Source organism: Notothenia rossii, assembly GCF_949606895.1.
Source record: "Notothenia rossii genome assembly, chromosome: 2".
In the NCBI taxonomy this organism is placed as follows: domain Eukaryota; kingdom Metazoa; phylum Chordata; class Actinopteri; order Perciformes; family Nototheniidae; genus Notothenia; species Notothenia rossii.
Window position 1 is genome coordinate 80,024,379 of NC_136904.1, and position 232,500 is coordinate 80,256,878.

General features: G+C 41.6%; 5 protein-coding genes across 12 annotated transcripts in view; 2 read left to right on the forward strand and 3 right to left on the reverse strand.

Moving 5' to 3' along the window:
* The window catches only part of irs2b (insulin receptor substrate 2b), a 13,012-nt gene extending 2,074 nt beyond the window's left edge, over window positions 1–10,938 (forward strand). The window contains exons 1-2 of the mRNA XM_079663757.1: window positions 1–1,487; window positions 8,405–10,938. The exon at window positions 1–1,487 is cut by the window's left edge and continues 2,074 nt beyond it. Coding sequence (XP_079519883.1) covers window positions 1–1,487; window positions 8,405–8,409 — 1,492 coding nt within the window. The 3' untranslated portion in view covers window positions 8,410–10,938. The remainder of the gene's footprint in view (window positions 1,488–8,404) is intronic.
* Window positions 10,939–33,983: 23,045 nt separating this feature from the next.
* Window positions 33,984–159,915, reverse strand: myo16 (myosin XVI). Of its 8 annotated transcripts, none has more exons than XM_079667281.1 (36): window positions 159,754–159,915; window positions 156,327–156,402; window positions 134,044–134,313; window positions 122,249–122,319; window positions 121,459–121,602; window positions 115,307–115,415; window positions 113,339–113,463; window positions 113,044–113,169; window positions 109,730–109,805; window positions 107,768–107,918; window positions 107,485–107,635; window positions 107,041–107,151; window positions 104,580–104,645; window positions 102,796–102,923; window positions 101,251–101,356; window positions 99,921–100,038; window positions 97,739–97,886; window positions 96,929–97,046; window positions 91,898–92,015; window positions 91,100–91,171; window positions 90,354–90,495; window positions 89,463–89,535; window positions 86,202–86,354; window positions 85,557–85,757; window positions 84,196–84,271; window positions 82,923–83,119; window positions 81,942–82,022; window positions 80,485–80,690; window positions 68,199–68,301; window positions 67,450–67,546; window positions 67,058–67,331; window positions 58,455–58,837; window positions 54,682–55,899; window positions 51,839–51,958; window positions 51,064–51,146; window positions 33,984–37,107 (listed from the first exon to the last, which is right to left on the reverse strand). In XM_079667281.1, exons 3-36 carry the CDS (start codon window positions 134,276–134,278, stop codon window positions 36,937–36,939), a joined length of 5,751 nt encoding a protein of 1,916 aa, XP_079523407.1. In that variant the 5' UTR covers window positions 134,279–134,313; window positions 156,327–156,402; window positions 159,754–159,915; the 3' UTR covers window positions 33,984–36,936. The 8 variants fall into 8 exon arrangements, 6 of the variants coding, with proteins under 6 accessions (XP_079523407.1, XP_079523410.1, XP_079523408.1 ...); XR_013805757.1 differs by lacking the exons at window positions 156,327–156,402; window positions 159,754–159,915 and adding exons at window positions 48,238–48,343; window positions 140,924–140,944 and having other exon boundaries at window positions 36,969–37,107; XR_013805758.1 differs by lacking the exons at window positions 156,327–156,402; window positions 159,754–159,915 and adding exons at window positions 48,238–48,376; window positions 140,924–140,944 and having other exon boundaries at window positions 36,969–37,107.
* Window positions 159,916–167,299: 7,384 nt separating this feature from the next.
* On the reverse strand, window positions 167,300–170,276 carry tnfsf13b (TNF superfamily member 13b). Its single transcript, XM_079666700.1, has 6 exons — window positions 169,843–170,276; window positions 169,640–169,739; window positions 169,010–169,066; window positions 168,650–168,774; window positions 168,195–168,345; window positions 167,300–167,988 (listed from the first exon to the last, which is right to left on the reverse strand). Exons 1-6 carry the CDS (start codon window positions 170,071–170,073, stop codon window positions 167,876–167,878), a joined length of 777 nt encoding a protein of 258 aa, XP_079522826.1. The 5' UTR covers window positions 170,074–170,276; the 3' UTR covers window positions 167,300–167,875.
* Window positions 170,277–170,671: 395 nt separating this feature from the next.
* abhd13 (abhydrolase domain containing 13) lies at window positions 170,672–175,843 on the reverse strand. Its single transcript, XM_079664639.1, has 2 exons — window positions 175,434–175,843; window positions 170,672–174,359 (listed from the first exon to the last, which is right to left on the reverse strand). The coding sequence occupies exon 2, from the start codon at window positions 174,323–174,325 to the stop codon at window positions 173,270–173,272; it is 1,056 nt and encodes a 351-aa protein (XP_079520765.1). The 5' UTR covers window positions 174,326–174,359; window positions 175,434–175,843; the 3' UTR covers window positions 170,672–173,269.
* A 20,654-nt stretch (window positions 175,844–196,497) lies between these two features.
* The window catches only part of nalf1b (NALCN channel auxiliary factor 1b), an 80,374-nt gene continuing 44,371 nt past the window's right edge, over window positions 196,498–232,500 (forward strand). The window contains exon 1 of the mRNA XM_079664611.1: window positions 196,498–197,831. Coding sequence (XP_079520737.1) covers window positions 197,106–197,831 — 726 coding nt within the window. The 5' untranslated portion in view covers window positions 196,498–197,105. The remainder of the gene's footprint in view (window positions 197,832–232,500) is intronic.

Genomic DNA, 232,500 nt, shown 5'->3' on the forward strand with positions numbered 1-232,500 from the left:
GTGCGGAACCAAAATGTCAGTGGAGAGCACTGATGGAAAGCTCACCAATGGAGAGTACCTGAACATGTCTCCGGTTGACCCTTTGGGGTCTGTCACACCCCCAGACTACATCCTCAGTCCTTCAGGGGGAGATACCTATCCCCTGCATCATCACAGACAACCTTATTTTTACAGCTCTCTGCCACGCTCAGTTAAAGGCCAGTTGCAGCGCAGCGGGTCCACAGACAAAGACCAGTATGTGGTGATGAGTCTACAGAGACAGAGCATAGAAGAGGAGTCAAACTATTGTCCTATCTCTCCGGTGGACTCTGAGGCCAGCAGCTCTCCAGGGACACCAAGCACCCCTTCTTCTGCCCCATCTCCTTTCAGATTAGCTCGGGTGGATGGAGGTCTTGTACACAGGAATAGGGTGTGTCGGCCCAGCCGCCTGGCTCTGGAATCCCTTAGAACACTACCATGTATGAGTGAACACCCGCTTCCCTCAGAGCCACGCAGCCCTGGAGAGTACATCAACATAGACTTTAGTAGTGCTACTCGCGACCAGCTGGCATGTAAAGAGAGCTCCGAGTCATCTTTGAGCTTTATCTGTGAAGAGGAGGGATCCCTGCCACTCTCAGACTATGCTAATGTTGATGTCATCTCCCCAGGTCACCTTGGCCTACACAACTCAGGGGCTTCTCCCCCTGCAGGGTGCCTAGACCACAAGCCTGAAGTTCTGTCTTGTCCTAGTGTGGGGAAAACCCATCAGAACAGGCAAGTATGTGAGAAGGGAGAAGAGAAAAAAAGCATAGAGACACATACTGAGGAGAGGGGGAGGGTAGAGGAATATCCTCTCCAACAGCAGGTGAGCCAGCCTGCTCCAGTCAAGGATGACTACACTGAGATGACTTTCAGTTTTCCGGCCCCTCTACCTGCTCTCTGCCCCCCTGAGGATGCCCCCCTCCCCACCAGCCCCACAGCCTGTGTCCAGAGACTCAGCCTTGACAGCAGCATTATGGATGGGGTGCCCGCTGTGGACTCTTTTCTCCTGGGGGGTCCTTCGTTACCTGGATCCCTTGTGGATCCACACAGAGGGGCCAAAGTGATCCGAGCTGACCCTCAGGGGCGCCGGCGGCACAGTTCGGAGACCTTTTCCTCCACCACCACTGTCACACCAGTGTGCCCATCATTTGCCCACGACACCAAGCGGCACAGCTCTGCCTCTGTGGAGAATGTGTCGCACACTGTCTGCAGCTCTGAGGGTTCAGACGAGGACAATAGCAGCAACAGCCCCATGTGCAGGGATTTGTCAGCTGGTTATCAAAATGGACTTAACTACATTGCCTTAAACTTGATGGAGGGAAACATTGGAGGATCCAGGTTAGGCAGCTGTGATGGACTTCTGAGGTTCAAGACGACAGCCTGTGGATGCAAAGGGGGCATGAACGGTTTCAACACTAGCCCCTACGCCAGCATGGGATTCAAGGAGACTGCTGCTGCTGTTAAAGGTGAGCGTTTTCATAATCGTCACACACACTCATTCATGCTGTATGTTTTCCTTCATGAAGGGAGTGGTGTCAGGGTTTAAGAGTAGGATAGAGATCCGCCTCAGGGCTACTGTGTTCTCTGCAGAGATATGCTAATCGTTGCTAACCAGCACTTCTGAGCTCCTATTTTATTCCAAAGTTGAAAATGATGATAGTTTTTAAGAGAACAAACTGAGAATAAGCAGCTTAATTTGTGTGCCTGCAGTTGATCCTATGTGCTTAACACAGACAATAGATTTAACCTGGAGCCAAAAAATAGTGTGTAATCTACTTCTGGTTAGCTATATTATAACCTTTTCCTTTCATATAATCCTAATATTGCATTACTTGTCTGTAGTTTAAAGTATAGGCAAAGCCACATCCATGATCCTCTGAAATAACAACCTATTGTGTTATGTAATCAAATGTATCAACAGCGTTAAACAGTTGCATCCGTTTTACACTAAAACAAACTGACAGCAGTTGTTAGTCTTAAAACTTGGGCTACTGTAGCTCAGTAAAGTAAGTAAAGTGAGTAAATTTGTTATGAATATAGCTGTTGGGTGTAGGCTGTGATGTTTAGATAGAATTAGTCTCCTACTCGTCACACCCATGACACATCGACAAATCTCAAGGCTGTTCGATGCTGAGGAAGGCTGTTTGCTCAGTCTTTGATCTGCTTCAAACTGCCCAGAGTGAGATTGCAGAATAGAGACACCGGAAAACGATGGTTTACGTAGCTCCAAATAAAAGCTTAGAAAATAAAAAGCACTAAAGTGTGCCAAACCTCAAAAGCACATACTATTCGCAGCATGTTGTTTTTGCAATTTATTGATTTTTTCAAGGGAAACCACAACTGTATTTCAATTTAGCATTCAATAGCTTTAACAAGGTTTTATTTTGAAACCACCTTATTCTGAAAAGTATGGCCGAAGTTTTCATATTATATTTTGGCTTGCTTGATGCTGCTGTTGTGTATTTGTGATTGGTCTCTTCCCTCAGTGACGCAGTTTTATTCCACGTCAGTGTTTACAAAAAACATGTAGTCTGATCCAGTGACACATGCAGCATTACACATGATGCGCACATGGAAGTAGCTAAAACATGCAAAGAAAATATATTTATGTTCCCTTTTATAACAGTGTATTCTAGCTTTTATAAGGCTGCTATGGGTGTAAAGCCATGACATCCTAATGACTAGGTGTTTCTTAAGTAGGACGAAACAATAGCCTAGTATATTACCTTTCACCTCATTTTGTTCACTATCCCTGTGAGTCAGGAGGCTGTGTACACGATGGTGAAATACTAGAGTTTAATTGCTGTTTGTGTTTTTTACAACAAGCTTGTCTCTCTTTGTATCTGTCTTTGCTGGCTCTCATGCTCTGAGCGCCGGCAGCATGGGGCTTGGTGCAAGTCATCGGGTTCCCCAGAAAAACAAGTGAGTCAGTTGTTTATCAATTGTCAGGTACTGGGTTTCAGGACTGGAATGCGGGCTGTGTCCAAAGGTTGCTGGGAGAGGTGAATGCTCACTTGTTTTTCTAACCTGGTGGGATGGACCCAGAGGGAGGATTTTTTTTTTTACTTCGTTCACAAACACATTAATTGAACAATGTTACACAAGAGTTGGCACTCACACATTTTATTAAGAACATGTAAATGTATGCAGGCTCACACACTTACTTGTTGTGAACCTTAACACCCTATGTGAAAGTTCTTGTCCATAGACTTCATTGTGTCCTGGAACTTTGTCTCTTATAGGACAGGGCCTAATTATTGAATATTTCACACTGGAGACGTTTGTCCAAGGTTATGAGAGCCGGGGAGGAGGAAAGAAGTAGGCAGAGGAACAATGGTGAAGGATGGATGACTTTTTGTGTTCTTCATTGACAACAAAATAGACAATTGAACTGTTGCAACGGTGGAATGGAGGAGTTACAAGGTAATGAAGCAACAAAAAGAAGTTCCATTCTTGTAAGAGTGGGCCTTTCTAATTTCTTGGTTACACAAGCCCTTCCTAACAAACAAATACCTTTGTACATAGTAGTGAATGACTCTGCTCTCTGATCAGGAATGTAACCAGTGTGGCAAGTCATTGATACTTATCAAAACACAAAAACACCTCTGTTCCTTGTGTGTGTGTTTGTGAGGATAAGAAAGTACATGAAAGTACTACAACCAGGAAGGCCTCTTGTGTTATCACTGAGTGAACTATGATTTGCAATTCCAGCAGGACATACATTTTTATATTAAATTAGGATCCGGAAATCAACATCCTGTCGGACAGGGATAGAGATTTTGCTCCTAAGCAGATCCTCCCAGTCTGTATATTCATGTAGCTCTGTGAGGATTATTGGGTCCATTAGTTGAGGGGCTACACTGTTGTTGTTTGGGTTTTGGCCCTGACATGAGGTGCACGGAAAGGGGAGGTGATGGGCCAGAGGAGAGGGCTGTTTAGCTTTCAGTGCACGCCTTCTGGCCCTGTCGACAATGTCAGTTTCTTGACCTTTGAACTACCAATGTGTGTGTGAGAGACTGTGAGCGGGGGAGGGATATTGCAAAGGGGACATTTCCAGAAAACCACACACCTCCATCTCTGTGGGGAAAACAAAACAGGGAGTGTGCACTATTTTTACATCTTCTTACTCCCACTCCTTTTAGAGTAAATCTCTCTTGCCACTTCTCTTTTCTCCATTAAAGCTCCTTTAATGGAGAAGCCCCTGTGTCTCCCCCCGTCACTTTTTTCCCACTTCTTTCCTCATCTTTGTAATGTTTTTCTCCCTGGCTAAAAGTAGGGGTGCAGACAGAGGGGGAGACTGACTCACACTCTCCATGGCTTTCATTAGTGGGCACAGACTACTTTGTCTGCGCGTCTTCATCTCTTGTGTGTGTACATATATATGGAGCCATAAGCAGATGGTGGAGTGGTGGAGAGGTGGGGGGGTCAGGGGTTTTGCACCTGCCCTGCCAAGCAGTGCTCACTGGTTCTCCCTTCAGAGGAGAGTGACAATACGCTAATGGCTGGCCGCCATCTGCCACAACAACAACAGGGAGAAGGTGGGGGTGTGGCGAGGCAGTTTCAAGAAGGCATACACCAACCCAAAGCCCTTCCCCCCCTTCTCCTCTACGTCCTCCTCCCCCGTTTCTCTCTCCAGGCATTGGTTTCTGTTTTTCAGATATCATGTGGTCTACACGCCCTTCGCCCCCCCTCCTCACACACACCTTCTCCACACCAGTTCGTTTGAGCTGAGTTTATGCTGTTGTTATCTGACCTCATTGGACTGTCTCTGATTGGCTTTTCACACAAGGGCAAGGCCATTGAGGATTGTCTAACGATGCATTAAACAATTAGCTAGTCAAATCTGATCAGAGTCAATAACAACACTCTCACTCCTCTTGCTGCTTCACTTATCTCACACTGCCAACAACGAAACCAACACTTTATAGCTAACTCTTTTTTTTAGCATTGAATTCAAATGTGTAGAGCATTCACTGTTATTGGATCAGTCAATTTACAGGAAATTAATGAACAGCTGTTTTGATTGATTTATCTTTTTATTCATTTTTAATTCCATTTTTCTTTGGTTCCAGCTCCACATATTTCATGATATGTATCTTGTAGTCGGTTCATATCATTGAATTATTTGATACTTTTGGTGTGATAAAAGCAAGACATTTAAAACAATGTTTTTGTTGTGGCTTGTTTAAGGCCTGATGGGAAAGTCTTTGACAGAATAGCTTACAAGTGCAGTTAGTTTGTCCACATATCATACATATATATACAGTAAATAACGTATATTGCCCTTTTTATAGTTAAATAATATGCGCCTGCATAATATGTTGCTGTTGAACAGCCAAATAATTCCACCCTGGAACATTTAGTGCCACCAACAATGCCTCATTATTTGATTACGTACTATAATTTGAGGAACATTAAATCTTTGTCCTCACCTGTACTGTACACCTCTCCCCTTCAGGCAAATACACACACCTGGCCAACTGATACATAACTCTCTGAGTAAAGTAGGGCGGGATGTTCCAGTGCTAGATAAAAAAAAAGGCAGCCTACCATATCCTCAGTTTAGCTTGGAGGTAAGAAGGATTACATTCACTTCAGGATTAGACATAGTTGAGAAGCTTGTTTTGCCTAGAGGATGAGGAAGAGATAGAGCTTCTGTGTGTAGTAGTACTTCCACACAAAACACACACTAGTGTAATGGCTTCAGGCCGATTTTGTAGATTTTCATTCATAATAGTCTGGCTCATCATAAATGCTTCTCTAGCTCTCTGGACCCAATTACTGTATTAATGCTTCTTCATAGAGGTGTATTATATACAGTAGTTAAGCATAGGATTAGCTCTCAGCTGAGAGGATTGGCTTTGTCATGTGTGATAGCAAAATAAAATATTTGGCTTTAACACAGTAGGTCAGACTAAAGAAGACTTAAATTCACAAATTTCGCTTCTGGGAAACTGCTATTGGCTTCTTTCATAACGTTCGGACATTTATAGACCACATTTATTAATTGAGAAAAAAAAACAAGTTATCTTGCTGCAATTTATCTGTGAAAAGCCACAGAATTAATGTTCAAAGATACAAAACAAAGTTTTTCCGGAATGTGTAATAATTAGTCAGCTGGAAGCAGGGTAAACATGTTGTTTTTGTTTTGTTGGTCATAGAGGTGTGGGAAGTCAGGGGTGAAGAGTCAGTTAGTGTTTGTTTGGTTGAGCGCTGCTGTAAATCAGGGAGGAGCTGGCAGGAATGTAAACAGAGCAGATCCAAGCCTGTAGAAGGAAACCTGCTCTCAACATCGGCTTAGTTGTTTGCAGAAGCTCTCACAGCGTAACTACAATAAAAAAACAGTTGAGGATCCTCTTTCTTCCTTGCTACTCATAAAAACAGTTGGAGCAGTTCTTCTTCATTCACAGTTCTGCCACCACACAAAACTACTCGAACAGGCGACAGCAGACTCGGGGACATGTTTACTCTGCTTCTGAAGCACCATAGAGGCTGCTAATACATGCCTGAGTGTGTGTCCTAGTCCTGAATGGAGCATGGCTAAATTTAGCCTGTGAGAACTAAATAAATAATGAACAGAGCTTGAATGTGTGTGTGTGTGTGTGTGTGTGTGTGTGTGTGTGTGTGTGTGTGTGTGTGTGTGTGTGTGTGTGTGTGTGTGTGTGTGTGTGTGTGTGTGTGTGTGTGTGTGTGTGTGTGTGTGTGTGTGTGTGCGAGCGCGCGGGTTGTGACGGGGGGCACCGTTTTTTTTAGAGGGGTGTGTGCTCCAAAAAGAGGAGGGGTAGGAGCCATTGGGTTCATTCCCCGCTGGACGACTGTCCCCTTCTCTCAAACCCCCTCCCCAAATCTCCCCGCCCACCCAACACTTTTTCTCAAAACAGCATGTGTTTGAATAGCAGTGTGTGTGTGGCGAGTCCCCATATGTGCACATTGTCCTATAGCACCATTGTTCATACAATAGTCATCATGTTTTTTAGAGCTTATGAACATGGCTACACTTGATTGTTAATCTGAGCTGTTGGTGATTCAACTCTCCTTCCCGGCAGATCTCTGTCATTCTCACCCAAGTGTCTGCCTCTACAGGCCACTGTAGAAACACACACACAGTTTGTTATCGACCACCCGGTCCCATGACCTCAACGCATTCCCCTTCCTCTCTGTCAGGTTGATTCTGTTACTGTGGTTTTTCCACAACTTTGAACCCTAACTGTTTCTGTTTTTCATCTGTCTCTGACACCCATGAACAGATGAAGAGACAAAGCTCAGCCAGCACAGGTGGCCCCAGGATGGAAATAAATTATTCTGTCTTTAAATTGAACTCTGGGGTACCATATTTTAGTATTTGTAGAAATGCGTCAGCCTTAATGCATTTTATTAACTTCTTTGATGTTTTGGTCATCAGTAAGTGTTATGGCAAATGTCTTTAAAGCTTTAGATTTTATATTAACCTTGATTTTCCTTTATGGTGCATATAGGGCAAAGAGAGAGAACAGACTTGTGTGTGTTTATGGTGGGAGAGGTTGAGAAGGGGGTACTAGTGAGGACTCTGAATGAAAGGTTTGTTTTACAGAATGACGATCACATCCAGCTTTGTGAAAACAGCTCTTGTTCGTGGCTGGGGAAGAGAGGAGACAGCAAATGAGGGAAGAAATGCAGCCGCGTAGAGGGGCTTTGTGTGTGTTTGTGTGTGTGTCAGCCAAGACTTCCGCTCCCATTTGATAGCTCTGCATGCAAATGAAACCTCACAAACAAGTACACCGGGGCAAGGGTCAGCACAGCTTTCCACTGGGAGAAAAGCGACACTGTAGACCCAGGAATTATAGTGGGCAAACACACAGCTGTGGTGTGTGTGGGAGTGAACCTGACATTCTTTGTTCATTTGACTTCAGTAGGTTTGCAATCAAGAATACCTGGTGTGTGTGACTGTTGTTGCTGTCTCCTTTTCCATCACAGGAGAGTCCTGTGTCAGCTGCACACTGCTAAATGCCACTTTGTTTTCCCCCTGCCATGAAAGCACCTGCCACTTCAGTGTCTACCAGCTGAGGAATACACACACACACACACACACACACACACACACACACACACACACACACACACACACACACACACACACACACACACACACACACACACACACACACACACACACACACACACACACACACACACACACACAGTTGGGGTATCCGTTTGAACTCCCTCTCTTCCTCGATTGCTTCGTCCTATGTAATAAATCACACATACTGTATGTACGAACACTTCACTTAAGTCTCCCTTAAGTAGTATGAACAAAAAAAGATAATAAAGTTAGATGAAAGATCATGTCTATGTATCTCATGGCAAAAAAAAAATTAACTTGTTTTATTTTTTCTTCTTTCAGAATAAAGGCTGACGGGTCCTCCCACCCCTCTCCTCTCCTTCCTCCTGTGAACGTAGGATTTCACTGCAGCCAAGTGACGAGGTCGCCGCAGCGACAGCTGGACCATGTGCTGCAGTCGATGTCCTTTGACCTCTTTACCGCCTTTGAGGGTCGCGGAGACAGCCATCACCATGGCAACACAGACACTTGACCCTTGCCCCAAATCTTCGCTCTGCTTTTCTTGGCACCAAAACATTAAGGCGCCATTGCTGCTGCTGTACTAGATTACCTTAAAATAACAAGAACTTAAACAGACTTTTAACCCTAACTCTAAATTGGTAACTATTTATCTCTAGATACACCTGCAAAATTATTCTGCAGTATATTGTTATTTTACTTATTCTTATTGTTATTATTGCCATTCATACATTTTTAGCTGGTCTGCTTTTGGCATCAGCCAATAGTTGCCAGATCCTCTGAACCAAACCTGCAAAGAATAGCGTGCACACATATACACAAAATACCTTTCATGCATACAGATTACATATATTTATTTATTTATCATGTATGTATGCATTTAATGAAGTGTGTGTGTGTGTGTGTGTGTGTGTGTGTGTGTGTGTGTGTGTGTGTGTGTGTGTGTGTGTGTGTGTGTGTGTGTGTGTGTGTGTGTGTGTGTGTGTGTGTGTGTGTGTGTGTGTGTGTGTGTGTGTGTGTGTGTGAGAATTTGTATACAGATTGTACTGCAAAAAGAGGCGGCATTTATGAACATATTTAAAAATCAAAGTTAACAATTGCTAAAAAGAAAAAACCTACCTCAGCAAAAACCAGGTTGGTACCAATTCACAAGGTAGAAATATATATAAAATATTTATTTTCAGAGGTGAATGTTTTTTAAAAATCACCAATCCAAAGCCTTACTCTAGCCATCAGCCCCCGTCTGATGGACCTTTTTAAAGTTTGGACCTATAAACACGCAGTATATCAAAGAGATAACAGATCATCTGACTGAATGTTCATCAGAGACAGCCTCTCTGAGATTACGATTCTTCTCTCCCAACCTTACGTTTATTACAAGAGTATGTATTAAAGATCCAGAGTAATATATTTATTATAATGCCTGAGATGGAAGATTCAAACATGTACAAAATATCCAGAGGACTTTAGAGGAATACCTGACATTGCATTGCCCCAAACATGCATGCAGGTTTCACACATCCACACATTGCAGCGTGAACCAGATTCAACTGGACCTGAAAACCAGATCTGTGGCCTGTCTGAGCCCAAGTCTCCCACCTTTATACACTTTATACTCAGCCACTGCACACAGCACATCCTGCACAGTCTGCAGGAAGTTATGACCTGTCAGGAGAAGAGACATGGACATGAATGTTTGAAGTTATTAATACAAATTAACTGGACAGCTCAGAATCTTACATTTTCTCACCTGATGCCTCATTGCAGAGCTCTGCCACACCACATGGTTGTCTGGCAGGTGCAGGAAGCGCTGGGCAATGTGGCAAATCTGATTGGCTGTTCAATGAGCCGTTCGATAGCTTGAATCCACTCGGGGCTGAGAGAGAGCCAGACGAGACACACAGGAGCTAATGCATGGTCTTACACTTACAAACTTTCTAGATTGTAACACAAGACACATTGAATGTAGTACATGCTGTGCTCTGAGCTTGGGAACACACAACCCAACAACGACCACAACAATTGCAACAAGGACAGTAAAATATGCAGAGGTACTGAATCAAAACTATGACGCTGATACAAGCCGAATAAAAGAAACAAACCAGGGGAAGTATCTTTTTATTTATCTGAATTCACTGGTACTTAACCATTGCCTATATACTGTAAACAGTGCGGTGTTACAGAGAATTACATTTAACAAACGCTGAGAAACTTTGAGAGATGTTAAGTTAAATAACTTATGTTGTTTGTACTGTACATAGTATGTGTTTGAGTGAACTTTCTGATACAACAAAAGCACTAATTAAGTTATATGCTAACCAGTTTGGTTTGGCTTGATTTTTTTAAACTGTCATGGGATAGTCTTGTGAAATGAATGCCACTACGAGGACATTTTCTAATGCTGTAATTCTGAAAAAAAGATTTTGAGAAAAATCATTAATAATTTACATCAATAATTCTTGTTACTTAGGTACAACACAAATGGCATATATTTACAGAGATGTACCAAATGTATAAATACTGTTAATAATGGTTGTTAAACCTTAAATCTGATTTTTGCTGTTTGTACATTTTTTTCCTCCAAATTTGAAATGAAAACTTTTTTCTGTTTGTTTTTTGCTAATCGAGCCTCTTGGTGTTTTGAGCAGTGTTTTGCATTTGAATAATGTTTCAAGTTTTTATTCAGCATCTAAAGGATACAAACATGGGCTTATCTTGCTGTGTCTTTCATTGTAAATATTTCATATTCTGCATATTGTAATGCTACTAAGAGATGATGATTTAAACTTAGTTCATTGCTTTAGATTGAATAGATTCTTTATAGACACATGCAATAAATAATGATGTTATTTAAGAAACCATTTGCCTCTCTGTTTCTGTTCTGCTCCCTCTCTCCTCCCCGACATCACAAACAAGCACTAGCTTTTCATCTTTTATGTGAATAGGCACTCGCCAGAGCAGATGTTTCAATTCAGTTCCCTGCCTCTTTCATTAAGAAACCCTCATTAGGAAAGAGAGGACATCTTGATTCTCTTTCATTTCCCATGTCCCCTTGTGTTTTTAAAGCCCTGCTCCCTATCGAGAAACAGTACATTAAGAATTGGGTGTAGGCCTAACCTTGTGTTGCCTCCAGCATTAGCATTGTTATTGTTTTTCTGCACTTGGCTTCCAGTCCCCACCCCCAGCAATAGTAATTAGACCAGCATGTTGAAACAGACCCTGGAACTGGGAGGGAATCAATAACACAGTGATAGGATTATGATTTTGCACCCTTAGCCATATGCTGTCAGATTATTCATTCTCACAGCCTTGCTAATTAAAATGGTAATTAATGCTAAGAGTATAGGTCTAATAGTCTGCTATGGCTAGTGTTGTGTGTTTGGATTGGAGGAGGGGTTGGCTTTAGGTTTGTATGCATTTGCAGGGTGGGACATGACATGTTTGTACTTAAATCTTAAGTATGTGAGCAGTACAGATGGGTTAAGTCAGAAAGGGGTGGACGAAAACAGCTGGAAGGGAGGGGCAGTGGAGAAATGTGCTGGTTGACTGACAGAGCAAGGGTAGAATGGTTAGCCTGAAGGTAGATCTTCCATTAGGCTAATTTGTCCCTATAGCATATGCAGAAGCTAAATGGCTAATGAGAGAGCAAAATCCTTAAGAGCAAAGTGAGACATATTCTCTGTAAACCAGATCTCATCCATCACTGGTCTCTTCGTTGCTCCTGTTTCCGTCTTGCTCATAAAGTTTAATTAAAGACTATATCATCTCATTTAATAGTAAAGAAAGGATAGAAAAAAAGCTTCAGGCATTTTATTCTGGGTCTTTTTACTCTATTCTGACCGAATAAAAAACCCTTAATTTGTCACGCAATGGGGAAATAAGAAGACAATTATAATACTTGTGTAACCCTAAGTTGATAAAGTCAAACAGAAGATAACACTTTAGCATAGTGTCTATGTTCCATGCAAATCAGTATTGCCTCGTGACTATTGTCTACGTGTCAGCTGTGTGAATGTATATGCGTGTGTGTGAGTTTGTGTATGTGTGTTTGTTGGGGGGGGGGGGGGGGAGGTTGCTACAGTAGATAGGTCCATATGAGCAGTGTAAAGTAGCCGGTCTCCCCAGGGTGTCATCAGCCTTATGGACAGAGACCTGCAGAAGCTCCACAGGAAATTGCATGTTTCCGGAAAAGCTGTCTGGGACACTGCCACTACATTAGAGGCGGTGTGTGTGGGTGTGTGTGTGCTTTTAAAAGGGTTAACCGAGGTCCCCCACAGCAATCTGTCTTCAGTTGGTTTGTGTGACCAGCCTCGGTCAATGTCTAACATCTTTTCTGTATTGCAGTGTGAGTGCTCTGAAGAGAGAGAGAATACCTTGAGCACAAACATACTGTTAATAAACACATCACTTTATATTTAATTTAATTTTGTTGTACTGAAAATTTTAGAAATGACCGTACCATTTTAATTATCTTCTCCATGAGCAGAATACTGACATTGCAGGTTTATTTCAAATCCCACTGCATGATTGGTTTAATACAATGTTGGTTGCAATCAATTGCATGTGGTACAATATAAATTATGGGGGAAATCAGATAATGTAAGAAATGCTCTGAGTATCATGAACATTATAGATCAGAGAAAAATAATGTGGGCAGTTACGCATTCATTTCTATAACGTTTTTGAGACTTTCAAAGAAGTTTCCATTGGGACTTAAAGTGGCCTTTTCCAAATGAGCATGGCTGTATATGGTGACGTTCTGTCTTACGTATAATTTTAAAGTTGTGATCATAGTTTGCTGAAGATACAATTTTCTTTAATCCAAACAGGTTTCAACACAAAAGATGTCTGACGCAGAAAGAAATGTGTTCCTCCTCTGAACACAAGCCAAATATTTGCAATACGAGCTGTGCACATTCCTCTTTATTCAGGTGTTCAGATATTTCCCACAGATCCAACAAGAAGGAATGCAAACACTTCTGAATTCAGGAATTGTTTCACTATATTCTTATATACTGGTTACTGCATGGGGGAGAATGTCTGACAGGTTCTTGAGAAAGTGAGAGACTAAAGGGGCGAGTGCATATCCTGAGGCACACAGGATGTTACTATTGTGAGTGTGTGTGTGTGTGTGTGTGTGTGTGTGTGTGTGTGTGTGTGTGTGTGTGTGTGTGTGTGTGTTTGGTTGCTTGCTTGCTTCAACACACTTGTGTCATCCTTTCAGTGTTACATAATCCGTCAGCAATAGTTTGGTAAACAACAGTTGACTTCCTGTTTCCAGTGAAACCTGAGAAAGCAAAAATTGTTTCTTCCCATCCACTTGTACACACACGCACCAACATACATACACACTGGCTTCATTCAGACACAGTTAAGCATCAAAATCTGCATTCAAACATTTAAATTCCCCTATGAATATTTGGTTGATGTGGCCAGGGAAATGAAAAGTTTGGGGCTCTCTGCTGGAACTGCTACCTCCGCGACCCGACCACAGATAAGCGGGAGAAGATGGATGGATGAATATTTTAAAGAGAAAAATGAGACATGATATTGTCAGAGTACGGTTGATAACATCCTGCACCATTATGTTTAATCACCATAGTCAGTGCATGTCCCATACTTGGGACCAGTATACAGTCTATGGTCTTCAATAGTCAACCCTACAATGTTTTCTCTGTTTTTTCTGACCCAGCGTGACTTTTTCTCACTCACATGTGTTAGTGTGTGCGTATGCATGGGCTTCTAAGTATACACGTGTGTGTATTCAGCCTGTTCAGCTGACGTTCCCAGCTGTTTTCCAGGTAGTGTTTCTCACGCTTCTGCTGCATCTCCTCTTTCTCACGCTGGCTCTGACAGTTATTCCAATGAACACACACAAAAACACACACACACACACACACACACACACACACACACACACACACACACACACACACACACACACACACACACACACACACACACACACACACACACACACACACACACACACACACACACACACACACACACACACACACACACACAAACTGTCCCGCCTCTTTACCTGGCCAACAGGTGAACAAAGAAAGCACCTAACACACTCACGCGCACACACATCACTTCCTGTTTCTGATGACAGAGGCACAACAAAGACAGGACAAGGATACGCCCACCCCCAGACCAATAAAAACACACACACACACACACACACACACACACACACACACACACACACACACACACACACACACACACACACACACACACACACACACACACACACACACACACACACACACACACACACACACACACACACACACACACACACACACATACCCACTAAACTGATATTGTGATATGACACCAGATATTGTCTTACATTTATGGTAACATCCCACAATTGTCTTTGGCTGGTTTTGAAGGCTGCATGACAGTACATGGATATCATTTTCTGAACTAACCGGACTGTTTTAATAGTTATAATATTTGCCATGATGAGACAGTTTGTCATTATATCCACATCATTGATGAATTTATATTAAAATAAATTCAATGTTGTAAATATTCTATGTAAAAAACAATAGCCAACCCTACAATGTTTTCTCCATGTCGATATCAAGGTATTTGATCAGAAATATTTAGATATTTGATTTTCTCCATATAATCCAACCTGTGTGTGTGTGTGTGTGTGTGTGTGTGTGTGTGTGTGTGTGTGTGTGTGTGTGTACAGAAGTGTGAATGACAAGGGAGAAACAGGAAGAGGCAGGTAAGCGAGATGGAAAGACAAAGACTGCGGGGGCGGACGGGGGGGTGGAGATGAGATGTGGGAATGTGCGGGAAGCGACATGATGAGCTCATGCTCTCTCCTGGCCCTGCCCACTGTGTATGACTCACACTCGGCAGGTGCGTCTGTGTTTGTAGCTGCAGGTCAGCTCAGGGTGTGTCCTCATTACACTGCTGGGGGAACATGTTTCCTCAAGCACAGGTAGAGTTATTCATCACAGAGGTGTTCCAACTGCTTCCCTTCTTTATTACCACGCTTAGCCTAACAGCCACTATGAGTAACAGAAAGACAGGCTTTTACACTATCCATTATTGGACATACATTTAAAGAATAGGGGCCCTGCAGAGTATATGATGTAAGGATTACACATTTATAAACTCTTGAGTATGCAGTCCATTGAAAGAAACCACACCCTCTCTTAAAAGCACCAATATTTGAGGTCCCGGCTACAAGTCTTCTCTTCTGTTTCCTTCCCTGCTTCTGCCTCAAAGTGATGGATATGGTTTATGGAGAAGGCAAACGACTTGCAGACAGCCACCAGCTCCTTAGATGGAAACAAAATCTGCTTCTTCGGCTGCTGAGTGTCGTTGTGCAGCATGTGTGGATTTCATTTGGTGATCATGTGTGTATATGTTCGAGGAAAACTCACAACTCAGATATAACCTATGTTAAAGTCACTGGCAACAAATACAAATACATCACCCTGCCTGGTTGCTTTTCTGTTTCTGTTCCTTGTGTGCTAAAACTTGAAAAAATACACTCTGTCAAGGACATCCTAAGCTACCAACAATTCACTCTCTCAACACTGTCAGCCTTGGGGAAATTCTAGTTGAAAGACATTGCAGTAATACCAGCTTTAACAGCCATTTAAACATGTCACCCCGAATATCTGTCTGTCTGGAAACACGTTTGTTGTTTTTAATTTTTAGTACCCTAAATAATGAAAAGAACACAAGGTAAAATAAGTAGAAGCCTACACACCAAAGCCCTCACTCAAATGTTCATCTCAATGAGTCTCGCTAATTTTGTAATACATATCAGACTGGTTTGGACAATGGTGTTGGAGGCAATTATTACCCAAAAACACAAACAAACAGTCTGTATTTAAGTCAAGTATGCACACAGCTGTGTTGGGGATTCTGACTCGGAGGAATTTTCGGAAGAATTTTTTTTTTGAAGCATTATGTAGTTTTGTACTATGTGCCAATGCTCTCTATAAATTAATCTGACTTGATGAACATGTGCTTGTTATTTAAAATCCCCAAAACATGCTCAGGGATATTCTTTTCAATGTCGTTCTTGAAACGAATGCAACCAAGCAATGCTCTGGACATGCCATGCTAATTTGTCTTTTATTATTCTGTAATGAGGATTGGAGACACCACATGTATTCATGAGTGTCGGTTTCCAGTTCAAATCAAGGTGAGACTGGGATTTAGGTTTACAGGGCCTTCAACATCTAAGCAATACCCATTAGCTACCTGTTAGACAATATAACTGATGGTTCACATACAAAAAAAAATAGGAATGTTCGAGGGACACTACTAATCCAAATAGATTTCAGAAATTGTGAAAATTATTCACACATCTTTTGACATGAAATGTATGTTAACATATGTATCTCCTGTTTGTCTGCGTAATCTTGACGGCTCCTTTCTCTGTTCATCACTCTCTTTTCCTTTCCTTTTCTTAAAACACATTTGTCTTCTTAACTGATGACCACACATGTTTCAGGTCCTCTAATCTCTGTGTCGCCTCTGTCTCCATTTCTCTTTATCTCTGATAATGTTCTGAATTCTTAGAGCTCATGTCTTATCTCGGCGGCTCTCCGTATGACACACAGAGAAAGACCAAGGACATGCAGTTTCTCTACTAAACTTAGACAATGTCCTCAAATACCCAATTTCAGAATGACTCCATGCTTTTTGAAATGTTTCTATATTTGAGAGTGATGGCTGGATAGGAAGAGGGATATGATGGGAATGAGAGCTGAAGGACAATGCTATCATTGTTTACATTTAGCGTTATAACACCTCTGGTCACAAAAGACAAATTCAGCCTGTGCATTGACCCCTGCATGAGGTCATTGTGTGGTGTGTGTGTGTGTGTGTGTGTGTGTGTGTGTGTGTGTGTGTGTGTGTGTGTGTGTGTGTGTGTGTGTGTGTGTGTGTTGTTTGTTGGTCTGGGGGTGGGCGTATCCTTGTCCTGTCTTTGTTGTGCCTCTGTCATCAGAAACAGGAAGTGATGTGTGTGCGCGTGAGTGTGTTAGGTGTTTTTTGTTCACCTGTTGGCCATGTAAAGAGGCGGGACAGTTTGTGTGTGTGTGTGTGTGTGTGTGTGTGTGTGTGTGTGTGTGTGTGTGTGTGTGTGTGTGTGTGTGTGTGTGTGTGTGTGTGTGTGTGTGTGTGTGTGTGTGTGTGTGTTTGTGTGTGTGTGTGATAATCTCACATAGAAACACACTAGCAAGTGGTAAACAGGATAGGTGGATGGCCAGAATGCAGAGCTTGTAAAGAGTGGGAGGAGAAGTGAGGGGGGGATGGGGGCCTAATTTAGGAATCACCACATTATTATATGAGTGATGGAGGCTGGTAGTGGTGAAGGGAGGATAAATAAATAATTAGGGAAACACACAGTTGAAGATAAGATGGCACATGGCTCTTTCTTTCCAAGACAAAATAGGAAAAAACAGCTAAGCCGGGAGAAAAGGGCAAACCACCCTTATAAAACAGAGGCATGGATTGATTTACCCACTCCACTATTCATTTAATTGACGACAATAACAAAATGGGATCCTACACACAAAAGATGTTGTTGTTTAGCTTCTCCTATATCAGTGTAACGAAAGCTGTTTTCCATCATTGAGTTCACACAGCAGGTTTACCGAGAGCTCCAAAGACATTGACACTGTCTGGAAGTGGGCCATCAGTTTCCTTCAATCACCCTAATGTGGAGGGCTGTGAGGCTGACAGCCATCTATAGCTGAGTGATACCCCTCCCCCCGAGCGCTAATAAACAAACACACAGCCTCCCCCGGAGTCCCCCAGGTGGTCTCAGTCAACAGATTGAATGGAGCATCACTCAATGATGGATCAAAAGAAGGACTGTCCACCCATCGCTCATCTTCTTTTCTCTCATCCGACCAGCTTCCCTCTCCTCCGCTCCTGTTCTCTCCAGCTCTCGTTGATCCACCTTCCCTCGATTAGCCCCCCTCTCATCCATCTTGTGTGCTCCTGCCCTGCTCTTTGCTCCAGTCAGGCCAAGGGGGCTCTGATTTTCCTCAACTCTCACCCGCATCTCCATGCTGGGACAAATAGGGTCTCTGAGCGCCCCGATGAAGGATGAGGCTGTTACATATACAACCGTTTTCAGTTTGCTTTCCCTTATATGAATTCAAACTTTAAAATCAAAAAGATCAGATCAAATCTAACTCGGTTTCCATGTATGCATAATTGGGCTCCATTACTAATTGTGATTTGTTAGAGATGATCCAAGGTGTCCTCCCTACATTTGTTATGGACTAGACATCACTCAACAGTGCTTATGCCACAGAAAAACGTGGCAATTCTCAACCACAAAAGGAATCTTTACATGGTAAGTGATGTTTTCCTGTGGCAATAAGAACTGTTGAATGCTTTCAACTATGACATATTTTCTGTTTACTTTACAGTACAGGATATGTGACACATGTAGATGAACATGGGTCTCTGATTGTTGAGAGCATATCACAACCAGGAAATTAGTTTGCAGGGCATCTTAGCCGCAGTGAACACCGTGCAGAATGCTGAATGAGACTGCACAGCACCGTGTCTTTCTGCACAGGCACATTTCACTCTCAGTGCAAAGCTGAGACTGTAACTGACTTGACAGGATGACTCCAAGTAACCTCACATGTTGCTAAATGAGGCTGGTTACAGTATGTTCTTTTTTTTCAGATTTTCTACAAATCCCAATTGAAAGACTGAGAAATAATAATGTTCCTATCTTAACATAACCAATTTATTGAATGGCTTACTATCTGCATACATGTGCATTCTGCACATACATGAGAATAAATAACTAGTTAAGAGTCTCTGTGCAAAAAAATCAAGACAAAACACATCAGAACAAAAATCATTTTTTAAGCCAAGCGGATTTGAGAATCTTCCCATATATAGGCTTTTCATGATTTTCACTGGCATTTTGCTGTGAAAAACACAAGGCAGAGACAAACATTAAGAAGAAAATTGACAAAATAATTATCAGTTTTTAACATGCTGACACCTGTCCAACTTTAAATGAGTTGACAGGGAAGTGTTTTTTTTGTCAGTACGCTTCAACCAAAGTTATTGTTGGATGGTGAAATAGCGTCTGACACTCCTGCCCTCCAGACCTATCTGAAATCAAAAGGAGGCTGCGTCCATATTATAAACCAAGTGTGCAGTGGTGAGAAAGTGAGGAGGCTTCACACTTTTTGTCTCCATCAATTCTTCACACCTTTACTTCCATCAATTTGTGTATGTACATGCCTTCAAGGAAAAACTGTCTGTCTGACCTACATGCAGGTTTAGTGAAGTAGAAGAACATCAGAACTGTATATTGAAGAAAAAGAAAGACACAGTTTAGAATAACAGGCCAATAACAGGCAGGCTGTTATGCAAGTGTTGGTCTGGCCTCAGCACACAGCATCATAACAGCTGTAATGAAAACCAGAGACACAGAGACAGAGTAGTAAAAAGTAGCAAAATTCCCATCACAACTCCAACCACGCCAGGGAGAATTCACTACCCCCCTGGTTTTCCCTGAACACTGATAGTCTGGTTTCCTACAACTACTTCTGGACTGAGAAAAGGTCCTGTCTTTGTATATATCCCCCCCCTACTTCTCTTTAAATCCCATCTTAAACTTGTTTTCTCTCCCCTCTTTCTCTCTTCTTTTTCCTCGAGCATGATAGGTTTTTCTCCCCCTGAGCACTAGCAGAGCAAAAACACATTCCTGTCCGCATTCCAGCCTCAGGAAAAACAGTGTCCGGAACATAATAAAAGGCCAAGCACGTCATTTGTTTTTAAACCCACTTGCTCGCTGGAACAAAGCTGCGTTGAGGGCAGGATTGGCAAATGTGTTTGTGCATAAGAGAAAGAGACAGTGAGGGATGTGTTTGTGTTTACATGGTTCTGCGTGCATGTGTGTTTTCTGTTTTTCTCTGTGGTAATGACAGTGTGATGAGCTTTCCTCGCCACCACCAACAATATACCACACAGCATCCACCCAGACACACGGCCTGGAATCAAAATGTTAAGCTTAAAACTCTAGTCACGCTGTCAGCACGTTATATGTTCCTGTTTGTACCATGTCTATCATCTGCTTGTTTTCCCATTTGTCTCATTTCATTTGTCACTCCAGTTCACAGGAAAATCCCAAGGTACACTGTGACCTTGTTTGGGTTACCTGCGGTCTCAGGTATCTGCTGTTCAAACAAGCGCACTGGACAACGGCACACAAAGAAGGAAAGACACACGCACATATTTGGCTGTGCACACAATAATTATCATCAGAAAGCCGATAAGAAGAGTGCTGGACATGTTGGCGCTGTCCAAATCTCTCTGACAGTTGTAGCAGGTTGAAGGTCAGGCCAATTTTAATGGAGTGTTTTGGCCGTGGTGTATCCTTGGTCAGAGAGCCTCTTGACCTCCACATCCTGCCTGGAACAATATCACTTTCACTCCGCATCCTCTAAGCCAGCCATCACTCAGCAAAAACGACTGTGACTGATTTCGGTGCAAAAGCCTCCGTGTTGACATTTCCCATCATTCGTCCCTATCTTTATCTTTTAATCCACCCACTCCACTACATTTGCCGCAACCCCCCAAACTCTCAATTTCAAAATGTCCAGAGGTTGTGCGGTAACTGATACTGAGAGCTTCCGACCAGCCAATCCATAGCACTGCTGACCTCATCCTGTCCTCCTCTCTGTCTCTTTCTCCCCCCCCCGCCGCCGGCCCCATCAGCTCCTCAGGAAGCTAATAATCTCCTTCCTGTACTGGACAGGGAGCGTGGCGGCCAGCGAGAACAAGTGTGATCGGAGAGCATGATTGTGTACACTAGGCTGCGGAAACAAAACAAAACAATAACAAAAAAGTGAAAAAATCTGAACAGTTTAACAACATAAACCAACAATGTAGTATTACTTCAATTCTCCCTATTTCATAATCTCCATCTTATCATATCACAATTTACCCACTTTAAAAAACTGTGTGTATACTGTAGATAGTCTGAATCATGTGAGCGTTCTCATGGAGCAGTTTTTATGTGTACCGGTTTATGTGTGGGAAACAGCATATGCTTGGTTTTACACAACCTACAAATTACTTAGCCTTTTTCAAAAATGAAAGTGTGTACTTGTGACCTATTTTTAAAGATTTGTATCTCCAGAAGGAACAATGGTTGACTTGCATTGAGAGTAAGACAAATATAGAATAAAACCAGCCTTAACTCGAATTCTCTTGAGAGCAGCTCTGATACACAGCGGTAAAACTATAGGGCCACTATCTTTGCCCAATTGTTAGTGATCTCACACAGACATCCCACATAGGAAACATCAGAAGGCCAAAGTTTAACAACCCACCAATAAAGCAGCAGTTCTTACAGCCCTCTTCCATATGACCCAATATCACACTACCACTCTGTTAAGACTTGAGGGTCCAATAACGTGTGTCATTAATGACCCCTGTTTATCCTGCCTCTTGACCTGGACACCTCTCGTAAAAGAGGAAGAATAAAATATCAGCCTGGCCAATTTTCCACTCTTTCTCTACTGTAAAGCCAATGGCTGAACCAACCATCTTGTTCTCTTTTCTGTACCACACACATTTGATAACAGATACTGCTGCTTAAGACTGACAACACGGGATTATATGTTGTTATGCGAAGGGGGAACAATGTCCGTCTCGCTCTTTTTTCATTCTGCCGCTCTCAGTCGCTGCTCTTCTGTGTCACCCTGCTTCCTGTTTTCCCCGTAGTGGTCTTGATGTTGTAATCCACACCTGGACAGGCGCCAAGCCTGTCTGCAGACACCTGCGTCAGACTGCCAGAGAAAAACAAGAGTGAAAAGAACAGATCCCGCCCCTTCATCCCTCTTCTGCCTCGCTCTGCATCTTCCTCTGTGTTTCTCTAACCCCCCTACCCTTCACCTTCTACTCTCTGTGAGTTTAAATGGGTCATGTGACTTCCTTCCTGTTGTTTTGACCCTGGGGTCAGTCTGCCTCAGGGTCAGCGTACCCCCCCCCCCCCCCCTTTGGTTATTAAACCCAATCTTAAAATCTCGGTGTCCTTAGCTCCACCTCTCTCTCAGCTACAAACATAGAGGCGACCGGAGCAGAGAGAGAGGGAGAGTGGTGGGCCTCTGCTGAATCTGATTGAACTTTAGAGGAACTCAATGACCACGTCGACTTTCTTTATGCAGCTCTCCGGCTGACCTTTCTGTCTGTAGAGGACGGCAGACGGTGGGGGGTTGGGTGCTGGCCTCATGTTATGGCTAACTCAAATAAAGAACACACTGTTTTTGGTCCAAACAATGACTATCTGTCTGCCACGGGAGATACATCACATTCCTCCTCAGACTAGACAGCAGCGTATCATGAATGTCATACATGTCACTCTGAATTTCATAGTTGTCTAGGGCAACCATTATTTTTGGCTTTCAAATAAGCAGAAGGTGTTCAAGTCTGTAGGAACAACACAATCCAAGGTCATCAGAGCAGAAAGTGCACCCAGAATCCCTCTGGAGTTTAGCATTATCAAAGGTCCTGCTATCTCACAGTTTTCCCACAGCAGCCGTCTCCTGCTCCTATCTGAACACCATTCACGACACTTTGCCGATTCAGAACAGGCGTCAGAGGGCACATAGTGGATGTGCGTTGTCATGGTTACAGATAAGGGTGTGTGTTATCACTCTCTTCAGCTATGAAAAGCACATGACTATGAATTGTAGTTAGTGTGTGTTTAAGGGCATGCGATTGTGATTATTTGTACTTGTAGTGCCAACGTCACTGTCGGCATGAATGAATTCTGGAAGAGGAATAGTAAGGAAGTTCACGTAATAAAAGTCGCTGTTAGTAAACTGATCCATCACTGTGCTCATAGGCCCCTTTAAAAGCAGTGAGCATACAAACGTCTCTTAGTTTCTCAACAGAAACTTTCCTGTCAATGATGAACTGATATGAGGATAGAGAGGAACAGTCTGTCTTGCTCTATGTTCAAACTTTCTGTGTGTGTGTGTGTGTGTGTGTGTGTGTGTGTGTGTGTGTGTGTGTGTGTGTGTGTGTGTGTGTGTGTGTGTGTGTGTGTGTGTGTGTGTGTGTGTGTGTGTGTGTGTGTGTGTGTGTGTGTACTTCAGTTGACTGAGAGAAAGGAGTGTCCTCCATACTGCTTTGACAGCCTGGGGGAACGCAGGGTGCTAAGCAGATCAAATTAAACCTTGGTAACGTTCTGTTCCTGACCTGGGAACGACGAGCCCCCTCACAGTGGCACAAGTAAGTGTGAGTGTCTTATTCAAGCAGAGCATGGCAACTTATTAGTGTCATGTCAGCCTTTTCTGCATTAAAAGTTGAGAGAACAACTTTCCCTTTTACTCAGGTGGGAGATACAGACAGAGGAAACAAACGGAAAGATTAGACTTTTTAAAGGATTTATTTATGTGTTAATGTGAGGTTTTTACCCTCACATTAACACATAAATTAAAATCTGAAATCTTTCAGATTTTAAACGTTTTGGAAGAGCTTAATGCAAACATGACAGGACCTTGACAGCTTGGAATAATGTTATCTAAGAAGCTCTCTCTGAGGTGTACTTTAGTAAACCTGTATGAATAGACAAAAGTCCACCGCAAGGCATCCACCACAACTTAATCATGTAAACTGTAAATGTATTGCAACCAAAAAAGTACAGGTTGTACTCTTCAAGCAATCGAACATAATAAATACCTGAATGCAGATTACCCCATCCAAGAAACACATATATTGTTAAAAGTCAGTCTCATATGCAGGGAATGAAAAAAACAAATCAGTTATTTTGGAAGGCAACCACAAAACCGAATTTGTTGTTTTGTTTGGAAAAGCTTCCCAGCGTCTTTGTCTAAATCAAAAACAGCGTAATTAATTCAATTTTGACAATCTGCTTGTTTCACATTGCAGTTATCCTAAACACTATTATCTATATACGTCCCTTTAGTAGACCTTTCACACATTTCACCAATACAATTGAGTTGTTATCATTTTCACTTAACATACAGGGCAACCACAGCAAAGCACAGAAAAAGTCATAGTAAACCTCAGTTAAGCTCTTAGTTGGATTCACAGAATACCTGTTTGATATGCGGTCTTGTGTAATGGGTATCAGAAGTGGTTGAAATGAAAATAAGAAATACTGTTGCTAATTGCCATTGCAAGTGGACATTCACACAACTACTAAGTGTTTTAAAACAAATATTTTATTGTGCTTTCATGAACTATAATGACATAACAAGAACGTAATAAACATTTAAAATGATCAGAAACCAAACGTCTCAAAGGTCTTAAAATTAGATTTAATTTACTGTAGATTTGAAATGTTTTCCACATTCCTCTCTCAACTCTCCATCTTGTATCCCTACCACGGGTTGCAAGAACTGTAAAGGGAAACAATTTAATCCAAACATACTCATAAACGCTCAGCAGCAGTGGTTTTATGGATAATTGTGTGTTTTGTGTTTTGTAACAATTCTTATACATAGGTAATACAGCAAATCCAGGTATTTAACCCTAATGCCTTTATCCTATACCAAAATCATTAAGAGCCAGCATCACAATGTCAGAGGATTGGCTAGAGCTGCAACAGTGTGTGTGTGTGTGTGTGTGTGTGTGTGTGTGTGTGTGTGTGTGTGTGTGTGTGTGTGTGTGTGCGTGCGTGCGTGCGTGCGTGCGTGCGTGCGTGTGTGTGTGTCTTTGCATTTGACAACTGTCTGTTTGTAACAGAAGAGCCATGTGCTTAGCCGCCTGTATACTAATACACAGATCTAGTGAGGATATGCTGATTAGGATCAGATCTCTCTGATAGGATGAGGAGGTGAGAACCATCAGCTGAGAGGACTTGAACTGGAATCAGACAAGCACTCTAACACACCTCACCTCAGACGCAAAGACGATGGATGCAAGACTAGAACTTGACACAAATAACACACTTTTACTTGCATGCCTCTTATGCTTTATATGCAAATATTGGAAGAAAATATTGTGCCAATACTTAAAAGGTGTTGATGGAGTTGTGAACATGTACCACACTGTGGTAAACTACGACTAATCAACCCAAGCCTCTATATGTATAAAATACTTTGTGGCCTTACTTTCAGAAATGAAACTGCAACTTCCCTGGATCAAATTTACATAGTTTGATGCATGTTAAGAACCTTGACAATCTCCAATTAAAACAAGATTAAAAATGGGCCAATGTCTCTGTGCTTGCGCTCTTCTGGTTCGGAACCGGTTTTTCTTTTCAGCCCCCGTTTTGTTCACACCGCCCAGAGCCCGACTGGTGCTGCCGTGGCTGCATCATGACGTCACCGTTTACGTCGCTGATTTTCTCCCCAATGGCATTGGGTCGATGATCGTGTTGCTTTTAATCATACGAAGCCAGATTAAATTAAATAACTAATTCTCAACCCTTATACTTTACCCCTTATACCCGACTGCTGCAGTGCTGCCCCCTGTTTGGCATCACAACGCTGTTATGAAAGTTTCTCTGGTATACAATGGGTGATGTTAGCATAGCAACCAAAGCTAAACTGACTATCTTGACTACTTGATGCTATCCTATTGTGGCATAAGCCGTTTTCTACAGCCACATTTTACCGGCGTATATTTCATTATAATTCTACTTGTGATAGTCGGACATGACAACCTGTGCAGCCCATGTATTGATTCCATCCGATAGCTGCTATAATACAAAAGAAAACATCTGCCTGCTCTGCAATGATCAATGACAGCGAGCGGATGGTCAAAGTAAGGTACAAATAAACAGAATCAAACTAATCCTGGTTATTGTTGCCTGACTTCATAAAGTGTTTTTTTTTAAATAAGTGTGTGGTAGCGTTGTAGTCACTTTGGTCAGCGCTACTGCTTGTTGCAACTTTCATTTGCCGTATACTCGCCATAAACTGTTATTGCTCAGGTTGATCACGCCCCTGCCCCCGTCTCCGACATAAGCGTGACGCATGCGGTTCTTGCTTCTAGACCGACAATTTTTCGGTGCTTAGAGCCGACTCCGTTGCTTTGTGAACAGGAAAAAACTGTGCTTTTCAGGCTCTAGCTCCGAACCGGCCCTGGAACCGCGTTGTTGCGAAAGGGGCAAGAGGCACTTTTAACCGAAGTGTATAGAGTGTCACAGTCCTAAAACCCAGAAGTAATCGTAAATCTAATCGATAGATTTATGATCGATAGATTTATGATTCGAAAATTATAAAAGTAGGGTAGACGTGGATATTATCCAACTGAACAAAACGTGATCTGTCTCTTAAATGTGTGTCAACCACAGACCTTATTTCGAGCTGTTTTCTAAAATCCTATGGAGAAATTGCATTGCTTTTTTGTCGAAGGAACCCATGAGCAGCTTACTTGCGGGTTTTAAGACGCGTCACTGTGGCACTCCATTGTTATGTACTTATGCCTCAGGATATCTCATGGATAGTGCATTATAAAAAGTGATCAAGAAGTAATCTATATTTATTGGGTTTGTTGTAAATTGTAAACATATCCATTTTCACATACTGTAGTGTCTCCTATTGTCCCACACAACCAACAATATTGATTAGTGCGTGTGTGTGTGTAATAATAATGTGCCTTTGTGTGCTTGTCAGGTGTTAACCCTTCATTTCTTTGACAGACAATGAATGCAGATGGCCTGTGGGTGACTCAATGGGAAATTAGGATTGACCAAGAATCTCATTGTAGCACCCCCCCTTCACCCATAAAGAAGAGGAGCCATGCTAATTAAATTACGTATACCTCGTAAGTAGGGCAATTATAAGAATAAATTGGTTGGCGAGTTGGTTGATTAGATAACCATTGCTTGATTAAAAAAGTGCTACAGCACTATGTGGTGCTGATTGTCATTCACACTTGGGGGAGGCATGAGGGGAGCTCAGATAAATTAAGGCCCCGTTTACACGGAGACGGGACGGGTGTTATCCGCTACAGTTCTCTATCATATGGACGGTTCGCTCACACGAGGTCGTAACGGAACCGCGGAAACGGAGCCTTCAAAGGATAACGGGTCCCAAGGTGGGTAAATCTGCGGACGGAACGCTCTGGGGGGTCAAACGGCTCCGTGTGAGTTGATCCGTGAAATGTGAATCTGCCAATATCGTTCCAACTTTACTCAACTGTGTGTACGCCCGATACGCCATAGCCCCGCCCCTCCCCACCTCTCCTGCTCACCCCCGTCATTGCTGATGTGTTTCGTCAACAACAACAACAACAACAACAACAACAACAACAACAGTGTTCCGAGTGTATCGAGCCAGGTCCCGGTATCTCGCAGGACAGAGCACCCAGCAGGAGCCTCCAGCAGACCCCCCCGCACGGCAGAGTTTCTGTTAGCCGGTAATTACCGGACTATGACCGGTAAAATATGCTGAAGACCGGCACATCTAAATCTCTCCGGTCAAAATGTCGCTTATTGTTTAGGTGTCCTTTGACAAGCAGGCAGTCATATCATTAGATATCGCTAGATTTGATCGATATGGACATAAACGCGAGTGAAGTCTAATCGAACAGGAGAGAGAGATCAGAGATCAGCTGCTGCTGATGGAGACACGCCGCTCTGCATGATCACCTGCAGCTCCGCCCGCTGTGATGGAGCGGTGAGTGGAGCAAAACACACACTTCAAGTTAGATCATCACACTTAGGTATTTTAATTACCTCTCAAACTACCAAAACTAGTTATAAATATGTTTAATTTTACTGTCGGGTCACTCATAACTGGATCAGCCAGCTGCATAAGACGGATACTGACGGGCTGTCAGGAGAGGGGGAGGAAAAGAGAGGCTCCGTGTATTATTCTTATATAGAGTCGTTATTTATTTGTTTTAAAGCTCAATAAATAACCAAGAAGACCTTGGACCGGCACTCTTCTAATTTTGTAGGGAAGATTTAAACTTTAACGGACATGTTGACCGGCGAGAATTAAATGTTAACGGAAACTCTGCCGCGTGGTTCCCTCGTCCCTTGGAAGAAGCGGAGAGGTGGGTGTTTTTCATCTGCTGGTGGCAAACCGGGGAGATTGAACGTCCTGCTCGGGGCTCAAAGTTAATGGCAGGTGCACCTGCCTTTTACAGCAGGAGCACACACTCGTGTAAACGGAGCCTAAATAAAGACAGGTCTGTGTATATAGATAGATTCAAAATAATAGGGTGTTTTCTTCTGTCCATTTGTCACTGGGAATCCCTTTGATGTAGAGCAGCATACATTGTCTGTTTTCTCTAATCTTTCATTTCACCGCTGACAGCAGAGAAAAATGAAGGAAGAAATCTTGGCAACCACACAAAGGCAAGGCCCGGGAGACAAAGCCAACAAACTTCTGACATTTTCCTGCATGACCTGGCTGTATTGTTTTTATAGCACATACATATCTCTCTTTTGAATCCAAGGAATGCATAATTAATCTCACATCCAAATGTACAGATCCATGGAATCGATCACAAACCCTGACTGAGTACACAAACATGAGGAGTTTCTCCACACTTCACGGGAATAGACCAAAGTATAGAGTGCAATATGTTTGCTTTTGGGAATGGCGTAGGTTTGTAATGCAAACATGATGTAAAGCTCGGAGAGATCCTTGGAGAGACAAAAGCAGCGCTGCAGCACAATGGTTGGGCTGCACAGACAAGGCCTCTCGTTGCTATGGAAACGATACACAAGTTATTGACATAATTTTCAGAGAGTTCCCAGGAATACGGCATTTCCATAATTTTGTCAAAGATATACCTAATGCTATTTCCATACTCTTTGAACATACTCTTATATAAAAAGGAAAAGAGAGCTGCTGGAGGGCAAAGGTCTGGGTTCTGTAATGTATAGTAACATTACAGACACAATTACACCTAATTACTGTTTTCCCATGATCCCCAATTAGTGCCTTACCTAACAAAGGTGACCAGTTGAAAACGTGTCTGGGTCTCTGTGACCTCGTCAGCAATACAGAGCCGTGTTAATTGCCACGTTAATTAGCTTTATCATCCAAGGCCGCCTCAGTGTCGGCCGATCTGCTGACTGCCGGGTAAAAAGGGGAATGGAAAGAAGAGGATTCCCGCCTGGATTCAGGGAGGGTGAAGCAGACAGGATTCATCTTCTTTTACTGATCTGCTGTCAATGATTTATCACTTTGTTTTCCCTTTTCTGGAGCATATGAGCACGGGATCATTGTGGTTCTATACCAGGACACAGATAGCAAGAGCGTCTACTGGTTGTTTATCAAGTTCAGATGGTGGAAGGAATTTTCATGGTTGCAGGGTATGTTGAGAGCAATGGACACAATACTTGCCCCAGCTTTGGAGCTGATGAACAGTGTTTGTTTGGGGGGTGGGGCAGAGTGAGAACAATAAAGTGCTTGAATACCAAACACTGCAGAGAGAAACAAACTCATTTATACACTCAATTATCTATGATTACAAGTCATTTAGCGGATTAAGCTTGTTTTTGTGGTGATTTGAAGGCATTGGAGCAATGTGAAAACACATCAGACCTATTATCACCTCATTACTATTGTTTTTGAGAAAATGTTTGCCTGTTTATGCATCAAGCAGACATCGTGAATCATTAGCATTCATTTGTAATCATTTCTGACCACTGGGGGAAACTAAGGCCAATATTCATTGTTTTATAATCTATCCTGTTTCAGTCTCCACTTACTCCAGAGAAAGAGAAACTGTTTACTTAATTGATCCAATAGGAGTCATTTATTAAAGCTTTTTCAACATGATTTGAGCATTTTTCTTCCCGCCCCTGTTAAAAGTCGAGTGTGAGAGCAACGTTTACGTCTCATCTGGTGATTCGAAGGCCGATCGGATGTGATGTGATGGATGTGTCTGGAGAGACACACCTCAAAGTCATTAATTGAAAATTGAGACAGTGTTGAGATGATGCTATTGATTTTCACACTCTCAGTGCTCAGTATACGGAAGTCTGTGCCTTTGCGAGAAAGGGTTAAGAGGTGAAGAGGAAACAACATCGGGGTCAGAGGAGGATAGAGAAAATGGGATGGGGGAGTAGGAGGGGCAGAGAAGGAGATCATGAGGTTAGGGCGTGCCGTAAAGTGGGGTTGAGAGATGGACATTATGGGGCCTTTAAATGCTAGGAAAAGAGCTACCATCTTTTATGGCTCAATGTATGTTACGAGCATAACCCTAAACCTGGGGATATCATAAAGTTGGAGTAGGCTCACAGCCCAGGGAACAACCCTTATGACCTGTGCCTTTTCTCAGCACCATCGACCACACAGAAGCAAGCGAGTCCCCAGGCTGTTTACAAGTCAACGTAAACCCGCAAACCCTACAACCACCAGCGCTCAACAGATCAATAGTGGTGGGAATCGTGTTTATGTCTCAGATGGACGGTTGCGTACAGCTTTCATCTTCTTCCTCTCTCTTGTGTTCATGTCTTTGCACACACTAATATGCAGGCACAAATGCAAACAGTATATGTCAGCCTGTCTCTGGTGAGTTCATAAAGATGGTTTGTAGACCAAAACAGGCACATATGATCAATACTTTGCCTTTCCCTGCTCACTGTGCATGCCACAAGCAGCAGTTTTCCCTCTCCCAACACCCCCAACCATTCTGTGCTTTCCGGGAACAATAGCATCTCGGTTTGATCAGGCATGCTATGCAAACAATACATTTTTTCGAAGGGCAATACTCCACAATACAAAGAAGGGAAACTTTGAATAGTATTATTATTTACATTCAATTTTCCTAATGTAATCTATCATATCTTTTATGTGAAAAATATATATTTCAGTGTAAGCCACAGTTTTATAACATAAGATAAGAAAATAAGTTGGATTACTCTTAAAATCCTGAAAACCATAAACACATTTTTTTTTACAAGCAACGCAGAGGTCTCATTTATAATGAAAACCAGCAAGCTGTACTGAATTCACATCATCAAACCAACTGAAAAGTCATGTGTGGAAGAATTATGCATACAACATCATAAATACACAAATCAGGCTGATAGCTGTTCATTGTTTTAATAAAATCTAATGACAAGTTAGCTTGTCATTAAAGTGAAGCAGCCGAGGCACCCCAAAAGAACAAAAAGATAATTCTACTATAGTTATCGATTAGCTGTGCATGGGGAACTAATTACCAAATGATATGCTTGTCTATACGAGCTCAGACTTGATTTTTTGCTTCATAATACTTCACTTGTTTTCAATGTCAGGATGTTATACTAATTCCAAGCTTCAATATTGAGTCGGGCATGCTAACATTTACAGCTAATTTTTGAGAAAATAAATATTAATTGTAATAGATTCTGTACAAGTTTGATCATGTGAATTGTGGTTGTAAAGTTATGATTAAGTCCTGGTTGGAGAAGTGGTTTAGTGTTAGGTCAATGCATGAAATACTGCTTTCACTAGCTTCTGCTATTATACTGAAAGGTGTCAGGTAGACACCCTCTCCTCCAGCTTTTTTCATAGCATTTTTTTGTAACCATTAAAAACAAACAGAAATACAATTTATAGACGCAGTACACACCTGGGTACGAACTGCTCCACAAAGTAGCCCTGAGGGAGTGATGAGACCAAAGAGAACCAGGAGAAACTGAGGATATATGGCAAAGGTAACCACAGTTAGTGCCATAAATGAAAGGCTGAGAGGAAGAGGATGAGTGTTTGATTCAGGTTTTATAGATGTAGCATCAGGGGGCAGCTTGGTCCAAATTACCTTTCGGCTATTTACCCCCTCCCTCTGTGTAATGGAGGACCTTTTCCACCCCAGAATAAATGACAGTGACCCCGTTACTATTTCTAGTGGTGGGGATGAATTAGGAAACAACCCTCTGGGGGAGGTGCTTTGGGTTAGATTAATGGTCAACAGATGTAAGGGAACACCCAACCACCATGTCAACATTAAGAAGGGTGTTTGTGTAAATATATATATATAAGTCATATAGTTGTGTTAAATGGAAATATTGGGAGATCTCTTGTTATTTTCTCTGTTCCAAAATGGTGTATAATAAAATCTACTCAAAGATAAATGAATCCAGGAGCTTTGTTGAATAAACAAAATGGCGTAAGTTGGAGATGGCCCATGGGGATAGATTCATGTTGGATCAAAGAATCCAGGAAATGAACAACGAAGAGACAAAAGGGAGTGAAATATCACCAGATAAAAACAACATCAAATTAGATTGAAGGAGAATGACTAAAACACACTATAAAGTTAGTGTTGTTAGTGGTATACAAATGTGCAGCTTGAGTCTCTTTCAGTTCATATAATCAGATGCAGAAACTCAAATGATTAAATATGCTTGTTTGTAACAAAGAAAAATTCACTGCCTTAAACATCTCATAATGAATCGTAATTGTTTGATAAAAAGCTGCAGAAACAAGCATCTGGAGGCACGCACTGTTTACTGGAATATATTCAATAGCAATTATGGTTCATTATGATAACAGATATAATAGACACCTTAAAGTCTTTGAATAAGTCACAAAGTAAAATCTGTATGGCAAATGAGATCAAATGGAGAATAGTAGGTCAAGTGAATGCATAGATCAGTGTATTTTTTACTTTGGATTGATCAAAACCCAGATCTTTAAAGTTAAAAGATACAGAAGACCTGAGAGGGCCTGTAATATAATATATAATCACTGCTGTGTGGCAGAAAATATGACATTTCGTTTGCATGCAAGTTGAATTAAAGGTAAGAAAGTAGTTCCTAGATTATCATTGTAATACCATTATGAAATATCAGATACGCCATATTATATAGGTAAATACCATAGTTTTTTATTTATCAGTAGTATATGTAGTCATATACACTCTAGTCTATGCTATTATGTTGACATGGTGAATCTGAAATAAAAGTAATAATATCCTGACCCTCGCATGTTGTGTTGATTACGGTACTGCATTATTTTAGTATTAAAATGTCAATCAATTGTTTTTACTTCATGTCCCAACAACCTCTCTTCACAGCTTCATACCACTCCGATATATTGTATTGTTTTTTTTAATTTTCAGAGTAAAACTGCACACACCTGGGTGTGTGTGAGTCAGCGGGTTCGGCTTGAAGTTTTTAACGGTGACACACACTGACACATAAACTTCAAACACAGACTCCCACACTCTGAGGTGATGAACGCCTTGGGAAAACATTCCTCTTAAATACAAAAGCAGATTATTAATGTGGGAAGACATGGTTTGATTGATCTCACTGACTCGACTTGTGCTTGTCTTGACGTGACTCTGAAAAGAAACCACGTTAGTAAACACCCGGAGGGGTAGACTCTTCTTCCTGAAAAACGTCACTTTACACATTTGTACCCTGCAAACATGATACATTTCTGAAAGGGTTGACTCACCTAAATGAAGTAAATCATATTTTTCTCACTTTTTTAACATTTGTATCTATCTATGCACAATTACAGGGGTCCAACAGCTGAACAAAAGACAGCACCACAATCTGTATGGTTACAAGAGTCAGAATGTACATGTGGTGCCGAAGCTATGCATTAAACTGAATCTCACTCTCTTGTTAAACAATAATGTCTTTGAGTGTGCTGCTCATTTCAATCTGCCAGTCCTTACTTGTAAGATTTGGTTGTGTATGCATACACAGAGACAGACACACACCGAGCCAGTGGTGAAATATAAACAAGTATATTTTCTCAGGTAGCTCATGTTTATACACCATTCATTGGCCACTATGCTTGATTATTTAAATGTTATGCTACTTGTCTTTTTACTCTACAACATTTCACATACAATTTTGTACTTTTGCCGATTCCAACTTTCCAGAATAAATGAGCACCAATGAATAATTTACATTTGAGTCCTGAAATTGACATGCATTATTCTCATACTGTACATGCATAGACAAACTAAGACTGGCATGGACACAATTGTGCTTTATTGCTGTACAGGTACAGTACTTATAAAACATTGGGAACATAATAATTATGAAAGATCACATACAATCTTTTTTCTTTCCACAAACACATATGTGTGCAGGTTAAAACATACTGTATGTCATGTACAAAAAGAAAGACGATAACAATAAAAAAAATAAAAACCACACTATGAAAGGCAGTGAGATACCCCTGCTAAAATATTGTGTCTCTCTGGACAACTATACATGGACTGGGGACGGTAACATGGCCGCTCTGCACTGGCTGTAGCACCAGAGAGCTGATCTCAGAGCAGAGGATGGATAGATTCCTGACCAACAACAATGACTGGCTGCCAGAGTTCTGCTTACGACAGACTGATCATCAGTGATTGTAAATCAGAGGTGGATGTAAATGCATGATGAGTGTTTATATGACAGACAGGGGACAGTGCAATGATTCACAGTGCAGTGGGAAGCTGTTCTTCACATTATAAAGCCATATTTATCTTTTCAGCATGAGCACGTTATAAAGGGGCGGGCCCAACATGTGGTCATGCAAGGTAAAAGCTTGATATGCTTTAAAAGACAATAAAAAAAACAATTAATCTCCTCATTTCATGAATTCAGTAAACATGGAATCACACAAAACCATAATGCAAACCACTAGCCAGAACCCTGATCATGATAAAGGACTAATTCAGAGGCTCTATGTTTTCTTTCATTGGCAAGGTTGAGTAGCTTGATCCTGGCTGAACCGTGATGAAAATGTTTGACATAGTCCTGCATTGCAGTGCTACTCATGCAACCCCAATCTCAGCACACGGAGCAAATCAATACCGTATCAGAAATTCTGCATCATTATTAACTTGCTTTTTAAAAAAATGGCCTACACACACAACTTCTGAAGACAATAAATCACATTAAGCAGTCAGGTACACTGTTTAGATACAGGCGCATGTTCCAGTAATAATATACACAGGGTTTCAGGCAGTGGAAGAAAAAACGTTGCTATCATACATTCAGCCAGTCAGTCAAAAATACAGCTCAGCCATCTCTGTTGTGAGTATCCGTGATATCCTCTAATTCCTCTCGAATATTTGGGCCCTGACATCAGCTGAGATTGATCCTGTGATAGTGCTGCTAATTCGTAAGGCCGAATCAATCAGACACATTGTGGGTGATCAGTGGGAATGAGAAATCAATTAGAGCTATTGATACTTTGCGGCTCCAACAATCCCGACCGATCTTCAAAGATCAAAAAGCTTGTCGAGACACGCCCAGCCCATTACCGAAGTCAACACAACACCACATACATATTGTGCAATAAAACATCCAAATACAATGAAAACATTTGCCTTGCATCATTGAAACAGAACAAAGGGGCCAAGAGGGAGGGGAAATATTAAATAGAGTATAAAGAATTTAATAGCCATAGACAATCATTCTGAAAAAAAGATATTCACATTTTAAAATAAACCTCTTCTCTTTACCTCAGTCATTGCATCTAACCCAAGACATTCTTAAATCTCAGTTTCACCATCATAGACAGCATTATCTCATCTCTTCCTCTTTCAATTCAATCCCCGTGCTTTTCTATCATACAGTAAAAGGTTGAACATAAAACACTGGTTACTATTTACAAAGCGGTCATCATGGAAACACCCGTAGAGCCGGTTTGATCCATTAGAAAGGGGGGTGGGAAAGAGGTGGGTTTGTTGGGGTCGAGGAGGAGGAGATGAAGGTCTGTACAATAATTGAGTTGATCTGTGCGTGAGTTCCTGAGCTCTGCACAGTCTCCTGAACAACACCCAACACACAAAACTGTTCAGGTGTTGATGAGACACAATGAGAGTTTAGTTGCTACTTTTCAAGTGTAGACTGTTTGTTTTTTTCTCTTCTTTTCTCCATGTTCATCTGATCTATTGAGAAACGGTCCATTGAATCAACACTGAAGCACAGTTATGATTTGGTCATTCATGTCAGTCTGTACATATGAGTATTTTTTAAATAACTCTATTATTTTAGACGTATATTTTGCAAGTTGTATCACTTTGGCACAGAGTTTCATGTTCACAACATGAACTATATACCTGTCAGCTAAAGCTATGTTACTTAGCTTTACCTTTATACCTTAAACCACAGTCCTTTCTTTTGTTGGATCCCCTTTTCCTGGTAAAGGTAAGTGCAGTAGTTTCTATTTAGGCCAGAGGTTTTTGTTGGCTGGTGGTAACAATGAGGAAGAGAGGTGCACCTTGGGATATTACTGAGGTTACCCTGACCCCTGGTCTCTCATTGCCAGGGCTGCAGTAGAACTTAGTGCCCGAATGTGAGAGGCAAAGTGAGAGCTGTACCTTAAAAAGGTCCCATGTCTGATCCCGTATGAAGGCCATGTTTGACTTGTAAACCTCAGAGAGGTCAGAGGCTCGGGGGCACAAGCATTCATGGGAACATCACAGGACAGCAAGTCACGTATTACAGCACCATGTTGTGGGGTGGAGCTCCTTTGGGTGCAGCAGAACAACACAGGCTAGCATACAGACAGACTAAAAGGGCCATTTATTAGACTATGAAAACATTACTACTCTGTACTTTGATTCAACCACCCTTTTATGGACGTCATACATTTCGTCTTAGAAGAACTGAAAATAAATAATAATATGTCTCTTTCTAATAATAAAATGTTGATCTCTATAGACTTTTACTGTGTCTGTGTCCCACTGTATTTTTTCATAGAAGTGTTACAGAGTGCTGAGTTTGTATAATTTAGGTTATGGGATCCTCCACAGTCGAGGTTAAAGGCGCAGAGGCGGGACCTTCAGCCCAGGGACGACCTCATACTTTTGGCCTTGATGCTCTAACATAACTCATGAGCATGGAGGTAACTTGGTCCAAAAGAAAAAAAATGTGATTCTGACTGGAGTGAAAAAGAAAAAGGAGCTGCATCTGCATATAACCTCTGTCATGGAGAGGCCTTCCTTTTGGTCCAGAACAGCGTGTGGGGCTGAGGGGGGGTTTGAGGTGGGCGGTGCTTCCAGTCTCCCCGCCCCTCACAATGAACTCGTCGCCATCGCAGAAGATCCCCAAGGGTGGCACTCTCATCCCTGTTGGACAGACGTAAGCGCTGGAACACCTGGAGCCAAGAAGAAGGGAAGAAGAGAGCGTGATGTAACTCAAATCACACATAAATAGGGACTTTCTCCTGAGTGGATTGACAAGGAGATGACAGAAAGCTGGAATGACCAGGCCGTGATTGGAGGGGAGTGTAAATGATAAGCAGTGGTTTCATTTCAAGACAAAGGTATCACATTTTTCATGCAAAAATGGGAATAAAAGATATAAAATATGATCATGTCTCAATCAGAGATTCCTGCCTCTAAACTAAAGCAAGAAAGATAGGATAGTTCTTTTCTGATCCATCATCTTGAAAGAGGCAGTGATCACTGGGCTGGGCTCCTCTCTTTAACGCAGGGCCGTGTTTCTCATGAATCACTCTGGGGCTGGCACCAAGCCATCTCATGAGACAGTTGATAAAGAGGGAAGCAGTAGGAGGGGAATCTCTTCTCTGACTGACAGCGTGAACAGCACCTCATTTACATATTCTGTCTCTGGACCCCCATTCTTTACATCAAATGAAGTCTATTGTGATGTACAGAAGGGGCCCTTGAGCAGCAAGCACTTAAGTGACTCTTGTTCTTTCTCCCACACATGGTCAAATACACAAAAGGCTCACACATGGACGTCATTCTGTGTGAAGCACATTATGAGCTTTCTGCCAAGATCCAGGTAAATCAATAGAAAGGCTCCAATCTGCTCAGTCAGTTTACCAGCAACAGGGCCGAGTCCTTACCCAATGATCATGACCGGAGGAGGCAGGGGGGGTTTTAACGGTGGGGTCGAAGTGCGAATAACTCTACCAATCATGCTCAGAGATGAGATCTGAAGCATACGGCTGGCTTTACTATATTGTGTATTTCTTACTGTGAAGATATCCAAATAAAAAACAAAAGCAGACCTACTTGATGCTGTAAATCGCAGTTTTTTAAAAATAATTATTTTCTTCCCTTAACCCCCTTTTCTGCTTTGAATCTCTGCCGATTGCCGAGGATATAGTTTATTTAGTGATGCATTCCTCAAAGACATTGCCACAGACACACACAATAAACACTTGGACACACACACAGGGATCACATTCACATATCTGGAGGGTTGCACACCTGTGAGTGTCCATATGCACATGCACTCAAACACACATACACATTGATTGCCTGCAAGAGCACAAAACTCGGTGACCTAATCCATAATTTACACCTCCCTGCCAGGCTATTCTCTGCTCTGGCGCCAGGCAGGAACACCAGCTACTGGAACATTAGACAAGAAAGAACACCGTGTCCTTCTGCAATGCATGACTCTGACTGTACATGGACACGCACGCATGCACGCATGCACACACATACACATACACATACACATACACATACACACACCAACACATACACATTTGAAGAATCAAATTCTGAGAGAACAACATTTGAAACATTTATAGTTTGTGGCCTTGATGCTTTAAAATGTAAATCATTTGAATACTCATCTTCAGAGAGTCAAGGTGAGAAGATGGTATTGCTGCCTTTAGACATTACATTTACCTCATTCTAAAGACTCTCTTACTGCAAGTACGTGGACTCCTTAACATCACACTTAAGTGTGAATGTTGAACATCTCATTTCAAAGCCACAAGCAATAATATTCCGCTTAACTTCTTGGAACAGGGCTGCAGGGATTTGTTCTTATTCAGCAATAAGACCTTTCATCAGGCCTGTCAAGACCTTTCTTAAGCCCCTGTCACACTGTCCCGAAATTGACAGCCGATGGACACACGAATATGATATTGTGAATTTCGCACGAAGATGGCCCCGAACCACACACGACGGCAACATTTACATTACATTTAAGACATACAACTGCAACGAAAGTAACACAAACAATTATGATAAAGTACTATGATACTGTACTGATATTTTCCGACTTTGTTCCTTACTTTCTCCGTCTTTATATGTAGAAGATATTACGTTTTCTCCGTCATCTTGTTTCCATAGCAACAACAACTTCCTCGCCTTATATTATAATAATATATATATAATATTTTTATAATATAATATATTATATCCTTTTTAGTTTCACAGAACACAAATTGGGTTATTTACGTAATATGTTTACATGATTTTGTTGTGCAATAAAACAACCAGATGGACACACGATAAAGGAAATGTTCAAATTCGGCTCTGATCGTAGCAACATCGGGCCATTCGTGAGAGCATCTTAAGCCATCTTTGGCATGCCAAAGATTTTGCCACCGCTCCCGAAGTTGCTGCCGGAGCCTGATAAATTCCACCGGCGGTCATACGATGGCTTAAGATGCCCTCACGAATGCCTTACGAAGGGCAAAATGGACACACGAAGTCAACACGAAAATGAACCTTCACAAGGTCCTTCGGCAATGCTTTGTGATGCCAAAGATGTTGCCACCGCTCCCGAAGTTGCTGCCGGAGCCTGAGAAACTCCACCGGCGGTCATACGATGGCTTAAGATGCCCTCACGAATGGCCCGATGTTGTTACGATCAGAGCCGAATTTGAACATTTCCTTAATCGTGTGTCCATCGGGTATCAATTTCGGGACAGTGTGACAGGGGCTTTAAGGCCTGTCAAGACCTTTGATCAGGCCTGTCAAGACCTTTCTTAAGGCCTGTCAAGACCTTCCACACCCAAATCAAAGAGAACCGTGGGGTAATAGGCACGTGTGTGTTGCCTTAGAGCTCATTTTATACTGTAGAATAAATATTGTTTTATTTAAAACTAAGAGGCATTACCAAAACCATTAAGGACGGCCAAAATCAATAATTTAATAACAGTGTCCATAGATTTTATTTAGTATTTATGGTGCCTGCATCAACATGCTTCCAACAATGCTGCCCTTTGCATGTTTAACGCAGGGCTGTTCTCTGTCTAATTACATGCTCACTTGCATATTCCCCAATCAAATCTCATCAAGCAAGCTTATATGAGGGATATACAATTGCAGAATAGTCGCCAAATTAAAAAATGTTCTGATTGAGGACAACCAGACTCCATTGAATCATCCACTGACATCTGAAATTGTACCCGTGCCCTTGATCACAATGGCATGGGGGAGGGAGCCGATATCCGAACCAACATGTTAATGTTTTGGTAATTTTATGGTAATAATATGGTAATGTAGGAACACTAGTGGTCACTCTAAATTGTCAGTTATAGACAGAATTTTGTGGCCACAGGGTTTGACAATGACCTCTGAGGTTCTCCTCAGAAAACACTCCACACACACACACACACACACACACACACACACACACACACACACACACACACACACACACACACACACACACACACACACACACACACACACACACACACACACACACACACACACACACACACACACACACACACACACACACACACACACACACACACACACACACACACACACACACACACACACACACACACACACGATTGTAATGCTGACACAGCATTCCCACTATCTGTTATGCTACGCACAAAATTCTTTATTATGCCGCCAGGTTATTTTGCGCTGCTTCTTCTCCCACATTGAACATCGCAGAAACTTCGTTCTAACATCAAAACGTTCAGCTCGGTCAGGAATCAATGGCTATTACTTTTATCATTCATAACTTTCATAATTCCAGAGATACATCCCATAATACATCCCATTTTTAACATGGAAGTCAATGGAGAACTCTTCAGACTTCAACAATATTCATGCAACTTCAACTGCTAACTGCTCCTTCTTCAACTGCTAACCGCTCCTTCATACATTCACTCAGAAACCTCATTCCAACTTTAAAATGTCACACATTCTGACATTATTCGTGTAACACAACTTTTAAATCTGATTCTTACTTTTAGAGATATTAAACATTGTTCAGACCTTGGTAAAGAGGCCTTCTTCAGATTTTAGAGTGCATGATGTCACAGCTAGAGTGGAGGACAGATTTAATTTTACCTTCATATATTTTTTTAAACCTGCCATAATTCCCAAACCCTGCATTCCTGAGACATAATTTTTCATAACAAACGTAGGAAAACATCTCATAGCTTGAAAGATTAAAAAAATTAAGCAAAATAATTAAACAAAATGCCTCTTGAGGGCATGAAGTGACAAAAACTTTCAACATGTCTCCATTAAACTCCATTGTAAATTCAGCCTCACCTTTCCCCACCACAGCAGCCACACACCTTTAGTTAATCTGCCAAAAAGGCCACATTATTAACCCGAAAGTACACAAAAAGTACACTTCAGATGCTCAAGTTCCTTGGCATGCTTCACGCTTTGAAATTTCACCAATATCTGTTACGGTTCTTCAACAAAACCTTCACATGTAACAGGTTTATCTCTCATTCAGAACAATGAAAATGCTTTCCTCTCACTACTCACCATGGAAACCTTTGATCTCTGGACACGCCGTTAGCTCAAATATAAACACCTGTGTCATGGAACACGATGATGTCATAACTCCAATTGACATAATTAGAGAAGCTAATGACGTGGTCACTGGAGTTTAACAGACTGTCTCAGCCTATTCTTGTCCGTCTGATGGAGACTTCATACAGACTTCAACATGTTCCACATATTTTAGACATTATTGAAGACGTATGCTTTTAGTTCTAAAGTTTTCAGTTCAAATATTCTGCTGCTTTTTCATTTCATTTTTATTTGTCCCGCTCATGGTACGCAAAACCAAATGTACAATAATTACTCTACCATTGAGCGAAAAGGAGCAGGGAGAAGAATACAATCTTATGTGAACTGCCCCTTTCTAAAAAAAACTAAATAAATACATAGATGGTCTGCCCTTCATAATAATATATATATATATATTTTTTTTTTTTTCACAGCCAAACATAACAGTATCTTAGGATACTAAGAGAAACACACAAAAAAAAAAACTTATTTCCCACTTGACGGTTAACGGAAAGAAACAAAACAACACCAAAACATCACATGTATAAGGAAAAGAGAAAGAAAAGTGCAACACCCTCATCTGAGTCCTACTGGAGAAGAAGGTGGAAAGTGACGCATGATGATAATAATAACAATAACAACAATAACAATGGCAATGGGACCCGCAAATACAGAGGAGACATCACATCAAAGACATCAAAAACATGAAGGACCAGAGTACATAGACTTATTCACATTCTCCTTCATATAGTCCCATCTTTCTTAATTTATACAACTTCTTTAACTGATAAATACAAATACAATCTTTAGATCCTTTTGTTGAGAATTCCACAATTGTACACCAACCACCGAAATACACATTTGTTTAAGAGTAGTCCTTGCATATGGATGCTTACAATTTAATTTCCTTCTGTGGTCTTCCTTGTCTGATCCAAAAAAAAACAACTGTTGTAAATATGCTGGTAACGTTCTGCTTTTTGCCCTGTGCATTACTGATAATGTCTGCAGCTCAGCTATGTCTTTGATTTTCAAGAGTCCTGACTTCAAAAACAGTCTGTTGGTGTGTTCTCTTGAGTCAGCTTTATGAATTATTCGTACTGCCCTTTTCTGTAATATTGACAATGGCTTTATGTTGCTCATATACGTGTTGCCCCACACTTCTATACAATAAATGAAAAATGGCAAAATGAGTGAACAGTACAACATCCTGAATGCCTTGTAATCTAGCAAATACTTTGCCTTGTTTAGAACAGAAATATTCCTAGACACTTTGGTTTTAACATGTGCCATGTGTGATTTCCATGTCAGGTTTTCATCCAGCGTCACACCTAAGAATCAAAATTCAGAAACCCTTTCAATAAAAACTCCATCAATGGACAGTGAAATTAGCAAAAACCATATACTTCGTTTTATTCAAATTTAGGGTTAACTTATTTTCATCAAACCATCTTTTAAGTTTGACCATTTCATGTCCAATACACTTTGCTAAAATGTTTAAATCATCTCCTGAACAAAATACATTTGTGTTGTCTGCAAACAACACAAATTGCAATAATGTTGACGTTTCACATATGTCATTGATGTACAAAATAAAAAGTTTAGGCCCTACAACCGACCCCTGTGGGACACCACATTCTATGTTCATACACTCCGATGTACTACCAACACATTTTACATATTGTTGTCTGTTATCTAAATAACTTTTTAACCAATCTAGAACTACTCCTCTCACTCCGTATCTATGTCATTTCGAAATTAATAGGTAATGGTCTTTGGTGTCAAATGCCTTTTTTAAGTCAATAAATACACCTATTGTGTATTTCTTTCTTTCTGTAGCTGTTGTAATTTCTTCTGTTATTTTCATTAAAGCTAAAGCTGTAGATTGATTTTTCCTAAATCATTATAGACTCTCACTCAATAACTAATTTTTTTCAATAAAATTATCAAATTTTTGGACAAATAATTTCTCAAGGACCTTTGAAAATTGTGAAAGCAAGGACACTGGTCTGTAGCTGGTAAATTGGCTTTTGTCCCCTGTTCTAAAAAGTGGGATAACTTTAGCTATTTTCATGCTATCTGGAAAAATACCTGTCTGAAATGAAAGATTAAAGATGTAGCTTAGCGGTTTAATTATGCAGTCAATAGTCGTTTTCACTATTGTCATGTCGATCCCATCACTATCTGTCAAAGTCTTATTTTTGCATTTGTCTACAATGGATCTAATTTCAATTTTGTTTATCTCTCCCAGAAACATTGACTTCAACACTTTACTTCCCCCAATTCCGCCATCCTCTTTTTGCCCATCGTGTTGTTTTGGAATAGTCTTAGCAAGATTAGGTCCGACATTTACAAAAAAATAGTTGAATTCATGTACCACTTCATTCATGTTTTTTACAACCTTATTTTTGTCAATGAAGTGACTGGGCATGCCAGTGGATACAGATTTATTTCCAATAACATTATTTAAGATTTTCCATGTGCCCTTGATATCATTTTTCTTTTTCTTTTAACATATTATTATAATATTCTCTTTTTGCTTGTCTCATTATAGCTGTCAACTTATTTTTATATGCCTTGTATTGCTTTTCAATTGCCTTTATCCTAAATTGTATGAAGTCTTTATAAAGGTTATTTTTCTTCTTGCAAGCATTTTGTAAGCCTTTGGTTATCCAAGGCTTTTGATGATAAGTACCTTTATATGTACGGGGTACAGTGGGACAAGGTTTGTCATACAGTGATATGTAGATTTTTAGGAAGGACTCATATGCAGCATTTACATCTTCTACATAAACCCTTCTCCACTCTTCCTTTAAGAGGTCACTCCTAAATGTGTCTTTTGCTTCAGCAGTCCTTACCCTGACATATCTACTGCGAGTCTCTTCCTTCTTTTTCTTTAACTGCCAATCATATGCTACGAATACAGGTAAATGGTACAAAAAAAGTATTTGCGCAGTCAACCCGCCCTTTTGTTACACTCTCAGTTCCCGGATTCCTACAAAATAACTCAATTGTTTGCAGCGTGTTTTCACCTCCGCACCAGCTAGGCAGCCATCATTCTGCTCTGCTCATGCATTTAGACTTTTATTTTCTTGTTCTTATTTCACATTCAATTCCCCTCTATTCATGAACCCTTGATAAGTACCACTTATATACCACGTGCGACTGTTGCTATGTCAGTTAATCTTTCAAATACAAGGTTACTTGTTTGATTCAAGCTCTTGTGGTCAATATGTCAAGGTATTTATCCCTAACATTTGATCAGCTAACTAATGACACACACTCAGAGGATCTTTATAAACAGGGCTGCACATAACTGGTGAGCATGCGCACCCCCTCCAAAAAAAGAGCACCGGATCATTTGAAAAATGCTCAGAGCAGCAGACTTCAGATAATGGTTAATGGTCCTGCCCTAAACAGCTTATGTCATCATATGTCCTCATATGCCGTTTCCATGGAAACGTATCCCTCGCCATAAAACACGATGTCGCTGTAACTCCAATTGACACGGTCCGATCGTCCCCCAAACTTCGCTTGTGTATCACCGGTCCATGCCTCAACAGCTTTACGCCAAATCTGAGATCTCACCATAGGCTGTTGCCATGGAAACGCATCCCTCGCCATAAAACACGATGTTGCTGTAGCTCCAATGGACACGGTCCGGTCGTCCCACAATCTTCACCTGTATATCACCTCTCCATGCTTCAACAGCTCTACGTCAAATCTGACATCTCACCATATGCCGTTTCCATGAAAACGCATCCCTTCGCCATAAAACACGATGTTGTCCTAACGCCTATGAAAAGGGTCATAACAGCACCAAACTTCAGATAATGGTTAACGGTCCTGCCCTCAACAGCTCTACGTCAATTATGGGGTGTCATCATATGCCGTTTCCATGGAAACGAATCCCTCGCCATAAAAGACGATGTCGTTATAACCCCTATGAAAATGTTCAAAAAGTGCTCAAACTTCACATGTGTGCTAACTTTCCAGCCGTGAAGACATCTACGGGACAGTTTTGAGATTTCTTCAAATGCCGTTGCCATGGCAACACAATGCTCACCATGAAACACGGTTTTCTCATAACTTCAGTGAAAATGCTCCAAACGGCCCAAAACTTCACAGGTTTGGTAACGATGTAGCCATCAACGCATCTAAGCGTATTATGGGATGTCATCAAATGCCGTTGGCATGGCGACAGATCATTCGCCATCAAGTTAGTTCAAAAGTTTGCAGTTCAAATATTCTGGTGCTTTTCCAAGCCTTTTTACTTTCTTTTCTTCTCTCATCACACATTCAAGCCCCCAGTATTCATGTATCATTTCAATCTAAATTCTTCACTTTCTTCTTACACATTACATTTCAGCATACAGTAGCAGTTTAGAGTCAGCATAAAGCATTCCCACTAGCAATTTCTTCAGGAATTGCATTCTCTAGTTTCTGATTGATCCCCAGCGTGTGTGTACATCACATATACTTTATGTTCACTTTCTGCACAGATTATATCTAATTTACAAAATATAAATGCCTAGGCTAACGGTAATACAAGGAGAAAAATCACAGTGTCTATTTCCAGCACCGTATTTCCCGAACAGTTTGATAGGGGCTGGGAAAGCAACTGGTGGCAAAAGAGACGGACTGATAATAGCGATAGAGATATTGATGCTCATTATTGACCTATGTGGGAGCTCTTTCCTGGAAATTTCAACGAATGGATTAGGTCATGTGGGGATTTCAGAGAAACTGGCATGACACCTTTTTCTCACACGGATGCGTTAACCCTGGCAAACAAGGGGGGGATTCATGCGTCCCCGTCTGTCCTTCTCATCTTCAAAGTGTTGTTATTCTGAATAACAAACATGTGGCGCAGTCATTCTCCCCATTTAAACGTCAAGGGGATAAACAAAGAATGACAATAATCTCAGTGCCATCCTGTCCTTTAGTTGGCAAAATGGACAGTCCACCTATTTTTTATATGAATAACAGAGTTATCCGTCCCCCTGTTCTTCCTTCATCCTTTCCTTTTCATTTATTCCATTAGATCTGCTTATCCCACATAAACACTGACTGGAATGCAGCTAATTGAAAGGCATTCTGGGTCACGTAGTTGTTCCCATCTTTTGAATGAACTCATGGTAATGAACCTGTTCCGGAAAACACATGAGATCACTGAAGTAAGGAACCATGTTTCAAGAGATAATGTCAGGCACATGAGGGTGAAGATCTGTAGTAACTTCTGAGGTTATACAACTTGCAGTTTATGAAACATCTTTAACAATAAAAATCAGAAACAATATTTTAAGGATGATATAAGAAGGGAGTAATGTGATGGATCAGCAACTGAAAATCCCAGCAAGCAAGTGAACAAGCAACAATAAAAACTGCAGCTCTGCTTTGTTGAACAGACCTAATTGAAGTTTGAGTTTCTGTTAGCTTTAAAATCTATGTGCATTAGTGTTGGCATGTATGCTCATTTGATTGCTATTAGCATTTGTTAATCCGAGGACAGTTTCAAAGGAACAAGGATGCCTACTGTTCCGTGAAAGATGCATTTAGATGCATTTTACAAATGTCCGATAAAGCCCAGGTTCTCTGCTCATTTTGAACAAAAGCAATTTCTTGGACCAGAATGTTCCAAACATTTTTGCATTCCTTTCCACGGCATGTGCAACCTTGAAGATGCTCTTGTAAGATGTTGGCTATCACGTTGCTGCCTTAAGTGGAAAAATATTACAATAAACAAACTCTGCTTGTATAAAATGCACATGAAAGGGGTATTAACCTTATGTGTTTGAATTCAAGCTTTTGATGTGTTTAAAATGTATTCAAATACGTAAAACCTACTTTATGCATTTTTAATCACCAGTTTAATCATCCACAAATCATATATACCTAATATTGCTTAGATGATTTTGATACCAGCTACAATATATTCATATCTCAAATATTATTCAGTCATATGGATAGGCTTACTTATGATGTGCTCTTTGACAAGTACCACCTGTATCACTGAATATATAGAGATATACAGACTTACAGATTACATTAATTTATCATAATAAAGATGATCTCACTGAACAACAAACAATACTTATTGTCTCGAAGGAGAAGGAAATATTATAGTTTATTAGGTATATATTTTGGCAGTAATGATGATAAAGTGTACAGATGCAGAGTATAGCTAGCAACAAGAGCTGCAGTTTCCTTTAAAAAATGAGTGATAAAAGGAAGAAAACAAGCAGTGTCACTGATTCTAGGATCAGACTGTTCACCCCTCTATAGGGCAGAAAGCTCATCTGAAAGCTAATCTGATTCCAGAACAGTGTTTAAAGGACAAAGAGCACAGTAAATAATGGGAGCAGGTAAAAAATAAATGAAGTTCTGGAAAAGCAATGGTTTTCAAGATGTTGCCTTTGATGGCCCGTATTTTCCGGAGATTGGTATGTTTGGATCAAACCATCCTCACATTTTTATCAAAACAGTGTTGTAATTTTCCAGCCATTAATATTGGTTGTTATTGGAATCTTTTGTTACGGCAATACATTCCAGATGACCACATCTTCAGATAAACTGTACATTCTTTAAAGCCACTCTACAGGAGGGTTGGTCATTTGTCCTCCAAAAATAGACTTAGAGTGGAGTATTACTTTAAACAAACTTGTGAGGCTTTTTTCTTTTTGTAAAAGAAAAACACTGCTAGTCAGGGTGGAGAGCAGCGAGGAATGAGACACACTCACCACATCCCTACATGTGAACCGGGCTTCCAGTGAAACCCCCTGCCCCCCCCTCGCTGTTTTAGAGGGCAGCCCCCGCACCGAAGGGAGAAAAGTTGAGATGACCCCTCTGGAAGATAAAGGAGGGAGTGAGAGTAACAGCCTAGCTCATTAGAAACAACAGGAGAGAAGGAGAAAGGGAGTTATTTCTATGCAGCCAAACTTACTGTGAGACAACCTTAGACTTTTGTATTAGCAGGAGTGTTCTTAAGACTTTCTCTAAGTTTGTAAGAAGCAGCCTTAAACAGGTGAGTTCACCCCTAAAATTTGATGGACCAGAGGATTGTGAAGAAGGAACACAACGTGCCTTCACATCTCTAGAGGCAGTACCTTGTGAATGCTGTGGCCTTTTTCTTTCAAAGTGGTACACTATGTGCTTTACTCATTCCCTGTGCTTCAATCATCACTCACAGTGACACTCAAAGACTGAATGATGCAGATAGTGAAGAATCTGAATCTAAATGTGCTGATACTTTCGAGGACTAAAGCTGCGTACTTACAAACACAATGCAGTGACAGAGAATATTGAGCACAGCGTTTACATCGCAGACGCTGGTATGCCAGAGCTTTTAGTGTGTATGTAACCTGCATTATTATGATTTCCAGATGCCACTAATGCAGTGGTGGAACAGATGTGAGTAAAGTAAGTAAAGGCTAAAACGGCAACATGTGCAAATCAATTATTGTTATGACAGCCGCTGTCTTAAATGAATCAAATTTCCTGTTGGAGTCTGTGGGTTCACTGCTCAGCCTCTGGACATCATCTAAATAACTGCAGAGAAAGAAAGTGTGTGTGTTTGAGTATGTGTGTTTGTTATATCGAATGTAAACAGAATGTGGCTGCGTCATGATCCAGCCACACTAATAATAAAGCATTACGCCGATTTGCCTACATATTTCATGTTTAACAAGTATAAAAACATTACCAGCTCATTTGGATGTGTAATGGAGGCTCCGTGGCTGTACATGAATATGAAATCCTTTTGTTACTAACTATCAATCATTTTATATATGTTAGTGCAGCTGATCTAACAGTGTTCTTTTTATTGTCTGACGATGTTGTGATTATAAAAAAGGGTTTTATCTGCATTACGGCAGATTGAAAAGGAATTATGGTCAACTATTGATGAGGGAAGTTAGAAATCTGGGCTTTTCTCTCCCAGTGAATACTTGTCACATTGTAACAGTTCATCTTCAAATGGTATACAATGATCAAAAGGGACATTTAGAAGAAAATGTTAATCCAACAAAATAATTTACCCACCAAGCTAATAATATTATAATAATAATAATACTATTATTTTCACAACACTTTAATCATTTTGAGAACACATTTTCCAGTCTTATGATTGATAACTAAGACAGAGCCTTATCACAATTCACAAATGTAATAAAATATGAATGTGGCCTTTCTTGACAAAATACAAATCCTATTTTGGAGTTGAGAAGGTACAGTATAATTACAGGAGTGCTTCTGTTGTGACTGGGTTGTTTGTTAGTCATGTGAGTGTGATTGAGCTGCTACACTCCTATATGTTTATATCTTTAAATCATCAAGGCATTTTAAAATACATGCAGCCATTGTTTTGTACGTTTTTTTAATCAACATGGTTTCCATTTGGTCAACTGAATTTTATCAATTGCATATCAGAGGCCGTGTGTGTGTGTGTGCTTGCAGGACATTAAATGTGATCCTGTAACCAAACACCTGTCTAGAAAGCCACAGCAAGCTCACATGTCATGCAGAGCTCCCGTTAGAATATTTTTTCGCCGGTCAACATGTCCGTTAAAATGTAAATCTTCTGGACTAAATGAGAAAAGTGCCGGTCAAAGGTCTTCTTTGTTATTTATTGAGCTTTAAAACAAATGGATATGATTCGATATTAAACAAACTAATTATAGAAGATTAACTACATTATTCAAAAGTATACAGTAATTTACAATAACAGGGGAATAATACACGGAGCGCTCTCTCCCTCTCCTGACAGCCCGCCAGTATCATGCAGCTCGCGGATCAGTAATGAGTGACCCGACAGTAAAACTAAACATATCTATAACTAGTTACGGTAGTTTGAGAGGTAATTAAAATAGCTATGTGTGATATTCTAACCTGAAGAGTGTGTTTTGCTCCGCTCACCGCTGCAGGTGATCATGCAGAGTTGTGTGTCGACTCGTCAGCAGCAGCTGATCTCTCTCTCTCCCGTCAGATTAGACTTCACTCGCGTTTATGTCCATATCGATCAGATCTAGCTAGTTCTAGCTAATGATAGGACTACCTGCTTATTAAAAGACTTCAAACAATAAGCATCGCTATGCAACCGGGTGAGGCCGCAGAGTATAGCGCAGCATTATGCATTTGTTTACATGCCCACCAGAACCCCGAGGCATTACCAACAGATCAACGCACAATCAACCCATACAGGACATCTCTTTCTCCATATTAAGTGTTAGACATTAGAATGGACTACTCTTGTCTGTCACATACTCTTTTGTCTGTCACATAAGTGGCGCAAGTTGCGCAACTGATGTGGTATTGCGCTAAACGGAAATTAAAACGGACACTTTGACCGGAGAGATTTAGATTTGCCGGTCTTCAGCATATTTTACCGGTCGTAGTCCGGTAATTACCGGCTAACGGGAACTCTGATGTCATGACTGATACATGTTGTTCAAAGGAGGCCCCTTTCCTCTAACTTTAAAATGTCAAGAAACCCACAACAAAATACAGGCCCGATATAGACGTCTTGTCATGATCTGTGTGCTGCTCAGTGCCGGTCTATGTGTGTTTACCTGAGTATGATGGCTGTCCATGTGTCTGTGTAGAGTGGAGCTTGAGGAGTTTGACTTGCTGTGAGTCTCATCTTCCAGCGACCCTGAACACACAATATCAAAAGCATTGTTTAGCACAAACTGCAAGTCCTCCCACACACAGACACACACTGTGGTTGACAATCTCTCTGAGCGTTTATGGTTTATTGCAAACAGTCTTTGGCCGGAGCCAAGAAAAAACGATAAATGATATCTTATAATACATTCTTTCTTATTTCTCAGGCCTCTTCATTGTGTCGCCCTCATTCTTTGTAACCCTTCCTACCGGCAAGCTTTTATTTCCGGCAAAAATAAGTTTAAGTGTTTAAGTGATTTAGTTGTGACATGGGCAAAGGGGTTAAAATAGAAATAGAGTTAATAGCCTGGTCCGGCCTGATAGATTCCTTTCTTCAGTCCACAGGTCAGTGGTTTTAGCCTCAAAGGATTTTTAAGGACACTAAATATAGCTTATAGCCTCTTTATTGAGGATCACAGGGCCTTTGGAGGACATTCCATTGAGCCTGACTTCCATCACTTTGTTGTACACTCTGCAGACCTACACACCAATATAAAACTCACATCTCTTAGTAAAACATTTAACACATATTCAAACTGCACTTTAGTTTTTTTTTCTAACTCTGCAGGTTCAGTTCATTTCTTTATTTTTACTGTAGTATGTATCATCAGTTTCAGCCTTAAATAAAAAATCGATTTGATTGGAAATTATCTGTAAAACGTGAAATACTCGGGCTGTTACCGTTGGAAATCTGGTTGCCGTTCTCCACGGGGGCGGAGCTTTGGGAGTGAGGATGTGTGTGGTTGTTGGCATTCTTGTCCTGTAGCTGCACAGACGGCAGGTTGATATTAGAATTGAATCCTGTGAAGAATGAAGCCAGAGGAAAACACACTAGCTGTCAGTGCATGTCATAAACAGTCGATACAGAAAATATTAAGATCTCATCATGCATAGATAGAGTTTGTGTGATACAACATAATCCCAAGCACTGTAGGGAGTAAGCTGTTTAAAACTGGTGATATGGCATAACTGTCTAATTTTGCTACTTTAAAATGTGGCTCGTCATGTGTTGACTTCACAAATCTTCTATTTCCTGAGTCCCACCCCTCCTAACCCTTTAAGCCTTAAAAAAGTATCCACATTATGTGTCTGGTCGAAGGTGACTCCACATGACCTGACTCTGCCCTGCTGCTGCTCCTCAGGGCTCACATGCTCTCACACACTGATTCAGTAAGTGACTGTGGGTACAAATGTGCATGAGAGTGTGAATGGGAATTTGTCAGCTGCTGTCCCACACGAGAATGTGTGCCTCCCCCCATGGTCACAAGATGCCTAAATATAAACTTAGCATACGGCAGGTGTGTGTTTCTGACGGACACAAGGCCAGGTAGAGGGAGGGATTTTAATCTGATAGTTGCCCGCTTGTGAAGAGTCACTGTGAGTAATTTGATTTGTACAATAAAGACTATAATTAGGGAGAATTAGACTTTAATCCAATTTTAGGAAATATGTATGTTGCCGTTGAGGCATGAGGTGTCTTATGACACTGATTTCCTGAATGCCAAGACCACCTGCCCTCTTCCCCTAGCATTCCTGTGGTTTTCTCGTTCCCTGAGGATGAGGAAGGGGAGGAGTAGGGAGGCAGCTGCTCTTCACAGAGATGTCTGGGATGGCAACTGAAACCCACGGCCACTCCCACAGCGTCAGGTATCACACTCAGTCATTTAACAGCCGAAAAGGGAGCGGAAGCAGGCCATCCTGTTAAGCCCCTCGGTATCCCTCTGCACTCTGATCTAAGCAGACCGCCTTGCTTTGCCCACTCTAAATAACAGCAAGGTTGTGAACCCCAGTGCCAAGTTCCCCTGTCGCACACACTGTTTCCATGACGCCAGTGCTTTTCCCGCGCGGGTTCAGGTGCTGACGATGAGTCAAGCGCAGGATGTCAAGTGAGGCATATGGGTCAGCCTGCGCACTGCTCTCATTCCATCTCTTATAAGGACTTCAGCTATCTGCCCCTTGAACTTGTAACATTATTAGACACAGTGCTTCACAGGATCGTTTTCACTGTGGTGGTTGGAGCTCGGACCATAGAAGGGTCCGGGGGAGCACTTTCCCCAGAAGAAAAATGTGTGCATTTGAAAGTTAAACACTTTTTCGGTTTATTATGAAACTGTTGCGGACCTACTGTAGTTAATTAATGGGAAACACTCATAGACCTATGACATAACTGTGTCTTATATAATTCAAGCGCAACAATAACATGAGCCTGTGATTATTGACATCGAGAGATAATCCTTTCACTTGATTGTCATTTTTCTAACTGTTCAGGGTGTCTTGTTTGCTTCTGCTGCTGGGCAGTCACACTGGCTTCAGGAGAACATGAATGAGCTGTTAAATATTTATACCCATCCTCATCACTCTACTGCTCATGTATTATTAACCTAGCCACAACTAATACACTTGGAGGAAACAGAGACTCCGATAAAAACACAGAGGGACAACACAGTTTGTAACTGCTCTCATTGCCCTGTGCTTTCTCCAGCCTAGGTATACAAAGAAAATTCACTTTCATAGGAGGGCCAACAAAGTAATCTCTTTGTGGGGTGGTAACCTCTGACCTGAGGACCCTCCCCTTTTCATAGACAAAGTGGAACAAATATGTTTATCCTCTTTTTGCAAAGGTCAACCGTTGCATCAGTGTCACAGAGACTGAATGTGCTCTGCATGTGGAGCACTGAGCTACAACACACACCAACACAGTAGATCCTGCTTATTGTGCAGTGCAGTAAGATGCTAAATGGGCAACAGGAGCGGGCTCATTAGGTAACATGGAAGGAGGCAGCTGCACTGGAGACTGTAACAAATGGGCCTCCTCAAGTGGGCTAACGAGGGTGTCTAGCTAACCCTGAATCAATGTAAGGACTTTCTAAATGTAGAAAAGGGGCATTTATGAGAAAGGCTGTTGGGTGATAGTCCATCTCACCTCCCTACCACTCAAACACAGCCTACATGTATGAGTCCGCATTCACACAGACGCAGAGAGCGACACAAAAACAGGTGGGGGGGGTTATTACTTAACTGCAACCCTGCACAACTACTGCTGTACAGAAGGTAATCAATCACCCAGTGAACAATAAATCATGTGTCACAGAGCAGCCTGAGACTTTGATCATGAACTCATCACAGATCACAAAATGGACACATGCACGCAAGCACAAATGCGCACACACACACACACACACACACACACACACACACACACACACACACACACACACACACACACACACACACACACACACACACACACACACACACACACACACACACACACACACACACACACACACACACACACACACACACACACACACACACACACACACACACACACACACACACACACACACACACACACACACACACAATATCAAGGTATTTGATCAGAAATATTTGGATACTTGATTTTCTCCATATAATCCAACCTTACTGTGATCCCCTTTCTGCTGTGTTTTAATTGTCTGTAACTGTGTGTGTGTGTGTGTGTGTGTGTGTGTGTGCGTACAGATGTGTGAGAAACAGACCTCCATCTCTGGTCTTTCGGCCGGAGCTGGGCTTCCTCAGCAGGCTGCGTCCCGAGCTGAACAGAGTGTTGAGCTCATCCAGGGGGCTGGTCAGGGGTCTGCCATTGGCTGGGTTGAACAGCAGGGGCGAGGAGGAGCACGAGTGTGCCCTCCGAGGCTCAGGTCGGGTCATCTTCACTGGGGAATAGGGAGGGGGCTTCCCCAGGGGTTCCCCAATTGCCCTTTGAGCGCATGAGGTTTTGGGAGGGTCTGAGCTTCCTGTGACACATCTGGTAATACCTTGGAAGTTGGTCTCAGGTGGGAAGGGGAAGTGTGACGGTGGTCTGTAAGGGGGAGGAAGGGCGTTGGGGGGAGGAGGTGGAGGGGTGAGTGGAGTGGTGGGCTTCTTGTCTGGCATGAGGACAGTGAGGCTAGGGGAGGAGTCGGCCCTCTGGCGGGCGTACTGAGGGGACAGGGGGCTGTCTGGGCCGGTAGGATAGTTCAGGTTGGTCTCAAACACGGGCAGCTTCTTCACCTCTAGAGGGGTGAGGGGGGACTCATCTGAAGCAGGAGAGCAGGTGACGGGGGAGGGGGGAAACACCAGGAGAGGTGGACGGTGGGGGAGCAAGTTGGGGAAGGGGGCAGGGATGTCGCAGCTGCCGTCTTTGCCGCTGTTGGCAGTGCTCTGTGAGTGAGTGAGGTCCATGGCAGCCGTCAACCCTGCCGCCATCCGTTTGATCTCCCCGCTATGAGGGGGAGATGCACACAATCCCACCAGGTTCAAGCCTAGGGCCTCCAGTTTGGCCGCCTTGCTTACCACGGTGGCAGGACCGTCTTCATGAGGGAAATACTTCATTTCCTCGTAGACGGCCTCCGAGTCGTCCAGCTCCGGGCTGTCAGGAGGCTCCTGGAGGCTCCGGGCCCGCTGCTTGGAGCCCAACATCTCTATGTACACGTCCTCTTCGCCCTGGCCACGGTACAGGCTCAGTCCAAGCCCTTGTGGAACATCTACAGATGCTGCTTTCTGCAATAGACCACCAAACCCACAGAAACCGCCAGCCCGGGACAGCAAGGCCAGCTTCACATCAGCAGGACGGAACTGGTGGATGTGTGGAGATGCAGCGTTGATATCCTCATATGAGCCGGACAGCTTGGTGTTGGGACTGCGTTTAGGTTTCGGGGGTGGCACCTTCCTCATGGTTGTGTAGTCATCACTGTGGGGACGGGGCTTGGACAAGGCTGGGGAAATTATAAAGAAAGCAAATAAATATAAAGAAAGTCAGACATTAGCCATCTGAATAAAAAGGTCCCCTATTATGCAAAATCCACTTTTTCATGTCTTTCATAAATAAATATGTGTGTTAAGAGATTCGGAAAGGTTTCAGGAAATAAGATTCTCTCTCTTTTTGTCCTGCTCCATTTATATAAAAAACTTGTCTGAAAATGAGCTAATCAGATTTTGGCCACTTTGTGATGTCACAATGTCTTTTTGGGTTTGGCAGCCAATAATCAACCAAGGTAACACCCGCCCACCTTATCACCTGATTCTCCTCCTAGAACACCATTGTGTTTTTTTAAACCAAAAACTTCCCAGAGGGGGGTGGGGGGGGTGGCCCTTCAATTGCATTTAAAAGCTACAGACACAGATTCAGCACTTTTGGAACAGGGCTGAAACAGAGGGGTTTATGCTACAATGACCTGTTTGTTATTTCAGCACTTCAGAGACATGTTTTATGGGCCATTCTACCAAATTGGACCCAAGTCAGGTTGGAAATGTTTTGAAATGTTGTATGTTTTTTTCCCAAAACTTTGACCATATATATTTTGTACCATATTTAAATTACACATATCTAGTAAAAGAACCGTACATTTTTATATCGTATTTTCAGACTGTATTGGAATGTTCTTCCTCTAACAAAAATGGTCACTACCGAAACATAGTACATACACTGTAGTAAGAAAGTATTATATCAACCTGTTAAGATTGTTTTACCTTCCCTTCTCTAAATAGTATTTTAACAAATATTTCTTCAGGGTTTTCACAATTAAATTAATAAAAGTTCATTTTGAATTAAATTTCAAAGTTCAATTTATACAATTCATAAAAATCATAATGCAAACTTTCTTTATAAAATGCATAATACTGATCATATTGATTCCAGAGTTGATGATTGTTGAAATTGAACATACATTAAACCAATCAGTATCATATCATTTTAGTTGATAACTCAATATACTTAATTTTTTTTAAAACATCCAGTGTTTCGATAGTGACCACAGTATCTTGTTCTCAAGGTTGCATCATATTCCCTCAACCTTATTGCTTAATCTTTACCCATAACATGCCTCATGTTGAAATGTGAATGTTTGAAGCTACTGACCCAGAATCTGCACTTTAGTAAGAGGCTGAAATAGAGGGGGATGAGGCTAAAATGGGTGATCTGTTTGGTATTTTGAGCAAAACACTTCATAGAGATGTTTTTTATATATCTGAGACCTATAATATATGCCTAAAAATAGTATAATAAGAGACCTTTATAGTAACACACTGAATTTCAGACTTTAAAACAGATTTATTTAAAAATGGTGGGATTTACCTGCTTACCATTCCATTTTGTCACTACCGAAACGATCATGTCAGTGACTGTTTCGGTAGTGACGATTCTATCTAAGTTTGTGCAAAGAATGCTAGCAAGTACATGGCTACATACACGTCTTTGAAGAGGTTTACACACATAAAAACCTAATGCTTTGCATAAAACGCCGATAATATGTGTTCGGTAGTGACAATTCTTAAGGTTACACGCCGATTTTCAGATTTTGGAACAGATTTATATCAAAAGTATGGGATATAGCTGCAGTGTCACTGCCTTGTAAAAAATGCAGGGGTGTGGCTAAAAATCAGGCTCAGCCATTGGACTAAAACCCCTTGTGTTTCGGTAGTGACATGATTTTTTGAGTATAGTTTTTTTATTAAAAAAATGATACCCACAATAAATCTAAATATTCCAACTTCTGTTTGAATGTACTCATAAAGATCTTCTAAATACACCATTGAACAACATTTAAAAAAATGTTTTAAGTGTTATTTACAGAAATTGGAATTTAGATGTCAGGGTTGGGGACAGCTACTTACCAATATAAAGTATACCCTATAAATGATGTTTTTGTATATATTAAGCTTATCACTATCTAATTTAAAGCCTTGTGTTTAAATAGACCATAACATATTCTTAGTAAATATCTATGTCTGAATACTTAAAGGTGGGGTAGGTAATTTTGGAGAAACCAGCTCGAGTGCGCTAGAATTTGAAAATAAACAGCCGGAACAAATCTGCCACTTCCTTAAAGAGCCCCTCCTCCAACACACAAGAACGCGCACATGACCAATGAGGGCACGAGATAAGTTTGTGCACAGATGGAAGGCTGACAGGCAGGTAGGCCATCCAGTTATTTTAGTCGTGCTTTTTACAGTACTACGGCTTACAGAGATGACGTTTTTTTATGGATTTTTTGTCAAAGCACTTAAGATATTCATTGCTATCGGGATGTTAAGAGCATTCCATGGAATATAACAAAAAGTGTATCTTGAGCTGGTTTCTCAAACTTACCTACTCCACCTTTAATTGTTTTGTTAAATAGTTTTTCTTGTTGTGGGACCGCACTTTGTACTAATTCGGTAGAATGCCCCTCTGAGACCTATACTATATTGTTGAAAAAGTATAACAGGGGACTTTTAAGAGACAGAAAGGACCATCTGATGTATCTTCTAAAGAAGAGTAGAGGTGATTTACCTAATGGGTCTGTGGGGGACAGCTGGGATTTAGGAGGGCTTCCAGCTGGGGAACCATATCCCTCAGGAGTGGGACTCTCTTTGGCTGACATCGTCAACCCTGCACTAACTGCTTCATAAGATGCACTCAGGCGGGTGTTGGGGTCCCTCTTTGGTTTGGGCGGAGGTTGCTTGCGAGGGGAGGAGAGACCCCCCCTGCCTGCCCCATCCTCGTTGGTATGAGCCACCTGCTGCAGAGCTGGTTTGATGGGTGGACTCGCTGTGGAAGGGAACATGTTCTCCATGGCGAGAGGGATGGGTACTGAGCTAGACCGAAAGTGGCGAATAACTCGACCACCCCCATTGACAGGACCATCGTAGACTTTCCCACTTTTCTCCACAACCCTACAAAAGGAACAGATACCAGAAATACATTAAAGGTCACATGTTATGCAAAATCCACTTTTTCATGTCTTTTTTACTTTAACATGTGTCCCCTCAGTGTAAAGAGATTCTGAACGTTTCAGGAAAAAAGATTTGCTCACTTTGTCTTCTGATCCATTTTGATAAAAACGACCTTATCACCTGAATCACCTCCTAGAGCACCATTAGGCACTTTGCTGTACTTAATTAATCAGAACTTAGTTAATCAGAACTCTTTAGTTCTGATGGGGAGGCTGTAGCTCAGTGGATAGTGTGCTGGACTTCGAATCAGGGGATAGGAAGTTTGAGTCCCACTGCAGTCAGCATGTCGTTGTGTCCCTGGGCAAGACACTTCACCCCAAATTGCTCCTGTGGGGATTGTCCACAGTACTGAATGTATGCAAGTCACTTTGGATAAAAGCGTCTAACAAATGACATGTAATGTATATATTATATTAATGAACCCCGGCCGGAAAATCCCCGAAGTTGGGGACTGGCTAGTCCCAGCAGCTTCTACTCTGAAGCCTTCCGAGTAAATCACCAGAACGCCGACACCTCCTCATCTCCACCGCTCCCATGTTTTATTTTGTGTTGCCATAAGTTAGTCTCTCTGCGTTTGTGCGCTGGGCTAATGCTAATAATGCTAATGCGAGGATAATAAAATGGTGGAACAAAACTTTTTGGGAGTTTTACGGGGCGTGGTTTGCAATCCGCCCAGCCAATCAGAAATGGGAACAATTTTCTCCCATGAAAGTGCCTGCTCTCTAGCAGTGACTGAAAAGGGGGTGGAAAGGTTCTCATGAACTAAATTCTAGTTCCGGATTTTTTTGGTGTGAGCGCACATTTTCGGAACTAAATCGGAACTATACTGGGAAAAGTACTCCGGTGTGAAAGCGTCTATTGTGTTCTTTTTAATCAAATATCTCTCAGAGGGGCGTGGGGAGTGGCTCCTTATTTTCATCTAAAGCACTGGTTCTCAACGGGGGCGGTACCACCCCCCAGGGGGCTTTCAGAGAACATCGGGGGGCGCTGGAAGCAATATTTTTGAAAAGGGGGCGTTGAGGTGTTCTTGGGGGGCGTTCACGCATAATGTCTTTTTGTCATGAAAAACGCTGGCCACAGCGTCTTTTCCTGTACAAAAAGCAGCTGTCAGCATATTTAGTTGCTATAGGAAACCACAACTCTGCTTGCGATTGGTCAGCTGTCAGCAGTGTTATTACGGGTACGTTCGTAAATGCATGAACGGTCAATCCGCTCGGACAACCCGTCTGTTCCGCCAGAGCACCCAGCTGTGAGCGCTCAGAGCGCAGCACTCTGGACTGTGGAACGGGGACGCTCGGAGCGCTCTGAGTGCATTTACGAACGTACCCTACAAAAAGCAGCCGGGAGCGGACCGGAAGTCGTTGTAATTTTGGGATCGCGACTGTTAATAATCTGTGTCACTTTGTTAAATTTTGATATGTTTTGATATGAAAAATTCCACTAACAGATTCAAACTAAGTGGTCAGTTCATGAAAATAATACCCGTTTCTATGTCTGCTACGACATGGAAGAGCTGGCTAGCCAGGCTGCTCCACACAGAGCTCTGTTTGTTCAAAATTACAACGACTTCCGGTCCGCTCCCGGCACGATGTCTTGTCATGTCACCAGCTAGCCCTCTAGCGTTTGCCGCCATATCGTGACACTACCCCCCCCCCCTAAATATAAGATAAAATGCAGACAGTACTCTATTGAATATCTTAGCTATGGCTTCATACCGTCTCCTACCAATGCACAACTCCCAATGTGTTTACTTTGCGAACATGTATTTTCCAATGAGGGAATGAAACCCTCACGTTTAAAGGAGCACCTTACCAAGATCCACCCGGATAAGGCAGATAAGGAGCGTCCGTTCTTCCAGGCCCTCAAAGAGAAACATGGTAGGAGCACCATCAGCAGTCTCTTCGCTAGGAAGACCACCCAGACTGACAGCGGGCTAATAGCGTCATATAACATCTCCTTGCTGATAGCCAAATGTGGGCAGCCGTTCACAATCGGAGAGAAGTTGGTACTCCCTGCCATCAAAGAGGTACCACACAGGTGCTGAAATCCATCCCACTCACTAAGGACACCGTAGCACGCAGGATTGATGAAATGGGCGCTGATACAGAGGAGCAGCTGTGTGCCATCCTGCGGGAAGCTCCATTCAGCCTTCAGCTGGATGAGACAACCACTTCTGACAACAATGTTCTGTTGATGGCCTATCTCCGCTATAGCACCTCCAACAGTCAGGAGATTGCTGGGGAATTTTTATTTTCCAAATATCTGGTCACAGACACCAAGGGCCAGACCATTTTTAATGCACTGGATGCTTATCTACAGGAGAAGTCAATCCCGATCAACAACATCCTCGCATGTGCTACTGACGGTGCCCCTTCCATGGTTGGCAGGTACCGTGGCTTCACCACTCTGCTGAAGGAGCAGGTCCCGCATGTCCTCACAGTCCACTGTGCACCGCCACAACCTTGTGGCCAAATCTAAAGGTCCACGTCTCCACGAGTCTCTCAATATTGCAGTAAAGGCAATAAACAAAATAAAAGCCCACGCCCTGAATAACAGATTGTTCCGACAGCTGTGTCAGGAAAATGATGAGACATTTGAGCGTCTTCTTCTCCACACTGATGTCCGCTGGCTCTCAAAAGGAAACTGCCTTGCTCGTTTTTGTGAGCTGTTTGACAGCATCGTGGAGTTCCTGGAGGAGGTGGATGCAGCTCTCGGGGAACAGGTGTCATCCAGCCGCTGCAACATCATGTACCTCGCAGAATTCTTTGGAAAAATGAATGAAGTCACGCTGAAGCTCCAAGGAAAAGGAGTTACTTTGATCCAGAGCAAGGCGGTCATCCACAGTCTCACCTCCAGGCTGGATCTATACCGGCAGAGCATAGGCAGGAGGCAGTTTGCTCATTTCCAGCTGTTGACCAAGGTGATCCAGCCTAGGCTACTAAATAATGATAATAATAAATAATACATGTAATAAATGTAGGCTACTCTATGCAACACTATATTTGTGTTCCTGGTTAGTATAAATAACTTATTTTTTGAATGTATTATGAGAATAAAGAAACATCAATTAGTAAACTAATTAGCAATAAAATAACCAGTTTAAAATCGGATGGTAACATTCTGCACCGATAACAATTTCCTGGTTATACTCATTGCAGGTGTCTGAGGCTCTTACCGATGAGCGCCTCCTCATTTACACAGACCACCTGAGGATGGTGAATGCCGACTTGAAGATCCGCTTCAGAGATCTTTTGGACCTCGATGTTCCCACCTGGGTGGTGCAGCCCTTTCAGGCGGACGTGGCGGAATGCGAGCCAGCAATACAGGAGCATCTCATCGACATCCAGAGTGACGATGAGGCCCAGGCTATTTTCCGCACCTCTGGCTGGGGCAACATGTGGGTCAAATACTCTCAGCGTTACCCGGCTCTCTGGGAGAAAGCGAGGCTGCTTCTTCTGGCTTTCCCAACCACATACCTCGTGGAGCAGGGATTCAGCCAGGTCTTCCACATGCAGTCCAAGTACCGCAATCGCTTGAACTTGACGGCCTCAGGTGCACTGTGACTGAAACTAAGTTCTCTGCAACCCGCAGTGAAGAAACTGGCGGAGAACCACCAAGCGCAGGGCTCACACTAACCTTCCCCCCCCCCGCAATTTGGCGAAATGCAACACCTTTCCGACCTGTTAGTTCTGTAGGCCTTATGTACAGTTTTGTAGCCTACTGTTTGTTCTGCACTGGACATGTGTGAAATTGCTGCTGTTCCGTAGCAGTCTGTTTGTATTCTCTGCTCTTGTCTGAGTTTGTTTAACACTCATAAATATCATTTTTATTCACATTCACATGGCTTTTCTGCTCTCTGGTAAACTAATGATAATGATATTCCAACTGCCCAGTTCAATCAAATCTATTATTTGGCATTCAGTGACATGCTTTTTAAATGATATAACACAGAATATTAGTCAACATTAATATTCAGGGAAGAAAATAAGTCTACTTTTTTTGATGGGGGGCGGTAAGAGACCTGGATAATGGACAGGGGGGCGCTGGCCCAAAAAAGGTTGAGAACCCCTGATCTAAAGTAACAGACAGAGAATCAGCACTTTTGAAACAGGGCTGAAACAGAGGGGTTTATGGGAGGCTGCAATGCATGATCTGTTTGGTATTTCGAGCCAAACACTTCAGAGACATGTTTTGTATATATCTGAGACCTATAATATATTGATGAAAAACAGTATAAAAGGGGACCTTAAAAAAATTAATTCTGACCATTAATCTCCATTAATATTGCATTTGCATGTCTTAACAAAATAACAAACAGGCCTTGGCTTCAGGCACTACCTTTTTCCACTCCAATAATTTTCTGATCCGATTGAGGCAATGATTGTGACCACCAACTGGCGGCCCGCGGGCCACATCCGGCCCGCCAGACATTCTCATCCAGCCCGCGCGACTTGGGTGACAGTGGCGTTGGCGGAGTGGTTACTGCGTTCGCCACCCCGCCCATTTTTTTTTTTTACAACGTCTCGTGAGTAAGGTGCAGTACCAGATTCCAACAGAGAGGCAGTAGCTGCGGGACAGTAGACTGCCTACTGCGAAATTTTCCCTGCCTTGAAGAAGAAGTGATCCTTCGTTGGGAACAGTCTTCTTTGTGCGCTCCACAGCAGCAGCCCCGCTGCGACAGAGTCCAACAGAGAGGCAGGAGCTGCGGGACAGTAGCCAAGAAGCAGGGTTGGGTTGTAACGGAATATATGTAACGGAGTTACGTAATCAGAATACAAAAATCAAGTAAGCTAACTGTATTCAGCTGGCGTTACATTTGAAAAACGAGTAATCTGATTACAGTTACTTTCGTAAACCTGAAGTGAATACATTTTGGAATACTTATTGGAATTATTGGTGGAAAAGTTTCCTCACAAAATGTAATATTCATTACCGGCAGAACTGTGTGCACACTGCACAGCGCTGCAGCATGTCTGTGAGCGAGAGAGATGCAGCGTGTCTGTGAGGCCCCGCCCCCGCACGCAGATGAGAGAGAGATCTCTTTTAAAATATATTGAAAGTTAGAAACGGAGATGGTTAGATAAAATATGCAAGATAACGTTTATGTAGCATTTATTTATTGTCGAAATGATGCCATTTCATAACGGGATTAAATCAAAGTGAATGCCTGCTGCTGCTGAATGCATGGGGCAAGCGACTGGAAAAAGTTTGAAAAGTTATTACATCGTTTCAGATAATAATAATGATAATTCTTTCTATTTAGGGGCACCTTTCAAAGCACCCAAGGACACCTTACAATTCATAACATATTCCAAGGAATTGTTTTAAGACAGTACAAAGAATGCAGTCCGGGTGATGTTTTTTATGTGGGGTGCAGATGAGAGGGAGCTGTCCAGAATGACACCAAGATGTTGTGTTTGTGCTCTTGATAAGCCGGCAGAAAAAACAGTAAAATAAGTATCTCCTGTGCACCAAAACATACCCATCTGTTATGGAAAAAGAAAGTATTCTAAAAGTATTCTAAAAGTAATCTGAATACGTAACTAACTGTATTCTGATTACTTTCAGAGCATGTATTCAGTATTCAGTAACTGATTACATTTACAAAATAACCCTCCCAACCCTGCCTAGAAGTGTTCCGTCATTAGCGTGAAGAGTCTGCTAAGCGTTATGCGGTCCGCAGTACCTGAGCGTGCTCCACTAGCATTGTGGACTATAAAAATCGCTGGCCCGCGATAGTGTCTATTGGATACATTTTGGCCCTTGGACAAATGTAGTTGGTGATCCCTGATTTAGATCATCAGAATGCTCAACCTTAATATATGCCTGCTTCAGCTGTCATTCCACAAATATGAGCTAAGGAGGCCAATTGAAGGATAAGGACCAAAGAGATTATGCTTTAAATCTAATCTCCTTGCAGTAATTTGATAACATCCTGTTAGATATTTCCCTTGCTAATCTGTGTGAGCCATCTGTTGGTCGCAGAATTGCAGGCGGGGCTTAGCCGGGCATATGGGCAGGTGATGTGGAAAGGCATTAAAAAACCTACAGAGAAATTAGGTGAGTTTGGGTGAATTTGAATCCCCTCTACGATATAACAACGGTGACTCTCTCCCAGTCCGCCCACAGACACCCCTCCTCCTGCTGGGCATCTGTCTAAGTAGCAGATGTTACATGGACAAGGACACATAGAGGACGCAGAATCATGTGTGTTTATTTCTCATTTCATCTTTCAGGATATAATTCCTTCCATAAATTAATCAAAACACGCAAAAAAATGTCAGTACCTTGCATTGCGGTGACATTTTCTAATTGTCTTTTAATCGTTTCCAATTGCTCATTGATTAATACCCTATAGTGAGTCTTTTCCACTGTATTTAGTTTGACAGGCTTTACAAATATTGGTTTGTCCAAGATGATGTTTAGAAGCAAACATCCTATATGTGTTTATATTGTTATAATATAATAAACATATATTTAGTCAGAAAGCTTTCAGACTTTAGCATTTTGTTAACAAATCATTGTCAGGCGGAGATAGAAAAATCAGTATCATGGTACAATGGCAGTAATCAACACACATGGTAATGCTTCCTGCTAAAAGATTCTAATAATAAATGCATATATAATGCAGCGTACCATAGAAAGCATAAAACATCCCAAGTCTGCATTTAAAGATGTATTAGTACTAAAATTCCAAAGTTACATTTGAGGTATTACCAAAACCCATTTTTAACCCTTTCGTAGCCCTAAAGGATTATTCAAATGTAATGATATGTTGTATTAGCTAGACCCTCCAGAAAAACGCGATTCTGCGATCGCAGAATTTACCGCATAATCAGCAAAATGACGCAGATTTTTTAAATGCCGCATATTTATCAAAAGGCCGCATAATCCCCGCATTTTTCCACACAAAATTGAGGGGAAAAAAAGTTAATTCGTCTTGACGTGACGTCATCAGCTCGCGCATGACAGAATGTAAACAACACTGTATAGAGTGAACGTGTGGAGCTCACACGATAGAGAAAACTCCAAGATGAAAAAATCGAATCCATCTCATTTACCGACGAACATTTCTACTAAAGACCGGGCAAAAAGTGGGGGGAAACTATTCTGCACCCCGTGCAACTGTGTGTTGGAGCATAAGAGAAAATCGACGGTGACGACCCACTTTGATTCATTCAAACATTCGAAAATGCTTTCTGCTGCTGCGGACAAGAAAGCCAAACGACTCACGCTCACCGAGGCATCAACCTCCAAAACCCTTTCGAGGGCTACAAGAAACAAAGTGAGTAGCCTACAAGATTGAAGCTGGTCAGATAAAGAACGAGTAAAGGAAAACAGGATGAGGCGGAGAAGTGTGGGTGGGTGTGTGTGTGTGTGTGAGATTAAAATAGCCCAATTGCTTTTACAATAAGTAAACATTGAATGTGTTTAATTGAATAGTAAAAGGGTTAAACGTTAGTGGCAGGTTGTGTGTGAGAGAGAATAAATAAGACAGCTCAATATTTAAAAAAATTGTTATTCTTTTTCCCCGCATATTTAGCAACTTTCCGCATATTTCGCAATTTCACCGCATAAAATCACATAAAACCCCGCATATTTAATCGCATAATCAAGGATTTTAGCCCGCATAATCAAGGAATTTAGCCCGCATAATCAAGGAATTTAGCCCGCATAATCAAGGAATTTAGCCCGCATAATCAAGGAATTTAGCCCGCGTTTTTCTGGAGGGTCTAATTAGCATGCGGAGAGGTTGACATAAGGACAGCCTTCCATTGGTGCAACACTTTACTAATACAATCTGACACACGCAGATCATTATCTGACTATTCATCATGAAATTAACAATGAAAAGCGTTCACCGCACAGGGATACAATTATTAATAAAGAGCACACATTTGTGCAGACATAGGCACACACATGCAGAAACACACATACACACTTATGGAGGCCAATGATTGCTTTTTACAATCATAAATCCTGTACATTTCAGTAACTGCTCATTGATTACCTTTCAAGTTAAATACAGTCACTGTAAAACCGTCTCATTTGGTTTTATGTAACTGTATATTGTTTGTAAATGCAAAATGACTGACTGCACATTGACATATTCCAATCGGACTAAAGGTGTGTTAGTTTCGAGGCTGTTTGCTAATATACCTCTTCATGGGCTGATCCTCCTCCTTGCCCACCGGCTCAGGCCTCTCACCAAGTGGTGGGCTGTTGCCAAGGATGTTGATAAGGCTGTTGCCACGGCAGCGCAGGCGGTCACTCTCTCTTGAGATGTCGGAAGCATTTTGGATGACCAAGTGGTCATAGGTTCGCATCCCTATGTCTTCTGCCCCCTGCAGGAAGCGCTGCACACCGCCCTCCTCTTTCTGCTGTGAGGACAGCCTGCGATGAACGCTCTGTCTGGCCAGCCAGCCACGCACCACTGAGAGGAAGAGGAAGAGGGGAGAGGAAAACAGAGATGTCAGAGGTGTCAGTAAAAGAAAGACAGCTGAACACTCAAGTAATAACAAGTGTTATTGATCCGTTATTTTGGATATTACCTTTCTGACAGGTGATGATCTTTTTGTGAAGCTGGTAGCAGCGGTCGTTCAGCTGGTCGGCCTGCCAGTACCTCAGAAACACTTTGCTGCTGCCCATCTACACACACAACAACACAAATCATAGTTGTAAACTACAGTGGTATCATCGCTAGCTTCTGTGAGTCTGGCTGTCAGGAAATCTCAGAAGAGAGTGCCTTGTTAGTTGAGAGATGATGATAGGTGAGTGTGGGCAGGGTATGGAGTTTGCATGTTGACACGGCATTCACTTCCTGGATTAGAGAGCATTTGGGGGGTGGCAGAGGTCACCCTATAACAGGTGCACAGCACTGAGGGGGTGACATGCTTCCACACACACCATTCATTTCAACACACGCTACTTGTAGGAGTGGTGCTTGTGTGAGTGTGTTCAGCAGAGCTGGATGAAAAGGTGTCTGCAAGGCATTGTGGAGGAGTTTGTATGCGTGTGTGAGGCTGGAGCTGCTGTGACCTGTAGGGTCACACACTCAGACACAACAGCAGTCTGGCAGACAGGACAGAGAGGGGGGCGGACGGGTCCGTGCTGCCGTGTGACTGAGTGTGTGTGAGGAGAATGATGATGAGGCAGGACAGCTGGAACGAGTAGTCAAAAATTCCATGGGATTTTTCAAATAGAGGGTCAGGGATTAAGTCATTTGGCAAATCTTTTGTTATTGATGGGGACAGAAAAAGAGGCAAAACACACACACACACACACACACACACACACACACCTGCCATCCCTGGAGTTTGGACTGTTGCAGAACGGAGCGACATCTCTCTTCAGGGGACAACTTCTTCTTGTCTCCCAAAGTCGGGACCACAAGATCTTTATATCTGAGACACAAAGAGGTAACAACAGAGATATTGAAGCTGAAGAGCGAAACTTAAACATTTGACGCTAATGCGTCTTTTCTCAGAAACAATGGGTTCAAAGTTCAGTGGGGGTCATACGGCAGACCAGCCACACAGCATCTGTTCCTATTGGTGTTGCCGCGGGCAACGGTTGCTATGAATGGTCAGCTGGAGACAGTGGTTTGTTTGTGCCTGGGACGGTGGGGGTGAAAGGGAAAGTGAGCAGAACTGTTTAAAAAGAATCCAATAACAGAAAATATACTGCTCTGTATGTTGGCATACAGAAGCTGGGTTATGAAATGAATTCCCAATTGTACCAGATACAAAAAATCTGAGTGGTATAATAATATATTGTGCTTTTCATTAGCAGAAACTTTTTCGAGCCACCTGCTCAAGGACGACCCATCAGCAACACAGTGCGATAAGCATATACCAAATTGTGCATAAGAAAAAAGAACATAGTCAAAATGATACACTTAGTTCATCTTAGATCATAGTTATATGCACAAGAACATGACATTGATTAAATACAAAAAATAAATACGGTACTAAAGTTGACAGGAGACACACTTTCTTATTTTTAAGACTAAAGGTTGAGAATTCGTCCCTGTCTAATGGTCCAGGAAATGTAGGTAAATTAATTTGTTAATGTAAAATTTGAAAGACTTCAGTATTACTGTAAAGTTTTACAAATCTCAAATGTACTTGTTAAACTGTGATGATGTTTGTGATAAAAAAAAAATGGGCAACACAAGAATATTATTTGGCAGTCCCACATTTTCAATCCTATCTTTTTTTTCTTTGTCACACCTCATTATAATAAGAGCAAATTGTATAACCTATTAGACATCAAGAGAAATGTATATTTTCTGAATGAAATACACAGAACAGTTAAACTTCATATCAGTTGGATAGTCAGCATTTGGTCTCTTCTGTTATCAACAAGACACAGAGCCCGCTGAAGATGTGACATCACGATGACGAAATATAACAAGCAGATGGCTGGAGGCAGTAACCACTTGTGTTGTCAATAGTGAGTAAGTAAGTGCACGTGAAGGTTGGATGTGTTTGATTTGCAGGAGTGGGTTCCGTCTGAACTGTGCCTAACCCTCTCTCTGTATGTTAATACCAGTCCTGCAGACAGCACACGCCATCCCATTGGGCCCATAAAACACAAAGGAACTCTGTAAAACCCATGACCTTCCCTGTGAGGATATGAAAACCATCGATGGACCCTGCTTTTACAAGACCCAAGGGGGATTCATGTGGAGTCAAAGAAGTGAAATAAAGCCTTTGATAAGAGTTTAAATGGAGGGCTACAGTGCACCAACGCTGTTCCATGTGACAACAGGCCATCAGATCCCTGTTAGTGAGCGTCACAAAGATGCTTAAGGTAATGCAGCTGGATTTTGAAGCACTCCCTTCCTCTCTGAAGCTTCTCCTATCCATCACACACCTATTTCAGTTGCCAAATTCTCAAATCCTTTTGGCTTTGCCTAGTCCTTCATATTCATCCCACTAGTCACTCTGAAATGATGGATATTCCGCTCTAGGTAACTTAATAACCTACAAATGTGTGTCTTTATCCATCAGTGGGAGGTAATGAGGACCCACTTGGAACTGGCCATATAGAAAACATGACCTATGTGCTTGTGTGCTGCATTTGTGACATGCTGTATGAATACAGATGGTCTCTCTCATCCACTCTGTTGCAATGAAGAACTGAGGAAAGAAACAAGGTTCAAGCGGTAGGATTTGACCTTACACATTGGCGGAAAATAAATCTGGCCATAAAACACATTGTGTATCATAAAACACAAATAAAAGCTACAGTAAAATAGACTTTCTCATAAATCATCCGGGTTACCAGGACAATAATGTAATTTGCTTCAGGCAGCCACTATGACTTAGTGAAATGGCCTGCGTGCTTCCAGTGTGTGAATGTGTGTTTGTGTTCACGAGAATATAGCAACCTCAAGATTATTGGTTGATTTATTTTCCTGTCATGTTTGATTAGTCAAGGGCCAGGGTTGTTTTGAAAGAGTGACAAATAGAAAGAGGAAAAATGTTGATAGTGTGCGTGTACATGAGAGAAAACGGGCAGAGGAGAAAAGGAAAGATAAAGACTGAAATAAAGAGAGTGAAAGGACAAAAGAAATCAAAAATATCTCAGAGTCAGGAAGGCAAGGAGATGAAAGAAAAAAAGGCGGTTTAGAGAAGAGAGAGCATGTGAGGAAAGGATAAGAATTTGTGTGAGAAAGAGCTTTGTGAAGACGGCAGTGTAGTCCACCCCCACTCTGCAGCAGCTCCTCTCTGGCCAAGACTGTGTTCATTCATTGGCCATGTCTGTGTTGAACCCAGTGGAGGAGAGAAAGAGAGAGAGAGAAAGAAAGAAAGATATGAATGGCACTTTGGCCAGGCTGACTGGTGTCTTTGTGAGTGGCAGCCACTCAAATTAAGCATGGCCTTAATGTATAAACAGCAGAACGGGACACACGTCAGACAAAGCCACACTCAGAAAGGACCATTTGTATGAACACAAAACACTCGTACGCAATGCACACAAACCAGAGCTGGGCAGTTGTGCAATGCTGAATGAAGAATAATGGGGATTTGAATGAGTGGCAATACAATTGAAATCCAGTTTTCAAACTTCAGTTTCTACTCCTAAAAATGTGATGCTTCAACATTTTTGGGATTCAATGTATTTTATCCAGTAGGTGAACATGGTTTCAGTATCATAACATTTAGAATCAAGTAATGAGTCATTCATGAGCAAACATTGTTTAAGTACATTTCCTGGCAAACATCGGGCCAATATAACTCGTCCACCAGAACAAACTGGACCACTGGAGGGAAGCCTGGAAGCAGTTTCCAACACTAAGAAACATCCTGTGCTGTGGCTGATTGAAAAAGCTACAGAACTCCCTGAGCCCTGGAAGCTAAGCCATCTAAGTGTTTAAATGATCGATGATGTTCTTACTCACCAGGCCATCCCCGGCCAGGCTGGGCCACCACATTATAAGAGCAGTGAGCATCTGCTAGCCACACTTTCTTTGATCTTGCATCAGATCTACAATATATAAATCATCCAGTTACAGATCAAAAGATAGCAAAGAAGCTGTATTATTTACAATAACAGAGCAATACAGTTGATAAGTACACTCTGTGAATTGAGTGCTGCCTTCTTTTACCATCATGTCAGAAAATATATTCACTATTTTACCATTACACACGGTTCGTCTCCCCCCCCCCCCCATGTCTCGCATTTGATGGTGTCCCCTAAGATCCCTCGAAGGAATCACATGCACCCGTCCCGTACGCAATATTGCTTTCATGGATTCAAGGTGGCAGGTGACCAGTTTGACAATTTCCATGAGATGAAATGTGGGGATTTCCTTTCAGCTGAGAAAAGATCATTGTCCATTCTCTTGATGGCTGTCTGTTGATCTTGACTTTTCCTTGAGTCTTGATGAAACCGTGTCCCGCTCTGCACAATCCCCAAATTGACTGGACAGATGGTAAATTGGAGAAATGGAGGACTGTGTGTCAACCAAGCTGCCACAGGTCTTCACCTGAGACTATTAATAGTGTGTTTGTGGCTCAATCACACCTTGTCAACCTGTCTAACGTTACATATCACTGTAACAACCTGCAGGAAGTGTTTGGCAAAAAAGAGAGCAACCACCCAACCTTCACACACACTGTTTGACAATCTCCACTCTGGTGCTTGTCTACTGTATCTCTTCTCCCTTTTGACTCCAGAAAATAGCCATGTTTCCGTTCAAATGCATTGAATATTGTAACAGAATTCAAAGAGAAATGAAAATTAACAAGGAATGGATTCATGGAGAAATTATAATACCATTAGAAAAAAGAGGAGGCAACAAGATTAGTTTAATTTCAGCATGCCTCGACTGGGTGAACTCAGGTGAACTCCTTGTAGCCTACACTTTTTCCTGCATTTCCAACGCACTGCACCCTTTTAAACGGTTTATACCTGAAGTGAATATTTCAGATGTTGTTATTGGAGCTGTCATGTCTCCCTGCTCTTCCACTTAGTTCCCCCCATGCTTGATATAGACAAACAACTTCTAAGTTCACAATGTACAAGAACAATCTGAGCAGTGGCGTAACTATCGCCGGTGCAGCCGGTGCATTGCAACGGGGCCCACAGCCGTCCAGGGGCCCAACATTTTTTATATATATATATATATATATATATTTTCCCCCAATGATATTTTTTGGGGCCCCAATGGCATTGACTGGTTCACGCAGTCTTCAAAGTAACCTAGCAACCTAAATTAATTTGTAATTTGTCTGTCCAATGACCTTGCTCCCTTTCATGTCATGTGATACCTTGCGTGACGAGCGAACCGTTAAATCAACATCAACAGTTATATGTACTACATAGCTATAGCAGCAGCCAGATCGGCAGAATTATAACAAATTGAATAGCTAGCATTTATAATGTACAGCACACCAAAACACAAGAGCGGCGCTCAAAAGAGAAAGGAAAAGAGAGAACAAGGAGATGTAAAGGCTAAACTGACAAAATTAGACCGTTTTTTTTGTCATACATCATCCTCGAAATCGAACGCTAACGTTGGTAATGTTGACGTGCAGCGGCAGCCGGAGCCAGAGGCTAACGATAGCGTACCTGCCTCACCATCATCTAGCTCCACAAGTGAAGCTGTATCCGTGACTGTGCGACCTTCTTCTCCAGCCATGAGCCAGGAGGAGAGGATGGATTTGGCTGTGCCCGGCGGTGGTCCTACAGTTCCCGCAAGGGCCCCTTCCCCAACCGATAGGTGACTCTATGGCGCTATTGAGACCCCCGACGCCAAGATCAAAGGCTATATTATAGCAACCGGTCCATGTAGGCCTACCGGCCCATTCCCCAGAGACACAAATCAAGGAAATAGGTGTTTCTCCGAGATCTATTACACCACCACTACCAGAGCAGGTATCAAACTGCCACGGACATGGCTGTGTTACTCCCCCACCCTGGACTGTGCCTATTGTGAGCCGTGCTGGATGTTCTCAGACTGAGGTGCACCGTTCTACAGTGATGCGTGGGTCAAAGGAGTTTGTGACTGGCAACATTTGTCTGCGAGGATTGACTCACATGCACAATCAAAGGTCCATGTCGGAGCGTGTGTCATATATGAACAGTGGAAGAAAAACAGGAGAATCGATGCAAACATGGAGAGGAATGCAAGGAATGCTGCTAATTACTGGAGACAGGTACTTGAGCGTATTGTCAACGTTACAATCACTCTGGCCACTTGTAACTTGGCTTTTAGAGGACATAGGGAGATTCTTGGACAGCCCAACAGTGGAAACTTTCTCAGTATGATAGAACTTTTAGCATGTTACGATCCGGTTCTGAAATAACTTGTTGAGCGACCACAAGGTTCTTTGAAATACTTGAGTCCAGCTGTTCAAATCTACATAATCGCAAAGTGGGTGCAGTGCGACATTCAAGTAGAAATAAATAATGCTCCGTTTTTTTCTGTGATCATGGACACCACCCAAGATATTTCCAAAAGAGACCAAATTAGCCAAGTGTATAGATATTTGACAATCCAGAGGGATGAAAACGACAACGCAAAAGATATCCTGATAAATGAGGCTTTCTTGGGGTTCGTGGAAATAGTGGACACGTCAGCTCGTGAACTCCAAAAGAAAATCCTGGACAGCAGAGAGAGTAATGGATTTCACCTGAACAAGTGTCGGGGCCAGGGACACGATGGCGCGGCAAACATGAGTGGGGTCTATTCAGGTGTGCAGGCCAGGATCATGGAGATGGAACCACTTGCCAAATATGTACACTGTGCTGCACACAATTTAAATCTGACACTGAATGACTCCGTAAAGAATATAGCGGAGCTGCGCAATTTTTATGATATTGTTGAGACTCTTTATACGTTTTTCAGCCAAAGTATTAAGAGATGGTCACTCCTTTCCGGTATCATGTCATCAGAACTCTCAGAGCATGGTAAAGTTACCATGAAGCGCCTCTGCCCAACCAGGTGGTGCTCAATACATGATGCAATTGCTGCCCTTAGACACCGGTATGTAGATATCATGAAAGCTCTAACTAAAATCGCTCTGGTCAGCGAAAAGAGGGAGGAACGGGAAGAGGCTACAGCCCTAAAAAACCATATGGAAAAATTCAGCTTTATTTTTCTTGTCATACAACAGACAAAAACACTGGAAAACATGAATGCAGTGTCAAAGATGTTGCAGGCAAAGGATGTAGACATCCACAAAGCTGTTGGTCTCCTCCAAAACACAATTCAGGCCCTATCTGCATACCGAGATGACTTTGACCAGGTCAAACGCACCGCTCAAAATCTTGCTGAGAGATGGGGAGCGCAGAGCGAGTTCACGGAAATTTGCAAAAGAAGGATGAAACGCCACTTCGATGAACTCAGTCAAGATGAGAGGCTTAGTGATGGCGAGAGCCGTTTCAGAATTAATGTGTTCAACGCCAGCCTGGACATCATTAACAGCCAGCTGTCACAGAGGTTCACTTCTATGCGTGAAACGAACGAACTGTTCCAGGCTATCCACCCCGGGACATTGAACCGTGTGCAGGATAATGCCCTTCACCAGCACGCGCAGCGCCTCGTGGACCACTACAGCAGGGATTTATCTCCGAGTTTCCCCGTCCAACTCCTTGCATTCAGAGCCTGCTTTAAGACTGAAATAGCTAAAGAACCATCTGTGAAGGATATGACCAAGATGCTTATTGTGGACCACAGCTCAATGGCAGCCACATTTAGCGAAGTGTGCACAGCATTGCTGTTATATCTCATCATACCTGTCACTGTTGCGACCGCAGAACGCTCATTCTCAAAGCTCAAATTGATTAAGACGTATTTAAGAAGCAGCATGGGGCAAGAACGACTCAGTGGATTGGCAACACTCTCAATAGAGAACAGCAGGGCCCGGAAGTTAGACCTGAGCAGCGTTGTTGACGACTTTGCTGAGCGCAAGGCCCGCAAGATTAACCTCTAATGGTGATGAGTAGCTTTTCTCTTGTTATGGAGAGGGATTGGAGATTTAAATCTGTAGCAATTTAATTGTGACCTCTCTTATGTTGGAAAATGTGCATGGTGCGCACCTAACCTGTGTCTGTGATAACGTTTGGCCGTTGTGCCATGATGAAGAATGATTCATTCTGTGATTGTGTGATTAGTTCGCTGGGCCCTTGTTTTTTGAAGCATGATTTTTTTGAATAGTCTAATAAATATAAAATAATTGCCAGTGTTATCAGTTGCAAGTGTGTATTTGTTGTAATAATGACGACTTGATTTGAAGCATGTGTTTGTGAGTGAAAGTGAGAGAGTGAGAGAAAGAGAGAGAGCGCACGCTCCAGGAGTAATGCTGAATAGTCCTAATCAGAATCCTTTCAAGTCCAGATTCAATGTTGTTTACATAAGTAGGCTATATTTTTCTCTGTTTTTCAGGTTTCAGGCTCGAAAATGACATTCCCAGAACAAATGACCATATCTTCCCTTCTAAAAGGGTTAAATTAATAATCTTTTTTCGCAAAGTAATGATAAACCTGTCAGTTGAATGTAGAAAAGTCAGATTCAATATAGATGCTTTTTATTATAAAGAAAATTCAGATTGAACATGGTAAAAAACTGTAAATTATAGTGTCCGTCCAAAACATATTTTGTACTTATAGTGAAAACTAACCTTGGATGATGGGTTAGTAGACTAAAAGCTTAAGGAATCCAAAGTACAACATATAAGAAGTACCCTGTATCAATATTGATGCAAAACAAGTGATATTTGACATTTTAGACAGATTTAGCAACAAAAAACCCTCTTCTGGGGCCATTTGGGTGGATTTTTCATATCTCTGGCTCCCCCTGCTGGACTTTGACATGTGACATCTCTTTCTAACCGTCAGAGCCAATGGAATCGAGGGGAACTCCCACATAGTCTTTATTTAGTCATGTGTGTGTCTTATACTGCCGCATAGCCAAGACCGGAAGCAGCAGCCACTCTGGTGGCTACCATTAGCAGCTAACTTTTGCTTTGCGACTTTTACATAAAAATGGAATTATGGATTATAAATAATTCCAATTATTGCCCAGGAACTTTATCAACCTACGGATTAACCGATTCAGCCGCGTTTTTTCTCGTTTTAATGCCATTGAACACGTCTTTTGATCAGATTAACAGCTACGGTGAGACGATCTCCCTAGAAGCTACGTAAAGGTACGTGTTGTGATGTCTGTCTTTGCTTCCCCTGTCGCAAGTTCGGATCACTCAGTGATGATACTATATACCTAAATAATCTGTGGAACCTCAGCTTTAATCGGAGATCTTGTATGTGCAGCTACGATAAGTAATAAGGGTACTTTTATCTAGAGTTCTGTGCCAATGTCCGTTTTCGCTAAGGGGTCATTTAGATGCTTCTTATGAGACTTGTGTTTTGTTTTGGTAAAAATGGTTTATATCTTCAGTTAGCTGAGATTATTTCCGTTAATCTGGTATAACACATTAATAGGTTCTTAAATATTAAGATCCCCTGAGACACAGTGTCCTGGAAAAAGAAAACAGGGTCCCCGCCGGCAGGGACTTTGGGGCTTAACAGGTTAATAAGTTAATTTCAAGACAACTTTGGGAATTATGTTTGTTTGTTATGAGTTTTAAATAGATTTTGAAAGTGGAGAGAGAGAGAGAGAGAGAGAGAGAGAAAAAAAAAAAGCAAGCAGCGCTGAGTTGGGGGGGGGGGGGCCAAACAAATATTTTCACCGGGGCCAATCACAACCTTGTTACACCACTGAATCTGAGGACCAGCCTGCACTCAAAGAGTTACATGATTATAATATTACGATCAAAATAACCTCCTCATAATTAACTGAAAATACACACTTTGGTGTATACCCTTTCCAGCGACGGTTAAGTTTGCACTTTCTAGTGACCAGCTGGTCCTTGTGATGCTCAGTTATCTGCTGGTCACACACATGGCCAGGAGATTATCATACAACACAGGGCTGCCTAAACTTATATAGTACGACACTTACTATTACTACCATACTCACTCAACCTCAGACCCACACAACACACAGCACACACACGCGCAGCTTAACTAACAGCTTTCACAAAACTCTCAGCAGGACTCTTTCAATTACAGCTTGAACAATGAGAGTCCTGGCTTTACAAGGTATATCCATCAGAAACACAAAGGAGCTAGTGACAGCTTATGTACAGACAACACTCCAATCTATATTGGATTCACTTCAGCATTCGACATGGTTCCCTGTTCCGTTTTTCCCTTATGAAAATCTATTATATATGAGTTTCAATAACACTTGGTGTATGTTTGACCAGAAACCTGAAGTGTTGGACAAATAAAGGCAGCACACATCAACCAAACCTGATGGTTGATGGTGTGTGTGTGTTTACAGCAGGGCAGTGGAAACTTTTTGGGGGGTGGGGTCATGTGACCAGCTTTGTCCTCTCTTATTATCTGGCAGGAATGTCATATTAATCCCTTTATCCTCAAAAAGAGTGAGAGAGAGGCTGGGAGATAGACTGAGGATGGTAGGGAGAGAAAAAGAGAGAGAGATTTAGAGCTAAATCCTTAGTAGTTTACTAGTTCTCAGAATCAGAGGGGAGACAAACAGTAAAACTGAGAGGCATACATTGAAAGAAAGAAAAATGACGATTGATGGTGTGACAGAAATAATTATTTCCACTTTACGAATATAAAGAGCAAAAAAAAGGCTTGTGAGATAAGGCCGAGGGGCAGTTTAAGAGGGACCTACTACTTAGCAAGAAACCCTGGGATGTAGTGAAAAAGTAAACAGAAGAATTCAGGTTTGGAGTCACGGAGACCTTACACACAACTGACTGGTTAATGTGTTTGTCGGGCTGACATGGGAAATGTGATAGTGGCATTTAGGCCTGCAATAGACTCCAATCATACTAAAAGCCTTTCAGGGGCATTTTGTCCTTTTGACACTAACGGTTGCAGTGACTTGTCGGTGCTAATGTGTCAATCTGCATGTGAGCGTGACATCTGGTTCAATATATGCACTTTCCATTCATTGTGACAGGTAAAGAAGGCTGCTGTCATTAGTTACATGCAAATTAAATGACTTTTTAGACCGTTTTAAAGGTCCCATGTCATGGCCATTTCTACTGATCATATTTCATTGCTGAGGTCTACTAGAATAGATTTAAATTGTGCAATGTTCCAAAATCACATTGGTTTCACATACAGCATCTCTGTATAGTATGTGTATTCACCAGCTATTCACTGTCCTAAACGGCTTGTTGGAGCTCCTGCCCCACCCCTCCCTGTGAGCCCAGTGTGCTCTGATTGGTCGGGACGTTGCGAGGCTCGTTGCTGCGAGCTGCTGCGAGGGGCGGACAGGTTTCCGGGTCGGCGACACAGCGAGGACAAGCTAAACTCATCCTGAGCACACACAAACACTCACAGCCGAAGTAAAAACAATAAGTGTGGCTTGATATTGAGTAAGAAAAAGGTTTATAACTGTGAGAATGGGTCTGCGGAGAGCATTTCTCTGCGATCCCAACTCGTCTATTACCAGCGTTCAGGGAGCTCTTTGCAAGTCAATGGGGACTCCCTGTTAGTTAGCCAAGGGATCCTGGTGTGTGAGGTGCTCCGCGGATTGGTCCATTTGGGCCAATCCGGTCATTTGTTGTTGATTTGGGTATTCACACGTCACAGAACCCAGGAAGAAAACAATGGAAAATGAGAAATCTCCAACGAGGCTTTCTGGGGCAGCATAGACAGGTCTTTTCTGTGTTAGTTTTACTCGATACAGGGTGTACTTTGAGGGGTTTTGACTCTCCAGACCGTTTACATGCATAAAAACCTTCATAACACACAAGGGGAAGGGTAATAACCGGAAAAGCAAGACATGGGCCCTTTAATACATTTAACCTATAGACAAGTTTACGCGCCAAAACACGGGTAGCGCCATGACACTACACAAACACAAGTCAGACGGGCACTGGTGTAAACACAGCGATTTCGATGCTAACAGTGATGCTAGCTTGGGAACACGATTCTACTTCTTTGACTGGAGATGGCGTTACTCTCCCCCACCCGAATTCAGTGCAAAACTGGGAGGATAACATGACGACGTGGCCCAGCATAAAACCAAAATAAACTGCCTTATTTAGGTCATGCCCACAGGAGCCAACAGTTGTCTGTTGTTTACATAATGCACAATTTACATGATCTCTTTATGCTGTGCAATATATCATATGTGCCTGTACTGTTTGAGTGAAAATAAAGTTTGATGTAATTTAATTTCATTATTGCACTGTTATTGCATTATTGCATTTCATATGTTCCTTAGAGTGCTACAATTTCTTTTAACACAGTTCATCATTCATATTAAGCTCATACTGTACATAAATAACACTGAATTAATTAATTGTTGAGAGGAAACTAAAGAAATGGCTTCAACAAGAAAGATCACATGTTTAATCCTAACAGGTATTACAAATTAAAATATAAAAGCAGCCCACACAATTACATCACTATGAAAATATTCATATATAATATTAAAAAATACAATGCATGCAGTATTTGTTGTGTTTATCTGTATTTAATGAACAACATGGCTGGGTGCTGGGTGCTGGTTTGTGGTCGTAGCACTCTCTATCTAACCACTCGTTCAGGTGCTTTCTCGAGTGATTGCAACCAACTACCGCACACGTAGTTCCCGAACCACTTTTCTTCATGTTGTAATTGTTATATCCTCTTTGTCTCTGCGATATCAGTGCTTTGTCGGCACAACGGAGCTAGCTAGCAAAACAAACCCAGTCCGCCAAAACGGAAGTGCATTGCATCGAAGGGAGGAGTTCAGGATGTAGAGCGGAAACGGCTCAATAACTTGTGTATAGTCCAGGCCTGTGGCAAAATAATATAAACAAAGCATTCATCTTTACTAAGGCTTTGACCTGTTCGCCCAGTCATATATAAACTGACAGAGATCACATTGACCTGCCAGGAGTGTAATCTATCTAAACGTCAGTTAGAGAAATCAGAGGAATCCATTTTAAAACCTTTCCCATTTAAGAAGAGTACAATAACTTCAGAAGAAGACTTTAGACTTTTACGGCGCTCATCATTTGGCAACATGCTCTGATACAGACCTGCTGAGGAATCCTGGGAAGGAGAGGCGGACAGGGTATCCATAACGGATCATGCGCACCATCTCAAGCACCCCGATGTACTGCAGCTGGGTGGACACATGGGAGCTGTCAAAACTTTCGGGCTGACCGCTTGTGTTGGGGCGCACACACTCCACAAAGTGAGGAGTGCAAGCTTGCAGCTTATTCATCACTTCTGACAGTGTGTTCTGAAAGAGGAAAAAGGAGAGGAGATACAGTTGAAGGCACCCACGTGTACTTTTACAGTCATAAAAGCATTAACAACATTTATTGTGCACTGCCAGCCATGGGAAGGCAGTGCTCTCTGGCTGCATTATTTTATGTTGTAACTGGATTTGTGACTGGAGTGAGATCACATAGTGTTTGAGACAAAGTGGTCTGATTTTTGGGGTGGAAACAAAAAAACAAAGAACTCTTTAGAAAGGATGTGTGAGTGTGAGAGAGTTTTTCTTCCAGCCCTGAATTCACAGATGCTGCCTCCAGGGCCACACAGACACGCACATCTACGTAAACGCTTACATCTGTGTTTCTTACACTTCTCAAACTGACGTCAGCCTGAGCTCTGCATAGCCTTGGGTACAACGATCAACAACTCACTCCTCAACTTTGAATGTCACCACCAGTATTTACATTGCTTTCCTCCCTGCAAACATGTGCATGCGCACGGCACACAGTGGTTGTTGTTCATTGTTCATTCATTCATGAGGGCTTCATGCTTGGCTTGGTACAGCTTCATTCTTCATCCCACTCTCTCCTTCCCTGCCATTCCCTGAGGGACTTGTCCACCAAAAACCCACAACTCTGATTGTGCAATACAGTGGCTTCATTCAAGCCAAAGGTACTGCTGCTCTGAGACACATTTCAGCCCCCCTCTGTCCCCAGCAGAGACTGAACTCATTTCCTTCTGAATGCAATCAACAAATACATCCAGCGGCTTATTGAGATGATGTTTTTTTTTTTATTCACAAAAAACCCTTAAGTTTCATAAACAAATCCCTTCATTCATTCAAGATCTGTTCCAGACGCTTGGAGGTATACTCTGTAAGGAACAGGTAGGAAAAGAGAAAATGAATATACTGCTTTTCTCTGATTGGCAGAAAAATATATATATTAAACTTGTATATTGACTTTTTTTGTTCATATAATGTTTTACTACTTCGCAGTAGGACTGAAAGAAACTGAGAGACTGAGGTCACTGGGCTAACACATTCAGACAGACAAACACATTCATACCTATGGACAATCACTGTGTGGGAGAAGCCCATGCAGAGGAAGTTCAAAACTCCACTCCCTACAAACGGCAGACTCTTAACATCCGACTGAGGGAAACAACTGCCAACCAATAGGTCAACATGGAACATAAAACCAATCATCATGGTTTATGACATGTAGAAATAGGGCTTATCCTGTCAAAAACTGGGAGATGGGGTGTTTCTTACCCTCAGCTGGACAGCCATTGTGATGGGCCCACAGCGCTCCAGCCGTTGGAGGAAGGAACTCGATCCTTTCTTCTTCAAGATCTGACAATGGAAAAAGATAATAGAGAGAAAAACATATGAGATAGATGTGCATCATAGAGGACACAGAGAAATATGGAATCATTACAATATAATCACCACATGATACGTGACTTTGACTGGACGACAAAACACTGTTCGATTCCTTTTGTCTTGATTCTGTGCAGGATGTTTGCAAAGCACTTAGTGTGCTTTGCAAACATACACAGACCAATTAAACTACTCAGTCAAAATGATTCTGTTTCCTTTGCTTTACAACCCAACCCATGGCATGTATTGCCTTCTCTACAACTAGTGTAGTAATGCCACAATACCTAATGTTACCGTATAAGGCTGCTGGCACAGATCTGGGAGGTGAGAGGTCTTATGTAAGACTGTTCTCTAGAGATGGCTAATGAGACACTGAGACAGCAGGCAGGACCCCCAGGAGTTTACAACCAGCAGGCCTCTCCAGTTCATTGTAAAGTGCATCAGTATAATATGCTTTTTCTACTTTTAAAAGCAATCAAATTAAGACAGAGAAAAGGGGGAGGGGGAGGATTGATTGAAAACATAATATTGATAGTATTTTTGTCAGGTTTTAGTTTTTTTAATGACTGCATTTCATAAGTAAATCATCTGATCACATGACTGTGGCGTTTCTGTCAGAAACAAATCAAATCCCCAGAGGTTTATAAATAGCACTGTGGAGGGACGTCGCTTAAATGAGATTGTTGTTTTTCACAGAAGGACTATTCCTGTTTTTTTTTCTGATCGGCACAGCATGAATATATTTAATGAAAACAACCAAGATGCTTGGGTGTATTATTAAGTGGGGCGTAGCTACAGCGCAACAACAGACTCATTGCTCGTGTGGTTCATATACAGGCGTGCATTCACCACCCTGTGAGCAGCGTACTGTACCTTGGAAAGGTCATGGTACCTCCGAGGCTGTTGGGGGACACTGTTGACAGTGACAAGGGAGGATGGTGGCATCCTGTGGAGCAACAGGTTGGCTTTAGGCCCCCTCAGCCCGGCACGGCCCTGCGCTGCTGGCACCAGGGAACCAGTCTGAGTCAGCTTGGACTGGAAGAGCTGCTGCAGTAACACACTCTCACTGGCTGCGGGGCACCAAGCACATACACACAGAGAGAGAGAGAGAGAGAGAGAGAGAGAGAGAGAGAGAGAGAGAGAGAGAGAGAGAGAGAGAGAGAGAGAGAGAGAGAGAGAGAGGGAGGAAAATAACGATGAAAAGAAGCAACAGCATTGGTGGAAATCAGGGGGTGGAGGAGAGTAAGGAAAGGGGAAATGAGCAATTAGATGGAAAGAAAGAAAGAAAAGAAAGATCAGGAAATCGGTAAACAGAAAGGAGAGAGGCATCAGAAGAAGAGGAAGAGGAGGAAAGTTAGTCTCCATGTAAACAATCTGAGGGCAACCAGAGGGGGCGGACAATGCCACTCGACAACACGTGGCGCGACCACAACAACGAGCCCATTCAGAAAGCCTAACAACATGTGTGTGAACGTGGGAGTGTGGATCTCATCTGAAAGGCTGAGAGAGAGGGAGAGGGAAAGAGAAAGGATGGTGCCAGGTAGGAGTACCAAGCAAAGAAAAACAAACATGACTCCTGCACTCATTTAAGGATTTAATCAAACACAGATTCAAGTGTAATTGTCTTTTCATTTAAAGCAATTATTTCCACCGCCTCCTGAGTATAGACTTACTTAGATCACTCTGCTCTTGTATTAGCTTTAAGGCTTTAGCTTTAAGTGGGGAAGAGATGACATCCATAAAAAGTAACCACGTCGTGTGTATGTCAGTGTGTGTGGCTGAATGGTGGTGACGCGTCGACTGGGTCAGACGGAGGGACAACCGCCAAGTGTGAGTGAAGGGCTTGCCTTTAGAAGATTAGCCTCATCATGGAAATTATAGCAATTAGGCTGCTGGATGCAAGGCTAGCCTGGCAGACACACAAAGACTGCCTGTGTCCTGCTAACACAACACCCCACATCTGGCACCTTCTATAGACAATATACACACAGACGGAGCTGTCTGCTGCATATGGGATGAAACACACACATACAAACACAAGCACACTTAGACAAAGAGTGGTTCTGTGTGCTGTTAGTTTAAACAAGTGCATCTTTGTGTTCTGACACCACAATGTGCTCATACGTGTTTTTCATTTGGTACTTACACTTCATCGTAAACAGGAGATTCTGAGGAAGGCAGTCTTTGTTTCTTGCGAGTGATCCTGTGAGATCATATGAAATCTGGTGGGAAAACAAATCACACATGGATATTCAGTGCATTTACACTAGTACATTTAAAAAAAAATCCTTTCCAACATCTTCATGTATGAGTTGAAAAGAAAACGTTATCTATTTTTTGTCACTTTTTAACTTTTGGACAATCGCAATCTAGTCTTTTAAAGGAAAGCAATATTATGAAAAATGACAACTATGTAGTTTGCAATTTTCTGCTGCATAGTACTTTGCACAGATAGGTGAATGGAACTATTATTCATTTCTTTGAAAGGTCTTAATACCTTAAGACCTTATTTTTGTCACTGAGCTTTTAAAAAGTCATAAAGTTTCCAATAAAGGGAAAAAGGCAGCTTTAATACAAGCACACACACATTGTTTTTTAGCATGGGCCTCTGCACAACAACAATAACCTCAACTATGATAAATTGCAATAACTCCATAAGGAAATGACATTGGTTACATTGCAGTTTTAGACACAATATGTAGGGAATGAGACAGTTTGAAGTTCAATATTATTAATGTTTTTGAAGAAAAGGAATCTAATGTTTGTGCTAAGATAAAAGAAAGATGTCAGTAGTGAAAAAGAGGGGGTCAGTTCGGTCCTTTCTTCTGTAAACGGACTGTTTTTAAAGTTTGGAGAGTCAAAAGATGTTGTAACTGAATTTGTCTAACCCAAAGATGTCATTTCCATGGCCCAGGAGAGTTCAATCAGCATTTGTCAATATGAGCTACTCTGTCTCAAGGCCAGAAAGCAGAGCAGTAGGTCTCAAACTTGTGATTTCCTTAAGTATTATGTCTGGAGCGGCTCCAAAGACAATAAATGCGAGACTGATATTGTGAATGTTTTGTGATGCGATGGTTAGTTTTTGTAAAAACCCAATGAGCTTTATTTCATTGTAGTGTTCTCAGTTGTGAAACAAGAAATGTGAAACATCTTTTCCAATTTAGATAAGATAAGAAGGAATTGTAGGATATGTTTATTTATGTATTGTCTATGTAGCAGAGCAAGACTTCATATTTGATGACATCAACATTTTAGCACTTTTTGGATTTGGGAGAAACGTTGTTCATGTTTACTTTTGGACTGTCTTTTAGGAGTAAAAGTAATGAATTCAAAAAATGGGCATGGGTCCGCATTAGGTTCACAATTTGAGCTAGGCTGTAGTGTAATATATTGGGTTTTCCATGGACCAGATATTGATTGACGAGCAATTAATCGTGCCTGATTCACATATGCCAAGCCCTACCACCTCTCAATACATATACACTTTTGAATGTAATAAAGACAGACCTGTCCGGCGTAGTGGCTGACAGTGAAGGCTGGCCCCTGATCTTTGGGTGGTGGGTTTCCGTTGCCATCCTTGGTCGTTAGAGACAGACCGTGAGTGGGACATGAGTCCAGCTGCGCTGACAGCCTCTTGTACAGACTCTGTTCCGCCGGCCGCAGGCTCTGGCTCTCCTCATCCAACACGCAAAGCAACCCCTGAGGCTTCTGGGTGAGGAACAAACAGAAGACCACATGTTTATGTCATCTTCATAAAGCACTTTTCCTAATAATAGTAATTCATTATTTCCATTATGACACTTTTATTGATCGCCGTAGGGTATAGTCGTCCCTTATGATAACATATGCATTTCATTCGTTTGAGAGTTTTGTTTGGATTTTGGTCATAATTGATAAAGATTGTAGACAGACAAAAAAATCTAAGGTGAAAGGGTCACATGCAATAAAAGGGACAGGTCTCCATTACATGGGACACCACCAGTCCTACCAGTAATGTAACTTTATATAAATGAGAGAAACAGCTTCACATTTGTTGAAATCATTTCCAACTTTAAATGTAAGTCTTGTAAAAGCCTTTGCCAAAGCTCTGCTGATGTTGAATAACATCATAACACACTAACTGGACTGAACCGGTCTAAACCAGCAACGTACCTGAAGAAAGAAGTCCAGGACGGCTGACTGGTTGCTGGAGTAGCGGGGAGTCTCCATGGCGATGCCCTCCTGCAGACACTCAGCCTGCTCCTGCTGGAATAGCACCTCAGAGACATACTGCCTCAGCCGCTCGTTGGTCATGTTCACGCACAGCTGGAATGCACACAACACACACATGGAACTGTAAACACACACTTCAGTGCACATGGCATGCAATTCCTCCTCAGAGACACCATGCTGTATGTTTGTTTTTAAAGAAAACAAATGCACAAATATGATCTCAAACACAGCCGGCTGGGGCACCAACGGGGAAGTCAATGGGGCATAAATTAAATGACTACTCATATAAACACCAGACCCCGAAATTATTGATGGGTGTCCCTGTGTAGGGGCTTTTTCGATCCTACTATAATATGGACCAAGTGTTCCTGCTGGGACACATGAACTCTACCTAACCCAGCAGTAAAACACTTACAGCACAGGAGTCAATCAAATGAGTTTGTCTGTCGTCTTGCGTGCGAAGCTCTGGAGGGGAGACTCAAGTGTGACTTGTCACATTGATGTAATGAAAGAAATCACAGAATATGAAGTGGAACAACACAGCACAGAAGACTGCAGCAGCAGGCCAGTTTCAACTTTTCCTGAACCCAAAAGTGTCATGTAGATGAACAGGCAAAAAGTTATAGTGCTGTACACTAGGAATGAACTTGTCATTCTGTGTTTTTTTTAGGTGTCCCTTCTTTCAACCCAAAATCGGATGTATCCATCCTTCTTCGTCATGGCTGGAGTTGGACGGATGGTTGAAAATATTGGCTGTTGGCTGAGTACATCGGCGGCTGTGTTTTTGGGAGATTTTTGTCATTTTATTTAGCAAATGTAATGGTCTACGTCCAAAGTAACTGCTCAGCATCAGAGAGACACTGGGGGGAAAGTGTTTAGAGCCAGGAAAGTTTCGCATTTAACTGAATTCAGTCAGACAACTCACGGGTTTCTTTAACATGTTTATTAGAAGCAGCATATAGTTAAGTTTGGCGACTAGGCTCGGGCATCATCACTCCATAGATATACATAGCACGATGAGTAATGATCAAATAACTATCCCCCAAGCCTACAGGTGGAAGCTGGGGTGGTGGTGGGGCAGGCAAGCAGCAGACGTAGAGGTAGCTGTAGCAATAGCAGCAGCAAGCAATTCATAGAGAGAGATCTGGCAGGTTAAATAGAGCAGCGTATTAAGGAGACTCTGTTTGGTTGGTTGTAGAGTGGCAAGGGGGCGTTATGTATGAATGCAGCTTAAGTGCTCGAGTTGACTGCCTGAACTAGCTCGCAGGCTTCACCTCATTTAAGGGTTATTTTGGTTGCCAATTGTTGGAAAGGGGGAAAACAAACCAAAAGGTTGTTTTCTTTGTATTTAACGATGCCGAGCAAAACACATGCATTAATATAAGCAATTACCGGTTGTGGGGTGGATGGATAAAGGATTTTAATCCAATGCTATACCAGAGATTCAGCCATGTGATGACATGAATATTGTAGGTGAATTGATAATGACTTAAAAATAAAGTAAAACATCTAAATATTGACGTTAAGTACTAAAATAAAGCCATGAAGCCCTAGTTTCAGGGTAATGCTAAGTATCTACCAATAAGTGCTGATCTGAAGGTGTGTAGAGTAGGCGGCTATGGGCCTGTTTTTTTCCATCAGTGTTTGTCTATTCTTTGTCTTCAAGGGAGTCCATTACATTAAAGGCTAAGTCCCAGCAGGTGGTTGATTGAGTTAACTCATTAGCAAAGTGCTGAGCAGGTACAACACAGCTCTAATTAACAAGCCCTAATGACCATGACCTGATCAAGCTGCGCCTGTAGAGCCTGTGTCTGCATGTGTGTACAAACATGTCAGAGAGTAAGGGCCACACCGACTGTAAGAGATCATCGAGTTTGTTTATCCAGATCTCACTCTCACTTTCCATGGGTGGACGGTGATGTTGCCATATCTACACTTTAGCTACTGTGCATATGACATGAATATTGTAATGTGTGTGATTTGAACAGGATGATATTTATAGGTCGTTCAGCAGCAACAAAGGAAAAGAGGTTAGATTGAATGAGGCAATGCCACCGCTTGCCAAAGATGGTCTAGTTTTCCTTTTTTCTCATTTTGTTAACTCCCCCTCCCCTTTTCTTTCCTTCTGGCGCTTGCACTCTCTGTGACCCGAAGAAGAAAGGTCACGCAATCCCTCGCTTCCACTTGGATTAGAGAACATGGAGGGTAGGACTCATGCCACTGACATCTTAGTGCCACACACACGCACACACACACACACACACACACACACACACACACACACACACACACACACACACACACACACACACACACACACACACACACACACACACACACACACACACACACACACACACACACACACACACACACACACACACACACACACACACACACACACACACACACACACACACACACACACACACACACACACACACACACACAAGTCTGGGAGGGGATTGGAAGTTCCATATTGAGGAACCGTAAGCTCTGAGTACTTAGCCTCTTGTGCATTACACCCTAAGACACAAGATACACACACACACACACACACACACCAAGGCATACACACAGAGTGATTTACAGAGTGACTTCACCTCTGCAATGTCTTACAATGTAGTAGTCCATTAACAGTGAATTCTTGATGAGCACATAACCGTAAATGTAATAACATACCGTGAAATACCGAAAACAACCAAGCATCACAGACATGCTGATCTATCTGTGTACATAACAGGTGCATACGTACATGATTTGTACTGTCACCCGAGAAATATGAACTAAACAATGTATGTAAAAACGTTAAGACTTTCACACACACGGACAAATACACATTGGTTTGAAGCTATCCATTACTCCAACCTCTCACACACTGAGCACTCATTCTGTCCGCCGTCGGTTCATTTAAGGATAGCTGAACATCACGTCACAGACCTCATCTAATTCATTACAGACTCAAATGTCCGGGCTAAAATTGAAAAAGCCCCACATATTTGTCAGAATTTGATTAAGATCTGTGTGAAACTAAAGTACCACACTCTGTTCAGAGAGATTTCCTCTAGGCAAATGGAAAAATTATTCAGGGAATGTCATAAATGCATTTGGCCTGATCTGTCGGCTTTAGTGAAAGAGGACACACATTGATAGGTTTCTTCGGGGTTAACTTAAATGTAATACAAGTAAGCATCATCCCACCTGCTCAAATCCATTCCTTTGAAATTCTTCAAACCCAAAGATGTCCAAGATCCCGATTTCGAGGGCAGGATCACTGGAAGAAAGATAATTTGTATTATCTTACAACACTTTCACTCCAGGATCACCTTGAGAACGTGTTTGGATGGTTGCATGACGGACAGGAATTATGTGTATGTGTGTGTGTGTGTGTGTGTGTGTGTGTGTGTGTGTGTGTGTGTGTGTGTGTGTGTGTGTGTGTGTGTGTGTGTGTGTGTGTGTTTGTGAAATAACACATTCTAAAGGGGTGTACCCGTAGTTGACATATTTATTATGTTTTGAGGTTGGTGTGTAAACAAGGCAAAGCACAAACACATTCCAGAAGATGGAGCGCCGGTTATCTGACAGAGTGTGATAAGACTTCACAACATAAACAATACCAAGGATTCCATTGGCCTCCACCTAGGAGTGTGTGTGTGTGTGTGTGTGTGTGTGTGTGTGTGTGTGTGTGTGTGTGTGTGTGTGTGTGTGTGTGTGCGCGCGTGCGTGCGCGTGTGTGTGTAAGTTGTTGAGTGAGAGGCTTTCACATAAAACTTGGGTGTGTCCTCCATCTCTACCGTTTTCTGTTCAGCACTTTCCATTTCAGCATACATACCTATTTGTGCATGTCATGTAAACTACTAGCCTCATCTCTATGCTATGTGTGATTGTGTCACAATGTGAGAGCAGTCCCTCCTATGAGAGAATGCTCTTGTGTGATGACAGAAATATGTGGTTGTTTTGATGATAACAGTTATCAGCTGCCAGGGCTTCAAAATAAACTATTTTGGTAGTCAACACTGAAAAAAATAACCTTGGCTCACATGTGCATAAACACAAACACTGACATACACACATGCACACACATAGATATACCCAATGCTGTCGTCCTGTCCCTGTAGGTACTCGTTGGTGCTGTTGACCAGATAACTGAAGAGGCGACCATAGATGGCTTTCGCAAGCTGGTCTCTGTACTGTTCTGACATCTCCACCGTGTGGCGTCGGGTGATCAAGTCACCTGAGGTAAAGGGGACATGGCAACACAAATGTATTACAATTTGATTAAGAGCAGTGATATTTCTGAAGTTGTGTAGTTGTGCCACTGTATCATCTTTTGTCCACGAGAGAACATTTATGTAAAAAAATTATAATTATAAAACAAAAAAATGTATTCTGTACAAATCTTGGACATTATAAGGTATCCATTAATCACATTTTTTTTTGCTCTAAAAACGAATATAAGATACTGTTAAAATATCTTTTGACTTGAAAATAACTATCTTTGTCAGACTGAAAAAATATTTCCGTTGACAAACAAGACATTTAATCTCTCACGAAAATACATTTTGGCAAATTTGCCTTTTTTCCCTCCAATTTGAACCACCTAATTCCCTTTACACTGAGCTCATTAGTCACTTACTATAAACCTTTATAGGACTGATCTTGATTAATGATATGGTGGTTGTTGAAATACAAGATGCAAGTGTGTATTATGAACAGTGTCAAGGTTTTTCCTCTGCTGTGATTCTCCGGAGAAAAGATGAATCTGTAGTAATCCTTGTGAAACTGCTAATGTGTGTGGCATAATGGCCGAGTGATGGCGAAGGCCGGTGTGTGGGTACCTTTAAAGTACTGAACGTCAGAGATGAGGGCATTGCTTAAGTCCCCGGAGCACACCTGCAACAATCCAGCAACTGTGCAGAGAAAGATCAAAGAGGAAGAGAGAGAAAGACACAGTAACTCAATAACTGACAGTGTCGTGATGACAGGATGAAAAATATCACAACAACAGCATTAATCACTAAATGTGAGGATGTGTGTCGGAAAGGAAACGCTGATAACATCCCAGAAATATGTCTACTCATTGCTACTCATCACCCTACCAGCACAACAAGCTGAGCTCTGCCTCAGATCATTCCCACTTCATCGATCAGTAGAGCTGGCAGCAATTAGTCATCAGCAGGTTTCTGAGCAGAGCCCATAAACAAGCAGCAGGAACAGGTGACATGAGGCCAGAATCCCTCACAAGCCATGACATCACATCTCCCTGACAACGAGTGGCTACACTTTCCCGTTCAGGTGCTGATGTCGTTTGTTTACCATCTCACAAAAGGTCAGGGGTCACAGAAATAAATGTAGCGGTTGTAAGGGAGATGGAGAAAGGTTGGAAACCCAGGCACAGTGAGCAGGAAAGTGTGTGTTAAATATCTCCTCACCACCATGAGGCTCACCAGACAGGTGAATGTCTGGCCTTTAGCTAGTGCTGGCAAGCTGCCAAGCAGAACTACAAGGGGGGGGGAGGAGCGATGACTACGAGGTAAACAAGCTGAGCGGATGTGATGCACCCCTCCTTTCCGCACTATCCCACCTACACACAGGGGGGAAATGTGACCACGGGTATGTGACGGGGAGGTACTGACCTCTCTCCAGCAGCTGCAGTTCCGAAGGGAAGGCTGTATCGGCATCTGTCAATGCAGTAAACCGTATATCCCCAATATGGAGCACAGCAGATAGCAGAGTAAACACAGAGTCAACCTCCTAAAAGAGACAGGGACAGACAGAGACAAGAGAGAGAGAGTGGGGTGTTAGTGAGGCATTAACACAATTAAGTAAGTCAAATGTAGCCCTAATCAAAAAGATAGATTTTCCTTTTGTATGATAAATACCAACTTGCACTTCAAGTAATGCTGAGGAAATGTTTCATGATACTAAACCTCTTCAAAAAGAAAGAACTGGTGATGTTCTCTATTTTTTTTGTCAACACTTCCCATGAAATTAAATAAATAAATGATATGCATCAACCCTCCTCCCTTCATTCACACACTTCTCTTCCTCTGCCCCACTCTCCCTTCCTCTCTGCCCTTGAGTAGAGGACGCTTAATGGAATACCCCATTACCCACTGCTCTGAATCTCTGAGAGGGGGATGTTGGAGTTTGAGAGTGTGTGCTCGCGTGTCTTCGTGTGTCTGAATATGTCTGCGTGTGCACTCTCTCAATGCAGGATATTGGAACTGATATCTGGGAGATAAACACAAGCATTAGTCTCTGTCTGACACTCTATACACAGACAGACTCCCCCTGCTTAGAAAAGGAGAAGAAAGGGAGCAAGGGCGCAAGGGAGAAAGAAAGGAGCGTTAATGACGATTGACCTTTGGGTCTGGACTGGGTATCTTCCCCTGATTAGAGACTTAGACAGAGAACAATGGGTGGTCTAAGACTTCCACTCCTACTCCCCCACTGCGTCTCCTGTCCTCTGGACTCTCTCTCTTATCCGGCGGACACTAGTGCCCTCCGATATAAATCTATCGCTCTACTCCTCTGTCCCTTAGGCTTTGCCTGTGTGTATTGAATGCTGCTGGATTAAAAGGTGAGCTGGTGGTCAGTCGGATGCTGACAGATGCTGACTGGGAATCTAAGAATAGAACCTGATAATGGGGCTGGGAACACAGCTGGTGGTGCACACTGTAGCACACGCAGCGTTCATAAATCAAAGACCTTGTCTTCTGCATTTGGTCACACATGTCTTTAGATAGATAATTGAAACACATGATGAGTCCCAATTCAGGAACCCAAGAGTCTCAATCCCAATCTAAACATCTAGGCCGAATATGTCATAACGGGCAGATGATGCCTGTCTCTTTTCAAAGGCTGTGCCTGAACCGAGAGGACACCCTGTTGTATCCTTTGGTATCCCACAAGCCATTATGCACTGGTCAATTGTTTAATGGAGCATGGACAATCCCTGTCAACTTGGAAATGATCATGTCATTATTTACGAGGTATTACTGTGACAACATTGAGGCCATACATTTTTCAAATATCTTTCTTTACAAATTGTACAAAATTCAATAGACTAAGCCATTAGTTTTGTTTGTCTATGAGGGTACAAACACATCGTTTGGATAATTCAGCTTTAAGACTCGGGCACATTTACAGACAGATGACACATTTCAACTTGTCTCTATTGTTGTTCATTCCTCCTGAAATGTAATTTTGATGTATTGATTAGATCTAGTGTTGCGAGACATTACCATGAATCTATTTCATACTATTATTTAAAAAATGTTTGGGAGCTACCGGGAGGCTCGTCTAATTGAGCGAGTGTGTATGCACATTTATAGCAATCTATGTGCAGATAAATGTTGGGTTATGTATGTGATGGTGTGTGTGGTTGAAATTGTGTTTCATGTATATTTTAGTTCAGCTCTCATTTTGATAGGAAGTGAAAAAGAGATAACATTTAAATTGCCATCTTAATGTTGAATAAGTTACCAAGTAAAGGGTTTAAATTGGCTCATATAAATATATGTAGTCTAAGAAATAAAGCGCCTGAGATAGAGGAAATATTATCATGTGGTATTCATTTGTTAGCAATATCTGAAACTCACTTAGATGACACATTTAATGACGCTGCTGTGGATATTGATGGATATAGAATATTTAGGAAGGACAGGAATGCATATGGAGGTGGTTGGCAGTATACATTCAAAAGCAAACACCAGCTAAAGTGAGATATGATTTGATGTCTGCTGATATTGAAGTACTTTGGTTGCAAATTAATTTACCTCACTTGAAACCTTTGTTGGTAGGATGTTGTTACAGACCTCCAAATGCAAACTTAATTTATTTAGACAAATTATGTGAAATGTTAGATAAAGTTTGTGATCTTGACAGAGAGATTTATTTTATCGGAGATTTAAATATTGACTGGAATATGTTGCACTGTGCCCTAAACAAGCTGCAGACAATATCTAAATACATGTAACTTGGTACAAATGGTGACTAAACCTACTAGGATATGCATAAAGAAAGATGGGTCAAAAAGTGCAACTTGTATTGATCATACAGTATATTTACTAATTTTAGCCATGTATGTTCTCAGGCAATATCAATTCCAGTAGGGTGTTCTGATCATAATTTAATAATTATCGTGAGAAAGAAAAAGGTGCAAAAAGCTGGACCAAAAGTAATTGTGAGGAGATCAATGAAATATTTTCGTGAAGTCATTTATACAGGATGTTCAAAAGATATGTTGGAAACATGTTTTTGAGAAAGTCGATCCGGATGATGCTCTTGATGTCTTTAATTTGTTATGTATGCAGGTGATTGATAAACATGCTCCACTTAGAAAACAGACTGTAAGGAACTTTAGAGCACCCTGGTTGGATGAGGAATTAAGGGATCTAATGAAACAAAGAGATGATGCAAAAAAATGTAGCTCTCTCATTAAGTTATGAGTCAGATGGGCAAATTTATAGAAGGTTAAGGAATTATGTTACAGCATTAAATAAAAAGAAAAACAGTTGTATTATGGAAATAAAATTAAAGAGATAAAGGATGACAAGAAAAAACTGTGGAGTTTAGTGAATGGCATGATGGGCCGTAAGCCAAAATCCACCTCAACATATCTTGAGGTGGATGGGACATTTTTGACAAAACCAGTACAAATTGCTAATCATCTAAATGATTATTTTCTTGATAAAGTAAAAAAGTTGAGGAGAAATATGAAGCAAACTATAAATAGTAACTCCACATTTCTAATAAAGGATTTAATTATGAAAAATAAGAAGTGTACATTTAAAATAGAAAAAGTGATAATTACAGATGTTGAATGTCTACGAGGTAAATGTAATGATAAACCACCAGGAGTGGATAATTTAGTTGGTACATTTCTTAGATATGTTGCTAATTTTGTTGCAAAGCCTATCTGTCATATTATAAATTTGATTATTGATAAATGTATTTGCCCACAGGCATGGAAAATAGCAAAAATTATTCCACTTGCAAAAAATCCAGCTGGACCATTTTCTGGTACAAATAGCCATCCAATAAGTTTATTACCAGCATTAGTAAAGATAATGGAGAGAATAATTTTCAATCAAATACGAAAATACTTTGAAGGTAACAAACGTAATACTGTGTATCAACATGCTTACAGACCTGGCCATTCCACATGCACCGCTTTAACACAAATGACAGATGACTGGAAGGGCGAACTAGATAATAGGAAGTTAGTGGGTGCAGTACTACTTGATTTTAGTTCTGCTTTTGATGTCATTGACCATTCTTTGTTGTTACACAAGCTGGAACAATATGGTTTTAATTTTGAAACGCTGAGGTGGTTAGAAAGTTACCTGACAAATCGAAGTCAAAGTGTTTTTTTTAATGGAAGTCTCTCGAAGATGAAAACAGTCACTTGTGGAGTACCTTAGGGTAGTTGTTTGGGACCACTTTTATTTTCTATTTTTACAAAGGACCTACCATTAGTGTTAGAAAAAGCTAAAATTGTAATGTATGCAGATGACTCAACAATATATTATGCAGCATCAACTACAAGAGAGTTGACAAATGTTATGAATAAAGATCTACTACTGATATCAGAGTGGGTCATAAATAATAAGTTGGTACTTAATATTATCCTATTAATAGGATCAAATCATCAGTTAAAAGGTGAACCAAAATTGCAACTACATTTAAACCATATTGAAATTGAACAGGTCAAGGAGACAAAATTGCTAGGTATAACCCTGGATCATAAATTATCTTGGTCTAAACAAATTGATAATGTTGTATGTAAAATGGAAAGGGGTGTGTCAGTTGTAAAAAGAATTGTAAAATATTTGCCTATGGATGTCAGTAGACACGTTTTGGATGCTTTGGTTCTGTCGCAGCTTGATTATTGTTTGGTTATATGGTCTAGTGCTGCTGAAAAAGATTTAAACAAACTACAAGTAGCACAAAATAAGGCAGCACGATGTGCACTACAGTGCTCCTACAGAACCAGAGTCACTGAAATGCTGGAGACATTGAAATGGTTAACTGTTAGACAGAGGTCAACTTATATTTTATTACATTTTGTCAGAAATATTACAGTGACTCACTCACCAGATATATTATCACAAAGGTTTATAGCGCAATATGCACAACATAACTATCAAACACGACATACAATAGAAGGAAGGTTTGTATTACCCAAATCTAAATCAAATATGGGACAGAAAACAGTCATGTACAGAGCCATGATCAGCTGGAACTCTTTACCGGTTCACATCATTCAGGAACATTTTCAAGTACATTTCAAAAGGTTACTAAAAAAATATTTAAGTATTATAAAGTACATTTGAACTGTGCCTGTGGCTATGTATTCATATATTATGATGTTTTGTTTTGTTTTCATTTTGTTTTGTTTTAATTTTGTTGTATGTATGTTTATGTATGTTTTGAGTGTGTGAGGACCCCAGGAAGAACAGCCAATGCTCATGCTAGTGCTAATGGGGATCCTAATAAAGACAAAAAAACAGACATTGTTTTGACCTGGGGATAATTCTCATCAATGACCTCATATGTAGCTACTTTAGTGTGTGTGACATCAACACTTTAAATGATGCCTGCTGTCAATAACCTTTGAATAAACAGAGTGAACAGAAGCCGTATGCAGTGCCAATCGATACCTGCTTGTTGAAGCCCAGGGCTCGCAGGGCATGTTTGACGGCTGTGAGGCGCTCCCTGCTCTCGGTGGAGGCTTCAGCTACTGGAGGGTTCTCCCCGGGAAGTCTTCCACTAAGATACCTGGAAAAGAACAGAGAAATGTGGACAAATGTTTAAGACACCCATAAAAACTAAATTACAAAAGTGAGCAAGGTGTGTCCTATGATGAGTGCTCAGGTGCAAACATTTTATTCATGTGCTCAGCAGGACTTTTAAAAAATATATATCTTTGTGTAGAAAAGTCCCAGGCACACTTTTCAGAGAGCTGTGTTTGGAAGGGAGATTTGAGCAAATTGGGTTTTAAATCTACAGGACTGGATCATGCACACCTAACAAAGACCCATGGAGACATAAAAGGATAGTGAGGTGCCAGAGGGGCTGCAAAACAGAGCAATCCAGGTCAGTGGTTATCACACTGGTGGAGTACCGTGAATAAAAGTGCTGTTAGCGTAACCCACAATCCCACTGTCGCTTTGCAAGAAAGAGCATGGATGAGTAGAGGTGTGAACATGTGATACTCATGTATTCAGGCATAAACACACACACAATCTCTCTGAAGGCATTAAATATGAATGTTTATATATCGTCAGTGTTGAGTTGAACTGTGTACGTGAGCAGCTTTTTTTGAAGTAAGTAAAAACCTCTTAAACTAAGAGGCAAGAAAGACATTTAAATAAACAATTACTCTTGTTGGTGAGAGCAACTGCCATTCTACCTTCACAGGTGATTTTGTGAACTCTCAAAATACACAAAGGCAGCTGAATGCCACGTACCTATGAGCCAGGACATTGTTGAGGTAAAGTGCGCTGTTCTCCTCAGGCGACTGGCCCTCAGCCATCAGATGGAAGATGTTGAAGCTGTGTTGTTGAGGAGGCAGGTGGACCAGACGAGACTTCTCCAGCATGTGGGCGTACACACGGGCTTAAATATCAGAAGTGTATTTTAATAGCACGTGGGTAAATTACATTTCAACAGTGCTGATGATAGTACAATAGTACATTTGTGGCCACTGTTCAATAAGCAGTGCTCACTGATCGAATTAAGATGGATAACAAATAAGGTGAGGGGCTGTAAAACAGATCACAAATAGAAACACCAGAACAGTGGACTGATGGGCTTCTACTGCCCCCTGCTGGCGAGATTTAAGATGTCTTCAATGCTTTACTGTCATGTACAGTACACAGTATACTACAGTGTAGATATAGCCAGGGGTGCACATAACTTTTTTGCCCTGGTTCTCAAAGGAGCACCTGGAGATGTTGCTTGATGCTCATCCTTAAAATGAAATAAACCGTAACTTTTGAAGGGGTCTTGACTTTATTTGCCAGACACACGGCACTGAACACACATGCAGAGGTGAACACAGAACACACATGCAGAGGGGAACACAATTCAACATTAGCACGACCAGTAATCATACAAGCTGTCATCACTACCCTCCTGACTGTTCTCCTCACTGTCTTCCTCTCTGTCAGACATGGTAGCTGATGATGTAGGCCTACTACTTTCTCTCTGGTTGAGTGCGATTAGCTGCTTGCATCCACAAGTCAACAGCTGGTTTTGGGTCGAAAGTCTCTGTTGTCATCTTAGACAAGTGGATGTAATCAAAAAAGTATGTGAACATAACCAATAACTTACCATAGCCAATAACAAATTAATGTAACTTATTTTATTTATGTTGTTCATTCATATCTTATTTTACCTTAACATTTATTTATGCATTTCTTTTTATCTCTCAAGTTTTAAAGGATAATTTTGGTTACTGTCCTAGTATACATTGGAATGATTTCAAACCTGTCTATCCCAATAATTATAAAGGAGTGCCTTGGAAATATGTGTTTACATTAATTGTGGCCAAACCGTTTGAACTTAGACTAAAGTTAACTATCTAACTCAGAGTCCTTACCTCACTGAGCCGTGGTTATCAGCTTCTCAGTCTGAATGGAGAGGACTCTCCCTCCACATTATTGTAGACACATCTTCTTCTTATATCCGTTAAAGCAGCTAGCACCAGATTCTAATAACAACAGTGCCGGTACCGGTGCACCCTCCTTCTCTCCCTCGCTCACTCGCACTTTGGCTGTGAGCTGCGGGTGCCAGATAAGCCAACATCCCCCATTTTCATCACTTACAGCGCCCATCGTACAGGGCAAATCAAAAGTGTAACCGGGGTGAAAAGGGTGTTACATTTATTTAATTATGAATATTGTTACATCAAGGCCGAAGATTAAGATGAGCACCAACGGTCAAAAATGTTTTTTTCCCTACCAGCACAGCGCCTCCCCAGATCTGGCGCCCTTGGCGAACATCTATTACGCCATTGCTACGGGCCGGCCCTGAGTTCATATCATAGGTTCATATGCAACTCGCAAATATATTTACCTCTCTCTTCTCTCTCCTCTCTCCTCTTCTCCCTTATCTATCTCTTCTCTCTCTCTCTCCCTCTCAATGTTAGTACGCAAATGCGCCTTTTTTCAAATGACCCGGTGCTCTTTTTTTGGCGGAGGTGCGCCTAGGTACCTGCGCACCAGTTATGTGCAGCCCTGGATATAGCAATGAAAAACGTAAGTCCCAGGCTCCTCCAACAATGCAACATGAATATATATAGGACATGAAACAATAAAAAACGATTAAAATTGTGCAAGAAATAACAGAATAGAAATAAAATAGTTCAAGAATAATCACTCGTGTACCGTAGTGCGGTGCCTTACTGTGAGTCTATTATGTTTTATGTCTAAGATCTCAAATCTTGTGATCAAGATTGTTAAATATTTCTGTTTTCTTATCTTGACAATAAAGCTCATGATACATTTGAACATTTGGAAGAATGAAGTAGGATATTTAGACCCTGCTCAGTTTCTCCTGACTCTTATGGAAAATACAGATACAACTATATGAAAGTAATTGTAAAGCCAACTAACACACAATCACTTTCCCTTTGGAAATGTAGCTTACCTCTGAGCAGTGTCTTCCTTTTGTCACAGTATTGGATTGTCAACAGTTTGATAAAACGGCTCGAGTTGTTGTTCTTCAGAGTCTTTGCATGACCGAAGGCCTCCAGAATACAGTTTACCTGCATATTGTATCACACCAAAATACAATTGTTACCAGTGAGACAGTATTTTACTTAAGCATGACTTTTACTGTAGTGTATGTTCATCTTTTTATTTTTCAAATAGTAAAATCAAGTTTGTTAAACATATTTCTGAACCCGAATCAAAAAGGAATTCTGCTTTAATACCAATTCCTACCACTAGATGTCAATATGTATCCATTATCTGGGACTTGAGTATTTTTTGTGTCCCAGGATGATCAGAGAGCGAGTTGACCCAGTTATCGACTACATAACGATGACTTCATCAGAATACAGCACTTACAATCCGACGCGACACAAGCTTTGTTACCCGCCTGATAGACCCAGTGCAAAACAGTGAATCATATGGAAAGCACCACGATGGTGTCACAATAAATGGAGGATATGAGAACCTGACCTTGCTTAAACACTTAATAGTGTGCCATGGAAAGGACATGGGTATTTAATGTCCTGCTTTACCCTAATATAGTTTTTTTAATTTTTTTAAATCAATACTCTTTTCTTAGGATGTAGAGAAAAGTGACTGCTTCCTAAGAAAAACGTTTCAAATGATTTCCTCTGCTGGAAATGGTTTAGCCGAACAAAAACAGCACAGTATAGAGAGAGTGGGATCTTAATGGAAATCTTGATGATGCAATCAAACAGAGTTGGAATGCTCAAATGATGCCTTTGGTGAATGAAGAGCTATCAAGCAGAGAAAAAAAGACTTTCAGTTAAGCCCCATACTCTGTGTGGTAATCTATACGTCTATTTGTACTCAGCACGGCAACAGAAGAACAGCAGGAGACATTTACATGACTCCTGCCTTACTTGCACTGTCACTATCTGATTTTGTATCAAAGACATGATATGATGAAGGAACAATAAGCAGAGTAAAACATAAGATCCGGGAGATAGGGTGAAATATGCCTGGCTTTGATGAGTGCACAAATATTCATGGGTTTCTCACTGAGGAATGATTGTGAGTGGCATGGAATTTGAAATGAAATAACAGCACACAGTTGTACTATAAGATTATCGTTGGAACATTTCACCTTCTTGCCATCTAAAATAATGACTCAAGGGCATTATAGCAACAAATGATTCAAGACACTGAGATTGCATCACATGTTCGTAAGCCATAAGCCTCCAGGACCCGACCTGATGACTGCAAGAAGAGTTAAATAAATAGAGTATAGAGAACAGACTTACGTGTTTCATTCTGGGCTCCAGTGCAAAGCCTTTGGGGCTGGAGCGGGCTGTCAGATGTCTCACTATGTGCTTAAAGGCCTCCGTTTTCCCAGAACCACTTTCACCACTAGAGAGAAAGAGAACATTGCTAATTTAATGTCCTTCCTGCCTGAGGTGGTGTTATTCATGTTTCCACATTTATTAAAGTTTTATAACAATTACTGAACAGTGAAACCGGTTTAGCTTGCAGAGATAATTCCTCCTGTGCATCCCGGGCAATTAAAGAGTCTTTCTGATCCAATGTTAATGATGGGGTACCAAATCCACATGTCACAAATTGCCCCTGTATTGATATTTCAAATTTCCAAAAACTTGTGAAAAAATGTGTGTCTCATACAATTTTATCTTAAATGAATAGATAGTGACTAGAGTATTGGTAAGCAAACAAAGTCAAATGAAAAAGCTGCTACTAAGCAACAATAAAAGGACAAACCCAAGCATCTGTGTCAGTTACATTGCTCTAGATGTGTCTCAGAAGAATAGATGATATGCATTAGTCATGAGGGTGTTACCAACATCTCAGTTGAATGTCTCCACCTAGCTGACATCACCCATTCAGGGACCCCCACCCATCTAAATCACCATCTATTCCGTCTTTCTGACACAACTAACGGGGCTCCATTGATCACCACTTTCCACACGCTGTTATTGCCACAACTTATCTGGCAGTTGAGGCTTTTTTCAATTTGTCATTGAGTGGATATTAAATTAGGTACCAACGCAGTACATGCTCCGACACTCACCGTCACGCAGAGAGCTGAGACTGGCGTGTAACACCTAGCAGATGGCTGCAGTAGGTCAGAAATCATCACTAATGGCCGCAGTGTGCTGTGGTGCGCTGTTTGTTGCTATGTTTCCTACTAACTGCCCTGCTGAGTGCGAAGTCCAAAGGGCTTTCCACCGCCTTTTCATTTAACAGTTTTTTATTAGATTTCAAGGGCATTTTGTTAGAGCACTAGCCCTGGGGGATCATGAACTTGCCTGTAAACGTGTTAGTGTGTGCATGTTTGAGGAAATATGGAGCGAAACAGAGGGCTTGAAAGAGAAGCAAGAAAAGGAGGAATAAAATACAGTATGTGGGAAGGCACGGTGTCATGTCCGAGCAGGTGTGTGTGTGTGTGTGTGTTTGTTTGTGTGTGTGAGTGAGATGGATAGCCTGTGGCCAGGGCGCATTAACTCTCTGCCAGATTGGATACAACTCAGCGGGAATGTCACTGTACAGCCGGAACGGGATTTAATTGCAATCAGGAAGCTGCCTCCGTCCAGCTGAGGACAAAGGGCAAGAAGCTACAACACTCCGAGCTAGCCTCCATCGCTGCGGGAACATTGAACAGGTCCACTGCTCAGCTCAGGCAGAGAGCTATTAGTTTCTCAGGGAGTGTTAAACAGGTGGAGGGGTGTGGACCAGACAGGTGGCCAGCTGAACGTCACGATTATTCACACGATTATTTCCCTCTGTTGGGTTTTTTGCCTCATAATCCAGAAGGCACGGAGTTGAGTGTGTACCTCAAGATGAAACACTGTGGGCGTCTCTCCTGCAGCATCATGTGGTACGCTCTCTCTGCTGAGGAGAAGATGTGAGGCGGCAGAGAGGAGCACAGACGACCCGTGGAGCTCAGATACAACTGACTCACCTGAGAGAGAAAGACAAGTAAGTTAAGACATTAGATTACAACCTGATGTTACATGGATACACACACACAAGGGTGAGCAACAGAGAGGATAACGTTTCAGGAAAACAGTGAGACCATGCTGGATATGAATTTTTATAGCACTGACACTAAACCACTAAGAAGGTGTGGTTTACTACTCAGTCCAGCCATGTCATTTGACCCTAAACTGACCAAGATGAATTCAGACTCATTTCTGGAATTCCTCTTCCTTAATAGTTTAGGAAGGTAACAGTTTATTGATATATAATAAAAATGTAGCTAAACAATTGCCAAAATGTGATTATCTGTCTAGTTTGTTATTGGAAACATATCTCTTTTGTTTCAAACACTGATGTTGTTCTTGTCTTAAAAACAATTGTATTATATCACTACCCGACTTTACATTTAGACTGAACTATTGACTGGAAATGTTAATAGCTTTTATTTCAGACTTAAAAATCAGTTTTTATAACAATGTTTTCATTCTAAGTCTCTGACCAAATGAAGGGTTTATAGAATGTCACTCAGATATTGACTCTTTCTTTTTGTTGAAACACGGTCAGTGTATCAGAAAGTTAATCCCACCATTGTCTGCCATACTAATCTCTGATATAACTGTACGACACCCTTTCTTTAACCAGTAGAGAGGATGTGAGCCAAACAGTGCTGTATTTGGCAATGGAAAAGGTATGGAGGATGGGCTGTGGACCACCAGAACAGAGGGGGTGACAGACGGCCAGCAGGTCACACATGTTGTGACATATGTCCTCCTCACACCGGCCCCTCCCTGCTCGTCCACACGTCCTCTCCATCGGGTGTGGACGCCTGGAGTGAGTCCAGACCGAGGCTGGAATGGGACGGCCAGAGGGGGCCTGGCTTCATTCTGTCATGTCAGGAGAAGATGTCTCCTCCATCAAACCCCTTCTGGGCTCACATGAGCAAGGGGCTCAGCTGGCATTAATTCCACTTTCTGAGTTAATCACTGTTTAACATGGCTGACAAACAATAAATGTGTAAAAGTAAAAAATATGCTGTATTTAACCAGTAGAGAAAGTGTTTTTAAAAGTCAAAACACGTAAAAGAGTGTGTGTGTGTGTGTGTGTGTGTGTGTGTGTGTGTGTGTGTGTGTGTGTGTGTGTGTGTGTGTGTGTGTGTGTGTGTGTGTGTGTGTGTGTGTGTGTGTGTGTGTGTGTGTGTTAGCTAAACTGAATCTCTCGCCCCAGCTGATGCAGAGTCAGCCTAGTGCTGTGTATCACTGACAGGAAGGCTGCATTATTTATCAACCACAAGGTCCATTTCATCTGTTCATGACCTGCTTCTTATGCAGCAAACACGCCTTCTTTATAGTACGATTGCACATGTAAAATGCATAACCTATCAAACCCACGTGTTTTAAGCGTGGATCAAAGTACATAGAAATGCTTTTATGTTTTTGTTTTGTTTTTGTTTGTGTTTTTGTGCTTGTTTTGTTTGTCGACCTTACTCGTAATGTAAAGCGTCTTTGGGTCTAGAAAAGCGCTATATAAATCCCATTTATTATTATTATTATTATTAAATGCAAAATAAACATTAGGAGAGCAAAGCACAGCATATATGTTAAGCCTATGTGGAATAGATGTAATTGAAATGCATGCTTACCAAGGTGGAGTAGATGGGCAGCTCTTTGTTTGGATTGACCAGCAGAAGGATGTGTCCAATGTAAGTCTACAAGGAAGAAAAAAACCCACACCTAAGTGATTTTTTACTCATGAATACAATTATATAAAACCTTTGTCTTTCGAGCGTGACCGTTTTGACATACAAACAGGTTGAAGCTGTGTTTTAATTACGGACAGATTGCCTGAAGCTAACACTGAAATGAGAATAAGTGCTGTCACCCTCTTTCCTTTACATTAGTATTCATGGTGGTGACAATCTGTATTACCTTAAGAATATGGTAATCTCATGGCAAAGAAAGGTCAGGACGAGACCTCCAAGGATAAACTTAGTAATGACCTTTTTCCAGGAAAAAACCCCAACTCTGCCCTCCTACGCGACGTACACAAACCCTGAGGCCATTTAGATCAAATAACCAACTGCCAATTCCTGACCCTTCCCACTAAACTGCTAACCCCCTGTTTCTCAGTTAGAGTCCTGGAGGCTGTTTGAAAGCTAACACTGTGTCTCCTGGGAGAGCGCAGACATGCTAACATTCTGCAGCATGCTGCTCTGTCCTCAGGCCCGGCGGGCTCAAGGTTAATGACTTGAACACATTTTCCTCTGCTTGCAGACACCGAGCGAAAGTCAAGATACAAGTGTTGCTTTTTTTACACGTAAAACTTCCACATTAACTGAAGACGTTGAATGATTGAAAATCATGTGAAAAGATTAAACAGTGTCTTCCGTCATATCCTTCCCCAGTTCCTTGGCCCTCTCCTCAAGGGGTTTAGTGGTCCTTCTATCCTGGCAGAAGGCAGCAGCCCCCTCAGCAAAGCCCCCTTTCTGACCACCCTGCTGGGGACATATTGAGCATCTACCTCCTTTGTCCTTCCCCCTTATTTCTGTCCCTTATCACATCTATGCTTGTTCACCTTTTTCTTTAAATACCGTCCATCGTGTACATAAAGTCATATTTTATGGTATTGCAACGAGAAGGTGAAAAAGTGCAGAAATGCAAAGGAATTCATTTACTCTGTAACATGAACATCATTTCTAAGAAAGGGTTCAAGGGCTTTTAAAAAAATCTTAGGTCTTAGTCATCCTCCAACAATGCTCATTAAATATGTATAGAAAATACATTCCTGCAAGCAAACATAATCTGAATCGAAAACATAAAACAGTGCAGTGGGATAAAGTAGAGACACATAAAATATAAACTGAATGGAAACAGGAAACTAGAAATGTACATGTGTAAACTGTTCTGTAAAACAATTCATAAAAGTATATAAGGGTATATTTATATTTGTTTATCAGCTGAATCTTTTAACATTACATGAAAAACCATTATTTGCTAAACTGCATACATTTTATAATTATAATGAGAACGATGCAATGTGTGTATCTTCATGCCAGAAGATATATACTGTACAATCAGATGTGCCTTATGTCCACATGGTAGCTGCACTCTGTCGTTTCTTTTCACCTATTCCCCTTGGACTGCACCTTAAATCCAGCCCTCATTATTCTAATCATTTCTCTTTTCTTCATCCACCAATCTCCTGCCTCCTATTGTCATCCCGTTATCAGTCGTCCCCCTGCTGTGGCTAACCCTACTGTCTGTCGCCCATCTGGGTTCCTATAATAACAGACCATTACTGCCTCTTCACAGGGAAGAGAGTGCACGGGATGGCTCCACATTGATCTGGTTCCAGTCTTTATAGAGCTCGGTCCCCATGGAGGAGTATGGGCTACATCACCATTTTAAAGGAAAGGAGAAAATGACAGGAAACACGAATAGAAAATGGACCATGTGTTGGAGATGAAGGCATTTAACTCCTGAATATTGTGATGGATTTATCTTTCCAGTCGATATAGATGGTATTGATTTAGCCATTGTCCCCATAGTAAGTATATGTGTGTGTGTGTGTGTGTGTGTGTGTGTGTGTGTGTGTGTGTGTGTGTGTGTGTGTGTGTGTGTGTGTGTGTGTGTGTGTGTGTGTGTGTGTGTGTGTGTATGTGTGTCAGCCTAAAAGGGCGCATTGGACTTATAAAGATTTCGCTACATTCAAAAAAACGACTCACCCCCAGTCACTGGGAGTAAAAGGACTCACAATTAGAACTGTCTGCACGATGGTCTTCATGAGAGGAGTTAGCTCATGTGTGACACACGGTTGTGCAGTGCTTATACTTCAGAAGCAAAGTACACTCCACAAACATATGCTGGAGGGAAAGCCACTGCAGTAGGTGCTCATGGGTATAAAGACCATGTGATGTGATCCAAACATTACACTCTGAAATTCCCAGACCGTAAACAACACAGCACTCCTATACAAATAAACAGCTGAAGTGGCCAAGTTATGCCGGAGAGAGCGTGTGTGAATGTTTGTATTTCTATCTGTTCTGTGTGTTAATGCTGAGTGGGACCTCCTTGTTAAGTGGCACAAGGACAGTCGAGTCTTACGTAGATTTGGTCGTTGCCAAAGCGCTTCTGCATCTCGTAGAGCAGACTGCTGTCGGTCAGCTCACTGAGGGAGGCCAGGTCGTCATTGGGAGCTGGAGGCATCAGCTTCACCTAAGGGAAATGCAAGGTGAAAATGTAAATCAGCAGCTTGAGTATTTTAAATGAAACATTCAAAGTCCCAGACAGTGATCTACAGTCATATTCAACTGTAGCCCACAGAGATTTAAACTCATTGTTCAAATCACACTCTGCACTGGTTTATTTATTTACTTTCTTTTCTTTGTCTACACTGCTCTTGGGTCTCAAATGCACACTATTGCAGAGATAGCACATTGCTTAACTACTACATACTTGATTACTTCTCAATTATCACTGCTGAGCTGAATCAAAACTGCAATTTGTCACAAAGCTGATATTTTTACGAAGCTTAAAAAGACAAGGTACCTGCTCCAGTTTGCTGGCACCGGAGCTAAAGGGGCCATCTAGGCCATTGTCCTGTGAGGGCTGTCGGCTCAGTGCTCCACCTGCCTCTCTGAACATGGCACACTTCTCCAGCATACTGTCCCGCTTAGAGATAGAGAGACTCAGGGGGTTCCTGGCAAAGACAGAAGGTGGAGGAAAAGGAAGCAGACAAAGGATGATAGATAAATGGGGGGGAAAAAACCGGATTGACAATCTGTGAAATAACCGTAAGTGAACCACTGTGCCCAGGAAACTGTTCACTCACAAGTTCTTGACAGGAGTGTTGAGGTCGTGTGAACCGCCATCATAGCGTTGATCAGTGGAGGGTAGGGGGGCGGAGGGGTCCTTTAGTCTCTGCAGCCAGCTCTCCTCTGCATTCAGCAGCATGTCAGCTATGGGCTCTGACGCGGAAATATCTGGTGAGATGACACAAGACAGGCTCATCAATACAACAATTTGTTATGAAATTGGAACTTTACAGAAACAAGTTTAATTTGACATTGACAAGAACTTCAGAATGTTGGATGTTTCTGTGTAACTGGTGAGGACACATGCCTTTCGGCTCACATGTTCACCATACAAATGCTCCTTAAAAATCAATGAGGATGAGCCTGCTCTGATGCAGAATGTGAACCCCACTGTGGATCAATCCAACTGTGCTTAAGAAGAAGGGGGAAATAAGACCCCCCCCTGTCTGTAATGAGGTCTAACAGGGCACGAGGGAGGGGAGCGGCTTCATCCTGTCTATTTATTTCTGTGTGACTGACAACCCCCTAGACTCCCATCTCTTTCTCCGGATCTCTTTCGTCATGTTGATGCTGAGGGAGGGGGTGTGGGGCTCCGAGTGAGAAAGAGGGGGATTGTCTCTGTCTCTCAGGGCTTGTCTCACATCTTTTCTAAGCCTACACGCGAGAAGAGGCTATTGATTAAGGCCGGAGTGAGGCATTCAGGGGTGTGATGAAGCCATGGGAGTAAATCGTTTGAGGCAGCAATGATATTCTAGGCCACAATGGATAGAAGCAAATAACCTTTATACGACACGTTTCATCACCTTCACGGGAATACACGCTTACATTTACCGCTACATACAACAGCATTCAGAGTCCTGTTAACACGCACATTTATGTTTCTAGTCAGTGGTCCTTTTCAAAATGCAATGCGTGCATCTTTAAGGCCCTAATGTCCTGAAAGTTGTACCAGCCTCGCCAGCTGGCAGGAATGTGTGCATGCCAGCAGAACACGAGATTAGGACTTATCAGCCTACACTAGCGACATCCCACGTGTGTAACCTCTATTACATGTACATACACATTTTACTTGTAGGATTTATGTGATTTTAAAAACATCAGATTTTCCTACAGTGAATCAAAGCAGAAAACTGCATTAGTCATCCCTCAGTTTCCATCTTCCTGCTCTTTATCAATTATAGATAGTTTTGCGAGAGGAGCAAGACATTTCTCCGTGGCAGTGTTGGAGATCAAAATAAAATAGTTCAGGGTATGTTACATATTTGTTCAGGTATTAGGGCAGGATGAAATACTGTACTGCTACAGTAAGACTATGCTTATGTTTTGAGATGGTAACAGTATCTACGCAGTTTAAATAATTAATCATCAATTAGATGTGAAGTGTAGAGCCTACTAGGCAATTCAGGATCCACATACATTAGCCCCTTTTTGAATGTGTGCAACATGTCTTTAGTCAAATCTCCTCTGTTGATCCTGTAAGCTTTCATTATAAGAAAACCCTGCATTGATAATCCCCCTCGATAAAAATACGATACATTTATGCCCATTAGCAAATCAATATACAAGCCTCTTTTGATGTGTGTTTGACAGGCTTCAGTAAGATGTTGGTGATCTCTTTAATTGATAAATGAGTTCTTGCAGATACAGATGAGCACACATGAGCTTAGAAGAGACTGATGATGGCGTAGCATCATTCACTGTGTGTGTGTGTGTGTGTGTGTGTGTGTGTGTGTGTGTGTGTGTGTGTGTGTGTGTGTGTGTGTGTGTGTGTGTGTGTGTGTGTGTGTGTGTGTGTGTGTGTGTGTGTGTGTGTGTGTGTGTGTGTGTGTGTGTGTGTGTGTGAATAAGTCAAAATCCATTACTTGGCTTCCTAGCCTAATTAACTTTTGCTTGCTAAAACTCATTTGCCCATTGCAACAGCAATAATTGTGCGTGCACACAAACATGTGTATATCTGTGTCCATGCCTCGATATGTTACCTGAGGGCTTGTCTTGGTTGCAGTTCAACAGAGTCGGGTTTGCTCTGTGCCTCAGGAGCTGGCTAACGATGCTTGTCTGTAAGAGATGGGAGAAACACCAACATCCATTTTCATTAGATCTGAGAAAAACAGAGCATTTCAAGGGCACTATTTTCTGCATCTTTCAGACCATCAGCACAAGGAGAAAAAACATTTGATAGCAGATTTCATGTGGTTATAGAAGATGCAAATGTTATTCCCACATTTATTGCTACAGCACAGATGTATCAACTTAAAATGGAAGGAATGTATGTATGCATTTCTGTCTTTACATCAACCGTGCATCCATTCAACTTCACACTTAGCAGGTGTGCTGCTGAAGACGCACGTGTAATGTTAAGTACAAGCTCTTGAGGCCTATGGGACACATTCATTTATTATGTAAACAGTGAAGTGTGTTAAGAGAGATCATTTTGAACTGTTACACCACCAAACGGCATGCTGGGTACAGCTAGGTCTGCGTCGATGATCATGTGAGCTTTTGCACACAAATACTTTATCATGGCTGGTAGATGCAATTATGTCATGGCATGTGAAGGACCCAAAGAAGCACAGTGTTGAGTGTGAAGTTATTCGGATGAGCGGTGATACTGGAGGCCAAGCAATGGGATTGTCAGAACAGACACTGCTGTATATGTAAATGTGGGATATACTATATCACAGACCTAGAATTTAAACAGTGAGCAGATGGCATAAACAGTCAGAGTATGTCACACGTGACAGGCTTATACAAGTGTCGCTCCCGACAGGAGAGATCCTTTAATAATGAGTGTATCTTCCAACACATATCACAGTGGAAGAGCCCTATAGGCTTCCCTCATTTACACTCAGTGACATGTGATGGCTGTCACCTCTGTCCTATTGTTCTTCTAGGATTTTCTTTTAGTCTTAGCTCACACATGCTCTCAGTCTCGCTGTCAGACATGTTCTCCTTCCCCTCTCATTACTTTCTCTCTCTCTGCCCCAAGCATAGAATACAGGAAGGGTGATGCTTTGATCGGTCATACTGATTTGTATGGTAATTTAGGGAATACATAGAAATGAATTGTTTGAAAAATAAAACAGTGGATAATAATTAAACACAAGCTGCAACTTTACAAGCGCAAATTCTGGGAAAAGAATAAACCCCCTACTGTCCAGTTTTCATTACTTCACTCGGTTGCAATAAAACACACACTGAGGAAGCACTGAAAGACTGACGATGTTCCATTGAGGTTGTATATCAGAACAAACACATACACACAATCCACTTCTCTGAACTTAACATGTGCATTGAGTACGATAAACAGAAAGTAACCATATTATTTCGTTTGAACCAAGTAAACTAAGCTGGCATAACTAACCTAAAGCTATACTTATGGTTTCTCTGCATTTCATTGCATTCAAAAGGATTAGCAGATGCTTCAGTAAAATACTGCTTTCAAATTCAACATTGTAAAACCGTAAAGGGGAATTCACTCGCATCAAGAACATTGTATAAAACATGGGCAGTATTAACAGCAAAATAAATAAATAATTAACAAATGCCCTCTGTGGCTCTGGTGGAGTATTAAAAAACAGGAGAACTTATTTTTACCATGGCAGAGTAAATCGACTGCAGTGCAGAAGAGAATGACTCAGCACATTCAGCAGAGTGACCCACGTCGACAGCTGTTTAGTTCTACTGAGTCTGCAGCATCTGTAGTGCCCACAAACTGCCAGCTGCACTCACACCCTATAAATACTGAGCACACGTCAGTGGCACCACAATATCTGAACTCTCTAATGGGTCGGGAGGATCGGGAAAAGGTCATCACATTGAGATTAGCGGGGGACGGAGCAAACTCAGAGTGGATGTAGATTTAAAAAGACAGAGCCATTTTTGGCTTGAGCCCAAATACTCTTTTAATATTTTTTGTCAGAGCTGAACATAAATCTTGAGCTTAAGGTACTTTTGAAATGTACACAGATTCAGGGAGTCTGCTTTATTTCCCTAGGTTTCACATGTACCTCATTATAAAACTGAAAGGACTAATCCTATCCCAGTAGGGCTGTATTTAAACATCCTGTCATTTTTGTTAAAGAATCCACTCACAAAACTATTTAAAATCCTTTCCTCAAGAGAACACATCTTGAAAAGCCTCGACTTACACCGAGGGCGCCAAGCGAGGGTCCAACTTATCACAAGACCAGGAGAAGGAAGCTTAATTAACTGCAGTAATAGGGTCATGTATCTTCTTAAAGGGTGAGTGTAGTACGTACGGCACATTGCAGAAGGGGGTCTTTGGGTTTAACATACCAGCTAGTGTTACAGTTGCCAGCAAGTGTTTCCAGGCAACATTCAGCTTCTGCTAGTTTGCAGCATATATACACACATCTTAAACCCGCACTGTCCTACATTACTGACGTGTCACTGTCAGTATAAGGGAACGGTGACAGGAAGTGAGAGTTAAGAAGGCCCAGGGAGTAGTTGGTATGCATGAGGCAGAGCACTGGCACCAGTAAAGAGCTGATGGCTGAGGTGATTTAGCACTGTAAGGCCAGCCAATCGATTCTCTAGACTGCCACTCTTCAGTCAGATGCACTTACATATTACTCACACTCACACAGAGTAATTGAGTATGCAGAAAGTCTAAAAACAAAGACACAAGAAGGTTATAAGTCCATTTTGAAGATTGTACATCTATATTGACTGAATACTGATTATTATTTCATCCAACAAATGGATGAAGGATTGTGCGAGAGGAATAAAAAAGGAAGCAGATCTGCATGAATGAAACAGAAAAAAGCAGCGAGCTAAAAGAGTAGCAAGAATGTTCAAAACCCACTCTAGTAGGGGGGAAAAAACATGGCTTCGGGGTAGATGAACCAAAGAACTAAATACATTCTCTTTGTCAGCAGCCACAGCACAGAAATGTAATTAAATATCCAGTTGGGTCAGCAAGATGTGAACGTGATCACTTCCTCTCCTTCATAGTTGGAACCCTTCCAAACCCCCAGATCTCACTGCTCCAAAAGCTCTCCTCCGCCCCGTCTAGAAATCAATCTCCTTTCCACTAAGAGAGACCATTAAACTGCTCATATAAAACGCTGTAAGCCCAAAAAGAGAAGTTTATCAGAGTGTGTGCAGGGTAACCGGGGGCAACTGCCTCGGAGGAACAATCAATCCGTCAATAATCTCCTCGTTATTTCATTAATGACTTCATCACATCCGATCAATTCAGCTACAGGAGGTTAAATTAGGAAACTACTTCATTAAAAGCATTTTGACAATTTGTTGAGCAGCTGTGAGTTACCTGTCCATATTTAGCAGCCAGGTGAAGAGGGGTCCAGAAGTTGTTGTCAGCAGGATGAGGGTCCGCCCCGCTCTCCAACAACACAGAAACCACTTCTCTATAACCACTGGCGGACGCTATGTGGATCTTCAGGGAGAGAGAGAAAGAAAGAAGGAATGATAAAGTTATGAGAGCAAAAATTTGAAGCTACAGTATCTATTAAAAAAACTTCAAGGAAGACAATAATCCAAAACCAGGGGAATAGAGACACAAAGGGGTCAACTCACACACCCTGACACCATGTGATCTTACTCACCAGAGTGACCCCGTCATCATTGGGCTGGTTGATGCTTTCCCCCTTGGCTACAAGCTGTCTCACATCAGACAGCATTGTGCTTGGTCTCTGCATCTTCATTGCATGCATGGATGACACATCCACACCTAAAAATATAATAGAGACACATGTTAGAGTAAGTACTCTCATATCTTTGTGTTAAAGACTCTCTAGTCAGGGGACGTTTAGTGTAGCAACAGAAAGGCATTTCATTGGCTTCCAGCATAGCAACTGGGACCCAGTCAAACAGCTAGCTTGACTTCAAAGAAAATGTTCTGTTATGTGTCTTATCTATCTAACTCTAAACAAGAAGGCAATAATGCATATTTCCCAAACTGTCCAACACATCCTTTTAACCTCATTCACAGGTTAGTTTGCTGGCTTTCGCAATATCTAGGGATGGGTTGCATTTAGGTAAAGGGGTCCGACACATTTTGCATATAAATATGACCCAGTTTTATGCAGAACTTTATTTTTCAACAGAATTTTACTTCCGAACGACTTTATCTGATAGTGGTCATACAGGGTCAAACTGTATTACAACACAACTACAGAATCACATTTTAGGGAGGATGTTGGCTGTTTATGTAGCATCCGTGTGAACACATTAAAAACTGCATAACACAGTTATCCTCCTGGCGGATTAAAAGATGGCTATAAGTGATCCTTATGTTGATGACAAATCAATAAAAAGAAATCAGGAGATGATCAATACAGGGCTTCAGTCACTAATCTCACTGGTTCAAGGCCATTTAGCTGACACAAGGTCTATCCAAAAACTATGGAGATCAATGCACTGCCAACAAACCACATACACACACTGGACCGGACTTTGGATGCGGTAATAGCAGGAATTGATTTTCAATCAATCTATAGTTTAGCCCCAGGGAACTAACTAATGGGACTTTTCAGAGTAGACTGGCTGGATTTAGCTAATCAATGAGTTTGTCTTTGTAAACAAATGAGAGCCACTGGATGTGAAGCTTTTTAAGACATGCTCATGGAGACATTCACATAAGAAGAAAGTTCTTGTTCTATACTGTGTCAATACATTGAGAAAAAACGTTGTCAACAAAAAGACAAAAGACTTGAGCTATGGCAACAAGTAGGAAAACAACATTTCTACTTCTTACTGGTGTGGAGACAAATATAGAGTTTGTCTTTTTCCCACAAACACACACACTAAGTGGGAATGGAAACTGTAAAACCAAGTTGCTATAGCAACAGAACAGGGTGAGCCTATGCGTGTTTCATGGTGGCAAAGCCCAGTGCGATGGGGGGGGTATCATGGGAACTGAAACTAGGCGGGAGGGAGAGCACCATGGGGTTGGGCAGACAGAGGCAGAGAACAGTCTCACAAAATTAAGTGCTTTGGGAGTCAGAAAGTGAAACTGGGTGTGTGGGTGTGGGTGTGTATGTGTGGTCGGAGCTTTGATGAGTTAGCTGTCTGCAGTCAGAAGCTGGCATTTGTCATGTGAACTTGTGGCCAATGGCAGATGGATGAGGGGAGACCCTCCATCAGTGTCTATATCTGTTTCCGTCTAGCTTTGTCAGCATGATTCCTGTTCCCCTTTTTCTCTGTCTCTCTGTATTTCTCTAGCATTCTGCCCTGCCTCCCCCTCTGTCACCATCTCTGGTCCCAATACGTTTGTCCCTGTGTGCCTCCAACCTGCATCTCATGGAGTCGCCTCTCCTGTGTTGACCTTCTACTTTCTCTGTGGGAGACAAGAGCCCCAATCGCAACCCACCATCATTACGCCTGTGGGTATACTTCACCTTCACACACAAACACACACACAAAACACCTCCCGGTTACCTGTGAGCATGACTTATCAGCTATTTAAATTATCCCTTGGCTTCCTTAATGAATACTATTGCTATTTTGTCTCTATTTGAAAGGGGGACGATAACATGCATGGAACACAAAAACAAATAACGGTTGAGTTATACCATTTTCCTCCAGGTGTTTTCGGAGGATGTAGCTGGTCTCAGTTCCTTCGGATGCGTAGTCAAGAGGAATGTTTCCGTTGACATCCTGCAGCAGCACATTCACCCCGGACTTCAACGTGCACGGCAGAAAAAAGGCAGAGAAGACACAAATAAACTGAGTGTTGGTCGGGGTCATTCATCAGACTCGAATCAATGATGAAGTGGGCACAATTATCTTGGCTTCCCAAAGGCGTATACCTGAGGAGAACCATGGAGACATTAACAAACAATACAGTGAATTAAAGAACTCATTAAAAAACGGCCCGGGGGGTTGGGGCGGTGAAGAGCGAGGGCGCTGGTTAGCGTTACCTGGTTCATCGGGGTGAGTGTGTGACATGATTAATGTGTATTTACTCAACAAGGAGCCTGCCACAGCATTTACTGTTAAAGTATGAGATAACATGGTAGGCCTTCCCTCGGGCAATGACTGTTACTCTGACAACAGCACAGTCGTTTGTCACAATATGGCTATGATTGATTGCCTTTCTTTGGAGGAACTCAACTGCATTATTATTTGTAAAAATGTTGCAATGCTTCACCAGTAGAGCAGAAATGTGTCCAAGATATTCACAATGTACTCCTGGACTTACATTCTGTCCTTTTCACTTTTATCATCCCCTCTTGGGTTGGGAACTAGAAGTACATCTTTCCAAGAGGCAATTGTCAGCATCCAGACGTAAATTGCTTCTTGTTGTTTGACTTAAACATAAAAGACAAGCCAGTGTAACGATCGTAGCTGGACCAGGTCTGATAACAGGGACAGGGGACTCTAAGTGAGGATCCTTATTGAATATTTACAGCTAATAGAATTCTAACGACCGAGTTGGAGCGTGGCAAAGAGATTTATGACCTGGTCCTCAAGCAGAAAGAGAGGGAAGGGTTGGGGACAGGAACAAATGAGAAGAAATTGGCCATTTTTAATTTATATAAATAAGACGACTGCTGATTCTGCTAATTACAAAAAAGTTGTGCGGATATTCAGAGGAAAACAATGTCATCTAAGAAATCCTGAGCAATTACACTTTAATAAAGGCAGCACAATGCAGTTGATTCCAGTTATCAGAGGATTTGTTCTGGTGAGCTTTGCAGTTTCATTGTGCACTGCACCACCCTCTGTGTGGTCTACTGGGAGCTGTGTTCACTCAGTAATAAGGGTTAGTTAGGGGTTAACAAAGGGAATTAATTAACATTACAAAATATCAGCTGCTGCTTCGTGACTATTCACAAACAAGAAAAACCTTATCGCTTCATGAAGCACAGCTTGAAGAGCAGGAGAGATGAGTGAGTGAGTGAGTCAGAGAGAGGGCAAATAATTATCAACCCCTCCACCCACCTCTACCCCCCCCCCCTCCCACACACACACACCATCCCCACATTTTTCTTAAAATGACACATTTGGACTGCTCCATCTATAAACCTGACAGCTCTCTGGTAGCCTCAGTTAACATCTTCCTATAAAGTCTATGGTCAACATGTGTTATTGTGTGTGTGTGTGTGTGTGTGTGTGTGTGTGTGTGTGTGTGTGTGTGTGTGTGTGTGTGTGTGTGTGTGTGTGTGTGTGTGTGTGTGTGTGTGTGTGTGTGTGTGTGTGTGTGTGTGTGTGTGTGTGTGTGTGTGTGTGTGTGTGTGTGTGTGTGTGTGTGTGTGTGTGTGTGTGTGTGTGTGTGTGTAAAGGGGTGCACTAACCCAGACAATTCACTTCAAGCTCCAGTAAAAGTCAATAGGGGTCTGGCTATATAAAGCTATCAGCTGACAGAAAGACATGTCTTTCCCTTTCGGTCAGACATAGGGCAGAGAGAGAACATTTGTTGTTACATTTTTGTTACCAGTATCTTTAAAGCAATACCAATACCAACAGATTACTCCTTTTGATACATTTTCTTTAACATCATTTCAACCATCATTAGAATAGAAGAATGTAGGCACGTTACATGCAAATTATTTTTACTCCGTGAAATACACCGCACTTGACTTTACCACACCACACACTTTTAGGGTTGTAGCTGCTGCATTAGAAGGTCAAACAATGGTTGCGTTAATCCATGAACACTTGGGGTGACTGGCTGTGAGCAAAGCTATACAAAAAATCATTTTATTTTCTAAATCTAGGGGGGAAAAAACAGGATAAAATGCATATATAGTTATACTGGGGACCTTTCAATACTTTGAATACAATCATGAGCCACGTGCTAACTTCTAAACTGAAATTGCTACACTTGCCTTCTTAAGCCTAGAGTAGTTTTACACACTTTGATAACAATAACTATCAGTCACAACATAAACAGATATTCTGAATTTCCTTTTATGTCCAAAACAAGCAGATTCTGGTGAAGTAAGTGTGATGTGTGGGCCATTGATACAGACACATTAATAATGTGTCTGAGCTCACATGATATGAGCTGACGGGTATAAACGAGTTGGTGCTGTCTGGCCTCACAGGCTGCGAGGGGTTAACAAGTTGACTTCTGACCCCGACACGCTCCTTGACACATTTTGATAAATCCACCCCGGCTGTGGCAGAAATGGAAATCTGTTTATATTACGCTGTCCGTGGTTCATGATGGCAGTTGTTAGGGGTAGTGACTGTTACAGAATCAATAACAACCAGCAGATAAGCACTGAAAGCTTTCCCAGGGGGAGTCACACTGTCACAGCCCAGTGGAGAGCATCCGACGCAGGGATACACTCTATCCATACACACTATTATTAGTCTCTCCTATCTAAAATCACATTACATGTCACTTGTTAGATGCTTTTATCCAAAGCGACTTACATACTCAATACTGTGAGCAATCCTCACAGGAGCAATTTGGGGTGAAGTGTCTCAGGGACAAAACGACATGCTGACTGCAGTGGGTTTGAACCTGTGACCCCCTGATCCGAACACCAACGCACAAAGAGCTGCAACAAATAAATGTATCAGAAGCAATTGAGGATTGTCAACATCATTTCAGCTGTGGCCTGCCACACTGCTGTTTTTAAATGTGTTGTAAACAAAACTGTAATGATCACACTTTTTTTCTAAATCACCACATGGCATGTGTCAGTGCTTTCTGTTGTGATTGCACATTGACTTGAGGAGGAATCTAAATGCAAGGATAACACAACCTACTGTCATGTTAACAAACATAAAACAGAGGACAAATCTTCACAACAACATTACAGATTTCCTCAAATGTTTTAAGATAAATACATTTATTTCAATATATCTAACCAAGAGTCGGTTGAAAAAGTCTTTATTTGAATTGAAATATAGACTTCATTAAGCACAAATACATAGAAATCCAAAAAATGTTTGGACTTCAAAGTTCTGGGACTACAATTAAAGCAGATCACAGAGCAAAGAGAATAGTGGTGTGCAACAATTGCTTAATGAAGTCATGTTCGGAGGAGGGAGGGCTACATTATCAGCAAGAAATCCACCAAATTCAACTGGTGGGATGTGGAGCTCGATGCAGCCGGGGGCTTACTGTTAATAATATGACTTCAAAGGACTCAGAGTTCAGGAGTTTTAAATTCGTCATTTACAAGCCATGAAAGTGGGTCACTTCGACTACAACTGTAACCCTGTTGGGTTTTTAGCAGTACGATGAGAAATAACATTTGGAGAAGAACCTGTCTCCCAGGGATCAAATGATTGCTACATCTTCCCTGGCTAAAGTCTAGGGACTGAAAGATATGACAGAAGAGGACGAAAGAGAATTGCTATGAATAAAAACAAAAAATCCTCAGAAAGTCCTCAGTTGAAGTGGCAAAAAGTTTCAGAGCCTCATTATTATGCTCTCCAAGAGTCCATATTTCCAACACTGTGTAGTTCCTCTCAAGGAGACACTTAATCAGAAGTAGGGCCAGTCTGTGATTAGGTCTAATCACTGACCACATCTTTTCAGTTCAGCGTTTCACAAGATAGCACATGAGGAATTTCTAATTGAGAAGTAAGACTTGATAAGTATCTTGTGGGCCGTGGCTTTGAATAAAAGGTCAAGCTAAAATGTAGCACATGGAGATTGTGAGGCGCTGTTGATGCTTTCTAATGCATATGTATGAGCCAAGTCCTACTACATTGAAATCTTCATGAAAATGTGAAGGTCTATCGGGTTTTGTTAGTTAATCAGACAGTATTCCCCATTGAATATGACATTAACAATGTAATACTTTATTGGAATCATTCATAAAGCCTACACACCCAGTCATGTTTTTCTATTCTGAATAGTCCGTTAATCCTGGCAGGTTCTCAATGACCAACATTAACTAGAGCTGGAGCTCGGAGTAGCTTTAGCAGTGTATTTAGAAATGGAGTGGGAATGAGACAGTTTACAAATGGCTTACTTCCTCCCCTGCTGTTTGGAGGCAGGAGATAAGAGAATGAACATTTCTGCCAATCCGGACGCTGTGCCACAATGACTTCTAATCAACCCCTCCTCCTTTACTCACGAGAAAAGCTTGGTAACATCTCAGTCAGCAAAAAGAAAAAAACTCCCTGGAACTGGAGACAGGAAATCAAGGACATAGAGACAGAGGACTAGGGGAGGGAAGCACAGGAAGAGATGGAGGAGGAGGACACAACAGATTATTACATATTGCCAATCAAAGATAAAGCTGCCAGTCAAGCTCCTCTGGCGAGACCACGATTCCACTTCCCATTAAAAAATAAACCTGCTTTATTCAGAGGGAAGATCCTACACTTACAATTCTGATAAGGCTGCAGCTCGAGTACCAAATGATTGACTGAGCACTGGCACGGTTCGCGGAGAAGATGGTTGTCAAAATGAATAAATAGAAGAAAAGGGATACTGCATCTCTATCGGAAATATTGCTTGACTGAAGCTATTTTTACCGTTAGACAGGAAGAGCATTGGGGTTTCCCTCCGATGGCACCAGGAAAGAAATTCAAGGGCTTATTTTCGACAAAAATAAGTCGATAATATTGTGCATCCTTATGGAAAATGTATACCTTTCTAAATGTCTTACTTGGCTAGTCCACTCACAACCGCAGAGACACGCACAAGGGCATATTCACATGCACACAGTCCAATAAATAAGCGCAGTGTATCAAAGGGCCTTCAAGCTGTGAAAGCTGAAGATATGTGTTGGTGTTGCTTCAGAGTAAGCGTGGAAAATGTTTGAACTTTTCACAGTGTTAAATCTGATTTCCTATTTTTCTTACAGATTTTCTAACCCTTTTTTCTTTACTGCCGGCTCTCTTCCAACAGTAAACAACTATGACCTCATTTATCAGGAACTGGTTCTGACTTGGTAGTGTATGGGAGACATTTCGATACTGCCTCCAAGGCCCCAGAATTAAATCTCCCTCCCTCTCACCCGTGGTATTGCGTATCATGAAAGCATAACTCACTGCATAAATTGCATTTGGCGTATCTATAGCACAGCCTCCTATACAAGCTAGGCCGCCTGCATAAGTCTTTGCTTTGAAGGAAATTAAATACATGCAAATACACAAACATACACATGAAGCGGCCGTCATACAGACTGACAGATCCATTTTGCCCTGGCAGATCTTCAAACATCCATTCCTCTCAGGGACGTCTCCTTCCTGCCCCGCAGACAAACAGCAAGCAATCACTCAGGACCCAATCAGCAGAACCAGCCTGTACTGGATACAGTGAACCCTCCCTGGGTCTAATCAGCACCAGCAGAACAGAACCAGCCCACTGAGTGACTCGGCTGGAGGTGCACCCCCTCCCCTGCAGCTGGCCCCGCTCTCGTCATGGACCTAATCAGTACGACCGCAGCTCTGTCAAGACAGACCCGACAGGAGCTGGGAACATCCTCCGCAGAGCAGGCTCTCCCTTTGATATCATGCTAATGCCCACATAATAAATGTTCTCATCCTCTGTTATTCAGCTGGGTTTGTGAGAGAATAGAAAGTCGTGTTTCAGACCCTCATTAATCCAAAAGGCTCAACTTGAAAATACATTTCTAGTTGACGAAATGTAAACGCGGCCAATGGCACTGATCTAATTTGTAGCGGAGACTCTTGGAATAGCGAGAAAATAACTCAATTACAAAATGTTTGTCCGTTGATGCGTGCAAATGGTTGTTATTGTTCGCCCAATATACCAGGTGTTCATGTTTGCATGTGTGTGTCTTACCAGGAGCAGGAGCAGCACCACGTCTGCATGGTCGCACACACACGCCACGTGCAGGGCGGTCCACAGGTCTTCGTCCTGCAGGTTCACGTTCAGGCCTCGCTCAATCAGAACTTCTGCCGCAAACACGTTGTCATGGCGAGCACACTGCAGGATGAAAGCACAGCGGATGGCATTATAATTACTTTTCAAATATGTACATTTCCTGAAGCACTGCTAACAATAAACAGTGCACATGAGTGGTTCACTGCATAATAATGGAAAAAATCTATTGTACAACAATTTTAACAACTTCACACTTGTATTGCTACAGGGGTAAAATGCTAAGTGATAAAAGGCATGGAGAACAGTTATTGGGACTTAAAAACAGCCTCAGTTTTTGCTGCAACATTTTTTAATTAATGCATGTTTTCTAGTTTTACAATTATTAAAAAAGATATGTCATAAATCACTTTGAAAGAATAAAAAATAATAATTAGGAAGTAGGGATGGCCTACTGATGATGTCTATATGATATATATAGCAGGGGAAAGAAAAGCATCTCCTGTGTAATACAAATAAAGGTGTATTGTAATTAAAGTATGATTTATTAGGCATTTAAATAACTATATCACACTATTTATTAATATCTCTAAACAAAGTAAACATTTATTGTAAAAATATTTTATTAATATTACTTAATCTTGACAGGGGGTGATTTTTAAAATAATACAATTGACTTGATTAGCTGTAATTGCATTAAAAGTGCACAAAACTGTGATTTTTAGTCTGTATTTGTTTTGGTGTGTGTTACCAGGTGTAGCAAAGATCCGCCAGAAGAGATGGGAGTGTTGGGGTCTGCTCCCTCCTTCAGGAGACGCAACACTGTAACACAACAAACATCCATGTGTTAACACTTCCTGTATGTAAAGACAGAGGGGGTGCTTAGTGTATATACAGGACTGTCTCAGAAAATTAGAATATTGTGATAAAGTTCTTTATTTTCTGTAATGCAATTAAAAAAACAAAAATGTCATACATTCTGGATTCATTACAAATCAACTGAAATATTGCAAGCCTTTTATTATTTTAATATTGCTGATTATGGCATACAGCTTAAGAAAACTCAAATATCCTATCTCTAAATATTAGAATATCATGAAAAAGTATACTAGTAGGGTGTTCAACGAATCACATGAATCGTCTAATTAACTCGAAACACCTGCAAGGGTTTCCTGAGCCTTGAAAAACACTCAGCTTGGTTCAGTAAACTAAATCACAAGTATGGGGAAGACTGCTGATCTGACTGCTGTCCAGAGGACCGTCATTGACACCCTCCATCAGGAGGGTAAGACACAAAAAGAAATTTCTCAAAGAGCAAGCTGTTCACAGAGTGCAGTTTCAAAGCACATCCACAAAAAGTCTGTTGGAAGGGGGAAATGTGGCAGGAAACGCTGCACAACCAAGAGAGATGACCGCAGCCTTAACAGCATTGTGAAGAAGAGTCGCTTCCAGAATTTGGGGGAGCTTCAAAGACAGTGGACTGAAGCTGGAGTCCAGGTATCAAAAGTCACTGTTCACAGACGTGTCCGGGAAATGGGCTACAATAGCCGTATTCCCATGGTCAAGCCACTTCTGAACTCAAGACAACGGAAGAGGCGTCTGACTTGGGCTAAGGAAAAGAAGCACTGGACAGTTGCACAGTGGTCCAAAGTCCTCTTTTCAGACGAAAGCAAGTTTTGTATTTCATTTGGAAGTCAAGGCGCCAGAGTCTGGAGAAAGGCTGGAGAGGAGCAAAATCCAAGTTGCTTGAAATCCAGTGTGAAGTTCCCACAGTCAGCGATGGTTTGGGGAGCCATGTCAGCTGCTGGTGTTGGTCCACTGTGTTTCATCAAGCCCAGAGTAAATGCAGCTGTGTACCAAGAGATTTTAGAGCACTACATGCTTCCGTCTGCTGAAAAGCTCTATGGAGATGAGGAATTCATTTTCCAGCATGATCTGGCACCTGCCCACAGTGCCAAAACCACCAGTAACTGGTGTACTGACCATGGCATTACTGTCCTCGATTGGCCTGCAAATTCCCCTGACCTGAACCCCATAGAGAATATGTGGGGTATTGTGAAGAAGAAGCTGAAAGACACCAGACCCAACAATGCTAATGAGCTAAAGGCCGCTATTGAAGCATCCTGGGCATCCATAACACCTCAGCAATGCCACAGGCTGATTGCCTCCATGCCACGCCGCATTGATGCAGTAATCCGTGCAAAAGGATTCCCAACCAAGTACTGAGTGCATTAATGGACATTTTCAAATGTTTGATTGTGTTTTGCTGTTATAAATCTTTTTTTTTTACTTGGTCTGAGGAACTATTCTAATATTTAGAGATAGGATTTTTGAGTTTTCTTAAGCTGTATGCCATAATCAGCAATATTAAAATAATAAAAGGCTTGCAATATTTCAGTTGATTTGTAATGAATCCAGAATGTATGACATTTTTGTTTTTTTAATTGCATTACAGAAAATAAAGAACTTTATCACAATATTCTAATTTTCTGAGACAGTCCTGTAGTGAAGACACATGAGGCCTAACACACTTACACACACACGCACTAATCACTGCCACTATCAGAACCAATGTGCGTTGCGTGTCCTCTGACTGTCCATGACGTGTCAGTGTGGATCAGTGTTAGGGATGTGTGTGTTTGATAGGTCCTTGTCCCAGCAGTAGGTCAGAAAGCCTCTAGGTTGCAAAGCCTCACGTCACAGTGTACGCTCCAGTGAGCATCAACCCACTCACACACTGACACAGATCTACTGAGGGAAACACAGATCACTACAAACAAGTTCACGCAGTCAGCCATAAAAGATGAAAAAAAGTAGTAGTAGGCTGAACAAGGTTGCAGTGACTTCACTATACCACTGATATATTATTTATGTCATGTACCAAAAGGGAACGAGAAGACAGCAGGAGAGAGAGCAGGAGAGGGAGAGAGAGAACTGGAGTGTGTGACAGATAAATAGAGCAGGATGGACAAACAAGAGGAGGCTAGGAGAGAGGGAGGTGGTTTGGACATATGTGATTTTACTGACACTGACAGCACTAGATGGGTACTGACTAAATCCTGGAAGAATTTCTCCCAACAAAACAGCCCACCACTGTCACGCAATCCCACCACACACACACACACACACACACACACACACACACACACACACACACACACACACACACACACACACACACACACACACACACACACACACACACACACACACACACACACACACACACACACACACACACACACACACACACACACACACACACACACACACACACACACACACACACACACACACACACACACACACGCACACACACACACACACACAGTCTTTAAGCAGGAAACTACCGGCTGAAGACAGAAACCAAGGTCATTACGGTGGTGATAATTCTAGCTCATGAAGCCTGTTGATGACCCCCATGAGGTCATTTTACTTAAAGGGTCATTATGTAGACAGACATGCTTAGATAACCTCATCCCATCCACACACAGCCACATAAACACACACTCAGCAAGCATATTTTAAAAGAGTAGAGCAGTAGATCCTGTTATTATATGAACATATAAAAGTTGAAATACATAGGATGACCTTTTTTGCCATCAATTAATGAATACAATAGCTGGCGAACATAAAGCAGTATTATAATGATGCCGCAAAAATAAATAACTTTATAATGGCCTCAAAAACTATTATACGTCTGATTTAACACAGTCTACTTGACACAGTCTCGATGATTACTGAACATGTACCGGTCTATGAATCGCTAACCTCATTACCAAGCTACAGCTGTTACACTCTCTTCTCCCCTCAGATCAAATACCAAACTCTCTGCTTCTGTCTGAACCTACAACATTATTTATCAACAGCTTTGCAAAAAACCCTCCTTACAAAATCTGAAAGAAACTGTCTTTAAAGCCGTTGGTTAAACATACAATTCAATGGCACCACAAAGTATAAAGGCGTGTATCTGTGTGCATAAACATATAAGTTAACCTCCGTCATTTGTATGTTTCATAAACACTGATGACCATGTTCAGTGCGTCATGCCTTTACCCACCCACCGCCAGACCCCATACATACTCACTTACAATATATAACACATTAAGTCTGTACAAAATATCAGTATAGATATGTAATACAAATAACTCTCAGCAGCAACCCTACTTATTAAATCTGCCACAGTTTGAGAAACATCCATGCTTTGAAAGAATAACATTTACAAAGATGTAATTAAGCAAATGAATTAAATTAGTTTGAACCATTGAGAGATTACTTCATCAGTTCATTTTCTGTCAGCTCACTTATCTTATCATATGTACACATACCGAACACATACTGTGCACAGGCATGTTCCCACTCTTCTAATGGCCACCAGTGCTTAATGGCCTTTAAACGGTTGCTGAGAAACAAACTGGCCAACCTTTTAAGTCAATCAGAACAATTATCTCCCAATTATGGCTCATCAAGCACTAAAGTCGTCACCAGGGAATAGATAATGCTCTTGCTTTCCTGTTGATCAAACAGTATATTACAGGGCTGCTCATGGCTAATGTGGAGCAGTGATTTTTAAGCATGCATTCTAGAGAATGATTTATTTATCAAAAATAAAAGAACTTCCATAGTAAGGATCGCTCTGGTCTGACAACTTCCTAATTTTTAGAGCCAGTTAGTATTGGTCATTGATGCGTGGATCTACCAGTTTTATGGCATTGGATTTGTCTAAATAAAGGTGAAAGGTCAATAGATACAGCAATAAGCAAAGCATTTGTCTGGCGATGTGGCCATAAGAGATCAATAGCACGATTGTACCATGGGCAGATTTTTCCAAAAAAAAAGTATTTTTGTAAAACCCAGGGATCAACTGTGTCTATTTGCTTTTTGCATTAGTCATATTGACAGCTTTATTAGTTAAATATGTCAATCATTCGTTTGAAAGCAGTGTAACTAAAAAAAGTAGGATCACATATTGTTTCCTGTGTATTCAGTAGTCTATGAACATTTCAACAGGTTTCACTGGATGTAATCATTCTACCTTTTCGTTTTGGCCATCAGTGGATCCCTGGGTTCTTCCATTCTAAAATATTGATTATAAAATCCCCCGTCCTGAGATTTTACCCACAAAGGGAAGAAGCCATTTGTCAAGTCGATAAGAGAATGGATACAAATGACTGCTTGTCCCAAGGCTCAGATGCTGCTGTAAATGGCAACCAATCTGATTGGCTTAAGGTAAATTCCAGCTGTGCTAATAAATACTGCAGGATACTTTGACATTACTGTAGTTAGGATGTTGTATGAATAATAACAAATCTCTATTATCTAGTGAATTAACTAGAGTTATATAAAGTTATATCTGCCAAGAAAGTTGAGAGGAAATGATCTACTTAGGAGCATCTTAACAGTATTTTAGGCTTGTAGTAAAGAACGCATCTGTTTTAATGTAGTTTAAAGAGAAAATAAACACTTGTCACCATAGAGATGTATATCTTTAGAACAACTGTATTATGAACGCACCAAAGCAACAACAGTAGTTGTATCTCTATGTTGAACTTCTATATGTAGCTGTGACTTTCGGAGTGTGTTACCCCTTTATTAGGAGGCTACTGATAGGGGAATGGAGAGTGGGTGCGAAGCAAAGTCGGCTGTCATTTTGTGGAAAATTGCAAAACAGCTGTTCGAGAAGTATGTGGAGTTTCCATGGAAACCAGATAGGAACTGGTAGCAGAATGGAAAAGAGAGAGAGAGGGGGAGAGAGGTTGAGAGAGCAACCTAAATAATGTGAGGATTGATCGACATGCATCAGGGACTTCAGGCAAAGTGCAGCTAACACCAGGTACAAGGAGATATTATGGCTCTGACTCCTGACCACTCACCTGCTCGTCATTCAGACTGACAGACGTTTCGTCCTTTAACCGTCTCTGTGATTGTATGATACCTGAATACATTATTTCTAGCTTATACTAAAAATTGCACACCTTTGACAGGTAACAAAATACATTATCTTTTCTCCTCCTCTAAAACGTTTTTTTAGTTAAGAAATATTCTCATAAACCTGCACAGAAAGCCATGTAAGGGATAATAATATTCTTTATTGCAGATCTTGCACTTGTTGAAGTAGATATATTGCACATTTATATTGATGTATGCTCTGTAGATACAGTACAATATTGAATGTACTTTTCTTCAGCCTCTCTTTTTATGATTTGGCTCCTCTAAATCCTACTGGGCCGTGACATTCCATGAATTTAATAAAGTCCCTGTAATGCATCCTCCATAATATGCTTACAGAAAAAATTGCCAATGTTCTCATATAGCGACCAGACATATTCTTCCATCATTCCTCCTTGCAGCCATGTATGAGATTCTGTCCACATCCCTCAGTCTTATAAATGCTGCTGTCTCTCCGGTCCTTATCACAGTCATACTCACGAGTAGCTCTGTCTAACCTCACCGCCCCATGTTTCTGAAATGAGCTTCACATGTTGCCATTATCTCGATTATGATGAAAGAAAGGCACTTGTACAGTTTTCCAATAAAGCTTGACTCTGAATGCAGATTACCGTATGAGGAGTTCTGTGAAATGGAACAGGGGTCCCCTGCCCACTTGTTGAGATATGAAATGATTTTATGGATGACATTGATAAAACATTCACAGTAAACAGTGAATTTATTTCAACCCCTAAATACTATGTGCTGACCATATTGGGGAAAGCACTGTAATTACACACTGTTCCCACTTGGTTTAATCCAAATACTCAAACATAGAAGGAAAACGTCTACATTTATTTTTAATTACCTTTGTGAGAAGATTATTTAATAAAGTACTTTTATGTTTCATGCTGGCTTCGATTCTTTGCAAACTGTTATATAAAAAGATTCAGTGATGAGTCATCAAGTGAACCAAAAATGTAATTTTAGAAGCTCAGAGAAACACTAGGCTAGTGCCGGTGTGAATGTTCAATATGCTGCAGGAGGCTGCAGTTGGCACTAAAAGGATCCCTGCTGTATCAGACTGAGAGTTTGAAGGTTTCAATTGGATTTCAGTTAAAGCTATCATTACTTATTTCTCCAACACCTCTGTGGGCCTAGACCCAGTTCTGTCAAAACCACAACACTGTTGACATGGCTTCAATCACTCAATTGTAGAAACATATCAACGTTGTCCTCTAACATCCATATTATAGGTCTCTCCACTTCCCTGTCGGTTTTTTTCTGAGATTATATACATATATTTTCATAACCTTACATTTCTGACATTAACAATTTGACATGTTTTCTCCGCGTGACACCTGAGTGTTTAATCTATTAATCTGACTAATAATAAAGTACAAGCTAAATATCTGGAGTTTCCTATCACAGTAGAAACATCCCGACCACTCCGAGTGGTACATTTTTAACTTCATCCGTGATACTGTCTAGCTCAGTAAGCACACTTACAAGGTGTCTACCCGAGAATATAGGACACACAAACTATAACCAAGTGCAGAGAACTACAGTTTAGCAAATACCTGCTTACACAACTCTGACACTGGGTTGTGATTAATACAATTTGATTGTGTAATAAATTGGATAAATTCTGAGCATTAGGGGAACTTTTACCAGGTGTTTAGGAGTGATTTAATGGAGCAAATCCCTATTTTAACTTTCCATGAAAAGTGTCTGCTCCGTTTGTGAAGAAGCTTTGCTGCACTAATGCGGGGGTGGTGAGTGCATTAACACTAATGGCTGAACAATACATACTGTATATAACACTAGACATCTACGTGCACATGTTCTTATTTTAGCCGTGCTGTGATTCAGTTTTATGAATTGTGTCTAAGGCAAAGCTTCAAAACACCACTCAAATCTGGAAGCTATTACCTATGACTATTGCCTCTGCTGGCTTCACTTCCCCGATATGGAGAACTGATTGCAGTCAGAGTCCCTGCGCTGTGCCTGAAGGACTGGATCTATACTCTGATCAATAACGGTAGAGCTCCCGGATGCTTTAGAGTTGAATTGCATGTGTGTCTAAAAGAAAACCTGCACATGCACACACATGCATGAAACAAACAAACAAATATATTAATGTCAGAGGATTTAACAGATATGTTTACCTAGAGAAAATGTGATAAATACATTAGTGAGAATGGGGCTGTAGTACTTCATTGGATGGATAAAGGTTCAATGTTTTACAAAAGAACAATTAGCTATCTACATGGGCTGTTGTCTAACCTGTAAAGTTTTTACAAGATGGGTTTTCAAACCATACATGTGTCATTCCAAGTACATGTGTCCCAGATGATGTGATACTACAGTCCACTCAGACTCTAACTAAATTGTCCTCAGAAATGCAACTGAATTGCTGCTCACCTTTCTTAAAGGTGACCTATCATGCAAAATGCACTTTTGTATGTCTTTTATACATGAATATGTGTCCCCGGTGTTCCCGGCTGCAACGGATCTGACACAGACTGATCCAGATTTGAACACTTCTCTGACGTCACAGAAGTGGCGCTACGGCTATTGGGCCAACTCCACCAATCAGGAGGAGACAGCCACGGACGTTGCCGTTCGAAAGCGCTGGAGACGCTGTAGTACATATGCCAGGCCTGTAGATGGTGCTGTTCTCACAGAATCAGCCCATGCAAAGACAGTGTTAAATTGAGCGAAATGAGGAATGGCTAAAATGCATGATCTGTTTGGTATGTTGAAAAATAAAAAGTATAAATATGCCTTATATAGGTATGGCCCTACACTATATTATTCAAATATAGCATGATAGGTCCACTTTAAGTGTTTGCAAATCAACTTTTCTCACATTGTGTTTTGCCAGGACTGGTCACTACGAGTACAACAGACATCCAAATGTCATATTTAATATCATTATTTAGTTGAAACGGGAAGACATAATACAAATATATTGTAAGTTACATGCCTACAAGCCAACAGCTGCTCCCGTTCCACTTGTGTCTTTCTTTCATGAAGTTAAGAGGTTGGTTTGGGAAAAGCAATTTCACCAAATGTCAAACGCAAGTGAGCCAGATGTTTACATAGGAAAGATGTGAATGGAGAAAGGAAATGAGGTATACAGTATTGCTCCTATAATATTGGGCTGTGTGGTCCAGGTAGTTATTTTACCCCTTATCGTTCAATATCCTTCCTAACGCTTCTGTTTTGCTGCTTTTACATGTCTTTGTCTTTGCAATTTTTCCTTTTACCTTTGTGGTCAACCTTTCCTTTGTTCTCCATCCTGCCACTATCTCATTCTTCCTATTTCCTGTAAAATACGACCGATAAGAAATAAATCCTTGTGTGACTGTGTGTGAGAGATCTCAGATTACCGGCTGCCTTGTCAGCAGACTGAGTTTCTAAACCCAGCTCTCTGAAAACAGGTTTTAATTAAAACGTTCACCCAATTCCTTTCCCTTCTTTTTACCTCTCCTTTTATTTCTCCCAGTCTTATTTGATTTGAAAAACAATGATTAGTTGCCAAAAACATCTTTTCATCCATTGTTTCATTAATTTCCACAATCTGGGGAACACAGGGCTGAGAATTGAAAACTAATCAAATTAAGAAGTGTTCAGTTCATTCAAGATGACAGCAGTGATATCAGTTAACACAGCGTTCATTCCTTTGTTGGCTCCATACGATGAGACCATTAGTCTCGCACTCCACACTTAATCCTTCCTCTAATGAATCCCTTTAACGATAATGTGGAAAGCATAAAATAATTAAGAAATTGCAATATTTTTCTGATATCATCTGATACAAATACGATGATCAATCTGCATCACAAAGAGGTACAAGTTCTGCTTTCTAGGCAAGACACGAGTGGATCTTGGCATTGTCAAGTAAGTAAGAATACAAATCTCTTCAGTTTGTACCTCTACCAACCAGATTAACACCTTTGGACTGCCACGTTACTCTGGGGAAAGTACAAGTTTAGGAAAAACCCCATCACTGTGTACAAAAAAGAAGAAGAGAGAACTGCAGCACAGTATGAACAAGTTAGTTGTCATCAAATGAAGTCAAGTGAGGAACGCTCGAGAACTATTGTCAAGATATTGATAGTACTGATCCGACCAAACAAGTGTTAACTCACTAAGAGACACTGCAAGAACAAGGCCGGCCAACACAGGGTAACATAAATGAAATACAAAACTTTCAAGTGACCCTCATACTCAACAAATCTGATAAGGTGAAATCTATCACGCAGACAGAGATGTAACAGATCTGATTCATGCCAAGCCAAGGAACCCAGTTTTCTGTCTGGCTGATGCAACGGCCCACCGGCTGCTTCCTCAGACCCCATCTGAACCTAATTGGCAGCCAGAGAGCAGAGATTAACACGGTGACCTGCAAAGGCTGCTGGTAGGAGTGACACAGATACACCCGGACAGCTGGGTAAATGACTGGCAAATGACTGGCATAGTCAAAAGAAAAGACATCGAGGTTAGACAAAAAAATCAATGTCCTTTTGAGTGTAACGACCTCTTAAAGTTTATGAGTATCCGATCTTACAAAACGAGCCTGAGTACTTGAGTGTGTCATTACTGGGAGACAAGCAGGCAGGAGTGCTGCTGCAGAGGGGAGATATGCTCTATTATGCACCTAAGGAAAGCTCTTTTTTTTGCCGAATTAGCAAGAGAGAAATCTGAATCGATCTCAATGTCATCTGCATTCCTAGAAGACAAATTCATTCAAGTCCAGCCAGAATAAGAAAGCTCTCATTTGTTTAAAACAAATGGCTGCATGGTTCATCAATGCCCAGTGTTCATTGTCCCTGGGATAAAAGTTTAACAGGCTGATATTTGTTTTGATGCATTACTTTATGTTTGTGTTACAAAAAGCTGTGTCATATGTTCTTTTGTTAGTTTCTGCATTTATTAGAATATTTCAAAACCTGTTTTCACAGCCAATGAACAGTGCTTTTTTATGTAAATAACAAAGTGACAGCCACTTTGTGGAATTACTATTTGGCTCTTTACAGTAGGCATTGTTATCGCTGCTAATGTATTTCTGTCATTGAAAGCAATTTGCATCAGGATAAAAGCTTCACACTGATTTTTTCAGTGGTGTTGACAACTTTCAGCCGAAAAGATCGTGTGACCTTGAGTCATAAACAAACACTGTATTGGCCCACGTGTGTGTGTGTGTGTGTGTGTGTGTGTGTGTGTGTGTGTGTGTGTGTGTGTGTGTGTGTGTGTGTGTGTGTGTGTGTGTGTGTGTGTGTGTGTGTGTGTGTGTGTGTGTGTGTGTGTGTGTGTGTGTGTGTGTGTGTGTGTGTGTGTGTGTGTGTGTGTGTGTGTGAGAATTTAGTAGCTAGATCTTTCCTTTACATGTTTAATGAACACACATCCACACACACACTAATAATGAGAAACACTCATACACCAGGCTTGGAATTTCGTCATTTTAGGGGCAAGGCCATTTGGCCTTTTGTGTCACACATTTTTTCAGGGCGCAAAGGCCATTGAGGGAAACATTTGGATTTGGAGCTTACAAATAAATAACTTTTTCATAAGAAAAACACACGAAGGACATGGAAAAATCACTTTTTTAATATCAATAATGTCAAACATGATATCATCGTAAATGCCTATGCCTCCTTAGTATTACCGTATATAAAATAAAATACTCTACTTTGAATAATTAGTGTTTGGTATGTTTTCCATCTACTACTTCTCCCAATAACAAATCCAAAATCAAATCAAAAAATCTAAAATTCTATTAATATTTAACAAATATATTCCATTTCAGAGTAGAAGAAACAGCCTTCAAGGGTCAAACTCTGCACATACATCATTCAGCAGTGCACACAGTGAAGTGTGTGTGTGTGTGCGTGCGTGCGTGTGTACGAGAGTCTCTTTAATCAACTCCTCCCAGCTCTGTTCCGAAACTGGAAAAAAGTGAAACATGAACAAACCACAGACTGTCATGGCGAATACAATTGCTGCTTTAATTCTGTCTTTAGGACGTTGTTGTGAGTGTGGACGGAGCAGCTACAGGTTAGTTTAGCCTGATCGATCCATTCAGAAAACACGTATTTTAAAAGGTTTTTCGCTTGCCGTCTTGTCTGCAGACTTGTCAAAGTATTAATTCATGTTTTTTACTGACCGGTATCAGTATGTAGTTACTTTGGCATCATTTGGAACGTGTATTACAATTAAATCACTGTAAAATAGGTTAATTTTGTTGTAGTTGGTTTCCACCACAGTATTTACATGGAAATAAGCCCCGCCCCCTCTCCAGCACGTCCTGTTTGAATGACAGGAGTAAACACAGCTGACAGCCGCAGTGAAACTCCAGCGGTTGAGCGATGACAATATTTGCATCGCGTCCGTTGTGAACGCAGCATAATGCAGTTCACAAAACACTGTTCTGTCGCTTTTTAAGCAACTTCGAGATTTTAAAAGTATCAGGGGCACACAGGCCATGGTGGCCGTAGGACGTACAATTATTTGTGGGGCATAACGGCCAGACCGAGGGGCTACGACGGCCATGGCCGCCGTGAAAATCCTGCCCTGTCATACACTCTCTCTAAGGTGCACCTGCAAACCCACCTTCTTTGTAGTCATGGCGAATGATGGCATCCTGTATGACATCGGGGAGGCCGAAGCGGACGTGGTGCTTCTTGCGCTGGGTGGCCGGGGCTCGAACCTTGAGGCCACCTTGTTGTCTCTGAAGGCCTTTTTCCCTCTCGTAATATGCCCTTATTTGGTCACAGCGCATCCTCCGGACCAGCCGCTGGCGCTGGCCAATGGGGAGAGACTCCAGCAGACACTGGTCTATCTCCATGTTCTGACGAAAGACATTACATAGCTGGAAGCAACCTGGTGAGAAACACAGAAAGAGCAAGAGAGTGATGAAGATGTCAACTGCCAGAAAACTAAAAAGGCAAAACTAATTTATTCTTGCATTATCTGTTTTCACTGAAGCTTTGGTGGCAAGCTGTCCATCCAAGAAGTGAGGAAAAGTATCTGGTGAACCAGTGAACACACTGCAGTCCGTAGTATTTACTGTAGGACACTGATACTGAGCTAAGGAGACCATATCAACTACAACATGCTTATGCTGTCAGTTATATTTGTTAACATGTTCTAGTTTTGTGAGCATGCATGTCTGTGTCTGCAGTTGTGTGTGGGCAGTCGTCTAATATATTTACTGTAAAGGATATCTTCTGTGTCTGTGACATTTTCAAATGTTTGATTGTGTTTTGCTGTTATAAATCTTTTTTTTTTACTTGGTCTGAGGAACTATTCTAATATTTAGAGATAGGATTTTTGAGTTTTCTTAAGCTGTATGCCATAATCAGCAATATTAAAATAATAAAAGGCTTGCAATATTTCAGTTGATTTGTAATGAATCCAGAATGTATGACATTTTTGTTTTTTTAATTGCATTACAGAAAATAAAGAACTTTATCACAATATTCTAATTTTCTGAGACAGTCCTGTATTTACTGTAAAGGATATCTTCTGTGTCTGTTTAGCCGTGGGGTGATTTGAGAAAAGCATCACAGCATTGTGTTTGTTGTCTCTCCTGTCCCAGTGATTCTCCTGACTCCACATCATCTCTCTGCCTCTCAGTGGAAGTTAGCCAAACAGATCTCAGGCAGATGCTAAACCTTGTATGGTCTGCTTGGATGATTAGGATGCACAGATCCGAGCAGTAGGTGGGCTCAGAATGGGATTCACAGAGTGTGTGCTCAGGTAAAATCAAGATAAACTTATATATAAATATTTATAGTACGGTTATAAATAAAACGTAATCTATTTGGCGTTGATTGCATTGATATTCACATCCACCATTACGGACATGTACAAGATGAGGAGGAGGTGTTTGCAGTGTTGTTTCCTTTCCAAAGTCAACTCTGTTGCTTTTAGACCCATTTTGAGGTGAGTACCCCCTCTTGGAGCATCGTTGTCTCTATTTTGATCTAAAGTGCTTCTATGTCTCCATTCTTTCTCTCCAATTCTGCTAAAAGGGTAACGGAGCTCACATCAGGCTGTTCGTCAAATGGACAATATTTTTAGTGAGATAGCTTTGAGGGACTACAGGTGGTCTCCATAATTCCCCTCATCTATCTCTTTCTCACTCCTTTACCATTTCTCTTCATCTCTTTACTTATCCACAAAATGATATGTGTCTCAAACAGGAGTACAAATCAGCATAACACTAAAAGGCCTTGACCGGCTGTTAGAGGACTGTTGCTGCTTTGTGTAAACTCATACAGTGACATGTTGTTTCTTCTCTGGAGGGCCTGAGGTGTGTTTGGACTAGATCTTTATCTGGAGCAGACAAAACTATGCAGAGACCACTTACATTGACACATTTATTTAACACTGGCCCCCTGAACCCCAATGTGCCACACATAAACACACACATACACACACACACCTTCTGCACAATACAGTACCATCTGCTCTGGTTAGACATGTAACAAGGTTCTTTTGTATTCAGGTTCCAGACAGGGGGGGGGGGGGGGGTACTATTGTACTGTTCATGCCAGGTGTCTGCTTCAACTGTATTATATTTTAGAAACTTGGCTGCACGTTGAAAAGGCACAAACACAAAAACACACTCTCCCTACTGCCTTGTCCAATACTGTACCACTCCACTCTATCTCTAGGCCCACTGTTATTGCCTTTTTTTTTCATCTCTCACATTTTTCCCTGCTCACCTTTTCTTCTGCCCAGGCCATTTTGATCAGTGGCTTGGAGCAGCAGTTGTGTTCAGTCTTTGTCCAAGTAGACATCTATGAGATTGGGTGAACTGGTATTTGTTGCCTTGATGCATAAAGGGCAGAAGTCGTCACCACTCCTGTAGGTTTAGGCTAGCTAGATTAGCCATTAGCTCATTCCATTGAACCAAACACACAATGTGGATATGGCCAACTGTATGTCTCCATCTCTGCCATGACTTCTCCTTCTTGGTTTGCCCTACCCTTCACACTCTTTGTCAAGCTCATATATCATCTACTATACAGCAGGCATTCAAGGCTACAGTCACATCAACCCATAAACTCCCTGCACATGACAGATGTCACTCAACGTGACATATTGATGCAGACTTGATATATACATTAAGTAGCATATGGATATCCATTAGATGATAAAATAGATTTCCCAGAACACCCTGATGTTAAATAATCATGTTGTCAATAAATTAACATTAAGTGATACAAATGCACTTGTATGTAAATTAATAATGATGTTTGCTCAGTCTGCTGAAAGGTTTTCTTTACCTGCAGTAGTTTGAATGTGGTAGTAAATGTTGTGATTGAGGCTATAAAACATGTCCCTTGTGACTTGCTATAAGTATATGTTCCTGTATGTAACGTGGCTGAATGTGTTTCTGATATACATGGTGATATATTATTGGGTGGTTTTTCAATACATTCCCAGGAGCATTCCTTTGTCTTCCTTTTGTAGATGAAAATGTCAAATACGGAAAGCACTGACAGCAAAGATCAATAAGAATGTGCCTTCAGTCAATACATACTTGAGTTTCCATGTTTCTAATAAAAACAGTATGCAAATGTGCATCGACCTAGCTGAAGAAAACACACATCATTCACACTGACTTAATCACAGAATTTGCAAAAACTATGGCAATGCTTGTTCTTAATAGCCATACAAAAATGGACACTGGCATGTTCTACTGTATGGTGAAGGGCTGTGAACAGACCAGTGAAATGTGAATAGGAGAGGGAAAGACAGAAGAGCTGACTCTGATGGGAAACAGAGGCTGAATGAATGAATGAGAAGGACGGCGTGAGTGGAGAGACAGAGAGAGATGGAAAGCAGTTGCTTTCTTCTGCTGCCATCAGGCTACCACCAGGCTATCAGTTATTGATTGTATGTGGAGCATCCCATGCAGGCTCCAGCTAATAACTCTGACAGCACTGCAGGACGTTTTACATTTGAAATGTGTGCAACATGATGTGCACACACACTCAGGCACAGACTGCAAACTGCAGACACCATAAATGTGCAGGGTGTAGATGGAGGTATGTTGTAGAGAGAGGTTTGGGGGTAAGACAGGTAGGGTTCTCAGAGTCAAGGAAAGTCTTCATGACAGCATCACCTTCATGATATTTTTCTCCCCTCTTCTTTCCATCTGCTCATCATCCTTGATGTGTCACTCATCCTATCCTGACTTCCTTTCCATTTCTCATCCTGCCATTCCGTCTCCTCTCTGCAACGCTCCTCTAAATCACCAGTTTCCATCCATCTGTCCCTTTTTTCCATGAATCGACTTTCTCTCTCTGTGAGTCTGTCACTGTGTTATGAATATGCCAAATGCTGATCTGCGTCTTTCTGCCTCTATTTTAGCTTTCTTTCTCTCTGCCAGTACCTGCCGCATTCACCGGTCAACTTCACACATCTGCAGCAGCTCTCTGCAGCAAGCCCACACTCCCACTTACTGTGCGCACACACACACACACACACACACACACACACACACACACACACACACACACACACACACACACACACACACACACACACACACACACACACACACACACACACACACACACACACACACACACACACACACACACACACACACACACACACACACACACACACACACACACACACACACACACACACACACACACACACACACACACACACACACACACACACACAGGGACAAGGATACACACTCAAAGTTAAGATTGTGCTGCTGTGTTGGCAGCTGGTGACCAGAATTCTTAAGCATGTAAACTCATACAGTACATGACACCCTGCATATATAGTAGGTGCTGATACAATTAGCACACACCCTCGGCTGAGGCGCACACAAGCACACTTGCACACACATACACACACACACACAGAAAGAGATGGTGAATGGCTACTTACAGCATTTGATGAAATGGTAGTGAGACATTTTCTGACTAAGTCGGACAGTCCGCCAGTCAGGCAAAAAGGCTGGCAGGCAGGCTGGCAGGCAGGAAGGAAGGTAGGAAGGTAGGAAGGTAGGCGGGGAGTCAGTAAGTCAAGCAGGCGGGAAGACAGTCGGCAGCTACAGGTTCCAGCAGAACTAACTAACGTAACCCGGCAGGATGCATTTTTTATTTGGCTCCCTGCATGCTACCCAAACTCCGTTCCCTTGTCTGCATTATTCACCGGCAGTAACAGCAGCAGCTCCGGTTGCAGCACCATGCAGCATCTACACACAGACCCAGACTCACACACACATGCACACACACACACTCAAACAGACATTCACTCCCTCGATCAACCCCGTCGGCAAAGGGAGCTGCGGCTGTTTCTAGCTCTCCTCGCCTCCAGCCTGAAAACCGCCGCACAACGTCTCCCCAGCCATGACCGACGCACGTGCTGCACTCGCGTCACTGACTGACAGCCGGCTTAACCCGCCTCCTCCTCAACACACCCCCAATGACGCAATGCTCTTCACCTCCATACACACCCCCCCCCCCCTCCCAGACTCCGTCAATCCCATATATGCAGTGACTCATAGGGATGCACATCTCTCTGGACTATCCTCCACCTTCTCAGCCGAATGGAAAAGAAGGGGGTGGGATTAATGTTGCCTCCCTATTCTGTAGCTGTAGAGAGAGATAAAGAATGAAAGCAGAGGGGTTGGAGAAACCAGGAGGATAGATATAGAGGAATAGAGGGAATACAGATACAGCAGGGGGAGCAAGAGAAAACAAATAAGCAAGAGATGTAAAGAGACAGAGAGAGGGAATCCTAAATTGGATTGGACAGCTAAAAAGAGAAAAGAGAAGCTGCTGCAGTGCGGCTTTTGGTGCGGTGACAGGTTAAGTGTTCATCAACGGTCTTAAACTGGCCACAAATTGACTCAAGATACAGTAAGTATAGTTTACTAGAATCGTAAGGCTTGAGACATTCCAATGAACGCACACACACTTCATCATGCGTTTACCGTGCTTCAACACACGCAGTTTTAAGTGACGCAACATGCACTATGCGCTTGCAATGTCAGTAGGGCAATGTCTGACTTTAAGGCTAATTTGCATATATGAATAAAGCTTTGCATTAAAATGAGGATTTGTACGAGCAGGGTGAGAAGGCGAGTATGAACGAGAGGAGAGAGAGAGAGGAGGACTGGAGAGGGAAGCGGGGAAGAGCAGAGTAGAGTGAAAAAGAGGAAAAGATCAAGTGAGATAGAAAGAAAGACTCACACACACTACAGATGAGCTGAACGAGGTGTGCTTCGTGTGATTTGAGAAGGATTGTGACACACATTAAGAATCTGTGCCACAGTACTCACACATCTGCAAGTTATGTAGCATGCTGCATTTTCTGAGGGGGGGGTGGGTGAGCTAAATCTCTCAAAGCTGTCAAACATGGGCATGTGGAGAGGAGATAAAAGGATGTGAGAAGCAGGTGAGGTTTGTGAGGGTATTGAACGGAGAGGAGCAGCAAAGCAAGCTTGAAAGAGAACGAGAGGCAGGCAGAGACTGGGTTAGTGGTGTGTGTGTGTGTGTGTGTGTGTGTGTATGTGTATGTGTATGTGTATGTGTGTGTGTGTGTGTGTGTGTGTGTGTGTGTGTGTGTGTGTGTGTGTGTGTGTGTGTGTGTGTGTGTGTGTGTGTGTGTGTGTGTGTGTGTGTGTGTGTGTGTGGCAGGCACAGTCATTCATTACATGTGGACTGTATGGCAATCAGTTATGATCTAGCAAATCATAACAGAATTTAAAATGTGACTGATAAAATAAATAAATATGTATTTGTGTAAATATATCACACTTGCTGAATAATTGATCCAAAGAGATCTCAAATCATATATAATGCATCACCCCCAAACTTTCCACTGCCTTTGGCTTTGCCGTAATTGGGAACATTTCCTGCATCAGACATCCTGCATTATTAGCATCAGCCGTCATATTCATACATATGCACCCACTCCATCGTGTTAACCATAGAGAGTCGTAGTGGTAACACAGTTGTAATATTGACTGACACCTGAGGGTGATGATTGCAGAGTGACAGCTGGGTCAAAGAAAATAAATGTTGTCATGTCCTCTGGGACAGAAGCTGTTAAAAGGAGACCGTGTCATGGCTGTACGGGGGGGGGGGGGGGTTGATCTCCCACAGCATCTGCTAGAGTTAACATTAATTATGATGCAACACAAATATGCACAGATGTATATTGTTGCACATTTCTAGATAGATGGAATAAATGCATCTTTAAAAAACAGTGACACCAGCAATTGCTGCATTTTAAAATATCTCTCATCCGTGTCATCTCTTCACTATCGTCTATCTTTATTTTCTTCACTGAATCTGCACTCTGTGTGCGTCACAGCTTAGGTCCTAAACCTCGAGGAGCTGAGAAGTAAAAAATTGATAAGGACGAAACTCCCACACATTATCTTGATGCTGTTACACCCGAGATAACATGCCCTCTAGCGTCTCACATTGAGACCTCATGTTACCTCTTGTCCCAAAGCTCCAGCACGTCCTGCTCCACTGATACAGCATGTTACAGGTCTATCCCTGCAGGCACACATTCACACGGGCCATTAATGCCTCACTACATTCAAATGAAAAAGCATGACATTTTCTTGTCAGACTCACACTGTGAGGGGTGGATGTCAGGGGCAACGTTAATGGGCTAGTCAATGTGTTATCCTTGACCAAAAAATATGACACTGTCTGTCTGGTGTGTGTGGAGGAGCATGCAAGCTGCAAGTGGTGTTCAGAGCGTAGCAATGACTTATTCAGAAGTCGCTATACAGCAATCTGCTTGAGATTCGGCATTCACACACACACACACACACACACACACACACACACACACACACACACACACACACACACACACACACACACACACACACACACACACACACACACACACACACACACACACACACACACACACACACACACACACACACACACACACACACACACACACACACACACACACACACACACACACACACACACACACACACACACACACACACACACCATTTTAGCAAGCAAGTATAGCGAAACATGTCTTGCTCATGAGGATTTTAGGGGAAAAACCCCACCATTGATGGTATGATGTTCTTCCCAACAAGGTTCTCTATAAATACAAAGAGAATGTTATCATTAACAAAGTGCATTGTGTAACATTTGCTGCAATGCACCGTGCTGTGGTTGGTAATCTGTGGTGGCAGCTTGTTTTTTAGTCACTACATTGGGTTTTATTGTTAAATTGCCAATTTCACTGTAATTGTTTTTGTTCAAAATGTTGCTGACGAAACACTAGGAAATGGTTCATTTCTTTACATGAGATTTAACTAATTGGAAATTAAACTGCATGGGGACATTCTAAGGCAATACACTGAATCATTACTGCACCAAAACACAAAGTGTAAAAGGAATGTTGAGTCCTCTCAGAAATACATTTTTTACATCTGATCTGAGTATTTTCAGTAATAAAAAAGGACTTATAAGTTGTCTTTATGACCAGTTTCTTTTGTAAGCTTACCTTATAAACACACTAAAGTATTGTCAGCCCATCTTTTTACCCACATGATTGTTGTTTTTAAGAATTAGTTAAAGCATATTTTAGAATATGTAATGACTAGATGGTGAGCAGCCATGGATTAACAAGGCCAGGTGTTGACTGTCTATGAGTTACACCCTTGTGAATATGTGCTAGCTACAGAAGAAAGGAGATAAAAACAAGCAAGTAAGTGTAAGAATTAAACATTTGTGACCAAATGGAACTGAAGTGGTTTCAAAAAAACAAATATCAAAACACCAATAACACTTAGGCTGTGACTGATTTAAAGGTATGTCCTATTAAAAGTGTGCTATAGTTAGTATGTATTTACTGTAATGTGTGAGGTAAAGCCAGATTGGCCCTGTATGGTGCTGATGTCACACTGTTGAGGTTTTGGGAGTGACTTACCTAATGTTCCATCGATTGCTTTACCTCTCTTTGTGTTTTGAGGCAGTGTTTTACAAAAGCGAGTTAGTATGTGTTTGTGCAAACGTGTGCTTTAGTTAAATATTTCACAGTGTTTGTCCATCCATCCATCTTCTCCCGCTTATCCGTGGTCGGGTCGCGGGGGTAGCAGTTCCAGCAGAGAGCCCCAAACTTTATTTTCCCTTGCCACATCAACCAGCTCTGACTGGGGGATCCCAAGGCGCTCCCAGGCCAGAGAAGAGATATAATCCCTCCACCTGGTCCTAGGTCTACCCCTTGGTCTCCTCCCAGCTGGACATGCCTGGGACACCTCCCTAGGGAGGCGCCCAGGTGGCATCCTTACTAGGTGCCCGAACCGTGAACAGTGTTTGTGCATCAGTTTGTCTACATAAAGTTGTAGAGCTCAAACTGAACTCCATTGACAGGATTCTCAATATTAGAAGGCAATTTGCGCACAAATAGTAGCATCTATTATACACATATAGAACCCAAAACAAGGGAGCAACAAGACAGAAAGATATAGAATAACTATAATTAAGAAGCTATTTAACCGACTGAAGAAAAGTTTGAGTTTTCCATTTCAAGCCAAATAGAACTTCTCTCTAATATTCATGGCCTTCTACTAGCAGAGACTGTACATAGCATGCAGTAAAAAAAGTGCACAGACCTCAGTTTCCTCTGTCTAAAATCTATTTATATTCATAGCATACTTTAGGATGGATTATATTATAATCCAACCATGTTTTTCTCCAAAACAGCAGATCAAACCAGTTTTTAAACTGAACAGCAGGGATTACTATTTAATATTCATAATACTAGTTAATAGCATAGCAGCTTTTGGTCGATTCCGAAGTGGATTGTTTCCTGAACGTGGATTAAAATGCTTTTCTGCATGATGCTGCAGCGCAACAAGAAACTGAATCAAAGAGTAATTGTACTTTTCTCAAGTCCATATGAGTGGTAATTAAAGCTGCAGTTACTGACCATTCAGACCGACTCACAAATAACAACAAACTCTTATACAATATCAGTTAATAAAGTTCATATGGATAAGTATCACATTGTTGATTTAGTGCCATTAGCAGAAAACAACGTGGACAACAGGTGGAAAGGCATCATGTAAAAAGCAGCCATCTGTCCCAAAGAGATAATCGTCCCACTGGAGTGGCTGACTCACAGACAGTTGTTTTATGCCAAGTGTTGCATTAAAGAGCTCCCAGACACTGATCGAGCAGGCATCGCAGCAGAGTGACACATGTCCTCCCCTTTAAATCTGATTAATGGGCCTGACACAAAGCAAGTGATTTCCCTTTCAATTCATTTGTTTCAAATGGAAAGAAAATGTTTGAATGTTATTGCTGCAAACTGGCAATGTTCTTGATCTAGATTTTTTGGAGTGTAAACATTGTCCAATAGTCAGAAGGAGTTTATCTCACTACTAATATCTGCATTATCTTTGTACTGTTGTTAACAAATGATTTATTTAGCTTCTTCTCTTAAAATGAAATCAATTGTTTTTAAAAAGTGTTAAAAAAGTGAATATACATGTATAATTCTGGCAAAAGAAGCGAAAGAATAATAATAATAAAGAAATAAATCTTTATAATAATCGTTCGTTTTGAACCAAGACTTGTTTTGTTCCAGGAAAACAGGCGTTCACCAGGTGTGACAAGACAGGCAATCTGCTCCAGAACAGCCTGCACGTCACGTGTAGCAGATCATCATCGCTCTGTCATTCTGCTGCAGTTCTGTCATACGTATGTAAGCACTCACTGCACATGTGATGATCCCTAATCTATATTATTATAATCATCTCACCTTTGAAGATGGTCAAAGAAACTGACAATCAAGACAAAAAGGATGACCTCTAATCAAAGGGTTTAGCAGATAAATAGGACTGGGAAAAAAACCAGACCATTCGTTGATTATAATTCATTCTGCTTGCTTAGGATCCCAACAGCATGATCAGGTGGCAGACTTATGGTATACCTACTTTAGGTGTGGCATAGATTAGCTGGACAATGAAGGAGCTTGGTAATCTTGATGTTATTTTTCAGGTCAGTGAAGAAGAAGAGGGTGAAGCAAGGACAGAGAGTTAGCATTTATAGTCTTTCAATTGATAGATTGCTACAAATGTAACAGTGGCAGACATCTCATTAACACCACTGTCTGTGGGGAGAAAGAAACGGACATGATGGAATTGTGAGCTGGAGGCAGAGTTCAGTGAAAAGTGTGTTTGATTCAGGACAAGTTGACAGACAAATTAAGTCGATTAGTGTCTTATAGGACAAAGGCTGTGAGACAGAGGAAAGCTAAAACAATAAATTACTTATGAGGCACTTTCTCTACCCTTACACATTCTTGGGTTTGAATGTCTCACTTTCTGCCTATAATTACGTGTCTGCTACTCCTTCTAAATCACCTCCCCTCTACTTGTCAACCCCTGAAACTGGAAGCGAGTACATCTCTCTCTCTCTCCCTTTGTCTCTCCTTTATTACCCCATCCCCTAGCTCCCAGCTCTGAGCAGCTGGCACAATGGACAACATGGGATCATAATGGCTGGCTGCAAGCTTCAGCGAGAGACAATCAATAACCAGACAAACAAAAGAGCAACGCAGGCCTGCATCTGAGAAGCTCCCAACTGAAGTGGCACTCAGTACAGAGTCCTTCTCTTGCCTTGTTCTGGTTTAGACAGAGTGAAAACCATGACCACTCCATGACACACGCTGTATTAGTGACTCACAGAGAGCTAACAGACGTAGGCACAGTTGGGTCTAACTCATAACCCACATCACCATTCAGCTTATGTTACCATGCAACACCAACAGCTGTGAAATTTTAAGAAACAGTGTTCCCTAAGATACCTGCTGTGTACTTGAGCAAGTGTGACCACATGCTGTACTGTGCACACACTCCTGAATATGTGAAATTCACTTAACTATACAGTGCTGAAACCAATGCAGCTACCACAATGAAGAAACGCAATGAAAAATGTCTCGTGTTAGGTGAAGATTTTCTTTTATAGCGTATTATTAAATACATTCTGATGTTCTTTATTGTTGCTTATATGCTAACTTGCCATTGGCCAACAAAAGCAGGCCTGGTAGCCTCATTGAAGTGGCTGGCAGTAAGGGTTGTTTAGGATTCAAGCCCAGCTTACTGATGTATTCACAATAAGAAAGGCTACTTCACTTCTGGAGTGCCAGGATAGCCCCGGAGCTTTCGGACAGATAAATCTGTTACCCTCAGGTCGTCTTTTTAAAGAGAAGGACCAAGAGCTCCGAGGCCACATTCCTCCTGCTGCCATTCACATGTTAAACTGTTGTCTATAGATTGTTTGGGCTGTTTACTTGTACTCTGACCTGCGTGCTGAAGATCCTCGTAAAGAAACAATCTGTATACTATGTCCTGTGTTATATTGCATGAATCCTGACTGCAAACCAATAACAATAAAGGTGAATAAAGATAATCGGAACTTTCCTGTTCTTTTCTTAGGAAAGCCGAGATAGAATACCAAAGAGAAAGTGCAATATCAGCAGAACATTAATAACGTTTGAGTGTACAATTGGAAGAAAACAACGTATAGTTGAGTGAGTCATATGCAAATAGTAACTGCTTTGAAATCCAGAGCAAGACTTGCTGAAGTTGTGAAAAAAAACGACTTCAAAACAAAAATGTTCCTATCCCTACAATTTGCAACTAGTCCCATCTGGCTTTAAGAGTCATTGAACAAGCAGATCTTAGGGGATAACACAGCGAGCATATAGACATTTGGTCACAGTGCCATCAACAACTGCAAAACAAAAACATGAAAGTACTGTAGATACTAGAAAGAGTTGAGACACGCAGTTAAAAGCAAAGAATGACAGTGAGAGATTGTAATGGCCTTTTCTGAACAAACAGTCCCAGAAACGAACTTTCAAAAACTCAACTTTTGTGCATTCATGTATGCATTTTCGCATCTGAACAACTGAGAATAGCAGCATCAAGCACATACAATATTAAAAAGTGACAGATTAGTTGAGACACATTTGTTGTACAAGACGAGACAACAGTGCAGAGTCATTTATCATTCTTCCTAATCTAATGTTCCATGACTGTGGGATGTCTAAACGGATTTTAGAACGCTAATGTGCAGAAAGGGGAGAAAAGCGGGACTGATATAAATGTAGGACGAAATCTGTTTTTCCTTTGTTTCTATCAATCTTTCAGAACTCAAACGCAACAATAACATGAAAATACAATAACAACTACAATTCCTTACAGAAAGAACTGGAGGAGGATTATCTGTTTAGGGGTCAAGAGCTACAGCCGACAAGTAAACAATGAGCAAAGACTGACAGGTAGCTCAGACAGACAATGCACAGCGTCTACAAACCAGACTCTCTTTTCTCGGCCATGCATGCTGTTACTGTTTAGTATAGCCTGTTGAGGTTACAAGTCAGACAGAAAGACAGACATACAGATTATTCAATGAATCCGCTCATGCTAAAATGAACTGCAAAACATGCTGCTACTGTGAGGATCAGAAAAGGTGTGCTATTGTAGCTTACCTATACCAACCATAAGCGTACTGATAACACACTTCACAAATACCATTTGTTGTTTGTTTGATGAGCGTGAACGCTGACTAATTACGTAGGTTTTATTTCTACACAGACTACAGTCACTATTAGGTTCATATGTCAGAGTTGTCCACATGGCAATGGGAAAAGTTGAAGCAGTTTATCTTATTGGAAGTCTGTATAACTCATAAGGTAGAACTGCATGCCAAACCCTCCACACAGTCTGTGTGTGTGGGCACGTTTAACTGTGGGAGTGTTTGTGTACGGGTCCAGTCACCATACCAGAGCACAGCGTTGCCGACCATCTGACAGCACAAGGAGGACGGATTGACAGATGGACACACACTCACGCACACACACGCTTTGTTGGAACGCCTCCTCTTTTTCAGTAGTCATGGATAGGGAACTAGAGCAGAACAAAGTAAACTAGTATAAAACTCAACTCACATAAAAACTATGCAATAGACTTCAGAATCTTTTCTTACAACAGTATACAAACACTAAGTTGAGCTGTGTTTCGCTATAGGGCAGTTCTGTTCTCAGAGTGAGACAAAGTGCGATCAGAGCTGGCTTGGCTCTTCACTACTGACCCACTTGTGCCCCCAACCGTGCAATCCAAAAAGCTGGCACACTCACAGCCATTAGCGCAGCTGGCTTTAAACTGACTTTAGACTTAAAAGGCATGCCAGCACTGCTTTGTATTGTTTGTACTGAAGCCATGAAATATACGCCCGGACGTCTCCTCACATCACAAACAACAGGCCAACTAGATTGTCTGAATGATGAAACAAGGGATATGCACACACAAAGACACAGTGACCCACACCTATAGAGCCGTTTCCTACACCTGCCATGAGTGTTTTTTCCCAGTTTCAAATTAAACCATCTGCGATAGCCTCAGGTATATTCGTCCCTTCCCTATTCATAATAGATGCCTTTAGCCTACCCATAGTGCTGAGGCTGAACACTTCGAGAGCAACACTTGCTACAATATAAACTCTACCTCGCAATGATTCTAAAATGGAAATGGAATCATATAGAAACAGTAATGTTTCTCCTCCTGTTTTTACATTTTAAATTCCTGCCTTAACGCCAACATTTCCCCGCCATAACCATCAAGGTAATTGTGTTACATGTATGGTCATGACCGTTAGCCTAATACTTGGCTGCTTTGATTTGCTGAAAAGAACAGGTTAGTCTGATTAGGAATATCAGCTAAACAATGCAAACACCAATGCAAATGTATCTTGTTACATATTCTCCTTTGAACCAAACAAAGACAGCACTGTTTACATGTACCTGCCACACAAGGCCACTTTACTAGATTGCCTGCAGGAGAGTGTCCTTGGAGCTTTAATGCTCTGCTCAACATCAGGGTTGCCTTGATTGCATCCATTCAAAGATATGTACCCAACCACCATCCCAAAACCACTTCCACACTGTGATAGTGGGTGCATTACAACAGATCTGTAGATCAGTTGATAGTCATAGTAAAGGATTATGCTTTCCCTATTTTGGCCAACATTTTTGATCCATTGATCCTCAATGTAATCTGTCCCCCCATTTCTGGATGTGGGCCATAGGGAGGAGACACTGAGGATTCTGATTGGCTTTGCTCTGACCTCTAGCTCCGACGCTTCAACTCTGGCTGTCTGTCGCCCAGCGGTCAATGCGGGTCAACTTTGTAATTAATCACACAAGCAGATGAATGGCACTGGCTTTGCCAAAGAACTCGCAGCAGGGAGGTGCACTGAGAAGTTAGACCTCCCTTTTAATCAGAGGAGCCAAGTTTACACTCCAATGTTGAGAGTGATTTGTTCTTTAGAGAGACTTCACCTACTACAAGGGAACTGTTCAATGACTGCCCATGTTTTTGATCTCCCTCTCCAAGTTGCTTGACAACAACAACAACAACAACGCTACAAGAGTGCATGTCTCTCTTTAAACATAATAAGAACAGCCCTTAAGTCTGGCAACATACTGTACACTGACTCAGATTTCTGTTCCAGGCAGGATCTGACAACACATTGTAATCATTCTTGCTCAATCAGCTGTTCATTGCCAGCCAGAAACACACGCATTCTCCTACTCTAAGCATCTCAGGGTCTATTTAGAGCTGCGACAACTGCACAGCACATCTGCCTGTCCCTTCATTCCCAGCGGCATGCCGGGAGCAACACATGACATCCACGCACATTCACACAGACGCGTCCTCTCACTATGTCCGTCCCGCACGTTGTCAGGGCTGAAAACATTTATCAGAGTGAAACATTAAACATACACTCACCAGCCTCCTCAAAAACAGCCTTCACTCTGATGAGTAGCGTGGAAAGAGAGAAAGTGCAGCCTTACCAGTGAGAGTGCGTCCACCGGAGACACCACGGTACGGAGGAGAGAGAAATGTGTCTGCCCGACAGAAACCCAACGAGAGACGCCTCCCCGTGCTCCGCCACCAAATCAATTTCACACTCCCTCACCTCCCCGCCACTGTGATGTCATTCATTCATCCGTTTCCCCCCGTAGCCATGGCAACTCTGCCGCTTGGAGCCGTTCATTCTTTTACGTCTGTCTTTCTCGCTCTCTTTCTACATCCCTCCCCTCTCTCCAGACCCCGGTGAACCCTGCCCACTTACTCCATCTGACGGGGTACAGTTACACCCCCATCCTCACAAGCATCCACCCCCCAACCATGACATTGCTGGTGTAAAAAATGAGTAGGAGGTTACAAAACACAAAAAAGGGGAGGCACATGGATTCACCTCATGTAGCGCACACGCCCTGAAGAGTTTGTGGTCAAGCGGGCGTAGTTTTGTCAAAGCTGCCCATAAAGACAAAGAGAAGTGGGAGACACAACAGAGGCTGAATAGGTGCGCCTGGAAATCTCCTGTTGAGACGTAAGCCAGCTGTCTCATTTGCATACAGAGCCTAAACACTGAAGCACAGATGTGTGTATCTCCCAAACACACACACATACGCACAAACACTTGGCCAAGCAGAGCAGTGTGAGCTGATGAATAGTTAATGACCAGCACCATAATTACTACGGTGCCTCTCTGCTAATAATCCCCATGTTGACCTTGGAAAAGGGGGAGGAAAATGTGGTCACTAAGAGACACTTACACACATCACCACCTTGTCTAAAGCCCCATCTTATTCAATTATTAGCCATCATCGCCCCCACATCCACATTTCTACTCTCAGCAAGCCGTCTCTCCACAGGCTTCAGATGGTTCCTCCTCTAACCATTGCACTCCCATCAATCACCACCCCGCTATTTTCATATCTCCCTTGTGCATCTACCCTCCTACCTACTTTCATCTTCACCTTAAAAACAAAGAGGGGCAGATCAGAAACGGTAACAGAAGACACATAGGGGTGACAAATCAAAACATCTTCTTATAAGAGTCAGCAGATATGACTCGGGACAAAGGGAACAGAAGCAGAGTTCATACTGTAAAGGTCATCAAGAAATGAGGAAGTAACTCAGGAGGCCTGAAGAGAGAAAGAGAGTGAGGAGTATCCCTGAACAGACAGGGATCTCCTCTCAGTCACATCTCTTCACACATTATCTGCTTTTTAATTAGCTTGTCGTGCCGTAAATCTCTCCATCTGTCTGCATCGATCTCACGCCGTCATTCTAAATCTCTTTGTTGCTTCTCACATAATTAACGATGGTTTTACCAAGCCACAGATAGAGTAACACATTTTCACATCTCAGCTCGACATTACGACATCATGAATCTTGACTTCATTCGCTTTTTGCATTTTACTAACACTCTAATTTAATTAATTTACTGAATTGATTGTTTCACAGAGTGAAAAGAGAAACGTTCTTCTCCTTCGCATTTAATGACCATGGGACATGCTTATACTCTGCTTATAACATGAAGCCTTCTATGATCATTTTTTTTAAATGTATATTGAACTGGCCTTGCCTTGTAAACCCTGACTTTGCAGTAATGCCAAGGATAAGGTGGGTGACATTTCTTTCTTAGACACAGAAACAAAGAACTCTTCCCAGTGGCCACTCCTGAAGCTAATCTGTAGTCAGGCTGCTACGCCAGGTCACATTTACTTGGAATATTATTCTTAACCTTGACTTATCAATACTTTCTAACACTTATCAGCCCTCTGTTACAAGGAGTAAAGTGTGTGGTAGTGGTTTGAGTTGAGCCAACTCCCCTCTACTCTGGAATAGGTCAAGTCGACAAACGTAAGGAGGATGAGCAGAGGAGGAAGATGGAGAAGGTGAGAAGGTGAGGGAGGTTCAACGGTGAGCGTGTGTTAAATCTCTGAATTGCGGGACATCAGGGTCATGGAATTACCAGCCTAGTGGTTCAAATCACACACACACACACACACACACACACACACACACACACACACACACACACACACACACACACACACACACACACACACACACACACACACACACACACACACACACACACACACACACACACACACACACACACACACACACACACACACACACACACACACACACACACACACACACACACACACACACACACACACACACACACACACACACACACACACACACACACGCACACACACTAACACACGTACACACCTGAGGAGGGAACCTGTAATCCAAAGCCGAAGCAATTCCCTTCACAGTATAGTCTGAGATGTTGCCTTAGACATTATCACTCTCTTCAGAACTCTTATCTGCACCCACAGAAGTGAGCAGAGAAAATAACTAATACGAGACCAACAGTCAGTCCTTTACCGCCATCTCCTCCATCCCTTCTCTTAACCAATCACATTACCCTTCACCTCGATTCCTCTCTCTTTCCATCACTATGTTCCACCCTCAATTTAGCTTTATTGCGTGTTATTTTTTTTCTCAATTATTTTTTTTTCCTCACCCTTTCATCCAGCTCTCTCATTCCCTCTCTTCGGATAGACATCAGCTTGACAGGGATCTGTAGCAGATTAGCATGATAGTAGGTGGGAGCGTGTCATAGCATTGTAAGAAGGAGGCATCATGCCCCATTAAGTATTGACCTAATTTGATCAAGGTTGAATATGAGAGATGACATGTTTGAAATCAAGCACACAAACATCACAGCTCGACGTTATCTTTCATCTCGGCATAAACTCCCCCCCCCCACGGCTTCTTGGATAGATCAAAGCTGTGTCTTTTTTTTCTTAAAGGGAATGCTTAACCAGTCCTGTTCAAATCATTTGCATGACTCTGCAGCTGGGCTCACTCTCAGCCCTGTAATATTCACTGTGTGGCTGCAGGCAAGGGAACCAGGTATGAGGACAAGTGTTTTGTGCAAGGGGAGGGTCGGGGTGTGTGTGTGTGTGTGTGTGTGTGTGTGTGTGTGTGTGTGTGTGTGTGTGTGTGTGTGTGTGTGTGTGTGTGTGTGTGTGTGTGTGTGTGTGTGTGTGTGTGTGTGTGTGTGTGTGTGTGTGTGTGTGTGTGTGTGTGTGTGTGTGTGTGTGTGTGTGTGTGTGTGTCTTCATGGTAACGGGAGCAGTAAAGCAGTTACATTTCATATACCAGCCCTGATATACACCTTCGAGGGAGGGAGAGAACCAGCTGCCTTATCAGATGCTCCATTTCCTCCCACCTCTTTCTAAAAAGAGACCTTTACCATATTCCATCACCACCCTTGCCATGTCACACTCTTGTCCTTTCAGCCCCCACCCCTTCACTCAAAATGATTCTCATAACGTTTAAGTACCTTAACCCACAGTATGGAGTGCTTTTCCTCTCTCTCCATAAGCATAACGCCCAGCACGGTTGGTTCTTTTGTTCACATTGTCTGCATGCTATATACTGTAGCTTTCTTTGTCCAGCAGAGAAGGTAAGAAGCAAACAGGTTTGAACGCACAAACACGTCACAATGGAGCAGAAGCAAGTCCCGGCAAGCCCAGACACTGACCCCAAACTTGATGTCCTTTATTGACACCGTGTCCAATAATAGCCATGTAAGAGAAGCAAAGTCTACAAGGCCGTCCGCCACATGGCAGCCGCAGCAGGCCTGTGTTAATACGAGGAAGTCTTCTATAGAAAGATTAGGTCACATGGGGAACAGCCCCCCCCTCCTCTGACAGAAACAACCATCATATGTGTGGAACCGAAGCACCTGTTTAGTATTGGATCCATGCACACCGCTTCACCTTGATCACATTGTTTCATCAGATAGGAGAAAATCTCAAAGACTAAAGGTTTGGATTTAATCTTAGCCTGCTGGAAGAGTTCCACGCCCAAATAACATGTTGCTGCTGCTGCTGCCAGCCCTGCATCCCACCAGCTGTCATTAGCGCTAGCTGCTGTTTGAGGATGCCAACTGCCCAGTCCCCCGGGTATCACTTATAAGAATAGTCTAGGATTTCATCTGCATCTACGGATCGTTTTCTACTCATGCAGTCACCTGAGTTTTTAAGGAAGAGAATAAATGCCAAGCAGAAAATGTTTCTGTTTTTTTGCTTCTACTTATTACATTTTCAGGAATACAACTAAAGTATTCTTCAGGCCCAAGCTCAACATTAGCTGTCTCTTGGAAAACACACCCGAATATCTGATCCAACTGTTGGTGTCCAAGTAATGTTTGTTGGTAAAGTAGGCGCCAGGCTTTTACCACAATAAAGTATGTAACAAAAAGGCAATATCTCCATAATTATTACTGACTATTTTGACAGTCAATTAACAGTTCAAGCTATTTTGTATTCATTATTGGCAGGAAATGCTGTTTTCAGCCTCTCAAATATAGAGATTTCAACTAAACACACACATCACCACATGAAAATACTCAATTGTTTATGCAGGATGGAAGTTTTTGAGTTTGTTGTTTCTTGATTCCTGCTTTATTTAGGATTTATCAGAATGTACTGATTATATGGACAAAACAATCTTTAATAAAAAAGTAACCTATGGGATCAATCAACATTAAAGTGAATGCAGTACTTTGAACATGATGCTTACAGATACTTTACATGTCCAGTCAGAAATGACAGACATCTGTCTCAAGTCATAGTTTGCCAATTATAGATAGCACATATCGGTGTGGATTACAATTTGCACTAACCAGATTTGAGGGTGAAACTAATCCAGGCTTCCCCAGATGAGCGGTAACCCCCTTAATCCCCGCCCCCCCTTCTGTCTGCCCAGTCAGCTGCCTGCATTCTGACGTCAGGCTCATGAAATACATCAATCTACTCAGTTTATGTCTGTACATGTATGTATGTGCTTTTTTCTGAAGGGGTTGGGGGGGGGGGGGGGGCTGATGATCCTAAGGAGATGCAACGGAAACCCAGTAAGCATGGGTAACCGGCTGGTCCCGTCTAAGAATAGATCAGCTGGTAGACACACCAAAGGTTTGTGATGAACAGGCCGACAATTAGGCTTTAGCAAACAGGAATTCTTCACTAGATTGATTTCAATGATCAGACAGCCGAAAGAAATATCCTAGGTAACAGGTGGTGGCTGTCATTCCTAGTTGATGCTTTCTGAATTCAATGCAGCTATGGCTTTTACAACCACACCACACTTCCTAACAGACCTTCAGAACAGAACAGAACTTCCCCAACAGTGTTCTCCTACTTAATCATGCATAAAAGGTGTCGTTTGAATCTTGCAAAAGCCACAGGGCCTCAGCATTGCAACACAGCCGGTGGGCAGCTTTACATGAGTAAAACAGTGGGGAGGGGCTGTATATTCCTTGAACACCTCTGGAGCTCTGACAGCAGACGATCCATCCAAAGAGCGTTCCTGCAGGGAAGACTTTGCAAAGTTTCTCTTTTCTCCCCATCCTACTCGTCCTCTTCGTCATGATTCTCCTTAACCTCTAAATCAGCCCATAATGATGACAGAGACAGAGTGACTAAATCTTGAGATGATGTGGTGTAACAGCTGACCACAGCACAGGGGACTGGGCTGCGTCCTGACTCAGACCAACAGTCTACAGCCTCAAGCCTTTAGCTTCTTGCTGGCTACACCCAAAGACCAACACGACGGCACGCTTTAGCCATTTTCCAAAGAAGAAACATAAGCAGAAAACAAGCAAGAAGGCAACTGCTGGAAAATGGCATTATGGAACCATGTAGCTGAGATAATCTCTTTGGTTTAAAGAGAGTGATACCTCCATGCAACACTGCCTTACACATACCCCACAATCTGGCTGAGCAGGAAGACAGATGGGTGTCACACACACACACACACACACACACACACACACACACACACACACACACACACACACACACACACACACACACACACACACACACACACACACACACACACACACACACACACACACACACACACACACACACACACACACACACACACACACACACACACACACACACACACACACACACACACACACACACACACACACACACGAAAGCGGGGCTGTGAGTACAATGGCTTGTACATCAGTACCATGATTTATTGTTTTACACAGTGTGTCAAAGTAACAACTCTGCATCGTATTATACAAGGGTTTAACGCCAACAACTTCAACTCACATGCACACACAGCCTCTCCCACACACACGTCTGAATGAGCCCATCTGTGAGCTCCTGTGAAACAAAAGCAGAGTTTTGTGGGGTGACACAGGCAGAGTTATGTTGTCTGTTACTCAGCGACAATCTGTCACATCAAACTGAAAATGCTTTACAGACTGGTCTGTCCGCCTCCTCGCTGCTCTATTCAATCTGCCCTGATTCAATTTGTTGGATTGTGTCTTATTGTTTTTATATTCTCTTCCCACTTATCCTGCTTCTTTTATCTGTTTCACTCTCTGGTAGTGATACACCAGTAGACACTCAACACACAACACAACCACACAGCTTTTGGGTAAAAGCCGCCCAAGGCCTTCTGAATCTGGGACGATTCCCAGCTGACATCCACTACCCAAAGGCTTTTTGAAGAGAGTGTTTGAATGTGCAGTAATCAAGCCAACAAACCTGTTTTCCTTTTTCTGTGCTGCCAGCCAGCACACATGCAACATCTCAAGGCAAACAAAAGCACGCAAGAAGGGAAAAAAGAGAGAGAGACATGAAGGCCAGTCAATAGACAGACGGTGGCCATTTCAGAAGAATAAAAGGACTTTCCCTTGGAAAAAATATCAAACAGAATGGATGCAGACAGAGGCAGAAGCAGACAGACATTATCCTATTTCTGAGATGTTTGTTCATTTACCAAAACACATGAATGTTATTAATAAAGGATTTAAAATGATAGTGAGAACAAATTGCCAAAGGCTAAACACTGTTCCATCAGGTAAAATAGTAAACAGAGAACACACAGCTAAACACACTCTCAGACAAACAAGGAACAAGTGGCACCGTACCTCATGATTACATTCCCCCCGTAGTTCTGGATGCTTCCTTTCCAGCTAACATCCAGAGATAATCAGCTGCGAAGATCTGAAACACTCAGAGAGAGAGAGAGGGAGAGAGAAAGATGGAGATCAACTTCCAGCTCTCTCTGCATCTACACCCATAGGCAAACATCCTCCACTGACATCCCATCAGAGACAAGGGGAAATAGAGGGAGAGAGGGGAGTGTGCCAATTTGGTTGAATGAGGGGGGAGTAGTTGAAAGGGAGAGAGAGAGCATGAGTCAGTGAGAGAGAGGGAGATTTAGGAGTTTGTCAGGGAGTGAGCGTGTGTTTAGGAAGAGAAAAAAAAAAAAGCGAGTTTAAATCTTAAAAAAGCCCAGAAGCAGCTGGTGGGAATGAGTGACACAGGACATCATACACTACACTCTGTTGCGCTGTGTTGGGTGTTTGCATGATGTAGTGTTAGGGGGAGGAGAACTAAACACTTAAACAATGGACTGAAAGAGAAACCATAGAGAAACAGGGGGACAATAGAATTAGTGCAGAGCAGATGTGGGGAGCAAGAGGACAGTTCCTATACTATATGTCTTCTCATCCCCTTGACTCGAAGGATGGAAAGAGTAGCAGTAACAGTTACATTATTATTCTTAAATGTGTCAGATCAAAATGTAAAAAGTAGTAAGTAGGTCAGTTTGCCTATTATAACTTTTACAAGGAAGAGTACCTTAAGCTACAAAATAAAGTACTGAAAGCACTAATTGGAACAACATCGCCTTTATTACCAACAATTGATTCCCTCTCTAATTCACAGACTGTGCATGGAACTGATAATCATATCAATAGTGTACAATATCATTTCACAGTGTACAGTAAAAGAGTAGCCTAACAAAAAAGGAAGACACAACAACGACAGACACAAAAATGTGCACTGCATACTTCACGTTGAATCTTTCTATAATCTTTACTACTTTGTACATGATTTCTAAATTGTATATTTTGCTCATTCTAGTATTTGAACGGGTATTTATTGAGCTGTTAACAATTTCCTTTCGTAATTTTACAATACCAAGGAGTTTTACGCAGCAACTCTGTACATAGACCATCTTGTAGACATTTCTGATGACCAACATTAAAGGTCCCATGTCATGCTTTTCCGGTTATTACCCGTCCCCTTGTGTGTTATGAAGGTTTTTCTGCATGTAAACGGTCTGCAGAGTCACAAACCCTCAAAGTACACCCTGTAGTGAGTAAAACTCTAACACAGAAAAGACCTGTCTGTCCTGCCCCAGAACGCCTCGTTGGAGATTTCTCTTTTTCTTCCTGGGTACAGTGACGTGACCATACCCAAATGGACCCATTGTGGAGCTCCTCACACACACACACTCTCTCAGCGGCGAAACTGGGAGGGGGGGGGCTAGTGGAGCCTCGCAGATGGGGGTGCTGCAGCCTCCTCAGCATCCTTCCCACGTCCATTCGCTATGTCTCGCTGTCTCGCAGACCCCATGCAGCAAGCAGGAATTGAACCCAGCTCACACTGTCCGCTCCTCGCAGCAGCGAGCCCCGCAACGTCCCGCCAACACGGCACCCAGACCCCACGCAGCATTCTCATCTGTTTGTCATTACTGGTCTCATTTTCTGGTTGCTAACAAACGCCATTGTAACACATAATCACTGATGTTCCGTGATTACTCATTAGAACAGAGTGGGCGAGCTGACCAATCAGAGCACAGTGGGCTCACAGGGAGGGGGGGGCAGGAGCTCCAACAAGCCGTTTAGGACAGAGAGTGAATACATACATACTATACAGAGATGCTGTATGAGAAACCAATGTGAGTTTGGAAAATTGCAGAATATAAATCTATTCTAGTAGACCTCAACAATGGAATTATGATCAGTAGAAATGACCATGCCATGGGACCTTTAAGCTTAAAAAGTGACCAACAGAGCTGCGCTTTGAGCAATATGCATTACAGTTTTTCTCGATTGCTAAGACACTAACATTATACATAAAGCACAATTATTTTAACTGACACTCAAAGAGCAAAACATCGGCTCAAATCTCCAAAACTCTAAACACGTTTTCAGCTTTTCACACAATTTGCAAATCAACATGGCACTTTTTGCAACCACTGCACACGTTTCTCCACGTGAGACACAGGAATCTTACATAAAGTCACGTGTTAGCTGGTTTAAAACACTGATATTCAAAATGCCTCACACATGGACCAATGATCAAGAAACACGTTCCACCTGACCAAACACCTGGTAGCATAATTGTTGTCTCATCAATCAGGATGTTAGCACTATAAAAAGACCACAGGTGAGTACTTTCTTACAGCAACAATGGAAGCCAACATGGAAGCATGAGCAAGAGGAAGAGGAAGAGCTGGGCTGAGAGTGAGAGGAGGAGGAGGAGGAGGAGGAGGAGGAGGAGGAGGAGGAGGAGGAAGAGGTGGGGTGAGAGTGAGAGGAGGAAGGAGAGGTAGAGGTAGAGTTGGAGGGAGAGGACGTGGACAAAGAAGAATACTCTCTAATGAAATGAAATATTATCAACCATGGTTTGTCGATGAGAGAGGCTGGACAGAGGGTTCAGCCTAATCTAAGCCGATTTACTGTTGCCTCTGTAATCCGGACACTTAGACTTGAAAACAGGTTAGCTACCAGTGTTTAGCTCTGCATAGTTCATGATATATCAGTGCTTATATCTGTTGTGTGAAACGTATTTACTTTATTACTGTAATTGAATTGTTTGTCATCCTGCACAATTGACTGTGGTAGACTTACTTTTATGCAACACAGACACTGACCAACCACTATATCTTTGTTGTTTATCTGAAGGACTGAGGAAAAAAAGAGGTGCAGGTGGAAGGCTAAGGATTTCCAATGAGGCACAGGTAGCAGCAGAATAAAATGTGATTTATTTTCAACAACTTATTTGTATTTCTTCATTTACTGTATTTCTGTATACTCAAGCAATCTTTCCCTGCAGAAACCTCTATGTACAGAGCATAGCCCATAAAAGATTAAAGTGCTTTAGATTATGCTCAGCAGTGTGTAGTTGGGTGGTCAAACCATCTAGTATTAAGAATGAAGTGTTATATTTGGTGCAAAAGTTTGCATTTGGTAAGTGTTCATGTAGTTTTGAGTGCAGTTCTTCATTTATCAGGAGAAATTAGCTGTTTTGCACTTTGGGTGTGTGGTTTTTGATTTGTGTTTAGTGTTCTGAGAAAATGTGTGTTAGCAACCGAGAAAAATTGTAAAAGGCTAAATAACACTCCTCTTTAGATATGTACAAATAATAGGCTTTGCAGTAAACTCGGCAGTAGCTACAGCGCACAAACATAGGCCCTACTAGTAAACACAAATAAACAGCACATGTATTAGACACCTCACACACAGTGGTTGTGACGTTTTAAATATAATTCAAGTTACCTACCGTCCTAAAGAGCATTTTCGGAGATTTAGCACCGCGACGAAATCCTCAAAGTGTTCTGCTCGTTCAGTCTCCCTCCAATACAAATTGTTAACCCATCTTCACTCCTCAAATTCAAGGTCTTTGCCAAAACAATGGTCTCACACACCTGAACAAGTTAGCACTGCTAGCTATACTACCCAGCATGCACCTGATGCTGAGATTACGAGGAAATTAATTTAATTTTTGTTTTCAATTTTCAACCATGTTTGCATCATGGTCTGGGGATGGAAATAACAAATGGTCTAACACTTTGTTTCAGATTTAACAAAACAAATGACATTCCCATCACCCTCAGCTAAACTGTTTGTTTAATGCGACTGAGCTAATCTTAGCATGCTTTAATGCTAAACAAAAATGGTGAAATTGGTAAACGTTACACTTAAGCATCAGCATGTTGGCAATGTCATTGTAGGCATGTTAGCATGTTGACATCAATTTAAAGCAGCATTATGACTATTGGCAATCATGAACACTAGATTAACCACATTTCTGTAAAAATATTGTCGCAAGAATATTTTTTACATAGGCTACCAACATGAATATATCTCAATTTATAGTAATCTGTGTTCTTATAATAATTGGGGTTTTTAGTTGTGTTCATGCTTACAGGGATCTCAAAAGATGCATGTTTATGCAATGTTAAAGCCATTGTGTTCCCTATATGTTTTTGAACGAAGTGTTGCGTAGAGATGAGGAGATCAGTTGACATAAGGAGTGTAAAAGAGAACATTTACAGCGTTAACAAAGTGCACAGTTACTCCCGCAGCCCGTTGATCTGTGTGAGGGGAGGGCATCTAAAAAAGAGACAAAAAAGACCCAGACAAATGTTGCTGGCTCTCTGTGCCCTTGCCAAAACTCCATCTTGGAGCCATAAAGACGCAGAGTGTGGGAGTCAGGAGATGAAGAGAAAAAAGGGGGCCAAATTGTGGAAAACCAAAATCCTTTTCTCCTCTTTCACATTTGATGTTTTTTCCCCTGTGGTAGGCCGATGTCCTTGTGGAAAAAAAGAGCAAGAAAAAATTAACGATTTTTCAAGATCTTGAACAGAGACAACTTTTGAATCAGTTTTTTACTCTTTAATGCGAACATGCAGATTGCAAGCCTTACATTTCATGACAGTTTGGTTCCTGGCAGAGGCAGAACTATATGAATTATAGATAAGCTTATATTCCAACAGATCCTGTCAGGGGAGAGAAAACTAAACCAGATCTAACGTTAACACTGTTTAAAACGAATAAACCTTTCATTATAATTGGTCAATCAGGTTTTTCAGATCAAAAGCAGTCAGTGTCTTTTCGAGCTGAATCGATCAAAAATACAGAAATGCTGGCACAGAACACGGTGTTTAGACTTTATAGTAACGGATGGCACGATCGTGGATGTTGGTAAACCAAATCCTCACTTAAATAAGAAATCCATGCAGTGCTGCTGCCAGTTCAGCTGGAGGGCTCTGGATCAGCCTGATTACTCTGGTCTGACTGCAGCAGATCAAAGTAATCCCCAAATACTAGAGAAGTACACAGAAAAACTGTGTTGCACACTGAAGCACACTGATATGATGTAGAATAGATGTCGGCTGCAGCCTATATTTTGTCAGTGTTTATGGGAGGAAATTACTGCGCATGTAAGTGTATTTATGTGCAAATCTATGTTGCAAAAGCTGCTGAATGACTATTTGTTGGTTTGCTGCAGAAACAGAGCTCGCTGGTTTTTAATATTTGGCTTCAGGGATCACCTTTAGCCACCCTCATCAGTCAGGCCTGTCCTCAAGCTCCCAAACGCGGAGAGAGGGAGGATGGAGAAATTAAAAGGACAAATGGGGACACAGAGATGCTGGTGGAGTCAGATTCTAAGGGATTGACTGATGATTCCACTGATTTGTACCTATGTCTCTACGGAGCAAGCCCCTCTTTCAACTCCCACTGCTAAAGATCCATTTAATATATAGTCCCCGTATAGGGGACGTATCAGATATTAAACTGATAAGAACAGACAAGACCGGATTAACCATATGGGCAACATGGGCAAGTGCCCAGGGGCCCTTGAGCAAAGAGGGCCCTCAGTGACAAGATAAAAAAAAAAGTTTTTTTCTTTTCTTTTCGGGCACAACCTCACTCATCATACATTGTTTTAAATGACACTCAATCTTCACCATAAATAACACAGCTTTTCTATAGGGTCAAATTAATATATTTTCTAAACCATCTCTGTACTGTAGGTCTCACTATGTATGCGCTCAACTTTCTTACTACGCGGCGGAGGTGTATAGGCGAATCACAGCCCCACCCTTGAGCAACCACACAATTGCAATACATATTGTACATTTGTAACTCTCAATGTTTGTGACTAATAGAACTCCTTGTGTACTTGTACAGCCAGCCAGTCATATTTTGGCATTAAGTGGGGTGCTGCTCTGAGGTTTTGAGTGATATTACCTAGGTCTTCTTGAGTCGTACACTGTCTTGAGATCTTATCCATTGTATCTGTGGGAGGCGTTTGGCGCAGTGGATAGAGCCTTGGTCTGGGGGGGGCCAAGACACTTCACCCCAAATTGCTCCTGTGGGGATTGCCCACAGTATTCAGTATGTAAGTCGCTTTGGATAAAAGCGTCTAACAAGTAACATGTAATATTATATATATATGTATCTTTGTCTTGGGATTTTTGACTGAAAGGGCAAAAGGCTAGACCTAATTTGTTTGAACTATGTTGCTGTATCCCTGCTTTTGAAAAATAGGTGTGCGATTTGACATGCCAAATTGACTGAAAATTCTAAATATTGGTCATGTTGGTAGGATTGGGTAGGCGTGGTGTTACTTGTTGGTACGTGGGTTGGGGGGGGGCCATGAGTGCTCAGTGCCCAGGGGCCCCTGGAGGTACTAATCCGGCCTTGAGAACAGATACTACACTTGATCTTAGCCAAAAGACCGAGAAGCGATGACCCTTAACGTTTGCTGCAGGAGACGGACTCGTTGTGCAGTCACTGCCGGTCTTGGTGCGGCTCTTTTGACCTGGCATAACAGAGGCGCCGCGTAATTAAAGGAGGCAACATATTTTGTACTGTGCTACTTGAGAATTGAACTCAAATCACACAAAACATTTATATATGAGGTTATCCTGCTTACTGTACCTCCTGTGAAAATACATCATTTTTAGTGATGTGCCTTTGAAAAAGAAGAAAACAAATATTGGAATGTATTTTTCTTGTTTAGTTTTTGTAAGACTGTTTCAAATGACAACCATTAAAAATGTAAGGCATGTTTATTGTCAGCTACTGTCACGATTCTCATGTTATGTCACGTTTATAGTTTTGTAGATTTGGGTGTTTTTGCTGTTTTCCATGTCATGTTTTCCTTTGGGTTATTGTCTGGTCCTTTTCCCTGTGTTTTCCTCTTGTCATTAGTTTCCCTGGTGTGTCTAATTGTCTGATTATGTTCACCTGGGCCCCTGTGTTTTCTCCTCCCTCCTCACCTGTGTCTTGTTGTGTGATTGAGTCTTGTGTGTATTTAAGTTCTGGGTTTTCTGTCTGTCTTGGTCGGTTCATCTTGTTCCCTGACTAGTTCTGCGGAGAGTGTTCTGTTTTGTCATTATATATATAGATCATAGCCTTGAAATAAAGGAAGTTTCAGTTTAAATCTGCATTTGGGTCCTGCTTGTTTCACAAACCGTGACAGTACGAACCGACCTGAAATATGGGCCCAGCAGATCCTTTCGAGCAGGAGATATTGGAGTTAACCGTTGCTTTGGCTGTCTGCTCTAGTCGATGGTTGGGAGCGTCCAGGGGTCAGCAGCGAGAGGCTGTTCGGGCTGAGGCACACCAGAGGGCAATGGAGAAACCAGGTTTAGTTAAATTCTTACCTGGCTGGATTTTGGACTTCCTCTCAGTGTGTGATTCCCGGCCTGCTAGCCCCAGGCATGCTAGCTCCATGTCTCCCAATTCCCAACCTGGCACCATACGCCTTGGTGGGTTCCGTCTGAAGTCAACCCGTGCTTCTGCCCCAGTTCCTGCTCCTGTCCAGGAGTCATATTCTGGAACTCGTCTGGCTTATGGAGGTCCACGGAGTATTCAGGCGGCTGCTAAGAGGAGGAGTCGCAAGGCCAAGCAGGCAGCTCAAGCCCCTACAGCCATGTTTCCGGCTCCAGTACCGGCCCACACAGCCATGTTTCCGGCTCCAGAGCCGGACCTTACAGCCATGTTTCCGGCTCCAGAACCGGACCTTACAGCCATGTTTCCGGCTCCAGAACCGGACCTTACAGCCATGTTTCTGGCTCCAGTGCCGGCCCACACAGCCATGTTTCCAGCTCCAGAACCGAACCTTACAGCAATGTTTCCGGCTTCAGAACCGGACCTTACAGCCATGGCCCCGGCTTCAGTGCCGGCTCCAGTAACCATGGTCCCGACTCCGGCTCCTCATCACCTGCTGACTCATCGGCCAACGCCAGCTCCTCGAGTCCTGTCGGCGTACCGGCCGACTCCAGCACCTCGTCTCCTGTTGGCTGTCCGTCCGACGCCAGCTCCCCATGTCCTGTCAGCATACCGGCCGACTCCAGCACCTCGTCTCCGGTTGGCTGTCCGTCCGACGCCAGCTCCCCGTGTCCTGATGGCTGTCCGTCCGATGCCAGCTCCCCGTGTCCTGTCAGCATACCGGCCGACTCCAGCACCTCGTCTCCGGTTGGCTGTCCGTCCAACGCCAGCTCCCCGTGTCCTGATGGCTGTCCGTCCAACGCCAACTCCATGTCTTGTCACGTTGGAGGTCCCGCAGACTACGCTTCTGCCGGGGGTCCTGCCAACCCCAGGTCCTGAGCCGTTGGAGGTCCCGCAGACTGCTCTTCTGCCGGGGGTCCTGCCAACCCCATGTCCGTTGCCGTTGGAGGTCCCGCAGACTGCTCTTCTGCCGGGGGTCCTGCCAACTCCATGTCGTGTCCCGTTGGAGGTCCCGCAGACTACTCTTCTGCCGGGGGTCCTGCCAACCCCATGTCCTGAGCTGTTGGAGGTCCCGCAGACTGCTCTTCTGCCGGGGGTCCTGCCAACTCCATGTCTTGCCACGTTGGAGGTCCCGCCGACTACTCTTCCGCTGGGGGTCCTGCCAACTCCATGTCCTGTTACGTTGGGGATTCCGCCGACTGCTCTCCTGCCGGGGGTCCTGCCGGTCGTTTGTCCTCTTCCATGGGGGATCTTGCCGACACCAGCTCCTGACCGGCCTCCGGAGCTGTCTGGTCTTCACCCCTCCTCGGACTCTGCCTTGCCCCCTGGCCGTCCGCCCGAGATTCCGTCCATGGACTCTGCCTTGCCCCCGGGCCGTCCGCCCGAATTCCCCTTTTTGAACTCTGCCTTGCCCCTGGGCCATCCGCCCGAATTCCCCTTTTTTTAACTCTGCCTTGCCCCCGGGCCGTCCGCCCGAGACCCGTCCTCCAGACCCCTTCCACCCACCCTGCTGGACTTTTGTTTTTTTTGGGACGTCTGGAATCCTTCCCTTGAGGGGGGGGGTTATGTCACGATTCTCATGTTATGTCACGTTTATAGTTTTGTAGATTTGGGTGTTTTTGCTGTTTTCCATGTCATGTTTTCCTTTGGGTTATTGTCTGGTCCTTTTCCCTGTGTTTTCCTCTTCTCATTAGTTTCCCTGGTGTGTCTAATTGTCTGATTATGTTCACCTGGGCCCCTGTGTTTTCTCCTCCCTCCTCACCTGTGTCTTGTTGTGTGATTGAGTCTTGTGTGTATTTAAGTTCTGGGTTTTCTGTCTGTCTTGGTCGGTTCGTCTTGTTCCCTGACTAGTTCTGCGGTGAGTGTTCTGTTTTGTCATTGTATATATATATATCATAGCCTTGAAATAAAGGAAGTTTCAGTTTAAATCTGCATTTGAGTCCTGCTTGTTTCACAAACCGTGACAGCTACAGCTAAACATTTATTGAATGTGTTTATCCTAATGCAAATTATGTTCAAACTATTACTAAACAGAAATGTAATCATCGTAAAAAATATATAACATTTTAAGTATGTAGGCTATGTGTGAAAATAACATTTCAGATTGTTTGTGGGTTTGATCATACAAATCTGTGCACTTGCCACATGTGTGTGTGAGTGTGTGAACGATACACAGTGCCAGCATGAGTACTCAGCAGGTCTCATTTCCTGATTCTCCAGTCAGACGTCTGGTTTTTCTTTTGAGAGGCGAGCCCACAATGACATCAGCTTCCGCCAACACACCAGCCATCACCATGGCACCACACAAAGACATTTCTGGCCATGAGGGAGGGGGAGCATCATGCTTGACACATTTATAGGAGAGGTCTGTGCTCCCCACTTCTCTTATACCCTCCTTCCCCCTACTTCTTATTTTCCAATCGGTGTTTGTACAGCCGCCTGCTCTGTTTACCGGAGTATCAAAAGGCGTTTCTGACTTCCCTTGCTATTGTACCATGGGCCGGGCCTGCTCTCTTTTTTAGCCTCCCAGCCTCTCTCGCTCTCTCTCGCTCTCTCTCTCTCTCTCTCTCTCTATTCCACTAATGGCTACTGCTATCCATTTAGTCCATCTGAAATCTTTCTTTCCAAGGCTTCTATTTTAGACCTTTTTCTTCCCTCCCCCTCTTTTGGACTCTCTTCATGTCAAATGGAGCCATGACTCCAAGGGCAAACTGCCTAGTGAAGGAGTGACCACCCACTGGGCTTTGTCTAACTCTTTGCCCCAACCGACAGAAGGCCTACGTGTGTGTGAGTGAGCAGAGAGGGAGAAAATGGCTGGACAAGGTGGCGCGTACATGAGAACCCAAATAGTAATACATATCAATTTCTTTCAAACAAAGAGTTAGCTGGCTGAAACAAAAACACAATATGCATGTTGTGACTGAGTGACTTTCAGACTGAGTAGATCCATATTTTAAAAGTAAAGGTGAGGTCAACTTGACTTGGCTACTTTAATAACAAAACAAGATTGGGAAGACTGGAAGAAACCAAAAATAAAACAAACCTTCAATAATGCCACGATCTACATTTTAAAGAAAGGTCTATGACTAAATTCGTTTTTTTTTTCATGATGTAACAGTTTGGTTTTTGCTCTTAGCACATACGGTAAGCCAGCATTATCAGAGGATGAGTGAAAGAAAAAAATGATACCATAAAAATATTGGGTTGGGGAGTAATGTCTCTTGTGCATTTTGCCATTGATCAAAATGTGTCTGAATCCTGCCTCAGATGTTACTCTCCTTCCCTCTTCCTAAAGCTTAACATGAAGATTCATCCATTAACACCATTTCACTATTACCTCCAGGCGCCACAGGCATTACAAATTTATTGAGCAGCATCTCCTTTGAATGTGCAGACATCATCTGCCTGTATAGTTTATCTCAATCTAAAAATAGACACTTTATCCAAGTTCCACATTTCCTGCTCCACCTGAGCCACACTTGTCTCTCTGCTGCCTGGCAGGATGATCTGCCACACTGAACACATTTCCCCCTTGTGGCCAGCAGAGGAACAACATCCTCCCAGATTCCAGATGATGTCATGGCTTGTGCAAGAACTCTTTCTTTATTGCATCGGAATTTTTGAGTAGACATATATAGGTTAACCCTCATTGGATGATTAACAGATGATACATCAAACAGCTGTTGTTTATGATGAAATATATGGAATAACAAAGCAGGATGGAAATAACTATGTCAGTAATGCACTACAGGAGTAGATAAATGAACTAAACAGTGTGAGAATGATACAACAATTATAATGCAGATATTGCCATGTGTGAATATTTAAAGAAAAAGTACTTCTTTAAAACACCTTTTCCCTGTTGTGTTGTAGAAATTACCATACTGATGAAGCTAGGTGTATGTATTTTTGAAAGAGTAAATACATATGTTATGTGACTCAGTCCTCTTCATGTCCCGTCAGGCTGAACACACAATGAAATGAGTCACACGTCTATTGTTCAGCCAATGCAGAAACGGTTGCTTTCTTATTCTTCACCTCACCTCACCTCACATATTGTCTCAGTCAGATGAGGTCACTAGAACTGTGCCTTGTTACTATGATGGTACCTCTTTCCTGCCACAACAGCATCTCCAGGTGCACATTGTGGTTGTCACAATTTAAGTCAGTTTGACAGCACCCAGGAAGGTGGATTCTCCAGACAGGGACACATTGGCGGTTGAACGAGGGATCAGCAGCTCCAGGTGGTCCCTGACCTCCAGCTTTACAATACCTGAGGGATGCAAATGACACTTGAGACAAAGAACTGCCTTTTTTTTTTAACAGCTTCACAACAAACATACAGTACAGTATACAGCCAATCCCCAGACACACACATATGCTTGAGAGCTTGAATAATGAATAAAGACACTTGCTGGCTTTCCATAACAGGTGTTGTAAAACAGCGTGAACTTGGCTTTAACAACAACTCAGACTAACCTCCGGTGAAGCAGGTGTTGTAAGCGTGCACAGGGTTCATGTTCTGGATGCAGCGGAACAAGATCACATACTGAGGCTCGTCTCCCACCACATTCCTCTTCCTGCGGATCACCACGTGACCCATTGCAAAGGTGCTGTCTATGTAGTAGACCTGTTCACATCAGAAACACTGGGTTAAATATGTGGTATGATGAGGCATGGCATGTTTAAACAGTCATGTGGGTTTTATATCAATTGCTACTTTGCTGCTTATTGAATATGCATGCAGCATTTGCATGTCCTCTTCTTTATCTTACTTTTCTTCAAGGTTAACCAAATGTATACTAAGATCAAGCACACCATTTTTTCTGCAATGCATGTAGGCATGTTCTCTTTTTTCTGATATCTGGTGTTTGGCAAACAGACTAGCAGCACCTCCCTGTGGAAAAACGATGAAATGCCGCGAACACATGTACCTGACTGTACACAAAGTAGAATCCCTCCTCTCTGACTAATATGGTGTCTCCATCTTCCTCCAGGGCAGAGCCTCTCTTTAGTCCAGTCTGCCAGGGGATCCCTGTGTGTGGCTCCGAGTCATGTTCTGGGAAGATAAGAACATATCAGAAACCATGTCAAAGCATCAAAGATGGATACTGACTGTCATCCTGTTTCGGATCAGTTACTGGACTCACTAATGATGGTGTGGATACATCAAGGGGGAAATATAGTGCTGTACTAATGCATACTAAATGTCAAATTACAATCCAGATAAAATGTAAATAAAATCACTATTAAAATTCAGAAAACTATCATAGTCCAGATCACGCATACTTTACCTTTCGAAAAGGTTCTCCTGTTATTGTTTGCCAACAACTGCAGGCAAGGCTGAGTTACTGTTAAAACACATGAGAAATGTAGAAATGTTCAAACTGGTCAACTGTTTCCCAACAATATGTACATTGCTTATTTCATGGCTGCCTCTCTTTTTCCATCTGATCCTTCCCTTTCTCCAACAAGTTCATCTCTTTGCAACAACATCTACCTATTGGAGTGTTTAATAGTTCAAGCTAATGTTGAACACACTCACGCCATTAGTTAATAGTGGATGGTTGCATAATCTCCCCACATCAGACTTCCTATTTGTCAAGTGGCTATCACCAAAAATGATGAGTCATTAGCACTTGGCTATTATACAATTTAAAACGAACAATGTCTTCTTGAGTTATGAGTTTTCGCTCATAACTCATTTGTTAGATGGTGTATGTAAAGACCTCTGAGACATTTTGTGATTTTTAGCTTCATACCTTAAATACCCCCTTAAACATCAGAAATGAAACGGGTGACCCTCAGTCGTTTTGCAAATGAACACATGGATTTGTAAAACATTAACACTCTTGTTTCCCATGAAACTAAAGGACCTGATAACGATGGACTACCATGTTCAGGTGCAGCCTACCGTGTCTTACCTAATGTCTCTGAACCAGAGACTAATCTTTTCCTCCTCATCAGGGGAGACCCAGGTTGATGCATGGACTCATGGCTGTTTCTCCTACTAATATTATCAGTCTGAATGGACACAAAAAGCAGAAAAACAATACATGTTGGTAGAATGCTTGCCTTTCAAATCCTGTGCAAAAGAAGAGGTCTTTATGGAATAATTGTCTCTCACCTGGCTCCCATGCCTGGCCTCTTGTCCTTCTTCTCTCCTGCGATAAACCTCCGATTTAAGTCCCTCTACTTCGGCTCTGAGGGCCACCAGTTGGTACAGAGACAGAGCAGAAAGGGAGGAGGTGACGGCAGCTAGGGTCAGCAGGAAAACAGGCCAGGACAGCCTCCCTTCACCTGTCTGTTTTCCTGTCCCAGGCTCTACACCTGCCAAAACTGCCATCCCAAGGTCCATACAATTTCCTAACAGCTCACACTGACTGCATCACCAGACACACTGGCGCTCGGAATGCTGGACGTTTGTTACGGTCATTTGTGCCTCTGGCTTTACCTTATCGCCACACCAAAAGCTCCAGCAACTTCCTTAACTCTCATTTTATCCTTCAGTAGCTGGTTCCAGTTATATCTGACGGATTACGCAGAACAAATACTGTAAAAAAAAAACTGCTTCCCCTCTACTCTTCCGCTCAGCTAACCACACTCACTGCTTCCTGCCTTGACACATCTCTCTCTCTTCTCTTCATCCCACTCTTTTAGAAAGATAGAACACATTCCAGCTTCTCAAAAAACAATGTGATAGTTACAAATGGAAACAAACAAGTAGGAAAGCTTGGAAGATGGTGGGGAAAATAGGGGGAGAGAGATGAAGACATTATTAATAACATTTAAATGTGACAGCTACGAGAGCCAAGACGTACTGAAAGAAGGAAGTACAACATTTCAACTTTGAACGAAAGCAAATGTAAAGGGAAAAACAAACCAAATGTAATTCCCAGAATTAAAAAAGTGAAGTGGTTACATTATGAAATCTTTTAAAAATATACAACAAGACATGCTTTTAATGTATCAATTTATTGCATGTTACAGTACAGAAAATAGAAAGTGAAAATGTGTACTTACAAAAAATGTTGTTGACATTGTTTGGAAATAGAAAAACAACATATGTAAGATGGAAAATCTCTCAAACTGACTGCGTTATGTTGAGGATAAATATGAATCATTCAGATGTCTGACTGTTCAGGTACTCCATCATGTGGAGTTACTGTAAGTCATTGTAGATTAACACAAACAAACACTGTGCAGGTCCATTAGAGAAAGGAAACGTAAATCAAATGCCAGCTTGCAAATGGAAATTCCAAATGATGCTAACACTTTCAACATCATTCATTCTACTCGAATAACAATCATATGAATAGGTACAAATATGTTCAATAGTGCATTTGCAGAAAACCTGGTAGATTAAGAAAACAAAATGAAGACACATTCAGTTTGATTCCATTTCTTTTCATCAACAGGGTGTTGGTAAGTAATAATACATGTGGCTAGAATAAAAACCCAATTCTTTAGTTAGAATGTATTTGCTTCAGGCCAGCCACCCTCACAATTAAGTGAATGATGACGTTGAAGTTCTATATATTTCCTAAATGAAGACATGTTGTCATGCAAACAGCAGAAGTGTGGAAAACAAAGTGTGGAACTAAAATGAGTTTCTATTCACAAAGTTGAATCCAGATTGCATAATGTGCTCTACAACATATAATGGGATAAATCTAACTCTTTTATGGATTTGACATAAGTAAAACATGTCTGAAACTGTTGTTTGCCACTGGTGGCAGTAAGTCACACATAAAAGGGAGAAAAGAGACCATCTATACAGTAATTATTGTAAAAGCACACTTGCTAGTTCAAGGCAACAATTTACATTCATTAAGCCCATTTTTCCGTTTCACATTGATGCCATGTTTGGTCTTTTGATGTTTGTTGAATTTTGTTCTGCATACTGTTTGGAAACAGTATGAAATATGGCTAAGTATATCTGTATTCGAACGGCTTTAGAACCACTGCAGTGCAGCAGGCTGCATTTGGAAAGCAAAAGCAGGAAACAGTGTGCTAATCGTCCAGCTCTTCTCCCCCTGGAAGACATGCAGGAAAGGTTCATTAGCTCATCAAAAGCCCTCCAAGAGAGTAAAGCCTTTTTGCCACATAAGCATGGGATGAGACGAACACCTAGAATCCTCCGACGACAAATTAGAAAGCTGATGATGGCAAACAAATACTCACATAATTCCTTTAAAATGCTCACACTTTATTTTGAGTTCTTAAAGGATAGGCTCAGATCATTTCAAGACTATTCTATACAATACTCACATGCCATGTATTTGAGGGAGTAATTGGTCGCTGTTATCGATCCTTCTGTCTATACTGTCCATTAAGAATCCCTTCCTAGTGTGCTTAGTAGTAGTTTCGCCCTGAGTTTGACGAAATGAAAGTCATTTTCTACACTAAATCTCTTTTGGAACATTTTAATTTGGGTTGAGGAGCAGGAAAACCTTTTTTTTTCACTCGACCTTATCTTGAAAAAAATATCAATTTAATGTATCTTGCACAGACTGCAGAAGCCTTATATTTTATTTGTATTTGCATGAAAAGAGAATGTTTATTTTGTCCACCATCTTTTCTTGAACTATCTTGGATTTACTTAAGTGCATCCCGTCAGTTAGGGAAGGAGGTTTACACAGGCAACATGTCATTGTAGATATTGATGTGTTGTAGGGTACTAATAAACTTGTAGAAAACTTCACCTATCCTTTAAATAACAAACCACAAACAGAGCAATTGCTCTTTACCAAACTACAGTAGCCAGTAGGTTGCTTAAAAGAAGCATTTTGGGCTTATTTAAGAGGAAAATGTACCTTATTCTGTTTTAACAGGATAGAGGATCAGGGTAAATATCTTGTAGCTTAGCCAAACAGAAGCACTTTGACAGGAAATTATATCTCAATAAGTTATTTTAAATAGTCAGAAGTAATATATATGTCAGAGCCACCTCAAATGTTTTGATGGCTGAATATAATTATTCAACAGCACACGTTTTTTCTTTACGCAATTGTGCCAGACAAGATTTCCAAGTATTGCTCAGAAGATGTTAGCCGACATAACTCCAAACTCGGGTAAATCTGAAATTAAAAAAAAGTAATATTAACGAATATATATACAGTATAGGCCTACATATCAGTGTTTTTATTTTATATGATGACGTTAATTTGATTTCCAGTACTAATCAGTTTAATTTCAGTAGACCCATTACAGATTCCTGTGGTAGTGACATGTCTTGTAGTATGGGCATGTATGATCTGGCTTCATTCATTTAAGGTCATAAATACATGCATTCATAGCTGCAACACAAAAGAACCCATGAGGGCATTGTTACCCTCTCTTAAAACCTTGAAATAGTCAAATTATTTAAACAAAAGTTATATTTACATAAAGTGAAAAGGTAGAAAGAGTGAAATAATATAGAAACCCACACAAGCATAAAAAGGTACATTCTTTTCAAAAAAATTGAATAAGTACATCCAAACAATTACTGTGACAGCCGTCACTTCCTCCATTTTATAATCTGGAGTCAACAGTCATCCCGACTGCTTATTTCAGATGATGGTTACACTAGATGAGGGCTGAGCACTCTCCTCGTGGGCGTGGCTCTTCATCAGGTCTTTAATGAACTGCTCCAAAGCAGCGAAGTAGCCTTGACACTGCCACGTGTCGTTGTGTGTGCCCTCTGGAAAGATAGCCAGGCGTTTAGTCCGCGCAGGGGACATTTCATACAGTTGTTTCATCATGACTGGTGGGATGAGCTGGTCCGACAGGCCGGACACGAACAGCGAAGGCATGCGGCACAGCGCCATCTGTCGATAGGACAGGAACTGATTCCTATAGCACCACAGGGGCAGCAGGCGCATGGGTATGAAGGAGAAGAGCGTCGCTGCCATGTGGGGGATGCTGAGGAAGGTGTTTTCAACAACAATGGCTGCTACGCGGTGAGGGTTGACTGACGCCAGGCGCACAGCCACAGCACCCCCCAGTGAGCGGCCGAACAGAACCACCTTTGTCTTATCCAGATCGGGACGGGTCATGACATAGTCCAGAGTGGCCTCTGCATCCAGGTACAGCCCATCCTCACAGGGCTCCCCCTCACTCTTTCCATATCCACGGTAGTCCACCAGCACCACATTAGCTTTCAGATTGACCAGCATAAGCAGGGCGTTTGGAACCCTGTGTCCAATATTACCTGCGTTACCGTGGAAATAGAGGATGGTTGGTGGAGCAGAGGAAGTTGGGCTGCTTTGATTGCCAGAGGTGGCCCCGGGAGGTGTGTCGCCTCCTGTGTAGCGAAGCAGGATGAGATTAAGCTTCACACCGTCTTTGGTGCGAATGTACACATTCTCATGAGGGATTCCTGTTGGCATGGGAACGTAAAGTCGTGAGGAGGAGGGCTGGTCAGGGAAGTAGAGGAGCACATCCTGAAACTTGTAGAGGATGCCGGTCACAGACGCTAGGATAAGAGCTAGGAGAAAGAAGCCTCCATAGAGGTGGAAGGTGAGGATGAGAGCCAAGAGTGAGACTCGACAAGCACCCCAGGACCAGGAGGCCAGAGTCAGGGTACAACGCTCCACTGCCGCCCACAGCCTCCAGGGTTTCTCCATGGCGACACAAGAGCTGAGTCACTGGACACACACTCTGCAAATAAAGAAAGAACAAAAGGAAGAGTAAAAGGGAGGTGCTTCAACATGAATGTACCTGATTATAGAAAGTATTACAAAAAAACATGGTAAGGATGTACTTATGCTGGCCAGAACATGTGGTCCACATTAAAATCAGTCAATTCAATGTGTTTTTAGTATATGTAATTAACAACGAATGACATATACCCTTCATAGGCCAAAAATGTTTATTTAGTGCATCAATGCAAAACCCCAGTGTATGTCAATTTGAGAAAAAACTAACAAATACTCACATTAATGCATATAAAAATTACATATCTAGTAAATATGAGATACCGGGTAGATTAGTTCGTTTAGGATTAAAAACCCCATAATCAAAAAGCCCCATAGCAAACTATTCAACTTCTTGGAACAACACCGTGCATCTCCATCCTGTGTCCAGGGCAAAACAGATGCTACGTGCCTGATCTCTGATCACAACCATCGCTTGTCTGTCAGTGAGTTAAACCAACAACAGGGGTGGTGGCCACTAAGTCTGGATGAACTGAAACTTCACCTTATCAGGTGTGGTTAGTAGAAGTGGTAGGGCTTTCCAGAACAAGGAACAAGCACCACCAACGGGAATACGTCAAATATACGTTAATGTTGCTGAATACAACATCAGGATACATTTATCAAATAAATGTACAAAATACAAGACTAAAACAAAACATCCCTTGACCCCACCCACAAGGAAGAGATGTTGACAGCTGCTAGCAGCCTGGTGAAAAGCACATAAAAGCAACGACTAACGTTAAGATAGCTATGAAAACTAGCAATATCCGGCAAACGATCACTTAAGTTTAACATCACCGACAGCATTTATGGACTGTCAAGCCGAACGGTTTCCGAAACGGCAATATACCAAGCTTTGAACTGAGTGACTATAAAACCGAAACCTACGCTAGCTAGCTCGCTTAGCTCTGTAACAAGCATGCTAACTATCAAGCTAACCTATCCTATGACAGCTCCCATTGCGGCTAATGCTAACAGCACTGTTTTATTTAGCCACCTATCTCTTTAATGATTAGCAAAGTAGCCACATACTCACCCTTCTCTCATTTTTAGAACCTCAGCAGCATGAATATTTCACAAAACCGTAACACATAGACAGCCAAGTTGCTGTCATGCGGCTATGTAGCAGTTAGGTAAATTACAGTGAAAGTTAACTTGTGAGGAAGCAAGGTGAATAACTGTCGACAGGAACCCGGCTAGCCACACAGCTGGTTAGCATTGCTAGTGTATCCCTAATAAGTTCCGTGTTGGTTGGGCTATGCAGAAGAAAGGTTCCTTCTTCTCTGAGGTTCAAAATCAGTTAGTGTTGCATTGCTGCCATCTTCTGGAGTTAGTTAACTCCGACAGTGTCTGGTGGGTGCGTTTATTGCCCCATCAGTCAAACATCTAGTCCACATCCATCATATTCCAGTAGTGTTTGGATCCTGAAAGTGTTTATAAGCACCGGTTAGATGCTGGGTGTGCCGGACAGATAACGCTGTCCTAACTTAATGCAGTCATTATAAGGCTACCAACTTATTTTCCCTCTCAATTCATGTCAATGTGTTCGCCTTATCTTCTGATACTAGTTGCCCATACATTTTTTTCTTTTGTATATTATTTCATTGCCCTCTGATTTGTAAATGGTGGTAAATATGGTTGTCTGATTTATTTTTATTTTTTATACAGCTTACTTCTAGTTTGTTTCTCATTAACTAGAGTGCCCTTATGAGCAGTATCATCATCAGCTTTATTTAAAGAGACTATTGGTCACTTTTTTAAAAAGACATACAACACTCAAATATAAATAAAAAAATGCAGTTATACCAATGTTTCCACAGAGGTTACTGGTATCGTACAGCACTGAGACACGGATTTGAAAGCAGCATAATGAGTTATGAGAAACCTTCAATCGACAGATGAATTTGTACATCAGATTTCACAATAATATTTTGTTAAAAAAGCTTTTAAAAACTGAAAAGCATACAGTTGTTTTCATAAAGATTTGCTGAAAAATTAGTAGGCTACCCATTTAGCTTGACGCAGTGTTGCAACGTTTTGAAAATACAGAGAGCAGCAACTACTTTTACACACTGGGTGTTAAAGGTGAGTGCTCTTTAGTTTAATTCAATTTTGCCCACCAGGTGGTGCTATAGGAGAGAGTATAATCCAGAAAATCACTAGGTGAAGGTTTATATTTACAGGTTATGAGTAAAATACCCACATTAAAGCTAGTGGGCTTTGTGAATAATCAATGCTGGGTTATAATGCATGAACAGACAGGGTCTATAGCTATCATTCATGCATGACATCAAACTTAAAAATGAAGTGGGGGTAAGATGGTGATGTTGATATAGGCCTACAAGAAGGAACACTGGCTACTTAAAAGCTAGATTCCAAGAAAATCTATTCTGAAGGGTAAGACTGATGTAATAATTGTGCTTCCTACATCACAATTCTAATATAATTTGTATCTTGAAAGACTATGTTACCCTGCTGCTTTGATGTCAACCACAAAGAACGTATGTGATGGCTTGGTGGAGTCAGAATTGTCACATCTCACAGTCTATAACTGGGTCAAATTGTAAATATGACAGCCAAAACACCATGCTGACAGGTGGGATGCTGAGAGAAATGTCCCTTGATAAAAGGACAGCGAGGGCAGAAAGCATATCAACATGTACACAACATCTCAGTATACATGCATGGGATCATCTACGTATTAGGCTCATCAGAAGATAAAAACAAGACATTTGAATATTATATGTTGCTGTTTTTTCCTCTTTTCATGGTCACTATTTGTGCTGCTGTATTTAACATCTTGCTCTCTCAGTGTGACCTTGGAGGAGACAGACAGATTATGTGCAGATGAGACTAGCACAGCTGTTGGCTGTTCAGCTCTATCCTTGAGCTTTTTTGATTTGATTCAAGTCAGCATAAAAACCCCATGAAGCACTTTATATTCTGTTAGATTACAAACATAATAGGCTACCAAAATAGAATCACCTAAAATAAAGGCAGTGTGCGAAAGCATATGCTAAATCTCTAGTATTTATGTCGAGGCAGATGTGCTGATGCTGGCAATAAGGAGCTGTATAGCTGCATTATCGATGCAGGTAAGGATATGTCTGCTGAGCTTCTTTGGAGGAGGTGGAAATGATGTGAACAGACTTACACAATAACATGTGTGCGATAACAGGTCACATACTGTAGGCAGGTGGACTAATGGTCATCTTAAAATAAAGATGTTAATCTATATTATGGCTAGCTCGAGGACAATCTACTGGGCAAACTGCAGGTTTTGATATTCAGACCTAATGTTTTTTGACATTTCAAACAAGCAGCAACACAAAAGCTTTTGGAATATGTGCATATGTTCTTTATTTTTCATTTCTGTTTGCAAAACTCTCTCATACAGTAGCTCAGAATTTGGTTGGAAAATGTCCCTTAAAGGGAAAATGCATGGTTTCTTTGAACTAAATGAGAATTGAGGATGAAGGACATTTTTGTTCTCTTCACTTAAACAGATTGACTTCAAGATTACAGAATGTCCATGTTCAAACTTCATTTGTCATGCACATTCTGTAATCAAAATGGTAATGGTACAGAATCATAGTGCTGTGGCCTTTTATACAGCTGAAGTCCTGCCTGTTTGGAGGTGCAGTATCTATAGTATGCATGGTAGGCAGGAATGTGCAAACACACACCAGCACACACGTCTCTTTGGGTTATAAGGACTGCTGCATTCTGATGGATTTGCCTTTTAAGAGACTGACAGCTGGCAAGTTCACTCTCTCTTACCTACGACTCAATTACCTTTGACAAGCCAGTCAAAACATCTATTACACACTCACACACGCACACACATTGAAGTTCTTATACACACATATACATACACACTCTGGAGCTGAAGTCGTGTATCCCACGACTCAATTACTGAAAATATAGCACTCCAGAGAGCTGGAGGGCCTGAGCTCAATAATACAGACCCAGAGCTGCAACAGGACGGGGGGAGACTCTGATGACCTCGCCGGGAATATCATATCATCAGGCCAAAGGACACGCTTGTCATTCACCTCACGCTGTGCACCCAATTGATACACATTGATTTCTCCGTCAGTCAGCATCTTTTCTGACTGGTGCTGTGGCTTTATATCTCACTGTGTAGAGTTGCTGTCATTGCATTTTTGCTGGGTATGTGAAAGACATAGTTAAGCTCATCTGACATCATCATGACTGATGCCTCTTTTGATGTGCAAGTCACTGGATGCCATGCTCTGGGTGATAGATGTGGTTTCCATGGCTACAATGTAAATGTGTTGTCACCTTTTGAGACAGAGCATAGCTTTGAGTCAGGGAGGACAGCTGCATAATGGCAACATTTCATTTTAAACACATCACAGAGGAGGGGGTAGAAACAGCCAGGAGGAGTAACTTGTTTTTGTTTATTTATTTATTTATCTTGAACTATCTCTGTGTCTGTGGTAGTGCTAGACGAAAACCACAACTAGAAAAAAAAGACATTACATTTACAGGTCATTTACTGTAAAGTGATAACACACACCTGATATCGATCACATTTTCTTTTACAAAACTAGAGCTTAAGCAGTAGATTTGAAGGATTTCTGGAAATGGGTTGTCCCCAAAGGGAGCAGCTAAACTGTATATCCATCTTGGTAACAACTAGAGCCTATTTACTGCCTTTCATCACCACTCTGGACTCACAAAGCTCTTTCCCACTGTGTTGTTGTTCACCTGCAATGTTGTCATAGTATATAACATCTTATTACATTTGTTCTTATGTACTACAAAAGACACCAGGCAATCAATCCTGATTGTACTCTAAGCTCTCCACAAATGAAGCATACAAAAGCTAATATCTTTGTCTATTTATTATTTCTATCATCCTTCAGAAATGTCACTTTTTCTTCAAAGTTGACCTTTTTTTGCCTCAAATGTTAAGTTGTATGACTGCACCTTGCACAGATCCAATGCTATTTCTGTCTCTCTCACACACACACACACACACACACACACACACACACACACACACACACACACACACACACACACACACACACACACACACACACACACACACACACACACACACACACACACACACACACACACACACACACACACACACACACACACACACACTCACACACACACACACACACACACACACACACACACACATACACACACACACACAGCTGGTAACAAAGTAAGAGCTGCTGTAACTCTTACAGCTTTTTTTTGGTGACAGTAAGGATGGTCTAATGAGATTATACATTGTACAGTGATGGCCTAATCAGCTGAGTGAAATAGGCAGGTCTACCTGGCACTGTGCCTATACAGTCAAGTGATACAGTACATACAGTACACTATGCCTGCCAAGAATAAATTGGGTGGAAATTGCTGCTACGTCTCAGGCAGCAATTAGGCAGCCTCCTGTAGCGTGGAGGCAGACATTAAATAAACCCTCATTTCCCTTGCAAATAAACCTTCTGTCTTCCCTATAGTACGATCATATCTGTCACTCTAATTAACCTGCAAATATTGCGTTTTGAATACTATGTGTCCGTGTATTGATGTGAAATTTGCGACCTGTATTTAAGTAAAGGGAGTGGTAAAGAATTGGTGACTTTGAGGTTAAAAGAAAAATGCCACAAAAAGCCATACAGTGAAGTAATAAAGAAGTAACAGTAATACAGAGGGTTCACAGGTTAAATGGATACATCAATGAAAGAAAATCACTGCTTTTAGTGTAAAACAGTGAAGAATGATAGGTAGGAAGAGTGATTACCGCTTCAACAAAAACACTCCTGTCATATCTGCGGCAACTTTTGGGTTCAAGATGCTATCTAAGCCATCATTAATCTCCCGGTTTTGCTCAACCTCCTGAGATGGTAGAGATAAATAATCAGCACCTTTGGCATTTGTGCCAAAAATAAAGATGAAAAGATTATTTTCAGAGAAGGTTTTCTTTGGCTCTTCAGCCATCTGAATAGCTTTCAGTGGTAAAATTAGCTGAGCGTATTAATCAAAGCTATGACAGTTTCGTATCTTAATAATATCATGGTGGTGGAGAAGTTTTAAACAACGAGCAGGAAGACAATCAAGTCTGTATTTTTTAAACGTTCCCAAGATGAAAAATATGAAAGACATAATATTCACGACAAAAATGCAATAAAAACATCTGGGAAAACCGTGCACCCGAACCCAACTCCAGATGGTTATCCTTCATTATTCGTAAAACACTTGAATCCATCAATCTTGTTATTTATTTTCCTGTCCAAGAATCATCACTCGAACAAACTCACATCTGTTATACACCTCAATTTGAATCCACTTCATACTGACGCACAGTTAAAGGAATGGATGGACATTACTGTAAATGAGAAGATCAATACTACTCCTATTAAGCTAAAGCCAGGAGGACCATTAGCCAAGGTTAGCTAGATAGCTTCCTTTGAAAGTTCTAACTATGCCCAGTAACACCTCTTAAGGTCACTTCATTTGCTTAGAGGAAGACATTTTTAACTTTTGTTGGAGCTAGTCTTCCTCTTTCTTTTCTACTTCCTGTCTTAATAGCGAGCTCATCACCTTCTGTTTCAGCTACATGGACATGAGAGTGCTATCGATTTTCTCGTCTACCTCAAAAAGACGAATAATCATAGTTCATGTCAAACTATCCCTCCGAGGCGATAACCACCTCAGCTGCCACCACCAAAGTAATGCTCATCTTCATCATCATTATCCTCCTGTTAACCCCATTTACATTCATATATTAACAGTCAATTTGTGCCCAGAGCTCATCACATCGGGGAAGGCCTAAACACGTGTCTGTTTGAAGGACATTTTATTTTGAAAGGAGGTGCAACCATGAAATAGTCTCAACAAGCCCTATTTGAAAAGTGCAATATCAAGGGCATTCTGTAATTACAATGTGTTAAATTTAGCCGGTGGAGACTTCAGTCTCTGCAGAGAAGTAGAACCAACTGTCCTTGAGAAATGCAGCCATTGTTTAAGGAAAGTAACACGGTTCCTGAATATGGGGTAATCTATAGGATTCTATAATCTATATTTTTAGTTGTTTTTGGGGATCACTCCTGACTGAGCTGATACTAGAGGACATGGTCACAAGTAGAAAGAAAACGGGGTTTTTGTCCAGAATAAAGGTTACCGTTTTATCTTGTGGGGAGGGAAAGGCCATCTTTCATTTCTCATTTAATAAATGTGTGTATTTGTCCAAGCGAGTGTGGCTTTGCATTATTTGAATGAGCAAAAATGGTAAGTTTAAAAGAGAAGCTTATTCTAAATATAGGTTTTTGACCTGCGGTAACTCGATACTTAGAGCTGATCAGAAAGGCTGATTATTTTTCAAATTACAGGTGTTAAAGTTCACACATTTAGAGCACTTAAAAAATAGATCCTTATCTTTAAGGTAACGTTTCTATTAGATTATGACTTATTTACAAAGGAATTAAATCACATTCACTCTACAAGCCTGCTGTAATGCACAAACAGCAATAGATTGAGGGCTCTTGTAAACACCAAGTAAACACTGTCATTTACTAATGCACGCTTTTATTGCTCCTTGAAAGTAATGCTTCATATAACTTATGTGGGAGAGCAAGGTAGTTATTCATCAGTGTGTGTGTGTGTGTGTGTGTGTGTGTGTGTGTGTGGTGTGTGTGTGTGTGTGTGTGTGTGTGTGTGTGTGTATGTGTGTGTGTGTGTGTGTGTGTGTGTGTGTGTGTGTGTGTGTGTGTGTGTGTGTGTGTGTGTGTGTGTGTGGGTGGGTGGGTGTGTGTGTGTGTGTGTGTGTGGGTGGGTGTGTGTGTGTGTGTGTGTGTAGGTCATGCTCTGAACTTAAGGAGTTCCTGGACAAGAGTGTTGCAAATAAAGACTAATTGCCCAGTTAAAAGCAAATAAGCCTACTAAGTCTGAACCGATGCTTCGTAGGCACCGCAGGCTTAACAGTTATCCATCCAATTAAGATCTTGTTTTGCACTCAGTGGACTGACTGACCAATGCTACCTACCGTTTGTACCTCCATTAAGTACTTAGCCAGTCATAAAAAGGTGGCTGCTCTAAAATTAGAGTAAATTATCTGGGAGTAATCACAGCATAGCATGACATTTTCACACCATGTCATATTTACCAATACACACTTGTTGCGCCAGGTAGAAAGGGCACAGAGAAGGTTGTGTGAAAAGGTACTACGGTGAGAAGAGACAAGAATGATTTAGAGCAGGGTTCTTCAACGTTTTTCAGGCCAGGGACCCCCAAACTGATGGAGAGCTGGAGCAGGGACCCCCCTACTATATGTATGGCATACAATTGTGTTTTATATTAAACGGGGCCTAGTGACGTGTATAAACATAGCTACTCTGTTATTGTACATTCAATACTAAGCTATTCAAATAATACACAGGTTAATATATTCATGTTTTTATTTTAAACATGTGCAAGGTACAGGGTGGCCGTGCCGCTGCCATTTATAAACATACATCTTGAACACAACACAGAGCCATTAAAATAATTCACAGATTCAAGTTTAAACTTTAAAGAGCAACTTGCAGGTTAGAGACACCAATGAATAAATGTGTACGAAAATGATGAATACACTAGATTTTCAAAAAAATATACAGAAATATACACTACAGTGACATCTGGCGTCGTTTTAGTAAGACATTTTCACTTCCGCATAAAAAAGCATCCGCACGTGACCTCCCGCGTGTGAGGTAACATGGGGGAAACAAGGGGGAGAGCGGCCGGTCTAACGTATGAATAAACATGGATCACAATGCCAGTTTTGATACAGAAGAGTTTGAAAATATATATTCGAATGCATATGATTATAATTATGAGCCTGCTAGGCGTCCAAGAGACCAGGAGAAGCCAAGGATTAGAAAAAATAACGGCCATCAGCGAGAAATGGAGCTTTGGTGTGTGGAGAACCAGTGGAGAACAAAGCAGCTATCTTGGTGAGTGACCGGCGATAGCTACAGAATGTTAGCTAACGTCAGTCACATCACACATTGTAAAGATAGCAATCATATATCAGGCTATAACTAAAGTAGCATTGATAATATAGTAACGTTACTGGCAGGACTGTTGACACTGATCCATAACAGAAACTAATGCGCAAGTATCAGCCGTATCTCGCGTTACCTAATGCAACCCCACATTACGGTGCTGTGTACCGGAGGGGAGACGCGAGATACGGCTGATACTTGACGATCTGGCGGAGAAAGGTTGTGGAGCAGAAGATAACGTCTTCTGCCTCGATTTCTCCATTCGCTACAATATGTTGGATTCATGTTAATGTGCATTTAAAGACATTTCAATTTGTGGGAAAAAAATGTTTGGAAAAAAATAAAATTGTCTAATCAACCAAAGATTTCGCGACCCCCCTGCAGTACCTCCGCGGACCCACTGTTGAAGACCTCCGATTTAGAGGAAGGGCCAACATACAAGTCCAGGTAGTGATATATGTGTCTGGCTTCCTACATCCCCCGCTTTTTACTCACATGACCCTGTAGTAAGTCAGTGTAATAGCCATAGCTCAGGGAGCCTTGTGATTTAAAGACAAGAGTTTCGTCCCGAGAATCTCCACACTATATCACTGCTTCCCCTCCTCATCTTCGCCTATGTATCTCCACACATGGTTTTTTACTAGTTGTCCGTTTCAAGCTGTTTCTCTCTCCCTCCCATACACACACAGACACACACAAACCTCCCCTACTCACCCTTGAGGCCCACACAATGAGAGCTTAATGAAAAGGTACTTGCATCGGCAGCTTTGCACAAGGGAGATATCTTTAAATGTCACTGTTAATGGGAGGAATTAGCAGAGAGCAGGGTGTCCTGTATCTGTGTGTGAACGTGTGCATCCTGATGGTAGTGTGTGATAACTGGATGAATGAGGTATAGCTTATTTGTCCTACTTGGTGTGTGTTAGTTTCACCACCCAGCGGAACATAGTGGCAGTTCGTACAGTTGATTTATGTTCCCCAGGCCTCGGCTCTGTGGACCCTGGGCTTGATTACAGTGCATCACCGCAGCTACAGCCATGACCCCACTTTGACCCCATAAATTAGTCCCGCTGCATGATGGGAGCTTTCAAAATCAGATGTTGCCGATTGATTTAACTGTAGCCATAATTTCAGCATATAATTTATGCTCCTTCCTGTAAATCGAGCATCTCAGTGGAGCAATGCATCACAGCTCCAGCGAGCCTGAAGGACCACGGCAAAAATGATTGATGCTCTCTATGGATCATTGCTGAGAGGTTCTGTTTAATGGTTGCTGCAACTGTTTACATGCTTGATAAACAAGCTGTTAGAAATATGATGGCGGATCATGACTTTGCCGTCCTATAATCCCAGCTGATGAAACTGTGATACACTGAGGTGGATCACTGGGTGCTTTCTCAAACTCTGGTTTTAAACTGATACACAGTAGACTGTCTCAGTGCAGAATGTATCACTTTTGACCTTTTTCTGAACTGTACTGTGTTTGTGGCAGATATTTACCGAGTTTCACAAAGAGGAGCGAGACTGATGGAGAGGGAGGGATAAGTGTCCAGGGAAAATGGAGTCGGTGATTGGGAAGGAAGCAGGTCAAAAGTGTGTGTGTGTGTGTGCGTGCGTGTGTTTGTGTGCTGTGAATTGCCGATGTAGAGGAGGCAAGGATGCTTCCCACTAAAAGAGCTTTTAGGGTCCAGTTAGCAGAGCTGCAAATGGGCAGGTAACGCAATTAATAGCGAGACAATCTTTACATTTAACCAGGTTAGCTGAATTTACAGTGGCACGTCTTTAGAGGCAACTTCTGAAAAGTTGCTAATGGATGGCACTCCTCCTTTAATTGTCTCATTTAAGCTTAGATTTCAGATTGCCAGGAGAGGCACAGATGTGTGCTGTGATCAGAAGTAGAACAAGCCACCACGGGGAGAGAGGGAGAGATTGCACGTGACTGGTAGACTGCAGAGTGTGTCTGCAAAGTCATCTGAGGTCGACCAGTCTGTGTGATCAGATGGATGATGCAGAGGTCTTATAGGCCCAGTACGGCACTGTGCCACACACAGAACACACCACCTTGCATACTAGATTAGATTAGCGATCAACCCTTGGCTCCATTTTACAAACAACAAAGCCTCATAGAAAATACTATGTGAGAAACTTAACAGGCTCACAATGATGTTGTTACATTAGCAGGTATAACATTTACAATATAATAATAGACTAAAAAGGTGTGCTATCCCTAAACACATGTTATAGCTGAGGTTTATGGGGCAACCCAGTCTCATGGCATTTTGTGTTCACCAACACGATTTTTAATCTATTGATCGTGTTCACCAACACGATTTCCCCCTTTTTTATCGTGTTGCACAGCACGATTTTAAAAGCAATGTATTTCTACTGGTAATGTGTTTCGTGCCTGCAGCACGTCTTTTTCTCCGGTCGGGTCGTGGAAGACCGGAAGCTGTGTGGTTCATAAAAACATGTTCTTACTCAATATCAAAAACATGTTCTTACTCAATATCAAGTATTGTATGGGGATGTCATTAGCATATACAAATTAAAATGTTGGCCTGATGACGTTGCTGGGTGAAAGGTAATGGGATCAATCCTGGTTTATGGCAACCTGTTCAATAGTCATAGAGACATTTTACTCAAAACCATACATTGTAATTGGCTCTGGAGGGTATCACAAAGTATTTTGGATGAATCGTCTGGTAGCCATTTAGGTCTTTACGACATTCATGAAGTATTTGTTTTGTTGGTTGTGTGAACACTCTGACCCAGGGCCGGCCCTCCCTACATGCCAATCACGCAGGCTGCATGGGGCCCCGCCTTGCGCAGGGGGCCCTGCCCAGAGGGCCTCAGCTGCTGAGCGCAGCTCTCACCGCAGTTCTCCGCGCACCCCCCAGCTGACACGCGAGAGTGAGAGGTGACAAGGGGAGCACGTCTGTAACCCAACACCGTTGCAATGAATCGACATCTGACCAATCACGGCTTTGATACGGCCACTAGTGTATGTGAAGAGATGTCAGTGAAAAGACAGTTTCAGTCCGGCGCAAGCAAGAGGGAAAAAAAACAAACATGAAGAAACTAGAGCATCACTGAAAGGTGGGTTATTGTATGAGTCAAATGTACAACTTGCGAATGTTATATAAGTCAAATTGCTAATTGCCATATTAAAACATCAGCTGCAATTCACGACATGAAGAAGGCAGTCTCTGCATAGCATAGGCCTATATGCTAATGGAGCAACACGGGCCCCTCCCCGTCACTCTATTACGGACAGGGTACCCCTTGGAAGTCAGTTTTCAACGGGCAGGGCGTCCCATAGACCTTCATAGACCTCCCATAGCGTTGATAATAGACGCCATGAGAAGGCTCCCCGGCAAATGCTACCCGACGGTCGGTTGTTATTGTCAATATTAATATTATAACCTAATAATTATTTATTTTTTAATAGTCACACTCGATTTCGCCGATGTTCTTGTTGTCCCAGCTGGTCGACACCTCTTTTAGCAGAAACAAAGGCTACATTAATGTATTAAATCGATGTTAATCCATGTGTGTGGTTGTGGAATTAACGGACGTGCCGTTGTGCGATTGCGCAACGCAATAATTTACAAACTCTTCAACTACAACCCTAATTATATTTTAAAACATTTTAGAAGGCCTCACGAAATACTTTAATGTAAATTTACATTTAAATGTGAAGGAATGTGTGTAATGTGGTGATTATTATTCACCAGCGGATCTATGGTTTGGGATATTGTTGCGCACGGACTTTGATGTGAAATCCGGAAACATTTAAAAAATAAATAAAAAATTATTCCGAGTTTGGTTACTTTTCTCTTTGAAGGTCATCACATAACGGCATTGTCACACACGGTTCGGCTGCATTAAATATTACATATATGCCGTAGTTCACTATTTATAGAGCCCTGATGAGAGGACTTCTAGACAAACAGGAATAACTGCCGCCGAAACTGAATATGTGACGTGGATCATAAATACATCAGCAATCAAACAAAATCTTCAATTTCTCTTCACACAATACGTCTCCTTGCAATATCAATACCAATTCGGCTGACTTTTATATTTGATCCAATCGGTATATTGGTATATGTACAGTGGGACATAACGGTGCACAGCTGATAGAAAGGGACACCTGGTGGTTAAAGCATGTTATTGAAATGTATTATTTTTATTATTAGATATTAATAGGAGACACAGACAGACAAACTAATAAGGCTTTATTTAAACATTAAAGAATACTTTAGGTTAAGGTCTTATTTTGAATAAGAAAAAAGCTTTTGGGGTATACATATTAAGCCTGACAAAGTACTAATATATTGCTTTCCTGCAATGTTAACCACTGTATGTTTAAGCACTTATTTTAACTGATATTATACATATGTATTATACTCTTATAAGATGTATGTAGATAGTATAAGAAATGTGCAGAATATGACAGTTTAATGGTGGAGTATACACACATATTGATGTCTTGTAATGCACTGTTGAGGAACCTGCGTCAGATATTGAACAATAAATAAATAAAGAACACAGCATTATTAAATATAAAACACAGAATTTGTGTGATTATACTAAATAATTTACAAATAAACACCACTGCATATTTACAACTGTTACACATGCTGATGTAACGCAAATGTTGCCAACTTAGGATCAATAAAGTAAATCTTATCTCTTTTGACTCCACTTCGAGCGATATCATTAACAAAGCACTTATATAGGCCTACTAATAAAGGACTGGCTTATCTAAAGCCAGTTGAGTAGCACTTGAAATGTTTTAGCTCTATGAAACCTGATATTTACTTATATGATTCTGTTTTCTTCAAGTTTGTATTTTGTTGGTCGAACGCACTTATTGTAAGTCACTTTGGATAAAAGCGTCAGCAATGCAATGTAATGTAAGATGATCGATGGCTACTGCCATATTTGCCTCTGAACCTTGACAAGTGCATGTTTCAGGCTTATCAATGAACAACAGGAGGGGTCACAGACATAAGACCAGCTGTTAAATAAAGCTCTTCTGACCTTAGCTGTCATGTGGGTATATATTAATGCTGCCCATTATGGGCACAAGCAATTTTCACCCATTTATTAATTATATGTTTTAAATTTGAGTTTCCTATCCCCTAAACCTCCAGGGATGTACACTTCTTATTATGGGAAATACGAAAACGTCTTTTAAAACTACCATTCCCAGTAGAGACGTGACATAGAGCATGTTGCAAAAACATACAGTCTATGTGCAAAACACACAATAGCCAGCTGGTGTAGTTCTGGGGACGGGGTGGGGGAGGGGGGGACGGGGTGGACCCGTTCAAATCCAGTTTTGGACAGTCTGCCGTGGTTTCATCCCATTTCAAAGTGTTCTTCGACGCTCGGCGTAACCCTCGGCGCACACTCAAACATCCAATCACAGAGCTTGAGGACTATCACGGGGTTTGTCAAGCGAAGCGGAGAGAATACTTACTTCCGGGTGTAAAATTCTCTAAAGCAACTACTATGAGCTGCTCCGACCCTCGGTCCTGACGGACTGTTTATTAATCAAACAAATAAATAAACACAAGGATAATTATGTGTTATTGTTGAGTAAATAACAGTGTGTGGTTTAGAAAATAATACAAAATTAGAAGGAAAAAACGATGAAACAATACAGATTTCAGTATTCTGAGCCCCTACTCTCCCCATAACTGACGGCAACAAAAGTCCGACATTATTCAATTAAAATAAAGAAGTAAAAACAATAAGTGTGGCTTGATATTGAGTAAGAAAAAGTTTGATGAACGCTGTGAGAATGGATCTGTGGAGAGCATTTCGCCGCGATCCCAACTCCTCTATTACCAACGTTCAGGGAGCTCTATGCAAGTCAATGGGACGCCCTGCCCGTTGAAAACTGACTTCCAAGGGGCACCCTGTCCGTAATAGAGTGACGGGGAGGGGCCCTGACCGTCCGTCAATATGTGACGGGTTGGGAGTGAGAACGTGTTGAATGGAGATGCAGTTATTTCCAGCATTCTTTATTTACCATTCATTCAAGTATGTTATGCCTTTTATCTGCTAATGTAGAGGAGGAAGAGTGATAAACTGTCTGTCTATTGGCTTACATAGTTAAAGTTTACAGCCTAAAAGACATGGAGCATTTTTTCCCCTTTTATTCATTTGTATGTCAATTTGCACATTTCATGGTGATGCTCAGCCTCTCCCCTTAACTCCAAACAGTCATCATCATGTCAACCACAACACAGAGAAATACTGATAGAAATGTGTGTGTAGTTGTTGATACATTGCTGACAGAGGGAACTACATTTGAATACAGATTTAAGAAATATCAGTTTTTGAGCATGTCATAAGCATTTTTTGTCTTATATATTATATTACAACTATATTATAATAAAATAATATAGTATTTATATTATTGATTATGATTACGATTATTAGTAGAAGTAGTTTATTTGCATTAATTATATGTTAATCTTTTTGAGGCTAGTATTTGGCAGGAAATGCAGACGTATTCACCTGTAAACGCATACTGAACGACATACATGCACATTTACCATTTACCTCACTGTATACAAAAGTAACTGTGTTGATAATAGTAATAAACATGAATTATATTTGCAAAGTAGCCTACTTTGTTTCCAAAAAAAATGTTTTCACTCCTGTCGGTTGGGGGGGGGGCCTCATCTCAGAATGTCGCTTGGGGCCCCAAGTTGGCCAGGGGCGGCCCTGCTCTGACCTGCTGGTGCCACACAAAAGCAAGACAGGGGATCTTCAGTCCTTCTGTTTCCTCACAATAAACTGTAGGTGACGCGGGCAATTCTTCAAATTCAGCTGGTCAAACACCAAATCAGGTGCAGCTGGGCCAAAGCAGCAATAGCACGGATCATTCTCTTGGAATTTCATAGAAAGAAAGCGATGACATGAGTGAGACAGAGATTGGAGAGAAGTGATTGAGCAGTGTGATCAGCTGCTTGGTTGTGATCTAAGGCTCAACATACGAAAGAGAGATGGAGAGATGAGGCTGGGGGATTGGAGCAGAGCTACCCTGGCCCTCCTCCAGCTCCATCCCAAGCACAATCTGGATAGTAGGCTAGTTATATTTTTATTCCTGTGAACAAACCACTCCTACAGGATGAGAGGTGAGTGCATCTCAGAACTGGATGCTGCTCAGGTTTCATGTTAGCCAGCATTTGATTTCACTCCCAGTTCTTCAAAGGCTTCAATATGCATTTTTTCCCCCCGTTGGATCCAGGGGCAGACATATCCCTTTCATCAGGAGGTGCTTTTCTCTGACAGCACAGATTAGTGAGAGGCGAATGCATTTAGAAATGCCAGGCTCATTTTCCTTGCTCACACACTGAGCCTTTACCATGCTCTGCATTAAGAAATGGTTCATTCAAGGTCTTCTATCTGTTGTCCCATTAAATTCAGCATATGGTAATGACTCCAATGCCAACAGCTCCATGTCGCAGAACATCAACCCTAAATCTATTTGATCTCTATTCTCCAGTCAGTGTCATTTAAGGTATGGATAGGATACGGGGAGAAGCTGATACATGTAGATAGACAGACAGGGGAGGTAATGCAGGTACAGCTCAGGTTGGTGCTGACAGCATGATGCTGGGTGACAGAAGCCCTTTGGGCTCTCTCTGCTGGAGTGTGGATCCTCAGTCTCAGCCCTGGAGTTCCTGTAAATCCTGCCTTCTGCTGTTTACACTCGGGCTGAAGCTGGTGTTACAGGAGGGGCCCGCTCCCTCCATCTGGAGGAAGCGGGCCCACAGCGTTCTTCTTCCTGGTGAAGAAACTCCTCAATTTGTGTGTCGGAATTTCATTCATTCATTTACTGTAATGTAAACATCTTAACATCTTTTTTACTTTTTTTTATTTTGCAACAACAAAAACGATGTCGCTAGAATGGCATAACAAAGAGGACATTACCAAAGGGTACAATCATCTCATGCCAAATGCTCACTAATTTTAAGATGATTTCAAATGACAAATTGGTGCTAAAGAGGCCAAGAGTAAGAGGAGTTCAACCCACAGTGTGATTCTAACTTCTACATGCTTCTGGTCGATTCCCAGAGGGAGCAATCATTCGTTGTGTAGGAGATTTTGTAGGGACTGTGAGAGCATCAGAATACAGTCTTAGGCCTTCGGTGATGTAACATCAGGGTAACAGAGGATGAAGGCAAACACACCCTTAAACATAACAGTGTTTCATGACTGTTGTGTCAGTGCTATCATGTGAGGGTTTTTTTTCCAAGTATGTTTTGAAAATTGTGATTTTTAGAATATTTAAAGATGTCAGATGTCCGACCACAAGAGGGCATAACATGATATGAATTTAAAGTGTAAACACAAGACGTTGAGATTTAACATTGCTTATAATTCATATAATAAAAGTGCACTGACGTCAGTAGATTGTTTTCCAACAAGTCTTCATGTTTTCTTTCGTGGGAAAAAATGATGCCCTCCTCTGAATGGCACATTTCCTTTGAAGCTGCAGGCAGGGTGAGTGTACAGATCCATGTTGCATGGTGGGAATACAGGCCAAGGATCCATGTTCATGGATGTGGGAAAAGGCATTGTCCTTGGGAAAGTGAGCGGTGTTGATAAGCCGCTGAGGGGTTCCTGAAATGGAAATGGGCTGAACCAATTGATCAGGAGAGTAAAACCCTGAGGCAGAGCAGGGTTGGTGCTGGGGTGAACTGCATGATGGTATCTCAATCATCAGACTACCAGGATACAATATATACAGGCCAAGGATCCATGTTCATGGATCTGGGAAAAGGCATTGTCCTTGGGAAAGTGAGCGGTGTTGATAAGCCGCTGAGGGGTTCCTGGAATGGAAATGGGCTGAACCAATTGATCAGGAGAGTAAAACCCTGAGGCAGAGCAGGGGAGGTGCTGGGGTGAACTGCATGATGGTATCTCAATCATCAGACTACCCCCCCCCCCCCCCCACGAGTCCAGTGACCAATTGCACAATGTAGATGTGTTTGATCAAATACAGTACATGCATGGACCATATCAGGGAGTCAGCATATATAATGGCATTTATGGTAAATCAGTTCTACTCTAAATCATTGATGACTATTTGGCAAACTGTGGCGAAGTGTTTCACATTTTTACATGGATTGGAAGGCAGCCATTGGTTTCCATTAATTTATGTATGGTGGGAATCAATTTGAGACTTTCTTTGCTTGTGTAATCCATCACAGGCAACAACAACTGCAGTTGTTTAAGTCAGGGTTGTATTATATTTGTTTGGCTGAGTAATGCACACACTGTTTAAACAAATCCATTGAAAAAAGTATTACTTCAAAAATTATCAGAATTGCACCTTGTTTGAAGAGAGCTAAAACTAGCAAACATACTGCAGATAACAATGGTGTTTAAATGTGTATTACTAATGATATTTATAATACATAAAATGACTGTTATCACATGACTGGAGTTCCATACTTTCTACATTACGTGATGACAACTGAGCCAACTCAATTTGTTAATAGGGATTGTTAGATGCAATGAAAAGCGGGTTGACCTTGATTTCAAATAAGTTCTGTAAAACTACAAATGAAGGTTGAAAAACACATTTATGTTCGAATAATAATGATATAATCAAATTGCACAAGCCAAGCAGCACACAGACAAAATAGACAAAAGCATGTATGAACACCTGCATTCAGCAAACATACACAAACATATCTTTGCACTACACTTGCTCTTGAGTGAGATTATGCACTTTAAATCACACGTCTCTGTGTAACATCCACTGAGGACAGTAAGCCAGGGCTGAGGGTGTTGTCTTCTCTGACCAATCAGAGCGACTGAGCCTGTCCCTTACGCGCTCTGACGTCAGGCAGATGACAGTGGATGAGGCAGAGTGGAACTGAGATCCAGAGGAAGGATGAAGCATGGTGATGAAGAGCTTAAGGAAGACATATATCAGATGACTTGAATAGGGTCTGTTGAGTGGGAGAAGAAGGAAGCAAAGGGTGGAGAGAGCTGTTGGCAGTAAGCAATAAAGGAAAACAATATACTGACAGATCATTGAAAGGAGAAAACAAAGGGAAGACCATGCAACCCAGAGCCTGTTGGTAAGAGAGGACATGAGATTGAAGGAGATAAAGTGACAGATTCCCCTTAAGAGGTCCATTTCCACTCTGACACAGTTCGGAGGAGGTGTGAAGGTTGTGGCACAGTTGGCTGACGTCCCCTGTCTCTTTTCTTCCCCCCCCTTCTCCTCCTCAGATTGTCATTAGGTCCAGTCTAGCAACCACCTCTGTCCTCCTCTATGTCTCTGCCTGTGAAGAATGCTGAGTGCTGGGGAAATACATTGTGGGGTTGAGAGGGAATATAGAGGGAAACACGACTTGGGGGGAAATTCTCATGGCATAGTGGTTTAAAAGAACCAACAGTATGAGTTTGTGCATGACAGAAGCAAAACAATGCAGCGTGTGATGACTTTTCTATAGTTGGACAAGGTTCAGATTTATAAATGACTTTAAAGGCTTCAAACAACCCTGTAATTATTTATATAACACTTTTAAATAGACATTATAAATAGGTGATTGAGTTTTGAGATGCCAGACAGAACAATGATGTAAAAATAGATATACAAAGGGTTTTGATATTGAATGACGCACTGATTATCAGCTTTTGATTACCTGAAAAACTTAACATCAAACTTAACATAAAAAAGGGGCTAACTGTGCTCTCCTGTGTCGGACACACTCACACGCACATGCACACATACACACACACACACGCACGCACGCACGCACGCACGCACGCACGCACGCACGCACGCACGCACGCACGCACGCACACGCACACACACACACACACACACACACACACACACACACACACACACACACACACACACACACACACACACACACACACACACACACACACACACACACACACACACACACACACACACACACACACACACACACACACACACACACACAGCAGCAGCAGCTCAAACCAATCATACGATCGAAAAGCGTTGTTGTGAGACTCCTGGCAAGGTCCCCTTATCCATATGTCTACCAACAGTGCAGGAGGGGGCAGGCACATACATGCAAACAAACACACACACACATACAGTAAGGGTCAAAGACAGAGCACACAATTGAGGAACTACAGGTAGAGGCAGACGAGACAGTCCCTGCTGAAGTAGGACATCTATCCCCGCGAGGCATGATCACAGCAGCCTGCGGTGACATAATATGTGGCAGCAATGACTGATGAATGGGTAGCATTCAAGCATCCTTAGCAATGACACAACAGATGTTTGCCATAACACCATCCACAGTTTCAAATCCAGTTAATGTCCCTACCAAAACTCAGGCCCCGAATGGCGAATTTTCAGCCATCCTAACAATCAGAGGTGAATAAAAAAAGAAATACATCAAGCAAATTGAACCTCAGTGTCTGAGCAATGACATTTGGTGATACATCAGCAAATGATGTTAGTGTCAAGACGTATTCCCTCCACTCGGACCATAAAAGACATGGCCCACATTACTGGCCTTTTTGATTTCTGATGTTAAACAGCTCTTCAATACACTCAACAGGAGGTGCAACACCAGCAACAACTGAAGGGAACACTTGTTTTTGAGGCCAGTTTTACAAGGTAACCCTCTGTGACAGGAAGCTGAGAAAACGTACACTCAGACAGAAGTAAGCATGTCCATGGTGCTGAAATTCAGTGCTGATCTCCCTAATTATATTTAAACACTGACCGCTTTAGGGCACAAATACATTTGACATTTCTGCTACATCATGAACTATCCAGAACACTCAGGTCGTCTGGTTTCTGTCCATAGAGACACAAAGAAACACGGGGAAGCAACGCTCAGTTTTGAATGCACTATATCTGGAATAAACTCCCACAAATGCTGCAAATCTCTATCCTTTTAATCAAGGCTGAATACTTTTCTGTTTGCTATTGCCTTTTATTAAATAACATACTCTTTCTGTTTTTGTTTTATAATGTGTTTATTTTGCTTTATGTCTTGCATTTCCTTGTTGCTGAAATGTGCTATACAAATGAATTGGCTTCACCTTGCCATGGAAAAAAATAAAACAATATAAACATTTTCATTTAATTTCCGGTACTATTCATGTTGCCAAAACCTTTTTTTTGGCAGAGGGACAGTGGCTGCACTATAGCTAATGGGACTGGTGTGAGAAGAGCACTTTTCTTCCTTAACAACACATTGCCTGCTCCTGCCCTGCCTTCAGCACACATTCATAACCATCTCTTGTCTTATTCCTAATATACAGACCATTAACATTAAGCAACCCTATCTTCAACCATACACGCTGACAATGATTAGTAGCTCTAAGGAAGAGGATACATACTGTAATTTACTTTCAACACCTTAAAAGCAACTACCTCCTGCCTCTGCCTCCCCCTCACTTTCTCTCTGTCACACACAGGGACTTTACATATAGGGCCATACTGTAATTCATGTGTTTGTTTTAAACTCACTGGCCAAACACAACAGGGCTGATAAGATGGGGGCCCATGCAGGTGCAGGAAACAGGTACATGATATTGTTAAACCTACAAGCTCAAAGCCTTGCTTGTTCAGCTGCTTTCCACTTGTTCAGAGAATCATGCCTGACTAGTTTCCACTAGTGTTTCAAAGTAATAATTTCCTTGACATTATTTACACCTGCTGGGCCATGTTATTTCAGGATTTGTGGTACATATTGTGGGTATCAATCTATTTGAATGATTATATATAAAAACTGATTTAAAAAAAATGCACTGTTGTTCTGTTGAATGGACTCGAGTCTATCCTGCACCAAAAGCAAGATGTCGCCAAAAGTCGTTGGGTTTGTGCCCTGCAAAGACAATTTTTGGGGAATACTCATGAAGAGCAGAGGATAGCCTTAACACTTAGTGTCCGTGCTCACCCACCCACTCTCTCCCTCTCTCTCCCTCTCTCTCTGTCTCTCTCTCTGACTCCCTCTCTCTCTCCCTCCCTCCCTGTGTATGTGTGTTTCTGTGTGTGCGCATATAGGTAATAAGCTGCTCCGCCACTGCGCAACGATGGAGCTATCACAACGATGGAGATGACGCAAACCGACCCAGCTCTCCGAAAAAGTGTTTCAAGACGAACATGGCGGCAACTTAACCGCGGTCCAAGATGACAATGGCCAACGGGAGAAAGGATTCTAAGCGTTCCGCCCAGGTACCGGACAGAGTGCGTGCATCGACAGGGCTCTCTGCTCTCCTTTAAGTCAATCTGCAAACCGAACGGTGACACACGCGCAGCATCAGTACCGAGAGGCTCGCAACAGCTGGTCTCGCTGTGTCCCCTAAAAGACAACACACCCGGGGAGGGACGGTAGGGAGAGGGGGGCATGCGGTCAAAGAGGACGCCGTTTCCCCCCGGAGAGCCATGGAGAACCGGGATGCGGCAGCGCGAAGCTTAATCTGTGCGAGCGCGCTAATTGGATCGGAATAGCACCGATTGCTGCGGGCGCGATAGAGGAGCGCCCTGGACCGGCAGAGGCACGGTACCCCACCGCTACAGAGGAGAACCAACCGGAGTCCGTCTCCCCCAAGTCAATGAGTATTGTGGCAGAGCAGCCCCCGCGGTGGAGTCGGCCAGGGCAGCACTTTCCTAAAATATGACCAGGGGTGCTTGGATGCGTCGGCAGCATGATGAGGGCTTAAAATACTGGTTTGCACCCCGAGAGAACGAGAAGCCATTTACCGAGTCGGAGCGGGCCCAGAGATGGCGACTGTCGCTGGCCTCTCTGCTCTTCATCACCGTCCTGCTCTCTGATCACTTGTGGTTCTGTGCCGAGGCGAAACTCACGCGAACCCGAGACAAGCGGTCGGAAGAGGGGCTTGCAATTACGGACATGGGCGAGTACCCAAACTCCCTCCACCGACACCATATCCCAACATCACCTGACCCCGACCGTCTCGCCAGAGAGCAAGATGTTATTTTTCTAGGGAATTCTACCAAACCTCTGTGGCGAATGGACACCTGTCATCCAGACAGCTGGTCCAAAGAGTGCTTTACTTTCACGGACGCGGAGACCGTGTGCCTGGGCCTCTCCGTTGGAGGGGAAAAGGGGACACAGTTTTCGAATGTGAATCTGAGCGATTTGTACCTTTCTTTTTGTAATTCCTACTCACTTTTGGATTTGTTTCACGGGTTTACGAGTCCGGACGATTTGAATTGCTCCTTGGATATGGGGCAGGATGTGCTGGGATGCAGCAAGTGTGTCCGGGCTTATCAGCTTCTTGACCAGCAAGCAGAGGAGAACTACCGGGAGTTTGAGCTGCTGGTTGAGAAATACGAGACGGATGCATACTCTGTCAGGACGTGCATGGAGGAATGCAAGGTAGGTCGAGGCCACACACACACACACACACACACACACACACACACACACACACACACACACACACACACACACACACACACACACACACACACACACACACACACACACACACACACACACACACACACACACACACACACACACACACACACACACACACACACACACACACACACACACACACACAAACACACATAACAAATACACTAAACAGCACACAAACATCTAAGGGGGCTGGTTCGCAGTCGCCATGGCAACCGTTGGGCATATCTGTCAGTATGTTGCCATTAGTTTTTTAGAGATCTACCAGTATACCTACCAGTGTCTTTACTGCATCATTTGGCATGTGAGTGTCAGGCTAAATGACAGCAACACTTGCACCACATGACAATGGTATGGAGGCTAGAGGACAGAGCAGCAGAATCTGAATCTTATAATTGTTTTTATTTCTCAGAATGAGTTATATTTTCGAGAACACTTTGTAAAATGTGCAAGTGGAAGTGATGTTTGATATTTTGAGCAAGGGCTTGCACCACAGCTCTTTGAGATGAGGCGAGAGAGTGCTGTTGAGTGGTGCTCATTTCAATATCGTTAATAGCACACGAGTGATTTCTGCACATAATCCAGGCTTTGTATTGTCCCCAGTTTGCTTGTTGATTCAATAACATGGCAGCCTTAGATAGCACATATCTCAGGCTGTGGAGTTCATGTTGAGCATGACCACAACAAATCCAGGTCTACATCATCGACAGACTAACACTTTTATGTGTGTAGCTCAAAGCATCAAGGCTCAGCAGTGTTAAACAAAGAAAATATACCTGTAGATAGTGACATGGCGGGGATACACTGGTTGAATTATTCTTCAATCTGCTTCATTTGTTGTGCACTGGACTGTTGCAGAGGCTGTTTTCTTCAGAGACAGCTGCACATCCCTCTGTGACCACTGTCCATGGTTCTGAAACAAGGCCCAGGAAAAGGCCTTTTAGTAGGACTTGCATGTTTCTTTAGCTGTGGACTTACATATGAACTATGTCCATTGTTTCAATTAGTCTGTCGGGTTATACAGTATTGTGTACTTTGCTGGACAGAGACCATGACCAACCTAATGTATTGAACAGAGCAACCACTTTTGTCATGAGTTTGTGGATGGTGTGTGAACCTCTCATAATCAATAAAAAGTATGGAATACGATAATGGTAATATGGAGTTTGGCCTGACAAGGACAAAAGATTATGTTAGTCTGGCTTGTGCTGCTCCTGCTATAAATACAGTGCATGCATGCTTACACTGCAAGTACTGTATACTGTGTAGTTGTATTTATGCGTGGCAGATCAACTTTACAGCTGTACTGTAAAATACAGATTTGTATGTGTTTGATACTTAGCATAACCACTTTTCTTGTCCTTAACATTAAGGTTTTCTATTATCATACTGTAATGACAGCTGTTATACAAAAGGTCAAAAAGCCAGGGATGCTGCAGTATCACCACAAGAGCACTATAACAGGTCAAGGGACGCACCTAGGCAAGCAGGACATCTTCCATTTAAAACTGCCCTCATAATGATCCTGCAACCCAAACCCATTTTTACAAGATGGATGTTGTACAAGGGCAGATGGTCAGGGTGCTGGGCTGTGAGTGTCGGTAATCCATGTGTGTGTGTGTGTGTGTGTGTGTGTGTGTGTGTGTGTGTGTGTGTGTGTGTGTGTTTGTGTGTGTGTGTGTGTGTGTGTGTGTGTGTGTGTGTCTGTGTGTGTGTGTGTGTGTGTGTGTGTGTGTGTGTGTGTGTGTGTGTGTGTGTGTGTGTGTGTGTGTGTGTGTGAGGAAGGCCAGTTAGTCGGAGGAAATACTGAGGATAAACCTTCACAATGGAATCATGTGCTGCTTGTATGTTCGATAATTGTGAGTCATAGCTTATTGTTAGGCATGTGTGCATGCATATATGTATTGGCTATGTGTATGTGCATGACATTTTTTCCCATGAACGTATATACACACTTTCCTCTTATGCTAGCTAATCACTAGTGTGCATTTTCACTCCTACTCTTTGCTAATATAATCAGACTCAGGCAGGGCTACAGCAGCATTTTAGCCCCTTTAGCTCAATCTGAATTGCTAATCTGCTCCAGTGTTCCTGTGACCTTTGTGAGAGAACAGCACCCCAGGCCTGCTTCACACAACCCTACTCCTTTAAGACCGACTCTGCTGGACAATAAAAAGACAGTAGAAAGCTTGAAACAATAACTATTGCTATTCACTCTTTACTGTCTTATTTCTCTCATCTCAGACCTCTCCACTTCCTCACTCACATTTTAAACATCCTCCGAAGGCTTCTTTTAAAAGGTTTATATTGATTGAAACTGTGTCATCACATTGTTTATGAATGCTGTGGATGTGTTTTTGTAATGTCTAAAAAATTAAAGGAAAAGGAAGATAGAGAAGCAGTGAGATGAAAAAGATGTGAAGGAATAACTGAAAACATCTTCAAATGCGAAGTAGGTGTCACAGAATTAACGTTGCATCGAAAACTGTTAGGGCAAAAATATCAGCAGATATTGTCTAGAGTTGTTCCAATACCATTACAAGTATCCTTGATGCTTCTGATCAAGTCTAAAATGCTTGATAGGCTATTGGCAAGTATTCACGTCTATGACCCAATCTGGTACAACCTTATTATATCATTTAGCAGCTAAAGTATGCAATGCAGAAACAACAACACATGTCAATGACTGTTTTTATCTCCACATGCATGGTACAGATTGGGCAGATGCTAGTCCTGTGTGCCATACACCTCCATTGTTTCCCCAAAAACTATTCGAAACACACCAGTGAGCCACGCGGTTGCACTGGGTGACATGTTTTTCCACTTCAATGAAAATTGGCACAGAAGCTAGAGTCAATCCACATTCCCCATCCTGCTGTTGTGAATAGTGCTTCAAACGTGTATTAATCCGTGGCTGAAAATAGTCCCCAATAGATGCACGATTTACTTTTGTATTAATAAGAGCTTCAGTGGCCTGATGTTTTAGGAAATGACTTAACCTTTAAACCTTCAACCCTGTAGCTGAGGGCCTAAACGTGTTTCTAAAGAGCATGCCAACTTAGCTAATTTATCAGCCACAGACCTTTTCCACCACTTTTCTGAAATCTAAACAAGATCATTTGATAGGCTTTCCAACCAAATTGATTTCGACACAGAAGGAAAAGCACAGGTTTCAACAAATACATCCCATTTAGCTTCTCCGGTTTCTACGTCCTGACATCGTGAATGCTGTCTCACTATCATGACTTACTGCGTCACTTGAATAACACAGAGTCATTTTTTATATATATATATAACACCTGTTCTTTTCCTGCTATGACAAGTAAAACTGTCTGATGTGAAGAGGAGTTATGTATGCAGATAGTTGGGTGTAGTCACCGTGTATAGAATGATTGTTATGATGTATCCTTTTTTCTCCTACCTGTCATTTTCTTTCTTTACTCTTTCGTTCTTGTGTTCCTTACACCTTTTGATTTCTATATGTACCTGTTTATATCACATACACTGCACACACACACACACACACACACACACACACACACACACACACACACACACACACACACACACACACACACACACACACACACACACACACACACACACACACACACACACACACACACACACACACACACACACACACACACACACACACACACACACACACACACACACACACACACACACACACAATCAGCCCCATGTGCCGTGTTTCCTGCAGGTCCAGACCTGACTGTCCCTTCCGGTGTAATTTAATTTGCACTCCCATCATTCTCTGCTTCTCTGGTGGCTGTGTCTCCAGGGCTCCGTCTCAACATGTTGATCTCCTTTCTCCATCTTTCTGTCATATTGTCTCTCTCTTTCTTTCACATCATTCCCTCTTTGTCTTCCTCCCATCTGTGTCTAAGCTCCAAGGACCATCATCACACATCACACATGTCCAGCTTCAGCCTCTATGTCACCTCCACCCCTCTTGCCCTCGTCCTTACAGAACAGACCAACATCCTGTAAGAGCCCTCTGTTTCTATCCCCCTCTCTCTTCAGAATGATGGGGCCGTTGAGCTCTCTTTTACTGCTTGGGTGAAAGATACTTATCTAGGTTAAGGTCCTTTCCTTCCCATGAATTACAGGTCTGTCCACACGAAACCCACTGTGTGTTCCCTCACTCAGCCTCAATTGCCCTCCATTTATTCAGCAACATTTTCTCTATTTCTACAAGCCTTTTCAGTTCCTGTTTAATTTGTTTACACTTACTCTACGGTAAGGACAGGCTGATTATGTTCTCCATTTAATTAAATAAAATAGCAAAAGGTAAATGAAAGTGTATAAACAACCTTAAATAGATAGTCGTTGTAAGAGTTTACAGTCATGTTAGCGTGTTTGTGAGGCCGAACTGAGACACAGATGGACTAAATATGAATATCAACAATGACAGGTTTTTATTTAGTGATGCTTTTGGCCATGTTAGCAATTTTGAATATGATGGAAATATCATTGCTTTTGCTATTTGATCATAAGACAAAGATTGTGACAAATAGAACTGTTGACTTGATGATCCTCTAGATACAAAACATATTATGATTCACTTAACTTATTATAATTCATCTGAAGGAGACATGAATGTGTATCAATTTCTCCAGCAGTTTCTTTAAAAAGGGGATATTGAAAGTGATGGGATTGAAACTGTAAAGCTGTTTTGCTCTTGCTCACCCCGAGGTAATGCATAGAGCCTTGCACTGAAAACAGTTTTCTTTCTATGATTACCTCACTAGCTGGCCTGTGGCAGACTGCTGTTATCTCACATGTTGCGATTTGAAAGGTCAGTGGCTATCGAGGTCAAAGTTTAAATAATTTAACTTTAAGCACAGCGCTCTGTGACAATTTTGAGTGGTTTGCAATGCCCAGAATTGTGCTTCCGCCTAGTCGGGCTGCACGGCTCTCTCCATAGAAACCCTGCGATACAGTCAGTAGTGTTTCCACTGATCATGTGAAGGCAGCTTTAGTAACATGTTCTGGGACTCACAATCATATCACATTACATAACAGATTGACATCGTCCGAATGTATATTTATACGTATTGCAGATGTTTAATCTCTTTCTGAGCCGTTATCCACGTTGGCGTAAAAGTTAATATTGTGGGATCCAATTCAATTTCCAGACCAGTTACTAAAGAAGTGAAGATTCTTTTTGTTAGTCTATCAGAAAATTAACTCTGAACCATAACTTGGTAAGAGTCAATAGGAGCCATAAATGATGTATGTTGACTGTACAAGATGAAATGGCAATCTTCCCAATGCGACCCCTAGAGTTCCAATCATGCCGACTCAGCTGATGTTTCTGTAAGCACATTTTGCTTTAATGCTATCAGATGTTTAGCTAAACTTCACATTTGTTTAAACCGACAGCTTTTATTAAAGTAGCACACAGCACATTAAGTACAGATTGTGCTGCTATCAACACAGACAGCATTGCCCAACTGCAAATCCTGCACTTTTCTCTCTCTCAGTCAAATTCAATTAGGGCTCTGTTGCTTCTCTACGCAGCTGAAATAGATCCAGGGAAACTCCCCTTCATATGAGCTGCCAGTGTTTGTTTCTCCCCAGGCAGGAGATAAGGGAATGCGTCTGTTCGAGAAGAACACAGCACTCCCATGGAAACGCCTCCTCGTCGGCCTCTATTCCCCGTCTACGCAGCACAATGAGAACATACAACTCCCGCCTCCTTCCTGCCTAGGGCCTCAGCTCCTATCAACACATCCACACCCATTTCCTTCTCTCAATATATGTTCCACACTCCTTCCTTCAGGCAGTTACTCTAAAAAAAAGCAATGTCCCTCATTCAGGTTACAATGAGGACTTGTCTGATTGCCTAGTGCGTGGGCACTTTTAAGACCAGCTTAAAAGTCAAAGTAAAAAGTACATGCTTGTCCATGCGCCTGTGAGTTAGAGCAGCTCCACTCATAATTAGATCAAAGTTGAAAGGAGTTCTTAAAATGTATCCAATTCAATCCGATTTATAGCATAAGTAAATCTTTTACAAATGCACACTTGCTAGCTGTCTCTTCTCTCCTCTGTCTCACTGGTATGCTTAGTTGAATGATTTGACGAGTGGGTGAAGTGTTATGTTTGATTTTCTGTGACAAAGTGAAAAGAGACAAGTGGCTAGAGAGAGCGGAATGGCTGCTATTGATATCCATACAGAATGCGTTTGAAAACAATAGGCATTTCTTAAGCTAATGATGATTTCAGCCCATAATTATCTGAAATAGACAATAGACAAATAGACAACGGGTGTGTCTGGGCAACAGATTATGAAATGTGTCCGGGATGCAGATATATCTGCCACTTCAGTTTTATCCAGCAAACAAAAGGAAGCTTGACAAATATTTGTGTGGAGAGATGCACAAGTGCTGCCACAACAGTCCAGCGCTATTTCAAATTTCTGTTCTCAAGCCGTCCTTTGTGTTGAGATGCACATGTTGGTGTGTGTCCACAAGACAGTGATATGTACAGTAGACTGAATGTTTTATTTTAAAGGAAGATATATTTGCCATTCAATGGTATAAGTCATTGATAAGAATGGAAATAATTGAATCAGAACTTTAATGAAGGTGTTTACAAAGCAGTGAGTGGGATTATTTGCTTTTCTTTTTAATGCTGTTAGATGGTGTCGTTTATATTGTAAGATTAATTGAAAGGTACATCACATCGCATTTTATTTAAAATCTCTCCTAGAGATAAAGACACCTGAATTATGAGTCCCCTTAAAATGTCAGGATCTTCACAATAAACTTCTCTGTAAAATAGTTCAATCAATGAATTGTATGTTTACAGGTCATGAGGATTACTATTGGATGTGTGAACAAAATCTATAACGCCTTTTGTAGCTCCAAAAGGAACTTACGGAAAATCGAATACATTTCATTAAGTGAGTTAAAATAAAGAAGAAACCATAGCCCACTCTTCATCTCTACTTAAGGCCAGTGGTTTGACATGGCTGCTACTAGCATAACACACTCAAAGCTGCGGAGTACTTATTCTTTACCTATATGTATCACCCAAAACATCAGAATCCTTGGTTATTGAGCAAAAGCTGAACAGTTGAGAATTGAATTTTTCATTTCTTCATGAGGATCTGATACATGTGTTTGTGACTATAGCTTTTTGTCACCTCCCCCAGCATCACTGACAAGGCTTCATTTTGAACGGGCCTATTTGATCACATTTCAAACCAATTCCTGCTAACATACACAAATAAAATGGTACTGAGCTTGCCTTCTGAGGCAGCACTTCCTCTCAGGCTGTTTACAAATCCTCTGCATCTACTCTAAATCTCAACTCTGACCTTAACCATAAGCATTTGATGTAAAGAGGTAAAGCTTGGGATGTTTAAACCTCATTGATTTTAGTGGAGGTAAGTAGGGGAATTCATATGTTTGTTAAACCCTACATAACTGATCTGAACTCAGACCCCTCGGCACATTCATCCACTCCATGAACCTCTGGAGGATTATAAAGCTATTACATTTGAAAAAGTGACAATGCAACCAAAGAACATCAAAATCAGCATTCTAGCCAGATAGTGAAAAAAGTAATAATGACTCAGTTTATCCAAGACAGAAAGATAATCACTTGTCCTCCCAAGTGTAGCTACATCAGTAAGTAGCCTGTTAAGAAGCTACGTACAGAGCCCATCCCCTATAATGACAGCTGAGGTGACACTGACGTTACACTGAAATTGGCAACAGCAAGAAAGCAGGATTAGGTTATACAGAAGTCATAATGTCCTGTTAATCTGATCCCTGACCAGTGTAGATGTAATTGGTGCGAGAACCCGTAATGATGAGAAAAACTTTAGTCCATCTAAGCTATTCATGCATGTGTTTGTGGTAGTTCAGTTCACGGATAGTTGTTAGTTACTGATTAACGCCGCTAATGTTGTGACATCACCACTAATGTGCATATATTCTTCTTCTAATGTAGCCAATAGCTTCAGGTATGTTACGACTACATCCAATACATAGTAGGGCCGTCCCTGATTTGTGTGAAGCCGAGCAAATCCCAAGATTGCAGTCTGGTGAAGACGCATATACTGTACAATTGTATTGAATGACATCTGGATTTCTCCTATAGGAAAACTGAACTGAGAACAAAAAAAGCTCTATCGAAAGTGAAGTGTGCTGAGAAAACTACAGACTGAGCATCACTGACAGAGACACAGAAACCAGTCACAGTTCCCAGACTCTGGTGACATTCTCACATTACTGAATCATCATCATAATCAGTCGCTCACTGTACGTCCTGATTCAGGGAGAGCAGAGGAGCGAGAGAAGCTTTGACACACGAACATGCAGTTTCATGATTACAAACTCACACATACTGTTGCAAAACCAACAACAGCTCACACGGGAGACAAGCTGACAGCGATCAGGTGACAGAAGCAAACAGAGGGGGGGAGAGAGACGAACAAATCAATGGTTAGATTAGAGGAAATACCCGGTGATGTGCAGCATGAGGAGCTCGTGTCAAATCCTTTGACATACTGTATTTTCTCTGGGTTTTCATTTGAGCACCTGCTCCAACCTAATCCTTTCAATTTTAATCAGACTAGTGTTTCTGTCAGTGGATGAGTGTGTATGTAGAGGGGGGGTGCATGTTTACATGCTTGAGTGCATGGCACAGAGGGATGTTGTAGTCCTTTCCGTCAGCAATGTGTCATAAGTACGAGGAGTCAAGTAGTCTGGGAAGTTCACTTGTTTGCTTTCTTACAGAGTTAGATGTTAATTCATTTTTAAATGATAAATGTTCTGGCTTTTTGCCTTTAATTGATAGAACTGTGGTGAAGAAGGAGAGGAAGAGAGAGGGGATGACATGTAGCAAATGTCCTTGATAGTAAGGGCTCTACCAGGTGATCTGATGAGAATTTTAACAACTCTTTTGTGTGCAAAAATACTTATATGTTTGAATCTGCAGCCAGGATACAGTTAGCTTAGCATACAGACTGAAAGCATGGAAAGCGGTGATACATTTTAGGGTAAGGGTGTTTACATTATTGTAGAGGTTTAAAACTTCTTTTGACTGACATTTTTGAACTGCTTGTAGTTTATTTGTTTACCTTTGGACAAAGCAAGGAACGTTTTTTGTTTCCAACTACGCTTTATACCAGCTGTACACACACTGTGTTATTGAACTCTTTTCTAAGATGTTGAAACTGTGAAAATGTGTACTGTATGTTATTGGATGAAATGTATTTATTTTCATGCTAAATTAATCAGAGTACCATAAAGTCACTTGACCAATTAAATATTTGGTTCAGAAAATGCACATTATGATTTCCCTGATCCCAAGGTTACAGTACAGTGTATATATTGTTTTATAACATAAACCAAAGCCTCAAGATATTCCATTTGCCATCAAATACGATAAAATACAGCAGCAAAAAAATCCCTCTTTGAGAAAATGAGAAGCAGAGATTGTTTAGTATTTTTACTAGAAAAATCACTGAAAAAAGAAAATTCGTGAGCCAAGTAGTTGCCAGTTATTTTTTCTGTCGATCGACTATCAAATAATCAATAAATGGTTTCAACTCTAGCTGCAACATCCTGGTATTCAGTTCACTAGTGGTGACACTTACAAGTAAAAAGACAGGGGGGTTGTTGATGCAAGTGTTACAAATGTGACTTTGCTTCAAGCTCTAATTTACTTCAGTCATGGTCTAATTGTTTTATTCCTGAATGAAAATAGTAGAAGAAAATATTGAACTGCTTCATGGTTGTTAACAACACAGCATGTTGGAAGGCTAGGTTAACAACCTTTCATCAGTGATTCAAACTTTGCTTTTAAAGATGTATTTTTTCTGCTAAAAAAGGTTTCCCAGGTGGGGTAGAAAATCCTATAAAAATACATTTAAGCAATATTACACTAAACGCCTCCATTCAAACTGATGCAAATGAGTGTGTGTTGTCCTCCTCTCAGGCCTCATTACGAAGCCAAAGACGCTGATTATTCACATCATTATTCAGTGGCACCTAGCAACCACCTCATTGCTGAGGAGCCTTTCCTGGAGCGTGATACAGGCACAAAGTATGAGATACCTACAATTCCGTGGTCAGATTTTGTGAGTGGGCTGAACCTAGCAAGTAGTATCCTCAGCCCCCTACCCCCTCCCGTCTGACACAGTTATTTGAGGATGGAGAGAATAAGAGGAAGAGAGATTATTGATGAAAACAGACAGAACATGGGAAAGGAACAAAGCAAGACAGAAGAGGAATGGAGGGGAGCTTGACCTGATGATGAGGGTCTTATCGGCACCTCTTTGTAATGGTTTCCGCTTGCGGCGTGTGTGAGTGTGATGTGGATGGATGGTGTAAGAGTTAGCAGGGTTTTCCACCGGCTGAAGTTTCCCTCTTTTTCTCAGACCCCTTGGTCCATTCGTCCTTAGCGCCCATCTGCCATTTGTCAACTGCAACTGTAATCATTTCCTCACCCTTTTGCTCTAACTTTGCCACTGTCATGCTTCATTCTTCTTCTTGAAATGATTGTTCTCCTATCTCTTTCTCACCTGTGAATTTGTATCTGATATGATGCTTTAGTGCTGTCCTGGTTTTTCAGTCATGTTGCAATGTTGGGCATCGACAGCCCCTGACTGATTCTGTGTAAATTATTCATCTGTCATTGACTTTTCAAAAGCACTGAGGATGAACTGCAACTCTGTTATCGCTTGCTCCTACACCTCTGTGACGCTGTGCTGTACCTCACTTCTCTGTAAGCAAACACACAAAGGCATATGCATGGCCCCCACAGTCACATTTTAAAAGCATGCAAGGACAGAAATATGCATACACAGGACCTTTCTCTATTTCTTTTAAACAAAAATAGATTTTGTATTTTCCTATCAATCATATTTCTACAAACAAAACAACACAACAGGTACTCATCAAATGGAATTTTAACAGAAACAGACACGTGCTAAAGCACAATTTAACTCAATTTTCACTATTAAAAATAGTGAATGTGTCAAAATGTTTGTTTCATACACTTAATTTTCCTCAGTGTTTAGGAACCACGTGCCCAGAATCCCACACACAACGCTGAGACAGCAGTCATTCAGTAGACAGTAGGATGAGCTTTACATAACATTAAGCTCTTTGGTGTCCAGACCGCCACTCCATGTGTTTGTTTACATTGCTCTAACCTGAGGGCATGAATGTGTTTTGGTGCGATATCGTCTCCCCACTGGGATCCTACACACTCTCCCTTCTGTTCCTCTTTCCATTTTTATCAAGGTGGTTACATGCAACACAATCGCTGCCCCTGTGTGCCACCTCCTCCTCCTCTAACTATCTCGCTCCCTATAGCCCTAATCCTCCAGTGCAGGCTCTTAGCTGGATAATGCTGTGTCCCATCCTTTCTCTTTATGGCAGGATTTACAGCAGTACCCCTTCATATCCCCCTTTTAGCACTCTTCCGGTAGCTTCAATGTAACTGGGCCGTGCTCTTTTGAAGGGATGAAAATCAGTTGCACAAAGGATGGAGCTCCCTGAAGGTCCAACGAACCACAATTTGAAGGCGTTGAATATAATTGAAGAGATTGATATATGTAAATGCATCATTTTTAAACGCTTAACATTTAACTTAAAGGGGACCTATCATGCAAAATGCACTTTTTGATGTCTTTTATACATAAATATGTGTCCCCGGTCTGTCAGGGAACTCACGCAGCGTCAGAAAATAAAACTCTCTTTTCCTCCGTACCCGCATCTCTAAAAACGGGGGTACAACGGAGCTGATCCAGATTTGCGTCCGATATGACGTAATATCGGCAATGCGGACCCACGGCACTATCAGAAACGTTGCTATCAGAAACAAGGCCAGAATTTTTTGGACGAAATATGGTCTTTGTTTACATTAGCATTAGCAAGCATCGCTAACACACAGAGCTAACCTGTACTGGAGAGTGTTTGTGTAAGTAGCAGGAAATAAAAGGAACTCACCTTGTGGTAAACCAAGAGAAAAACCATTTGAGCTCCATACTGCTTCAGAAATAATCATTGATGTGGTTTGGAACATGATATGGTATTTAATCACGGCAGCATTTAGCTGAATCTGCGGGGTAATTTTGAGCAGGCATTAGCTCCACCTCCTCTTTTTTTTTTTTTTCAAGCTAAGGACCCTGATCCTGCAGTTCTCTTACAGGCCTGAAATAGAGGGATATGAGGGATGTCTAAAATGCATGATCTGTTTGGTATTTTGAGCACATATCTGAGACCCATAATATATGCCTAAAAATAGCATGATAGGAGAACTTTAAATTAATAATACAAAAGGTCGGATGGGTCGGATAAGGTCATCTTGTAAATGGAGACAATAGTGATTGTAAACGGACTGCATTTTTTACTTTAAGACCTCCTTTTAACAAACTATAGCCTTCCCAGACCCATTCTATGTTTCTAAAAGGTTCCTTGGAAGCGGCTGTGTGCTACTATTTAGTATGGAAGTTAACCTGATTAACATTTGCGAAACTGACCACTTTGTTTACAGTTTGTCTGACACAAATAGTGTTTGGAAGTCTTATTCCCACCTTTGTTTCGCTTGTTGAATATTGTTTTTCAGCAAGCCAGAGAAGATGCTGCAACTAAACAAATTAGACTTTTACAATGATGATGACTTGTTGGGTGACCTATGTACATCTGGCTAAGTGCCTGACCTCTGTTGACCCTCAGCACACAGACCCTTCCCTGAGGTTTCCCTGAGAGCTTCAAATTCATTTTTATCGACCCCCTTATTTGCCCTCTCTTCCAGTTGGCAAGTAAATGTCTGGGATCTGCATTTGTGTGTCCTAAAGTCCTCGCTGTCGGTTTGCAATGCAGGCCTTTACCATAATATACCGTCATTCCTACAGTATCTAGTGTGTGTGTCATTTTATTCCCGCAGTGCAGTGTCTTTGAATATGACAGTATGAAAAGGAAATGTCAGTTTGACTGACAGATTTTCCAAATGTCTACGCTTTAATGATTTGTTTTTGGGTTACGAGCGGTTTTGGATTGGATATGAAGGAAACATAATACTGAGAGTGTGAGTGAGTAAGCAAAAAGGGAGAGCCAGAGAGAGAACGAGGGCGACTTTCATAAACTGACTTATTGATTTCCCATTTGAAAGCAGGGGGTGAGGTTTCGGACGGGAGAGGTTTGGAGGTGGAGTCGTCAAGAGAAAGGAAGACATGAGGTGGAAAGAAAAAACAATAAGAGTGGGGGGTGGGCCGGAGGTGGACAACAGAATAACATTGATGATGGTGCTGGAAAAGGGAGTGAGCTGGACACACAGGGGGAGGGCCGGTGATGCAGGCTTGACCTTACAACCCCCCTCCCCATTTGAGATTGATGTTTTCAGTCAAGGCACACAAATGCCCGTAGCACAACTCTGGCAAAGGAAATGATGGTGATTGATTGATAGGGGACGATGAGAGTCATATCCTGTACAGAGAGCACTAGAACTTCACTGACAGAAATGTCTTTGCTCTTTCTTTCTCTCTTTAACTCTTCCTCTCTCTCCATTAGTACTCTATTCCTAAAGTCTAGAGCTTTATGGCCCGGGTACAAAGTCAGCATCCCCACCATGATGATGATATATAGCAGACATGGAAACAAACAGTAAAGCTGGTGGAGCTAGTAGGCTGTATACTATCAGTCAAATTGTAATAATAATAATAATATTAATAATAATAAAGCTTTATTTATAAAGCACTTTACATAAAACACATGCAGCTCAAAGTGCTTTACAAAATGACACACCACAAGTTAAAAACAAACAACAAGAAATTCCTCTCAGATTATTTGTTAAGAACTTTAAAGGTAGATGCAGCAAAACATAACATTTCATCAGGTAAAGAAACACAAGGAGGTCAAGTGTATGATAATACAAATAAAATAAAATACAATTAATAATGTTTCTCTCTGACAGATAAGACACAAGACAACTGAGTTGATGCAACGATATAAAATATAAAACCCCATAAAACAAAGTGAACATAGGTACAACAGAAATAAAATAAATAAATAAAAAGATGAAGTAAATAAAACAATATAAAGGTTGTTAAATAATAAAGACTAAAAGAACATTTGAAGTGGGGGGTTCCTAATAAAAAGCTAATCTAAAAAGATGTGTCTTTAGCTGGTGTTTAAAAATGGCCTCTCTGAGATTTCCTAGGGTGTTTGGGACAGTTTGGGAGCGTTGTGTTGAACACCCAGGAAATATCAGAATGTTCTAGGATTATCCTTTGATGGTTTTTACACTTACTATAAAAACATACGTGGAAGCAACACAGTTAGATTTATGCTTTAGTGTCTCTATTTTCAAACAGAATGCTGTATTTTTCGCAAGAGAAAATAATTAGAGGATGGGGAATAACCTTAAAACATGTTTTGTCACAAGAGTGTGAACTTCCCTAAAGAACACAAGGATGTAGATAGTAAGCCAGTTATCTGCTTTGCTATCATTTACAGCTTGTTTGAGCAGATAAACACTCATACTCTTTTGCTCTTGTGTTTTTGGTTTTGGTAATTAGGAAAATTACCTTTAAGTTGGAACACAAACATGGTTCATGCTGTTTAACTGCAGCTGTGAACAGACATGACAAACAGCTCTGAGCTGCTGAGAGCAGGGGGATCAGAGCTAGAGCCGCACTTAATGTATTCTGTGTCCACACAGGAAAGGCTTCCCTCAGCCCAACTACATAATTATAGCTTCTAGATAATTTTACCAAACATTTTTAACTTACATGCCTGAGAATGTTACTCTTTAACCCTCCTGTTGGGTCAAATCTGACCGATTTACTACTTTCATCAATCATAACTTTTTTGTTTTAGATTTGATTGCATTAAGGCTTTATCAGAATCAGAAACAGGTTTATTGCCAGGTAGGTTCGCACATACTAGGAATTTTACTTGATGTCATGGTGAATACATAAACACACCGGAATAAAATACAGTTATCCTTCACAGTAGACATTTGAACATATACAATTGCTGATCACCACTTTCATTGAATTTTAGTCAACTTTGTAGAACCCATGGTGTTCCCGGTCAAAAATGACCGCCATAAAGAAAAGGAATTAGTAACCATCCGGATCAGATAAAACACACACACACACACACACACACACACACACACACACACACACACACACACACACACACACACACACACACACACACACACACACACACACACACACACACACACACACACACACACACACACACACACACACACACACACACACACACACACACACACGCACACGCACACACACACTTTTCCCCCGGATTAAATGTCTTAATTTCTCTCTTTTTCTCTGCATGTGTCTGTCGCTCTTGAAGCTGCACAAACAACAGCAGAGTGGAACAGTAAAAAGGAGAACATTGCAGGTGGAGCACATGATGCTTTTACAAGTCTTGGCTTGTGAAAGCCCATTATGTTTGTTTGTCGACATGTGTGAGTGTGATCTGGCCATGTGTGTGGTTTGTGATGTGTGTGTGTGTGTGTATCATTGTGTTCCTGTGTGTTGTTGGGGCTCAGTGTAATCACAGCTCTAATCTGTCTGCCAGGAGTCCGTGTGTGGGTGACATTAAAGTTCTCATTAGCACTGTAACTCAGCACCAATGTCACTGTGAAGACACCAACGACACTGCAGCAAAATCTACCCACCACGTCTGTGTGTGTGTGAGTATAAGTCTGTGTGTGTGTGTGAGATAGAGAGAGACAAAGCTTCTTAAGTTAACAGTTTGAATGTTTTCTTGCACCCATTCTACTCATTTTCTTTTCTTAGACGTCTATAATGTCCTTAGATGAAACAGTACACGAGCGCTTCGTTTGAAAATATACCATTTTAAAAAGTTGTATAATAATAATAATATAATTTTGTGTGATTTACCGAGCGAGATGAATCATTTCTGGCTGCACCACAGTTTGCGTTAAATAACTTAGCAGTTGTCTTTATAGACACACTGTTTGATGTAGCTGATGCTGAAGTAAGGCAGGATGAATGAAAAAGAAGAGGTAGAAAGAAGGAATAGTTGGGAAGAAGGAATAGATAGGTTGCCATGGTAACAGGAAACGGGCTGGAATTGAGTGAAATAAGTGGTGTAGACCGGTGTACTGAGTGTAAACCACAACAATACAAGGTTACATTCAAGCTTCAGCAGAGATGCCCGCTGTGAAGCCGTCTACACTTCCTTTCTCGGGTTCAGATATCGGCATCCTGTTTCTATGCCCATCTGTTGACCCACCTCTGAAGGCCATTTGAATAAGCATGGCTGTGAGCGCTCTGCACCAAGTTGGTCTGAGTTGTTTGCAGCAAGCATATTAAGTAAAAGAACCAGAGCGAGTGAAAGAAGTGGGTCAGGGGAGGATATGGGAGTCTGCACTCAGGCCGGTTCTGTCTGATTTCACACATCCCAGCTGATCAGCCTCTAACACTTAGCATCCTCGCTATCTCATGAATGCTAACGCAGAAGCAAGCTGCCTCACTAGTCGTTCTGGGAGAGAGGACAATCTAACATGGCACTAATCATCTCTGTAATTCAAAGAAAGGATATCTTCGAGAGGATAATTTTGTGTTTTTTAAGGTAATCCTGCATGGCCTTAGTACCGTGTAACAGTGTTGCACTGGGAAACTGATTCACAGCTGTTTTTGTTTGGATGTAGTGTCAGCACTTTAATGTGATGCCAGGTTTCTTTGTTTTTCGTTGCGTTTTTGAAACAGACAAAATTGTGTGGTTCAGAATGGTTTCCGTTGATTTATGATTTTTAACTTGAACAAAGAAGGTTAGGAAGACTGTAAAAAGTGAAAGCAGGAAAGCTAAAAGGAGTGGAGAGAGCGATAGCAGATCCATCAGACTCGTCTCTTGTGTCCTTGGTGACGCAGATCTGCAGTTTTTCTGCAGTAGGAACAACAGAGAAGCCAGGAGAGAAACAGAGAGCGAGAGAGTACATTTGGAGGGTCAGAGGCTGAGACAAACACTGAAGCTCAGGGATTGAACATTCGGCACCTGCAGTGGGACTTGGCTGCTTCCATAGATTTTTTCTAGAGGAAATAGGAAATGCGTTCTGTGATTTGCATTATGCAGCATCCTACTGTAACTGCGCTGCCAGCTCTGCTGCAAAACACAAAGTTGACAAATATCAGCCAAACTGTCAGTGGCTCCGCTGCTTCAACTTTTATAAAGATGTCTCCTAATGTTCTGACTTGATTGCCCCCTCTCTGAAAGAAAACAACAATCAACAGTCAGGGGAATTGGAAGATGTTAGACTTTGATGAGATGAAATAATAGCGCTCTCTTGTGTTGCAGAGGTAAATGAGGGAACAGGTTGACTTAGTCATGCAGAGTTAGCTAAAGTGTTTTTTTTACTATGCTTACCTGCTGAGTGGTGCTCTTGTTGCAGCTGCATATTACCTCTTCAGTTATGTATACAGTTACTTAAGCATGCAAATACTCAGTTGTACTTCCAACACCGTTTCCCACTATGTAACTGAATTCACCGCTCCTACTGCAGCATGGAAAACATTAGCTGAAATAAGGAAAATACAGGATTTCTTAAATAAAATATATTCTGAAAAATGGTGTCAGGGGTGGATGATACCACGCAATCTGTTTTGATCCGATTCCAAGGCCAGCATCTAAGACATTGATAATTCTGATTGTAAAAGGATCTTATGGGTTATCATGTAAGAAGGAGAAATATGTATTGATGAATGAAGTGAATGCATTATTGATAAGCTCATTCTGGAAATACTTTAATTACCACCAAATCATTTGCCAAACAGAAGGTTTCTCATGACATGTTTAAGTGTAAAGCAAGATGTTTTATTACCAAACCAAAGAAAATGTCGGACCGAGTTCATTAAATGTATGCTTTCACTCTTCCTGTTTAAAATGTTAACCAGCCATCTTTAAGCTAATCCAGCCAGAGTGGTTCTATAAATATAGCGAGGACAACTTGTTATAATTAATAAAGGTTAATGCATTCAAGATTGAATACTTAATCCTGCAATACAAGGGCATTTGGTTGAACATTCACTTTCAGTATGTTTGATATCAGTTTCATCAATATTTAATGTAGCAGGTGAAGAAAAATGATAAATGGTCTTTCCAGTCCTCCACCAAAACTACTGTATATTTCATAGGAATCGAGCATTTGGTACTTCTTCCTCCATACAAGCATGCACATATTCTTCAGCTCATTAAATAAAACAACATACTGAGAATGTGTTCAAACTTATGTATTTTTAACCATTCCTGGAACTTTTGTTATGTTGTAATTTAATTATTGAATCATTTCCTGCTCTTCTTTTTATATAGCAAATATTCTAGCAATATATTATATTATGGCTAGGTGCACGTAAGTTTGCAAACCTTTCCACGTTGAGACCCTGTTACATGGCACACATTTTAAGTTATATAAATGTCAAGTGGCAGGTAGTGTGACTCAACCAAGCATTGTATTATTAATGACTGCATTGCTTTCAGACATCCAAACAGACAAGAATTGACACTTTTGACTTCTGAGCATCAATTCAACCAACTGTTTTTGAGTAGAAATTTGACCTTTTTAACAATTATTATTTAAATAATAACGTAATGAAACTATAAATGAAACAAACTCTCGATACTAGCTAAACTAGGGTCCCATCCATGTACAGTAGCAATCATTTCCAGTACTTTGGAAGAACCAAACAACACATCCCAACAGCCAGCGTTAAAGCATAAACATCTTTCATTGATTATTTTTATACTGGCACCATGCTTGCCATTTTGTTCAGCTGACAAACTGTTCTTGTTAATTCAAACAAACAGGTAGTATTTCAAGTGACAGTTGCTATGCTTTTCATCAAATATTGTTAATGTCTCCAAGTATTATCAAATGTCTTTACCACTTTGACACATTGACAGACTGAGCGATGCATATTGAATTTTACGGAAAATATCTGCCAAGAAAATATGGCTCATGGAATTCTACAATTTTCTGTATTGTTGACAACAACCTGTTTGCCTGGAACATATTCAGAGGAAGACTTTCTCAAATTTGGCTTTACAATAATGTACGTATACCGGAAGAATATTTCAAAGCAACTACAAATGCTATTATTAGATTAAAGGTCATACTGTAATACCGTGAATGCAGAGGTTTCTGTGAAAGATGGTATCAGAGTCAGAGTCAGCGGTGCACCTGTGTATGTTTTGTCCTGTGTCAGCGTGTTCCCTGCAACCTGTTGTTTCCTAACTCTGGTGATGAAAGGTTGACCTTTGTCCTTGACCAGGTGTTCCTGGCAGAGGCAGACAGGAGGAGAGAGAAAGCCTTCCGAGGTTCATGCTGTACATTCATGATTGGCTATTTATTCAACTTTTTCCTGCTAATTCACGTTGAGTTTGAAGTCTGGGCATAGGCTTGAATCAAGTCTTAAATCTCTTTGGATTTATTATCATCCTTTTTGTATAATCTCTCACAGGACCAAGTGCCTCGAACAGTCACTATGATAATGAAGCACCTTGTGGCTCAAGACCGAGGCTATTTAGTCTTAACTGGCTAAATTATATATCTTTCAGCCTTTTGAAATTGTACAATGACTCGCTAATTACAGATTATAAGGTGGAACAAGTGGAACACTGGGTTGCAAGTTTATTAGGTACAACAAGGTAAAACTATTACAGTTCTTGAAGGTTATAATGTTCAGGTTATGGTATTCTTTATGTTATTGTAGTTTGTGGTCAATTACAGGTTATTTTAATATCTAGTTGATAGGAGGTCAATGATTATTATACTTGGTTTAATGGTTTAATGGTATGGTTAATGGTATGGTTTTGTTATGATACAATTAAAGTATGTTGGGTCATTTACTCTTTATTTAGGTATTTAGTATTAGTTTAGTTTTTACAATACAATAAGATAATAATTGTTTTTAAAAGGGAAGTCAGCTGGCTAAGAGGGGCACAGTTAACCACAGATCATTTTTTTAAACAATGGGCACTAACTACATCAGTCTAGTCAACAAGGTCAGGTCTAAAAATGGACAGTCCAGTTCCGCAGTGAAAGCCAGGTCTGGGATGGTTTGGCTAACTGAAAGGCAGTTAAAATACAGCACACATGCAGCTGCACAGTCATAAATACAACTGTATCTGTTAACAGTGAAGCCAAACAAACTTCGGTTTTCTAATAACTTCATCATCAAAAATTCCACCACAATTGTATTTCATGGTGCACACAGAACAAAAAAGTTGAGAACCAGTACATTGGTTAACTTTCTGAGAAGGTGGTTGTGTGCATCTTGTCTCCTGCTCTTTATCTAACATTTAGAAAACTACTACAGAAAACAGGGAAATACTACTTTTGCATGTACATTTTTTTTTACAAGTGATCGCCAAATAAGTTCAAACAGGGCAGCAACAAAGATATTCGCAACTCTATCCTCAAATGATTCATCCTCTTCAACATCTTCCTTTCCCTTTGAATCCTTAGAAAACCTGCATGTTTGTGTGGTTCTTCCACAGCTTGCTGCAGAAGTGGCGAGAGCAGCCAAACTGCCACAGTACTAAATTAATTAAAGAAGGTTTTTTTGGAACAAATGTGTATTCAAAAAATATACTAGAGTAAATATAACATGGTAAATATGACTTGTTACTAACCACCTCTGTGTATGTTAGATGTTCAACACATCTGTGTGGTTCAGGATACAATAGGCTACAAAGACGCTCTGCCGTCTTTCAGGACGCTGAGTTTATATTAGGTGACACCGCCTCTGCTGAATATTTAGTTGTACTGCCGCTCTACAGGGAAGGATCAATCTTGAAATGAGAGAGCTGTAAGAAAGAAAATGACTATTATGTTGATGTGTAGTTCATGAACATGCGGTCTTTTTTTTGGTAACATTGTGCACATCACTATTTACTGCGTTCTTCAACATAGGACATTTACCCAGGAGACCAGGTCTCCCTGTCTGGTGTGAAACAAAGGCCCCATGACATGGATAAGGTCGGACCCATCAAACGATAACGGGTCCCAAGGTGGGTAGATCTGCGGACGGAACGCTCTGGGGGGTCAAACGGCTCCGTGTGTACGTCCTATATCATTTTCCTGATAACGATGAAGCCATAGCCCCGCCTCTCCCCACCTCTCCCGCTCACTGCTGTAGCATGGTCTACTGTCACTGCTACTGACCATGCTACAGATGTTAGTGCAACATCTACAGCTCCTCTACCACAACCATCAGCAACAAGTGGACATGGAAAACTACATGAACTACATGTTGCTAAATCCACCGCGGAGAATAGACAGAAGGGCAACCAGGCAACCATGGCAACCATGCTTGGGGGGTCCTCTTCGCTGCTTTTGGTGTATTTTGTGGCGGAAGTACAGCGCCACTTACAGGCCCGGCATATGTACTACAGTGTCTCCAGCGGGTCGAGCGGTCTCGTGTGAACGTACACGTTTATTAAGCCGATTGCGTGTGAACCTATGGTGTGAGCGGAATACTTTTTTGATATCGAATTCGGTTCATTTTCGTTTGGGTTCCCGTGTAATGGGGCCAAAAATTCAACATTAAGATTTTGTCGAGTCAATCATTCGTGTAAGTTACAATATAAATACTTAGAAATGTCACTGTCTTAGCGTTGCCATTTCGTTTTTTAAGAGCAAGTCAATGATTTCTGTGCTATGTCAAGTGTTCGTATAGCTCAACAGCAACAATTATGAAGAACCAACTGCAATGGATGAGTGAAAGATGAAACATTGTCACAAAACAGAGAACACATTTTTGCAAAATAAACCTGTTTTAACTTGGAATATTGTTCTCTTTGCATTTGAGGAGATAAAACTAGGAGCTTTGTCACCTGATATAAACTCAGTGTCCTGAAAGGTAGCAAAGAGTTGTTTCCTGAACAACCCCATAGTTTTCGTTGTCACACATATGTAACACAATGTGAAGGTAAACACAAGTCCGAAGGCTGTCTGATGATACAAGGGTCTGACTATAACAGAAGAAATATGAAAATAATCCAAAGATAAACGCGAGACTTTTTAAATTTAAGAACTTGGGTTCCAGAATTTAGCCCAAAAACATAATCAACAAAAATCTGAGTACAATTAATGCATTTTTTTGCACTTGCTCCCACGTTGTGATAGAGAAGTGATGCTTCACTTTGTGCTACTCTCACTTTACTCCTCAAAACCATTTTCACAAGAAGAGACATTTCCAAGCCATTTATGTTAACCTGCTTGCTCTTTTGTGTCTTTGGGGCTAATAAGTGCTTTTCCTTGAGAGAGTAGTAGCAGGAGGCAACCAACAACTGTTCCGGCCACCTCCTCTCCCCTCGCTGTGCGACCCCCGCTGGCTTTGCTGGTTTGGAAACCCACCTTAATATAGATCAGGCACCTGGGAGAACAGCATGGGGTCCTGGCCGTCTGGCCTGTTCCAGAGCTTTATTGATGGGCCCCGAGCCGAGCTGCCAATATCACAGCAGCACATGGACGTAGTGGCCGTTAGTGTGTGTACAATATGTGGGCTCATGTTTGAATTCTGTGTGTCCATATATTATGGCAATTTCACTTTCAGATATGTATTTTTAATCCTATTTAAGTCCTTTATCGGCATGAATGAAAAATGCAAGTACATTTCATTAGCTTCTCTTTAAACTGCTGCCTCTTTTAAAAAATGTAATGCAAATAAAAGTAATCAATAACATTGTGATGTTGAATCAACATCATGGAAAAATTAGAGTACAGCTTACATAAACATATTTTAACTTGACCTGATTCTATAGAGGTTTGACCTCATTTAATCAGTAAAAGAACATAAAACATCTGAAAATAGGGGTATAGAGGAAGGGTATCTATCCAGAAGGAGGCAGACAGAATAGCAGGAGAGTGAAGAGGTGCTTAATATTTCATTAGTTAATTAGAGACTGTGCTATGTTCTGAGTGAGTGTGCTGTAGCTCTAGGCTCCTGGGTGTCATTGTGGCCGGCGCAGTCATCACTTACTGTACCAGCCTATTTCCGATGGCCTCCACTTCAAAAACAAATACAGTACTGGGAGTAGAATAGTCCCAGAAGAGAACGAAAAGTGGACACTGACAGATTATGGTAAAGGTTTAAAGTTCAACAGTGTCTACAGTGTTGTGGTATCTTTAGTGAACATAGGTCAACATTGACAATCTTTTTTTTAAACATTGTCAGAAGATTTGCAGGAGCAGAGGTTTAAAACCTGGGGGGTTGGAGGATAATATCTGGGGGTTGCCAGACGGTTGTCGAGTAGCAAAATAACATATTTGAGACTGGGGAATGGTTAAAAAGTACATAAACTGTACCAGTGATGTTCCTATTCTAATTTCCTTAGAACAGATTTTAATGGCGAGACTCATGAGTTCCTGAGGGGGGATTTCTAACAGGTCATCAAGAGAAGAAACAATCACTGTTACAACAAGCATCCGCAGTGGCTAGATGCTACTATTCAAAATAAACATAACAAAATTGCCATCACAAACAAAGCACTATTTATTTCCATTTGTCAGCCAGAGCACTCACAATAATCATCAATCAGACGTTAACGCCTTGTTGACTGTTCCTTCACTTCCTGCTCCGATACAATGGCTGGTAAATATAATTAGGGCCTCTACACAACCAGGGACAGCAATCAGGCTAAGTAAGAAACCGTGAGGAGACTGCGGTTTGACTGTCTATCTATCTCATGCGTCCTGTCATTTCAGCACCATGGACCTCAGTGAAGCTATACAAGCACCCGTCAGTTAATCCATAGGCTATCAACATTTCACGGCAGGAATGCCCATTTGCTTAGATGTTGGACTGTGCTGTAATATACAACAAAATATTCAGACACCAAAACACGTCAAACCACTTGCAAGAACACCAGCCTGATTATTCTGGGGGGTCGTGACTTGAAAAGGTTAAAGGTCACCTATTATGCAAAACCACTTTTTCATGTCTTTTATACGTAAACATGTGTCCCCTCAGTGTAAAGAGGTTATGAAAGTTTCAGGAAAAAGATTTGCTCTCTTTTTGTCCTGATCCATTTATATAAAAACCTGTTTGAAAATGAGCTGATCAGATTTAGGCCATTTTGTGATGTCATAATTTTTTTTGGGCTTGTGTAACCATTAGCCAATCACCAATCAAGGTACACCCCCCCCCCCCCCCCCCCCCTTATCGCCTGAATCTCCTCTTAGAGCACCATTGTGTTCTTTTTAACCAAATATCTCTCAGAGGGGCATGGCTCCTTATTTTCATCTAAAGTAAAAGACACAGAATCAGCACTTTTGAAACAGGGCTGAAAAAGAGGGGTTTATGGGATGCTGCAATGATCTGTTTGGTATTTGGAGCCAAACACTTCAGAGACATGTTTTGTATATATCTGAGATCTATACTATATTGATGAAACAGAGTATAATAGGGGACCTTTAAGAGCCACAGTGCGAGGCTTGTTACAGTCACTCCATCTCTGTTCCACCATGATGTAACAAGAGGTTGTTCTTCTCCTAAACGGCTTCCTATAAAAACCCTTTGTGCATGACTTGTTCAGATAGTGTGTGAAGTGTGTGTTCAATGAGCCCTGAGGCTGTCAGTGTACATCCCTGATAAGTTACTCAGATAAATGCAAAACGAGTGCAGAAGGCTGTAATATTAAGATATATCCAAATAGTTTGACGTGCACAAGAGATTTCACATCTGTGTTACTTTGCAGCTAAATGCCGAGGTGGTGCTGTAAACACAAAATGGAATCAACCATCTTCCATTAATCTTAACAACACTTTTCACTGCTGGTCTTATTACCATACAGTAATTGGATTTACCTTCCACTGTACATCTGAATGTGTGATTTATACGAAGAGTGAAACACAAATGCATGTTGCTGGATGATTTACAGTTACATATGCGTAGGTTCAAGGTTCAAGGTTTTTATTTTGTCATACGAACATAGCTACAGTGTAGTTATGACGATGAACATTTCAGGTCACAGGCTCTTCCAACAGTGCAACACAATAAAACAGATAAACAGAAAAATATAGTGCAAGTAATAGTAAATAGTAAATATTAAATACAGAAAGAAAAATAGTTTAAAAAAGGGAAATAGTGCAATAAGACTCTATATGCAAGTTATTGGAATATGATATATTAGATAAATAGATAAATAATGTCTAAGTAGCAGCCAGATGAATGTTATGGATGTTGTTTCAAAGCCCAGGTGTTTAAGATGCTTATTGCCTGTGGGATGAAACTGTCCCTGAGTCTGGTGGTCTCAGTCCAAATGCTGCGGTAACGCATGCCAGATGGCAGCAGACAGACAGTTTGTGGCTGGGGTAATGGGGGTCTTTTGTAATCCTGAGGGTTTTCTTCCTAAGCCGCTGGGAGTAAAGGTCCTCCATGGATGGCAGCATGGTAAAGTCTCCAAATGAAATCAACTGTTAAGGCATATACAACTTTAGTTCATCAAATCGCTGCCATGTTTTTCTGCATTAGTACAGAAAGAAAGAGGGCAAGTGAGGACACGAGGTTAGGACAACCAAGGACAAATGGGCAGCATTGAGGAAAGGCATTGGTTTCCTCAGAGAGAAACCATAGAAATGCCACGAGTTACCTCAGGCTTCTGAGGAGAGGCACAGAGAGAGAGAAGAGTGTGTGTGGTGTATCTCTTTCTAGAGGCGGTGTTGTGGTCTGCCTCTTTGGCCCCAAAATACACGTACACATATAAATGCAGGGAGGCAGATGCAAAGCTTTGTCTTGTTTTGCAAGTCCCCTGTGCAGTAACGTCTGGCTAGCCCATGAATAAAGTTTTCCACGGAGAGCGGAGCAGATAGAGACTCATGCACATGGGCTGTGATTGATGGTTTATTGAGCTTATCAACCCAGAAGGGTACAGAAAATTCTCTCCAAGTCTCGTCTCACTGCAAGAACAGAATGGAAAAAACAAAGAGCATGTTCATTACAAGTGTAAAAGATAAACCTATGTGTGCTCAATAATTAGCCCCAAATGCTGTGGAAAAATAAATAGGTTTGAAGCTTTAACAAAATTACAGATAATGAGGCTAAATGGATTCATAGTTACATTTTGAAATGTGTGCTTGTTTGATTTTGACACAATATGGGCAGTTAATATGATGGAAATATATTTGTGTTGTAGGTTTATATATTTCATAGACCTGTGCAATAAAACAGTCTTTATAGAACCTTACATGGCCTATATATGTATGAGTAAGCGTCTGACTGGCCGCCAGCCATTTTCTCATTGCATTATGTTAATATCCATGCATTTCCATCCATGCTACAGCCAAAGAAAACGCATGGCACGGTTCCTGTGAGAAGTTTGTGGGCATTATGCAACCATACTGTTACGGTATCCAAGGCAACACTTTCATGTGCATTAGACCTTCAACAATTTAAACGGCTGCAGCTGCATGAGCTCTAGCCCCCTTTTGCTCTTCGAATGCATTTCCACTCAGGTTTAGCCTGGCAAGGTTGCAGTAATATTTCGCTGAGCAGAAAGTCTTTCACGTTGGGAAATTAGCACTCTGCAGTAGCTTTCACCCTCACATCAGGGTGTTGTTGCTGCTGTTTTTAGCAGCTTTCACTCCTACACTCTTGGTTCTAGCCAGTTATGACTCAGGACTAATTGTCTTCATAGCTTGAAGGAAGCCTCAAGGGTATCAGAAAATAACCCATGGTGATAATTCATGTTTTAGATCAGTCAGTTCCTGAAAGTATATCATGTGACCTACTGTATGTGTGCGTAAACTGTAATCTAGGTGTCTCAGAGTATACCTATTAATGCATACACGTTTGTCTAGTAGGTCCATTTCTTTATAGGGCTCTCTATAGGACTACTTTTGTGTCAGTGTGTGTGGATTTATGGGTTAGTCGGATGATCTCTGCTGTAAGGGTCGATAGTGATGGCCTGGCAGTAGTGTTATTTGGCTGAGAAAAGACTGGTCCTCTCCAACCCTCTGTTATACTGATTACTGGCACACCCCAGCTACGTTATAGGCCAGGGCAGATCCATCCCATAATCACTATTGATTAGTGATAATCCAGTTAGGAGAAGGAAAACCACACAGGTGTTTGGCAATGGGGAGAAGATGTGAGATGAGCTATATTTTTACTGTAGTTCTCACGCAGGAGGGATAGAAAGCATAATGCAGTCTAAAACCACTTTTAGGTTTGAACCTTGCTTCATAAATGTGATGGCAGTTTTAATGTTTGTCTAATATTTGAATAAGCCTCTGACTTACTTTCAATAAAAGTTATGCGGGCAATCATTCTGAATCAGACCTGGTTACATTTCCAACGCAGATACAGTCAAGGTTAAACCAACAGGGAGCGAGAGACAGTTTCGACCTTCTAAAAGCACTGTCAAACCTTTTCATTTAACCATAGTCTGTTATGCAGACAGAAAATAAACCAGCTGAATAAAAAAGTGTGAATGAGTCCATTTCAATTTCTAGACAGGAGGCTTCTCGTGTCAGATCAGTCTACTGTATAAAATGGTGCTCTTTTAATTTTCCTCTTTATGGTTAAGTACAAAAGAGAGAATCAGTCGTACTTCACATTTCATTGAACATGAAAAATGAGTTACAGCATGAGTCTGGCAAAATGCTACAAACCCTCATCAAATGAGAGTCAACATACATACTGTAATGTATTTTTGAACTTAAGTGTCAAACTGCCGCATTTCGACACATATTAGGGGTCTGGGTTGGTTGGACCACTGAGTGCATCACTCACACTCACAGTTATCCTTAATTAATCGGTCGAAATAAAAAAACATTAAACTGCAAAATAGGCTTCTAAAATAGTCAAAAGCCTCCTTCCTTGATATCTTTACTTTCCAGCTCCCGACTGTCCTCCAGCGGCACCTCTACCTTTTACTCACAAGATGTCACATATTGCACGGGCATTGCAGCTATACTCTGTGATCAGGTCATGTTTGAATACATTAACATTGTTACTTAAACAGATCAAGCCAGCAATGTAACACATCCCATGTCTGTCTTAGTTATAATGGGCATTTGTGGACGCAAGACAGTCTCATGATTGAAAGCATCTATTTGCGGTTCCGCAGTCTTTGAAAAAAAATATATAACAATTTTAGCCGGTAGCTTGTTGAGCTGTTTAAGAGAAAAAAAAGAATAAAATAGATTTTTAAAGAGGAGAGAATCACAAACAGAAATGAGGAAAGGAGAAAGGATGGATGGGTTAAGAAGAACAGCTTCAGTTAATCTGCAGTGGGAGATAAAGCGAAACGAAGAGATCCACTGGGTGAGGCATTAACAGATGTTTCTAGCACTAAGATTATAGCTCTATATCATATTGCTGGTTAATGTAATACACATATTGAATATTGCAATATTGAATTCAAAAGCAGAACAGTGTGAAACAAAGACTAGGTTAGGGTTGTATATTATTTTTAAGGAACAAAAGGTATAATCTGTGTCTGTAAATGCTTTGGATGATCTTGTTATGACTGTGATTTGGTTATGATTGTGACTGTTTTAAGTTGTCTGTAACTGTGCTGCCTATCCTGGGCCAGGACTCTCTTTCTCGCCTGCCATGGTTGAATAAAGGATACATTAAAAATAAATACATTCTACTGTATGTTTTGTATAGCATTCAGGTCATGGCATATATAAATGATAGGATAAATGAATCATTTTAAATAATCCCACATTTCAACTAAATAACTAATATTGAAACAAAGTAAATCTTGCTTATAAGTTATTTGAGATGCATTCTTCATAATGGTTAAATATCAGTAGGCAAGTTTCTACTGTGCTATGTGGCATAATCCTGGCCATCAACTCCCACGCTCTCTGCTTCCCCACAGCATGGAGCATCTACTGTCAGTCAACACTGTAATGGGAGGCAAACCAAACAACACAGAGGGAAGGGGACACGAGTATACACAAACTACACAGATATTAATAGATACTGGGCCAATGTTGTACACAGATTGGAGCATTGTGAGTTATGCCGATAACAGATCGCGTTTCTGCGAAGTGTACTTTTCCTTATGTCCCATTACAGCATTATTGCTTCAATACAAAGAGGCTGTATCAACTGTAATGTGATTATAAATGCTGCAGAGTCCCAGGAGGAGGTCTGGGTTTGGAGGATCAATACAGCGGATACAGTTAAAAACAACAAGAATGAACCTCAAGAACAAAACAAAAAACATGATGATTTATAAACTGCATGGTGACAAATTTATAATAAAGATAAAGCGCTCCATCACCCCTTCCCCCCCCCCCCCCCCCCCTTGTCGCAGTTCAATAGATGAAATAGTGCTTGCATAAAACTGAGTGGTAATTAAGGGACTGAAAACAAGATCAATGTATTTACCGCAATGCACACATGGGGTCAGTTATAATGAAAAAGGTTGCATAGTGCAGTGCTGCAGGGCAGGCTCATGTCCTTCCTGTTCTCTGAATAGGGGGTCCCATTGGAGTCTGAAGGCAGAGATGGCAGCTAAGTGGGCTCTGGATTGATGTTCTCCACAGCAAAGCACTGCAGAGGCCCGACTCTCACTCCCCTCTTCCCTCCGCTAAACCTCTTCTTCACTCACCTGCATTGCACCAGTTATTTCTCACCTCCAATTTAACATCTCCTCCTGTCCTACAGATTCAGTGTTCTGGAGTCCTCCCACCTCTCTCTCTCTCTCTCTCTCTCTCTCTCTCTCTCTCTCTCTCTCTCTCTCTCTCTACACTGCAGGGCTTCATTCACGTGTGTTCAGGTGTAGGCTAGCTTTAGGGCAGGTGAAGGCTGACAATTATCCTGTTTAGCAGCTTTACAGACAATTAACGTGAGATAATTTTTCCCAAAACTCCTCTGAACCAGTTAGGTATAAGTTCAGCTTCTTGTTCCAAATTGGTTTTATAACGATAATTGTACAGTAGCAAAACAGCACTCAGATACAGTTACAGTACAGTAACTTCAGACTGGAAAGATGGGGTTTGAACAGAAAATCTATGGCTTGACAAAGAAAATGTCAAACCCAACATCAGATCTAAAAAAGTGTACTTTTTATAACTGACCCCACAGTAAAGTAATGGGAAAGAAATGTGGAAATAGTTTACTGTTTGTTTTGTTGCTATGTACACAAATGTATTTACTCTTTAAGTTGAGCCAAAACCATAAAAATACACAAAATAAACACTTAAAATGTGTAAAGGTGATGTTAACACAATTAACTCTACTTTAAGCAGATCAATTAGTTTACCTGAAAACAATATGAACATGGAATTGGCTAAACTGACCTAATGTTAAACCACAAAACCTTAATCCTCAAATATCTTTCGAAAAATGATTGCCAATCCCTTTAAACTATTATTTCCATAAAGCCAACTCAGTTCAAGTACACACTCTGAACTCCTCACCTCTATGTGGGCACAGACACAGACACACCACAAAGAGTTGCAGGCCTGCATTTTGTGAAACGTCTGACCGAATATTCATCTAAGGGGAGATTAACAGAAAGTTTAACTCACAGTGAGATGTCCGTCCTGGAGAAACAGTTCATGGTACGACCAAGCCCCCAGGAAGTGCGCCGTACTCTGAGGAAAATATTCGTTGTGGCCAAATGGCGGTAATACACTTCTGTATCAGTCGCTGGGCCCGGAAATACTTTTTCCCATTGTCTAACATTGGGAAAGAGATGTCTGTAAATCGTTGGATAATTGTTTCTAAACTAAATAAACTACACAGTATGAACATGTGTATAGCCCTTATTAAAAACATTAGGTCCTCAAGTTGTAAAATGTGCTAATAACGTTATTCTGAGTTATTTTCCTCGGCATTATAAACGCGGATCTAACCCATGGGACCGCGCCGCCCGGCACGTTCATGTGACATGTTCAGTACTACATGAGTTTTACCTTTACCCATGGATGCAAAATAAGAACGGATTATATGATTATATGAATACTTTCGTGACGTTTCGCTCTCTCAAAAGTTGGGCCATTTTATCTTCATGCGCCAATGAGCAACTCTCATAGGAATGAACGAGGCCCTGTCTCCCATGCTGTATCCAGTTCTTATTACACATCCATGGCATGGGTACGACCGACCAGAGCCATATTAATAGAATTATATAATAATAATAAATATATAATAATAATAGAAAATAGAACTCTCTCTATATGGCGCTGGGTACGACAAATTAAATTGGAAACCGGAAGCCCTGGTCCAAAACAGAAAACAAGCACCACGTCGCCTCTGTCACTTTCTGTACGTTAGCATAGCAGCTAGCACATACACACTTGGACTATTTCGCACTAATCAACTGAGATAAAAATGTGCGTTATGGTTTAGCGCTACAACTTTCACCTCAATAAACTATCATATAGTGTTTCTCAGTAAGTCTCCAGCAGCATGTTTATTTCTCTATTCTTTTGTGACTATCTCATTCTGCGTCACTTTTCGCCTTTTTGTTTATTTTCTCTATCCCGCCCTTTTCCTGATTTACGACCAATTACCACAGGTGGCACTATCCTGCAGCAACCAATCAAATTAAAGACATGAATCTAATGGCTTTATCTGTGTAGTTTGTATCAGTTTACCCCACTGTTTGCATTCAATATAGTTTAACAAACAAAAATGTTGAGCACTTCTAATTATTTGTATTGAACGATTCACATCTACTTTGTTTATGAATCAAAATACAAGTGAATCGTTTTTTTTTTTTTTTAACTCCTACTTTCCGTTCAGTTGCCTTACTTAAATTTTTTCCTCCAATTCACAAGAAACTCACTGGTTTTAATCTCTTACTTCTTCTACCGGGGCTACAAAAAATATTTTAGATAAATGTCATTAAATGGTTGAAACCTCTTTGGATATGCCATAAAAGATAGCTCTTTCAGTAAGGTTGGCAGCTCTGTTAAACCAGCCAGCTGCTTTATTCTTTCCTGAAGACGGGATAAAAGTGTAAAAACAGTTGAAGCGCAATACTTTTAATGTCTTGTGGTGGACATAAAATGTAGAGAGTGATGGAGTGCTTGATCACGCTGCTCACTAATGGTTATTTTCCACAATTTTATAAAATAACTCTGCTCCCTGATTGCTTTATTTAAGCAGCGATGTACTTCCCAACACATTGGAAACAATCTGCAGTGTTTGTCGTGTTGCGAAAGCTATCCAATCTCCTGATAGTACCTGCAATTTGAATCTATAGCTAGTGTATAGAGCTTGAGTAGTGGCATAAATATAGTTCCAGGAGCCCATCCCCAAAGCACGGGAGTAAAGTGGAGAAAAAAAGCAGAACACGTCAAATCACAGGTCGTTAAGTTCCCATAGTGGAAAAGACCCATAAAACCAAATAAGTGCAACACCCTCTTTTGTTAAATGAGACAAATTGCCGACATGGCCCAGCCCCTTAGCACCACTGCGGCCATGAAACTACAATGTTTTTCAGCCTTGTCTTAAACACAAGGTCTTGTCCTTCTCTTCCCAATCAGCCGTGATGGACCTCTGACTGCTGAGCTTTGTCTATTGGGGGAAAGGACCCAGCGTTACACCTTCAACCCAAACATAAAATGGCTAAAGAGAGTTCAAGCATGAAGACCATGATATGTGTTTTTGACAATGGTGAATGTGTGATTGATCATGATAGTAAGATGTGTTTACAGCAGCTACCACTGTAAATCGGGCCCTTTTTTTTCCCTGTCGCTATGGCAATGACCTGATCCACTCTGGGCTGATTTAATAGTCCTGGGGGACCTCTAAACACACGCCATGGTTTCTCTCTGGGCTCCACTCACCAGGCTTAGACTGCTGTAAATTCAATCAGTTGCCGGTTAGAGCACCTGTGTGCACTTGGAGGAGATGTGTTCGGCTGTTCAGCTTATCAGTGTTTGTGGGTTTGTGTAGTTTTGCGCTAAACAAATTAATTATTTTCCAAAGTAATTCAATCAACCCGTCAGTCTTGGAGTGTTAAAATATGTAGTGCTTGTGGTGTGAGATGATGAGTTTCAATTTGGGCGTCATTATGATCTGCCTTATTTGCGGTTGCCGACTTCCAAGAGACACAAGCGGAATCCTTTAATTTCCGTGATAAAAAAACTTAATTTTCTTCTGATTTAAAGATAAATTAAGCCATATTATAGACATTCAACCAAATAACTCATAACAGAGTTGCTACTGCCAGTCCCACTGAGAGTACGCCTTGGTCTGCAACTATAGTGAAGCTTTTAGCTGATTTAAATTAGAAGTGAAATAGTCATAAACCTAGTGAGCCAACAACAGCGATGAAGATGATGGTTAATGAGATAATGGACACATGACAAAAACAAGAATGCAAATTATTGATACTGATTGATATAACTCATATTGGTTTGTTTCTAGTGAAGTTGTAATTTCTCAGGTACTATAATCAGTTATGTATACATTCCTACCTGAAGGCTGCTAAATACAAATTGTCTTATGTGTGTGTGTGGCCAACACTAAGACTGTGGTGATTTTTTGGACTGTTGAATATTATATAACAATATTATATATATGTTTAGAATATTAGCAAGATTACCTTTAAGACGCAATATCTTATTTTTGTGCCACTTAAGGGGTCGTTGAACCAAGCTGTGAACACATTACTGACATATAATCACCCAAGATAATTGATATGGCAAACACAAGGTGAATTTACATTTAAATAAATAAATAATATAAATATATATATATATATATTCTAGCTATGTTTTGGTCTCCACCAATTCCTGAAGAATATCTAGCTCTTTAGCGGCTCAATGCTTCCCTATATTCACCAGCTGGTCGTTAACATTGTCTGTCTGACGTCCGATGGTACAGCAAGCTTTTAGAGTTTTATTTTAGCTAAAACCAGCTGCCAGTTGCGGTGGTGATGTGGTGAGAATGAGCCAAAACAGTAAAGTGGAAAGATGTGATAAATCTCTGAAGTAATGGAGAGAACTGCAGAGTTAGTTGATTATTCTGTGGGTGCATTACTACAATTAACCCCTTTCACATTACACATAGTCATCTTGTTGGACGCTGTTATAAAAATATTGATTATAGCCTTTTAAGGACTTGAGGGTGCAAATTTGTTTTTGGTGTTTCAGTGACTTGTTAATGATAGGTCTTATATACAATATGTAAGTTAAAGTATTCAATATGGTCACCATTAAAGTCAATGGCATAATTCAAAATAATAGGCATAGGTATAGGTCTTATCCGTGCTTGTATGGGTTTCATTGGCAATAAAAATGTCTCCTGCTACAGACTACCTGTGTGCATAAAGTTTTATTAGCTGGTGGATGAGTGGTCGTCTATAACTTATATCTTCTCAGTCGGATTCTGGCCAGGGACCTTGTCTTTACACCCACACTTCAAAGCATGTTTTATTATATTGTGCTTTAATCGACTCAGACTGTTTCTCATTATTTTATTCTCGTTTCCTCCATCTCTCTGTGTGGTATGTGATCAAAAACGTTAAATCAATGGTTTTAATCTTAGGATTTAAATGATAATGTACGTGCGTGAATGGTACAACATACAACTTGGCAATTAGTAAACTGCCATTTATTAGCTTTGTTATGCCATACCGCATGTAGAAGAAAG

Bases quoted from the DNA above. Each gene is read 5' to 3' on its own strand.
- myo16 (XM_079667280.1), bottom strand. From the start codon at position 138,385: ATGTCTCACTACCATTTCATCAAATGCT. The intron at 104,646-107,040 runs GTAAGACTCGAC...TCTTCCTTGTAG, and splicing joins TTGGCAACGACCAAATCTAC to ACTTACATTGGACACATCCT. The intron at 68,302-80,484 runs GTCTGTATCAGA...TTTGTGTCTCAG, and splicing joins TTCCCAGGATTCCTCAGCAG to ATATAAAGATCTTGTGGTCC.
- abhd13 (XM_079664639.1), bottom strand. From the start codon at position 174,325: ATGGAGAAACCCTGGAGGCTGTGGGCGGCAGTGGAGCGTTGTACCCTG.
- tnfsf13b (XM_079666700.1), bottom strand. From the start codon at position 170,073: ATGGACCTTGGGATGGCAGTTTTGGCAGGTGTAGAGCCTGGGACAGGA. The intron at 168,775-169,009 runs GTAAAGTATGCG...TTATCTTCCCAG, and splicing joins CAGGAGAACCTTTTCGAAAG to AACATGACTCGGAGCCACAC. The intron at 167,989-168,194 runs GTTAGTCTGAGT...TGCATCCCTCAG, and splicing joins CAACACCTGCTTCACCGGAG to GTATTGTAAAGCTGGAGGTC.